We start from the raw sequence: 288,358 nt of genomic DNA on the forward strand, positions 1-288,358 counted from the left end.
AGAATATGTTTAAACATGAGTTTATTAAATATTTTGGCAACTTTCTATGGTGCCCATGTTATATTATTTCAATGATTTTAATAATATAACATCAGCAATGACAGTCAATTGACATCCACGCACAGTGACAGTTCAGATAGAGACCATGCTGGAACTTCCTTTACAAATTCTGACAATGTCCTCACACAAAAGTATAAATTCATAGTGCATCATGACGATTTAAACCTCCAGTCCATTGTCCTTTGCACTGATGCAGCTACTTTTCATTGTCCCCAGTCCCAGGGTCACTGCTGAATGATCTGATGAAGGTGTAGATCCTTGAGCTGTATGGGACAAAGTCTTTCTTGTAGATGATGACAGTTTCATTGTGAGGTGTCCGGTGGACAACTTGGTTTGGATCTTCCTGCTCTTGCACCTCTTCTTTTTTCACTGAGGTGGAGGGGGAAACAACATGTGATTTAGTTATCAGTTACTGGGATGGGGGGATACTGAATAGGATTACTGAGAAGGTTAGAAGAGTCTGAAGGAATATGACTGGTTGTTATTGAATGGAATATATGGATATAACAACGTAAAAACATTAAATTAATGTAAACTTCAAGCATTAGCATCATTAGCATCATCAGCAAAGTGGATTTTAAGGATCCAAAGTAAAAATGCTTGTTGTTAATGATGTAATAACACTGCACTGAGCAATACATACAATACACGCAGTATGTCAGTACGTGTGCCACTAACCTGGCGTGTCCTCATATCGACCTGTGTATTTGAAATAAGCGAAGGAGCCTATCATGGTCCAGATGCCAAGCGCATACATTGCTGATACTCTTGTGTTCCACCTCACCATATCTTTGAACGTCATGCCTGCGGTCGGCTGCGACACACGCCTTTGTTCTTTATATTCCTGTTAAAATATTTGGGTCTCTGTAGCTTAAGCGTTCAGGGCACCGCCATGACAGCCACCGCGGAAGTAAAAGAAAAACGCCTTCCGGGGCGTGGCCAAGACCGCTTCTGTTATTATAAAATAATAATAAAGACTAATAAAAGTATTTTCATTATTAAACTTTTAACAATAAATAATAAATGACAACAAATCAAGAGACCACGTTGTGTTTTTTATTTTACAATCAGTTGTTAAAAACTAATAAAAAATCCTGAGGAATACTGTTTTATATCTAAACACATATGTACACACATGCTGACAATACATGTATTTACACACATATATGTATCATATATACATACTATACATACCAGAATACATGGATAGACACATGGAAAAAAGAACATTCATCCAGGTGGTACAGATTCTTCAATATGTTAAAAAAGGGTTCCAAATATTAAAATATACATCACTGTTTTGAGTGTGATATATAGAATAAATGAGACACATATGATATGATAGAGATCATATAACTCTGTGCCAGATATCTTATCAGGATGTTCTCTAAGTCAAAGACATACATCTTCTTACAGTATTTATTACATATCTGACGAGTCAACAGTATCAACACTCAAAACCATGTCAAACTTCTGTCCTTGTATGACAAACTGATGCTACTCAAAATATCAGAGTAAAACAGAGGAAATATTTTTACTTTGTAACAGCTGGAGCATAAGGAGGAACAGTCCGTTGCTCTGCAGAATATGTGCTGTGGAGTGTTTAAAGGTGTTGTGCCCTGGTTATGTTACAAACATGATACATTTGTGGTATAGTGTTAATTACAATGTGCTGTCATGTTAGTAGCAAACTGTCTGTCCTGCTACCATCTGTGATTCATTCATCACAGTAAGGTTACAGGTGATTTTGTGGGCTTTCACAGCCGTGGTCATGGCACTTAAAACTTCATCACCACCAGCTGCATTTTATTCAGTCATGTAATAAATGCCAGACAAGGTCATGTGATGAAATTATGCATAACATCATGTTGGTTCTTGACTTTTTTGGCATGTAAAGATGTATGACTATAGGTTAACTGGAAAATTCCACATGGATGGACTGACTCTAAATCCAAACTATGGATTCTTGTTGCATTCAGAGCTGAAGAGATCCCCCAAACCTTGCAGGAGTACCTGTTTTTGACATGAGTCACATCACACTTATTTTTTGGGATTTATTATCGTACTGCTCAAGGTACATGAGATAAAGGTCAGAGCTGTCACCTGACATGCCTTGTGGCTGCTCTGAAATACAGAGCTCACGTTACCTCTGAAAAAAACATTTATGGTTGGTGTGATTTTTAAAGGTTCTCCTTCCAGCATTCTAGCTGAAAGATATAGCTATGTTAGGTTCATGTGAAAACAGGAGGTAGTCCGCACACCATTCAGTCAACACAAAGAACAGATTTTATTTATACAGGAACAGGACAGAGCTGTAGACTTGGTCAGACTATCACCATGAGAGAACTGACTTGAACTCGACTCCTGAATGATATAAGCTGTATAGGATCTGACTCTGACTTGAACACTTATTTCTATATTATATAGCAACGTTTTCTTAATTTCTATAACTTTGAGCTATTATCTTTGATCCTCAAACTGCTGGAGGCCAAGAGGCATGTAGGTTAAGATCCATACTTGCCAGCACTGACTCATACCTGACTAATAGCATTTAGCTCCTGGGTGTGGAGTTTTAAATGCCACTCAGGCATTTCTCCCTGAACTATACATTTTTAAAGCAGTTTGAGTTTGGAAAACAAGGCCAAAGACTCATAAATACTTTACGTCAGAGGCGCTGAGGTGACCTGTTATCTATTTTAGCAAGCCCAAAACAAAGACGACCTTGCTAGTTTGAAAGTCGACAATCAGTGCAAGAAAAGTTGACATAAGAAAGAATTAGGAGCATCATTCCGTGTTATTATTTTGATTGCTGTTAAATAAACAGAGATTTAGAACATGTAGTCTGTCAGCAAGGAATTCATTCAAGAGCATCGCAGACTTGTTCAAGCAACAGATGTATTTGTAGTGAAAGGTCACATCCATCATAAGATCAGAAAATCACTTGTCTATCTCTTCCATTCCTGTTGATGGCTCTAGATTTAGTTTTATGTTGTTCAAGCTGTATATGTTAAAGTCCTCTTCTTTCTCAACTCATTTCTTAAATATAGAAAAAGACATAGAAAAGAATCTGTTGAAGTTCTGAAAGGTTACAGATTTGTAAGTGTTGAATGACTCTTGCACAGGCTCCCGAATCCAGAATGTCGATCTGATCAACATATGAACACCAGTCTGCTATAACAAGTTAAAATTGCTTTTACCAACTGTTGATGAGGGCAAAAAAAAAAAGCTCTGATAAACCCTCTGTACACTACCAGCACCAAACAGCAGACGGACAAAGTTACACAGTAACATTGTGCAGCATGTAGCTGTCAAAAAGCCTGATTTATTCATACATGTCCTCAAATGCATGATGTGTAATAGGCAGTAGCTGTTAACATGTTAGCCATAGCAACTTCATTAGGTGATGACATTAGGTGTGTTTTCAGCTTGTCTCATTGCCCCCCAAATGAAAATCAATGAATGCTACTTGAGGGCATTGCATCTACTTAAAGCAGGTATAGCTAATGTTAACCATGGCCACCATCTTAGTTTATCATGTTAGCATGCTGAGCAGCTAGGTTCACCAGCTAGTTACTAGCTTTGTCTGCTGTTTGGTGCTGGTAGTGTAGAGTGGGTTTAGAGCTTTGTTGCTGGAGACTGCTGACTGTTGCTACTGGACAACAGCATGTTAGCATTATCATTATGTGTATATATATATATATATATATATATATACATCCACATTTAGATTGAAATACTGCCATGGGTCTACACTGTCACAGTGTGCAATATACATTTCCAAATTCAGGCTCTGGAAATGTGCACACATGATGTTGTGAAGGATGTGTTTTTCAGCTCCGCTGAGAGTGAATACAAGTCTGATGACATAGCAATTTGAGTGCCTTGCCGAGCGAGGTGTACGAGTCAGACTTCACTGCAACTTTAAGGCTGAAAGCATGTAAACAAAACAAAGAAATAAAAATCTTTGTCTTCTCACACAAAATGCTTGGCTCTCCCACAAAGCAGCATTATATTTATGTAATTTGCATTCAGAATTTAAAATTCTTTTATAGATTGCTTTTGACAAAATGTTTTTCTTCTTTCTTTTTCACTGATATTCCTTTGAGATTCAAGGTCACATTCCATTGGTATTCATGACTGACAGGCATGTTACAAGGCAAGGTATCTATTTTAATCCTCACACCTCTAAACAAGCCTGTAATCACAGAAACACACAAAAGTAATTAGTAAAGCAACACATTGTTCAATCACTTTTACTATCTTTATACAGTTTTACTCTTTCATTCATTGAGCCTGAGGCTGTTTTTCCTGTACTGTCTGTACAGAGTGCCTGTCATGGGCTGAAGTAACGGCCCCCTTCACTTTGTTGGAACTTGTCGACTGAAGCTATGAGTCAGACAAAGCTAATACATAAACTCTGCGAGCACATGTAAGTCCATGGCACCGCATAGTGTACTCCTTCAGCACCTGGACTTTATGCACTGAAATGTGGTGAATAGGACAGATTGATCAAACTGAAGCCTTCTTTCTGCTGGGGGGTCTAAGGAGGGGTTGGGATCATTTTTGTACAAATGATCTGAGAGGTAAGTCAAACTTTATTAGTTTTAATCAATGATTGAAATGTTCTTTAAGATTAAATAATACCCGTAAATGAAGTGTTCTGGCTGTTGCTGGTTCACCTGTGCATTTGGTGAGATTCAAGCACCTGGCTTCTACTGTAACATGGTAATAAAAATTATAGTAGTAGTATAATGGTCATAAATAACTGTAACAACTATGATAATAGCCGTAGCCTGTAATTTAAATGTACTGCTTTTAAAAGACATCAGCTACAACATTAAAACCAGTTACCGGCTAAAAATGTACTGGGCTTTGTGATGCAAGTTGAAAAGTAGAGTTGAAAGTTGAAAATAAAGAGTGTTCAGAAACCTGAGGTCTTGATAAGTCAGGATAAATTTAATTGATCTCACAAAGAGAAACTGAACTATCTCACTGGCAAAAGAAAGTACAATGACAGATGTATTTTTTTAAAAAAGGCACTTCATCTCATTTTGATCTGAAGCATGAAAAAAGTACATGTTCCTTCACACACGTACTGTAATAATATAGTGAGGAGATAGGTAAGTAACAGTACATTATTAGATACAAAAATTATGGGGAATGGAATTGGTTGGTGGGTAAAGTGTCTTGTGTCTGCAGGTGACAAATTTAGCAGCATGAGATGCTATTACTGCATTTAGTAAAACAGAAAAGTCAAAGCACCAGGGATATAGGTTACGGGTCTGCTCAGTCTATGATTTGATGTTTGCACCATAGTTGCCTTTAACATTATTAACTTATGTTAGATATCTGTTTCTCTTTTCTCTCTTTTTGATTTCATTGTTTTACTCTAACCTTCATGTTGGGTGCAGGCTGTATGGGTGGTTTGGGGGTGGTAACGTATGTGGGTAACATTGCTGTAGGCTGTACTCTATGCCTCTAGAGCTGAGTAACAAGGTTTGTCTGTCAGATGAAGAAGAAAAACCAGTCACATCAACCTGATTGTCAGCTCTAAGCTCTAACATCTATGACAAGTCAACATTTCATAAGCGATCAGAAAGTCTGTATTTTAGAGTGTCTGGGCTTTGAGAGAATTGCTTGTGGCCAAGGGCCATAAACTGTAGATATCTGGACAATATTCATAGCAAAATGCTTGTGGGATCAAATGCTCAGTGGATTAGGTTACAGAGGACCGTGACTGTCTGTTCAGTTTTGTTTTTGCAGTAGAAGGATGGCTTGGGGAGGCAAACAGAACATAGAATAGAATGTTTAACTGTTGTCCCAAAGGCTGTGATACAATTTGGAAACAAAAACATCTAACTTGATTAACAGATTTTACAAAAATACAACAGAAGATTGACTGTAAAGAAAGACTGGATGTAACCTTTGCTAACAACATGTCCTCAGGCCTAAATGACACATAGGCTGTTTGTGCCCTAACTTCTCATACAACCCAAATTGAGCCCCTACAGAAGAAAGCATACTGGAATTCTGTTATCATGGTTACAATAATAAACATGTGGTTAAGCTTATGGAATGGTCATGGTTCGGTTAGACAAAAAAACAACTTGCTTTGGTTTAGGGAAAGATCATGGTTTGGATTGAAGTAGGCATTTTCTTGTGTTTGGAGGAAATGTCATGGTTACAATAATAAAACACACGTTTAAGGCTGTGGAACAGTAATGGATAAAAAACAACAACAAAAAACAGACAAACAAACAAAAAATCCCTCTCACTGACATCAGTTCCACACTGGAAACAAAAAGCAGTCTCCTGTATGAAAATCCTGTCTGTTGCCAACCCATCCATCCATTCCAACCTCCTCCTAATGTACAGGTTGTTGCTCTTTATGCTGTGTTAGCTGACTTCTGACTTGCCTCCTCACTGCTGGAAGTCACCTTACAGCAAAACATAAGGTTAGGTCATAATAAACTGCTTTCACAGACAATCTATGGGCTTTTTTTTATAGGACCGTGTCTTTGCCAAACAGCAGGCACAATTAACCATAATGGGATAATGCTAAATGCTAAAATAGAATCACATAAGTGGAGAGAGTTAAAGAGTCAGTTAACTGCAATATTTAGCAACAGTTTTATAACATCAGCAAGCATAAGTCGCCATGAACCACTGGTCATACCAGACCAAACAAGGGTGTAGCAGCAAAACCCCCTGAGTGGATTACACTGACAAACGTTGCCTCTTGTTGCTCATGAATTTATCTTTTATGTTATTTGAGTAGCTTTTGTACTTAAAGTATTTAATCCCACAGCCATGTTGGTTTACCATGGGAAGTCTACCAACTGAGTCCTCTTGTCCATTGTGGTCTCTCTGTTTCAGTTCGAAAACAATGATGTGATTTTTTTAAAAGCTGCCACATGCAGAATTTGAACTTCAGACTACTACCCCCTAGTGGTAACATGGGAAGTGACACTGTAGCAGATGGCGGTGCATGCCTACCACCCACGTCTATGCAATAACAATAATTTTAAAAACAATCTAATCACATAAACATTTTACAGATGGTGGCTTCAAAAAAAAAAACAAAAAAAAAAAACAAGACAAACAAACAAAAATAACAAATAACCCATATATAAAAAGTTTCCCAAAACCTATTCATTTAAAAATTGAGTCAGTTTGGGGAAACCTCCTTTTTTCATTTTTTATTTAACATTTTTTCAATAGTTTACCTGAGTTTTTTTGGGATGTAACTTTTATCAGATTGAGGATATCATCTTACTAAGTCTATACTTGCCACTGCCTTCAGGAATAATTATAGTTACAAATATACAGTTATAAATCAGTTACCATCTGTATGGCAGTTGGGCTAAGATTTTATGTCATTTCCTCCAGCTATGACTGAAACCTCAGATCTTTGTGTAGTGATTTGCCTCTATATTGTGGGTCTTTTATGCTGAAAGTAAAGCCACATTTATCAGGTGAACAATGAGCTACGCCCACACCCCTATACAGCTTTAGGTGAACCCTTCAAATCAATGGTACGTTGGACTCTAAAGAGCCCTTCCCACAAGAGACATGGCTACAAAGAAAGAAATATGACCACAGAAAAATATGACCTGCTCAAAAGAACTGTGTGCCGATACTGCCTTGGGGTATAATAACTTTTCAGTCCAACACAATGAAAATGTACTTTTCCACAGATTTTTAGTCTTTGATAGTCCACACAGTATGATTCTGTTCTTTTTTTTTTTTTTGCAGATAACATTGGATGGACAATCTAAGTACAGTCAAAACTGTTAGTTCTGGTGGAGGTGCTGGGGGTAGTAGCAAAGGTAAGATGCGAAAGGTGTTGGTCTGTTACTGTGGCTGTTCTTAAATGCAGATTAGCAATGCAGTTGCATACATCTATTCATCTTCTGTGTATTCTCAACAAATATGTAATTGTATTTGTACTTGTAATTGTGTGAAATTTCATATTGTATCAGTGACGGCAGTAATACAAATGAATCAAACCATTAAAAGTAATATAATAGAAAATACTATAACAACATCAGTATTGTATTGTATTTAACAAATATATATATATTTTTTTTTACAGTGGTCACAAAATCAGTCACAACTACTCGACTGACCTCACAAAGTAAGTTGTGCTATTGGTCATCTTCATGCATAACACACATAACATAATTATCTATGCACATCTCATATCAACTGTTTACATCAGTTTATTGCAGGTTTGCACACATATTGAATTATAGATTTCGACAGTTAAAGCTGCACTAAGTGCAGTATTTGACTATCCGCAATATGAAAATGGGTAATGCTCTACAGTTTCCCTCAGGTCTAACGAGCTTTTTAATGTCACCATCTTCAAAAAATTAATTGTTTTGGTTTTCTGGTTGTTACAGGTTTGGTTCAGTCTTATGCACTTTATGTTCATAAAAAATCATGTTGCTATGTGTCTGCTGGATGTGTAATTAAAGTCTTTTTGGTTTACATTAACCATATCGACTCTATAAATGGATCATAGTGTTCTACTACTCAACAATTCAACAATTTCCCTCAAGGGATTAATAAAGGATTCTGATTGTGATTCTCACAGGTGACCAAAAAGGAGAAAGAAAGAAAATGCATGCAGCTTTAAAGTATGTTGAGCTAAACAAGGAACTATAATAATATGCTTGCAACATTTTTTGCCACTAAAGGGAACTATAGGTCTGTTCAGCTTCCGGGTGACAGCTTATCATTTTTATTAGACAAGTAAAATCATTACCATGGACAGCTCCAGCAGCCCAGGGTTATGATATATGTGCATGTCATAAATCAGTTTCATCTAAGAGCAGAGGGATTTCATGGTAAAGTGTGATAGGGCATGTTCAGGCACAGCACCAGGCAAGTAGAGTCTTACCTTGGGAATATTATTTGATGACAAAAAAAAAAAAAAAAAAAAAAAAAAAAGGCACAAATATTACTTTGCCCTAGCGGGCACTGTCATCTCAGTGTTTGATGAGACCTGAGATTAAAGAAAAACGCAAGGATAATATTTTTGATCTTTTTTTCCCTCTAGGCGAGCTTTCTCTGAGTGCAGGTGGGTCAGGGGGAAGAGCTGCATCAGGAGGCTCTGGAGGCACAAGCAGCACAGTTGTGATCACGTCCAGCAGCTCCCACACCGGCAGCTCTGGCAGATCTGGAGCAAGCAAGGGCACTGGAGGGATCAGTGTCACTACAGTAGAAGCATCCTCTGCTGTATCCTCAAGTGGAGGGAGTTCAGCAGCTTCTGGGGGCATCTGGGCTGGGGTCAGTGCAGGGGCGGGATCAGGGGCAGGGGCAGGGTTAGGCTCTGGGTCAGGGTCAGGGGCGGGTGTAGCAGCAGGAGCAGGGGCAGGGGCAGGAGCAGGAGCAGCTGCAGGGTTTAAGGCTGCTGGAGGGGGATCTTCCACTATGTCCTCTAGTTTTATAAGTGGTGGCAGAGAGGGAAAAAGGGAGGGGGGTTTAGGTGCTGTAACAGTTTCCACAGTGACCAAGACTAGCTACAGTTCTGGTGGATCTGGGGAAGCAAAGAGAGGATCATCCTCTGCAGTCACTTATTCACCTGCTCCAAAAGAGAGGAAGAGCATGACCACCATGGCAGCGGCTGTCTCAGATGTCTTTGATGGTTAGTAGTCGGTCAGCAGTCGATTAGTTCAACTGTTCAACTGGCTCTTGTCTTGAGAAGTAACAATAAACTTAAAGCTAATATAAACTTTTTTGTGTCATGTTTCAGAAAGTTCGAGTACAAACTCGTCCCCTGAGTACAACAGGAAGGCGTATGGTAAGTGTTACTTGAATCTCAGATTATACTCTGGGATGTGCAGATGATGCATTCTGTATTTGTACCATGAATGAATTTATGAATTAGTGTTTTCTTGCAGGCATATCAAGTGCAACTTCAACTTCTGCCACCAGGGGGAGAACCCAGAGCAGAGGTACATAGAGAGTCAGTGCACTTAAAGGGACAGTGCATAAACAGTACATATTGCCTACATTTACTTTGGAGGTTGTTATCATATGGTAAAGTAACTATGTAACTAACCATGCTGTCTTTTCTTAGAGAGTGAGATCAGAACCAGACTTCAAAGTGCTTCTCCTCCAGCAAGTTGTGAGTATGACCATCCAGCCTGTAATCATGAAATATAGCTGGTCCCAACTTGGGATAAAACAGAAGGGTGGTCCTCTGTTGCCCACTGTCACCTCTGCTGTGCAGGGACGGAGCTGGATGACGTTAAGCGCCTGCTAAGAGGAAACCACTCAACCAGCACCAGTCCAACTCAGTCCCCCAACAACACGCTGCCCATCCCCAAGAAGGCCAGTGTGGAAACCAGGACCATGTCTGAGAGTTCCACCGCAGGTTCAACCGTTTAGCTGTCAGCTTCTGTCATGATAAAAGATGATATCTAGATTCACATGTTGCTCTTGTGGTATGGACAGCTCTGATAGTTTAAAGTGACTGGAGAGTCGATGGGCTGAATGTTCAGACCAGGTGTCAGAATTGGTGATTATTATTATTGGTGTTTAGTTTTTTCTACCATTTTTCCTTTATCCCCTTTAGACCACTATGGCAGCATTTGGCCTGGAGGTGTGAGCAGTAGCTACAGTTACAATACCAACCCCAACAACCTGTCCACTCCCTCCGCCCTTTACCAATCAGGTCAGTCAAATGCATATGATTAATACCAGCAATAAAAGACTGTTTGTATGTGTCTCAAGAATTCAATTGCACATTATCGCAGGTTATGGTAAATTACTATATTACATTGCTGTCTCCGAACCAGTCAAAGGTTAACTAAAGTAATTAAGGTAAGTATGGATATATTCAGAGATGCACAACACAACTGAGATATGTTAGATAAGCCGGCTATGACCCACTAATCGGAGGGTTAGTGGTTCAATCCTTGCACTTTATATGTAAATCAAGAGCTGACTAGAAAAGTGCTATATAAGTGCAGTCCATTCACCATCCAGTGTGGTTTGAAATGTATCTTTACCTGCTGTACGAAATTATACTCCCAGTAGATACAGCTGTGTGTTTTCTTGTCTTTTTGGACTGTGATGGTGGACAAATAAGACTCTGTTCTGTTCTGTCGTGTCCAGGAGTTCAGAACAACCTGACATTCAGCTCTCCCTCCGTGAATAGTGGACTATCTGCAAGCAGCACTGGTGAGCCTTTTCTTGTCATGTCACAGCCCACAGGGGTTTCAGATCCTTTGCATGGCACTGATGGTCTATAGCCCATGTTGTTTTTCTCTCTCTCTCAGTCCCAGTGTATGGTGTTCAGAATAATCTGACCAGTGCCAGCCCCACTGTACTCTCTCCCACTGGAACTGCCTCACAGATAGGTAGAGATATATAGCCAATATCAAGAATAAGGACAAAATGTTCATACTTATTATACTTACATCAGCATTTGAATGTATTAAACCAGTCAGAATATCACTTGTGTTGTACAAGTGTGAAATAATGAAATAAGATGTTTATTTGTCTCCTCACAGTTTATGGTGTACAGAAAAATCGTGTCTGGCTTTGGAATAAGCCCAACTACAGGTGAGACTGGAGAGAGAATGTGCAGTTCAAATAAAATGCCAAATTAGACCAATGAATTGGTGGATAAAAACAGTTTAATTCAGTTACCCTGTGATGACAACTAAACTTGTGTGGCATCAAGGCAAATGAAAATGTCATTGTTCAAGTATAATTTATGACTGATTTTTGCCAACAAGGCGTGCTATTCAATGTTTATGTTCAAACACTGTCTTTGAGTTTTTAATATCATGTCTCTTGCAGTGAGACCCGGCAGTCCCACTAATGACGAGGCCTCAGGCAAAGATTTTAAGTTTGTGATGGTAGAGAAGGAGAATGCTCCTGTCAAGAAGGAGACAGAGAGACTCATCATGACCAAAGACACAGGGAAGCAGTTCATGTCTGCTGCACCAGCTGCTACGTCTGGTAATTTTAAATACTGCTGCTCACATACTGCTACTGCTCATATTGCTACAACACTGCTATAAATTCCACTGCCATTGCTACTGCCACTTTAATATTATGAAACAGGTTTTCTTGTGATCTATTTCTGTGTATGATTATTGACAACTGATTTACTCTGTCATGTAGCGACCTACTCTGAGGACTCACTGAAGAGAGAGAAACAGAAGCTATCAACCAGCACAGTGGAGGAAGGAACAGATGCTAAATGTAGATTTACATTCAACAGTTGATATCACATACAGAATTTATAGAGTATATGTAATTTTTGGCATGTAATTAATTGTGGTTTCATTTTTTAAAGCTTCAAGCCTAAAAGTTGCCACGAAAGACAAAGCCACATATGCAGGTACTGTATACTGCCCCATAAACTCCTGCTGATTCATGTTCAGATCCTGTCACTAGGCACTAGATATGCTCTAAAACAGGTCTTAGAGGGATGCATGAGAGGTTGAGTTTCTTGAAATTCTTGAATTTTTTTTCTTGAAAGTTTCTAGCTCAAGTGGTTGATTTATGGGAAATATGCTTGTTTCTTGCTCAGAGATAGATGAGAAGATTGACACCACTCTAATGTCTGTCTATCAGATAAGCTATGAACAGAAAATAGTTAGCTCAGCTTTGCATAAGGACTGGAAACAACTGGCCAAGAAATGGTCCAGCAGATAACCTTTCATGAAACTGGTTCATATTTACACTTCAGTTTTTGTATGGATTAAACAAACCAGATAACATGTTAAGTTCTGAGCATTAGAGGTGCTGGTAGGTGGTTTTGTTACTTTTCAGAGCCTTTCAGAGCTGTTTCCCTGTTTCCAGTCTTTATGCTAAGCTAAGATAATCTGCTGTTGGCTATAGCTTCATATTTAACAGACAGATACAAGAGTAGTATCAACTATCTATCATCTAAACTCTCTGCAAAAAAAAAAAAAAAAAAAGGATTTGCCAAGATGTCAATTCTTTAAGAAACCTGTAGAAAGAAAATGTAAGAACAATAAAAATAAAGTATATTGTATATGCTGACTCAGCATTCACACTAACTAGAGATAATAAGGAACTTAAGGAGGAAAAGAAGGGAAAAAGATTAGATACTTTTTGTGAATCTGCTGCTGTTATGCACCTAATCCAGTTTTCTAACTGTCTTGAAGGAACAAAAAAAAACTTAATCTTGCACCTGAACTTTATTGTCTCTCAGAGATCCATAAAGATGAATCAGGCTTTGGATTCTGGTCCTGCTGTAGCTGGTGGAAGTGGCTGCTGGGCCTCCTGCTCAGCCTGCTCCTCCTCCTTGGACTCCTCTTCGGACTCATCGCTTTGGGTAAAACTGTCCTTTATTCTCTGGCAGCAAGTTATTTGTCTACAGAAAAGTCAGTGAACGTGACCTCCACATGTTAGGTTCATCTCCTCTCTTGTTTCATAGGTGAAGAAGTGAGACGCCTCAAGAACCGTGTTGATGCTTTAGAAGCCATCACTGGCACTGCCTCAGCCAGGTCCAGTCGCCTATCGGCCTCTTCAGGCATCAACATCATCGACCCGCTGGATTCGTCATACATCGACAGGAGCTCCTCTGGGCCCACCCTGACGCGCTCTGACAACACGATCAACTTGGGGGCTGCTGGGCCTGGAGGAGGTGTGGGGAGTGGACCAGGACAGGATAGTGCTGGCCTGCAGAGAACCGTTCAGCAGCTGGTCAGGGCTGAACTCCGCTCTGATGCTGTAAGAGGTACAGACTGAACACACAGATCTGTTATTTTCAAATAAGTTCATGAATCAAGCCAACCCCCAGTGAAACAAACTGGTGTATGTTTGAATGTAACTGATCCTAACTTTTTTTCTGTTGTTAGAATCACTTGTTTACTCTCTGAAGGGAGAGAGAGGAGAACCAGGACCTAAGGGTAGGTTTGCTTAAATCCTAGAGTAATTTGGAAATTGATACTTTATTGATATTCATCATAAATACGTCTGTTTCTCTACAGGGGATCCGGGGGCATTTGGGCAAAAAGGTGTGGTATTAATCAGAATTTCATAAATATCAAACCTCAGACATGTGTGATGTAAGAATCAAGCTTTATGAACTGCAAGGAGCCTCTAAAAATCCATGTTTTGCAGGTGATAGCGGCTTCCCTGGTCTGCCAGGTAAGACTGACAAATATGTCGTGGCTTTTTCCTTCACACAGAGGTGACAAACTCACTGCCTGTCTCTTCTCATATATCTTATTTCTATAGGTCCTCCTGGGCAGATGGGTCACCCAGGACTGGATGGACCAAGGGGACCAAAGGGAAGTGCAGGTAATGTTAAGTTTCATTCATTGCTCTTTTAGGTTGACTGGAGACTTTTAGAAAGAAAAACCACGGGCCAAGTCTCTCCTCCTTTGTGACCAGGTGAACCAGGTGCCGAGGGACCACCTGGACAGAGGGGCCGGGAGGGGCCAATGGGCCCACGAGGAGAGAATGGACCACCTGGATTTGGAGAGAAAGGAGATAAAGGTAGAAAATGGTTTTCTCGCCCAGGTTGAATCTATGGAAAGTTCTTTGTTGTTAGGTTTTTGGTAATGAAACTTGGTTTTGACAGGCTCTCAAGGTGAGCCAGGACGCCCCGGTCCTGCTGGTGCCCTTGGACCTGTGGGGCCGAAGGGTAAGGTCAAAGATCATGGCTGAATTATAGGTCAGAGCAAAGCAAATTTTAAGGACCATACCAGTGTTTGACTTTAACTTTGAATCACTAAAACTGACATAGAAAGCTCACAGCAGTATGTGGACAGATTCTATTACTGGCAAAAATCAATGACCTCTCTATTTTCCATGTTTGATTTAGGTGCCATGGGAGAGCATGGTGCCCCAGGAAGCCCTGGTAAGGACTCAATCATACATGAATTTCAGATTTTGTCTGTTTGGCACTGACTGGTAGCAGTATATTAAATCTGTTTATTATTTGTCTGCAGGTGCTCCTGGTCCCAAGGGTTTCCAGGGTGAAGCAGGAGCTCCAGGAGTGAAAGGTACCTTTTAAGCTTTAACTGGTTTCATTTTCATGATCCTCTTAAAATCTGGATTACACAGTCTTTTAAATTTGTCAAAATATAAATAAGAATATAATAAAATCAAATGATAATGTGTAAGAAAAAGACCAAAATACATGGAAATGATTATATCTCAGCAGAACAATGATTGATTAGTTAACTATTGTATTCATAGAAGAACATTGGCCTTTATCAGTTTAGAACCTTTTAAGAGCTCCACTTACACTTAATGCAGGTGACCGAGGAACTCCAGGACTGCCAGGAACCAAGGGAGAACAGGGAGAGAGGGGACCACGTGGAGGAATAGGTGCGTCTCAGCACAGTTTCATTAGTCCTTCACAACATGACTTATAAAAATACAGCTGCTATCACAGCAGCCATTGAACATTAAAGTGGGAAAGATGTTCGGGAGCACTGTATGTATATATGTTTATATATAATTATAATAATCTAAAGAGTATGGTCTGGACCTGCTCTATATGAAAAGTGCCTTAAGATGACTTTTGTTGTGACTCTGTGCTATATAGATTGAACAACCATTCACACTCACATTTACACCTATAGGCAACTTAGAGTTACCACTTAACCTGCATGTCTTTGGACTGTGGGAGGAAGCTGGAGAACCCACACAGGGAGAAGATGTAAATATGCGTCAGTAATAAGATCAGTTAACATGACCTCTGAAAGAAAAAAAAACAAACAAACATTTGTTCTCATATAAATTAAGAGTTCAGTTCATAAGCAGAAAAGAGCATCCTTGTTCAGTTCATCACTCCCAGAGATTTTGCTTCTACAGTCTTATTTGTCATGATATGACCAGTAGCTTTTGTCTAATGTGGTTACTGTTAGCAAACTTTAGTTTGATATTCATATGTGACTGATTGCTCACTCAGTTTTTTGGATATTCAATGATGAGTCCTTTACTCCTGTTTGTTCTTTTTGAAAACCAGGCTGATTTCCGGCAGGGTATCAACATATGTAGCGTATCAAAAATGAAGATGTTAACTGAAAGTAAGACCTCCAGAGGCTGTTAGGTATAACCTATGTAAGGTTATACCCATAGGGTCTGTGAATGTGTAACCTTATCCTATTAAAATGTATGATAATAAGAAATAATTCTACTAATTTTTTATCAGTTTGAAAAATGCAAGTTGCAAACTCAACAATGTTTAGGTTAAAAAAAGGTTTTAATGGTTCGCCCTCATAGCCGTTAGGGTGCGTACCATGTGGGCCCTAGTGGTCTGAGCAGGTGGACCCCGGTTCGACTCCCAGTCCGGCTGGACATTTACTGCATGTCATTCCCCCTACTCTCTCACTGTCCTATCAATAAAGGCAAAAAAAGGGGTTTTGATTTTTGATAGATCCTATTTTCATGATTATAGGTGAACCGGGACAACCTGGACCACAAGGCCCTGCTGGATCTAAGGGAACTAAAGGAGTTGCAGGTGAGGAGAGATCTACACAGTAATAGTATATGATATTCTTTAAACAGGATGTAAAGATTGGAGGAGGAAATGATGAGGATTGCATCATTCTGTATCGCCACACAGTGTAGCTCATTTATGATTTATGGAACACCTGTGAGGACATTTTTCTGCTGGTGCCAAGGAAAGTGTATCATTAGTGTATCATGAGTGTCCTCTCAACTACAGTCTCTGTGTAAAAATTGCAGGTGACTCAGGTCCAATGGGACTTCCTGGTGCGAGAGGACCACCTGGACTTCCTGGAGATATTGGTCCCCCAGGTACCATAACACTGTCTAATAGGGGCCCTATTCATAATCAGCTGTAATGTAATAAATGGTGCTTATCAAATATTGAACTCCAGGTAGGTTATTTTTAATTGATTAAATCTGTTGTTATTTTTCCCCAGGCACCCCTGGTCTTCAAGGACCCCCAGGTATGAGAATATGTAACAAAATAAATGTTTTACCGTCCTTCAAGATTAGATTTAATATATTTGAATAATGTTTTCTGATCCGTTACCACAGGTATTGCTGGAAATCCAGGACAGCCTGGTGGTAAAGGTAATGCCTCATTTCCTTGCTAGTGAAGGTAAAAAGAATTTCACATCCACCACACAGTGCTATGGAAGGTCCTGGATGCAAGAATAAATAGAATAGAACAATACATATCTTCTTTACCATCTTACTACTGTCCAAGCTTTTGGTAAAACAAACAAATCTTCTTTGAGGTATGAGATGCACTAAATGCACCAAAAACAAGGGGTGGTGGGCTCAGGTGGAGTTTCTTTGAGTTCAATATTACATACTATACATTATATAAGCATATTATGCTCACTCTCTATGAAACATTTCCCACACTTTTTCTTTGTTTCTTTTCTGTTAGACTGGACAGTAGCTATTGCTTAGTGTTTATATGAGGGGCTGTGTGGGACAGAATTTAAACATACATACAAGTAAAAGCAATGCTGGACTATAGTAATGCTAGAGGCTGCTTGGCACAGTATGCTGAGTCAGCTTGCTAATAAGCTGTCTATGGAAAAAAAAAAATTTGAATATTGAAGTTTTGCAGGTATTTGGTCATAAACCAAAGTACTGGACAACTAAATGGTGACCTGTTGATGGTGCTAGAGGAAAGGTCAGGGATCACCAGTTATTACAGTCCATCCTCTGGGGACCACGAATGTCTGTTCTACTGACACTGTCAACGCTAGAACCACCACTATAATGGCTGACAAAAAGTTTGAAAACACACTTCTAAACATTTGTCATGTGAGAGCTACATGAGAATAATTAGTGCTAATGCTAGTCGTGTAAAATGGCAGTAAAGTTTTCTTGCCAATGTTTCTGAAAACTAAGGACCAAATGTTTTCAATTTACTGTTTAATTAAGCGTTGAAGCAGTAAGGTTATGGTTTTAAAAACCATAAACTCTTCAATCAAAGACATGCTTAAGATTTTGTAATGCCAAAATCCAATCTACCATCTGCTAGATGTTTGATGTTAAGCTTCATGATGCAGTCTAATGTAATGCTCATTTCAGGTGAACCTGGTTTGCCTGGCAAAGTCATCACTTCAGGTAAGAACTGCAGTACAGACATACTGTGTGTTAGTTTTTAAATATTGCGCACTCTACCAACTGGTCTTTGTTTCTTTCTTTATTATTCCTAGGTGGGTCTGATACTGTCACCATCCCTGGACCTCCAGGGCCCGCTGGGTCTCCAGGTCCTGCTGGACCCCCTGGTTTGTCCGGTCCCATTGGTCCTGCTGGTGTTCCAGGACAACCTGGTAAATCAAGCTCTTGACAATTATTATGCAGGTTAGATGGGAACTGTTAGATGAATGTAAGGATTGTTGATACATATATTGGACAGATTTTTTGTGATGGTACATTGACTCAATCCTAGGTCCTAAAGGACCACAAGGTGAAAAGGGAGAAAAAGGAGAAAAAGGAGAAAAAGGAGAAAAGGGAGAAAAGGGGGAGAAGGGAGAACAAGGAGAACCTGGTGTGCCTGGTGTCAAAAGTTCAGAAACTGTCAGTGCCACCCAGACCGATAGTGAGTACCTCTCTGTTTCTTTAATCACTTACTTTGATGCTACTATCAAGATAACACTATGTGAGATACATGCAGAAACACTGTCTATTTTCATTTCTAATAGAACTTTCCTCAGCGGCAGGTGTGCCTGGTCCACCAGGACCCCCAGGGCCTCCAGGACCACCTGGTCCTCAGGGTCTCCCTGGTATGTAGAAAGCTATTTGTTAGGTACCATTGGAACTCACAGCTGTGATGGGTTCTTATTCAAATGCTGCTGTCATTACTATTTAGGTGAGAGTAAACAAGGTCCTCCAGGACGCAGAGGTCCTCCAGGAGAGCCAGGTAAGCAAGTATCTGGCATTACACAGCCAGTTAGTTGGTTAGCTAGCTAGCTATAGCTAAATTCAGAAGCACATTTATGGCCCATTGAAAGACTCATTGTGTGGGTAGCTGTGTTGTAGCTGAGCTAGTGGCAGGTGTCAATGCACCAAACAGAACTCAGAGTCTTGCCTGTGCTGTTATGGTTAGTTTTGGTTTAACCAAATTTTCAAATCCAAATGTACAGAATCTACCTAAACTGAAGCACATAAAATGTTGTTTTGCATGTTTTACACACAGTATGAATTTTTATAGAAAAATCAACGTGTCACCATCACATTCCAACAAAACTCTATGTGCACGGTCTAAAAAAAAAAGAAGGGTGTAGCTATTCTTTCTATCTCTGTCTCTAAAAGTTATATTACTCTCTCTGATTTTAAGTTGATCTGTGATTGTGTTGCTGTCTTCACAGGTGTTGGATCACCCGGACCCCCAGGAGAGAAAGGAGAACCTGGCAGCTTTGTGCCTACATCAGGTTGGTGAAAGAGAACTCATTTCAGATGGCCAATCAGCCTCTACTGACTTTGCTCTGCATTTTGATGCACTTTTCTCTCTTTTGCCACAGAGACCTTCTTTGCTGGACCACCAGGACCTCCAGGACCCGCAGGCCCACAGGGTTCAGCAGGTAGGTTCAATGAAATAGATGCCTCTGAAACCATGTGTCAGACTGTTTTACAAATTCATTTTCATTTTATCATTCTTTCTTTTCAGGTGAACAAGGACCACAAGGGTACCGGGGTGAGAAAACTGCACACCACTGCATGCATCATAGTATTTAGAAACAACATTTTTTTTAAAAACAGGCAATGATTGTTTCAGGTGAACCAGGTCAACCAGGTCTACCAGGAAGTCCAGGGGAACCAGGTGTTGGTATGTGAACAACTTTTAGATGGGGTGGATTTTTATATTTTCTTTCTAAGTTAATTTTAAAGCTCCTCTACAGATGTACTCCAGTCTTATGTCAGTTTCTATTTGTATGAGTTCTCATGTAGAAAGTACTTGTGGAAGGAGATGGCAGATGAGCCCTGAGGCCTTGCTGTTGGGAGTTGTTGAGAACATTATAACTAAACTTTAAAATGAAGAGTTAGTTTGACAAATATTCATAGCACAAGGCCCATTCACTCAGCTTTCAGCCACCTCTCATGGTCTTCATCAGTAGACAGAGTTTGCTTAGTTTTCATGGAGATATTTCCATTGAAGTAATGACGCTTCACACACTTTTACCACATAGTCAGCCAGTGTTTCGGTTTTCACCTCAGGTTTCCCAGGTCAGCCTGGACCTAGGGGGCCTCCAGGGCCAGAGGGGCCAGAGGGGCCACAAGGACCCAAAGGTAAACTCAGTCAGCTTTCTGTGAACTTCTATTTCTATTGTACAGACCTGTTACAAATCCTGCTTTATTCATGTGCTATCACACAGGAGTTAGCCCACATATAGAAAAAAATCCTGTTCATTCTGTCTGTCTTTCTCCTGTCATCAGACAATCAACACAAATCAGGGTTCTTCACTTAAACAAACATTTCCTTAAGTCAGTATACAGAGGATGATGAAATACAAAATGAAATTCATCCTTAACAACTCCAACATTACAAAAAACACACAAACGTCGCTCTCCTGGAGTGATAAGTTTTTATATATGGTTTTGTATAGTCGTTATCTTTAATGATTTCGTGTTGGCACAATCCCAATCTTTTTGATCAGTCTTTCCTCTGGAAACTGAGTGAGGCAATTCCTCACCAGTTCACCTCTCTGCTTTATAAGATATGGCTCCCATCCCATATTGCCTAACTTGCTTAGCAGTAAATTTTAAGAAAACATCTCATGGATAGCATTAGCCCACACTGTCCCTTCAATTCCCCCAGTAAAACTCATATATTCAATGCATACCAAGCTAAGATATTTAAAAGCGTTACACTTTTACACTTTAAAGGCACTAAAACAGTAATAGTCATTCTCCAATGACTAAGTTCTTGAGCTTAATCGTGTACATAAATGGTGAATAATGTAGGGGGGAAAACATCCCTTTGCTTTTAGTCCTGAAATCATGAAGCTGGAGCTTTGTACAAGGCTTTGATGGCATCATGAAATTTACCATTAATACCAAAACAAAGTAAGTCTATTTACATGTTCCTTGTAGGTGATGCAGGAGTCCCTGGAGCCCCAGGAATCCCAGGAGTCTCTGGTGGTAAGACCTTCCTACATATCAAATCACATATCAAAAGAGTGTCTTAATGATAATCTTCACTAACCCCGTGCTTACAGTGGTGTGAGTGAGCAACAATAACTGACAAACATGTTAAGACACCTGTCAATCTTGCAGACTTACCAGACAACATGTTTTCATTGAGCACCTTTTGACATCTCAGGGAGAGCTGGAGTAATCCAGGTCAAACCCTAGTACCTGGCTGCATCATGTGGTCTCAGCTTTTGCAGGAATCAGGAGCTTGTTAGTGTGTGAGTCAGCTATAGCAATGTCTTCCACCAGCTAGATTGAAACCTTGGTGCAAGAGGAGTATGTCGACCAGAGACACATTCACGTACTGATTGACAGCTGTGAGCTCCCACCCTTTGGCCTTTTTTGATTGGTTAGGAGGGAAAGGCTTGGTCAGAGACTTTTTCCACTGCTGCCAGATTGTTCAGTGAGTTTGGATCACAGAAGCCTTTCTACATTAAAATATGTTTTGGAGCAGGGATACCACAATATCAGAAATTTGGTGATTTGGTGCCAATACCAAATTTCACTGTTCTTGATACTAAATAATCATATGTTCCTAAAGTCCTACGTTCCCTAGTTCAATATTTTGTAAACACGCAGTAACCCTCCTGTTGTGTTCTTCCTAAATATTTCAAAAATATTTTCCTTTTATTAAACTGGAAGAAGGCTTCAGAACAACTCTAACCCCTCACCATATCACTAACCCTCTCACTCCTCATCCCCTAAACCATTTGATAAGCTCCCTCAGGTATAGGACTATTGTACCAAGAGCCATGTGGCAGTTCCAGGGAACAGGAAACCCCTTTGATGAGTTCAAGTTCCCATTATTTGCTTATAGAGCTGGGAAACACAGGACCCTGGGAACATAGGAGTGACTCCAGTCATATTGCAGTTGCTGTGATGTACCAGTAGTTTTTTACTTTTTAAACATATTTTTAAACATCTTTTCTATATGTACATGACATGTTATTACTAGGTAGTTCATTCAGTCCTGGACCACCAGGCCCACCTGGCCCACCTGGCCCACCTGGGAGAGATGGAAGTGGGACTGGATCACCTGATGTGGGCCAGTACATTTCAGAATACCTTCAAAGTAAGCTATACCCTGGTGTCTGTTTACTTTGGTTTATGTAACACTAGATATGGATGAAACAAAGACCTAGGTCAAGTAATCTTCTTGAGACAATATTGTCTTGCAGGTGGTGGCATCAGGGAGTATCTGGCTGGACCTCCTGGACCTCCTGGTCCTCCAGGACCTCCAGGGACTGCAGGGGATGGGCAGGTGGATGACGTTGCCAACCGAGTCATCGCCTACATCCAGAGTATGATCAGTTACATAGTAATGCAACACCTATTATTGCACAGGATGTCTGTATGCAAAATTCCTGAAAATTCTACCTATTGTATTCATGTTCAGGTAGAGGATATGATGGGACTCCTGGTCCGCCTGGTCCTCCAGGTCCACCAGGGTCTGTCTCTGTTAATGACATCATCAGCCTATTACAACGTAAGTTTCATTTGAGGGTAATCAAATGGATGTGAGGAGATTTGTTGCTGGCCCTCCCGATTCTCCAGGTCCGCCTTGTTCCATCTCTGTCAATGACATCATCTACCTATTGCAACATAAACTTTAGTCCCCATATTTCTGACCAGGCCTGGGCAGGTATGAGATTCTGATAGAATGATAACCCTAAGTGAAAATATCATGCTTTCACACGGGGAGCGTGTGGGGGGGCTTACACTATAGGAACAGTATGATGGAAAATATTGGCTTGTTCAAATCACAGTATACCCTGACCCCAGTAACCAGCCCATGCCTACTTCTGACACATGGTATACATTGCAGTGGCAGAAACTCACAAAAAAAAAAAAAAAAATCAAGAAAGAATAATTTCTTCATGTGCAGTGGAACATAGATAGATAGATAGGGAAATCCACAAGATAAAAAGGCATGCAATAAATACTGATGAATAATGATAATAACAATAATGATAAAAACACAGTGAAAAACTTCAAAGTCCAGTGCAAACAGAAGGTCCAGATTAAGGTGCAGTGTGTAGCACAATAATGGCACCAACAGTGTTTGTTACTGTATATGAATTTTAAAAACTTGAACCTGTCATGTTTGTCATGCTAATGACCTGTGTTAGAGACATTATGTGAACCTGTGAGAGAACGTATGAACACGAGGTGAGCTGGTTGGTTGCCATTATTCACTAGCCACTAGTTACAACAGATCAGTGAACATCTTCACCTGATATCCTCAAAATCTTGTGGTTTGTTTTTATTGATATCTGTCTCTTCAGAGCAAATAATAAGACGGTCAATTATTTGTGTTCAGGAGAGGATGTGCAGAGATATGTTGCTGGTCCTCCCGGTCCACCAGGACCTCCTGGAGCTCCAGGATTTGGCAGCTATGGAGTTAACACCCAGGAGGTGGCTGAACGGGTCCTCAGTCTTATGAATGGTGAGAGTTAGACACCTACTGGGTTACCTATTAAAAAGGTGTCTTGTTGAGAGAACAGTGAATGTAACTGACTATGGGTCTTGTCTGTCACCAGAGAGGGGGGTGTTAGGTGTCCCTGGACCCCCTGGACCTCCTGGGCCTCCTGGAAACTTGTTAGCAAGTAAGAGACACAGTAACAGCAACTGTTACCCCCCCCCAATAAAATAGTATCAGGGGCAACACAGTGGTGCAGTGGTTAGCCCTGTCGCCTCACAGCAAGAAGGCTCCAGGTTTGAATGTCAGTTCGCCCAGAACTTTTCTGTGTGGAGTTTCCATGTTCTCCCTGTGCCTGTGTGGGTTCTCTCTGGGTTCTCCAGCTTCCTCCCACAGTCCAAAACACATGCAGATTAATTGGTGACTCTAAATTCCCTGTAGGTGTGAATGTGAGTGTGAATGTTTGTCTATATGTGTTGGCCATGCAATGGACTGGTGATCTGTACAAGCTGTACCCCACCTCTTGCCCAATGTCAGCTGGCTCCGGCCCCCCCACGACCCTTAATGGATAAGTGGTGTAGATAATGGATGGATGAAGGAATGAATAGTATCAATTCTGAAGCAATTAAATCTGGTTACATTCCAAAGCTAACATATGTTCAATTTTCATTGTCTGAATAGCTGGTTATCAAGCAATTGTGGGTCCACCAGGGCCTCCTGGTTCTCCAGGTGTCCCTGGTCCACAAGGACCACAAGGACCACCTGGACCAGCAGGGCCACCAGGATTTGGGAACTACATAACCTCAGACATTCGTGACTACCTGCAAAGTAAGCTAGACTTAATTAAAGCTTAAAGCTTGAATTAATCAGAGAAAACACACACACACATTCTCTTCCATCTATTCTGTTGCTTCCCAAAGGTGTTGCCTTCAGAGGCCCTCCAGGTCCCCCTGGTCCCCCAGGACCTGAGGGCCCCCCTGGACCAGTCCGTGGACTGGTTTCCTATGCTGAGCATGCCAACCGAGAGTTGTTCAAAGCAGAGCAACAACAATATGTCAAGAGTGAGTGTAGCTTTTAAAATACACCGTCCCATCTGTGGGACACCTTGGCTTTTGTAGTGCTAACTGAGGTGTGTTTGTTGCTTCACACAACCTTGACAAGTATTTACTGTATTTATATGTAAGTCTCCTGATTTTATCTGTGCAAAGCATTTTAGGATCCCCATATTACTGCATATCACTGTGGGTGAAACTTCACATTTTGTTGAAATTTTCCAGGGCCCCCATGTGGCCATTTTGTCACAATGTGATGTCTTTAAGGGGTTAAAGGAATACTTCACCAATTTAAAGTTCTAAAGTTACAAAATTTTGCTTCAAACTTGAAGCAACCTATGACTCAGCTTCAGCTAATTCTGGGTCTTAGATGAATATCATAAAACATGATACTATCTTCAATTTAGAATATATGCTAAAAATACAAGAAAATGAAAAGAAAATGTCATTTAATAAATCTGCATTAGTCACATGTGAAGTCATATTATGTTGTATTGTCTCCAGGTGATGCTGTGAGAGGAGCTATGTTTGGACTTCCTGGTCCACCAGGCCCTCCTGGACCCCCAGGACACAAGGGAGAACCAGGTGTACCTGGCACCAGAGACCAGAGCCCGGACACTGGAGACTACTCCAGTATGGCTGTCAGAGTAACTGATTACATCAAATGTAAGTGGCAGTTAGTCAAGTACCACACTACAAATGACAAAACTCACAGACAGGAGCTTGAATCTGCAAGTACTTCCTATGCTCTGTGTTTATGTTTTATGTCTATGTAATCTTTGTTTAACCAGGAAGTCTCTGGAGATACATTATCTCTTCTGGCCAAAATGACAACATAAGACAGGTGTCACATAGTTACAGAAGAATACACATCATTTTACAACATATGAAGGCAGTGTTTCTAATCAAAGTTTATCTTGGAAATTTTACCAAGCCCAGGCTACATGATCAGAAAAAGTGGTTTGAGCGGTCTGGTCTGAGAGATGTTAGAAACAGGACAAAGCATTTCACTAAGGTAAACAGCAGGTTTATTTTCATTTGCTGTGTATAATACTGGACTCTACTCTCCTCTTCATGCAGCCAACGGTCTGCTCCGTGATGTTTTGAGAGACTCTGAACGTGTTATCCAAGGACCTCCAGGGCCCCCTGGACCTCCAGGAATACCTGGACAAAGCCAGTGGGTTAGTTCCCGTGAAAATGTCCTGGATGTGGTGGAATACCTCAAATGTAAGTCGATGTCAGCTTTATGACTGTATCTATGTCCATACTGAACTTGACACAACCATCTGTTACAGATGTGATGGAGTTCAGACAGTACAGTATTAGGTGTAAGAACCTGGTTGTCTTCAAGCCTTTAACTCTCTTGTGGTCTGATACTGTAGTTATTTTCTTGGGATTGAAGGTAACCACTAGCAACAAAGCTTCACTTGCTCATCCAGTTTTCTCACATTTGTAGCCCGTGGTGTGCTGCACAACATTGTGAGGGAGTACAACAGTCGTGTCTTCCAAGGACCTCCAGGACCGCCTGGCCCCCCAGGTCCTCCAGGATACACCCGATGGTTTGGTTCACGTGGAAATGCCACAGAACTGTTGGAATACATCAAATGTGAGTGTCACTATGATGATATAAATTATAAATCAAATTCTACAGTGAAATATGACTGGTAGGAGAGCCAACTGACATTTCGCCTCATCTTATTTTCCAGCGCATGGTCTGCTTCATGACATTGAGCGGAGTCACAGTGGCGCCATCCAAGGGCCACCAGGACCACCTGGCCCCCCAGGCCCACCGGGATACAGCCGATTGTTTGGTTCCCACGCAAATGTCACAGATTTAGTGGAATACTTCAAAAGTAAAGTAGCATTTAACAACAAGAAAGTTACAATAAAAAACACTAAAAAAATGTGAGAATGAGACTTTCTGAAAATGACAGTGTTTGTCCTCCCCAGCACATGGAGCCATTGTAGGACCACCTGGGAGACCGGGACAGAAAGGGGACATAGGGTTTCCCAGGCCTAAAAGGACAGAAAGGTACATCACACCTTAAAGAAAAAAGTGGACTTTGGAACAAAAAATGTAGTGGATTGTACTTTAAATAATAGCTTTCATACTGGTTACATTATTCCACATTTAATGATGGTTAAACATGTTTTAATAGTTTTTAATTATATCATAAAGGAAATGTTTGTCTTATTAAATCAGACCATGGCAGTTGACCTTGAAACAACTGAAAAAGGGGAGGTTTTACATTAAGAATGCACCATTATAAATCATTTTTGTGTCTTTCATGGCTTTTCCTAAGTCTATAGTAACATTTTATAACAACCCTGTCTGTCTGGACCAGGTGAACAAGGCCTTCCTGGGCCTGAGGGACGCCAAGGACAAAAGGGTGACAGAGGTCAGTTCGGTCCTGTTTTGGCCTTTTTCTTCATACATGCATGAGTTAGCTTGATTTGATTAGTGATGATTTGACACAAGCCTAGATTTTTCAGGTCTTGCTTTAATTTGATCTCATCTGCTGTAAGAGCAACAGCAACTCCAGATAAAATGTCTGAAGATGCAGGCTTAATCACAGTTTTTCAAGGTGAACCTTATGTGAGTTATGGGTTAGGGTCCCTGTATGGTGAAAAAATATATTCCAAAGTTCATCTACCTTTAGGGATAAAGTTTGCTAAGTCAGATTAGCTGAGTCACTCCACTGAAAAAGTGAATTTCAAATTAATGAGACTGCAACTTTGAGAGGACTAAAGAGGACTGTGCATTTTCTCCCCCACTGCTTACTTTGAATGTATGGTAGGAAGGGACAGTGTGAGTAGGTGGAATGATTACAGTCAGCCTGTATAAGTGTTCATAGGGGAAGCTGACTAACTTGAAAAATTGGCAACCTAGCCTTTAAAATGATTCCACTGTCCAGCTCCAGTAAAACATACTGTCTGTAGCCATAGTGCTGTGCTAGCTAATCATAGATGCAGCTGTTTATGGCATGTATTTATCTTCCCAAGGTCCCATGTTCCCCAGTTCAATATCCATTTAACACATTAACTCACAACATTAACCCAACAATTTTGCTTCTCTCAAATTTGACCCATTTCAAGTTGAAATATTTCATAAATATTAGTCCCACATTAGTCAATATCACTAAGCGAATACATAGAAACAACTCCCAGGTGGATGACCAGGACTGACTGCTAATTATGGTTTCAACACACTGCTCATGTTGGCTCAAAACAACAGTGCACTGTGATTAAGAGTTGAATATATATTAATAGCTAATTCTAGCTGGCTAACATCATGATGGCCTGGATGAATTTGTTTGAAGAGAGGAACCCTGCTGAAGATATTTGCCAATAATTTTTGAATGTTTGATTAAATGTGCTAGAACAAGCAGACATTAATCGAAGCAGGTTATGTAAAGTAAACTTTAATACAAATCTTTGGTGTTGTTTTTCAGGAGAATTCACAATGATGACTAAAAGAAGAAAGAGGAATGTTGGCGTTTGAAAGCCAGGTTACTGAACATATGGACCTTTAAGACCAATGAGCATTTCAGCACACATTGGATGTTGTTCCCCAATTCACGTTTTTCTAAAGGGATATGATTGTATTTTTCTACTCATAAACATTTACTGTTTACTATGTTTTGTGAAATCAGGGATGATGTATAGCTTTGAATTGGCTTGTCTGACACTGTATTGAGGGGTATTCTTCAGTGTGGTGACATTTTTTATACTGTGGGACTGATTGAATATATACATATTTATATACGATTATGCTTTTCATAGCTTTTCATCATCAGTAAGATAAATACTTTAACAGTGTATTGCCAAATGGGATCTAATCAAGGACAAAACACAGTGGAGGGGAAACTGTTTATTTACAGCAAAATGAAACTCTACATTATACAGGCATTCTAAAAACTATACATTTATTGTAAAAAATGCATAATGATTTTGATATGGATCATGGTTTTGTTTTTCAGTCAACATTCAGAATTTTCAGTTTAGAGAATCTAGCTGACAAACAGAAGAACTAACAGGACTCATTTTGTAATTAGATTTTTGTAAGTAGAGCAAGTAAGGCTCTGCCACAGGTGCTGCAGTGTGGGTTTTCATATAAATAACTATTGAGAAAGTTTTGCAAAACGTGCACAGCACTCCTTCATTATGTTTTTGTACATACCAGCTCAGTTATTAAATACATTTGACTAACTTTAAAGCCAATCATAAAGAAAATGAGATGATAAAATGAACCAATCAGAGATGATGGCCTAAACCAGTCAGGTCCATTTTTTTTTTTTTGCATCAACTGCCTCAAATATTACTCTGCTTTAGCATCATTCATTCAATTCATCAACCTAAATAAAAACCATTTGCTAAAAGCTCATGTTCTGTGTTTGTTTGAATACACTTGACTGAAGTAATTCTTAAATTGTTAATATGCTTCATAAAACCAACTGTTTGACCAAAGTCCTTCATATTAGGTATACAGTATATCCATTTCTGAAATATTACAGCTATTAGCTAGCATGTCAATAAAAACAGTATTATCATTTCAATAAAAAAGAAACGAAAGCCATGCAGGCCTACCCATAATGCAACTGGTAGCAAAATATCTTATGAAGCATGTGGAGAAAACCAAAGCAAATACAAAGGACGCGTCATCAACTTTTACTGCAGGTTTGGTGATTTTGTTTAACCTGGCTGAATTGAAAGCTGTTTACAGTTTGAATTTGCTTGGTGAGTTTCATGGCACTCAGGCCCTGGAAACTCTTACAAATGCTATCAACTTAACAGGACATCAATGAGGAATTGCATTCTTTATTCATCCCTGAAGAGCTTGCTCCTATAGATATGTAACTTTTTCTTAATAATTAAGTGGTGTCACCTAAAACAAACAAACAAACAAACAAACAACAAAAAAATCTAAATCAGACCAACAAACAGGTAAATGCTTGTTCGACAGCCACCACTGTGATTTCCTTAGTGTTCAATTAACAGTGATCCTCTGTATGTAAACACCATCTCCACACCTCCTCTATTGTATGCAACCAAGCAACTAATGGTTTACACCATGCACTGCTTGTTGCTAAACAGTAAGTCTCAAGTCTTAAGTGCTTGAAACAGGAAGGCATTCTGAAGAAAAACCCTGAAAGAAGGAAGCATTTCTGCTGGAAAAGGTTCCTATATTTTGCAATGAAATAATGCATAAGACAGGTTATTTTAACCCCTAATGTATCACATCCTACCACTCTAACAGACAGATATGTATGATTTAATAAAAATACACCGTATCACCATTCCTTCAACAAGAGTAATATTCAAAATGTGCTCTGTCTTCTTCATCAGAAATACATTCTATTTGATGAGCAATTATAAATGCAAAGGTTACTATTGAGTATTTACCCAAATCAAGTGGTATAAAAATCCTCTCCTTAGAGCAGATGTCTAGATTGAGCAGCAAGTAATGATCATAAACTGCTTAGATTTAAAAGCAAAAAACATCAAATTCTACAGGCACTGGATTCTTTACAAAAAATAATTCAATCACAAAAGAAGGTCGGACAGAGAGCTACTTCACTTCAGTGGTTTTGAGGTGATGACCAAAGCACTAAATCTGTAAAATCTCCTTCATAATTCACCTTCAAAATGACTGTAATAGTGTGAAAATATGACTAAATGAGCAGAATAACAGTCTTGCAGAGCAGTGGACTGCACACTGAGGAACTAAGTTCATAGACAGAGACCTACACCCTCTGAGAGCTGTCAGAAGATGAGGCCAAGGCCGCACAGTTTCAGTCTGTCTTCATGAGTGTGTGTGTGTGTGTGTGTCTATGTGCACTCTGTGTAGTGAAATAGTGTGCGTATGTCGATGCATATGTACGTGTGTTTCTCTTAGAAACCAGTGGAGTGGACGCTGGGTATCGGATAGAACTTGGAGATGCGGCTCTGGGTGGAGGGGTTAAGGCACTCGGACTCTCCGCTCATCTTGAAGAACACTTCCTGTTCCTGCAGCTTCCTGGCAAATTCTTCCTCCAGGGCCTGTAGGACACACAGGAGAGCATTTTAGTTTCACATGCTAATTTAGTCTATTCTTTGCTGAGCCAGGTTAATAGACTTCAGCAAGTGATACAACAAACCTGTCCCTGTGGTGAGTGAATAAAAACTAATAGAAACTAGATATTTGATCTTTCCCATGTGATCCTCTTAAATTTATTTTTGTTGTTCCCGACAAAGACGTATTATCTGTAACTGACATACAGTACAGATGTATCTTATTGTTTCTGCCACCAAGTACCCAACCATGTCTGTGAGTGCATCCATCACTGTTCTCCAAACTAAACACGGAGAAGCAGCGTTCAGTTTTTATGCTCCACACATCTGGACCATACTCAGAGAACAGGTCTACTCAAACTCTCAGTTTGTTTAAATCAAGGCTGAACTCCCTGATCACCACTGCCTTTAAAGAACACTGCACTGTAACCTTTACTCTTGTATTTTTAGATTTATTTTTCATTCTATTCTAGTATTTCTCACCGTTACATTTACCTTATAATGCTATTACATTTTGTCTCTAATGCCTTTTATATCTAATGTAAAACATTATATGCCATACAAGTAAACTTGCCTTGTCTGTCAGAAAAGCTTAACATCAGCTTAGTGTGAAAAAAAAAAAAAAGATAAGAAAAGAAATGCAATCGGTTCCATGTCCAATCGCAAACTCCATTTGTCGATGAAGATCTTGTGATATGAACAAAAACCACAGAGCAGCAACTTGGTCGACTGTAAGGTGACACTGTTTTGTCAAAATCTAAGCAGTCATTCAGTTTGGATTTCATTATTGTGTCAATAACCACTTATTCACCAGTGGACACAGTGATATGTCTCTCCAAGATAATGCCTTTAGTATAGATGTCTTTTGATTAAAATAACAGTTTGGATGTTAGGACTGTCTGAAAATGGCTTTACAGATGCAGATACAAGGGCCAGGTTAGTGAGTACACCAAAGGCTGATTTTATCATCCAGGAGAAACAGATACTTTACCTTCTTCCTGGGTCGTAGTTTCTCCCTCCATTCCTTCAGCTCTAGGCTGTGGTCCTCATCCAGCTCCTTCAGTTTCTGGGTCTCATGTTCAATCAGCAGGTGGCACTTCTCATTCTGAAATCCACACACATGGACGTTAAGTATAAAAACATGGATTTTTTTCAGGTTACTGTGTCAGTTGTCATTGGCTGGAGTGAAGAACCAAAACAAGACTACATGTAAAGAGTGGATAATTATTGCCCATAAAACATGTTTAAATATAGGACATTTTTTGATCCAAGTTAAATTTTGTGTATCTTTTAAAACTTTACCTGCAGCTGCTGAAGCTCTCGGATGTTGGCGTCACACTGCAGCTGCAGGTCTCTCATCTGGTTTTCATGTTTCTGGTGCTGGTGGAGCCTCTCGTTCTTCTGTCTCTTCTCTTCCTGAGCTGCAAACTGGGAAACAGAGACACAATGAGCTTCACAGGATATTAGTTTTTTTTTAAAGAAATTTGACTTGACTTTATATTGTTGGGTTAAGAGGCTCAATTTCAATTCTCATTATGTTCCATACTGCTCATTACCTGTTTGACCTTCTCCCTCTCCTGCTCAGGGGTGATAGCAGCTCCTGTGATGCGAAGGCTCTTCTTAAACATGGCCATGCGGGTCTTGGCCTCGCTGCGCTGAATCTTAGGCAGTCTGGTTCTCTCTTGCGTCTGCTTGTTCTTCATCTCCTCAATCAGGCGCTGGTTGTAGCGCTGCATCTGCTCCATCTCCTGTACAGGGCGCGCACACACACACACACAAGCAGAAACAAAAGATGAAGGGAGCTGAAAGAGCAACTTTTTCAACATTTATTTCTATGCTGAAGGAATGAAAGATGCTGAAAGATATTTCTCCAGTGGAGAGGGTGATCTGGCCTGTACCTTCTCGTGTCTCTTGAGCAGCTGGTGTCTCTGCATGAAATACTGGTCTTTGAGCTGCTGTTTAAACAATTGGTGTTTCTCCTGCAGATGGCGCTCTTCCAGTTCCCACATGGCAGCCTCCCGTGCTGTATGCAAGAGACAAAGCTAAATGACTGAACTGAAGAACCATTCTGGCTTATTGGAAGGAAATATCTCCTCAATATTATGCCTCATTTTGAGAGCATTCAGTTTTACTGCATGGTCTGCAGTGGAGATGAACATGACTGAACAGGGGACATGCAACAGCAGTTGTGGCCTGAAGTTACCTCATTGGAAGCAAATGGCTGGATGGCACACTTATGTCAACCAACATCAACTTTACCAATGAGGTTTCAGCTTCGAACTAACTCACAGTTTCTATTGTCAGTGAGAGCTCTTTACAAGATTCTGTAAGACCCCCCCCCGCCCCAGGTCTTGGTTCAGTGAGCATTTCTGAGAAGTGCTGGTGCAGCCTGCATATTAAGCATGGGATTAAGTCCCAGACAGTGCTAACTGCTACTGCGGCTGCTGTTCACTGTTGTGTTGTGTCCGAAGGGGCTGCAACTGACGTTGACAGGAATGTGACCTCAGAGTCTGAGTTTGTTTATTGCTGACACACTGTGACTTGCTACAGACATGTTTAAGTTCAACACGCTAATCTAAAGGTATAGATGTAGCTGAAAAAATAAAAAGGTTTGCTGCCAGCTAAAGAGGATTTGCAAATAATTTTGGCATTACCCTGCTTGAAGTAAGGTGGATTTATTGCACAGGGCAGTGGCAGAAAAGTGGAAGCACCTGAATTACTGTGATGCAGTAAACCCTGCCAGTAGCCAGACCATGATGAAATCCCCCTAACCTTTTTACTTGAAATGGTGATGATACACCTGGAATCAAAAATGAATCACCACATATTAGGTATTTTTGGTTAAATATCACGCAATATGCTGACTGCATAAAGACTGTGTTAAGCCATGAATAACATCAGCAACATTAGCATTCATTTGGAATTGTGTTTTGGTGTCCACCAACTCCTGAAAAACTAGCTTGTCACTAGCTATGTCTTTCTACTGCGCGTTGCTGGGCAGGTGGTGTACAGTGGTTTTGTCAAATGGCTTTGTAGAACACAGCTGCCCATTGGTGCAAACAGGAGGAATTAAAATGACATTTGTAAAAACCATAACAATGAGGAAAGAGGCTAAAAAGCTCTGTAGAGCTGCGGGCAAACGCTACATTTTTGGAACACTCCTCTGCAGCTAAACCTCCATCTTTACCCCCCCCCCCGTTCTCAACCCAACCAGTCGATGCAGATGGCCGCCCACCCTGAGTCCGGTTCTGCTCGAGGTTTCTGCCTCTTTAAAGGAAGTTTATTCTTGCCACTGTCTCCTAGTGCTGCTCATGTGGATCTGTTGGTCTCTCTCTGTAAATACCTATTTTAAGAGTATGGTCTAGACCTGCTCTATATGAAAAGTGCTTGAGATGACTATATATAAATAAAACTGAACTGAATTGAATTGAACCTGGCAACACAGCAGAATGGTTTCAGTATATTAAGGGCCCTGTAAACTCAGAGGTGCTTGTTTATAATTGTTCCAAACGGCCACCATGGAAGGCAATATTGTTTAAAAATGGGGATAACAGTGCCCATTTTCAGGAAAGTCTCTAAACGAATACATTGCATTGCACTCGGATGTTAACATGAAAAATGCCACAAATAGTTGTGTAACAAATGAAATAGGGGCTAGAGACAATAGTACAAACCATGGCTCCTTTTTCATCTCTAGACAGTTAGCCAATCACAGTGTGAAGAGAATTCTTTCTTCTAACTTTCTAGAAAGTTACAACAAATGGTCGACTATGTTGGAAAACGTGCGGCTGAAAGAGATTTCTGATGCTATCAGACCATCTGACATGCAGTTTGGACAGAGTCCTACTTAAGTTCATCAAACAAAAGTAACTACCTTTGGTCCCACATGACATGCAAACAGCATCATTGGGCATTGGACAGTTAATATGGTTGGTTATTATTTTTACCTCGGAGAAGCTGCTGCTTGTGGTTGAGGCAGTCCCTCTCGATGGTGGCGAGCTCATGTTTGTGTTGCTGGATTATCTTCTTCAGAGCGCTGTCCAGATCCTGCTGCTGCTTCTGAAGAAACTCTTGTTCCTGGACCGAGGATGATACAGATATGAATCTACCGTGCACAAAGAATCTGAAAAAAGCACTGAATCTCCATCCACAACAATCAATACTAAATCTTAGCCTACTTAGTGAGACCATTTTACACTGACAGAAAGTATCATTCCTGCAACAAACACCTTTATCAAGAGTGGAATAGGCTTCATGAGGACCAGTTGTGTGAGTTAGTGTGTTTGTTGGTGTGCTGGCTTTCTGCCAAGTTTATTTCAGGCTAAACACGGCTTGAGCTGATGAAGCAAACAGTTACAGCAGATAATAAAGACACATCACATTAATCCGGCCTACTTGGCTCAGCTAACCTAGACGAACCTGACATTTAACACTCAATACAGTACTCAGTGTTTCACAGTCAATACTTCCAAGCTCTCTACTGCTGAATGTCTATAACACATGTTACTATAAATATCTGACTTTAAAGTGAGCATATTCTTGGGGAAAAGGCTGACAAAAACCTTGAAAAACAAAAAACCCTATGAACCTTTTTCAGTGCCATGTACTAGACTTTCAGTATTACCCCCTTCTTAGTACTCTTCTGAGCCATTAGAGAACAATACTTGTGATGAGCTATAATGTACATTATTTCAGTTTCATAAATAAACATTCATCTTGGTATGACGACATTAGGAATTTGTTAATAGAAGAGCATTCCTTGAGCTTTGCTCTTTTGCACGTACTGATATATAGAAAAGACAGTGTGTGTAGCATCAAGAGTAATGAGTCATGCTTTAAGAGACGCAAGACTGAAGTCAGGTCCCGAATCTGAGGAGGCATCAAAACACTCATAGGGGGTTCACTTACATCCTGTAGAGGAGCGTTGCACAGGGTGCACGAGGACAACTGAAAGGACTGAATCATAACATGGGCCACTCCCTGTGGATCACAGTATGTTATCTTCCTGCACATTTCACACTCACATACATTCTGAACCTGTGGTGGACACTGCAGACTAAGGCAGGAAGGTCACACAGCAAAATAAACAGCTGTTGGCTAATTCTTAAAAGAAAGGACATGTAGAGGACAGCTGAGAGGAAGATTCAAAATCCACTGCAAACCGAGCTCGTTACCTCCTCTGGTGGGGCTTGGATAACATCCTCTTTAATATGTTTCATGATAACATTTGTCATATGCTTTGGAGAAAGTCCCACCTCCTGTTTGCCCTGTGTCAGAGCAGTAATAAGATGGAAATAAAGCAGGACAAATGCTGTGGATAAATTAGCTCTATGTGAGAAAGTAAATGAGAAGTGGCAGCACAGACTGATTTAGCCCCTGTATGTCTACACAGAGGTTATGTAAACACTTTTAAGACAGATCAGAGAGGTGAGCGTATGTCTAAGCATCAAAATAACCAGCTAAAAATAGGAACCTTACAAGCTGTCTTCTTCTCCTTACAGGCAGGTGAAAGAAATGAAATGAAATGAAAGGTAGCAGAATGACGTGATCCACATGCTAACCTCTTTCTTGCGGTTTTTCAGCATGTTCTGGTACTTGGACAGCTCTTTGTCCTGCTCAGCTTTGATGCGTTTGGCCTCGTCCCTGAGCCGGTTGGTGTGCTCCTGCTCCAGCCTCTCGATTGTCTGCTTCTGCTGCCGCTCTAGATTCTCCACCTCCTGGTCATACTGGCGCTTCTTACTCTGGAGGACACAGAGGGTCACATCATGTCAGTGAAGTCAGTGGTTATTAAAGAGGAGGAAATTCTGTGCTTTCAGTGTGGAACCTCGTAAGTGACATTTTGAGGGAGCTGCAGACATGAAAGATGCCTGAGAGATGCCAATTAAACAAAATCCACGAACAGATCACATTTTCACATTTTTGAAACTTTCAAATAAATACAATATTTTCAGAAGGCAGACAAATGGTATTACATGAATTTCTGATGAACACTAGCTCTGTCAATAACACTACAAATTAATGTAATAAATTAAATGCAATACAATGGAAAGAAATGTGCCAAGCTACATCAGCAATGATGAAATGGTTCACAACAAGCAGGAATATACAGACAAGGAACACTACAGTTGGTACAGTATTGGCCACCACAGTCACGAGGAGCTGAGCTGAATCAAATTATCCTTCACACAGTAAAATGACAAAATTAACAATCACAAATCCAGTGGAATGCATATCATTCCTCTGCTAACATGCTTCCTCTCCTTTATTTACACGATTCCCTTTCAACGTAAATGCAACAAGGAGTGAGATGCACACTTGCAGGCACCTGCACAAATGACAAGCAATCAGCCTGTTGAGATTGTTTAATACATACAGCACATGTATTTGGGGCAGAATGCATCAACATCTCCGCCTGAAAAACCAGTACAAACCCCTCAGTGCATCTGGCCCTCAGAATTTCAAAGAACCACAAAGTCTGGATCTTTACGCAATGGAACAGAGGAACGCTCAGATGAGTCATCGTCTTTTACACTTTTTTCCCTACATCTGGATGGGTTTATGTTTGTTGAAGGTCAAAGCAAACATTCACTTAACAACCACAGAGTGAGAGTTTGTTTTTTATTTTACATTTCCAGTTACCCTGTGGTGTTTCCAATTTTTCTCATTACACGTTATACAACTTAGAGAGCTTATGTGAACCTCAGAATGAAGTAAAAAGTGCTAAACCAATTCCTAAAGAAATGGACATAATTCACAAATGATTCAGGATTTGTACAACAGCAATTCAGTGGGTTGCTCTGACAGCCAGAGATGGCAGTATTTCTTATCAGTTACCTTTTACTCACATAATACAAAATACTTCCTCTTCAGGGAAAAGCCATCAATAGGTTTGGCAAGAGATATACAACAGTATCAACAGTAATAGCTACAGTGTCATTTTAGGTCAAAGTGCATGTGAGTATTTAGACAAACGACTGCAGTTTTGCTGCACACTTTTGAAACCATAAATTGCAGATTTAGAAGAAATGTAGCTGCCTCAGCTCTGACAGCTCTGGATGACTGACTTACTGTGGTCTCCTGTTCGAAGCGGCGGTAGATCTGCTCTTTTTGCTGCTGGAGCTTGTTGCTGAGCTGCTGCTGGGCCCTCTGCTCCTCCTTCTGTAAGAGTCGCAGCTCCCTCAGCTCCTGGCGCCTGAAGAAGTGTAGAAACAAACAAAGTGGTAGTGGAGGCAAAAAAAAGAAAGGGAAAATTCTGTTAATTATTTTAATGCAAAATGGGTCACTGTGGTGAACAGGTAGCACTTTTAATGGTGCACTTTGCTTTGCACTCAGTGAAGAAGTACGATTAAGTACAAAAGATTCAGCATTTAGAGAGCTTAACTCCACAGTCAGGTTGTACACTAGGCTTCCTGGGCAAGCCATTTCCATAGTATTTGCATGAAACTGATGTGCAGGGTGCATGTAAATAAAGGCATGTGAATACCTCAGGAATCTCATCTCTTCGTTCTTAGTATCATTGTCAGTGATGATCTTTGATGTAGTCACGCTAACTTCCACACCATCCACAATGAATTTGCGAGTCTTTTTCAACGTCTTCTTCTGACGCTTGGTATCCTGCAAAAAAAGGATTGACATATTCAACTTCAGCTCTGCAAGACTGTCATAATACAGCCGCTGGTATTTAAAGAGATGATGTGATAGAGCTTCAGGATTCAGCTATACCAGTTTGCAGACTATATTTTTCATAAAAAGAAAACTCTACTTGCATTTGAGTGTGTGTGTGTGTGTGTACTGTGTATGTCACCTGTATGGAAACAGATCCAGGCTCTTTAGATTTGGACAGAAAGCTGGAGATGGACAGATTCAGATCTACGCTGCTGTTATCTGCAGCTGAGCCACTGCCTGAGTCTGAATCCCTCTCTTTGTCGTCCTTAGCTTTGTCTGGAACTTTCTTCTCATCCTCTGCATTTATCTTATCCTTTTCTTTTGGGACAACTTTATCTTGCTCTGGTAGTGTCAGTGTCACTTTGAGATGTTTGTACTGGTCCTCCTCCTCCTCTGCTGGTGTGTTTGATTCCTCAACAACAGCCATCTTTTTCTCCCGAGGAGCCTCAGTGACCTCTGAGCTCTCTGTGATGGCCTCTTGATTGGCGGGAACCTCCGCTGTGTCCACTTCCTTTTCATCCTCAACGGCTATCTCCAGCTGCTGCATTTCTATGACAGGTGCCTCTGGCTCAGTCTCTTTTTCTGGTGAAGCAACATCTTCCTCTGCTTCTGGAAGCTTTTCCTCCACATGTTTCACTTCTACCTCTCCATCCTCAGGAGTGTTTGGTGCCTCTTCTGTATACTCTTCTGCTGGAGGCAGGTCAGGCAGAAGGCTCCTCCACAAAGCTAGTGCCCACCACATTGTTGGGCATAGTGAGATCAGTGGGTGTTGGCACAGGTAGAACTGGTTCAACCTTCTCAGGGACAGATTCCAAGATGGATGGAGAGAGGGGAATTTTCTCATCCTCTGAGCTGGCAACACTGACATCAGATGGGGCACGTTTGTGACCCTGAAACAGAGGCAGAAATAAGAGTTAGGGTGTCTGAAAGGGGGTGTCAATTAATCAGTTAGTTAACTGAAAACTGCTCATTTCTGGCCAGGAAACTTTGTTGCGTATTTTACCCCCCTCTTTCTCCCCATATTTCCTGTCTTTACATCAGAGGCCTGTAACTGAGTAACTTGGTGGCATTGGGTGTAACTTCCCAATTACTCCTGTACTACGAAAGGTAGATGGCAATTTATGCTTTGTCTCCAAACTGCTCCAAGCAGGTGATGTTGGTGGTTAACTTGGTGTTATCCTGTATAAGTATCGCCCCACAGGTGGAAGATATTGGTACTATGACTGACAGAGGCTGAGCGAGGTAATGATCATTTTTATTGAGCGTCAGGCTCAATAAAAAAATTTTAAAAATTACAATTAATTATTTTTTTCATTCATGTATGTATTTCTTTGCATTCTCCCTTTCCTAAAAATCAAAAATCTGGTAGGTAGTGGATGGTGGTTTTTATGCTCCAGTTTTTCAATTTGTCTTTTTTTTTTTCCTCACACATGATCAGTATGAATAATCCTTTTGGGGTGGTTTGCTCCTCCTGAAACACAATAATACCACTGCCAACTCAACAAAGCGGTGTTATCTTATTGTCAATAGATGTATGAGTGGAAATATCAGCTCATAGCTTTGCCTGTCCTGTGTCAGTCATCATTAAATACACATTAAAGTACAAATGATGGTCAGGGTGGACTGGGATGTGTCTCCACAGAAATCCTCAGTAATTTCCTCACTAACCTGAGGGTCAGAGGAGGGTGAGCTGGTCATAAGACTGGCATGTCGACTACATCCATTATTTTAAACTGGCCAATCAAAACATTTGATACAGTGGGCTATTACATAAAGTGTGAACACTGAGCTGCCACCAGGGTCAGAGGTGACTGCCCCTTCAATTGCCTCCATTATGGGCCTTTATTATGTGAAATGCATCAGGAGGTGGCCCTCTGGCCCTTTTCTGAGTTCAGCCTTCTTTCTGTTAGTTGTGAACACACCAACAGGCTAACTGTAGACTACATACCACTGTACTCCGTATTAATGACAAGAACCATTAATGCAGATCACTTTATAAAAACCTTTTATATTTCATCCTAACTTGTTGCCCAATGTTCTTCCCACTGAGGTTGCAGAATGAATTGTATTCATACAGTACAGCCTAAATGCTCTATGGAGCATATCATCAACAGTGAGTAATTTCAGAAATGTGACCCACGTGCTGACTATAATCCAATTATTCTAATAATTATCACATATTTTACGTGTCCTTACATTTTATATTAAAATTTAATAATCCAGAGAACATACAACAACTGTTCTTGGCTTTGTTTATGCATATATACAAACTGATTAAGTTAACATAGACTCAATTTACCGACATCTTAACCACTGTCATAGCACCATTTACTACAGACTGAGGCAGCCAGGGTTTGTCAACCCTGACTTTCTTTAATAACCCTGAGATAAATCAGAGTAGGTTTAACTCCCTTTGTAGTGCAGGCCTCAGGTCTCTAGAAACAAACAAACAACAACAACAAAAACCAAAATTCACTGGGTCTAGCTTTCCAGCTAAAATAAAATCACTTGTTCTGGTCTCACAAAAGCTGCAGATTTGCTACTTTTCTTTGTGGAAAATCAAATATATTTGAATTCTGGACTGTTGTCAATTAAGTGATTATACTGATAAAATAACTGGAAGATTAATCAATAATGAAAATAATCCTTGATAAGCCTTAATTGTTATGTACAAGATACAAAATGTTCTGATGACTAAAAGAATATCCCACTACTGCCCAATATTTTCTTTCAACTGTATAAAAACTTTTTGCTGATTGATTTTAGTTATGTTTACCCACCAGATGTGCTTCTGTCTCTTCCTCCTCTTCTTCCTCTTTGTGCTCCTCAATCTCCTCAGTGACCTCAGCCTTTGCCTCAGCTATTAGCTCCCTCAGTGGCTTGTTGTCGGTCACACTGGACACAAATGAATGCTGTATGAAAGACAAAGAAAAATAACATGAGTATAAATTAAGATTTGATTTCAATGTTAGCACTCTGCATAACAAATGCTGTGTAAACATTTTACCTGCTGCAATAAAAGCACTTCAACATAGCTGCAAGCAATGCTCGACAGTGTGCCAAAAACTAATCCCATAGATTTTGAGATATAAATTGCTTGCAGTGTAACGGACTCTGACTATTTTGACTACATGAGACACAGTAAAATAAATCTAGCATCCCACATTAAAAAAAACACAGGCTGAATATTGCAAACTTTCTTTCCTGCATCCTTACATTACTCTGTCTCTGACTTGTCTGAGTGCACTTCACAATAAACAAATAAATAAATAATAGATCAGAAAACTTCTTCATGCAAAGACAGGTAAGACCACAAACACTACATATCTTGTCAACCTCACCTTCTTCAGCTTAGAAATCTGCTGCACATATTCTATTGCAGGCCTGAGAATATGCAGCTTCTTTGATATCAAAACCTTCATCGGCGGCAGACTGCTGTTTTGAATTTTTAAGCCCATTTGAGACTTCTTGCGGGCAGGACAATCCTTTAGCTGCAGAGTTGTACAGTATTTCCTGTGTCTGTGTATGCATGTGTCCTTACTGCCTCTCTGTAACTAAGTGGCTCTGACTTGGCCGAGCACCTTAAACCCTATGGAAAAAGAAAATCCTGCTCTGCTGACGTCAGCTCAAGCACAAAGGGATGAGTGTCAATCTTGCCAGGACACATGGTTCAGTGTGAGACACAGACCTGACACTGAGCAGGTAAACAGATGTCGTCTAGGACTCTGCTTACGCTCTGTGTAGCAGGTGGTGCGTGGGTATGGGATGGGGAACATGGATTATCACTCGATTTAAGTGGCTAGGTATGGCGCTGGTGGAACTGATAGTGAAAAAAGGGGTTCCGAACTTGAGAGTGTAAACAAAGTATGAATGTTGAAGTGTAGGGACCTGTAGAAGTTGTGTTGAATTCCACCTGTTGTCCACATTCTTGTCCAGACACCGCTTTAGGAAATCACTGAATTCTGGGGACCTAAAAGATAGCAAAAAATAAAACTTGAATGAGGTTGGTTTGTTGTAGCACATTTTTAAAAATGTATTGCTCTGCCCCTTCAACAATCTCTGTATTGCTACATGTCTTGGAAACTGACTGACATAAAGGCAAATATGAATGATGCTCAGTAGAATTGTGCAAAACTAAGTGGAATGGGCATTTATAACAGGGACGTAAAGGCTAGCCCATCCTTGTCCCCAACGGCACGATACATCTTCAACGCTGTGCCTCACCAGCGTGATGGCTGCATCAAGGTGGGAGGATCGGACTTGGCTATTTTCAGCAGGACTCTCATGGGGTTCATCTCGTGATTGGGCGGCTCGATCTGTGCCAGCTCAATCAAGGTGACCCCAAGGGACCAGATATCAGCCTTGTAGTCATATGGACGGTCCTTGGACGTCTCACACATCACCACCTCAGGAGCCATCCTGGAAGGAAAGAAGGGAAGTTGCTAAAAGGAGGTATAGAGTTCAAGGATGTTTACAGTATTCTGTGCAACAATGGCAAAGCCTTTGTTTTAGGGTTTTTAATGACTATAAAATCATGATCTTGATTTATTTTCCACTCACCAGTAAGGTGTTCCAATAAAAGAGTCTCTTCTCTGCAGTGTTTTGGTGTTTTTGGCAGACACACCAAAGTCAGCTGGAAGACATGTGATTCAAAGCAAACTAGAAATTAGTCAGCAGAACACCACTGTCATCACTGATTTTCCAACTGTAGCACAAACCAAACAAGTCCAAAGTGAAAGTGTACCTGTGAGCAGCAAAACTGATAATCTCATCACTGCACTAACAGAATAGAAAATAACACAGCCTCAGAAAACATATGCTGTTTTAACAGTCTTCTCACATTTGCATGATGACATCATGCCTTGTTTGCATCATGTGTGAGTAACGACTCGTGGATTTCCCGGCAGGCAGTTACACTGACACCTCTGTGTGTGTTTGGACAAAATGCTTGTTGTGTGTTACTTCAATGAGCCTGTTCCATCCACCAGCAGTGACTCATACCCCTCTAAGCAAGCTACATTGCTGCATCTGCTGGATGCATGTGTTTGTGTGCACACTTAGCAGCAGGATCAAACAACTGCTGCTGTGCATAAAGGTCACTAATTCATATCTATAGTAAAAAGTATGCTTTACAGTTATTTTTTTAAAGATGCACTGCACTTATATCACACATTAAGTTCAGAGAACTATTCAGTCTTTGAAAACAGTTGTATAACATCACTGGTGGCTCTAGAAGAAGCTTGTGTGAGAGAATAACTATTTTTATTTGGCTTGGACTTTGAGACTACAAAATTGAAGCAGAAAGCTTGTGTTACAAATTGTGGATTTTGAAAGACATGGACATGTACCAGGCAGGGAGGTCTCTGATGAAAGATTTCACTGAGTTGCATTATGAGGAATGTGGGATTCAGTGCTTCAGAGGAATAACCACTTTCAAACAGCAGTGGCCTCAGTGTGTGTAGAACCTGTCATGAGACTCATGAGACAGCACCTGATTCTCACTGTTAGCAGAGACTCCAGTCTGTAATGTAGTCTCAAACATTTCACTGATAAACCTGAGAATTACACTGAATAATTTACTGGATTAAAGTGCCCATCTTCACACCCGCTTTCTTTCTATTTTTCTCTGTACCCTTCTCTCTCTTTTTTAGTGGGCTGAAAATAAAAAAAAAATTGATTTAAATGTTGTTAATGTCTGCATGTTGAAGTGTCCTGGGGCAAGATATGAACCCCACATTAACCCTGATGGCTGTGCCATGTTGTGTAAAGCACTTTGAGTGGTTGTTAAGACTAATAATAATAATAATAATAGCCAAATATAATAATGGCCAAAACTACAAAAAAATCTTAAGTGTGGGAACTTATATGCCAAAAGCTTCTAGAAATCTTCTGTAGTAGGATCAAATGCAGCACAAGGAAAAGTTTACACACAGTTACAACCTACTTTCTTATGGCTGTTTTATGTTCATAGAGAAGGATCATGTGAACTTGTAAGCTTCTTTCATTCGAAGGGCTACACGTAAGTGTGACAATCTTCAAAGAGGCAGACTTGTTTTTCTGATCTATATGACATCACATGATCCCTCAACTCAACAGTTTCCAGCAGTTCAGATAACTGTATGTAACAATGTACTTGGACTGTGTGTGTAAAAGGGAATGTAAATGGCTGCTATCATGGTACATTCCTGCACTACTTCCGGCAGTTCAATCATGAGGAAGATATAGACACTATAGCTAAAGGCACATAGTCTACATTGCTACGAACATTTTTCTCTTTGTTTCTTTTCAGTGGAGTGGAGGTACAAATCATACAAATTCTGGGTATTATAGGAGACAGGTTGAGAAAGGGTCTGTCTACTCTGCCTGGAAAGATGATGTACTTTCTGATGTTAACACCTGGATCAAACTTTGGCCTTACCCAGCTTGACATCACCATCCAGTGTGAGAAGGATGTTCCCAGCCTTCAGGTCTCTGTGGATGATTTTGTTGTCGTGGAGGTAGACGAGGGCCTGCAGAGTCTGCTTACACACCACCCTGATCTGAGGCTCTGTCAGCGGTCTCTCCAGTTCTGCAGAGAGGGGATGACGGTCATGTGGAATATGGAATACACTATTGCAATCTAATCATAGGTGGTAATATTGATGAAGGAAAACAGTAATGTATATGTGGTCTAAAGAGCCCTTTGGATGGCTTAAATTGGCCTTTTTTTACTTTGTTGTTTAGTGCTGCTTTCTGGACTGCTTCCTTTCTGATGTTATAACCTGTATTCAAAGAGGAAATGCTGACTCACCAAGCATGACAGCATCCACAGCCCCGCCTGCACAGAACTCGATGAGGATCTGCAATAAGGGGGAAAAAACAGTTTTTCCAACATGTGCAAAGCAGGTACTTGGTTAGATAAAAAGAGTGTGCATTAAATTAAAAAGTTTTTCATTAATTGTTTGTTTGTTAACAGTGAGCTATGCTACAAACTGTATTTCCAACAGAGGGTAGTGCAGGCCATTCATGAGGCACTAATGCAGTGGCTGAACCTAGTGACCTCTAAAATCTATTGTGAAGATCTGGATGGTTCTTAAGTTCAGAGAGAAACGTCAGTGAAACCTGGAACATTCACTGTATACATACAAAACCCAAAGGGCCTTATCATCATCATCCTCATCATGTATCCAACTACTGACCTGACTAAGGCAATTTGAGAATTTACCTCCACCCCACCTTTGTGAATGAAACACTGAGCCCTTAAAGGCATTTGGAAGCTTTCAGTATGGCTGTTGATGTAAGAGGATTGGCCCAGTTGGGGCCACTTTGTGAAAAGGGTTTCATACAGCTGCTAGCTAACTTGCTAGCTGCACTGAAAAACCTTAGGCCTCATTCTGTAAATAGGATTAGAGTAGCTAGGGAGTATGATTATGGCAGAAGGTATGGCAAAGCATCTGGAGCAAAGTGTCTTTTTCGAGCTTAAACACAAGGCTTGCCTTTATAGCTTGATGCTAACTCATTGTTCCACACTGAGATTTGGGGAAGATTTAGCCAAACATCACATCCTAAGGAAGAGGAAGAAACTGCACTTCTGCAATTTTGCTACCACTGAGGAACTAATTGTGGTTGATATGTTGGCTAAGACTTTTGCTTTTGTTAAAGAGTTTGTTTGTACTGAAAATGACAAAATCTTCTAAACAACCTATTCCCTAAAAAATACTAACCCTCAGCTGAGCTTTTCAAGACTATTCCACTTCCAACAACAAAGCCCTTACAACACATACAATGCCCTAACTCTCACAACAGTCTTGGCTATTCAACATGCACACCATTCTAGTGTTTCTCTGTAGGCGCGCTGTTGTTTTAGTGACTCTGCTGTTGTACAATGGTCTCCACAGTGGTTTTTCACAGGCAGCTGGCAGAGGGGAACCATGGGCCAGGGCTGTGGCTTCCTCTCCCACTTGTTTATCTGACACATACAAATACATGCAGAAATATGCACATGCATATTTTTTTATCCATTCATGTGGCACAGAGGGAGAGAGGATGTGAGACTGTATATGATCTCACCTAGGTGTTGAAGGCCTGAAAGGATGAAAATACCAGCTTCATCATAGCAACCACAACATGAAAACAGGGCCTAGGAATTATGGTCTAATACAGCAGGAGGGAAACAAAGGTCAGAGGGTAACATCAATTTAATATGCAGTTATAAAGAAGTCACTTCCCAGACTCTCCTGGGATTATGTGGAATGAAGCCTTTCATCTCCAGGAGGAAATGTCCTGGATATTCTCTCGTCTTTGCATGAACAGGTGCCACACAGAACAAGATAAAGATCAACAGACAACCTCCATTGGACTGTGACCATTGTTTGGGGGACAATGGAGAGGAAAAGGGCAGAGCGCTCGATGAAACACACTGAAATGAAATACTCAGGTAATCAGGAGTGTTTATAATGACCTGTCTTATTAGATATGTGCTTGTGTATTGACTCACATAAGTTAAGACGGTACTTCTAATCATGTCACTGCCCCTGGATGCCCATGCCCTATGTCTAAATTTGTCCTCTGTCTTTGTATTTTATATGTTTTTGTTACTATGAATTCTAAAAAGAAACTAAGGCATTTAAAAATAAGCTCATATCATGAGCGGATGGATTATAAACTGGTATGATGATTAACAGATTTAAAAGCTGCTTGTTTTGTCAGCTTATGTGAACTTTGGCCTCATTTTATGATAAGAATAGTAGGAAAGGAACTTGCATATTCTATAAAAGACTCACACTAATAGTACTGTAGTAGTGCTGTGATGCAAGCTAAAGGCATTGTAATGGGGGCTCATTTACTGGATACGCCATCATAATAGAGGTTGATGTAATACTTTCTAGTGTTTTAGGATGAAGCTTTGCTAAATCAAACTGTTGTGTTATGTCCATATTTTCCCCTGCTTTGAAGCAAATACAGCAGAAACACTACTGACACTGTGACTCCTGAGAGCTCTTCCCACTACTCACCCAGAGTTTGCTCTCATAATAGAAAGCATCAAGCAGTTTGACAATGTTTTGGTGGTCACAGGAGGCCAGGATGTCAATCTCCACCATGTAGTCCTCCAACTCCTCCTCGGTCTTTGTGTCAATAACTTTGGCTGCAGCTAGGATGCCCGTCTGTTTGTTCTGAGCCTGTAGGATGAGAATATCACATGGCCACAGGGCTTATTTCACTCACTCAGTTATGTCTTGCTTTTCTCATACTGTGATCAAGGTCAATGTGTGTTTGTTCTACTGCTCTGGATGAACACACGTATTTTTCAAGATTCCAAGCTTGGTTTATGTTGGACTTGAAGTTGCCTTGACCTCAGACCTGTGACAATAACCTTGAAAAGAATCTAAAAACAACAAATAACACTGCTTTGGGGTAGGTCTCAGTAAGTCAGCAGAACACGATACATGTCTTGTTAAAGTGGAAATTTCTCCTGTTTGTTTTGGCTTCACTGCAGGCAGGATGTGCTCAGTGAAGTTGCTGCTGCGATATGGGATGCAGCCACTTCCTGGTGACCTGCCCGTGGTCTGTGGTCAGCCATAGATGCCATTTAAAAAACATATCAGTTAGAGCTGTACGAGAGCTGACAGCTGATGTTTCACTGCATCATTAGAGTGTGGGGACTCTCCCTGTGATTCATCAGAGCTGTGGTGCATTACAGCTGGAACAGCCCAAATCCCAGACATAACACTACAACTTACTATTTGTGAATCTCCCTCAGTTTGACTCTGGAGTGCCACTGCCAGTAGCACAAACATGAAATGCTTCCATGGAATAATGGTAATCTGTTGCAGTACTTTTTCCTCTTTAAAACCGTAGGTCTAGTTCACGTGACCATTGCAGTGGAATGCTGGGAAACTGACAACCTGTGACTAAATCACGGTGCAAGATTAGGCTTAATTTAAGACAACAAACAAAGTAACACTGGCATGAAATCTTAGGTGGGTCTGACTATTTCAATGCATCCAAAAATAGCCTCTGGCAAAGAGAAAATAAGAACCTGTAAACAGGTTTTATTAGCCACAGACTTTGTGGTACTGGACTTAGTAAAGCCCTCCTATGTGATAACATTTACTGTCACTCATGCAAATGAAGCTTCTGGCCCCAGCTATGCATTTGGGTCAAACAAAACAATGGCACTATTAAAATGATGACAAGGGGGTTGCTTTGACACTGGGTCAGCTTCCTGAAAATGTAAAGGAGAATTCTTTGACTGGCTTGTCTGCCTCAACTAAACTGTGTTGTTTGGATGAGTTTCTAAAAAGAGCTGAGGGGCATACATACATACATAGAAAAATATCTGCATGTATATAGCCAAGGAAATGTTAACTTTGGTAAATTCAAAGTCACTTTCCAGCAGTGGTTGGGTCTGATGACTGTAACACGTAAGCAAACTTCATAGAGAGAAGGGTTAGACAAACATGTTGGATAAGTGAGGAATAGAAGGCATATCTGACACCACCTCTGTCACAGGGCTGATGTATTGGTTTGAAGATGGTGGGTGGGTCAAAGACTGAAGTCACACTGCTGGCACGATGTGTCAGTTATCAAAAAGAGGAATTGTTTGGAGAGGATATAAGAGATTCAAATGTTTAGCACAGTTTATGAAAACACAAGTCGGCCACAATGTAAGAAATGGAAGAAAGGGTACTCTCGGCAAACCTACCTTGAACACTTTTCCGAAGGCTCCATCTCCCAATTCACCAATTATGTCCCATATTTCCTCCGGATTTTCGTCTCTTCGCACATGTTCATACTGTTTCTTCTTCTTCTCAGCTCCCAGTTTAAATATTTTACGGAAATTAAAAAATGACATACTGAATCCTCGGACATTCAGTTATAAAGTTCACAAAGAAATTCACGCCAAAGTAGTGTCGGTTACCTTCGATAGTTTAGTGTGGCAAAAGTGTTAGGACTTATATATGTGTTCCATTAACTAGCTATAATTATCCGTCTGGTCAACACGGAATGTAGCTTTCATAATAGTTTGGATCAAACCTAGCTTAGCCTTTGACTGCTTTGGTCAGTCCAGAGAATAGCTCCTCCACACATCGTGGGTCATTATTAAACCCTAAAAACATAATGAAAGGTTAACCTAGAGGTGTCCCAACATCTGAAATCTGCCCAAAACAAGACTTTATTTCAATGCAAAGTAGTACGGGAAGCTCGCCGTTGTTCCAACTCCTGACGACCCACTGGCCCGACAACCCTGTAGGGCTCTTTTCTCAACCAGAAGAAAAACCGAGATGAGTGCGGTGTTCTTCCCAATAGTTGTATTCCACAAAATAATTCATTAGTTCCCTTCAGAGTAAAAACGTGTGCGGTTGGTCCGTAAATTAACATTCACCAAAACGGTAAAATCAGTCATCTTTCCCTTGGTGTGGGACGGGTTTACTAATCTAGCGGATTTAGTGTCGGCGCGCGTTCTCGCGTGCTCGCGGCTGTGGTTCTTTCTCTTTTTGCTCCTCGTGTTGTACAGCTGGCGGGGTCATTCCAGTCTTCTGCTGCCCTCATCTGTACGGGAGACAAAACACAACTGACGTGGGGGATGTTTAAAGTATCCACTACGATTACGCTGCATATTTTCACGAGGAAAAACAATGTATCAAATGAATAAATGAAACAAATGCCATAAACTACTTGTTCGTCGTAGTATTATTGCATCCATCGGTTAGCATCGCCTTAATAGACACAATAAGCAGGGTTCTTTGTGTCCCTGAAACTACATATCCCATAAACCGTTGCGACACAAGAACGCGCCGTACAGAGTAAAATGCAGTACAACTTTTGAATGTATAATATGTTATACGGTTCTACTGCAACACTGCCATATCGTTTATGATTACATGCTTATTGTAGAGCCAACGTAAATGGCAGATAACAAATTAACATAAATTAACAATGCGTCACGTGGCAAACTTTGGTTTCCAGCTCCCTAAGACACTCCACTGCTGCTAGCTTACTTTCTTATCAAAGACTACTAGCTCAGCCGGGAAAAACTCGGAAAAGGCGTAAATAAACTGCTTTTGTTCTAATTATGAAATGCAGGCGGCCACGATGGATCCATCAGAAGAACCACCCTCCGTGCTGTGGGGACTGGACCCGGTCTTTTCTGCCTTCGCCAGATTGTATGTCAGAGACATCCTGCAGATGACAGAATCCACCCAGGTGCCAGGTAATGCCATCTACGTTACAGAAATGCAAGTTGTTTTCTTCTCTTGCTATTAGCTTGGTCTTTACTTTTGAACGTTCTCATGTTACATTAGAGGTCTGCATATTTGCATAACAGCTGAGCCAACATTCATAATTATATGACTAAACTAACTATTCACGTTACCAACTTCAGTACAAACTGATATCAGTTGCTGTCAATTCGATGTTAGCCAGTTAGCTAAGCACTACTTAAGCTCAGAATGGACTTTATCAGCCGTTTGTTTTGTTTATTATTTCTGGCTTGTCTATAAGTTATATATCTTATTCTTTCATTTAATTTACAATTTAAATCAGTGTCATCAATGTAGGTCGTTAAAACTTTGAGTGACCGGATTTACATTGGCCCTGTTAAGGTGTTTATACGTCACATATTTAATCATCAACTCACTGACTGATGCCTGATGTTGACAGTGATATTCAACTGATGCTTTTGAGATCATTGTTTTTGTTCTGGTTCCACACATGTCTCACAGGTATTTACTTCTACAATTCACATCCAATCTACAAAGTCGATGCACTTGGGACAGTAGTATACAAGAGAGAAAGAGAAGACTTCTTCTGTTATGGAGGTAATCTTGCTCCTGAATCCCAGTGTGGAACAAAATGATTGTTTTAGCTAATATTTCAGCAACCTGCAAGTGCAGTATGTGTGTGGACAGTTATATATTGATGAGCTATTTTAGCATTGTTCTAACTGTGAAGGCTCTCTTTTGGTGCATTTTGGGACACACTGTGGAAGTCTCAGCAGAACAGTGCTCTGGATGAAGCACCATCTGTGACAATGCCCCTCTTTTTTTTTTTTTTACATTTGCTGTTTACATATGCTGTATAAACGCCTGAAAATGCAAAAAGTGGCTGTGATTTCCATATCTTACAAGCAAAGCAGTCTTTGTCTGATTTTTGTGCATCTTTCCTTTTGTGTACAGTGGATGATGGTACTGGTGTTATAAACTGCCTGTGCTGGAAAAGTAACTTGTTTAGAGAGGAGGAGGATGATCCTGGTAAATGTGAGTTTGTATGTGTTTTAAATTCAATGTTAGCATGACTGTATGTTAAGCTTTGTATACAAGAAGAAGCAGAATTAGTCTTGGGCCATATTACACATGTAATAGTAACTTAAGTTAACTGATTCTGTTATGTAAATAACATGTTTGTATCACCAAATGTAGTTTCAGCCTTAACCACAGTAATGTTTCATTCAGTGTCTCTCTCTGAAACACACGGTGAGTCCCCACTGTTTACACTGGCCACCTAGCAGTCTCCCTCTTGCCTGCCTTTTTTGTTTTCGTTTCCTGGCAGATTATGGCCGTCAGCTCTTGTCTTCTGGGTCTTTAAAACTTGTAATCCTTATTAGTTTGGCTTTTTTAAGAATTCACTGGTGGTGTTAGTGGGCATGTTTTTATGCATCCCTACTAGAGCAATAAGGTGTAATCAGTAAAAATAGTTTTTCTTGATACTAAATATTGAGTTAGTCTTTGTTTATTGTGTCTGCAATTAACTCTTATTTTACTCTTAATTACTCTTATTTAGCTAAAGCTCCACTACAACTTCCGCTGGTAACTTGAAAGTAGTGTAAGGCTGAAAACACAATATCCGAAATATTAGTACCTTGTAAAGTTGCTTTTTTAAACATCCACCATTCATGGAGCAACATTCATTTGATTGTGTTTGTTTTGGTCTTGACCAACCCTTGAGAAAATGATCTGGATATTTTCACTTGGAATGTTCACCACCTAGTGTTAACTTTGTCTAGCTGCTTGTTACTGGATAGGTACAGGACAGTGGGTTTATCAGAGCTTTTCCAGATTTTACAGGCTGCAAAACCAAAACAACAAGCTAAAGAGCTAAGAAGCATGTGACACATTGAGTAGTGCAGACTTAAAGTTCAAAATCATTATAGATGATTTTTTTCTTGTTGACAGTACATTTCTGTTAAGAAACTTTTAAATATAATATTCAAATGTGCTTCTCAAAGTCATTATTATATGTTTATTAATTACGACAAAGCACACTGTAATATTCTATATGTCATCTATTTGTCATCTCCAGCTGGGGGAAAGCATAGTGATGTGTCTCCGGGAAGCTTCAACCCAGTCACTGAACTGAAGAAGCTAAGAGAGGCCCAGCAGAAGAACTGCCGCCTGGAGATTGGAGAGCTGCTCCGAGTTAGAGGCCCAGTCAAGACATCAAGGCATCAGAGAGAAATCATGGCCTCCACCTACTGTGAGTGGAGAGGGCTGCCCTCAGAGTCCTTGTTTTATCTGCAGGACACAGTGGCAGTTTGATATTGAACTTCACCATGCACTTTACTGAACTGCTAACCAGCTAACATTTTTTAAAATATTAGAGTAACCCAGAAATGTCCAGGAACATAGATACATAGCCACGCAGAACACATTTTTGATTTGAGGGTACACCCCATCTCTATCCTCTTCCTATTCATCAGGTGTGTTTCTGTGTCTGTGTGTGTTCCCAGATAAGGTGGATGACCCGGTGATGGCGGTCCAGATAGCATGGATGATGGAGATTCCTCAGCTCTATAGACAGTGCTATGACAAACCACCTCAGCTGCAACATAAAGCAGAAAGGTATAATGATCTAGATTACAACACTGGGAGAGCCCTAACTGAGACATCCAGAGGCAGAGCCCAGTGTTAAACCCAAAATGTTCTCTTACCCCCAAAACAGCATTTAGAAGTTACGATGAAACCAGTGAAAATGGATTCTCTGCAGATTCCTGCTGATTGGTAATCATCTTTACCTACTCAGTATTGGAATAAATACTGATGTCTCTGATCGATGTATGTGCATGTCTAGGCATAGTGACCTAGGAGACTGTGTACAGCAAGAGGCCTAAATTTGCTTTGTTATTACTAGCTTGCTTGAATTGCTGGATGAAATGAGCAAAACATAAATTATATTCCATAGTCCCAGAAATCTCTGAAATCTTTTAATTTTGCAGTACTTTTACTTAAAGGATCTGAATACTTCCACCACTGAAAGTCACACAATAACACAAACACACTAAACCATCTTGAGGCAGTGGTAGCAAGGTAAAATTAAGGGTTTTGTCAATGGGGTCTGGTAGATATGTAACAATAATTCTGGTTAAACCAAAAGAATTTTACTCTTTGATTTAAAAACCAAAACAAAACTATCTCTGTAGCAATCTTATTCTTAAAGTCAGCCTGTAAGTGACAACAGTCACTTTAGTGGACTTACTTTGACGTGGACGATTGCTTGTTGGATTACATAGCAGCAGCTGCTAGTGGTACACCATTCTTGCTCAATACTGTACCTGTTCCAAATATTTTTTTTGTCCCTATCATTTATTTACACCCAAAAACATGGGAAAATAAGTCCCAGATTCAAAAATACCAGTGTTTTCCTTTAAATGTCTTGAGGAGGAGGCTGTGGAATTAGGTGATAATTCTTTTGTCTGTATGTGCCTCCTTTCACATTACACTAACTCATTTGAACAATTGCTTTAAGATTTAACATTTTTATCAGAGAAGCTCTAAAACTTTGTTTGCTTCATTTTTTGTTTGTATTTCAGTGATACTAGTTCCCTTAGCAAGGCAACAAATATCATCAAGGATTTCCTTAAGCAGAAGTCAGTGAGCAGGTTCAGACCCTATGATGTTCAGGACCTCCTGCAGCCTCTTGTCTCCTGCCAGCCTCAAACAACATCTGCTGACCAGGTTTGCCATGGAATAATAATATGGGAACCATTTCTCTTTGAAGAAGTGTGGTAAAGGAATGAAACATCAGATTTTATTTGAAGTATCCTCTATGATAAAATGATAAAATAAGATTTGGTTTCTTGCAACAAAACTAAGTTTATTCTTTAATAAGGTTGCTGTTATTTGCCATATTGAAAAAATATATTATATATATATTATACTTTAAAGCTGTTGGCAAAGCAACTTGTATTTTGTGGTATGTAACCTGATAACAGAAATACTTTTAAGTATCCACAGCAGTATGCATCAGATGTACATGTAAGTCCTCTAGGATTAAAGCTGTGCTTGAGTATTTTTGTGCCTTGCTCCTCTTTTGCTGTTTAGGAGCCTGAGGCAGGTCCGTCTGCCTGCCAGCAGCTACGCCAGCTTCTGAAGGAAGCCCTGGAACTTTTACAGGATGAGGGTATCATATACCGCAAGGTCAAGTCTCAGGATGAAATCTATCATGTAAGAGACAGACATATCTTAAATTATTTCTTTCCGCTTCATAAGACTATGATTGAGAGGATTTATTATGGACGTGTGTCTGTCTGATGCTGCTGCTCCTCACCAGGTGACTGCACAGGATAAAGATCTACTCATAGCTGTAAAAGACATCATCAGGGAAGACTCAAAGAGAGAGAAGTGTAAGTACACTTCATTTTTGCTCTAAATTAAATATGAAGCCTTTGACTAATGTTGACCTACTCTAGTTTTAGGTTTGACCAATTGGCTTCTCTGCGGCAGTGTGTTAAGTAAAGCAGTAATTACTATTCAGTTGTAACAATCAAGAAAGCTTTTTACCTGCTTCTCAAGGATCAGATTAGCACACTTAACACCCACTGTATGTTTCTTGCTAATCATCTTTTTAATCAGGGGCTTCATTTTCACAATGCCTTTTTGTGATTCTGCTTCCATGTGTTGTTCTGTAACATGTTAAAAATAAATACAATTAAAATCCTGAATAACATCAGGAAAATACTGACAAATTAAACACCATAAATAAGTCTCCATATAAGTTTGGTTTGCATGGCAACATGCTGTACCTGAGTGTTAACTGTTGTGTTAACCCGTGCCTGTAGATGCAGAGAAGGGTTGCCATATCCTGCACATTCTGTCTGCAGTCAGGCAGCGGCACAGCCTCAATGTGAGCAAGGCAGCACTGGAGCTGGTCCTCAGATCCCTCGAGTGCAACAGTGACATCGTCAGCACCAGTGAACACCATTACACTGTGTTTTAACACAAGTACAGTGGGGTTGGGAATACTCTATTACCGTACATACTATTAGTGGTATGACTATATCACTCCAAAATGTGAGCAACCAATGTGATTGAGTAAATCATGTGATTTGCATTCTTGTGTTCATCATGAGCCTCAGACTGGCTCCACATTTAGTGTTTTTCTACTATTTTATGTACATTTGAATAGAGAATAAAGAATAAATGCTAAGTATAAATCATCTGATAGAAAATGGATAGAAAATACTTATGTTTGGTGACTTATTTATAACCATTTATTGAATTGGCAAATTTGTATTTTGTTAGTCACCAGTGATTGATTGGCTTGACCATGGTATATTTATATTTGTAAATAAATAATCATGCAACGAAGATGCAGCTCATGTATGGCTGTATTAACCTGCTAGGGAGCCCCAGGGCAAAGATGAGCGGCGGGTCTCCATTGGCCACCAGCAGAAATATACTGCACACAACATATCACCCTAATCCACCCCTATCCAATTTCTATGTCCTCCTTACTAAACCCTATGCGATTGGACCTCAAGATGAAATGCACCCCTGCAATACAGTATGGATCTTTCTGGATATGCATTTAAAAAAGAATGGTCACAATTGATGCAGTAGATGCTGTCGTATTTTAGTCAAACTCCTAAGTCTTTAAATTTCCATGCCTTGATAGTCTCCAAGTCCAGGTCAAGATAACCTCTTCAGGGAGTAGCAGGAGTGAACTAAACCTCGTGTAAAACTGGTGGAGTGTCCTTTCAAATACAAAGCATGATTCACCTGAAAGCCCAGTCCTTTACATTTTATCTTAATTAATTAAATTGCCACACAGTGAACCCAGGACTCTAAGGGCCTTTAGGGCCCCTGGGGCGGTTTCCCATGATGCCCAGCTGGAAATCCAGCCTTGCATACTGACACACATATTCAATTACATTACCACAAAGCAGACACACAGTAATGCCTGGAGCTTTTGAGGCCCCTGGAGTTCTGTGGCCCTGGGACAGTTGCTCAGTTGGAATTCCAGTCTTAGGTTCATGGTTTCAGTAAAGCCATTAAAGCAACAGTAGATTTGTTATTGGTGAATTAAAAGATGATGCAGTGCTTGGGTTAAAGGAGTTTTTCCTTGTCTGATTGGAGGGTCTAAGGGCAGGGGGTTCTTAATGCTATGCAGTTAGGACCCTTGAGGCAAATTTGTAATATTGGGATAAATAAATTCTGATGCTCTGGAAAAAACACTTTAAAGGATCTACTTTATTTCATTTTATGAACTGTATCAAACGAGAACGGGGGGGGGGTTCTATCCTGTAGATGGGCTTCTTTACCATGTTGCTTATGTTGCAGTGTGCACAGGGGGGCAGTGTTTGAACGTTAATTGGCTCTTTCATGTAGAGCAGGCTGCTGCTGATTGGTCGCCTGTGAAACATCTGTATCCATAGTTCCAGTTGCTCGTGTCTCCGGCTCGCTCATGACTCAGACCCTGGAGAGCGTTAACTAACTGGCGAACATTTAAATCGATAACCATCGACATACCGCTATCTCATAGTGCCAGATATTTGTAACATATTATTTCATATTCTCTCTAAACGGGGAGGAAAAGTTAGGGGGCACTGGAGACACACCAATGAATGAGTGAATAAATTAACCGAATGAAGACCACACTGTTTGTCGGTTGGTTACATACACATCCTTATAATCATGTCACACAACAGCGCGACTCTTGTCGAGGGAGGCAAAGCCAAATGTTTTTTTTCTTGAGTGCTTTATTCCAAGTACCTCTGAGGACGTGCGTGAAGCCCATCCCACTCCGTTCCCTAAATTCACTGCGCCTGCTGTAACACAGGAGCCGTTTGGCGCTGGATTGCCGGCTCCGCTGCGTTCAGCCATCCTGTCTAACCTCCAGGTATGCTAATGCCCCCTTTGGTAGGCACCGCGGCAGACACAAAGGAACTCGCTTCACTTTTTTTTTTTCTATTTTTAAGGTGACCGCCTTCCTCAGTGCTGCGTCCGCCGCTGGCCAGCCTGTGTGGCTGCAGGCAACGTTTAAAAAAATCGCTCTTCGCTCGGATATGCGGCTGTGTTTATTTCACCGGGAGCGATCAGCACGGGCTTAAGTGGACTATCGATAAGTTTCTAATCAGATTGATGGTCGTTGCGTCAACGGAGGGAAGCCCGAGCCGCCAGATTGGCCGCGAGCGCGCTGATCTCTTAATGGACCGCTGAATTGTTAAATGACAACAACGATGAATGTTGTGATTTCTCTCCCGTGATACTGAGATAGCTTATCTGGAGCCGCAGCAGCTGCCTGCCTGTCGCTTTTATGCAGAGCCTTTGCAGGGTCAAGATGCAGTTTCGGACTGTGCTGGACGTGAAAGTCGTGGACGTGGAGAAGAGGCGCAATCCGTCTAAACACTACGTGAGTTGCCCGTCTGTCTCATCCTCTATGTCACCTTATTCCCACCTTGTCCCGTATCAGCGGTGTGTCTCTCTGGCCTGTTCACAGCCCCAGCATGACACCTAAACGCTGCATTTAGTCCACTTAACGTAGCTTAGCTGATATGAGGACCACTGTGTTACGACTAGACTTATGCTCAGCAAGATACCTGGTTATGAATAATTAACAATTCCAAACCATTACTAGCTAACCCCCCTTAGTATTTCGACAGACATTCATCACTATAGGTGAGCTGTCATAACTGTGCTGTTAAATAACCACCCTGGACATCAGCCCTGTGGACCTGGTAATGCAAGTTATTGTCTTGAACATGTCAAGATTATTCTGACCTCAAATATTGATAAGCCACCCTGTGTGAAGTCCAGAGCTTTGCTGCTTCCATGTGGTGTTGTGGTAAACAAAAAGTGGTCATATAATTGAGAACTTCATCATATTCTCATTTAATGATCAACATCATCCAGTGCAAACTAACCTAGATTTTTCATTGGATTGTAAGGTGGTAGCAAGGCTTTTACAGGCACACACAAATTTTAGCTTCACGATCATTCTTCATAGTGGAGCATTAAATTTATTTAGAAGTAACATTACAGTATATCGTGACCTGAACAGAACATAAATCAGAAGAACCAGACAATGTCAGTGTCTGACCACACTAAGATCAAGATCACCCTGTCTGTGATAGGATTGGAAAACTGATAAAAATCATAAAACACTTAAATGACCTGGTAACTAGTTGACAAAATATTCTCACCACAGGCTTCATTTAGCCACTGTTGTGGACCTTTTGATCATATCTCATAATCTTCATCAGCAGGAGTTTTCTGGTTGTTATGGGCTTGTAGATGTTCACAATACTGTTTTGGAGCTCTAGAAGTACTTCTCATTCAAAAGTTGACATTCAAAGTTCATTCATGACTTTGGAAACAGTTGACTGCTCTGGATCTTTGAAAGGTGTCTGACCTTTTTGACATTAAGGTTGTGTCATTCATCATTCTAAGAGAATGTAGGTCACTATTTTCCACATTTCAGATCAGACAAATCTCACATTATTACCACCCTCCCTGCCTCCTGTGGCCTCATTCATCAATACCACACTTGTTATTAGTGAGAGTCTGTGTTGAGGCTCTGCACTTCATGGCCCCAGTTCAGATCCTATTTCGAGCTCATAAACAAGTCATAATAAATGACCACCATGAAAAGAACATGATCTTGCTCATATGCAATTACAGCCCTGCAGACTCTTGGGCCTAATGATATTTGGATACAATTAGCACACTTCTCCTTTGAAAGGAGGAATTCACAGGGTTCTCGCCATATGTGCCGCTTTATCTGATACACTGTACCTGCTTTACAAGACAATGAAAATGTGTTAAGGACTATGAGATATTGAATGGATTTTCTTGTCCAGAACAAAACTGGGATTTTGTTGTAGTACATTATCATCCAAAACACTGTACTGTGACATGGTGCTGTACTGTACTGTGCATATATTTTTAACATGGGGTGGCCCCAGTGAAACTGATCGCTCTTACACTGTTGAAGCATCACTGTACAGGGCCCTGGAAAAATGAGCTATGGGCCCCTGTTGACAACCCCAGCCCCCCTTGCCTCCTCTCTGTGTGCATTGTGCCTTTAAGTACTCATCAAGTACTGTGTACACAGGAGACTCCACATGGCAGCTTAGTTATAGTTTGCCTGGAGTTCCTGAAATCAACCAGTACCCCCACACTGAAGTGCCAGCAGGTTGTGCCATGTGCCAGTTAGTTTGTGTTTGTTTGATTAAACACAAACTCATTTTTGCCCCATGTAAGAATGATATCAACAGAAATGATAATGTTCTTAAAACTAGATGTTGACATGGCTTCAAGATTAGGTAATGAGATGCAAAGGCATGCCTCAAGGCGTTGCAGTTAAACTTTAATGGTGCATATTCACAAACACATTGTTTATTCAAATTACAACTAAACATAGAGTTTGGTATGAGAGCCCCTGAATGGCTTTGGTCCTGTGGAAGTTTCCCAATTCGCCTGGTTGGTTATCCAGTCTTATAGATTATAAAATATATGAAGCCATTGATCAGCCTTTTCAGAGTTGGTATGACTTTTAATCTCTCCTCTACTGTCATAGTTGGTGTCTTTAAATTTAAGTTAGGATGTTAAAATCAGCCTGAGTATTGCAACTTAGATATCAAGCCCTATAAATGGACAAACAAATGGACAACAAATCAACAATATTTCCAGGTTTTGAGTTACCTGTCATCTGTCTCTTAGGTGAATGGAATTTTGTTAGTGGTGCTCCCAACATAAAAAATACATTTAAAAAGCTTAATAGCAACAGTCTTTGATGGCATTTTTCTCTTGTTCATACAGAGGTGAAATGCAGATATTGTTACTCGTGACGACAAAAGCTTCAGCCAAATGAATGTAATGAATTATGTGATACATGTTACTTTACTCTGGAAAATTCACCAGACATTGTTTCCCTTGGAACTACTTTCTGCCAAAGAAATATTCCCCATGAAAACTCATCACACAATATTTTATCTGCACTGTTGTTGGAAAGATGTTACATTTCAAACAAAACACCATTCAAGATTTTCAAAGACAGAGTAACCTGGACAATTCTTTCAAAAGTACTGACATGACTGACATTGGAGGTAAGAAAGAAAATATGTTCTTTTTATCATTTGGATGAACTGGCACTTAAAGGTGATACAGGTGGTAACCTGAATATACCAATGTGTCATTTCAGACAGTCTCTGATGTCCTGCCCTTGCAACAATCAATTTTAGTAGTTCAATATTTTGGGTAGTTCAATATGTTTATTTGCTCTCTTGTATGTAGACGAAGAGTTAGATGAAGAGCTTGATACCACTTTCATGGACATGAAGCGTGAAAATGATTTGTTCAGGTTTGCATTAAAGCTGGGTGCGGGGGAAACAGCTAGCCTGGCTCTGTCCAAAACTATCAACATCTCCATCTCTCACCAGTTTACATGTTCTATCATTTTTGTTTAACTCAATCAGAAATGTAAAAACATCAAGTGATTTTTTTGCATTTTGATCCTTGAGGACTGTAACTGCTTTTAATATGTATTTTGAAATCATCAAATAGATTAATTCATTAGTTCAGTCAAATTCTCTTTCGACAACAAAGTGAATAAGCATACGTACCAAACTATTCCTTTAACATGCGCACATCAAGAACAAATGATTGTGCTCTGCAGGCTAATGTGATGAAACAAGCTAATAGACAGGGTTCTCTAGAGATAGTTAATTAATTGGTCTGCTATTGCTGAGATGTACACTTATATTGGACTTACTTCCACAAAGTAGTTCAGTAGTGTAATAGGAACTTCTCAAATCAGTCCAGATTCTATAGGTGGACTTGTTGAGTAGTAGCCAGGCTACTATATGTACAGTTAAACTGTACCAGAGCTGAGCTGAGCAGAGCTGTGCTATGTTTTGGATTCTTCTGTCTCAGCAGGCCAGTCTGTGGCCTAGTTTCCCTAGCTACCCTGTCTCATGAGACAAGGCAAGCCACTGTGAGAAGAAAAAAGAGGGAATGAGGGAGGGAGAGAGAGAAGGAAGGAGAGAAAACGAGAGAAAGACACAATCTGTGGCAGCCATTGAATCTCATTTGTAATGTTTGTGAAACCAGCTGGAAATGCTTATCCTGTGAGAGGAGGGGGTATGAAGCTCGGGGCTTTGTCAAAGGGAAGTGCTCGTCGGACCGTAGGGAAAGCTGGACCGCTGAGTCGCAAACACGCATCATACACACACACACACACACACACACACACACACACACATCCTCCTGTGAATGTGTATATGTGTGTGTTTGCAGGAGGAGGTGATAAAAGAGAAAGCAACATTGGGTGCATGGCCATGTTTACTTTAAGCTTCTGTTTCACCCTACAAGTCCCAGTCCCTTAACATTTCATTTTCTAGACTCCTGTGCCGCACAAAGACCCAGACTGGAAGACGGTGTTGTTATTTGGCACCATAAAACATCTCTTCAGAGAGCTGTGTCCCACTCAAATATTTATTGGTCTATCAAACACAGAGTGATATCTCAGTGAAAAGGGTCCCTGTTTTCAGATGCTCACCCCTAACTGGGAAGACGCATGCTGGAAGGAGGAGAAGCTGATAAGGCTGGCGTTTTTTGGATTAGCCATTGTTGTTATTGTGAGTGTGACCAACAGCTGGAAGTGCTCAGGCGATATGTGAGTGTGAGAAAGTGAAAAAGTAGAAAAAGAAGAGGGTGAGTCAGGGTCTTTGCTGACGTCCGTTAGTGAAGTCAATGTGCTTGGTGCCCAGCTGAACCTTAACCTCTGACGCTGATACTGACAAGAGTGTATTCTGTGCAGCATGCACCGGCAAGAGTGGTTGACAAAAGCACCGGATGTTGTTGTTCTCGCACTGTAATTACTGGGGACCTCATGCATGCTGGGGGTTCTTTTCATGCGTTCAATACCAGATGTTGTTTGTGATTGTTAGAACATTTTATTTGTCTTAAATGCACAACAGCTCTATTTCGATAGGAAGACATCTCCTGCCTCCTCTATCTGCATTCAGTGTAAAAGCATGTGCACCCCCCCCCCCCCGGTGTTCTTCTCAACAGCTTGACTTATGATTACGTCACCCAGAAATGGCGATGCTCTGTTGGAGAGACAGAGCATGTGTGGGCATCATGTGTGGCCTTGACTGTGCTGGCTCTGGTTTTGTTTTCATGGGAAAATGACGTTCCTAACATCACTGAATGTGCTGTCTTGCTGCTTTAGCCTGGTCCTATGTGTTTTCTGTGTAAGAGGAAGACTGACTGAGAAGCAGAGGAGGAAGAAGAGAGAAATGGAAGGGAGAAAGAGATGGGGTTGTCTTGCTTGCAGCTCTCTTTATGAGATTACTAGATAGTCAGGGAAATTGGCTAAAAAGTTATTAGAATCAGACTGGCTTGATTAGCTTGAAAGCAGTCAAGCATGATTTGTTGGAAATTAGGGATGCACCGATACCACATTTTTTCAATCCAATTACAAGTACAAGTACTTACATTTGAGTACTTGCCGATACCGAGTACCAGTATGAGTACTTATTAATGCCATTACACTTTGTACATTTACTTGAAAACGTGTTTTATTTTCATCAGATATTGTTTCATTCTCTGGCTGTAAGAAATTGCTGTGACTGACCCTATCCCTCTTTGAACTCGGCGTCGTGTTGGTTTTTTAGATGTTTTATCAGACTGCTTGTGTTGAAAGTTCTTGCTTTCGTCCCTCCTCTTGACAGCTTTGCAGAGCAGAATTTGCGGTCTGCTTTACTTTAGTCACCATCATTCACTTTGAAATACCTCCACACCGCCGACATTGCTCCTCCTTGCTCTCAGTTAGCACCTGACCGTCCAACTGAACATCACACTGCTGTAAAGTGGTCTCAGGTGCTGTGGTATCGGGACAATTTTATGAATATGAGTACAGGAACAGAGTATCGGACAGATACCCGACGCTGGTATCGGTGCATCCCTATTGGAAATATTTTATCTGGTTAATAAAATAACCACCAAAAAGTACAGCATATAGAAATTATACAAAAGTATTTGCACAAATACTTTGAATTTGAAAGGATACTCCTGTGACTTAGTATTGCCATTACATAAAGTTGAAGAGACTTCTCCAACATGGTAAATGTCCATGTCTACTCCATGCTCTGATTTTTTAAAAATTCTTAAAGCTAAAGTCAAGATAAACCTGATTACATCACTATGACATCATCAGGGGTTATTTTGTAACCCTTCTGTGCTGATGCACTTCATCTTTGTGTGGATCAGGCTGTTATGTACAATTAAGGCACAGATCGGGCCATTTTGGAGGTCTGTTAGTTGTCCCTTGTTGCTTTGAAATTCATATATCGAAGTACTTATATCCTATAATCACTCCACTCACTCCACTTACTATAGACTCGCACTTGCAGAATGCCTTTAATGGGAATCCATAGACCCACCTTTGAAGCAGTGTTTGTAGTAGTTAAAGTTGTTTACATGAGTAAATGACCTCATCTACTGTTTAACTTTGGATCTGATAGAATTACTTTAAGATTGTTCTTTTGTACTGTACAAGTTGAAATGGTATCACAGAGGAATCAAAGGTGCACAGGATGTGCCTGCTGAATAGACACTTTTCCGTGGCACCCCCTGACAGCACTTCCTGTTCCCACCACAAAGGCACAGAAGGTGTTACTGGTCTGTTTTAAAGTGCAAGTGACCACTGTTAAGGGAAGTTTAGGCGTCAGCCTGCTGTGTGGTTAATAAAGGGCACTGTTTAGGCAGTCGATACAAAAACTCTGTCTTCAGGGGTTTCCAAAGACCCTCCTTTGAAAGATTATGAATGGGACTGTCTTGCAGTTTATCTCTCTCTTGTGACATTTTTGTTGGCTTGCTGAGACACAGCTCAGAAGAATTTGTCAAGCTTCATTGTCATTTTTTAACCTCTCCGGCTAAACTAAAAGAATAATTGACCTTATTAGACAAGTGAGTATATTAGCCAGCTGTGTTTCCATGTGGAAAGGTTTCTACTCCCACGCAAAAAAAAATTTCCCAACCTAACTTTTTGTAGTCAGATCATTTGCGCTTTCATGGTCTCAAAGTATGATGTGTGTCTGTTTTATATGTTACTTTAAATATAGTAGTTTAGGCGGGGTTCACTGCATTTAGTGGCTAGGCCCACATTCTCTGCCCCACCAAGCACTCTGTTCTTTTGCCTTCTTCACTTGAAAACTGTGAGACTGGGTCCTGGCTTTCCTCAGAAACTGTAAGTTATTTTACCTATTCATATACCATCTACGCTATCCTCTAATATCTAATTTTGTTAATGTACATGTTATTGGAGAATTCCTTCAGGAGAGGTAGAGGGGAAAGTAAAGTGAGTTGTAAACTTGACATGAATATTCATGACCATTTCAGACAGACATGATGAAATAATCTGAGATCCGATTTGTTCCATCATAGGAATTCATGTTTCTGTCATTGCTTCTGAGCATGAATAAAACTTTTGTTTTCAAGTCCCGCTTCTTCAGTGGGAATAACAAACGCACAAGGTCTTTTCTTGCTATCTGGGACATTGACGTCCCCGAAGCCTTCTTTGAGTTGTTGATTTTTTTCCCCCTCATTTGTGTTTTCCCTGTTTATGAATCAATTTTTTTTGACTCTTTTGAAAAGAGAGTTGACATGTGCCTGCTGTGAAGATCTGACAAAAAGGACAACTAATCTGTGATCATGGAAAAGACACTTGGTCTCTCTATTTTTTCACTGTATTATAGAATGTCTCTCTAATGATTTTGATAGATGTTACTTACACTAAAATGGTGGTACATCTGGTCAAACCTATACAGTGAGTTATGGTTCCTCCTCCTAATTGTTTCCTAATCCCTCAATACCCACGATAGTTTTGAAGACCTTCCGGTTTCCAAATGTATGGTTATTATTAGCTGGTTGTTAGAAATCAAGAGATCATGCAGATCTCCATGTAAAGGTGTTAAGCTTTTCTGTGGCCTCTTCACCCAAATCTCAGCCTTCATTTTGGAATTGCAGCAATGCCTTACTGGTTCAGACATGCCTGCTTTGCGTCATTGTTTTGCAGCAATTGCAAGACAATGTTCAACTCTTTATCTTGATTTTTATGGTTCAAAAATCCCCACGAGAAAAGTAAAAAAGTAAAAGTTAAATTGCAGACTTGTTGTTAATGTTGTTGTTATGCTTGCAGATATCTCATCTGTCATGTGTCTCTGTTGCTGCTGTGAAAATGGCTCATCTTCCATTCTATCTTATCATATGGAATTATTGGCAGACAGATTATTTCCTAACTGACATTTTAGTGAGTCATTATTTCTGTTCCACAAATGCTTGATTGAGGGCATTTTGGCTGTACTGAGCACTCACGACTGGATGTACTTGAGCTCTGAGTCAAACCATAATGTTCTAGCTTATTTTAGTTGTTGCATGAGTGTTTGCCATTCCTTGGGGAAATGTAAAGAAAAAACAGCTACCATTTGATATGCAAAATAATAAGATTTAATTACTGGCAAATTAGAAGATGTTCACTGCTAGGTTTATCTTGAGAGGCAGCAGTCCAGGCTGTTGTAATTTACTGTCTGTGATGAGTGAATAGTCTATTTTGGGGACTAGGAGGGCGTTAGGTTTAAGCTTGATATTTTGGGCATGGGCAGACCTTGGATGGTTGTTGGTTGTGTTTTCCACTGTGGTTGTCATCACATACCCATCTGCTTCTGGGATTTGGATCTTTTCACTGAGTCCACATCTTCCAGGCTGGCTCCTATCTTATTCCTCAGCTCAGCATGGATTTGCTTCTGAGTTGAATTAAGTGGTCCAGAGGCATGATGGGAGGACAGTACTGTTAAGATCAGAGGAGTTTATGGAGCAAACAGACACAGCCACATAATAGGAGTAAATTCCTCATGTATGGATGAACCAATACACACTAACAGTAAACCATTAACTTGACCAAGCCCATATATATAACTCATGGTAAATAAAAATGTTGCTGTTGCTGTTAGTGCTAGATGAAAAGTCCAGGGAATCACCAAAGTCATTAAGATTAATTCTCTGGATACCATGCATACCTGTCCCAAAAATCATAGGCAGCCCATTCAATAATCATTGAGACATTAAACTAAGAAACAGAAATGTTTATCTTATGGTGGTGTCAAAGGACAGGTCAGGGAATCATTATCAAAGTTGGAAGAATTAATGCTCTGGGGACTGTGAATGTATAAAGTTTCATGACAATTCATCTGATGGCTGTTGAGATGTTTCAGTCTGGACTAAGGCAATCAACTGACTAACAGACAGACTAATGTGAACCTGACTAATATGAACCAACACATTGTCATGGGATTTTTTTTAAGTTCTTGAGGGAAGCTCCTTTATCCACTCCGATAAATCTTTCCTATTCCTATCAGTGTGCACTGGTATGCACTAACAGCAGTGAGATATGTTGAGTATTTGTGCCAGTGACATCAAGTCTACCTTTTACATAAAGCTTGAAAAGCTAGGATGAAGCCCATGTAATGGGCACACCTCAGCCATCAGTTAACTCACTCTTCCAGGTGTGTCTATGCTACAAAAGTCACAAAGGCAATTGGAAGCCTTGCTGATGGTGAATGCTTAAGTCAGTCTTTGACTTTTGTGATTTAGTAACTTGGCAGTACCCTGGGGAGCACATTTTCACAGCACTAAATGCCAAAGCTAATCACTGTGGTGGCACCCTACTGTGCTAAGAACAAGTTTGTCAATGTTGTGTGACAGTCACAACTTCTGGATGCCAGTAGCTGTGTTTGTAACATACTGTGGTGGCTCCTTGCCAGCAACTGCTGAGCCCCTTCCAGCATCAACAAGGCCTTTTAAACCTCAGCTTTGTTGTGGAACCTCTTTTGTTTCAGGCCGCTGCCCTTCTAACGTCAATGTCAGGGTCTTTCACTCGACCTCATTCATCTCGGCTCTGCTCTGGAGGCTCTTGGCAGGTACAGAGGATTGGATTGACAGTGAAAGATCAGTCAGAAAGATGGAGCCTGCTAGAATAAGGAGCAGGGATGGCTCGCCAGGGAATCACATTGCCTTTATTAATCTGAATGCTATACATGAGGCAAAGTCAGTCGTTTCTGTGTTCACAATGGCTTGATGCTAAGTGGATTCTTATTTACGCGGTGTCTGGGCCACTTAGCTGGAATGCCTTGGCCGGGTGACAACATCTTGTTTTATTGTAAATCACTTGTAAATTGGTATCTTAGTTGTATATTGAATACACATCAGATGTATACAGCTTTGAAGTACTTAGTGGGTACAAAATACACAGAAAAACTATGAATGCATATGAATATGCATTTTGTATAGCCTGTTATGATCTGGCAAGAGTGGAGAAACGGTAAATTCAGTTCAGTATTGATGACTTTCTATAGTCTAAATAAAAGGCATGATTTCATAATGATGAAAGTAATGAGGGAACACCGGTCAAGAATAAACCGTCTAATATACACAGAGTTACCAAGTAAATTGGTACACCAGTAGAATCTAATGCAAAAATCAATTTTAATCTAAATGTTAAGTGTTTGTTGAAGTTCATTCACCAGAGAAACAGGAGCATTGTTTTTTTGTTCAAATGTTTGAATACTTGAGTGTGTTTTCCTAAAGACTGGAATATACACTATTCAGCCCATAATGAATGTTATTTCGGGGCATGACGACTGATCGGGCGAAGTTGGACCAAGTCTGTTGCCAAAAAATCGTGTAGTGTGTGTAGGGCTGGGCGATGAAACGATAACGATTATAACATCGTTGTAAAGTTTACAGCCTGTGGCTCTGTTGTTCTTGCAGTGCTCTGTGTGTGAACTGTGAGGCAGCTGAAGAAAGTGTAACAACTCTCCACTGACATTCTGTGAGTTGAATCAGGTTCTTCCTGACTGATGCATCAAATGGTCGACATTTAAGGGGCAGCCCTAAAATTGACCTTATGGTGTCTTCACATCTCACTTAGGAGTGAAAAGAAAACTTAATGTTTGGCAGAAATAGTGATTTGATTTATATCAGTAATAAAAAAATAATAAAGTCGACTGATATGAATTATATCGTGATATGATTTTTACCATATCGCCCAGACCTAAGTGTGTGATATGTAAATTTTTTGATGACATCTGTGACCAATGAAGCCACTTGTGTGTTGCATGAGGGAAACTAACCTCAAATTTCCCCACATGTTGCCCACACTTCCCCATCAAGGACTGCACCCAAACCCCTCTCTTTTTCTTCCTTTTCATGCCTTTTCAGTGCAAACTGTACAGCATATAAACAGTTCATGTCTGCTCTGCATTCTTTGTTTTGGTACATTGTGTCTTATACAACAGTCAGTATTGTCTTCTTTTCAAAATGACAGTGATCTTTTTCATGACCCAACTAAATAGTAATTCTTTTCAAGTTGACGATGGTTGCGTACTTAGCCAAGTAGTAACTGCCTAACCCTAACCCTAACCCTAACCCGTCCTTAACCATAGCAATGGCAGATTTAAAAAACGTTGATATGAATACATTTTGTAAGCTGTCATATATACTTTAGAAGGTGTACTTAGTCAGTAGTTGTCTTGCTGGTAACCATGGAGGCACAACATGAGAAAAGAGGATTTCTAATATTTTGTTCACCCCCATTTACCTCTCCATGAGGGAGGTGGAATATTAGAACAATACAGGCTTTAAAAGGTTGTAGTGGATTACATTTATTTCTATAGGTGTACCCAATAAACTAGCAATGCTGTAATTTGCCCTTCAAAAGCTTGTGGCCTAATGTTATGTATTAACTTATCCACTTGAATACATTTAGAGCCCTTTACTGAATATCTCCATATCAGCAGTTGAGAGATCTGACCTGCTCTTAACACGTCTGATCAAAATTTCCTGGCCTCTGGATCTGTTACCTTGGTTATCTATGTTTCATTAGATTAGAGATGATGGCGGCATCACTTACCTCCTCTTGACAGATAAATGGACTCTCTCTCAATGTTATCAGGCTGCTAAGGGCTGCAGCATTGCTCCAGCCAAGGGTAAAGGCCAGCAGGTCAGTGTGCTGACAAAAGAAGGATGATGTCACCATGTACCCTGAAGTATCAACCACTGACGAGTGATTCATGAGTGTGTGTCACTGAACGTTTATGTCGGGGGAATCGGTCTCGGGCTGTGTTAGCATGTTGCCTCTGAGTTTGTTTGTACCACATGCACATGTGTGCCATCATAGTAAGTTAACTGACATCTATTGTTTCAACAATCAGTAGAGTAATTGATTTGTCATTCAACAGAAAATCACAGTGTAATCATTTATCAAGCAGTGTCTCAAATGTGAGGAGTCTTTGTTTTATATCATTGAATATCTTTGGGTTTTGCATTGTTGGTTGGAAAAAACAAACTTGTTAAAAATGAAGGTAATAAAATACTAAGTTGAAGCCCTAGTTTTAACTTAGTCTTTTTTCTCTTGGCAGGTATATCTCATCAATGTCACCTACTCTGACAACACCTCCCACATCATTTACAGAAGATACAGCAAATTCTTTGACCTACAGGTAATCTTCCATCACTCATGACACCCCCCCACCCCATGTTCTGTGCAGAGCTTGTTTGTGCTGAAATCCCTAATTCCATTGCCAGCTGATGTATTTTGAACATGCCAACCCTGTGAACTTGCAGCATTGTTTTGTATAGATTAATGTGTAAGCCTTGCAAACTGTTCATTGCCGCTGTGCCTCTGCCCATGTTCTCCACACCTCGTCGCCTCAATGAATCAATGTGTGTGTTAGTAATTGGTCGGGGAGCAGGGGAGACATGGTTTGTATCCCATAGCCTCGCGGAGAAGCAGCGATGCACCGCATCTCTCTCTCTATATATCTCACCCCTCCCCTCTTTCTTTCCTCCTCCTTTCTCTCATCTCATCTCTGCCTTGCCCTCAAAACGTCAGGGAGCTGACAGCCCAACAGTACAAGCAAAAAATTCACACCAAAGTCAATTTAATGTACCATACTCTACAGTGGGTCACAGATGGATTCTCTATTGCAGGCTACTCTGATTGGTAGGTTCTTTAAATATAATCTTATATAGAGGATGTCTTTTTCTGTTCTCTGTTTTTACCTTCATGTCTAAGGTGTTAAGTTCTCTCTTCAGGACTATTTATTTTGGAGCAGAACAGGAGTTGCAGTGAAAACCCTTCTCTGTGTCTTTCACATTGACTGTTCCATACTGAGAGAATGTTAGTGTGGATGCATTTACGCCCCTTGCACCCTCAGCCCGCTGCAAGCTGATATGTATGTTACTCCTGAGGTCTCTGGGTCACTAGTAAATATGAAAGGGCCGTAGTGAGAAAGTTACAGGGGGCCCTTCTCAATAGCTCCAGTGTGCTAGTCCAGCAGGAAATGATGTTTCAATCAGTAGAGGGAAGGTCCTCCCTGAAAGGTTCTATTGATAACCAGAGGGGCAGTGTGAGGTGGAAAATAGACTCTCCCCTGCAACTGATTACTCTCAATGTGGAATAAGAGACAGAGGTTGAATAATAAACACGGAAAAGCAGGTGAAGTATTTCTGAATGTGCCTCCATTCAGGAGAAGTCCAGAGGTACAGGTGAGCAGCGTGAATGAATGTCTTCCCCACTGATATTCTGCCCCTCACCATCTGTGGTTCATGGATGTCTTGGCACAAAATCACTCCCAGTCAGCAGCAGCAAGATTGATTTTGTTAGCTCTGTCAGATGGCACAGGGAAAAGGTCACCCAGCTCGGTCTGCGCTCTATTGAGTTGTCAAAGAAAGTGGCTGTCACATGACCAAAGTTTGGCCAGAGTTTGTCTAGGCGGCTTTTAAATGGGTTCTATTGTGAAAATCCCTCGCTACACGTTTCTGGGATTTACCAAATGTCCTTTTCAAAGCACACTGTGATATATCACCACCAACACTTCACTGCTCACGTCTTACTTTGCTGGGTTCTTTGATGTTTCCATTTGCACTGTGACATTCATGAATAAAACTACCACCACTGGCAATACTGACAGACCAGCTTTCTAATACTCACTAATCCTCTATCTTTGCTGGTATATGGACTGAAAGTAATGTTCTCTCTGTCAGCCTTTGATCTTGCTGGATGCCTCTGATGGTCCTGTTCGATCCCATTGTTTTCAGAGCAACCTGGAGCCTCTCCTGTCCAAACATTTATCTGGTGCAGAGACCATGCTGCTCTCAGCAGTCCTGCTAACCCTAGGAGAGGGAAACATGGATGGCTGCACTGAAACAGTTGAAGAGTGCTTTAACCAAAACTTTGGCAATGACCACTGGGGATTCTTAGACTTATTTCCTAGAAATAACCAGAAGACGTGGTCTTCCTGGAAACACACTGGTCCTGGTTTTAGCCTGGTGTCATGGTGGCAGGGGCCACAGATTGTATAGAATGCATGGACAATAAAACTTGCATGCTTTGATGTTAGGACACACACAACAAAACTGTCTGACGTACTGCATGTAGCATTGACCATGCAGTGTGCATTGTGAATCACCAGTTTTACACATTCTTTGCTCATCCCGAGACCTCCTGTGAAATGAGGAACTTTGAATGGATCCAGTCAGTTTACCTTCAGTTCCAAAGTGCTTCTGCCTGTGTAAAGCCAGCAGTGTAGAGAAAGTGCTAAGGTACAAATAACGGTGCTATTTAGTGGCCCTCTGTGAGAAAGTCTTTTACGGCTAATAGAATGAATATATTAATGCAAAATGTTGGCAGAAATGCCCAGTGGGATGCCATTTTGTGCGTGTACTTTTATTCTGTTAAGACTGGGTTGGATCTCACACCGTCCACTTCTTTTGGGAGAAAGGTGCAGCATTCTCTCTGTCATCTGTTACCATTGTGCATCTATTAGTTCTTTATTTGATGCTTGTTTGGAGGGATACAGCAGCCCTGCTGGAGCACACTTTGATTCTTTTTTTTACCAGCCCATTGACAGGTTTACCTGAGTAATTGACATACCCCAATTATAGACAAGAAACAAAGAGGACAGAGGCAAATCAAGACAGACAGTGGTTTACCTGCAACAACATCATATACATACTGTTTACTTACTTTTACCCATCTCCTCACCCTTACATATTTTCTGGTTTTGTCTCAGCCAGTCCTGAGTTGTGAGTCAAAGGCAGGCAGAGGAACGGGTCAGGTGAGGGGGGGTAAGGAGCAGTGAGGAGTTCGAGTGGGGTGATGACGATGGCGATGATGATGGTGGTGGTGATAATGAGGTGGAGGAGGACAGTGGTGAAAGATATGAAAGTGATGAGATAATGAGAATGACAGCGATACTGGTGGTGTTGATGATTAAGATTCAGGCTGTTGTTTGATGCTGCCGACACTGATGAGGCGGATGGGAGGAATGGAGGATACTGTGGGTTTCTTCAAAGTCACTTATTTCAACAACTCAGTCTCAAGGTTGATATTCAGTCCTTTTGGAAGTAGCTTTATAGATGCTAGCAGCAGGCTTTCAGCAAACGGCGGGCTTATATTCAGCGCAGAAAATTATACAGTAGCTGTGGTCAAAGTGCTTAAAAGGAAGGTTACTGAGTTGGGAATCTCCAACCTCTAAGTTGGCCATTTTATGGAAAAATACAGTATGTCTAGACCACAAAGCATTATCGGTATGCCATCCTGGTGGATAAATTGCTGAAAAGCCAGGCCACTAGCTCAGCCTCTTTGTCCTTGAGGTGTTCTATGGATGTACTGTAACTCAACTGAATGAGGGAGCCCATTGTTTCAGGTCGAGGATAAAGCAGTGTTTTATTTTATTTATGGGTGTGTGTGTGTGTGTGTGAGAGAGAGCGAGAAAAGAGAGGGAAACATAGTTTTTAGCCCCTGCGGAGAGGCAGAGGAAGGACACCTACACACCAAACACAGGACCTGTTCATGTGAGTAACAATTGGGCACTTGACAGGACGAGCCATGCCGGGTCCTCACTGGACTTGGAGGGGGGGGGGGGGTAGAGTTTCCCACAGCCACAGTGAAGGGATCAGCAGAGTGGGCTAAATTTAGGATGAATGAGAACAGTTCAGTCGTTTGTGGGACATTTGCATGGTTCAAAAAACAGACCAATGTGACTGGAAGGTGACTGGGAAGTAGGGAAGAGACAGACAGACAGACAGACAGACAGACAGAAGAACACATGTAGAGTTGATAAAGGAAAAAAAAGACGTGTAATCTGATAAAAACTTTAAGGAGGGGGAGAAAACTTGAAGAGTTTGTATTCTTGACAAAGAGCTGAAAATTTCCAATCGAAACTGTCATCATGAAACTAAAACCAAGACAAAGTAGTTTGCAGAACCAAACAACTAGAAAGCACCCAGAGAGGAAGGCAGAACATTTTTGTTATGTTAAGAGTAGAAAATATAATAAGAAAGATAATAATAACAAAAGACTCACAGGATGTTTCAGATTGTGGGCACGAAAGAGAGAAATAGTTCAAAAACATGCAATATTATAAATCCTTTAGGAAAACTGTAGACTTCTACCAAAAATGTGCACCTAGCTAACAAATTGTTTGGGGGTTAAAAGTTACGTACCTTGAGAAATACTTGAAGCACTGATCAGTATTTTATTTTAACAATGATTTAAAGACCATTTGTAATGGGAATGGGATTTCTTGTAGTGACGGACATCCATGTCTGCAGTTCCTGTCAGTTTTAAGGAACCTTTCAGCATCCTGTAGCTCATTGTTTTGGTTAGAGAGTCCACTCATATCAACATCATTTTCAGCAACTGGCCCTCTTGGCCAGAAAAAAACAGTTACATCATTTTGCAGACATTTTCAGATTCTGATTCATAATTGCTACACAAAAAAATGAAAGATCCTCTCCCATGGATGTATTCCATGATAAGCACTGGTATTCTGCTTGATAGCAAATCTCAAAGCCTCCTACTCAGAGTGATTTACACTGAGACTAGACCTGGCTTCAGTTCTTACATCACCAACATAACAAGCAGTCAACAGTAAGAAAAGCGTGGTTAAAAGCCATAGTGTGCTGCTGTCAGTAGATACTGTGATTGCTTTCAAGTTAGAAGCTCAGACCTTTGCTACATTGATCCCATATGTTTACATGGAGTGTTTATGTTGGCCTCAAGTGTGTGGAGAAGAGGAGAGTTTGGAGTTCCTCTCTGGTCTTGTGTTCTTTGTGTTGAGGTGGAGAGGCCCTCCCAATGAACGACAGCCTCTGTGTATAAGGGCACGACGACAGAGGAAGAGGTGCTGGGAGTTCGTAAAGAAGCCGTCTTTTTTTTGGAAGAACTCTAAAAAGGTCGATGGGTGCTTAAGCATCTGTTGTTTTTTTTTTTACTGTAGAGTTGTGTATGTCTGTGCATTTATATCCTTCCCCTCTTGCATCCATCTCTGACTCTTATTTTTCCCCTGACTTTTACCAGTAGTGATCACATGCAGTATGTTGAACAGATACAGCGTACATGTATAGAGCCTCCCATTCCCCATGTTTGCTTCCCGTGTTTACACTGCTGCCAGTTATCTGGAGGTGTATGTGGCAGCTGACAGGCTTCCACTATTGCTGTCTCCATCTCCTGTTTTTTTCCCCCCTCCATCTTTTCCCTGTGCTCGGTCAGCCAGCCCTCATGTTTCTGCTCACCTCAAGGTCCAAAGAGATGGGGAGGAGAGTCGATGAAAACTTTCAAGCGATTTGTGCTCCTAGACATGTTTGGCAGCTCTGCCTCACACTGAGCCTTGAGCAGAGAGGTTGCTCAAGGTTTTTTTCTTTTTCATTACATTTCTAGTTAAGCCTCCGTTGCCTTTATTCACCACTTGATAAATCACACAGCATTTATTTTACACTCCTACTGGTTAGTGCAGGGTTGTCTTCTCTGTGTGTCAGGATATTGTTCAGTGCAGAACAGCTTGCACTTTTGAATGACTGAAGGACAGATGTTATCAGCGACATGTGATAAAAGGGAACACGAAACTGCATGAAGTGAATTCAAACAGTTAGGTATTAATCTCAGATATGGAAGGACAAGCCAAGGAAACATCACAGTTTGCGTGTGCATTCTTGAAGTCTAACTCAGTGTATTTCTTTCTCCAAAAAATATTAGAAATTATTTGAACTATTTTAAACGATGGATTGTTTACATCTGTGAGTGTAAGCTTGCAGTCCTCCTCTTTTCTGCGTTTTTTTTGACACATTGTTACATTTCTTGGCAGGTTACTGCCACCAACTGTCAACCTACAGAACAGCGTGAAACCACCAGGGATGTGTGTCATGTCGCCTACACACCGTATATGTGCATCTTCAGGCTCTTGCACAATACAAAACAAAACAGGGACCCACTCATAAAAACACTGGTCCATAGCCTGATTGGTGCAAAAATTATTGCATTACAATAATTTCAAAGATGCTAAATTACAGAACATTTTCCTTCATATACAATAATGTCTATTTAAGATGATTTATATCAAGAACTGCTTTTATGCCCCATTTACTGATGCATAGCTTTTGCCATTCAGCACAATAAAAGTCAATCCCAGGAAATCCCCACACATTTTTAGATTAATCAAGCCTCCCTGTAACCTATCTAACACTAGCTGTGTTTCCTGAGCCATGTAGCCCCACCCATCTGGCATTCCAAATGGGTTAAAACAAACTTCCCAAAAGCTTTATTGTTAATAGTGCAGAATCCAGGACTGAAATTCATAGACTATCTCTCCTTATCTACAGTATCGGTGGCAATGGCCTGTTCCAGACCAGCCAATGTCCTGCCTTGCCTCTCTGTCTGTGGGTTAATGAATAGTGTTTGGGTAAACAGCAAGCTGGACTAGACACACTGAACACAGGCTTTTAATACCACCTAGTCAGGCACAGAAAGAGAAAAAGAAAAAACTGAGATAGAGTTACGCAGAGATGAGAGATGGAGATGAGAGATGGGAGATGCCAGCAGAATTCAAAGTGAAACCCAGGTGTCTATCACCTCTCGTCCTGCAGTCCCCATCAGTCTTTCCCCGGTTTGTTTTTGCCTTGCTCCACACACTCGACTTGTCACGTCCTCCCTACCACCTCACACAATTCATTCATATCTCATTCTTACAATTTCTCACCCCCCCGCCCCCGCTCACATATCTCTTCTCTCCCCATCTGTCAAGTGCATTAGCTTACAGAGCTACAGGCTACAGATGTACCTGTCATGGGTTTCTATGTCAGGTGGTTTTGCATTAAAGTTAGTGTGTAAATATGTGTCTGCTTGAGTGTCCTGTGTGATGCATTACTGACATTTCTCCTGATTATCCTTCTGTTACATGATGATCCAGTTTTTCCCTACTGGGGCCTCTCCATCTCAGTCAGACTGCATTTATAGTATAGGCACGAGAAGCTTTAAAGGAAATAAAAGAGCTTCAAATTAAAACCCTTTAGCAGACCACAGTACCACTTACACTTTGGAAACTAGCCTCTTGAGGGTCGCCCTTATGGAATTCATTTTGTCCAAATAAAGAAACACAAAAAGATGGAAATACATTTCCAAAATCAGCTTTAACAGGGCAGGACTGCAGGCATTTGCTGAGCCTCCAGTAGCAGTATTGTATTTTGGCAATACAGCTACTGAAAAGTTAAAATGAACATTATTTACACAGTTTTAATGAATCATGAAACAAACAAATGACCTTCTGTTAAGTGATTTAAAATATCAAGTTACTGTCATTTGTTGTTAGCAAATGCTAGCTAACAGATTAGCTAGCTGCTCAGAATAACTGCTTGACAAAGTAAGACAACCGAAAAGAAATGTAGTTGTTTTTGGCATTTGTTGTTAATTGGTTTGTGGTTTCAGTCTAGACGTGAAAAATGCATGAATATCTGTTTTTTCTTTTTCAGATGACAAAAATGTTTTAAGTCAGCATAAAGTGCAGAATGTAGAACTTAGCTGTTAGCTAACAACCTGAAATCAATGAGGGAGACTTTCAACCTTAAATGCCCCAGTTTCATTGTTACTTAAGATCTTGGCATGACAAGTAAGTAAAGTAATTTATTTAGATTCACATTTGACTTCTTTCTGGTTCCTCTCTTTTTGTTTCAAGTTTTGCTTTGGCTTTCTCTTCATGCTGTCTTTATATCTCTCAACCCACTCATGGTTATATTCCAAACCTCACTTCTCATTCCCCGTCCACGCCCTTACAAGTGTGGGCCATGGAGTACACTGATGATGTGAATGCACACACACACACACACACACACACACACAGACAGGGAGGGCATTGCCATCCAATTCACCCCATCTGGGAGAGACTGTGGTTTGGCCACACTGCCCAAGATTTGTCCTGGCTGTCAGGATGGAAACTCTTGAGACCGTCAGCATGGCTAAATTAGGTCCTACATTACTCTGTTAGCACTGAACTCTGGCACAGGTGAGAACCCTTCCTCTCTCTGCCTTGTAGTGAACTGTAAGTTGGCTGGCCTACATACTTAACCCAAACTAAAGCAGTCAGTGTGTAAGCTGACACTGTTCTTTTCCTCACACCGAGGCTGTGGCTTCTTTGGAAAGCAAAGCTGTTGTTCGGTTGCTTGGGCAGAGCTCAGCCAAGCAGCAGTGGTAAATGGCCTGAAAATGACACTGGAGCAGGAACATTTCAGTCAGTGCTTCTATTAAATATGAAAGGAGGTTAAACTTTGGGTACAAATGAAGGGAAAAGGTCATAGGATAGAATGATTGGTTAATTTTTTTTAATGAATTTAATTGTGGTTTGTTCTTGTTTCTCATGCCTTCAAAACTTCAGTTCATTGTGAACTGCAAGTACCTGCTCATTTTCTATTCTCTTCTACCTTTGTTTGCCCACAGGACCTATTCTGTATTTTTTATTCAATGTTTTCTTACAGCTTATGCTGTTTTATCGCTTCGATTAATGTATTTTTAATGACTGTATGTGTGAAGTAAAGCGTCCAGTTATCTGAATTACTACCACTACCTCTGCTGGACCTGGGAAATGAAGAGAGAGATGTATGGATTGTTCCACTGTTTTGAAAACTCTACACTTGTCTGCCAAGGTTCTCCGCCAGGTTTTGCTCTGGCACAATGTTAACACAATTGACACATTTGGCAAAGCGGCTCACAAGTCTTTAATTCGTTTCAACATGAGCACTCGGACGAAGTGAAATTATGCTGCTTCTCTGAAAGTCATTTATCAGCACCTTCCACTGCCATTTTTCATTCTTATCCTAAAGACAGATATACAATATGAAATTGGTGATTAAAAATAATGGTGCTGAAAAGATTAGTTGATTCACAGAAAATAAAGTCATGGTTTCCTGCAGCAGCCTTGCCTTAAATGAAGACGGCCTCTGCTAACGTCAGATGAAATGATCGCATTTTCAGTTATTACATTACACAGCAAAGGCCATATATTTTATGAGTGAGTTGACTATTAAACCAACTAGCAACAGCACTGATACGAGATGAGATGCCTCATTATCTGTCTGATTTGCTGTGGGAAAAGTTGAGGCAGTTCTGAGGCACGTTTAGAGACAGTAAAGCCATTAGCCAGGCAGGTAAAGATTTCTTTGTTTCCAGCCTCTCAAAAGTGAAGATTGCTTGCTTTTTTTATCATTATAAATTGAATCCCTTTCACTTTTGGTTTAGTGTACTTGTTGGACAAAACAGGTAATTTAAGTAAAATGTCACTAAACAACTGGATCTCCCTTTGCAACAACACTGAAAGCAAGTGTTCATGCTGATATGGCTACAGACCATGATTTAAAATAAGATGGAATTCAACCCCTTGAGGAATCGAGATCCCGTTACATTAAGGGTCTTTCCCAGTCAAAGCCTGTCCCCTGAGCCTTGTTCCAAAGGCCACAGCAGGCTCTGCAGCCTGAGACTGGGGAGCGACTGTGGACAGTGGACAGGCAAAAGTTACCACATCCCTGCACCTGTTGTCTTATCGAAACAAAGGGGACTCTTGCTCACCACATGGGGCGCAACACCCCACAGTGTTGACATCTCTAGGAACAGAGCTCAAATTTTTCAACAAATCCAACCCCCTCTCCACTCCCACACATTCATTCACTGCATAAAACCACGCAGGATACCAGGATATCATGTTCCATCCATATAGAATGTGCCAGCAATGGGCAGTAATTTGTCCAGGTCTGGTGCCAGGGTGCCAGTTTATATTTAGAGGCACAACTGTGAGTGATTGTGGCTGGAAAGGAACGCCTTCCCCCCTCAAGCTCATCTCAGACATCTGTCTCTCTGAAACTGAATACTGCTGGCTGCTAATGCATGTTCAGACTTGATTCATGTGCACCATTAGTTTCTATCCTGCTGTCTTTAGGATTTGATAGAGAAAGTAAAGTTTGGTCTACAGATAGACTCTGTTATTTCCTTCTCTGTGTCAAAGATTTGTGCATAATTTTTTTTTTTCAAAATGAAAAAAGGCTTATGGAAGGGATGGTTCCTGGTAGTAGCTGAAAGGAAACAACAAGTTTACATTGTGGAGACAGCATATGTGTTTCTTTATATATGTGTGTTTGCAGGAGAAATGTCCTTATCATGTCTTGCCTACACACCAGTGAGAACAAGCATGCTGAGTCTGTGTCCTCGCTCACTATCACCACAGTGCTGTGGAAATGACTCGAAGATCACATGGCTGCCTTATCATGCTGGTCATGAGTTGCTCCAGAGGTTCACTGCGTGTGTGTTTATTTCCATCCCATTCTGTTCCACTACTGTGAAGCCTGGGGTAAACCCTCGTGGTCACATGACCACTAAGGAAGTGAGGCATCAATTCACTGCACAATAACAGTATGGCATCCCTCAAGTTTATGCCAACTGACTCTCACAGCTCCTTATATGGAGGCTCTATTCTTAGCACGTGTGCATGATATGAAGGAGCTGCTGTTAGACTCATTCTGAGCACAGTCCAACACCGGCCCTGTTGTCAGTTGTTCCTCTGTATCTACATGTTTCAAATTACTGTAACTTAAACTAAGGTAAAATGATCTCTATGGATCTTACTTGTATACTCAGACTTGGAGAGACAAATATTGTTCTTGAACTGGATGCAGTGTTAATTCATTTAAATGCTCTTGTACAAAGTCAAACAAAAATTGTGTCTGCTAAGAACTGGTTCAGATTTGACCCAAGACAAGTATTTAAACAATTAGTTCAATTAAATCATTTGATGAGTGGATCAACTGAGAACTATTTTGTTAACTGATTGTGTAAGTTATTTAAGAAGCAAAAATACCAGACAGTTCATGGTTCCGTCTCTTCAGATATGAAGACCTGCTCCTTCTCTATTTCATATCATCGTAAAATAAATATTGTTGGGTTTCGTACAGTTGGACAAAAGCAAATTGAATGGCATCTCCTTGGGTTCTCTTTGGCTGTTTTCTGACTGTTATCAACTGGACAACCAAATGGTGAATCCAAAAAACGAACCAGCAGATCAATCATTGTTGAAAATAATTATTAGTTGCAGATGACAGGCCTTCACAGGTTGATGGTTATGATCCAAGAGCTGACCTGGGACCTGATATGTGTCAGGCCCAAATAATTTTCAGCCTTGTATTATTCCCTTAAGTCTGGGGTCTATTAGTTAGTATGTCTGCTACCCTGAGCTCCCTCAAACAGCAGAGCCTTTTCTGTCCAGTCTAACTTTGTAACCATTTGGTGTTACTTGGTGCTTCCTTTACATAAGTGCTTCTGAATGAACTGGTGGTGCATCATGATGCAGCTAATGTTGGCATTATATCTCTAATTGGGTCTGTTCAGGTGAACAGCATTTTATATGAGTTTTTTATTAAAGGTTTGGGGTTTTTTGGACCTGGTCAGAATGTCGTTGAGTGTCTTACAGATTGGGTTTCTTTTTAAAAAGAGATTAATGTGTGCACATTGTGCTTGCGTGGGTTTTCCAAAGATATATATTGCGGACTGGGTTTGGGTTCTACAAAATACCCTTGATTGTCACAGGATTAAGGTTCAAATTATATTAAAAATACAAATGTACTGATGAAACCTCAGAAATAGATGCCTAGTCACATTTTGGTATCAGTTATGCACACCAAGAAAATGATGTGATGTCGTTTTGTCAATTATTATTTACCCCTTGTTCCAGTATATTACATTTCCTTTTTATGTTTTAAGCTAATATTCTAAGCCAGATCAACACTGTCCATTTGAATCACCTTGAATTAAGTGAATTAAAACAGAATCCTGATCTCCCTGAAGGTGTAATGTGTAAGAGCTTTGCAGAAAAACAAATGTGACTTGGAGAGCAGAGTAAACATTACGTCATAGTAATCTGTTCTCACTCTGACAAGAAATAAAAGAACCTCATCTTTTTGCTTTTTTTATTACCTGACTCCCAACATTTACACCAGTGGTCCAGTGCTGCGCAGCATCATCCAATCACGTCCCTTCACAACTCTTCTTCACACTCTCTCTGTGCTGGTTACCAAGGAGACAGTGAAGTGAAGTCTGGGAAGTGGAGCAACGTTTTTTTTTTTTTTTTTTTTTTTGCTGTTTTTTTTTTTTAATCTCTTTTATTTCTTTTCTTTTTCTTTCGACATCCCTGGGAATTGAGTGTTAACTCTTGGACTAATGCTTGTGTGTTTATCATATTACAAGTGAAGGAAGCGAGGCTTTCATTATGCAGTGTGCAGGGGGGATGCATGCATGTCAAAGAGCAGTTGTGTCACACGCTCTGTCACCTGATCCCCACTGTCCCACCTGTTCTCACCATTTTCTCTCTTTGTGATCCCACAATTCCTGGCGGGATGCAAGCACGCTTGATCTTTCCAGGAATCTGTCAGCAGTGGCAGGAAAGTGTGTATTTTAGCATGAACCAATTGGAGACTTTTAAACAATGAGCTGATGAGTGAAGTGGGCTAGTTCAGGCTGGATCAGTAGTGTAAGAATGAGAAAGGTGGGGGAGGGGTGGCCTTTAGTGTTGAACTCTATGGTGAAGGAAGCTGATGAAAAAGTCAGTTGATTGAAGATGACATGAGCCCAGAGGTTACATGTCAAGCCTTGGAGGTGCTTCTGTCCTTTCCAGTTCTTGCACCTGCACATACATGAACACACTCACATACTGTAGTACTGTATAGAAACTGCTTACCCAACCACATGCTCTTCAGTCTGGACTTTTTCCTCACCTCATATTTTACCTCATCATTCACTTTTGTTAAGAGAGTGGAAAAAGGCTGCAGTCACATTTTAAATATGTGCTGCAAATTCAGCGTTTACCTCTCCATTAAATGTCTAGGTTGCTGCTCCATCATCTGTCCATCCCCATGTGTCTCTCAGAGTGGGCTGTAAATTCAGCAGTATTTTTTTTTGTCCTGGCAGCATGGGGGGGGGGGCAAACAGCTGGGTCTGCCACAAGTTTTATGCTGTTGCAGCAGTATTAGTTATGGTATGGATGCAGAAAGCAGGCATCTTAAGAAAAATCTTTCTAGGAGGACCAGGACTTCAGGGGGCCCTGGGAGACAGATCATGAATCTGGATCAAGACCTGTGTAGCATAGTCTCTCTCTCCTGGTGTCCTCTAACTCTCCACCCAAGTGGAACCAGGTGAAAAAAAGACAGGAGTTCAATACAAAGGTGGATGCAGGCTGACAGAAGGACAGAAAATACTGCATCTGGGGACGAATGTGTCAGGCGGGTGCATTTGGGATTTAAGCATGTGTGTGTGTAAGTGTGTGTGTGTGTAATTGTCTCCACACATCCACACCCCACCAGGCTGTGTGCTCACTTAGTTCCCCAGGGCCTCTTTCAGCCATTGGCCATCAGATATAGACACAACTGATGTCTCTTCTCTCCTCTTTCCATTAAGTATATTCCTTCCTGGACTTCCATCCTCCTACGCATGCAAGCATACATACACATGCATTCTCTTCATCACCTCCTCTCCATCTCTGATTACTGTAGGAAACAGTTTGCTGCAGTGCTGTACAGTACAGTACGTCTGCTAGCCCTCTGTATCTCTCCTCTGCTTTGCTTTTACTTTCTCGCTAATCCCTCTCTTGAATGATTTATTTGAGGGGTGAAACTGGGTAAACATAATAGGGCTGATACACTCATCCTACACCCCCTGCCCTCTGCTGCATCTCTCTTTCTCTCTGTGCCTCTTCTCTTTCATTTTCCCTTCTTTGTCCCTACCTTCCCTCTGCTTCTGTTCCTCTCCATCCTCCCTCACTCTCTTTCCTTCTGCATGCACCTCCAACTCCAGCGTCAGCACTTCTCTCACCCTCGTGTCGCCGTGCTTTATGAGTAAATCGGAGCTCGCTTGACTCCCGTGAACCCCTCAGCTTGCCGAGCCGCCGCTGCTCTGCTGCCCTTGGGACTAAAGATGTGTTGACAGGATTTGATTTTTAGAATATGTGTGATAGGCTCATGTGGGTTTGGGATTAAGTTCATATGAGAGGTGTCACCCCGAAAATGTTGCGTTTTTGTCACATAAACCGACCGACAGAAGACACATACATCAAAATAAAAGAATTCTGATGGTATTGGTTCCTCTTTGAGGGTAAAATAAGAGGATTGTTATCAATTTCTTGTCTTAGCGTTAATATTGTATGAAACTGGTGTGCTAATTAGCTTGGCTTGTAGACTGTTAGCAGGCAGGAAAATCGCTAGCATGACTTTGTCCAAAGCAGAGTCAGGCAGTAATTCATTAGTGACGTGTTACTGTAATGTTAAGGGTTAAGCGTCTGATAGGACTCAATTGCTAACACGATAGCTTGTCAACTAGCTACTGATAGGTTTGTAAGGAATTACCAGGGCTTTGTTCAGAGTTGGCGGGTGAGCATGTGACTTCTTGATTGCTGTGTCCAGTCACCATGGCTACACTGCTGTAGCTGTTGATGGTCATTAAATAACTTCACACTGGAGACTAGCTGCTTGTTAAACCACAGTGTTTTGCTTTTTATTTTTCTATGTGCTAAGGGAAAAATGCAAAATAAGGTTAGCATACAGGCATACAAGCAGGGGAAGGTGCTAGCCTTTTTTTTGTCCAAGATTCAATAATAAGCATACTGGCACATCTAAAGATCACTAATGTGTCTTGTTTTTTTGTTTTTTTTTTAACCTGCACACAAATCTAAACATGTCTGTCCAGCACTCCTGGTAGCCATGTTTTTGAACTTTGGAAAGAGCCAGGTTAGCTGTCTTCACACTATACTAATTCTATCCTGTCTCCAGTGCTAACATGGAAGACATGAGATTGCTATTGACTCTGACATTGACTCGTCTCACTGCTGGGGAGATAAACCCTGTTCTCAAAATGTTGAACTTAAAACTTAAAGACATAAAGTTCTTTCCTCTCTTCCTTCTACAGATGCAGATACTTGACAAGTTCCCAATTGAGGGAGGGCAGAAAGACCCAAAGAAGAGGATCATCCCATTTCTCCCAGGTAATAGCCTGCTCTTGAGCTCCAGTTATCTGAACAGGCTCCCATATTAATAATGTATGGCTGGCACTCACGGGGCATCAATATGAGATGGTTACCGATGCCTGTCTGTGGTGCATGTGTGTGCCTGAGTGTGTATGGATTAAAAGCTGTGTGTATTACTGTATTAGTGCTGACAAGGCGTTATATGTGACTTTCAAATCTCAGCTGTTTGCATCCCTGTATATCTTTTGTGTCTGTTTTTGTAATATTTTTAAATTGAGCTCATCGTGATCATTTGATTACATGGCTATATTTGTGTGTGAGTGTCCTAGTATTGATTTGAGTCACGGCACAAATGCTCGTCTCTTCTCCTGTAAGTCGTCGCCTGACATTCAGGTTCATGGCGACCTACAGGACAGTGTGTCAGTGACTGATGATGGTGTTTATGGCAGGTCAGTGTCCAGGGCAGAAGGGCTGACAGTGATTCTGCTAATCACACTGATGTCCTGTGTATGTGTGTCTATGTGTACACCTTCCTGTTTGTCATGCAGATTTCTGTAGATTCATTTGTGCTTAGGGAGTGGAGGCAGAGCAGTCTGTTGACAGCAGTATATCTTGGTAAAGGCTTGGTGTAAGCTCGGTGGCCAACACAAGGTGCCAGCATACTGTAAATGCTCTCTGTCTCCCCTCAAACCCTCCTTCTCCTTTGGGTGTCTCTGTCTCTTGCTGACACACATTTACAAACAAAACCAATTTGGAAGCCGACCAAACATCCACCTACCTGTCTTCTATTAAGCTTGTGGTGCCAGACGCAAACATTATTGACAAATGCTCATCATTTTGGGATAAGAGGAGGGCTTAAAATGCATGCATGACCCATGTGTGCATAAATCGTTTTTGTTATTTAAAGAGCCGTGTCAGAGACGGAGGTCATGCAATCCATAGGGCGGTGGGGGTAGCTGGGGCCCTAAAATTGGTTCGACCATAAAGGATCAACATTGTACATTACCGGCATCTCCTGGCAGGCTGGGGTATTACATGCAGCAGTCCACACTGCAAAATCAACTGAAATTAGTTGTATTTTTAGGGAGGGCTGTGTGTCTGTGTTAAATACTTACTCCTCTTTCCCCTGTATTTTGTTTCTCCTTTTTTCTTCCTAACTATCATCACACCTTTCCTCTATTTTCCTTCACCTTCTTCCTCTCCTTCATTTTGATTTTTTCCCCTTCGCTTTTCCCCACAGGCAAGATCCTGTTCCGGAGGAGTCATGTGCGAGATGTGGCCATGAAGCGGCTGCGTTTCATCGACGACTACTGCAGGGTAAAGAGATCTTACTGTAAACATGTTCCCCAGTTCCCCATCTGACTCTGGAATGTCCCCCCAGCCTGTGAGGGGTCAGAAGTCACGGCCTATACCGTCCTTTCACATGCTTTTAATATGGGATATAAAGCTGAGACACAACTGTGGATGTAGAGCACAGCGAAGAGTAGTGTATTAGTGCTATTATGAGACATTGGAAGAGCTCTTACAGTTACGTTTTCCGAGGCTGTGAAGGACCTGGCATGGTGAGGAATTATTATATTTTCCTACTACAGCTTTGTTTATTTTCATATGTACCACAATCAGAGAGGCAGGGTGACCTAGTTGTGCATCAAACTTCTCTGTCACTGCACAACATGAAACAAACCTTGAGCTCTTCCACTATTTCAAAGTCTCACTCATTAACAACCTTATCCCCTCGTTTGATACAGCTAAGACAGAAAGTTCTCCTCCAAATTAGCGTCCCCTTCCTAAAAGCAAAAAAAAAAAAAAAAAAAAAACCTTGAAAGCAATGGCCTTTTGTTATTCTGTAGTTCAAGGGAGACTCGCCTTATCGCTTCCTGTTCCCTCTCTTATTAGTTTGTTTTTATTTTTTTTATCCCGGCTTTAGATCCTTTCCTCCACCATGCCTTCCCCACTTCCTTCCTTCCTTCATCTTGGCACAAAGCCTATGTTTGTCTCTATACACATAATTAGGTAACAGTATCGTTGGCCTGTATTAAGAAAGGTTAGCCACAGTATCAGCTTGGTAATTGGGACCAAAAGAAGTATAAAAACCGAAAGCAATTATAAACATTTGAAATGAACCTGATCCTTAGCTTAGCACCAGCAAAGCTTTATTAAAGGGAACCAGCTTCCTCATTACCCAAATAACCTGAAGCGCTCTAATGTTTACAGTTGCTGTAGTGAGCCTGTTTCTTAGCTCGGCACTGTGGAGTGTGCCGCACTGTGTACTTCCTACATCCTGCTTATGAGGCAAACAACAGAGAAGAAGAGTAATTACCCAGTGTTCTCAAAGGATCTGCTCTCTAGAGATTGCGGGAGACTGAGTCCAGCCGGTTGTGGGTGCACAGCCAGATATGGTCTCTTCAATCACAACCACAAGGTTCTTTCAATAATATAGGATGAGAGTGGAGCAAGGATGTTTCGAGTCATATAAAATTTATTTTCTCTGATCAATAGTTTTATTACCTGTTAGCAGACCTGTAAATAAATAATCAAGCACCTGAGACACAGTTATTTTTTAAGACAAAAGCTGTAATACAAAAACAAAGGAAAAAAACTTGAGGGCATCATACAGTGTTGTTATAGTGAATGTGTTAGCAGACCTATTACACATCAATCACCAGTATTCATTCCTTTTAACTCTGTTTTGGGCCCCACCAACCTCTGAGTAAAATGCTGAGCTTTTTTGTTGAAAACTGGAACTGTATAGTGATAATTCTCACAAGCTACACATTTCATCCATTGTTAAAATAAAAAAAAAAAATACTAGTTCAGCTTTAAAGGGCTGGAAAATTACCAGGGTGCTCCATATTCACCTAAAGAATAATTTTGAATATAGGCTATTATCTGTTTTTTACCCACCCATCTCTCTCTGTCTCTCTCTCTCTAGGCGCTGGTGCGACTCCCTCCACAGATCTCTCAGAGTGAGGAGGTGCTGCGCTTCTTTGAGACGAAAGCTGAGGACATCAATCCTCCAGTGGAGTGAGTGTCACATACAGTTCATGTTTAACACACAAACACCAAGCACATGTACACATACTGTATACATATATGTCATCAGCTTGCTGATTTATGTGTTGCTGTGCTGTAGTGACACCATCTCTGGCAGAGTTGAAGGGAACCTGGTTTAACTGACTGTGAAAATGTGGATGGTTGGGAATCACACCCCCCCAGCTGCTAATGGTAGCTTATGTGAACATGGATGTTGCTCACTCCCAAAAAAACTATAGTCTGAAATTCGACACTGGGGCATTGGTCTGTAATGACCAGTAGCCTACAGTGGCTAATGCTAGCTAACCTCAGCAGAGTTTTTTAGACACCAGTTTCATTTGATGATTATATCTCAACAAGTAGCTGGTTCTGCAGACTCTCTGTTGTTGCAGAGGTGAGATGCCACCACAGTAGTGACGGTGCGTTGCCTACAAACTGACAGATTCATATGCACCCGCATGCATATAAGTACAGTAACTCTCACATAGAAATAGACATAGAAATGATCCCATCTCATCACTGATGATCTCGATGAATTAAATCAGTTTGTTGACTGATGATGTTACAATAGCTCGGCTGCTGTTGATACACCAAGCTCACGTGCCTGAACACCTGTGTGTCATCCTCTAAATGTCAACTTCTTTTGCGAGTTATCATTTCACACTGAATCACAAAAAAAAAATTCTGCATGACTGTACAGTGGCTAAGCTCATTACCTCTCAGTCTGTTCTCACTTTCTAGTCTATTCCCAAATCAGCTCTTTCTCTCAGAGTTCGTTAAAACCTCCTACCAGGCCAGGCGGAGGGGGAGGGAGACAGAGAGAGGAGTTGATGGATGTGAGAGTGGGAGGAGGAGAATGACTTGTTTCATAGCAGGAGATAGCCCCTTTGGGTAGTTTTTAATTAGAGAACACACTCTCCTCTCCAAACCTCAAATGCCAGTATCGCACTATTCATTTGTAATGTGTTCCTGTATGCACCTGAGACAGCTGCACCCGAGGCGCTGCAACTCAGTACTCTTGTTAGACCCAGGCTATGTCTTTTTTTGTATTTTAATTACTCCTCTCCTCTCCTCTCCTCTCCTCTCCTCTCCTCTCCTCTCAATCTGTAGTTTAGAGTTTTGTCCTTGCTTTTCTCTCTTGGATGAGAACAAGAAGTGAAGCAGGCAGGATTTAGTGACCTCTGTCTGCCAGTGTTTTTCAGCACAGCATAGTATCTGCCCCCTTTCTTCCTCCCTCCTCTAGTTCTTTGTATCTAACTTGGCCTCATAAATTTAAGCATGTTTAATTGACACGGCAGCTCAGGGTTACAAACGCCGCCAACACAGTCATTCTTTGATCAACAGCTTTGGTTTCCTCGCTGTCCGTGCAGCTTTCCATCTTTTCCATCTACAGCTTTCCAGCCCTTATGCCCTCCATCTTTTCCAGTCTTTCTTTCCATGAACATCATTCTATTACTCGCCCACTCTCTCTCTCTCTCTCTCTCTCTCTCTCTCTGTCCTGTATATGCCAGTGTGTTTTGGTGCATAAAGAAATGGCATTAATCTTCTTGTCAAGAGTTGTTGGAGATGAAGCCATACATGAGGAGCATTGATAAAAGTGTGGAAACACTGCCTCCATCACTTCTGTTAGCCCCCACCTGTAATACACACAGTGGTGCAGTCATTTAAAATACTTTGATCTACTGAAATTGATGTTTAAACAGGACTTTAAATGTTATGGAAATTCACCATGGACAAAGCACATTCAAGGACTCCATTCAGGTAGTTTGACACATTCAAAATTAAACACTGATGAAGATACAGAGAAGTTCTGTTCTTTAGTACAATCTGATGTGCTTTTAGTGAAAGTCAAATTTTGATTTTGAATTACTGCAGTAGAGTAGAAGTTGAGATCATTGAGTTGTAGGCTGTGTTCACACTGTTTTAAGCAGTGGGTGTGTCTGTGAGGGCATGTTGCTTGGTTTGTAATATTCACAGACAGTATTTTACAACTCTGGAAAGCTGAAGCAACTGAAAGCTCTGAAAGCAACTGTTTTATCTGGAGGTTAAAAGCAGAAATACAGTGTTGATGTTACTAGAATGCTGGATGATGTCATGTTGCATTGTAGCAAAAATTGAATGTAATTTGACTTTATTTCTACAGAAGGATCTGACTCTGCTTTGTTTAGAAATGCATGTCATATTAGGCTGCATACAAAACAGTATCATCTGACAGCCACAGAATATACTATTGGCTGTCAGTAGATTGAAGTAGGTATATCAGTTGAAAAAATGTAGAAAAGTACACAATGATAAATTCCTGTGCCTGATGCTTATTTTTGTTCCAGGCTTACAGTGTCTTTTGGATTGGACCATTTTGGGACGGGGTGTCGTCTAATATGGCTTTAATTGGCATAGAAACCAAGACAAGTGAGCACAGCCTGAGGAAATATTTTAGTAAATATATAATATTATTATGTCTCCGTTTTCTAACACATTCATTGAAAGTCACAATGAAAACACTGTTGCTATTGACCATGTTACTGCAGAAGGCTGGCTGTGTAGCGGAAGTAGAAGTATGAACCCGGACATGGTGTAGTTGTGGAGATCTCAGCCTGAGGAAGGCTGTACTTCAGTCAGGTTCTCTGTATCCCTGCAGGCTCTCACTCTCTCACTCTGTCTTAATAAAAGAAGAAAATAGTAAAGGGAGTGAAAAGCCCACTCTGTTGAAAAAAAAAGAAAAAGAAAGAGACTGCTCAGTTAATGGCTAGTAAGACGTCATGATCCAGAGAACTTGACTCGACTGGCTAAATTGGATAGGTTCTTCTCATTCCCTACCCATAATGCATCTGCTAAATGAAAATGAATCATTGTGTGTGTGTGTGTGTGTGGTGCGTGCGCGCGTGTGTGTGTGTGCAAGAATGAGATTGGCCATTGATTTAAAGTTGTGATTGGAGAGTGTGTGGTAGCTGTGTGTGTCCTGAGTACTGTGGAGGATGAAAGGTGATTTGGAACCCTGAAGGATGGACTACAGAATAGTAATATTAATCTACCATGGTCTGTGTGTGTGTTAGCTCACATGTTAGCCTACATCCAAGCAATGTCATATGGACTTCTTACCCAGCATGCCCTCTGTTTGCTTTTTATGCTTTTATGTGTGTAGTGTTCTGGAGAACTTTGTGAATTGTGTTGTTGAGCCTTTTCGTATTATCTGCCAGTAACTAGTCCTGTTTTTTCATATTTACATCCAGAATCAAACTCATTTATTAAACATGAATCCTCTCTAATTCCTCACTGAGTTCGTTAGTACATTAAGCAGTGCAAGTTCATTTTCTTTTGTAATTAATGTTAATCAGTTACAGCAGATAAAGTCTACCACTGGAAACACTGTCATTTCAACCAGTGAAAGCAAGAAAGGTGAGAAGATGCTGCCAGTAATCCTTACAGTAGAAGTTTCATGTGTATAAGTTGCTACAGCAACAGCAACAGCAACTTATTGAACTCTAAAATTCCCCTGCCAAAATGTCAATAAAATCATTTAAAAAATATTGTCGAACCTCTTAGTAAATTGGCACACCATATGGTGAACAGAAAATTAACAATGTGAGTTTATTTTAGTAATTTATTTTAATTTTAATTTTTTAGTTAGTCCTGGGCCAATCATAGATTTTGTTATTAAAAAGAAAATTCCAAAGAAGTTCTTTAGAATCACTTTCATATCCAGTTAAGAATGAATCCACCCATAGGAGTGGTTTTTTGCATGAGGCCTCATTTGATTTGGTAAGAAACACTTAAGGTAAACACAACAGTGTTTTGATAAAACAATCCCAACTCAATGTCCCCTTAATAGCTTTGGCTCAGTGCTGCAAGTAATAATAGATACTGAGCTTGTGTTTCAACTGATCCATCTTTATTACAACTTGTCAAACTCCATCCTCTGGTGAACACTGAAAGATGTGGTTGAAAGCACCAGAGAGTGCTATTAGGTGGAACGGTTGGAACTGTTTCATCTTCTACTGTTACTACTGCTACTTCCTAGGTCAAAATCAAACTTTAACATCCACAGACTACCTCCATAACAGGCTTTCATCACAGATTTATCTCATTGTCTCTCAAAAAATAGCAATTTAAAAAGCTCCTTGTAAAACTTTTTAAAATGCATGACATGCTGCCAAAAGGAGCTGATAATATCTGAATATTCTGAGCAGTATGCATGTATCTCCTTTCCCACTTTTCCTCTTACCCTGCATAATAGGACATCATTTTGATGAGTCGACATAATTGGCTAGCAAGTGCTAATTAGGAAGAAGCTGGCATCAAATTCTCATTCACTTTGAGCCACGGTTCCTGAAAGCAGAACAAGAGAGGGGAAAAGCTGCTAATAAGTGTAAAAATCCATCTATGGCTAAGTATTCTCTTATTGTTGATTGTCTACTTTGCCTGATTTCTCAACTTCATGAGAAATACTTTTTGGTGACTTTAGTGTGTTTCCCACAGTGTGAGCAAGTAACAGCATAAGAAAATGTTTTGTGTAAGTGACCACTGAAAAGTGGTTAAAGTCTGCATGATGTCAATTTTTTCACTTGCATTTGAACGGCCATGGGCAGCCTAAATTTTGAGACTGTACAGAGTGTGCACTACAAGTGCACCTACTGCAGATGTGCCAGAGAAGTGACCTGGCTGCTTGTTTCAGGTCCTACACAAACCAATCTGTTGGCCCACAAAAAAAAATGATGCAACAGTTTCCATCAGTCTTTTTAAATTATTACAACTTATACTGAAATTATCTTCACCCAACAAACTACACTTCAGGGGAGTTAGGGGAATTAGTTTTTCCTCTATAATTAAAAGGTATTTTTAATTACAACTTATGTAAGAATTGTTAGAATAAACACAAGTTTTTCACTCATTAAAATTAAGTTGTTCCACAGAGAATGATAGCAATATCTACTCCAGAAAACAACTCATTTTATTTATAATAAATACTGTCAATAAATGCCCTGTACTGACTTTCACCATTACCTTGAGCTCCTCTCACACAAGATCAAATCCTGGATCAATTCTCTGGCTCAAAATCTGAAGCAGTGACTGCAGAATAGGGACATACTGGTTCCATCACAGCAAACCTCCTTAAACTAAGCCACCATTGTTCAGAGGTCAAGGGGCTGGAGCATAGAATGACATAGTATTATTGAATCAACTGTTTGTTTTTTAGTGCTTTAGTTTTAGTGTCAGGTAGATACATGTAGGTCTGGGTGATACTGACAGAATCACATATGCAAAATGTAATCATGATTTTACTCCAGTCAAGGGCTGGAGCATAGAATGACATAGTATTATTGAATCAACTGTTTGTTTTTTAGTGCTTTAGTTTTAGTGTCAGGTAGATACATGTAGGTCTGGGTGATACTGACAGAATCACATATGCAAAAATGTAATCATGATTTTACTCTCCACAACACAAATGAAAAGACCTAATAGGCTGAGCAGATTTGTCAAATGTAACTTTATCATTCTTACCCATCACTGTGCTAAAGGGTATGATGGCCAGAATATAAGTACTCAGTTTCATTCTGTTCTGTTTTCTGTACAGTATTTGCTTCCACCTGGGCACACAGGAAGTTATATAATTATATAATTATACATCTTGCGTTAGCCTCAGAGAAATCCTTATATAGTCACAGCTAGCCTTGACCCTAAGGTAACAGGCTCCCTAAATCTCATCTAGAAGAAAATGTCAGTGGAGATCAGACACTGACATGTTAAGTGTTTGATTACTGTTCTCTCCAGTTGAGACATATTGCAGAACTACCTTTAAACCTCAAGCTGAGATGGAGATGACTATTCCCTTTTTTATTTCATATAGTCTTGAGTACTCTAATTTCCTTCACCCTCAATGCAAGGTTCTTGTGATAGCATAAAGAGCTCCATGTGGTCACATAAGTGCCTACATTACAGACAGCCTTATATCACCATCAGGTTTCTAAAGTCCTCTGGTCAGGGTTTGTTGGTTGTTTCTCACTCACTAAGCTCACAGGCTGAAAATGAAAGGAGGCCGAGCTTTTGAGGTTGTGGCCCCTAAACTTTTGCACTCACTCTCTTTGGACACTATGGACACCTTTAAAAGGCATAATTATTATTTTTCTTCATTTCTATTCTTCTTTGTTTTTACTCTTGTTAAGTCTGGTGCTCAGTTTTCTCTACCTTATTTCCCCTCTCCCATCTAGTGTTCATCCCTCTTCTCCATTGTCCATGAGTTACAAAGCATCCCTCCCTCTCTCCTCCTCACCTCCCCTCTTTCTCCTCCCAGTCATCTGTCCGTTCCAGTCCGTCTGCTGTGAGTAGAAGACAGGCGACAGACTCACTCAACCTTAATGGATAAGCTGCTCTGTTCCCCTTACAATTAGGATCAATAGCACTCACAGGAGACCGCACAGCACAACATGAGCAGCATACAGTGATGGCGTCGATGGGGTTAAACACTTTAAGCGTTGTTAGAGTGGTGAGGAGTGGTCAGCTGAGCACGTGGCCTGTGGGAGGTCTTGTGTGTGTGTGTGTACATGTATGTATGAGCATTTATTGACTGGTCTTAAATGGAGCAGTTCATGCAATTATATTTGAAAATGTTTGTGTTCATACCCAAAGAGATGTAACAGCAGGAGAATAGTTGAGTTTTTTTTTTCAGGACTAAATTGGTCTCGCTCGCTGTGTGCAGCATGTTTATTGTTGTCAGGTTATTTCAGTGCACCTCCTGTCTGCCTCTGTTCTACAGTCTCTGCTCTATTTTTTTCCTCTCACCATCATCTTACATGGATGCACTCATTCACCCGCCCACCCGCCCAACCGATGCAGTGTCTGACTCACTTGTGCTCTCCTCCTCAAACACACTTACTCACAGGGTGTTGTCAAAGGTGGGGTTGGGCTTGCTACAGTAATAGCTTTGGGAGGACCAGGCTGTACATGAGTGTGATGAATATAGTGGGCTAGGACAGCTGTAGCTACCAGGGTGATGAAATGTGTCCACTTTATCACTTCCCAGAAAAGGGGGAAGGAGAGGAGGAAGGGAAGTGAAATGTGGGTGGGGTCCCTGAGGAGATGAGGAGGTCAAAACAGGGGAGTGTGAGGCTGACACCGTACTGACCATCCCTCGACATCTGACAAGCTACAGAATACTTAGAAATGATCAATATATAATGCAGTGAATGCAGTATACTGGCATTTAGGTCAAAGGTGTACAATCTGACCTCAGCATCATTTTTACAACTAGATCAAACCGTGACATCTTAGTTTTTATATTCCCTCCATAAAGTCTTATTACAGGAATAATCTCTTGACAACAGCCAGTGTGCTCCTACACTACTATGGAAGATTGAATTTTCTGACTATGATCTGATTTGAAAAAGGAGCCATGTGCCTCACAGTGCAGCACAGGAATCAATCCCATCAGTCAAAGCTCAGACCCTGAGCAGATCCCACTATCAGCCACAGATATCTACAGTTTCCTTTTCTCTGCTTCTGTTTAGTCATATTGACCCCTGTCTGTGGTGCAAAGTACTATACCTGACTGTTAAGTAAGACCGAGCTGATGTCACTCTTGTGCAATCGGCTGCTCCTTTTTTGAAGCTGAGTCGTCTTGATGTTTAATGTATTTTGAATGGACCTTCAGCTGTTTTCTTTTTGATGTGTTCAAATGTCCTGCAGAATAAAAACCTGCAAAAACATGGATATTTCTCTCCTGCGGTGCAAAAGCCTGATATCAAAGGACAGGCTTTATCATTGCGGCTTCAGGATATTTTTATCTGTCAAAACACATACTTTTTGTGTACACATTTATACACTTGTAGACACTGTAGGCACTTTCAAACACATGGGAAGTGTCCAGTGGGGAGTCACCACTGCTAAGGCTGCTGTGTTACACATTACGCCTCTGATTCTGCGATGCCAGTATGCTGTATAAAATCACACACCAGGGTGGCACTACATCGGCTTTGTGTGATTTTGTGTAAATAAATAATAGTGCTGAATTCAAGGGTCTTCTTAACACCATAATTTGTTGCGCAATCTCTGTGTGAAAAGGGCTTATGTATCATTATCTTGTTAAACATACAAGGTTCTCTGTCCTCACAGTGGAGCTCTTGCATTGAAAACCAAAAATCACTGATTATAACAAGGTAATATTTGATATATTTAACAAGTGTTTGTTTGCTAACATAGGAAAATAAAACTAAAGTATGCTAAATGACACATGATGATAAATATAAATAGATCTGAATAATAGTAATGTTTCAGGGTATGGAGTGACATTATTTTCAGCCTGCATGAAGGATTTCGAGGATACTGATGTGAATAAAATTAGGTTGGTTATAGAGTCATAATATCAGTTTTTTCCAGCCGTAAAAGAGACACTGCCTGAGGAAAAACAAAGAGGAAACTCTTAATTTGGAGGATACTCACTTCATTTTGTCTGGCTTGAATGCTGAAGGCTCATATTAACTTTGGCTGAAGTTTGGAAAACATTTGCTCAGAATGAGAACTGTGGATTTTGTCCCCAATCACTTTACATTGGAGTCATGTTAGGAAGGGATCTCTTTCAGAGCCAGTATTGACAGTAGGAACAGTTCCAGCAACCAATAACACCTTTAATGTATATAAGTATGGACATATGAGTATTGCGTAATGACAAACCTGACAAAGATGAGCATACAATGTATCCCATATAGGACCACAGGCAGAAAGAAATTTGGAACCACTGCTTACTGCATCTGTATCAAACTCACTGCAGAAATATGAGAAATCACAGCTTTCCACCCAGCTACCTTATCTCTTACTCTACTCTCCAATAACTGTCCACATGGTGGCGTACTTCACAATACAAATGCTAATGGAGGTCTCTGCACCCCCACCTGCTGTATCCAGTTCAGCCACTGGTCCAACCTTGTGTCCCCCTCACAAACCTCCCCAGGCCTTCTCTTCCTCTATAAAGGTATCCACTGTCTGATCACAAACTCAAGCATTTCTATAACTGTTTCTCCCTTTCTTTCTTTATTTATGTTCATTGCTCTTCCACTGTCCTCGCTCTTCCTGTGTAAGACGTATTTCCACTGGATGGAATTTCTCACCCCTCCAAAGCCTCCTAGACCCCCCCCCCCCAATTCGTTTTTCCCTTTTTGTGAGACATTGCTCTTTTTTCTTCTCTTACTTAGCATTTTTTCCAGCATCTTGCATTTTTATTGAGTCAATTTGCATGGGACGTGGGCCGTGATTTGTTTTATCTGTCTGGGCCTGTGGTAGGCAATCATATAACTATCAGCCTAAATGGCATTATCTATCCTCTGCAGACCATAACGTTGACAAATTTCTCTATTACTATGCACATACTGCATTTCAGCCATGATGAAAATATTGGCCATTGCCCCTCGTAGGCTACTGTAGTGTTAGGCATGGGTGATGTTATCATCATTCATCATGCCCCCTCACAGCCCTCCTCATGAATAACAATAGGGATCGACCTTGGCTCGTGCTTGAAGGAGAGAGATGCTGCAAGATTAACAGATTATTACTGGGATAAGTCATGAACCCGTGTGATTGGTCTGTTTTTGGGCTGGGGATTGCTTAAGTAGAAGGTTTCCCCTTGGTGATGAGGTGAAGACAGATTTGCTGTTTAGGGCTAATTAGAAGTAAGTGGGTGATAATGTGTTTGTGTAACTTAGTGAGGGTGGAGTATTGGGGTATAAGTGTGTCCTGTTCTGTCACTGATAATGACAGAAGGCCTTTATTTAACCTTTACAAACCACTTCACCAATGTTCAACTTATCTTTATGTATGCATCATAGGTTGACATTCATGTTGACACCATGTACACTCAGAGGAAAGCTCTAATCACCACCCCAAATTAACAAGTAAGGTTATCTGGAGCTTAGCAGTAGGTTAATTCAGGAATTTAGGATTTGGATATAGGTTTAAGGTTTAACAGGAGTTCAAATCAGTATTAGTATTTATTGCAGAAAAAGTATGCTATATGTTCTTTTAGGGTTATCAACATTAGAATCCAAAACTGTAGCAGAATTATTTAAAGGCTTGAATGGGAAAAAGAGGCTATGTAACCTTTATAATGATAAGTGCCTGATGGACAAATTCCACTTTTTGCTTACATTTAAGAATATAAGCACAGTGAAATAGGAAAATGTACTTGCCAACATACTATTTAAACCATCTATGTTCATGGGATTTTGCAATTGAATAAGCAAAAGATAGGGTTTTTAGATCAGATAAGGTTTTAGGGTTGTGCATGTAGCAGAGAGAGAAATTGTGTTGTCATGGTCCTCCCAAGTGTAGAAATAAAAACGTCTGAGTTTAATTGCAAATTCCTTATTAGCCATTTGTTTGGCATATCTACAACTGGTATGCATGTAACTCTGGGTGTACAATTAGTGTGTCTGCTCTTGTATGCACAACAAAGTGTTGAGGTTAATTGATTCCTTGAGCCCCATCTGGAGCGTTAATGCCAACACTGGGCTTGAGCCTTGTCATGGACAGGGTGGTGACTTAGGGTGTTTTGGGGCTCCTGAGGGGCTTAGAGTAGTTACGGCCTGTTGGTGGCGAGGTTAGGGCTCAGGTCCGGATTTGATGACACATAGAGATGAACTGGGGTGTGCCGGGATGAGGTAGTAAGGAGGAGAGAGAGAGAGAGAGAGAGAGAGAGAGAGAGAGAGGCTAAGGCGATAATCTCCGTATTTATTCACTGGTCTTGTATGTGAGCCTAGCAGGGAGCCATTGAGAGTCATTAACTTGAAGCCATTATGCTAATACTAGTAAACATTTTGATTAGCACTTTATCTGCCAATTCACATATATATTTATATTTAACAATTTTAAGCCTCTGAAAGTTTATATAAAGTTTATAATTGTCCACAAACAAATGTAATAGTTGTACCTACTAGATTAGCAGCAAGTAAAATGGGATCCCAGCTCCCATTACTACTCGGAACAGACCCACAGTGTTTATGAAGAGTAAGTGTCTTTTTTTGCTCTTAGCTCTTGGATATTATCTTGGATATACTTGGATACTGTTTTTCTTTTCTAAGATTTTCTTCTTAAAATTCCGTGCACAATGGAGTTTCTAACTAATCTGGAGATATTTTTTTAGGGAGGGAGTCATATGTGTAAAACCAGTTTTAAAAAGTTCAAACGCTTATTTCTCTGTATTTACAGTAGATAAAAACTGAACTAGTATCTTCTGTTGACTCAGGGCTAATCATTTTCTACAAGAAATGTATAGCTAACAACCTCATTTTGTTCACTCTTAAAAGCCAGTGTAATCCTATTTCAGCTGAACTCCTATGTGATGTATGTAATTATATGCATTTTAGGAATTTTCAGAATCACACAGATTTCCTATGTATTCTGTATACTTACTCATTCATGAGCAAACTGTTTGAAATACCACAACTAATACTTCTGTGGTCAGCTGACCACTGAGCTGACTTGCCTGACCCCTACACCACATGGCCTGCCTCAGGATACACACACATCTGTTTCAGCTTGACAATCAATGTCGAGAGCTTGGAGCAGTGGAACTGATAAGACGTGCATGGAGGTGCTCCTGCTTCATGGAGCTGTGGTCAGTGAATATACTGTGACGAAATGTCAGTATGTGATGAAAAGTGTGTCAAAATGTGTGTGAGTGTGTGTTCTTATGTATGCAACTGGCCTGTCTGTATGTTGTTGTTCAGGATATACATTTCTTTACCATGTCTGACACATTTATACACAAGATGCCATTTGGACACATACTTTTGACTGACTGTTCAAAATACCATCTGTTTTTAATTGCACATATTTGTGCGTGAATAGTCAACATCTGTCTCAAAAATTAGCAAAACATTTTTTTTCTTAATTCCTGAAACACAGGTTTTGTTTTTAGATCAGATAAGGTTTTAGGGTTGTGCATGTAGCAGAGAGAGAAATTGTGTTGTCATGGTCCTCCCAAGTGTAGAAATAAAAACGTCTGAGTTTAATTGCAAATTCCTTATTAGCCATTTGTTTGGCATATCTACAACTGGTATGCATGTAACTCTGGGTGTACAATTAGTGTGTCTGCTCTTGTATGCACAACAAAGTGTTGAGGTTAATTGATTCCTTGAGCCCCATCTGGAGCGTTAATGCCAACACTGGGCTTGAGCCTTGTCATGGACAGGGTGGTGACTTAGGGTGTTTTGGGGCTCCTGAGGGGCTTAGAGTAGTTACGGCCTGTTGGTGGCGAGGTTAGGGCTCAGGTCCGGATTTGATGACACATAGAGATGAACTGGGGTGTGCCGGGATGAGGTAGTAAGGAGGAGAGAGAGAGAGAGAGAGAGAGAGAGAGAGAGAGAGGCTAAGGCGATAATCTCCGTATTTATTCACTGGTCTTGTATGTGAGCCTAGCAGGGAGCCATTGAGAGTCATTAACTTGAAGCCATTATGCTAATACTAGTAAACATTTTGATTAGCACTTTATCTGCCAATTCACATATATATTTATATTTAACAATTTTAAGCCTCTGAAAGTTTATATAAAGTTTATAATTGTCCACAAACAAATGTAATAGTTGTACCTACTAGATTAGCAGCAAGTAAAATGGGATCCCAGCTCCCATTACTACTCGGAACAGACCCACAGTGTTTATGAAGAGTAAGTGTCTTTTTTTGCTCTTAGCTCTTGGATATTATCTTGGATATACTTGGATACTGTTTTTCTTTTCTAAGATTTTCTTCTTAAAATTCCGTGCACAATGGAGTTTCTAACTAATCTGGAGATATTTTTTTAGGGAGGGAGTCATATGTGTAAAACCAGTTTTAAAAAGTTCAAACGCTTATTTCTCTGTATTTACAGTAGATAAAAACTGAACTAGTATCTTCTGTTGACTCAGGGCTAATCATTTTCTACAAGAAATGTATAGCTAACAACCTCATTTTGTTCACTCTTAAAAGCCAGTGTAATCCTATTTCAGCTGAACTCCTATGTGATGTATGTAATTATATGCATTTTAGGAATTTTCAGAATCACACAGATTTCCTATGTATTCTGTATACTTACTCATTCATGAGCAAACTGTTTGAAATACCACAACTAATACTTCTGTGGTCAGCTGACCACTGAGCTGACTTGCCTGACCCCTACACCACATGGCCTGCCTCAGGATACACACACATCTGTTTCAGCTTGACAATCAATGTCGAGAGCTTGGAGCAGTGGAACTGATAAGACGTGCATGGAGGTGCTCCTGCTTCATGGAGCTGTGGTCAGTGAATATACTGTGACGAAATGTCAGTATGTGATGAAAAGTGTGTCAAAATGTGTGTGAGTGTGTGTTCTTATGTATGCAACTGGCCTGTCTGTATGTTGTTGTTCAGGATATACATTTCTTTACCATGTCTGACACATTTATACACAAGATGCCATTTGGACACATACTTTTGACTGACTGTTCAAAATACCATCTGTTTTTAATTGCACATATTTGTGCGTGAATAGTCAACATCTGTCTCAAAAATTAGCAAAACATTTTTTTTCTTAATTCCTGAAACACAGGTTTTGTTTGTCACAGGTGTATCAGTTGTAACTCATAGTAGTTGGAACAGTTCTTGAACTCATTTGGATGATATTGATGTGAACATTTTCTTACTTCATCTGTAGCAAACCACTTAAAGACAGTGAAATTCTGTATGTTCTTCACACTGGAAGTGTATTTAAAAACTGTAAGATCTTGGTAACTCTTCTGCAAAAACATACTAGCACTAAGACCAGAGTAGCATTTCTTCACTGGCTGTAGAACCTAGCCTTGAAATTCCACCTAGCCACATAATTCCACCACTGCAGCATGTATTCTTCATGTCGCCTTTCACCCCTTGCTTCCTTCTCTCCACACCTCTAGGAGATGTAGGAAAAGAGCTGGCAGCCAGAGTTGGTTACTCAGCCCTCAAGGGAGGAGTTTGATTTCAGCCTTAGTGACTTGGGTCACTGGATAGCGTCTGGACCCTGAGTTTCTGTTCTCCCTCCTCATCCTGCCACCCATTCTCTCTATTTTGCCTCTCTCTGCTCCTCCTTTGTGCCCTAATGCTTTGCAGATGCCTCCAAAACCGTATTTCTAAAAATATCCAGCTGCACTCCTGCTGGCATGTCCTCATGTAGTGTTAGATGTTAGCTGCTTAACTAATAAGCTACACATCTTTCTTTGCTTTACTTTATCACAAATATAATGTTTCTTCTTGTTTTGTTTTGGTCCTAATTAGCTACTACTGTAACTCATGAGCTGTTTTAGTGGGCTAATGCTTAGATGTCATTTAGGCATGTTGTTCGTAAGCCTTTTGTGAATGCTTAATGCTAACAAGCACTCACACGTGATACAACCTAACCCTTACTTTGACCTGTTGTCCATGACAATAGTAAAAGCACATGTTATTGATCCAATTAGCAGTCACTCTGTGTGGGGATTAACAAAGGGCTTCAACAGCTGTATTTATCAAGAGCAATTAACCCCAGAGAATCAAAGTCAGTACAGCTTTGGTTTAGGCCTTCGCTTGAAGGCTGAATGATTTGTGTAGCCATGTACAGTTGGTCCAGAAAGTGCTTATGCCTCTGCCTCTGTCTTGATTGGGACTTGTTTATAGAACTTGAAGGTCGTGTTTGCCTTTCAAACTATGCACAGCATGAATAGCTTAACAGGCTCCCTGGGAGTTGGCTACAGCAAAGTACTTTTCATGCTGCTGCTGTTTTCCACCAAACAAAACTCATTCCTTGGCCCTTGTCCTCACCTCCTTGATAAGTTACAACCATTTCCAGGTTCCACACTTACATTTATAGTATTCTCACTCTGTGTAGAGCATTTACGGTTAACTTGTTTAGTTAACCCAACAGGCAGACAGCATGCATATAAAACTGCATTTTCAGTTTGGCTGATAGAAGGGCAGGTTGGATGCATGTATACTTTGAACAGGCTCTTCCCTTTATTCGTGCCAGATTCTGTCTGCACAGTTGAAAAAACCCCAAAGTGAATAGTAAGTAGTGTGAATAATGAATAAACTATTAAATTATTTCACCACTGTTTATAAAGAAGTAAGCAGTGCTGGCTTGTTGCTATAAAGGCTATGACAGAGGCCTCTTGACCAGATGACCTGAACGCTTGCTTCCCTGTTAAGTCTTAAACTGGGGTGGACCAGAAGGAAAACATGGCTTAAGGCTACAAGTCCAATGCACAGTTGGGAGGGAACTAGTAGAAGTATTCCTGTTAAGGCAGACTTTTATGGTTGAGGAACTAAATATTTATTCTGTGATATAAAAGTACAACATTGCTTTGGAATAAAATTGAAGGTAATTTGATTTTATACCTTAGTTGACCTACTTGTTGACCATGTGTTTGAGCTAGCAAAATACTTGAGTGGGTAAGAGAGGTGTACTGAGCAAATAGAGATTGCCTTGTGCCAGGGGTGACCTGATAGCTGAGTGGTAAGGGTCCATACCACATGGGCGCAAATACCTTGAACAATGACTCCCCGGTTCAATTCTCAATTGCCTGCGCTGTTTGTTGCATCTCATTCTCATTAGTCTTAAAAAAGATTCCCTTGTTCCTGAATATAGAATATCAGCATCTTTAATGCCACTGCGGCAAGGCTAGAGTAAAAAGGGCAAACATTCTGGCAAATATCCTGCCAACTGTGAGGCTTGGTCTGTCCACAGCATAGTTTCCACTGAGACACATGCAGACACTCCAGAACCCCAGCTCACTGAAAGTCATTGGCCATTCACTTGAATATTATCCATTCCACATGTATTAGAGGTTGTGTGTCATGTCCAGCATGACTTTAGATGGATGGGATGAGGAGAGGGGTCAAGTCCTGCTCTTCGTGTCCCACTTTGGTGACAATGAAGCATATTCTGGTCGCTAGCACACAGTGATCTTGGTGGGGAGTTCGGTATAAAGGCTTTATTCATCTGCTGTGGCCGGTCACAAAGAGACAGATACATTAGATCACAGGGGAAAGGATGAAGGGATAGAGAAAAAGAGAGCTAGGACAAGCATAGTGACACTAAAGAAGGCACAGCTGTTGTACTGTAATCTTAAATGAGACATGGCTTTTACTCATGCATGTGTGCTGTCTTGTCTGTCTGCCCTTACACTGTCTCTTGTAGAGCACTTATGTACCTGTGTGTATTCATGTGCACGACCAGCGTACATGTAGATGTGTCTTTTTATTAGCTTGAGTGCAGTCACAGCGAGAACAAGTGGAGGTTTTCATTAACCTCATGTAGTGAGAGGGCATTACCTTGACTGCTAGCTATGCTGCCCTGAGCAGTTTCTGCTCTCCTGGCACTATAGTATAATCTTTTTGTTCTGTATTATACCTGACAAGTTTAGAGGTCTCTCATCAAAGAAATGGGCTGTTTCACAGGGTCAGCAAGGTCAGCTGTCCCAATCTGAGTCTTGGGAGAACATCATACATCTACTGCCATGTTGTGGACACGCATTTACTGACTATACACAAACACAGATGTGCCTACATACATCTACTTACATCACACATCCCTCTGTTACCCCAGAATTAATAGGACTGCCATCAGCTGCAATCAGGTACACCTCTTAAAAATGAGACCCATGTTGCTCTCACTCATCAAGAAACCATAAGACCCTCTGATCTTTATAGGCCTTGTTGCTGTCTGGGGGTTGATGTTACTGCCTGTATGGAGAAGGTTCTAGTGGGACTCAGCTCTTCACTACGGCATTGTGCTTTAGTTTTCTTGCACTGCCTGTGCCTGCTGAACTGTACTGCAGCAGGATGACGTGGCTAAATTTGAGGTTAGGTGAGGGTTTTGATCGGCCCTTGGGAAAACTGAAAAGGACATGGTGATTGTGCATACAGGAGAAAAAGACAGGGAGGGGGGAGAGAAGAAAGGGTGGGAGAATGGAGAGTGCCGATGGACAGATTGTCAGGTCTGCATTTCTAGAAATAGCACATTCTGTCTCTGCCTGTGTCTCTCTTTTTTAACCCAATTGCCACACTGCCTGAGTCCAAAAGTCACTATTGACAAGGGCAGAAGCAGACATGCTCAGCACAGCACAGCCTTGTGGCATAATCTCATTAGAATCCATTAAGCAAGGCAACTTAAACTGATCCTCCTTCTTTCAAATGTGGGGAGAGGTCGCCTACTTCTCTGACAGGGTGAAGAGAGGAGGGGGGAGGATGAGAGCTAGTATAGGAAGAGGATGGTGGTGCCGCTTTAGAGTCACATGACTAATTTGTGTCTGTTGCAGGGAGTATGGGCAGCTGGCCAGAGTCATCCCTCCCTCTATATCCATCCTTCAGCCTCTCTCTCTCTCTCTCTCTCTCTCTCTCTCTCTCTCTCTCTCCTTCCCTCTCCCTCAAACACATGCTTTTGTTAGTGTGCTAAAGCCACTTGCATGCGTGTGTTTTTGTGTGAGTGCAGTCGCCAGTTCCTGCCATTTAGGAGTATCTGAATTCACATACGGTGACCGCATGTGTTGTTGTTGACAAAGCAGCATCTGCTGTCACTAACCATGTCCCTCTTGTGTTGCTTCTCCCTCAGGGACTATGGCTCCAAGCGCAAATCGGGTAAGTCACCTGTTTTCTTTGACTATTCCTCCCTAAAGTTAACTTTATTCTCCTTTCTTTTTCAACTTGTTGCTCTTAATAAAACCTCTCTAAGATCTAAGGGGGGGGATGTTACGCTGCATGATGTATGACTCTTACACTCTCTCTGTGACATGTCTGTTATCTCTGTCATGTCATGTGTGGTTTGTTTACTTGCTCTGCAGTGGGATGCTGACTTACTGTGTGACTGTGCTTTGGGATGGGTTCAGAAAGCTGTCAGACCCTCTCCTTTTGGCTGTAGATTTGCTTTGCAGTCCAGGGTGGGGTTTCAGAAGTGCCTTAGAATTCTTTGGGATGTCAAAATAGAGTCATTAATGAACACCCAGTTGAGGAGTGTGGCAGTCAGTATGTTTGAAAGGATCCTTAGCCTCTAAGTCTTCTACTGTAGTTGTACACATAGGTTTTTGTATTATATGTCCGAATTTGCTGATAATTCAGTGATGAAGAAGACAGAATGATTTTACCTCTAACAGAGATGCTTTTGAATATATACATTTTAGGGGCTTTGGTTTTATCCTGATCTGTGTGATCTAATTTCCTGAGACCTAAGAGGTAAACAAAAGCTGTAATATACTGACTGCCAGTTCCACTGTATCCAACATGTTCATTCAGTGGCACAAGCAAACAAACCACATAACAACCAGCTTGTTTGACTCTAAGACTATTCATCTGTTACTTACTGTCACAGATTTTTAGCCTCATTTACCATCTTAGTAAATGTATGGCCCTAAGAGGGTATTAGCTACAGTATAGCTGCTTAACAAAAGCATTGGCACATGTGAGTCAGTAACCCTGTTTGTTAGGGGTAGGTAGATTGAGGAAATGTTGGGAAATATCAATCATACCTCCAATAAATTACTGAAGAGAAACTGCAGGAAATAGCTTGTGGTTAATTGAGAATATGCTTGCTTGCTTGACACAGATGACCTTAAGGCCTACTTTGTCTTTGATATTTAAGTAGCTTAAATGTTGTTTTTGAGGATAAGTATTCTGAAATAGTTTTTGGTAATGAGCAGAGGCACAGCAGTGCAAAAACACTAGTTGCTGTGAAATATTGTGGCCCCTCAATTTTAACCTCATCCCTAACAGTTTTGATTAAGGTCAAGGTTCTTTCCTTAAAGTAAACACCTCTTGAAATTGAAGGTGAGTTTATTTTTGGACTGTAAGCATAGGCACCCTGTGACCCTCCTGCAACAAATCTGTGTGTTGTAGCTCCAGAGAGAGCTCACTAAGAATTCAATTACATCCACATTCCTCAAAGTGATTTGATTTCTTGGAAGCTGATTGCTTCTTCAGATAAGCCAGCTTGTGTTTTTTTCTCTCCACATTCCCGTAGTGTAGCACATTATTGAATTTTGAAACAGGTGGCTTTTGTAGCCTTTGTGTCAGCTAGCCTAAATCTTTGGGATGTTGCCACTGCACTGACCCACTGATCTCAGATTTTTTTATTTTCAAACCTTTGTTAAGTGACATAACATCTGCAATATGTCAGTGAGAAGAGCCTGAAGGAACACTCCGGTAATGAAGGGAATGCGCCACAGTTTCTCAGTGAATGGCCCTCTTCAACTTATTTCTCCAGTGGATTGATTCTTGCAAAGAACATGAAATGGAAAATCAAAATTTCTGTATACCAAACACGTCAGTTTATCTTTTTATGTATGTATATATTTAGAAGGAAAAATGATGGCGTTTTCTTTGTGCTGCTCCTCTCAGTGTAAATCCCTGTGATACTTTTGAAGGCTTCCGATTTAGAGTGTTTAGGAACCATTACAGCCCTTTCACTATTCACAGAAAACACAGTATCCATTCGTTGTGGTTGTGCCTGCTGATTTTCTACCGTATAATCATGGCTGTTCGCATGAAGTCTATTCTGTAAAAAAAAAAAAAAATCGTGTATGGAATAATTCAACATTTTCCAAGTTTGGTACCTTGTGACATTAACTAAAACCTTTGCCTAGTAACTGCATTGTTTATATATGTGTATGGAGATTTTATATTTAAGTGTACATCTTAAAGAAAAGAGGAACGACATGTCAGGTGTGTTGGTGATCAGTGTAATTTTAGGCCATAGACATGCCAGAGCTGGGTTAGCTCTTTTCCTCTACAGTCAATCTTTATGCTCATCTAAGCTAATTGTGTCCCGACCTCAGCTCCATACTTAATGCACAAGTATGAAGCTGATATCAATCTTCTTCACTGAGCCTCGGAGAGAAAATTGTACTTTCCTTTCCTGTTTCTTTAAGTTACTTTGAGTGTTTCTTTATTTGAACAGCTCAGCCATGATGACTGTTGGTGCTTTCAACATCTATCAGGGTATTCTTTTGTTAATTCCAAACAAAGCAGCTGAAAACATGACATGGATCCTCCACTGCATCACAGCACTTTTCTCAAGAAACAGGATGTTCTGAAATCCCTGTAAACTGGGTATTTGCTGACTCACTATTGTGTAATATCAATCTGTAACACATAGGGGCAAAGTGGACAAATATAGACATAGATAGAAAGTATGTCCCGGTGGAGGAAAACTGTTTCTTGTTCAAGTCCTTCCAGGGTCCCTTGTTACATCATGTCATCTCATGTCCAGTGCCATAAAAGATAAAGATGAAGCAATCTTCACTTTAAGACAATGTGGGAGAAAAAAATGCACCTAACGTGAAACTGCACCCAATAATTTGGAGAAATTAGAATTGTAAAAGATTCTTATTCTTATTCTCATTGGTGCCTCTAAAGTAACCTTAAAGAAGGGTCAGGTCCAGGGAGTTTCAGGGGTTATGGCTCTGTGTTACTCCCGTGCTCTGCAGAATGCAGATGGAGCTCATACTCCTCCATGTGGGGGCCAGATTCAGAGGGAACGGAGGAGGGTGCTGTTTGGGCTGCGGAGGCCACAGGGGTTGAGACTGTCAGACAAGCACTAGTTTGTTTACGTGGCACAGAGGATAAGATTTCAGGCTGACGTCGGAACGGTCAGTCGTACTTACTTGGAGGAGGGAGGAGGGCTGTGTGTACATGTGTGTGTTTGTGTTTGTGTATGTGCGTGTTTTACGAGTGTAGGTTTAGTGAAAAAGGGCGGCTTGTGTGTGTGTGTACATATCTGTTAAGCTGTCAGCACTGATTAGGATTTTAGAGCCAGGCTGTTGTTTGTACCATCACAGCTCCTCTGTCAATAGACACATTTATATGACACTTACACCCTCCATTACCTGCCTCCATATAAGAACCCATAAGAATAAAACCCTTCCCTATGTTGACTTTTACACATTTACCATCACACTGAGCACATAATTGCAGCAATAATAATGTCAGCCGACTCTTATCACATCAGTGTTGAAGATACAGTAAAGGGAATATTGATTCAGGCAGAAAAATGATAATTGTCTTTTCCAGCTTTATAGCTATGAAGCATAGTGATATCAACATGACAGTATGAGCAGTAAGAGTTATTCCCTGGGGTGTGACGGTGTTGTATCTCTGCGGCTCCAGGTCAGAGTAAAAGCGCAGTGAAGCAGAGAGTGAGGGAACAGGAAGAGGAGAGAGTTTGGACAGCCCTGGAGTGACAGTGCTCACTGTGGAACAGATGTGGCCTGTGATGTGATTTGACCCCCACCCTGAAGCAAGCACCCCTCACTGTGTCACTCTCCTAGCCGGGACCAGGGGCTGCTAGTTATTGCTAATGGCTGTGTTCTGTTAGCACTGTGTCACAGCTAATGCAGAGAGCCCCATCGCCCGTTAACTACCCAACCCACCCCCACCCGCCCACACACACACACACACACACACACACTCACACACACAATTTGCACATAAATATCATTTGTCACCGCAAAGAGTTTGTGACACATTCAGAGATAAATTGTTTTGCTCTCTGTTTTTCTCTCCTCCCCTTGCTAAACATCGTATCAATGCTAGTTAGCTTCAGCCGACGGTTTGACATTGTTAGTGTTGGTGTCACCTTCGGCTCCTGTGCTTTATCACGGGTGTTGGATCAATACTAGTTAGCTAGAAATTGCTATTGGTTGCCTTTGTCTTGGTGACAGGGGTTTATCATTTAAACTCCTGACTGCGTGTCCTTCCGTGTGGTGGCAGGAGCCTTAGCTTGCTGTGTGGAGGATTTGCAGGGAGTGCCATCATGAGGTTGGATGCTCCGTCTTGCTTTTCCAGAATAATTTCATCATAAATATGTTGTCTTTTAGTGGAAGAGAGTGTGGGGTTAAATATTTAAAAGTAAAGTTTTTATGCTTAATATCTCTAATATATAAGAAGATTCCACTCTTGTATATTATATACTGCCTTATAATTTGAAGGCTGCACAGTCAGATGTCTTGGCTCTGTTTGTCTTTCTCTATCTTCATCCATCCCTTCTTTTTCTTACTTTTCATTCTCTTTATCTCTCAAACTTTAGATGCTTCCCCTGATGATGTGTCCCGTACATACCTACATTTACTCCCCAGATTTACTCCCATCCTGATGTTCAGATGTCAGCAACAGGAGCCTTTCTTTCAAAACACATCTATGAAGTCAATAGAAAAACAAGACAGATGGCTAATAAGCTCCCCCAATCCAAACCTGGAAAGCAGGAATTCACAGATGTCATTTTTCACCAGCTTCAGGCCCTTAATTGCAGGGTAATGTACACGTTTGGACTCAGAATTCTAGGAAGATTACCCACAGCCACAAAGGGACTGTGAAAACACTGCTGTTTCTGCTGGTTTGTGGCGTCATCACCCAAACCTGAAAGGAATTAGGCATCCGTATGTGTGTGTGTTTGTACGGAGGGGGGCAGTGGGTTAGCATGGAGGACCCAGAGTGGAGAGGAGAGGTAATATCAATCAGATGTTGAGCGCTACACTGAGAGGAAGCGGGCGGGTAATAATCACAGTTGGGCATTAGTGAGCGGGGTTTGACCCTGGCTGACCTGGGACCAGCCCGTATTGCTCCCTCTGGGACCAACATCAATCCAGTAAAGCTCCTGAGGCTCTGGTGGATAGTGAGAGGGATTTTGGCTTTTATTATCTCACGTGAGTCAACGGAGAGGAGCTGTTGGCTTCTCGGCGGGGGCAGCACTCACCAGGATCCAGTACAGAATGCTGCTCATGAAGTATAAAAACCTGGTCTCTTCAAAAGGTGAAAGCTGACTATTTAGGAAAACAGCCCTTTTTTCAGATTGGTGAGACCTTTGAAGTGTTTTTGCTCCCTAGGGATAAAATGAGACATACTTGGTAAAGGCCATAAACCTTCAATTTGTGTTTGAACAAACCTGGGGTTACAAGGTCTTTTTCAAAAACATCACCCATTTATGTCAACTATTTTCATTTGACCTCATCCATACCTTTATCTATACAGTTACATTTGTATAAGGATGATGGTATGCATTGAAAATTTGTCAGTGATCTGTAGACAACAACTTTGAGTTAGACTTAGCAACTACGTCACAGCTGTAAATTGAACTGGGCTGTAGTTAGTCACAAGCAATTATGTTTTTGACACTGGATACATGATCTCAAACAAGAGCAAGTGAAAACATAAATGGAATGGAATAGATTAAAAAGGTTCAACTAAAGGATGTGTAGATGAGGACACTCATGACTCTAGGGAAAGCAGCTTTGGTCCAGAATGAAATATCTCAGCAGCTACTGGATGGTTTGCCATGAAATTTTGTACATTCACTTCCCTCAAATGTTTCCGTAGTTCACAGCACTGCTCTAACCTTAGACTCCCTAACCTTAACCAACCAAAACCTGACCATGCAGGACTCAGGATGTGAGCCCCAAGCTGTGGTGTGACAGTCATCTGCTTTGCACGTCTGCCATCCACCTTAGCCACTTCCTGATGACTTCCTGCTGCTTTTAATAAGTCATCACACATTATACATGCTTTCCATATATATAGTGATTCAATATATTTCCTAAAAACATATTCCATCCATCCATTATATATACTGCTCATTCTTAAAGGTTGCGGGGGGCTGGAGCCAATCCCAGCTGATGGTGGGCGAGAGGCAGATCATCAGTCTATCACTGGGTTGACATATAGAGACAAACAACCATTCACTGTCACATTCACACCTATGGGCAATTTAGAGTCACCAGTGAACCTAACCTGCATGTTTTTAGACTTTTAGAGGACATACAAACTCCTACACAGAAAAGTCCAGGGTGAACTGGGGGTTCAAACCCTGAACCTGCTTGCTGTGAAGGCAACAGTGCTAACCACTGCTCAAGACATATTTGCAACAACAAATAGGTTTAGTAGAAAACATATTGGAATGTAATTTCTTTGAAATGGGTTGTTTTTCAGGCAGCTACTTTCAGTGTAATTCTTCTTTCTGTAGCTACATTAGGTCCCTGAATTCTGTAATATTCCATAAATAGAATTTGTGAGATGGTATAATTATGGTGGTTGTGGCATCACTGTCTTTGGAGCACTCTGTTTGAACTTTCACCTGTTTATGCTACAAAAGTCCATATCATCTGCAAATACTTAAGTTTATGCTCTAATGCCTATGAAGTGGACTGAAACAAAGTTAATGCTAAGATTGACTGAAATGTATTATTGGCTAAATATGAGCAAATACAAGCATGTGTGATGATGGACATTTCTTGTAGTGTGTTTTGCAAAATGTTGTTTTTATGACTCCAGTGTAGTGTTGTAGAGGACATTCCTGGTTAATCTCAGTAGCTTGCCCTGCCCAGGTTCTTCATATTGTTATGGCCTTTTTCCAGCAGAATTACTGCTGGCCCACTTCCAGGAAAAGAGGAGAGACACTAAAATATGATTTTGTTCTAATAGATTTCACAACATATCTTCCCTGAATAGTATCCAGTCAGCCTGAATTTTAGCTTACATCCCAAATCTTTAGTCACCACTTCCTGTCTGTGTCTTCTCTGATGCATGGCATTTAATTTCCTGGTTGGGGTCTGAGTTTTTTTTTTTTTTTTTTTTTGAAGACAGGGTAGGCAGTCAGGGAAGACTTTAAAAGTGGCTGACACCCATGTCAGATGTTCCAGGAGGTTGAAATTGAGGGATGGAGGATATGAAGAAAGAGATGGAGAGAAGGGAAGCATGGGAAGCAAGTGTCTTGCTGTCTGAGGGAAGGAGGGTTTGAGATTAAAGATGGAAGAGGTGCTTTTTATGTACAGTGCCATTTGCTGGTTTCTTGCCCTCATGTGCACTTTATTCACTTCAGCATGGAGAAAACACTAAGCTTAAAACACAGGCCATGACTTTGTATATCATTCTCAGATGAGTAGGCCCCAACTTTGCACCCAGTGCTAAATTTGTCTAAAGGTCTAAAAGTGTGCTCTACCATACCTTTGCATGCTGTCAAACTGAATAATCTCTCTCTGCTTCTCTTCTTCTTTTCTCTTCTTCTGCAGTATGGATGTACGGCTTTACAGACAGCCCGAGGAAAGAGGCCTCAGGTAGCCTTGTGTGTCTATGTCAACATGGTGAATATGCATGCACTACTGTGCTTCTGTATGAGAGCGACATGCCAGCTGCATCCCTTTAGGTTTATTTCTTTTCACACCTCAGCTTTCCCTCGACATCTGCTTTGCATGCGCTGTCATCATCCTCTCCTTCCACCCATATGCTCCAATTCAGCCTCTTTTTCTCTGCAGTCTATCCATCCATCCATCTCTGTAGACTCGGTTGGCCAACACACCAGCTGGGCACAGTGCCAGAGGGCCAGAACGTGGACTTTTGGTCTACATGTGGCAAAGCGCCTCAGACTGAAATGAGGTGTCAAGTCTGGTTCTTTAGATTTGTCTGCAGACATGGTTTTAAAACTACCTGTGACCTCGTTCAACTGTGGGTGTATAGCAATGATGAGTTGAGAGAGACGTGAAATTGAAATTGTCCATTGCAAATAAACATCCCAGCAAAGAACATTCTTTTCCTGCAGATATAAACACACACTTTGACACAAATACATCACAGATTTACCCATCTGGTGAACATTTAGCCAATGTTCTTTGAATCATTTAAATGTAATAGAGGCTTTGCTGGGGAAAGACACAGATATGTTGTTTCCTTTCATCGCTACTATCAGTGTGTCACTACAGGTTGGGAGCAACACAGACAAATCTCTCAGGTGCAAAGTATATAGAACTTAGAAAAAACTTCAGATAAGTATTGGAATATGAAGGGCTGAAAAGTAACAGTTCTTTAGGATTCATGGCATTTCTCACCAAGGTGTGGCTGCTGTTAGTACTGCATAGAGCTTTTAAATAGCTGGATCTGTGCTGCTTTATTACCTCAGGCTGACTTTGATTGCTCCCTGCACATAGGCTGCATACATTCTCAGCAGTATGTTACCTTTCTTTATTTCACCTCCTGGGAGAATGCTAAAGAAAGACAGAGATGAATACAAAGCCTTGCCCAGTGGGGAGGTAAAGTTACGAGCGTACCCTGGTGTTCCCTGCCTGTTTATTTGAGTTACAACATGTAGAGATGCTTAATTATGTTTTAAGCACTGCGCAAATGCTTCAGCCTACTTTTGTTTTTTTTTTCTGAGCTGCTTAAATGCATAAGTGTACTGCAACCTGTTTCATTCTCATAAAAATATTACAAGGCCAAAGTGAAGCTATGGTACTCAGTCGCATGTATTCTAAGTTACCCTTATCTTGTGTTTACTTGAGTCTCAGGAGAGCAACTTTCTTGTGAGCTGCATAGTAAACAGTAGGCTTAATCTTATTCTTGATGGTTTCAGAGCTTGGGGGATCTCTTAGATCTTATAGAGTGGTGGCATCTTACGCACTGGATATGCACAGCTTAACCCCTACAGTAAAATTCATGTTTAAAGTCTAGTCCCATTAATAAAATGACAAAGTGGCTGACTGCAGAGAATTTACAAACTCAGATGCCATCATAAGATGAGAGATTTGCTGACAAAGCATAATACTTTTGCTCTCAGCCTCAGGAGTTAGGCAACTTGGGTTTTTTTCTGCTGCCTTTTCCCCTTTATGTATGGTGTATGGTTTTTTTTAACAGACATTTTAGACATCATATTGCAGTATAGGTGTAAATATTTGAGTTTTTTATACTCTGCTGATGAAGATGGTTTCATTGAAAACACAGATATCCAGCATTTTAAAGATTCTCCCCAGGAATACTTCCCCAAGGAATTATTTTCTTTAGGACAACACTGTGTCCACTGTCAGTGTTTAGTGCCAATGCAGCCAAAGTTAAAGGTGGGGGACAGATGTGTAAACACATTTTTCTCTGACACCTGAGATTGAGGTTCACACCTTAACTCCGACAAACAGGTATAATTCAACAGTATTTCAGCTTTCTTCCTGAGAGGCTGATGAGACATGGTTAAAGACTGGATGCAGGGGAAAGCAGCTGGCCTCTTTTTGTCCAATATTTACAAATCTGCCTACCAACACCTGTTAAATGAAAAAAAAAAAGCCTTTATGAAGAATAGTTCATCTGACTGCCCAGCACTTCTGTGAAATGTGTCTGCCTATAGTGCAGGTTCCCAGGCATGATGGTCCCACAACTAGCAGCCTCGATGTGACCACAGTAGACTGGCTGTAGTTCTTATTTGGAAAAAGAACACAAGTATTTCTCAAAAATGTTGCTGTTCCTTTAAAAAGTAACTTTTGACCCATCCTTTGAACCAATACACACTAGGAATCATGGAGCCTTTTTGACAAATTGTAGGGCATATGTTAAAATGTGCTTTTTGATATAAATAAATATCTATGATTGAACTACACTGTTTTTTGGCCGCACAGCTTCCATTTATTTGTTCTTACTACATTTTTGTTGTGTTCCTGATCATATCATGATACTTTAACAACAGAAAACAACAGGATATGAAGCATAATCTGCTGAAAAGTTCCTCAGAATCTGCATGGGTGATTTCTCTGTGGCCAAACAAGCAAATAAGCATGTCTGCAACTCAGATCAGATATGGACCACGTGAACTTAGTGAATGAAGTCACTGCTGGCATCAACAAGGTTCAACATCAGAGAGAAGGAGAGAGAGAAAACAGAGTGGCCTAACCCCAACTGAAATGCTTTCTTCTTTTGTTTCACATAAACATGGACCCAACCTCCTTCCCTGTTTCTCTGTCTCTCTCTCCCTCTCTCTCCCTAGTCCACTCATATGTTTCTATTTAAGGCCAGCAGTGCCGACTACCATGATTGGTGTGTTCACCCCCCCCCCACCCGCCTCCCTGTCCAACGGCTGGCTCCCAGCAGCAGTAGAGGGGAGGCCTTTCCTCTCAACCGCACTGTTGATTTTCCACAGGGAAACTTCACCATTCTTCCACTCATTCGCTCCCCAGTCTTCCCGTCTAGCTGTTAGGAGCTCCTCTGGTTCTTGTTTTTCTCCCCCCCCCCTTCCCCTTCATCTTTTCTCTCCTTGGATCTTAAAGTTTGGTTCAGGTCATGGATCCGTTTTAGGTGCGAGATGCAGCCCCCACAAACTATTTCTATGCGTTCCCTCCTTTTCTTTTGACTCCTTCCAATGCCTTTCAGTCCGTCGCTGTGGGCTGGGGGTCGACTCAGCTATATGGCCAGACATTTGGGACTATGCAGCCGAGTTGTGAGCTTACGTTCTGATTGGTCAAGGAAGGAACAGCGGCAGCAGGGAGCGGGGGTCGGCTGATGGCGGCATACCGGGTGCACGGCAGCAGCAGTGTAGTTGGTTGCAGCGGGCGTTCGCGGGGTGCCACGGCAAGCAGGTGGCTGACAGCCTGTTTCTTCCCCTCAGGGATTGACAGCTCGGAGCCCATGGTGCTGGAGCAGTACGTGGCCGTGGCCAACTATGAGAGGCAGGAGAACTCGGAGATCAGTCTCAAGGCTGGGGAGACAGTGGACGTGATTGAGAAGAGCGAAAGTGGTGAGTGGATTCTTTTTTTGTTTATGTGTCAGGCATGTCTGCATTGATTTCTGTTGATCCACAAAAGAACATTACATTTGTCAGTTTGTTTCTTCCTGTTTGTATCTGCCTCTCTCTGTGTACACATTAGTAGCATAAACATACTCCTCACATACACAAAGTCATGCTCACTCAGCACCTCTCTGTCTCCCTTCTCTCCCTCTTCTCTTGATTTTTTACTCCCTCCTTTGTCCGCAAGAGTCCCCCATTCCAGCCTCCCTCCGCTGCTCCGCTCTCCCTCTCTCCTCTCTTCTCCCAATCTAATGATCTTCTAGCTAGGATTGGCACCACCTGGAGGTGCTGTTTGGCTGGCAGCAGTCAGCGTGTATATGTGTGTGTATGTAGGGGTGGATGGGATGGTGGTGGTGGTGGTGGGGGGGGTCAGAGTTATGGTTGGAGGCCAGTCTATTTTCCTTTATACTAGAAGAAGAATGTCAAGTAAACTCAGAAGCAATTTTCCAGCTTCCTGAAAGTGAGAATTGAGATGTTTGATTGGTTACTTTCTGTTTGGAATGAAAACATGTAAAGTAAACATTTACGAGGAAGAAGTGGTGCAGTGAACCACACAGATAATAGTGTAGATTAACTGAACACTGATAATATGTGCATCACTGAGGGATGCAACACTTTTTACCTTGCCCACCCCACTGTGGAAATTCTGTTTAGCAATCCAGATCTCATTTTCCATGCAAACAGCCGACTTACAGGCAGCAGCTTGCACAACTCAAGGGAACTCAGCAGAAATCCTGGCACAAACAAGCTGTATCCCTGTCATTCTCCCTCGCTCTTATCTATACACTGATTACACGTGTGAATCCATTCTCCTTGAGTTATCTTGGCTCGCGCATCGAGTGATTGTGTGCCTTAATGAGGCAGTTTTAGCATCAACCAGCTCATCATTGTCTTCTGTGTGTGTCATTCACTTAGCATTTGGTGCCTTCCCAATTTTTCAATATAAATGAGATAAGTATTAAATGACGTTTTGACAGAACAAAGCAGCTGTGAAGGAAATGATTTGTTTTGTGATGTGGCTTTTGGTCAAACTTGTACTCACAGAATTCAGAAGTCTTTTTGAGAATTCAGCACTCCTCTCAGCTTTGCTGGTGAGGTTTTGAAATGTCAAGTGTTCCTGTTAACTCTCGACTCAAGGAGACTGGATGTTTTTCATGTAGCTTTAATTTCCAGAATCTCTTTGCTTCTTGAATCCTTTGTTTAATGAAGTGTGCCTTACCCATGCAGTTATTTTCTTTTCTGTATATCCGGCCTGACAGCATCTGCTCACCAGATCCATTTGAAAGCTTCATTCCGAACATTAACATTTAACATTGATTGAAGCACCGGCGGATATAAGAACAACCGCTGATCTCCCAGGAAGTCTTGCCCAAGAGCTGGAAATGTGTGCTGTTGTCATTTACTAGGCCAAAGAACTGGAGCAACAGCCATGATGATGATGACGACATCACTCTGAGGCTATGCCAAGACAAACACATCTGAGAGCTTGTATAATATCCCACAACCCCCTTTCCCGCTTTCAAGGCTTTTCTGCAGCCTCCTGATCGGCGTATGTTTACTTCCTGTGATGTTTTCAATTCAGAGACACTGACTGTCCGACTATTAATCAGAGCTTATTTTCTTTAACTTTCTAGTCAGTAAGTGTCAGTGGAATACTGTGATATATTTTAATCCTTTCCAGGAAATACTGGAATCCATATTTCTCCTGTTTTTTTTTTTTTGCTGATTTTCTTCCTCTACATGTGGAGCATAGATGGTGTTGTGCATTAATGCGCTGTTAGTCATTCCAGCACAGAATATTTCAGCCACTTTTTAAGCATCTGCAGGCTTGACCTGATATAATTATGGGTTAACTGTGGCGTTGGATGTTGCTTTTATTTTTGCCCTTGTGAGAAGTTGTTGGCTTTGCAAGTCTGGAGCCAGCTGTTTCACTGAACTGTGTCAACAAGGGCCATCATCACACAGAAAGCTGGTTAAGTCATACCCCTGACTCTCACAGTCATAAGTTGTGTGTGTGGTGGTTGCGTGGGGGTGTGAGGTGGGGGGGGGTCTACATATTATTGTATCTCAAAATTTAGGAGCTGCTATCTGGTAAAGTGAGATTTATGAGGCACCAAGGGGGTGGGGGTTGGACAGTCCAGAATGGTCCCTGAGAGAGGAGAAGAGGCCTCGTCTGGGCCACTGTCCTGGTTTTCTCCCTCTGGTTCCTCCTCGGACATGGGAACTGTAGAGCGTCTGGAGAGAAGAATGTCCCAGCTGGAGAAAATAAATCTGCATATGTGACCAGTTAAATTATATGGTATGTTGGACCAAGGGGAGGCAGTGATGTGAAAGAGGCTGAGTAGAAAGGTCAACGTAGTTAAAGAGCTACAGACCTGTTTTAGATAGACGAGAATCCTGAGATTGTTCTTGGAGTGTCAAATTGGGCACACAGAGGGTTGTGATGCAAAGGAATGTTAAGTTTTCTTTCTGTAATTTTGTGAATTTCTGTGAATTTTCCAGAGGTTAATCACATGTAGTATGCAGAACCAGCAAGCCTTGAGATAAAAAAAAAATGGCAGAATGCTTCACTTGATTTGTAATTGTCATAAATGTGTGAACCCCCCCCCCCACACACACACACACACCTCTCTAATGTTGGAACTGGGAAAGGTCTGTGTGCAACAACTTTTGTAAGTCTACATTGTGCTCTTCACTGCACCAGGGAACTGGCTCTGTTAAAATGAATGATTGGTCTACATTTTTTCACACAGTGCTGCTTTTGGTCTGTATTTTATTCTTCATACACTCACTTCTGTCACTTTTTGGGTGTACAAATGTGCAACACCATCAATGCCTTTGAGGAAAGAGTGCTCGTAAGTGTGGTCTGTTATAACCATTTGAATAATAATTGTGTCTCACAGTGATTAATATTGAGCATATTTCGTCCTTCAGGCTTTACCTGTGAGAATGGACAATAGGTGCACATACTTTTTTAAGTGACCATATACTGTATATTTACATTAAATGTTGTAGCTTGGGGATGTCCCGTAACCAAGGGGTCTAACACCCTGACCAAGTAATTGCAGTGTCCCCATGTCTGGAATAATGCCCCCTCTTTGTCCCAAATATACCCTCCGTCAGTGTTGTAAACACATGGCCTCAGCTGCAGCTGTTTTCTTTCTCACTTTCTAATACCGTCTCAGAGAATGATTGGTAAATTTAAGTGACAAGCCTTGCACTCTGTGGCCACAGTGACAGAGGGGAAATATATGGGGGGAAAAAACCTTTTTTCCCTTGTTTCATCAGCCGAGACTAATGGATCTGCCAGGAGGACCTTGACGCTGAACTGCAAACAGGATCCTTTGGGTTAGTGTGCCGCCCAATCCACATTGCCATCCGGAGAAGCCATTTGCCCAAATATCTTTGCTCTCCTTGCTGCCAAGTTTCAGGGGCATTTTGTCACAGCTGATTTAAAGAGATTAGACAGATTTGCTTACCTCCCTCTGGATGTGACTCTTCATCTCACATAGTGTCTGACCTCCTGCTGTGTTGCCAGATAATACTAATTCTCTGTTTTGGAAAATGATAACAGTTATGTTAAAGACATTTCTCAGGTATGTGGCGTGTCAGCAGGTACAATACTGTTTGAGGAAGAATCAATGCCAAGAGTTTTGGCAACATTTTCCCCACCACATATTTCCCAGTGCCCAGGCGATCTGGCAGGGCAGCACTCAGTCTAACCCATAACACTTCTCCAAAGGTTTATCCTCAGTGCTGTGCTTGGTCTGACTCAAGACTCGTGTGCTCATGTGTAGATCACTTTCAGAAGGAGAGAACTTCACATTGTATTAGGCCATATACTTAAAACTAAATACTACTTTAGGATGAGCCTTACTTAAGGCTATGAAATAATTACAGCACTTGTGTTTTAGTGACGGAAAATGCAAGAAATACATCTGAATACAAGTAACGACTGGAATTTAGTGAAATTACCAGTATATTGGACAGCCTGCTGCTAAGGCTCTACCATTTAAGAAATGGAGGGTTCAAAGTTTACACAGAGGTCAGGTTAGAAGTCTGAGCCCAAGTTGTTTCATTCTTATTGTCTTGAATATGGTCATTTACTAACTTTATTTCCTGATAGAGAGATTAGCTCTATCAGATGTAGTATCATGATGTATGATGGCAACTAATGTCAATGAAACAATGATTATCATCAGTTAATAAATCCAAACCCATTATTTCCCATTATATCAAATAAAAAAGAGCAGCCACCAATAAATTGATGGACTAATTGTTTCAGCACTTCATTAATAGCTTTATTAAGAACACAGCAAACACACAGTAAATCTATCAATAATATGAACTCTATGAATAACACATCATTTATTTATGGCACCATTGGAAAAAATCCTTGAGAGATTCATTTTAAGCTGTGGAATGAATTGTTTTTTAAAATGCAGAGTGGACTGTCAAGGGCCAAATTATCAAAGTGCCAAAATGTGAAATAATGTGGTATTTTCCTTTAACTGCCTTGTCTGGAGGGAGTTTTAAAAGGTTTTGCATGAGAAGCTAGCTTGACATCCCCTCCGCCTTAGGCTGTCAAATGTAGCCCATGTCTTTAATCAAGGTATACTGAGGGCTAGCTTAAAGGATGTTCTGGATCAGAGAAGGCTGTTTTGGACAGAGTTCACATGGGAGGCTGGAGGCGAGCATTAGCATTGCCTCCAGGCTATAAAACAGACAGCCAGCATCAATCAGGGTGGTACGTCTTGAGCCAGGAGATGGCCTACTATCATTCTCACAACACCTTAGCTTAGCCACAGTAGCTAGCTTCACCCTGAGGCAGTAAAAAAGTGCTAAACAGCTTTAGTAACTTAATTCTTAGAGTTGAGCTCACACAATCTGGGGATAGTGGAGGCTCGGAGGCGACTGCACTTTGACCATGGAGCCACTTTCAGGAGCTCAAGTTAAAAACAGCATGCCTTCAATAAGCATAGCAAAAACATGCGTAGAGACACTGTTGGAGACCTGATGTGCTGCTGCATGTTCTGCATCTCTGAAAAATCTGTCATCTTTAATGAGCATGATCATAGTGTTAACACAGAGGGGTGTGTGTATGCAGAGGAGGATACATATGGAGGATCAATGCAGAGGTTTAGCCTGATTCCACGGAGCGTGATGTTTAGTCAACACTGGCTATTGAAATCCCCACTGCCAGCTATCCCCTTTCACTTGTAACAAGTCTGGCTCAGTCACAAGACCCCTGCTTTTATGAAAACTTCAACCAGGTAACATGAGCTTCAAACTGGGATGTAATGCCATCATCTTACAGTGTCAATAAAGACCAGGACCCTGAAATTGGCCTTGACTTTCTAAGAAGAAACAGCACGAAAGGGGCTGGGTGCCCCCTCATATACCCTATTTTTATAACTCTATGATGAGCTTTGAAGTTTTTAAACATGATATTCTACCCAAAAAATCAGCAGGAACACTCACCCCCTTTATGTTTGAGAGGTGACTGTAAAAAGTTTGTAGTTGTCTTCTTCGATGGTGAGTGGAGGCTGTGGTCAGCTGGGATGGTCAGTTAAAGTAGGTTCCAATAGTAGCATGTTTTCACACCAGAATAAGTTTGAGTTTCATTAGTGAAGTGGATGAAATATGGGGGTTCCCGGAAATGTTTTCATTTTTTCCACTTCATTAAAAAAAACTGCTATTCCTTGTTAATTTGGTTGGGTAATCTCAACTCAACTCAACAAAACAAGAAATGCACATTTCTCTGGAATATCTAATCCCCCTTCCCCCAACCCATACTTTACCATATCAAGGACCGAAATTGGTAAGTTTACTAAATCTTTAACACTCACTTGTTCCATGAGCTAGTGGTGCACAAGAAGCTGCATTTTCCTTGCAGCTGATGTGTTTTGTGCAAAGTTTGTTCAGATATCCAACACTGGCGAGAAGCTTCTTGCAGTATATAATGTAGTTTTTTTTTTTTTTTCATTTTTGAATTGTGAATGCTTTAAAATGCCACAGTAACCATGATCTGCTGGGTTGTTACAAATCAGAGCTATAACCTGAGGTCCCACATTCATCCAAAACTGATCTGGAAAGAAACTGTCCTTGAAAAACTGTTGGTCACCTAACACTGTCAACACTGTCATTTAACTGTGATTAACCCAAACATCTCTGTTTCATTGTCAGCATCAACGTGTTCAGTTCAATGGTGCCACTGCAGCAATGGAGCACAACACATATTATATTTTAAGGATTTTTTTATGCAGGCTATTTACATGGCTTCACTTTGCTGGTGAGATATGGTATATCTTAAAGCAGTTAAAGGGTCAGCAGATACAGAGTTTAAATACATGCTGCAGATGCTGGTGATTGTGTCTGGCTCTCAGTTGGAAATGTTGTTCAGTTACTTCACTAACACTGTATCATCTTTAGCATGTCCAGTTGATGGACCAAAACAGATATTGATGATGATGAGGCTCCAGGTCAGAAAAGCATTGTTGTAGTTTAATCCTATTAATGAAGCTAGTGCAATCCATGTCAAAGATAATACTGTTGCTGGTTTCACAGCTGGTTTTCGGCAGCCTTCAATTGTTGTGCTGCTATTTTAAGCATATTCTTTGAATCTCGCCCTTCTGCTGACTCTGCAGAAAGATAAGCAGGCAATTCAATATATTGCCCTGAAGAGCAGCACAACATTCCAGCACTCGCTGCTCTCCAGGGGATCTGTTCCTAATTAGAAACTCTGAGGAGGAAACAAGAATGACATTCACCTTGTGGGTCCCCACTGACTGTAGCATTTCTAACGTCATTGTCGAAACTGTCTGATGACCGTTCTGAGGATCCCAAATTGAGAAACTGAAAGGGAAAAGTGTGGTGTTGTTGTTGGACAGGGAATTACAGTGTAATACTACAGCTTTGAAGCCCTGGCCAAACATCTGCTGGCTCTCCCCCCTCTCTGTCTTCTCTCTTTCTGTATTTCCCCTTACCACTCTTTTAATCTCTTTCTCCCCCTCACTCTCTTGCTTTCTTTCTCGCCTCTTATTTTTCCTCACCCTTACTTTTCAGATGCAACGGCACCTCATACATCTTTCATTCCTCCAAATCTCTCAAAATGGTTTCTGAAGGTCAATGATAATTTTCTGTGCTCAGTTAGTGTACCACTGTGTGCATTGTGACCTCCACTTTTCTTTTGTGGTTAAAAAACAGGCAATTACTGCCTGACAAGACATGTTGTAGCTAGAAAGTCCAATTAGAGCTCAGCGCTGTAAGAAGAGCCAATTACAGTCCCTCTACTGTCTTACATATTCATATTTTGTGCTGTGTGTGTGTGTGTATAAATGTGGTAGACAGCAGGTGCTGCTGCATAACCTCTCTGAATATTAGTCATTAGTTGCTGAGCGCCTCATAAAACCCCCAGAACATTTGGCTTTGTTATGTCAGACAAACTAGCAGGAGCATGTAAATCAGTTTAGGAAAAAAAAATCGATCATCGGACCTGTTCTGTTTTAGTGTTTCCTTAGGTAAAGAAGGTCGGGTTGGACAATAAAAGACCTGATACCTAATTGGAAATGAGCATTCATGTTCTCATCCTATGGAACACCACACATTATAGCTGTGGTTGGAGTAGAGAGGATTCACAGAACTCTGGATCACTTTGCTCACTGGCCTGACACACACACACACACACATACATACACACACAGACTGGAACCAGCCACTAATAGAAGGTATGATGTTAAAACAACAGTTTTAACAGGTTGAGAGGTTCTGCTATATGCACAGGTGGCACAGTATGCACTTCATTACCTTCTATTTGTTCTTTTCTGTGTCGGTTCAGTTTCTCTCAAACCCGTCCACTCCACCAACTGTCTCAGGCCATGTACATGTACAGTTATTTGTCATGTTTCAGGAGAAAAGTGAAAAAATGGTCTTTGATCGCAACTTCTGTCCCTTTTAGGGCGTGCCCTGACTTTATTTGAAGCCACACTAGAATCCACTTAAGGCAAGATTATCATAACACATTTGGTTTTCATTCATATGTTGGAAATTGAGTAACATTTGAACATCTCTTTATCTCCCAGCCCTGTGCAATATAAGACACTTGTATCATGTGTTGTACTCAGTTCCTAGAGGCTTTTCATTACATTACTTAAGTGTGAATCATCATAGAGAATGAACATATTACCAGTTTGGCTTTTCCTTCTAGCCAGAGTAAATGCCATAGAAATATATGTGTGGGACAGATAAATGGAGGATAAATTCATGCCATATCAGCATCCTTACCATGAGTTAAGAGTTGCATTAAGATACCACAGGAGGTTGTGTTGGCTGGAGTGTTTTTATGATGATGATGAAATAAAGTACAAGAAGGTTGATTTAACAGAAGATTCTGAAAAATCTGAAGGGTAACCAGATGCCAAAACACTATACAGTGGTTTGTAATTCTGAGGAAGAATTTTAACTGACTAGTCCTGTGATTATTTTGGGCCAGCGTTCTCTGTGTTGGCACTCCCACTGCATCAATGCAGTGTTCTCACTGAAAAGAATGGGGAGATAGCATTTTTTCAGGTAGTGCTAATATTGGTCTGACGACTGCCTTGGGTCATCAGCATGCTCTAAAGTAAGTGCTTTTTGGATCATAGAACAATGCTTCTCTTTTTTAATTCTTCATACAACTACTTTTCTGACTTTACATGGTTATAACTGTGTGAACGTCTCCCTATGACGACAAACGTTTGCCACGCTTTGCCACCATCAGATGCTATATAATGTAAACTACTTTGCTTGAAGCACACCCTGGCTGTTAGGCATTGCCACTAACAAGACAAAAATAAACAAATTGGTCACTGTCCATAGTTATTCTCTTTGCAAGTGAACACATTTGCCCTTCTGGGCCTACCACACCCTTGCTGATTAGTTTAGATGTATCATTCCATGTGGGTGCTCAGCCAAGTTATGTTTTGCTTTAATTGACTGAGTAATTTTTCTCCATCTGGCTGCCAATCTTTGGCCCAGATCTCCTCCTACGGGACAGATTTTCTGTGAAAACTGTAATCTGTCTACAGGCTTCTCACACATGATGGTCAGCCCACTTCTCTCAGGGCCCAGGTCTACCATGCTGCCAACTGGCTATTACAGTGAGAGAGTGACTGCTTTTTTATGTCTCTCATTTTTTCTCTTTTGCCCGCATCTGAATCTCCATTTTGTTTTTCTTACCCCTTGTCTCCAGTCTATTCTAGCTCTGTGAGAGTAGAATGTATGTACGCATTTTTTTTTTTTTTTTGCTTTCTGGTCCTCATTTATCTGCTTTTACTGTGCCCACTTTTTCCAGAACTGGATTTATAGGGGAACTGGGTCCTGTCAAAACCTCTCCGTGCCCTGCCATGTGTGCACACAATGGAGTCTGCAGCTTGGCGTGTGTGAATAAGACCTGCAGGGGGTGTCTTGACTATTTCTGGCCTATTTTGTTTCAGTGTGAAGCAGAAAACAAACAAAAAATGCTAATATCTTTTTTCACACATGCAGTTTTCTTTTTCATGTGAACCAGCTTTCATTCTAATGTCAGCTTTAATCAACAGCTCAACTTAAGAGTTGTGCAGTTGCTTTAACAACTAAAACAGTTTTTATTATTTAGCGGTCAGGGCCATTCATGCTTTTAATTCCCCACATTTGGACTTTTGCAGCCCTCAGCATTCTAGCATCAGTCAAAATGACAGTGCCTTTATTGTGGACAGTGCTGCAGCTGTCCGACACAAATAAATGAAATCATATCATTCCTGATTTAAAATGTCTGCATGGTGAGGTATGATCACGTCTGTCCCCAAATTATCAGACCATTTAACACCCACCATCTAAAAATGTAGTTGCAGAGTTGTTGCCATGTCTTCAATGCTATTGTTATGTTTTTGCGTTGTTCTCTCTTATTAATGTTCTAAAGATCAAATTTTAAATGAGTTCTGAGCATTATTATTGGGGTCCTCCTTCCCTCTCTGTCAAACACAGAAATTCCTGTCAGCTTTAGCTTCTGAAGGTGAGATGAGATTTGCAGCAGTTGGGGCTCACACTTGCCACTCTTGATAGTGAACAGTCACCTCAATTCTTTATCAGCACAGGAGATTTATTATTCTGTTTTCCAACTGGGTGCCAGGTGTGCTAAAGAGAGGAAAAGCTCCTACATTTGTGTCTGTGAAGAAGTCATACTCTCCTCTGTACAGGTGGCTCCAATTCCTCTTTAGCTTTTTGAGTTGTTGCAATGAATCAGTCTGTGAAAGCCCTAATGTGTTTCATATGGACTAAGCTATTCTTACTGCTAGGCAGACCTTTTATATTGCAGTATAGCAGAAAATAAATCAAAGTCTTCAGGAATGAAAACACCTAATCTCCACTAAAAGAGGAATGTGAAGCCTGAAAGTCTGTCACAACAGTTCACATACTGTATAAACACATTTAGATAGAGATTTGCATAGTTAAATTCACAGTTTAACGCTATCATCTGATCACAGCCTACTTCTCTAACCTTTATCCAGCAGAGGACCATCCCATCCAAAGCGAAAGTCCTCAAGATGTCCCTTAGCTATGGTGTAAGATTTAATTGCAGTAGTGCAACTGTTGGTGGGTGTCAAATACAATTTCATATGACACCATTACCTCCACCAGTCGAGGCCTAACAAGATCCTACAACGAACTTGATGGGTCCAAAATGAACTATGGTGACCTCTCCTGAAGCCAGACTGCACTGTAACATCTCTGCAGGAGCCAGAAAGTAGCCAGCAGGCGAGTACAGACAACCCACAGAAAGGTAGTGTAACTGTGAGGAAGTTAAGGCTGGAGGAGCTACACTGCAGCTACTGTGCATAATCCCATGTGCCTGTAGGCCCTCAGGTCAAATTAACTCTTGTGTTGACTGAGACATGACCCACTGTGGGGAAATTCAGGGGAGACAGTATTTCAGTGTGAGTTTGTGTGTACTTGTGTGTTTGTTGGAAGAAGGTGTGTTTATGCTGCACATAAGCTGTCAGAGTCAGGTTACCTTAGGCACCTCTGTGCTTATATAGGTATGAGGAGGCATGAGGCCACATGCAAGGGGCCAGGGTAGACTCCTCCACTGTGGTCTGTTAAATGTCAACTCAGTAATATTTTAATACCTGTTAGTGTATTCGTTGTAATATAGTCTGGCACAAATGAAGTTCAGCACTACTTTAGTTGGAGGAACATTCAGTTTTCTGTTTTATTACTGTTTACGTTACAGATGCTCCTAAAATATGTTTATCATGAAATATATCACATTACCTGTGAATTACCTGTAAATTATCTGGTTGACTGGTAATTTTAATGGTTACAGATCATGTAAATAAGTTGAATTCTGGTATCAAGAGAATTAAAATGGGAGAAATTGAGCATTAAACTTACTTCACATACGAGCTTCCCACTGCATCTCATGTCTCCCTCAGTTGACGGGATTTGCTTAGTTGCATGTTTGCAGTTCATTTCCTATTGAGAAAAATCCAGCTGCTGACAAAGACCACAAAATGTGATTGATAGTTCTGGGAAAAGCTAGAAAGCTTGAGTGATGATTTCCCCTCCACTAGCATGCACCAAACATTACACTGAAATAAAGTTTGAATATGTGTGTTGTTTAATCTACTTGCCATTTATTTGTTTGATTGATCAACATAAAGTTAATCAGCAATAATAATTTATTAGGCAAAAAATGCCAAACATTTCCCAGGTCCAAGATTTACTTGTTTCTGTGTTATATTTTTGGCATATAGGATTTTTCACATGGCAATTATAAACTAGTGATTAAACTTTTAAAAAATGATGTGGAAATAGGCAATGAATATAATCAAAATATTGTTGATCCAAAAATCATCACTTCCAGTCAATGTAACAAGTGATCCAAAACATGCCTTTCAGTTATCATTAAATAACAGCTTTCTGAAGTAGAGGAAAGTGCATTATTTATTACTGTGCTGGATTGTACTGCTAATTCCATGGCTTCTTTGCAGCAATCACAATAATCTTAAAAATTATTTAACTTTTTACTTTGCACTAGTTGAAATGAGTACCCATGTAGCTATGAGCATTACTTTATAACAGATCTGTGCAGTTGAAAATAATGTACGTCCTCTGTTCCAATCAAATTTCAATTTCTCCGAGGCTATGCTATATAACTGCTTGTACTGTGGCTGCTTAATACAGTAGGAACACACCTTCCCCTTGTTACCATGACTGTTTCTTTCCCAATGATACAGCTCTATGCTACAGGCATATTTTCCACATCATTCATAATACATGTTAATGTGATTGGTGTCTTGCCGGGTAATAAAAAAGGGCGTGATGGGTTGATTCACCAAGGCTTCTCCAACCACATTAGAGAGCTGAGCCATATGGCTGTAAGTACATTGGAGAAGTGATGACCTAATCGTTGGACTTATTTGGAGAAAGAAAAATGAGTTTGTTGCCATTTTTGTGGAAAGGTTTCCACTCATCGTTTTTAAAGACTGTATCTTCTACTGCACTTAAGCATTCAATCAGATTTACTGAAAAGACACTTGAGACAATTCTGAGCACTTTAGACTGCAGGGTTGCCCATTTAAATCCCAGAGACAGTGATGACATTTAGGGTGTGTGTATCAAACATACAGCAAACAGTAAGGCATTGCATACTGTGTACTGCATACTTTAGCAGAGCTGCAGTGCCTTCCCAAAGTCATTCTTACACAGTGTTGCTGTAAATACAAATATGTCTTTTATCAGTTTTCCATGGTAAAAAGTACAGTGATGTTATCCATAATCTCACTCTTGCTTGCACTGTATATGTTGGAAGAATGTGTCATGCATGGGGTTGTATCCAGACAAGTGGTCAGCTTTTTTAGTCTCATAGATATGATCCCAGTACTATGAAGGCAATACTCAGCGGGCCTTGACTTAGAGTGGTAAGCACACTATTAGCTAGAGGAAAGACACATTAGCTGTCAAAATGTGATCAGTGTAATCATGATCGGTTCTCTTGGTTTTGGTTGCCACCCAAAGTGATGTGAGTGTTTTTGTAATTGTGACAAGTCAGCGTAATGAGTACTGTAACAGAATAGTGAAGATGTCACCACAAACCTCTCATTAGTCATTGTACTAAAAGCACAAGATCTACAACTTTGGTCAGGGTATGGATGACGCAAGTAAACTTTAATTCAAGTGCAGTGCAGTGTTGTGCCATGATATTTGATTCATTCCTGAGTGGGAAGCCTTTCCGCTCTATGAGACTCCCTGAAGACACAGGATCAGTCAGAGCTGTGGAAAAGAAACAAAGGATAGGTAGTCTGGGAAAGTGTCAACCTCGCAGCAAGTTCCCATCTAGTGTGTAGAGTTCTTTGACTGTTCAGTAAAGCAGTAATGTGTCATTAAGGAATGAGGCTGCAAAGATCTCGAGAATCTAATGGCAGCAGGTCAGCATAATATGTAGTGTGCTTCTCCAAGCCATCTTTAGCCTTGCAAGTGGTAGGGCTCTGGAGATGACAATGCTGGTCAGTCAATCAATCATTTGGTCCAGACTAAAATGTCTCAGCAGCTACTGGATTGATTGCAATGGAGTTTTGAATAAACATTCATGCTCCCAAGAGTAAGAAGACTATTTCTTAAGGTGATCTCCCAACCAAGGTTAAGTTGCAATTTTGTTTTTGGAGTGAAATATCTTATCAACTATTGATTCAATTTATGTTAAAATCTGGTACACTTTAAAGGACCAGCGTGTAGGATTTAGCCATGAGAACGCAGATTGCTTACCCCTTACCCCTCCCTTTTCAAACATGTTGGAGTCTACAGTGGCCATCAGGTTACAAAATAATGTTAACTATAGCATTGACTAGTCTGTCAAGTGAAGAGGTTCATTTATATAGCTATATTTAGATGTTGTGTTCAAACATAAGTCTGTAAAACTGCAGGTAATAGCTGACATGTACTCTCTCCTTTATTTCTCTTCGTCAGTGTAAAAACACGAAAGGCGTTCGGTTTGTCCGCTCTGGGCTAATATAGAAACATGGTGGCACAACATGGCAGACTCTGTGGAAGAAGACCTGCTCCCTAGATATAAATGGCTGAGTCTAAGTGAACATAAACACACCAATTGCAGTACCTTTGTTGATTCCCTGTCTTCATTTAACATTTAAAACACGTCACATTTTAAAAAAAAATCATCAGATCAAATTGACTGGCACAAACTTTTGTACAGACATTCCTACTACCCAGAGAATGAATCCTAATAACTTTGATCCCTCAGCTTTTCCATTAGAGCCACCAGCCCTTTAACACTTTTTTTAGTTTAAGTGAAATATCCCCACAACTCTTGTAAAGATTGCATTTATGGTCCCCTGAAGATAAATCTTGAACAATACTTGTAACTCTAACATCATGTCAAAATCTTTGGTGTATGACCAAAAACCAAAACTATGGCAGTTCCAACAACCTCAGCTATACTTTGTGTATAGTGCTAATTAACAAATGTTAGCATGCTAACACACTAAACTAAGTTGTACCTCATGCACAACTCAGGATACAGTCTCACTGTGCAGCTTGCATGTCTGTAGACTTGTAGTCTTGTAGGTTTTTGTACTGCGTAATGTTGATTTGCCCAACTTGGAGCCACAGTTTGGGGATGACGGCAGCGCTACGTAGTACATAATGAGCAATCATGAAAAGTAAAATATTAACACATTAATCTTCATAATTACTAAGTGCTTTTAAAGCCTCTGATGATCTATGTTTTGCTTCAAGCTCCAGCACTTTTTTCTTTCCAGCTTCTTTCAGAGTCTGGTTTAGTAATGGTGAGAGCTTTCCAAGTAGGTGAAATATCCAGCCGCCATGAGTCCGCCTCAGATCTCTCTGTCATGCTGATACAGACAAGCCCAACATATTAGGAGTATAGTATTATACACAGGCTGAATATGCAATAGTGCCAAAGCACGCTCATTCACAGTCACGGTACGTTATGCCACGACTGACAAATGACAGTGACATTGTAATTTCCATTGTTTGATGTAAATCACCATGTGGGAGTGATGCTCACTGCCATCCCTGAGGCCATGACGATTGTTAGCAGTGCTAATGTGTTCATCTCTCTGTCTCTCTCTTTAGGTTGGTGGTTTGTTAGCACAGCAGAGGAGCAGGGCTGGGTGCCGGCCACATACCTGGACTCCCAGAATGGAACCAGAGATGACTTGGATCTTGGCACTTCCAGGACTGGAGAAGGTTAGCACAGACACACACAAAAAACACCACATTATTAGGTTCATAAAACACAGAAAAAGATAAATGTCATTCTGGCTGACTCGTTATTTGAGAAGTCTGTGTGGAACAGGCCATGATTTCTCAGTAATGGCTTTTAGTGAGTGGTTTTCCTGTGCTCATTCTAACGCTAAAAGTAGTTAACAGAAGTTACTTTACTAGTCGCAGCACCATGGTCAAATGGTACCAGACTGTAGCCAAAGGGTTTGCAATATTTTGGCACCACAGAAAATTCCTTTCATCTCCCCCGAGAGGCTGCAGCTCTTGCAGGAGCCTCATTTTGTTGTGACCTTTTTCCTCCCGAATGTTTAGTCTGACTGCCGACAGCATTTCATTACTGTGTCATAAGCCCCTTTCTGCTTTTTTTTTTCAAAGGAATCCAATAGATTCCTAAATATGCACACATGCATGCTTAAAAGTACCTGCAAAACTCAAGACAACCTCCGTCTCTCATTAACACGATGTGCGAGCCAAAATTGCTTCAATGAACTGTGCACATTCTGAAAGACCCACACACACACATATAAAAACACACAGTGCTATAAGGATGGTTGTCACAGTTACTGTTATTTGTTAATCTCAATTCATTTCTTGGATTATGTTTACACTCACACATGTCATAGATGTTGCCTGTAACAGTTACATCTCTTATTATCCCCTATGCTGTAGGTGAAATAGCAACATAATGGATGTGTCACATTGGTTGCCTGTGGATTGGATATTTGTATTGTATTTCTTTGTTGTTCAGAGATACTTAGATTTGATTTAGAATCCTGTTTACTGCAGGTTAATCTTACTCACAGCAGCAGGAGCTCTTTGATTAAAAAAAAGAAAAAAACACACACAGGTATTTCAGATCCAGTTAGCATAGTGAACCTGTTCTGAAATGAGAACATAAATAGATGCTTTTAAGTCCACAAAGGTGCATATGTACTGGTAGCGGAGTGCATGTAGCCTGTAGACTGAGAAGCCAAGTAATTTACCTATTCATGCTGTGCTGTGGCCTTGAGCACCCTGGATTTTATGACTGTTGACCACAACCATCTAAGCAGACCAAGTCTACAAACCCTTCTGATAGTTGGTCTTATTGCTGTGCGCTGACACATGTTTATCCATAATAGGTGCAGGTGATAACAGAGTGGCTCTTTTCAAATGCAGGGCTCACATCTCCAAGACATATTCAGATTGTGCTGCCTTAGGATCTGGCAGCTGTGTTAAAAGGGATACTCTCTCATTACATTTGGTTATGTCACTGTCTTCCTCCACTGTTAACAAATGCACTCAAGTGAATTTATGTGGGATGTACTTCCCCTCCACCCCCCTTCCTCTATCAGTGGCCCCCATTTTCCCATTAGGCCTGGTGTCTTCGTGTTTGCACACATCGTCGCTTCTTATTTCTGATCTCCCTCTTCTTGCCTCCCGTCGTCTCTTACATCTCATTATATCTGCGTGGTCTGTAACCTAATTCCACTGACAGCACAGCTCACTGGAGAGGAACAGACAGACACAGCCCTGGCCACGCTGAAATTACCTCGAAATAACATTTCCCCTTGTGCCTTTCCCTTAGCTGATATTTCAATTAGGAGGTCAACAGGAGTAGGGTGGCGCTCAGTGGAATGGATAGGAAGCAGAGAGGAAATGACAAGTAGCAGAAGCTCACAAAGGGCGAGGGCGGATGTCGAGCGGAAGGGAAGATGGAGAGATAGGAGGGTGAAGGTGAAGAGAGGACAGAGGATGGGGAAACTGAGTGACAGAGAAGAAATTAGTTTACCACAGTTGCAAGATAGATAAAAGACAAGTGTTGTTTCTATCCATCCTTCCCCTCATTAATGTGTTTGCTCTTTGTGTGGCCTCAGAGAACGCACTAAGATAGGAAAATGACTCATCATATTGTGACTGCTACTTTATTATACAGGGTTTGAACTAATAAGGAGTGAAAGAGGTCGAGAGTTCAGCACACAACAGCTACAGACTATGTAAACTCTGAGATGCTGTATGTAGACCTCATCAATTAACATCTTTTATCAATATGATCTGTTCTGTCAGCTCATCTCAACTCTTCAGTGGAGAATATAGTAATGTTAGCTGCCTGATTTGCTAATTATCATTATCATAATCAGGTTATTGTCAACCTACCTTATTGTTTTTGTTTTAAACACTTCCTTTTTGTTTGGACACTCATTTCTAAAATCTTGAAATGAGCTGATTTCTGTTTGAAATAGGTTAAAATATTCTCACTGCAATGGCAGATTCCTTTCGGGATATACAGGTTTTTGGACTCCATTATAGGGAGAAATTATAAGATAAGATGCAAGTTTATAGTATATATACACATAAATGGATCCTTGCATATGTCTATGCTCAGCTGGGTGCTCAAAATGTGTTCCTCATTTATGGATTTGTGTTGTGGAGTCAAGAAACCACTACAAATGTTGTATGTTTGTTCCTTTTCCCTGTTTTATATCATTGTAAGTGTTGATCAGACAAAACAAGTAATTTAGAGATGCCACCTTGGACTCTGGGATATTGTAAAAGGCATTTAACCCCTTTTAAAACATTACATAGTCTAAGCAAATGATGTTAGAATTTATTTGGGAAAAATTCCCAATTTAGGTGATGGTTGTGGTTGGATGGCACACACAGAATTTTGAGTGGGAATTCTCATTCGCCACTTTGTCTGACTTGTAAGGAGAAAGCTGTGTGTGTTTTATGACAGTCCCACTGTAGCTGTCTACTTACCTTCCTGTCAGAGTGAAACCTAACACTGGGACCGCGATGTCTGCTAGCTGATTCTGATGATATGTGTGGGGAGAGAAATATGGAAAAACTTGCTGACGGCCACTGTCAGCTGAAGGCAGCTGTGATTTTTGTTTTTGCTTCACATTCATGAGAGGGTAGGGAGGTGGGGTTTAAGTGTGGTCAGTGTAGGTTAAATTAAGAGCTCTCTGCCACTATTAAAAGTTAAGATGGGATTTGCTGTTTGTTGCTGTACAGGTTTACATATTAAACTAGTAGGTTAAAGTACATTCTGCTGTCCCTTGTCAAATGAAAAAACACCCTAAAGCACCGTATTAAAGTACAGAACTTTCAACAATAAATACTAATACAGTACAACACATGGTGGTGAGGCACAATCCATACTAAATAAATAAGAAGGAAGCTAATCCTTCACCTGGAATTTAGATTTTTGCTTTTACACTTAACATTTCAGTAATTAAAAGATATGACTTAGATTCAATTGCAGAATATGTTTTGAACCATGTAAACACTGCAAAACATGATCTACTGGCTTCATACTTGTTCTACAGCAGTTGTTTATTTGTCATTGTCCCTTGGAAGCCTTTTCTGTGCTACTAACAACAGCTTTTTTGCTAATTTATGCTTCCCACACTAACTCCATGTTTGTTTCCTTTTTTTCTCTTTTTGTTTGCTCCTCATCCTCATCAGTTACTAAGAGACGCAAGGCGCATCTGAAGAGGCTGGACCGCCGTTGGACCCTCGGGGGTATAGTCAACCGCCAGCAGAGCAGAGGTGAACATAGAGACAGAGGGCACACTCACACACACAATACACATGGCCACTGGAGGCAGGGCATGCCAGGCCACACTTTTTTATGGCCTAGACAGTGCTTGTGGAGAACTTGAATATATTATTATAGGTGGCTGCGTCGGAGGTTGTGACAATCATTGCCAATCACATTCTCTGCTTTCATCCCCTTTAAATGCAGGACTCCTCCTGTCATGACATGAATGAATCCTGTGGAGAGTTTTGCTCAAAGGAAACCTTTTGTTGTGTGAGACCTACAGACTTTCAAATATGAATACAGCAACTCAAGTATAGTGACAGGAGCAGACAATGTCTCTTTTAAGTTGAATACACTTTAGAATTCTTTCTGGACATGTTGATCTTACAACCGTCGTGTATTCTGTGCATAGTGTGCCGTTTAATTTGTCAAATAATGATCTATCACTATCTGTCATTAAATATCACCTTAGTGTGATATCTACAGTGAAAATGAAGTTTGGCTTTTTATGTTGTATTTCTGAACATATTTTTGATTTCATTTGGTCTGTATTTGCCTGTTGTACATAGAAAATGATTTACAGAACACTCCTTCTCCTTATACTGTAAAAACAATATACAAGCCCCTCCTGTGGCCCCACTCCCCTGTACTTTCACATATTTTGCAGCCACACGATAAACAATCTTATTTACATCCTCACCAGTCGACCAACAACAACTGGCCTCAAGGATTTACCAGGAGCAGCATATTGGGTGGCCATGAGTCAGCTCTGACAGTAAAATCTCAAGTCTCACTCCATCAAACTGGGAAGCTCTTCAGCTGACACTGAGCTACAAAATAATTGGAGTGTATTAAACAGATTTGGATAATTAAGGCTATTCAGCTCCCACAGCACAAACGCAACAACCTTGACGGCCACTGAGCCCTGTGAACATAAATGATTGTGTAACAGTGTTGCTGCTTAATTAAAGCAAGCTCCCTCAGGTTCAAAATGTTGTTAAAGACTTTCACATTTTTGCTTGTAGTTCTTGAAAAAAGGCAAACACTAAAATGTTCTTGAATGCTTTTCATTGCATTTGGCAGGATACCTGTGGTTTTGTCGAGTCACTGCTGCTTTAATGCTGAAAGAGAGACATGAGTCTATGTCTGAAGAAACACAGTCACTTCTCTTGGGGGCAAGTTGGCGCTTTCTAATCCAGACGTCTCTCAGACTTTTCAGTTAGGCACCTGTCTGGTTCCAGGATTAGTCAGGGACTTCTAACAGACGCCTTTTAGTTATGCTTTATTTATGGAACCTGTTCCATGACCGTATTTATGGAACCTGTAAATGCTCTAACAACAATCTTTGTTTCTCATCATCATAATATAGCCCACTCCAGAGACCACTGTCTCCCTGACCAGTGGGCAGCAGGGCATAGATCAGTGATTAATCAGAGGAGATGAAACAGGGCAAACTCAGGTCAAATAGCATGTGGTTCTACTCCAGAGAGCACACAGGGACTGTACAGGACAAAAACACACTGATGTAAAAACAACTTGGGCCCCTGCTTCTTTTACAAACACACACTGACATTGACTAACCTTTTACTCACAGGTTTGAGTGGCTAAAGGGCAAATATCAAAGGTTTACTGTTTACAGTTTACCACCATTCAAGGACAGGAATCAAAGCATATGAAGCATATAGTACATCAGTTCAAGGGAACGGTGTTAGGCAGGTCTGCTGGAATCTTACCTAACTAGACATGTCTCCCAGAACAGTCAGACCTGGCCCTAATGAGCCAGTGGAAAGTGAGAAAATGGGGCAGCAGCCCAATCTGCTGACTGGTTTTAATCACACAGACCTCAACTTCTAAAGAGTGTAGATGAGTCACCCAGCTAGCTGTCACCAACAGAAAATGAGGGTATGAAACACTTTTGGCCCTGTTCCAGCACCTACTGTTTAAGACACCTAGATTTTACTAGATTTTACTTTCTGAGAGCAGAGGCAATATTTCAACTCACATTTTGTATTACTTTGTTTACTCTTTTTGTTTTGTACAGTGTGATGGATCCTCAATTTTAAGCCACATTTCTTTACACTTGAACTTACTGTATCACTTCCAAATGGTTTTTTATGTGTACAATCAAATGACACAATGTATCCCCAAAAGTGTGTCCAGTATTCCCATTTGTGCATCCGCCTCTTCTTAGTAGTGCTTATGATGCTTTCTAACCCATCATCAAGTGTGGCCATTCAGAACAGGTATAAACACTTTTTTGTTTAGATGTAGTCTTCGTACAAACTAGTTTTAAGCATATCCCACTGTTAAAGCACACTAACAGCTGACACTACATGGGTTTCAACTGTGGCAAGGCTTTATAACCTCAAAGCTCTGTCATGAAGATGCTTTGTGTGTCAGAATCGAATGAACAGTTTGAAACACATCGCTTGGTATCCAGACTTGTTTGTTGGCATTTGGATCTCAGAAGGTCCAAAAACATGATGATTGTTTGGACCGACAGCTTTGTGCACTACAAGTGCTGGAGCTTTATGTTTTTTTCTGACCTATTTATGTAGCAAGTTCTTTTGTAGCATTCAGTAGGCAAACTTTGTTTAGTTTAGATAGGGATTTTGAAACGCTGCAGTGTACCTCCATGATTTATTGGTTGAAGGAAACATACTGATAAGACCTCATGTAAGGTTAGAAAGGACTTGAGAGAAACTGAGGACACAAGAGTTTCACATGGCAGTGAGTTTTACTGGCTACGTTGCAAACAAGCTAACGGCTCCTGGACCAGTGGCTCCTTTTCCACCATTGAAAATAGTCTCACCATGAAAACTGCAGCTGCTGCTGACTGGAGTCATGTCAAACTTAGTTTCTGTGGATTTTCCAACTTTTCATTCACCACAACTCTCTGCTTTGTGACTGTATTACTGTCTGCCGACATGTTGTCCATTTACTGTACGCTGTCTGCATGCTTTTCACTTAACTTTCACTTCAACTGTTCCTCAGTTTGACCTGAACACACAGGTAGTGGTTGTGATTGTGCTGAAATGCTTGGTACACCAGATGGCTTGGGGTAGATATTGGGAATAATATGAGTGCCAGAAAGTTAAGACAACTACCGGAGAGTATAGGAAACTGGTCTGATTAAGTGTATGTTATCTTCAAAGTTGTAGCACTGTTAAGAAAATAAGAATTACTTCCAGCTAGGACCAAATTTCAGTCTTTAAACCTTTCTCCTATCCTTATCCTCCACACTCTCTTGTCACCCCCAATCCCCCTCTATGCTTTGTGAATGGAGGCACCACTGTCCCTGCCTGATAATGCATTGCTGAGCTGGCGATAAGAAATGGGTGAATGAGGTTTTACAGCTCTGCACAGACACTCGAGATACAGTTTGATTTAGTAGCACTGGCAAAGGACAAAAACAAAGACTGATCACATAGGATTTATGTTCTCAGAGGATGTAATTTGCTAATGGAAGAAAGCAGTCGTACACTCTGCAGCCTGTTTGCTGACACAGATTTCTTTGCCTTTTACGGGATGCTTCCTAAAGAAGACAAGGACACGATCCCAAGATGTAGACAATAAAATAAGGGCACATTTTGGAGCTCTTTATTAAATTACTGAACTTCTCCTTTTGTTGCTCTGACACAAAGCCAGGTTAGGGTGTCTTGACCTCTCTCAGAGTGCAAATTGGCTACTGATGGCAAAGTGACCTCATTGTGCGCTCGGCAGGGGTGATGTCTTTTGCTCTGAGGTTCAATACGAGCCTCCCTCCCTCCCTCCCTCCCTCTGCCCCGCTGACAACAGTCTGTGCTTTTACAGCAGGTCCCTAATCTGATTTATAGAGTCCCGCTGACCACCCACTCAACTCACTGTTCTGTCCCTGCAGTGTGACACCAGCGCCAACATACACAGACAGAGATGGACACTGAGGCACGTGGACAGCCCATGAACCACACGCACACACACGCACACACACACACACACACACACACAGATGTGAATAATAGATGTGATCAATTTAATCTTTAATTCTTTATTCTGGTCCTCAGGGAATTAAAAGCAACAACATGATAATCTACAACAAGCACACACATTTTAGGTAGGCGTTCCAGATTTGTCTGTAAGCCACCCATTTGTTATTCCCTGTCCATCTGCAAGTACTCACTCCAATCCCTACACACAGACACACAGGTTCGAGGCCAGACATTCCACTCCCCTCCACATTACTGACCTCAGCTGTTCTGAAATGATAGGCAAGAGAAGGTGTATGCATCTATTGAAAGCATGCATACATGAATAAGCATGTGCATACATGCCTCTGAGATATTATCCCTGCCCCTCACATTTCCTTTAACAGCCTCCTTCAGCCATCTAAGGTCACATTCTCTCTTCTCTAACTCAGGTCTCATGTATTCTATAATGTTTAAATCCCTTCCCATAGTAGTTTCTTTCTCCCTTCTGCCACATTTTCTGCCACCAAAATCATCAAATTACATGTGTAGATAATTTTTTTCTCCTTTGTGCACTGCACCAATTTATCAAACAGTGAAATGAATCAGTGTGCTGTCCACTGATCACCTCTTGCACTGCTGAGAAGCCTGGTCTGATCTATCTACTAATCTTTTGTCTCCTTCTCCGCTCCTTTCTCTTGTCTTGGTGCTTATAAATCCCCTAACCTTCTCCTGCTCCCCACTAAACCCACTGTAGGATTTCCCTCCCTACAGGGTCTTAGAAGCCTAGCAGAGCGTGAGAGAGAAGTGGCTGTCAGATAGGGATCTGAGTAGGGAGATCTTGGTCCAAATATGTTCTCTCCTCCAGGGAGGCCTTGATGTAGGCCTGCTGCTAGACAAGGAATCTCCCTCTGGAGAGAAACGAACACTGGATCAGAGTTTAAACAACTTGAATGAGGTCTAGTGTGGATAAGAAACAAGCAGCAAGGGGGAGAGGTTCAGCCAGTAGAGGGAGCCGTTTGATAGTATTGTGAGGGACAAGGGGGAGAGGGTTGTATTGGTATGGAAATAGCCAGAGTATTTTAAGTAGGTCACACTCACCATTTTTCCCCTCGTAAGGCTTTTTGGAACGATGTAAACTACACAGTGGTTTAAGCTAACAATGTAAGAATGTTTAATGATAACATTTCACTCACTTTGTCTCTTTTTCCTTTACCCCTCCTGATCCCCAGAAGAGAAATATGTGACGATACAGCCATACACCAGTCAAGGGAAGGATGAAGTCAGCTTTGAGAAAGGGGTCACCGTGGAGGTCATCCAAAAGAACCTGGAGGGCTGGTGGTTCATCAGGTGAGAAAACACTGATGCATAAATGCTGCATCAGGTGACAGAGCCGCTGCTGTAAGGAGCATCAATCCCAAGTTCCCTGCAGCTAAACAAGAAAAATGGAATCTGTCTAATTCCATCCAATTTCAAAGCGAACGAGTCCTCAGAGAACACTGACATTGTTCGTAGAAGTCATTGTTTAGTGCTGTGATCAAGGCAGCGGTTTCCTGCAGCTCTCATTTGCGTAATGGTATTGAGAAGAAACCATTAACATATGGTGCTCTCCACAGAACTGGCTGTTCTGCCTGGGACTTCTCGTGTGTGTGTGTGTGTGTGTGTGTGTGTGTGTGCCTCTCTACATATTTGCTCATGTGTGTGTTGTTTACCAAGCCAGTGTGTATTTCCTGCCAGTTGTTTGTTTCCTTGTATCCCCGGGGGCATAAGAGTGGAGCTCCACTGCACAACTGATTACTATCACATGCTGTCTCATGGCATCTCACATACACATAAGAGTATACCTGCTTATATATACACAGGCATACATACAGAGTCCCTGTTTAAGGTGTTTATGCTGGTATGATATTCATGGTATATGGCCAATATGTACTCTATAAACACACTGCCTGTTCAAACAGCTTGTTCACTTCTCTGCACTGCAATGCACGAAGAACCATTTGAGAGCACCTTGTCCAATAAGAAATAATCCTCCAGATGTACTTCTGAGTCATGTTGCTCTCAGTAGGCCTTTTTTGTACAGTGAAGTCCAAGCATGGAGCTTTTTTAGTTATGGGGACTCCTTGTGGTCACAGTTGGAGTCATGGAATGATCACATCTCCTCTGAGCAGAAAATGGCCCACCTAGAGGCAAATGACTCAGAGTTGCATTTGGAACATTACTTATTGTTTCACAAAGCACTCTAAAATGACTCATTTAGCATAACAATGAATGTTGAAATGTGGGGAAGCAGTGTCTCTTTGCATATATTATGCACTCTGTTTACTTGCCTGTGGGTACCCTCACTTCACTAGAATGAGAATAGTGTTGTTTTTCTCCAGTACACAGGATATTACTGCGTGTATTTCATTACATACTTTCATGCAAGGTTCTACTAGGTATAGATTATGGTTCCTCCAAATTCAGTCATACTGCAGTGATTCTAATTGAGGTAAATATTAAAAAACAGAATGGTCAAAATCACACAACAGAGGAGGAGATGTCCTGATTTTTAGTCCCTACATTTGCAATAGCATTATTTGGTTTAATTTGGTTTATACCCATTACTCATGCTAGCTTTAAAGCCTCATGCATCAAAATGATAAATTATGCTGTCTAAAACTCAAGTCCAAGATAACTCCAATGACATACTTAGGAGGAGTAAACTAAACTTTATGTTTAAAATTGGTGCAATACCCCTCTAAATGTTATTAAATATGGAAGAATTCAGCTACAATATTAATCATTTCCTCTTTATGTATTCCAGATACTTAGGGAAAGAGGGCTGGGCCCCTGCCTCATACTTGAAAAAGGTGAAAGAGGATTTTTCCCCCCGCAAGAAGACCTTGACGGGCCCTGTGGAGATCATCGGCAACATCATGGAAATCAGCAACCTACTGCAAAAGAAGTCAGTCAGCGAGAAGGACATTCAGACAGATGGGGAAGGTAGCACCACACCAGAGCGTCACATCTCCAAGAGTGAGATCAGTCTGCCAATGCCTTATAGCTCTGAAATCAATGCCGAGACAGGCAGGAGGCTGAGCGCAGGCCGAGACACCAACAGTCCATGTCTAGGAATAGCAGCAAGTGCTGCTCTAAATGAGAATAAAGGGAGAGGCGAGCCAGGGTCCCCAGCTGTTGCAAGAGTGGCACCGCATAGAGTGGAAATTGGTGAGTATTTGTGGTATTATAGTCAAGAATTTAGCTTTCTGTACTAGTGAATAATGAAGTAAATGCACTTTAGCTACAGGGAGGAGGATTTTTTTGAGACAATAAGACATGTCATTTCCCATTTGTGTAGGCTTCGATGCTGTAGGTAAGCTACATGACTGGTGTATCTAATGGTGGTGGTGATGTAATAATGAATCACTAAACACACACTAACCTGTGAAATGTTTGCTGTGTGGATTCCCTCACATACTAAGAATGTATGACCTGTTTGTGTTTCCTACCTTAGATTTTACCTTTTGAAGACTGAGTTCACTGCAGTAACATTTTAATCTTCTGTCATTTTGTTTATCAGGGTCTCCAAATCTGAGGCAAAAACCTCCCCCAAGGAGAGACACCAACTTGGTAAGACATTTCTGCTGCCACCTAAAAATACACAAGAGGGCATTCTTTAATGTTTCTGGAAGCATCACATGTACCCATGATTAAGAATGTTCTTGTACATTTACAAACACTGGTTTTAGCTGAAAACGTTTTCACTGAAGTATAAGTATAATAAGTAAGAACAACAACATGACAAGAAAGATAAATAATTAGCTCCCAGGTTACTGCAAGAGTTGGCATAGCAACCATTAAAAGACAGTAACAGCACAAGGTGCTGGTGTTAATCTATTATTGTACACTCTTATATATTCTATATAATATGACATTATTATCATGTGCTGTCATAAGTCATATCATGAAATAATTGACAATGTCATCTTTATTATGTCTTTAGTCTGACTCATTCATAGGTTGTAGTCAGATACAATATAATGATACCTAATTATGATGTCAGCCTTTCATATCTTTCTTCCTTTGCTGTACAGGGATTCCAGTTACCTAAGCCACCAGAGCCCCCTGCTGTGGAAGCAGAGTATTACACTATAGCAGATTTCCAGTCCTCGATCTCTGATGGCATCAGTTTCCGTGGAGGACAAAAGGCTGATGTAAGAGGCCAGATCTACATTGTTGTCACTGAGATGAGACAGTCAGGGCTCATTGAATATGTATGTCTACTGAGTGCTCCCCAGATAGACAGGAAAGCTGAGGCAATAGAGATACGACCTTGAGATTGTGAATCCATGATGATGTAGACAGAATTTGCTCTGCAGAGGCTCAGGTGAAGATAACAACATGGATTCCTTCAGGGTTTGTTTTTTTTTTTAGAAAAGTTATATTGAGCTGATACTTTTAGACAATGTGTTATCCTTCATTATTAATGGTCTCTGAAAGAAAATATAATATAATGTAATCAGTTTGTTTTATTGTTTGTACTGCTTTAAGTTAGGCTAAGGGTCAATTCAGCGTGTCTTTGATTATCTAATCGTCTAACACGTAATGGTAACCCTTGCCCTTGCATTTGTCCTTGTCTTAACCCTAACCCATTTCAGCGTTTAGCAGGTTGGACAAATGTGTTGACAAAAGAAAAAAATCTTTTACATGGCATTTTTATCCTTGTTGTGTAGGTGATAGAGAAGAACCCTGGAGGCTGGTGGTACGTGCAGATTGGAGAGATGGAGGGCTGGGCCCCCTGCTCCTACATTGACAAACGTAAGAAACCCAACCTCAGCCGTCGAACCAGCACCTTGACCCGGCCCAAAGTCCCGCCGCCTGCTCCGCCTGTCAAAAAACAAGACTCTGAGGAGGCTCTCCCTCCTCCTAACTCTGCCTCCAAAGTCTCAGAGCCACCCAGCAGGCCTGTGTATGAAGAACCTGAATATGATATTCCTGCAATTGGATGTGAAGGTGAGTCTGATACAGATTCCTTGAAGGATGAGCGCTCCCTGGATGTGAAGATTAGCAGCATGGTCAGTGACAAGTACCGCAGCTCCCCTCCTTCTTGCAAGGCCTCTCCTCCTGTTGGTAAGGCGTCTCCTGTGTTTACTCATCGAAGAGCCTCCTTCAGGTCTGTAGAAGAGGTTGCTAAAGAAGAGTGCATTTATGAGAACGATGGCTTCAGGTCAAGCAGCGGCATTGAAGGAACCTCAGCCAAAGGCTCCAGTGAGCCTAGTTCCCCAAGGAGTTACCACTCGTCGACAGTCCCACGAAAACCTTCCGGATCCTCACCATTAGCTGGTAGGCCCATGAAGACTATGACACCAGAGATGAATCGGAGAAGTCAGACCCTGGGCAGACACATAGATATCAGCCTCAGGTCCCAGGACAACAGCCCCCTCTCTTCATCAGATGAACTCAGTAGAGGCCCCAAAAAGGGTCCTGCCTTCACCCGGGATGTGGAACAGAGAATAGGTCAAAGCCCCTCAACTAGGCCCAAGCCTTCTGTCAGACCTAAACCACTCCTAACCAAATCAGAGCCCCAGAGTCCTGAGAGGATGGACATCAGTTCTTTGAGGCGACAGCTGAGACCTACAAGTCAGTTTCGACATGGCATCAAATCTTCTCGTGGGGATGACTCTGAAACAGCCTCTGTTATCTCATCAGAGGACTCGATGTGTTCACGTAGCACCTCAGATCTTTCCTCTGTTTACTCTAAAGGGAGCCGTGGTGACTCAGACATGGAAGGCCCTAGTCTCTACCGTTCCCTGGATGCCTACAAAAAGGTCCAGGACTCTGAGGTCAGCTTCCCGGCCGGGGTGGAGGTTGAGGTTCTGGAGAAGCAAGGCAGTGGTTGGTGGTACATCCGTTGGGGCTCAGAGGAGGGCTGGGCTCCCTCGTACTACCTGGAGCCTGTCAGACAAGTGGGTGAAGCTGGTGGGTTAGACTCAGATGGACATGGGAGCAGTGGTAGTAAGTCCAACAGCCTGGAGAAAAACGAGAAGCATGTTTTGGCCCTCAATAATATCAATATTCAGGGTCTAACCCAGCAGCATCAAGGCCTGAGAAGGAACACCCCACCAATTCCTTCCAAGCCTCCTGGTGGCTTCTCAAAGCCATCAGGGATAGTTAACGGAGGTGTACGGATGAGGAACGGGGTACGCCAGGTGGCGGTAAGGCCTCAGTCTGTTTTTGTGACCACAACACAGCCAGCCAAGGATGGCCACTACATGACAGGGTCTCTGAGGCGAAATGACTCACTTGGTAGAAGTGATCACTATGGTTCTGGTTCTGCCACTCTTGGTGTCCGCAGAAATGCCTCCTTCAGCACTGTGCGGCCACATGTAGTTGTTGAAAGTCAGACAAGGCCTGCTGAGCGTTCCAGCCTGGGGTCATCAGGGAGCACATTCAGCACAAGCAATGTCCAGGACGCCCTTAGCAGAGCTAACCAACGCAATGGTATCCCTGTGTCCACAGTGCGGCCTAAGCCCATAGAGAAGAGCCAAGTGATCCACAATAACCTTGGCAGGGATGTGTATGTGTCCATTGCCGACTATCGCGGGGATGAGGAGACTATGGGTTTCACTGAGGGCACCTGTCTGGAAGTATTGGAGAGAAACCCCAATGGATGGTGGTACTGCCAGGTGCAGGACAGCCTGCTTCCCCGCAAGGGCTGGGTCCCCTCCAACTACCTAGAGCGGAAAAAGTAGAACCGACCCCAATCCTTCCCTTACACTTCATCCCACCTCCCTCTTTTGATGTCTCCAAGGACGTGGGTGGCATCACTCCTCAAGAATGTTACCTGCAATCTCCTGTAAGCAATATGTCCTTGAAAATGTACATTTATGAAACAACTGTGTGTAAAAGAAAGATGTTTTAATCAGATAAGGAAAGACACTTTTAGTGCTGGTTTACTAAAATGTATACAAAGAGGAGTATAAGGAGTGTGGCTGGGAATGAGAGACAGAAATATGGGATTGGTCATCCATGAGTGAGGAAATGTGAGGAGGACAGTGTCTTTGATATATGAAATGGTATGAATGGGAGTGATAACCTCTTAAAGAGGTCTGCATCATTAATACAGACGTTGAGCAGGGTAATGGCTATGCCTATTCCTGCCCATCACTGACTATGATGGCCAATAAGTGCCTTTTGTATTTGATCACCCGAATGGAGGTCCTAAATGGTAAATGGCAAAACATTACGTCAACCAAATCTCTTAAGAGTGCCATAAGCCTATGAACACCACCGAGAGTATTTCCATCACCAATTAAGAGCTACACTAGAGTTCAACAAAGTGCAAAGTTTCAGTCTAGAGTGTGCTAATTGATCCAATGCACAGATTTAAGAAACTCAATTCACTAGAGAATTCATTTGTTTTAAGCCACAAGTCATCAAGCAAACTAAAACAACATTTAAGTCTCATTATCAGTATTTTTATTTAGTTTCATTGTTCATGTTATATTGTCTTGTGCTGATGCAAGTCCTCCTTAGAGAATTATTTCTGCTTTCTTGTGACATCTGTTTTCCACCAAAAGCCTAGAAATGGAAGTATCAATGTCCCCGTCTTGTGTCGTGTACCATCTGACACTGGCAGTTATATAATGTAAAAAAAAAAACAAACAAAAAAACAAATTAAAATAAATTAGCATAGTTTTGTCACAGACCCTCAAGCCCCCACAAATATGTTAATATTCATATTTTGAATCCTAGATCTAACTGGGACAACAAATATTTAAGAAAAACCTGTGAAACTTGAAAGTAACAGTTGGATATTTCAGTTTCCTGGAAAGTCAAAAGAACAACTTGTAACTTGAGTGCTCTCCAAAACAAAACCACCTCATATCTGGGTAGGCCCGGGTACCCTTAAAAGATGAAAACAATTAGTTTACAATGGTTTAGGTTTACTGTAGTGTTTATAGTTCCAGGAACAATTGACTTTGTATATATTTTGTTTTGTATTCATATAATAATACTGCTGTTGCAGAGTTGTATTAAATAAGTACTGGAAATGTGGTGAAATAATTGAATCCCAGGGACATATTTGCATAGCATTTAGCCCAAAATGTGATCAAACCAAAGAGAAATATCATTTCATTGGCTGTTTTTTTTTAAAAATGATTTTACTATTTATTTTATGGTACAGATAATAGTGTATTCATCACAATAGGTTCCTGAACTGTAAAAAAAAACTTTTCCTATCAGTACCTGGAAGCACTTGATACATTTTCTCAAATATTGATCCACTGAAACTGAAGTAAACAAGTAAATTGTAATATTAGATATTGTTGTGCAGTATTGGCTTTGATATGAAAGAAAAAACAACATAATTTATTATCTTGTTTCAAAGTTTGGGTATTTTTAAAAATCTTTGATAATATTAATATTTTAATATCATAGGAATACGACTTAGCTGCCACCTAAAATATCAAGTTAATAATTCCCCCCAACTCTGAAGATAAATTGGAGAATTCGAAGTCGCAAACTCCAACTTCAAATGGCTGATGTTCAAGACTGCTGAAATACATTTTCTAATGAACAGTCTAAACTGTTGGCATGAGGCTGAACACTAACTTTTGATTATGTTTCTGCTGGACAGTATCATATTATTAAACAAAGTACAGTACCTGCTAGATCGCAGTTATCTTTTTTTTTTTTTCATTTTGTTGTGTTTGTTAATTTTTTATATTGTGATCACACAGGGACAATAATGAGGAATGAAGTTGTTCTGTTTTGTGAATTAGTGCACTTTAAAATCGTTTTTATGGTGCATTAATGTAAAGATGCAGTGAATACTCAGCATATTATTTATTGAATAGGCTTTTGTAATTATTTAAGGTCTCAATTGTTTTTTTTCCTCACCTCAAATGAGAGGTGGAACTCGTTAATGAGTTCTCTCAATGACAGGGACCATGCCAAAGTCTCTGAGTAGAATTGGAGAAATAGAGACCTCTTGTGGGAAGTCACAGGTACTACAACATTATTTTTTATCCCATCCACATAAGGCTTATTTATCAGCTGTCCTACCTCAGTGCAATAAGAAATGCACTGCTGGTCAGTGAGTCTCTCCAAAAACTGTGCAGAAATGTAATGTTTTTTTTCTCTCTTTTTTTCAGTGCAGCTAAAATAATTTTTGTAGCACATGTTTTGTATTGGGCAATAATTTATTTTTTTGAAAATTTCAAAAGTTCCCTTTTTTCTCTATGCTGTGTGCTGCAACTTTAGCAAATCACGGGCACTTCCTTCATCTTTATTGTGCTTTACATAATGCCTGATTTTAAGTATATTTATTATGAATATCATGGCTTGACAAATCACCCTATCACTCCTTAAAATATCACTGTATAATTTTATACAGATTAAATATTGTTGACTAATTGGTCCCCAGTCTCCCAAAATGTTGAGTCAGCAGTCAGGAAAAAAACTATTATCATCTAGTTGAGATGGAGAGATATTTGTATTCATTTCAATATATGAAAATAAGTATCTATAAATAGTAAAATAAAGAATTAGACTGCTGATATTTGCTATGAGGCAAAAAGCCCTCCTCCCATCCAGACGAAGGCATTATGTAAATGTGTCGAATCACTTTTAATGTTTTGCTCCAGCACATGTTATTATCTCATATCGCTTTATTTGATCAAGCTGAATTTACTTGCAAGGGAATCGTTCTGTGTTGAACTTACATTTAGCTGTGTAGCATTGGTCTTTATTCATGCTTTTACTTTTTTTTTCTTTTCTTTTATCTCTCTGCCCCATTTTGTCAAATTCTGAAATGTACCTGCGAGGAAATGTGCAATAGATAAAAAATGCATTAACGAGAGGAAAAATATCATAGGTCTACAAAAACGTGAACAATGTTGTTTTACATCTGTTGGGAGTAGATATTCCTGGTCAAACTGCCAGTCATGAGCTTTTACCATCATTTCAAGTCATATTTAGGTCTGTTGAGAAGAGCAGATGTGCAAGGCTCTAAAAGCATCAGAAAACTCATTGGACCAAAGCAGCTGTATGTGACACCTCATTATCTCCTGACGTGATAGACTTTTATAAGAACCAACATGAGAATCTCTGCTCCTCCTGCCTCGGATCAGCAGTGGACAGTGATTTGTGAATGGCATGGCAGAAACCCACTGACCCATTCTGTATTGACATTACAGCCATCTGGGGTCTTCTTCACAGATGGAGAGTCATGGGCTCATCATCAGGGGCCTCAGTGGGCCTGCTCTGAGCTGTCACGTTTGTGCCTGTTTCTTGTTTTTGTGTTGTTGTTTTCCTCTTCTTCTTCTCTTTTGTTTTGTTTTGTTTTCTCTCTGGAGTGTGCCCTCTCTCCACCTACACGGATGCCTCTCTTGACATTTACCCCTCCATTGTCAAACCAAGTCAGACTTTCAATCACCTCGGCGAAGGTGACATTTGGAACTGACTGGAGAGTTTCAGTGGTAAACAAGAGACCGGGAGATGAACGCTCCTTCAGGCCATTTCAGTTCAATCCATCAACTTCCAGGATGAACACCAAAAATAGAAAAACCTTTATTTTTCCTTTCGCTGAGCCCCAGCAGGCCTTATTGGTGTGCAACAGGTGAATATGTCAGTGTGCTAAAGAATATGTGTGTGTACAGGCCAATACACCTGTAGTTTCTGTCTTGTCATGGGGCTTGTATCGATAGATCCTTTTGTCTGGATAGTTTGTATTTAAACTCCACCTTAAAAGAATAGTACAGTATTTTGGGAAATACCTTTATTTGTTTTCTTGTTGAGAGTTAAATGGTGAAATGTTTGAAAATATTTATGTTTTTTAATGAGCAAGATTAAGATGTAATGTAAGAAGCAGAGTGGTAAATTGAACAAATCGTGTTTTACACAAAGCACTGGCAGGTAGCCTAACATAGTATTAAGACTGAAAGCAGGGGGAAACTGCTAGCCTGGTGCTGTGAAAGTTTAGAATCTGCCTAGCAACACATCTCTAAAGCTCACTAATCAACAACAAGCAGTGGTTTTACAGGAACCTGAGGGCAGAACGCCAAGAGGTCACTGAAACTGGTAAAGAATTAGTCCCGCACATAACTCTCTGAAAAACCATAAACTTGTTATTTTTACATAGTTTTTGTAGAGATTTAACAAACACAATGTAATGTATAAATTAGTGACCTTCAGAGATGCTTATAGGCAGATTTTCTTTACCTCCACAGAGCCAACCTAGCTATTTCCCCCTATTTTCAGTCTTCATGCTAAGCTAACTGTTTCCTGTCTATAGCTTCATATTTAGCATACAGACGTGAGTGTGGTATCAATGTTCTCATGTAACTCTCAGCAACAAAACGAAGAAGCATATGTCCCAAAATAATATATTATTTATAATAATATATTTGCTATTTCAGTCATGGCTCACCAGTTCAGCCTGTCTTTACTACACTGCTCTTAAACCTGCGTGCATCCACACGGCACAGTGGAAATGGAATTGGCAGAGGTAATATTTTTGCACATGCCAATACCCATGATGATGAGGAATCATTCATGCCAGAGGAAATATATGAGTTTCCCAACATATTCCCAGAGGTCAGTCGGGTGAAACAGTTACGGTGAAACTGTTACGCCGGCACCGTGTTCATGTTATTCCTCGCTCTCTTTTTATTTTAACAAATGGATGGCACATCTCAGGTGTAAAGCACCTTAAGCTTTGTACTCCCAGACACTAGCTGCTGCCATAGCATATTCCTCCCGGCAACTCTTTCTCTCCGTCCCTCAGTTCTCTTTCTTTCTGCTCTCGCCACATATATAAATCTCTCTCCTTCCTCTACACAGCCTCGGCAGTCTATTCGTGGTGAAATGATTGAGGTATCTAGGAGGGTTTGGGGCGGGGGAGTGTTTGCATACGTGTGTGTTTTTGCATGATGAGATGGATTGTTTGCAGGTGCGCTCAGTAGAAGAGAAGTTAGAGGTCATGGAGGAGAATTTGCAAGAGCAGGACGCAGGGAGACACAAGATGGATCAGATAGTGAATGCTAGGAGGCGAGGTGAGAGGAGTTCTGCTTTGATAGGAGGGAGATGAAAGACTGGTGGGCACTACCTCCATTCTGAAAACTGAAAAATAATTCCTTCCAACAGGCAGCTCATTTTTTATCAAACTCCTTTACTGACCTTTCTAAAATCCCAAGACCTAATGAGTTCTTTGCTTCTAAACCTGAGCTGTGAAATCTAATTTCTCCAAACAATGTTGTAATTGCAGCTCTTGGAGTTTTTGAAGCTGCTTTGCAAGAAACTGCCAGTCAGAAAGAGACAAATGAGTTCACACTACAGCAGCTCCTCTCAGCCTCAATCTCCGTCCGTAGAAAAACTTTAGAGCTGATCCTACGTTTGGTTTTAGCTTTTTATACTGTCAGTGTCTTCAGATCTTATGTAGCCCTGAGGGTGCAAGAGTTGAGCTGGGTGTTGGAAAAAGTTTTTTGGAACAAGAGAAAAAATGGCTTCAAATGGTGGATTCCTTGTGGCTTTTTTCTGCCTTCTTCCTTTGTGTTTTTGTTGCGAAAATAATTGAATGTTGCAAAAGTGCAACACAGGATTCAAGTTTATTCTCATCTAATGAAATGCTTTAATTCATAATGGAAAGAAATAAAATAACAGGCTTCAAAAGTCAACAGCACCCAGCTCTGGAATGAAATGATTGCTGAGTTAATAATGGCAGTTATTTGATAGAAGGAGGGGTAGGTTTGAAAGGAAAGTTTTAGTAAGTGTGTGGGAGCAGGTGGGAGGTATTTAGGGGAATGATTTTGTAGGTTTTTTAATTAATATCTAGTTTTTGTTTGAGTGCAAGAGAAGAAAGAAAAGAACTAGCAAGGCTGCAGGGCTTTTTCTCAAGCAGCTGGGGTAAAAAAAAAAAAAAACAGGCCTGTGAATAAGGGAACGCTGATTATTTATGTCATTCTGAAAACTTCCTCACAGAATCACAGTTGTTTGACGCGCCAGCGGGCATCAGCAGGAGCTGTCTCCGAGCTCCAGAGAAGAGGCTGTGTCGAGGAACGAGACATGCCGCTGTGTCTCTGTGGTACTTTTCTTTGTCTCTGTTTGAATCCCTGTTTCTAATTAGCACAACCGTGTGTCTTAATTAACCTTAGCCAGTCAGACGATATAACAGCTTCCTAATCAGGAAACACTGCGGCTGCTGCCATTCCACATAGGAGCCTCTGGTGCCAGTCGGAGCTCAGCCATATTTTTGAGGTGGAGGCGAACTGTCAGAAGTGACTGATGCTGAGTGGCAGCTGAGGTAGATTTCATGGAAAGGTGGAGCCTGTTTTTAGCTCAGATGTTGCATTTATAGAATAGAATTTGTCACCCCCCTGCTGTGGAAATCAGCATGCCAAAAAAAAACTTGGAAACCCAATGCCATCAAGCTCTTGATCTGTAAATTCTGACAAAAAGAGTCCATAACCAGCATGTCAACCACACTTAACAAACACAGTAACAACTACAGGCCTGGGGTTGGACCAAAGGAGGTGCTATTCTTTTATTTTAACTCTTGCAAACTCCTTGTTTTCAAAAGATATGCCATGATGAGGCTTTATACAACTGTAAATGTCAATGAATCATCCAATGGTGAGTCATCCGGCCACCAAATCACACACGGTGACGAGGCCACACACGAATCTGTTCAAAGCAGCATCATACTATACACCAGTGCACTAGCACAAAATAAAATGAAAGCAAATACAGTCCAAATTCCTTTCTGATTGGAGACATTATGGACACATGCATTCCTTTTGAAAACAGAGCATTTTCTTATCTAGTTTCATTTTGACAAGTCTTGTTCCTTTTTTTGTATCTTGTACATGTTTACATTGTATCTCGCATTGCCCAAAAGAGAAACAATATTAAATGTATTACCTATGTTGTTTTATCCTGGCTTCTTTTCATTTGTCTCTTACATCCAGTCACAAGTGCTACTGCAGATAAAGAGCAACAAACCCCCCTTCCTGCTCATGATACATCTAGATAGTGTGTGACAGTAATGTTACAGATTGAGACATTTATCTTTATTCGCCTTATTGTGTGGGCACAGATTAAGTGAGTTTAGATGTGGAGGAGCAGAACAACGCAGCTGGTTATATATAGCAAGGTATGAGTTATGGGAGAAAAGTGTGAGGAGGTTGAGAGCGATGAATGAAGACGAACGAGCTCTCGGAGCCCCAGTTCCCCACTAAAGAGGAGAGACAAGAATTTTAGCTCTCCTGTATCCAAACGTGTGTGGAGAGATTTATCACTTGTGTCTGAAGTTATATGAAATATATGCTTACACCTCTGTACCAAAAGAAGCACCACAAATCTTCACCTCTAAAAGGAAAATATGGCTTTTCAGGAGGTTTCAGCAGGTCAGGCCATCAGTCATGCTTTTCTGGGACAGTAATCTGAAATATGGAAATAAGAAATACCACATTATAAAAAGTTGCCCAGTTCTCTCTCTGCATATAAAAACTGTTAATTGTAATTCATTTCACATTCTAACAAGCTGGATTACTTTATATGTTGCATTTTTCAAACATTGCACATTGAAAGCAGTGTTAACAACAACGTAGACTCTCATTTTAACTAGTTAGCCAGTTAGTTATCTAGTTCTTTAGCAGCTAAATGTCTTTTGTTTGTTGCCAGGCAGGTGGTGTACAGTGGGTTTTTAGAGGTTTTTTTTTTTTTTTAATGAAAGCAGCTGAAAACCAGGTCAGTGAGGTTGTGAGACAGAAAAAAAAAGTGAGTGTAGTGCAGGCCCTAAAACCAAAACAATGAGCTAAAACACAATAAAATGCCCTGTAGAGTTCAGGGGAACTAAGGAGATGGGTGATACTTGTCTGTGGGTTTTTCACTGAGTGACTCCTTTCACTTTAAATTTGACCCATTGTTGATTATAAAAAGATATGTGCAGCTTTAATCAGTTGGATATTATACATGTAAGAAATTACAGAAGAGCATGAAAGCTTAATCGCTTTTTTGACTCAAGGTCACTTACTAGTTTTCTCTAGACTTTTAAACTGTTTCTCACAGTCTTCTTCAGCAGATGATGTCACAAGATAACTCGTCACATGACCTAAATATGGAGCAGGTTGTATACTGGGGGAAAGTGTAACACCTTGAAGACTGTGAGATGTGGTTGGAAGCCCCATATAAAGCCAGTAAGTGGCAACACTTTATTTCACAGGTCCATTATTTCTTAATAATTTCCCAAGGTTTCCAAAAACACTAAATGTAATTTGATAATGATTTTTAATGAAAAAGTAATTTTGTTGTAAGTGCTGCTCCATTTATACCCGAGTAAACATTTTTAATCATTAACTTCATTCTGGAATTAATTAGTTGGAAATGTACCAATTGAGCACTGTCTTTATTTTTATAATTTGCACCACATTACATGGATGGAAATGTCTTGAAAATGAATATAAAGCATTTTAGCTTTATTAAATGTTTTTGTTTGTTTGTTTTTGTTTTGTGTCAAAGTTTTTTTTCCCAGTTGTTTTAGAAACACAACTTTCACAGGCCAGAGTACCATACCAGTACATGTCCACTAGATGGCTGTCTTGAACCAGTATACAGCCTTCCTCCAGTGTGGACAGGAAAGACAGCGAGGGCAGAAATTTTCATACGAATAGACCAGCACATTACAAACTCAATATGTACACTGACATTGAGTCTTGAAATGAAATTCTATTATGATCGGTCTTTTTACCTTCACTATACAGCATTGCTAGTAATATTGGATGTTAACATTGAAGGATGATGATCTCTGGCAGAGTTATGAATGCTCAGTTGAACAATGAATCATATTAGATGTGGAATTCTCTTTTCATGAGATTATTACTCATTCATATTCTTTATTCAGTTCTTTTATCTGTAGATGTCATGAATCAGTCTATTGCAGACACAGATAGACAGATGGTTATCGGACTGCTACTGAAGAGACATGTGGATGAGGTTTTTCATGAATATATAGTGCAGTCATTTTAGTAGGAGCACATTTAAAACTTGAGTTTTTAAGTTGGTTGTATTCTTTGTACTTGTCTCCTACCTGTCACAGTGAAACCTCTCAGCAGCTGTGGTTTAGGCAGAGGCCATAGTGCATGATGTAACAGGGCCAGATAACTTGTCATTGTGTTTCACCCACACCTCAAAGGACAATGGCTGCTACATCTGTGTTACATGGTGATTGCTTTGCTAACTTAAGTATTTTATTTTTGACACTGATAAAATATCACAATCACTAACTTCCTGTACAAAAAAGAAAAAAGAATAACAGACTAAGTAGTAATTCAGGAAAGATGTGCTGTATAAAAACAAAATTCTACTTTGACTCAACACAAGCATTTGCATGATTAATTCCTTGAAAAAGAAAAAAAAAAACTTTGTGCTTAGAGCCAATGAGCTTTATCAGTCTGCAGCTTTAAAGTGTTGCTTATTCCTGATCTGCTAAAGCTGCTGTCAGAGGTTTGTATTTCCTGATGCTGCAATCAAGATCATCACAGTTGAGGTCTTATTGAAGGCACAGTTACATCTATAAGCCTGTTTATTTTTCTTTTCGCAGTGACTGAAGCTTTTCAATTGTTGGCCATTTAATGATGTCTTGATAAGTTGTTGCTCCAGCTGGATCTGGTTTAGTACAACTTCAGCTAACAGCCACTTGTGTGACTGGCAATTTACAATGAGTCACTGCAGGAACTGCATCGGTAAGTGTCCTTCATAGTTATACACCGATCAGCCATAACATTATGACCACTGGTGGATAAAGTGATCATCGATCATCTCAATATAACACAATGCTGAGGAACGGCAACACTCCCCAATGTCAGGGGCCTCCCCAGCCGAGTAATGTTCCCACCACACTGCTCAGAAATGTCTCGAGGAACACAACCAGGAGCCAAAGCTGCTCACCTGGGCTCCAAACTCCCCAGAACGTGTGGTACTTTTATTTGTGTAGGATATGAATACTTCTTCCACCACTGAAAGTCACGCAACAACACAAAGAAAGTAAGTGATCGAGGATGTGGCATTCCAGCAGCTCCTGTGTTCTGACTCACTAAAATTCTCATTTTGTCAGTGGAGTCTGGTAGCAATATATAGTGATATTTCTGGTTAAATCTCACTTTTTAGTAAAAAACTCCTTTCCATAATGTTGTCAGACACTTAGAATAACAATCTGAGTCTGTCAGTGGATGTATTTTGACATGGACAAACGCCCGCTGGATTACATTGCTGCAGTGGTTTGTGGTGGCCGGGTACACTGCTCTTGCTCAGTACTGCACTGATTCCAAAGATATTTGTTCCATGCAGTTATCCTTTAATACGGTGTTGAATGCTCAATATTTTCAAATCCATCTTATTAAGTCATCAAATATACTAACACTTAGCCCTAACAACTCTTTTAGGTTATAAATCGTCAGTGTTTTATTTAGAACTTGTTAGCAGAAAAGATAAATTAATGCTTTAAGGCACAAACCTATTAATGTGTGTAAAATAGAATTTCTTCAACTATGTATCTGTGTAAATGTTATTTCTATTATCGAAGTAAACAGTTTTTGCTCAAACACATCTGGAAAGTTTATTAACCACAATCATCCGACTCAGACTGAACAGAGCTCACAAACAATCATTTGTTGTGAAAAATGAAGAAGAAAGAAAATACAGGATTGCTGTCACAACATGGCCAAACGGAGCTCTATATCATATTTCTAGCCACTGGCCCTTGTCTACACGAACACTTAACAGCGTTCCAATCTGATGCTTGTCTACTGTTGGTCCCAATGTTCACGCTGGGTGGAGAGATTACTCATGCATGACAAAAAAGTACTAAGATCTACAGAGAGAATCTCTAAATGTGCTGCTGTGTGACTGGCCAGACACAGAGGACTCATAATAGTAAAGTGGCAATGTAGAAGAAAGCAAACACACAAGAAAAGCAAGTCTGGAGGAATTGGTCCACACATCAGTGATGGACAAATAAATATACATGATACAAGATCAGTAACATTCAAGGAGCGTGTGGAGTGATTCTGGGTACAAACGTAAGATAATAAAACATTTAAATTGTTGAATTTAAACTGATTAAAAGGTGAAAACCTACATCCAAAGCCAAATAGTTACTTAGCATGGTATGAGCTGTGATTTCTGTTTTATCAACTGATGTTGTCCAAAGACTGATGGATGTAAATGTTGAAAAAGCCCAAAAATGAATACAGGGTTTTGCACAGGAGAATTACATTTATACAATGTATTAAAAAAAAAAAAGGGGGGGGGGGGGGTGATTTTTCTATTTGGTCAGAGTGTCTGCACAAAATAAAAACACGCCACTGTTGAATCTCAGAGAGCAATGCTGGCCTAGACATTTACAAGATTACAATCAGTAGCTTTATAAAGTGACATTTATCATTACCATACAGTGATGGCTTTCAGACTATATAATGATTCAAGCTATAAATATACAAGTGGGTATTAGGGCTCCCTAACATGGGCTTACACACAAGAAGATAAATTACAAAAAAATAAAAATAAAAAAGAACAAAACAAAACAAAACAAAATATTTGAAATCCAGGGATTGTAATAAAACCAAGAGTTTACATCTTGCACCCCAAAGCAATGAGGTTTTGATTGTGTACTGCAATATAACTTATTGCTGCAAGGTACAAGAAACCCAAGAATAAATTTAGGTTCTCATGGTTTTGGAGAAACAAGAAAAAGCAGATCTTAGAATCCTGATTATCAATCCAAAACAAACTTAAAAAAAAAAAAAAAAAACACAGACAAAACTTTTTTCTTTGTTTTTTTCAATTCAAGCGCACTGATAAAAATCATTTATCTCTCTAAATACATAAGTTAACATTCAGATGTGAATTAACACTTCAAGCTGTAGCATAATCAAACTGTAATGTGGGAGGAGGGGTGTGTGAAACATCACTGTCAGCGCTTGCCTAGAAAGGACAGCTGGCAAATACCATAGCAGCATAGGTTCAAGCCCCATTTGTTGATTATCTACAAAGTGAAGTACAATATCATTAAAAAAAGACAGCCTCTAAGCTTTGAATGGTATCATATAATAAGCTATGGCTTACTGCTGAGTTTTAGTATTTACAGGTGAAATTTGTGGGGGGATGTATCAGGACATTTTATACTGGAATTAGGGGATAGGAATAATACAAATATTCAAAATATGAGTGTTTTCTACCCCTACCGCTGAACTGATTTTTGTAAAGGATCTCTGCTGCTGGTGAAAGTCCTGTCACAAAAGATTTTTATAAATTTTAATAGTTAAATATTGGAAATGTCATGGATTTATATTACAAAAATAGCTTTAAATTTGTGTGCTTTTTCTCCACTGAGTGAAAGTTTTGTGACAGTTTGCGCCACACAACAACATTATTTGGTAACTATTTTGTCAGGGGTTTTGGAAAATGGCAAAAAAAAAAATAGAATATGATACATCTGCATGTGACAAATGAACCCTCCGTGTATTAAGGCAGGAGGCTGTGTTGTATCTGTAGTGGCTTCTGATACCATGGCAACAATCCTTTGACTGTTGTTATGGGAGCTATTTTTGAGGATCTGTCAATTCGTCATGAGTGCTCACAGTGTATTAGGCATGGTTATAGGTAGAGTCTGGGAAAATATTCACATCTTTAAAAAAATATCATTGGCCCTGAGGAGAATCCAAATTACTGGTATTTTTGTTTCCACTTCCTGTTTCTTTTCGAGAAATCGGAGCTGCTTAGTCTGCTGAGCGGACACAGGTCTGTAGATAGTTTGAACCAATGAATGTCTTTGTCCTCTCAGTAACAGTCCTGTCAGTAACAGGGTATTTTTGAGAGGACGATGCCGATTTCAGTGCACATTGCAGAGCAAGCAGCTAGCTAGCACAACAATATAGCAACCACTGACACTTGCAATAGAACGACCATAAAGGTACATTAGATTATACTAGTAACAATCCTACGTAATATACTCAGCACCGCCTTGCATCTCTAAACACATAACTAACTGATCACCACGACGATTATAGAAATCCATCACTTCATCATTACAATGCCAAACTGACTTCTCACTTCCAATGCTCAGTAACACACAGACACAAGTTGTGACATACTGAACTGATTACCTGCTGCGGGTGTGCTATTTTATTGACTGGCAAAGTCTGAAATATCCATCAGGTTGACAGCATATTTCAGAGCTTCAGTCATCCTCTAAAAGAGCTATTATTGAGACATTCAGCCCCAAAGAGACTCATTTGCTTTGGTGCAAATGAGTGTTTGTCCCTAATTCTTACAACATGACTCAACAAATAAGAGAATTTTAGAATTGGTTGAGTTTTTCTTTCGTCTTCAAAGTATTCAGAGTTCCCAGGAGAGAGCAAACACTTCTGACAAGAATAACGTTCTAAGTGGAACTTGAAGTGCCGCCTCAGCAGGGGAGACTGCGACAAACGACTCTAAAGTGAAAGAGACCTTCCCGGTGAAATGGTATCAGCTTTGGAAAAGGTCATGCAAGAAAACCAACCAACAGTAATTGTATGAAAATACCAAATCAAAGTACCAGCAGAGGTCACATTCATTGAGTTAGACTTTTCTTTCCATGACTCTGGCATTTCGCAGTTCTGAAGGAGGCCGTCCGTCCGTTTGCCACCGCCCCCCTTACGTGCTGCGGTAGGTCTTGATAATATCTTTGATCTGTCTTCTGCAGATTGGACAGCAAGCGTTGGACATCTTCTTGAGTTTGAGGCCACAAGTGTAGCACAGACACATGTGCCCACAGGCGTAGATGACAGTGTCCACCATGTTCTCATAACAGATAGAGCACTCGTCAGACCAAGGCCCGCGCCCTGATGGGAACGTAGGTGACTTGGGGAGGCTGACTGGTGAATTTGGGGTTGTACCTGTGGCAAAACAGAATGTAATGTAAATAAGGAAAGACGAAGAAAGAAAAGAGGCCAAGTAAAGTTAAACATGACAACATATACAAGAATTTTTACATTGCTAGATGCAAACAGAATTAAATTGTTATGATAGTTTATTTTTATTATTAATATATTAATGGTATTAGTATATATTAGTATATTTTCACCTTATATTTTTAAACAAAAATACTAAATCTGTCAGGATTAGTGAGAAAACAACAATTAATTAATTAAAATAACTTATGTTGTGCTTGTTGACAGCTGTTTTTGCTTATTGTAGAATTTTTTAAAAATGAATTTGAATTTATTATTTGATGATTGGTACACTATGTTCCTACATAGCTAGCTAGCTACTGCTACATCTATCAAAAAAACTGCAACAGACAATGATCAAAAAAAGTGACAGGACACTGTGAGCCAACTTACGGAAAACACATCTATTAAATAAACATATTTCTTTTAGGAGTTAACTGGTGCAGCTAACATGTCAACTTTTTCCACATTAGCTCTGTCACTGTCACTTGTTATTGTTCTTAACCACTTGGGAACAAGTAATGTATTTGTCCAACTACCACCATTTTCATTAAATTTTAGTACATTTTGTACACTTGAGATACAAAATAGCTCCCTCCACCAGCAGGACATTAGCTAACATAATAACAACATCCAACTGAATAACAAAGTGAAACCAAATGGCAATTCAGTCTGATTATCAGGCTAAAAAAACAACTGTGTGTAGGAGGTTTTATATCAGGTTTATTTCCTGCACTATTTCAAAGGAGAGGCACACTGCATCAGGCCCATTTACATAACAGAGTGTGACATGTGACATAACAGCACATGCTGAACATTTTCCTACATCCAGCTGCAGCTGCAGCAGCGGTGGGACTATGAAGTGCTGGCCATTGTTCCTAACTACTGCAGGATGACATCTGCTCACTATCCTATAATGGCCTCCGTTCAGTCCCCTGTGGGGTGATTGATTCTCTGCCTCTGCAGCAGTAGCTCCCTATCTGGGTGTACCTACCCCCTGCTGAGCTGCAGTACGCGGCAGAGCACAGGCCTCCGTTCAGGACCGGATCAGAGCTGCCACTGCCCAGGGCACTGGGGGTGTGCGGGGAAGAAGATGGCGAGCTGGGGTTTGATGCGGCCCGCGGATCCCCAACATGAGTGGAACCTAGTCAGAGCAGATAAAAACAGAGGGTCAGATAGGACTAGTATTGGAATATAGTGGAATTTGGCTCTGTGACATTAGTGGAGCCTGATACTGTCATTGTTAATGATCATCAAAACACAGACAGTCTCACATGGCATCCGGTATAACATGATCTAACACTATGCTGCAAAGGAGAAAGTAGCAAGCCAAAAGCTAGAAATACATTATTGGATCTGTAAATGAGCAACTTTTTGCTAGCATGTTACAGAAAAAAACAAAAAACAAAAAACAAAACAAACCAATTAGTGAAACTTCACATTTTCCATTTTATCCAAAATGCAGTATCAGCACAGATATGCAAGATGTATTGTTTTACAAATAAAAAACATAACACAAAAGCTTCATGAAGGTTTTCTGCAGGCAATGTCAAACTAATTTTGGTATGCTCTGTCATTTAAAATAACTTTAATAATTTACTATCACAGGTAGTGCAGAGACACCAAAATACCCAACAAATTAAGATGCAAATTAGCTGTCTTGCAGAGCAAGCGTGTAATCATCCACAAAGAATTCCCATCAAATGCTTTGCTGCCTCTAAACATAAATGCAGATTACTTTAATTACCTTCCCCAAAGCTTGCTGTCAAAAAATAGCACACTAACAACTGCATCGGAAATCAGCTGCTGTGTGCACATTAGATATTTAACAATCCTATTTCAGGACCTGCTTGTTTCTAAAAGCATCACTCTGCTGTGGTGAATCTTACATTTCATGGTGTCTATTCTCCTGTTCTTCCCAAATGACAGGAAAAGTGTGAAACCAGAGTCATCTGGTGTAGGAGAGTCACCATCAACACTGACCAGTAACATAATGATGACAGCTCCACACTAACGATGTCCCAGTGAGCTTGCCAGGCTGCATCTCTCTGTTTGCCATCTGCACCAACAGGCTGATCAATCCAACTGATGCCCAGGGCCAACACACAGACACCTATGTCACTAGGCCAAGCCTACAATGGGTAATTGGAATTTAGAGAAACTGTCCCTTAACTGCCCCAGTGTTTCTGTCAGTGTTGATGTACCATCATGTCACTTCTGCTCCCAACTCTACATCAGGACGTGTTTGATGTGGCATTTCAGATGTGGAAGGGGTTTAGTAAAGAATCTCTTTTGTTTTGCATACCGGGGGTTCCCTTGGTGCTCCCAAGGCCCTTGGTGCCTTCAAGTGAGTATGCGTGTGTTTATTTACAGTGTGTAACATGGTGTAACAGGTTATTTGGGGCACTGTGAGTGAATACGTGTTTAGCAGGGCAGGTCCATTATCCTTATCCAGACTGTATGTGTGAGATGGTCAACCCGTTGTCTATGTACAGATACAACACCAGTTACAAGTAAACACTGGACTAAAGGTGGGAAAACCCACCGACAAATCACTGCTTCATCATGAGCAAACCCATAATTTATTGTTGTAATCTGCCATTCAAACATATTCCAATCTATCCTGACTACCTGTCAAGACCAAACAAGTTGTTTATGAGGAATAGTATTCTCTAAAGTTTTCCCAGATTATCTAAACTACTCTGTTTGGAGTAAAAACCTACAGTAAACACACCCATACCAGACGTCAGTAAAACCATCCATGCACATAACTACAGCAAGTGTGTTAGGCAATAGTTGAAACAGGGAGTTAGGCTGTGCTGGATGTTTACAATGGACAGTTTTAAATTCAGCACTTGTCTTCATTCTCTCTGAATGCTGCAACTTGTTCCACCCGTTGGACCAATGTTTAGTGATATCGCCATGTTCCAAGATCTTGGCAGTCACTGTGGTACATTACTGTCAAAACTGATAGAATCCATGGCCAGCAACAGAATAAAATCTAAGATGTAACAAGCCATGGTTTTCCTTTAAATACAGTAAATTCACATCAACATTTTACCAGAAATGTTGATAAAGACTCCTCAGATTAAAAACTGTTACCAAGGATCAACAAATTACTAACATAAACTAATACATATTTTATGTGTTTTAAATATATGGTATGGTCTCATGGTATCTCTTTTTATGTATCTTTTTGTATCTTTTCTTTTTTCCATTTTTTTTCTGAATATTATTTTCCTTGCATTCAATTTTCTTTCTTACTTCTAATTCATTTCCCCCTGTGTTTTCTGTGTGTATGTCTGTACCTCAGTCCATTTAAAGACAGCTAATGGGGATCCTATCAATCAGTGCTTCCTAGCCTTCTTTGACTTGTGACTCCTTAAAATGAAGAAACGTCTTCTTGTGTTCCTCACTCATCACTGATTTGTCCAGTTCAACCAAAGACTGACTTTTTCCTTCAATGTTTTTAAATAATTGTCTTGAATAAACATCCTGGGATGGTTCAGTTATCCAGTCATTTACAAGGGGAAAAAAACAAAGATTAGAGGAGCACTTGAATGACATTTGTAGACTAAATGTGTTTTTTTTTTCTTCTTTCCTTTCCTCTTGTATTAACCACCTTGTGATGTTTAGGATTTAAACTGTGACCTCCTATGGGGATCCTAATGCCTAGGCTAAGAATCAAGAAGAACTCATGGCAGGCAGAGAAAACCCCAGCAATTACATGTGCAACATGTGAAAGGCTGAAAATCAAACCATCATTATTTATCACGCCAAGGCCCTGTAGTGGTTCGCCTGTGGGACTTAAGCCCCCCCTTCCCTCTGTCTATCTCTCCCTGTTAATCCCCCTGGTAGGGCACCGCCCATTCAGGGCAGCTGAGACAGGATACAGGAGACTGTGGTGCCTAGCCCTGATCCCGCCTGTTCACCACTAGATTAAACCGACCTGTGTGAACAGCTGTGGGAGCTAGGCTGCAACTCTGTGGCATCATATCTACTGCTATCTACTTCCATCCATTCATCTAATCACCCAACCATCTATCCATCTTTAGCACATACCCAGCACATCTATGGAGAGAGCCTTCTTCTTTAAAGCATGGGAGCTATGCAGGGTATGTGACAAGGGAGATGGGTGGGGATGACGGGGATGGTGGAGGGCAAGGATTGGGGGCGTATGTGCAAGAGCATGTTTGTGTGTATAAGATTCACTTGACAGCCTTCAGGCTTGTGTGAGACACAGATTTTGGTCACTGGTTTACATGAACATTTCCTCAGTTAAATTCCACCTTCAAACACAAAACATTTCAGAATGGGGGGCTGTTAATTTAATTGCAGAGAATCTCTTGTTCTGGGTGCTATCAGGACAAAAGTGCACTTAGGCTGTATTTTTTTTGGTGTGTGTTTAGATTGGATTGGAGGAAAAGCAGCTCAGAAAGGTAGTAGTTTAAGTACATAGCTATGCAGCTGCATTAAAAGTTAATAGTCTCTTTTTGTCTGAGAGATATTATCTTAAGAGACAAAAGAGCTGTTTTGGACAGAGGACACAGTTGTGAGTTGTTTATCTCTTTATCAGGTATAGCAGTTAGAGTGTATCCTTCAATGTATGTGTAGGAATGCATGTATACATGTATGCAGTCTGCCTAGAGAGATAGAGGGCCAAAAAGAAAATGATGTCAGAGCAAGATTGTGCTTGAAGGTTTAGAAAAAAGCTCTGAAATTAAAAATGATTATCAGGCATAACTTGTTTTTCATTCTGATTTCCATTCTGATTTCTATCCTTTATTCACCCTGCATAATAAAGCCATCAAATATCATTAACAAAAATCAACAGCCATGTGTGAAAGATGGACTGTCTCCTCTTTAAGACCTGACACTGTTTTCCTGGGGTGTGAAATTAATTAAACACTTATGCAACAACAAAATCTTAGTTAATCATCCAATCATCAGATCTTGCAGATAGATGACGACCTACAGACACTACTATCAGATAGAGAAGACTTTTAAGTGGTTTTAGTCTATTAATTATATTTTTTATCAGACCCCACTTTTGAACAGATAGAATCAGAGAATGTTAAGTGGAGCATGCACACATGATAGAATAGGTAATTTCATTTGAACATACTGCCCTTTAAACTTTATCTCAGATGACTAGAAAGCCTGTTTGCAGCATGGGTATATGTGTAATAACCAGAAAGTGGTAGGTAGCACAAAAACGGTAGGAACAACAAAAAATCTCAACAAGAAGAGACCAGCTGAGATGACAGAAGATGAGGAGCGGAGGAGAAAGGAGTGTGGCAGCTGCAGTGTATGAGGATGTGGGTGGTGAGACGCTTCACTTGAGCATGAGCGCGCTGACATTTTAATGGAATCTATAATACATGCGAAGTGGGTCACTGGATGGGTGTCCTATTTCCATGCCACAAGGCACAAGGTCCCCTCAATATCTCTCTCTCAAAGTTCAACTGTCAGCTGCTCTGTTTTCAGCTTTTTTTCTGAAATAATCAGGCTAACAAGAGATTTTTGGACAATAAAGAAAAACTCTATGTTGATATGCAGTCTGTGATTGATGTACCTGTGTGGGTAAAAATGTGGGTGAAATGTCTTGGCATGGACATCTGATGGAGCACAGATTCTGTCAGTTCCTGTGTCTGTCACACTAAACCACCCATATATAGGAAGTGTTTGTCCATGCTAAAAGTGTGTTTCTAGTGACTGCATCTGGTCATTCAGTCAGTTTGTCAGTCCAACACTTTGCTTTTTACTATGTACTATATCTCTGTAAGTACTGGACAGACTGGTGTGACCTTTCAGACTCCGAAGGATAAATCCTAATGAAATGGTGAGCCCCTGGCGTCACCATTATAAATCAGCAGAAGACTGAGTGAAATTCTAACCTTCCACTTCCCTTTTAGTTCAGTTTAATAAACTAATCAGCAGTTCTCTGTCTGCTTCAGCTGCACATTGAGAATAATGTAACCAGTAGTTAACATGCATGCATGTTCAGCTCACAGCACAGCTGAAAAAATACATCTTAGATTGATTTGAGAGTGGTTATAAGTGGCTATAATGAATACTTTTATAATAACAATATATCATATGACACATGAAAACAATGTGAAAGAGGACACTTGTAGTGATGAACCTACAGAACTTATTCTGACACTAAGACGTATGGATATTGCAGAGAATAAATAATTGAACACAATAAAATAAGTTTTATTTCCACAGACACAACTAATAGAGCTAATGCAGTATCAGCGTGATCCAGTGTCATTATCCTGTCCAAGCACTCTGGCTGACCTGAGCTGCCTTGATGTATTTGTTTGAGTATGCCTGTTCCCATTAGAAAGGTCCATTACTTGGTGCTTTGTTTGAAGTGAGATGTCTCTGTGCCATCCTCTAGAGCAGGAGCCCACTGGGAGAGCCAAGCTTTCAAGTTTAACATCCCTCACTCCAAGCAGCAGACATGACTCAAATTCAGCTTAATTGAAAAGCTGAATTTCTCGACAGTCAACACAAAGCAATAGATCAAGTGTTCCAACCGCGAGATAAGAGATGCTTCCTAATTTGAAGCAGCTGGAACGTAAAGATGATTCACACCTCAGTGGGAATTCCAAGATCTGCTCTGATAAGACCTGTTTCATTGTTCTGCTATTCCTGTTTTTTTTTTTTTTTTGCTGCCAAGTCTCTCTGGTTTCAGTAAATGGTTGTTAGAAGTGCATATAGAGAAGCCAGGTGGTCTGCTGTGCACAGTTGCCGAGCCAAAATGGAACTGGTGTATTGGTAAAATAAGAGATAACACAGGATCTGCTTACTGTACCATCAATGCTTAATGCTTTTGTGCAGTGGAAAACATGAATACAACTCTTGCCAACCCAAAAACCAACTGAAGGTAAAGAGGAGGCTGCAAAGCATGAGAGATGAATTTCCACCATTTTGGCATTTTCTGAATTAATCACTGACAGCCTCTATCAACACATCAGAGCTTTATTGAAGCTCACTGTGTTTGTATTGACATGGCTGTCATGGTTACTCTGTTGTCAGTTGATGTTAAGTGGGTCAAGCTATCAGAGGACAACATTATTCCACAGTAAACACAGTGAGCCTAAGGCTGAACATTCAGAGAGGTGAATAGACTTGACAGATATATAAATGGTACAAGTTTAACATGAGTGTCACATTATATTTCACGACTTTTGATGAGAGACAGGTATAAGCCTTATGTTGAGGCGCTCTCTCTTGCATGTCTAGTCTAACCTCTTTTAACCTCTGTTTCCTTTTCCGTTGCTGTCACTGAAGAAAAGCAGGATGTATTTATAGATGCCTCTTCCTCCATGGACAAACACTTCTGACACCTTTGAAAGGCTGGTGCTGTTTTGGCTGTTATGCCTCTTAACTGCTGCATTAAGAGACAAACAAGACAACTTTTACTGCTGCACATGCCAATCTGCATTATACATCTGACAAAAGAGTTCCCTTTTTACTGTCAAGCCTTTGCTGTACCTGTGCAAATACAGAATAATAACTTTTTAACTATTTAAAAATGATGGTTTTAAGAGCGTCTTGTATGCATGTGTACATTTGTGTGGCCCCTTCCTTTAAGCAGGATATTTCCATCTTTCCTTGACAGATGTAAGAGCAAAAGCCATTTGCAATGGTATTTATGAAGATTTACAGAGCCATTTACAGAGCTGTCTTCCACTGTTGAGACTCTTGAGTACACCCCCCACCCCCCACCCCCCTATTCCCTCCCCCAGCTGCCTGCACCTTGTGGGAAGGCAATATGCTTGGTAGAGCAAAATGAAGTGCAGGGCCAGAACCGCCGCACACCTTTCCCACTTCCCTGTCATTATCAGCATTTAGAAAAGGGTAAACAAACCGCAGGTGTCCCGGCACACCACCGACAGGCAAAGTGTCCACCCCGCAGAGACATCATGTCGTCCCCGCTGTGTGCAGGTCACAGCCCTCCCTCCCGCAGCCTCTCTCCACCTCTGCCTGCTTGCTTCCTGTTTTTCATCTTCCCAGGTCGTGACAGAGCATCTACTTTTCTTTTCTAATCCTACAAATGTGTATAGACACTTCCTGGTTCTAGACAACTGTTGGGACATACTATGTGCTCCCTCACTCTTTCTCTCCCTCTTGACCCTTTCACACTTATCATGACTGTGGCTGTAATTTCCAGAGGGAGAAAAGTGGTTTGCCTAAATTGGCATACTGTCAGAGCATTGAACACTTATAGAAATAGATTTCAACCCCAGGGAGTAGGAGAATTAAGCATGGAGCTCTCACAAGTGTTGTACCCAGCCAAATGAAGATCAATACCCTGATCTGTAAGTTCCTGACCCTGGACACATCACTGGTTATTTCCACCATAAATTAGTCTTTCAAGTGAGATTTTTTCACAAAGAACAAATTGCACTCATTAATCCAATCACAGGAGGGAGATAAAGTAATGTTCATGAAGCACAAGTTCAAGTTTTAATGAACTACTACAATTGCACAATGTAATATGGTAATATATGGGAGCTTGTTATGTCCACCATATTCCTGTGGATGTCTTTTCAATTGGAAACAGTTCCAAATTTCAGTGTTAATTTGTGTGAGACACTGGTTGTCATGATTTTTTGAGGCTGTTCCACCTGACTATTCTATTGAGCATCTTGTGCTGCTGTTTATACAGCAGTGTCCACTTTATGGCTGCCCATAGGGGGAGTTATCAACATAGACATTAATGAACACTAAAATCTGCTCAAAGCTACATTATAGTGTGTTACAAACAATGTACTGAATGCGAATATGATGCTTATAAATGTTTAATATGAGCGGCAAAAAGTGAGGTGGGATGTAAAACTTCATCTTGATATATCCTGCCTGTTTAGAGGTGCTTGTAATGTAAAACTGCATCCAGACCTAAATTAGTACTGCATTAAAAAGATGCAGGGTGTTTATGTGGGCATCTTGCTCTGGGTTCCAGTGAGAAGAGAAGATGAAATACTATCAAGGATGCCCAGTTTAAGCCACAGATCCATACATCTCACCAAAAACCACTGGCAAGCATTACCTTCTGTCTTGACAATTCTAAGTAAACAGCAGAGTTACAGTGTTCTCTTACAACTGGGAATGTGGGCTTTCATGTATTCGATTGTTATTTATGTTGTTATTTATGTATATCTCATTCTTTACCTATACAATATATCAACTGAATTTTTAAAAATCTGAACTCAAAACATAATCTTGTTAGGATTTTTTTGTAATTGTGACAAAGAGACATATTGGGTGGAACATTTTATAAAGTAAAAAAAAAAACCTGTCAGTGATCTCTGGTGGACAAGTTCTGTAATGGTGTCACTGTTTTTAAATGACCCCTGACCTAGTTTGGTCTGTCTGTACTGCAGTTTCTTGTTACTTATCAGTCAAATACCAACGATAACAATATTTCTCCAATAAACTAATATACTGGTCCATTCATCTGTTTGGTTCTAACAGAAAGCCTGTCAAACTTGGGTAATGGTAGTGTAAAAGATGCATGTGTTGAACAGGCAACTTAACTCAACTGTACCCCTGTAAGTCCTGTTTCAAATGGTTTTCACATTACTTTGTTTACCCTCCATCATCTAATGTGACTCCGTGTGGTGCCTACTTACCCAGAATCCTAAGTTGAGTCACAGCCCCATGAAGACCAAAGAACATCCAGAGTGGGCGGGAGTTGTCTACACACACCTGCATGCCCACATTAGTGCCGTTGTGGCTGAGGATGCACCTCCCCTTCCTGGTTGACCAAGAAGCCCAGAATGTCACTGCTTTGTAGAGGTGTGGGCACCCGACACACGGCCCAAAACTCCTTCCTGTCCACCAGAGCCTCTGGATTGTAGGGCAAGTCACTGGGGCGCAGCACTGCCGGGTCACAGGACGTCACGCCATAGGACAGGGAGCCCGAGCGTGCCGGGCTGGATTTAGTGACTTTGATGAAGACGGTCTCTCCGGTGCGCAGGGGCCGGTTGGTGAAGACCAGCGTGCGCTCTTCGCGCGCATGCTCGGACCGTGCCACCGTCTGCTCATCCAGAGTCTTGATGTGGGCGCCGCGCAGCTGGTGGAAGTGGAGGTCACTCTCCAGGGCAGATGGCAGGAGAGAGGACTGCTGGGAGTTGAGGGAGTTCTGGGGGATGGGGCAGGTGGAGGAGGAGGAGGCTGAGGCCAGGTGGAGGGTGTGGCGGTGGGAGTGATTGTGTGCGTTGCCTCTATCTTCCTGCTGCAGGTTGAGGTCACACAGGCTGACGGACAGACGGGAGTCGTCTGCTTCACGTCGCAGGGAAGAAGAGCGCACTGTGGTGAAGGAGCGTGGGCGCAGGCAGTCGGGAGGAACAATCTCACTGCCTGGAAAGGGAGGAAAAGAAGAGGGAAGTGGGATTGAGATGGAGGGAGACCAGCGGTTAATAGTGCTCTTATTGTTTTTTGCTTTGATTACCAATGTGCCTGAGGCCCATGACTATGAAGTTTACAGTCAGCTGAATCCCAATTGTGAGCATACAGTCTAAGAAGGGCTGAATCTGCAGCTAGTCTGACAACAAGATAATGATAAAAAAGAGAGAGCAATTTAACTTTGGTTGTGAGTGTTTCAAGATAAAGAAATTAAAGAAAGTAGTCAGTTGCTCCTATTTCTGCTCAGAGCTGCATCATCTAGTTTTATACAGGGAGAAACTGCTGTACGGTGTCAGTTAACAAACAAGAAGACTTTCCTGAAATTATTTAATACATGTGTGTGTGTGTGTGTATGTGTGTGTGTGCGTGTGTTCAAGTGTATGTATGTATGTTGGTTGTATTCCTTGCAATCCAAAGTACAGTATCACTCTACAGAGAGCCATTCATGTTTGCACATATCTATAAGCTATAGCAAGTAGCAAGTAGTGCTCACATGCACACAATACACACACACACACACACAAATGACTCCATCTCTGATAAGCTGCCCCTCAGGTTGCTTACAGTCTCATCCTACGCTGCTCAAAATAACACCTCTAAATGTGCCCACTCCCTCCCTCCCACCCCTCCTGGTCCGCTGGTAGGGGTAAAATTAGCCTGGTGTCCTGAGAGAGACAGAGACCCCTGTTACTCTGTGGGCTGGTGTTTGGCTTTGCTCACATGTGACGTATGCACTGTAAGTATTTGTAGGACTGAGAGACAGATGAATGAAGAGAGAGAGAGAGTAGAAAGCGACAATGACCTCCTCTGCCCCCCAAGACAGGGGCTTATGGAGATACTGAGAGACCCTCCTCAGTCAAATTAAGCAATGGAGGAGGGCAGGGTCTTAGGGGGAGGATGGAGGATGAAAGACAGTGACCAGCCACTGACTTGTCTCTGGAGAGTCTCTCCAGTCCTGGTCAGTGCTGGCCCCCCCTCTATCTGCCCACGACCTGAAGCCTGACTCCAGATAAACCTCTTAGCTTCAATTACCAGGACTGTGGGACAGGCTGCTCACTACTAACTGCAAACTGCAGCAACAAACAGAGCAGCCAAGCTTCGTCTGATGCCCTCCCACAGCTGAAAGGGACACAAGCCAAAGGAAGATAGATTCATGACAGCTCTACAGAAAGCAGACATTTTGCTGGCTGGAATAGGAATGGTTTGACATTTGTATTCTCTATCTCAGTATATTTTCAACTGGATTGTCTTGCTAATTAATTACATCAAAGCTGAAATAAAAATTAGCAGTGGTGTATGGTTAAATTAGTCTTATCAAGGCAATAATTAATTTAATTCATAAATAACTCATGTGCTCAGCAAACATTAATACACACATTTAATGTGGGAACTAGTTAAACAAATAAAGGTTTATTTATCTTATCTACACAGTTCTGAGATTACAGACAGGACTAGGTGTCATTTTCTTTTCTATAATAGTGTTGACAGTCAGTACAATACTTTTTTAAATTTTGCACGGAAGCCAAAACTATCAAATGTTAAATGTTGTCTAAACAAAAACAGTCATACAAGAACTGCATCATTAAAATGTTTAAGACCACGCAGCTCTCTCACTAATTCAGGCACCTGCACCTTGCTAGTCTAACCACCTGCGTCTCACTAATTCAATCTGCTGTCCAAATATAGGTGTGTTTAACCCCCTTTCTCTCCTGTTTGTCTCAGTTCTCTCTCTTCAGCCCAACATTCCAGGCCACGTTTCTCTATAAAGTTGTGAGGTCAAAAGAGTTAATTTGCCTGGTCTAAGAAATAAAAGTCCTGTTAATGTTCACAGATAATGACAGGTAATGTCAGTTGGGGTAAAACAAAAAGATGAACTGATCAAAAAATTACTTGAATCACTTCACTTTGCAAATTCATTTGACAGTACAGCTTTACAGTACATAAAAAAACATGAAGAGTGAGGCTAACTAAGACTCTCAAGATGCACTTCAGCACAACATCTAATCACTGAGTCTAAAATTCTGTTACATGTAGCACCAATGCCATGCAGAAACCTACTAACACAATCTTCATCTTACATCACTTCATTTATTGATTTTATTTATTTATGTATTTGTCGGGGACCATGTACAATTTTAAACATAAATGTTGCCATTTGATGCACTGTACCAGAGTTAGCCTCAGGCTAATTTACATCTGCAGTCCCCTGGATTCTGTGTGGCTTTTGGGTTCAGCAGCTACAGCGCAGTATTTGGTCCTAAAAGCAACAACAAAGCATCTAGATTTTTCTGCAGCTCTGATTAATACCTCTGAACCGCATATTCATAGGCACTCAGACCAAGGTTCATGGGCACTATAGTATTTAGAGCCACCTGCTAAGCCAAACGGATGAAAAAAACAATGAATCCAGACAGATAGACAAACACTGTCACTGGATAAATCATTCCAGGATCCAAGATCCACCTCTACATCTTATCTAACTAACCACCTTTATGATGTTAAGCAAATAGTATACCTTAGTCATCTACAAGGACAGTAGCTGACATTAAGTATTATACCGCAAATGTGTTGAAGTGAACTAGAGGTGACAGTGATCTCCTCAGTGTTTAATCCCTCGAGAGTGACGTGTCTGATTTTCTGCATCATCACTGAAATGCTGTCTGATGAGCCCTTGTACACTGTTAAGCTGAGATAGTATCGCCGCTCCCTCAAAGTGATGTCAGCCGTCAGTTAATGTTAGCTGCTAACCCAGAGCGTGACGCTTTGTGATTAATGTTTAATGGAACTTAGGTCCTGTAATTGTGCTAATTGATTTTTCAGAGAGGCATAAAATGGAGAGGACAGTGCCTTTGGTGTACAAGGCAGCTCCCAGAGACTGCTAATCAACCATTAAACACCTCTCTGCTCAGAAGTGTGCAGCAGTTAACTGTGAGCCCCCAAGGCTAGCTGAAGATGACTAGCATGCCAGCTCAGATTTCATCTACTATTTCCTCTTATATCAATTCCCCCTGATGGACTCTCAGCCTCTGTGAAAACCCTCACAAGAACTTAAGGGACAGGCTGTGGAAATGAACAGAGCCCAACAACGTATGCCTGTTAAGTTGTAATTGAACAGCTCAATCTGCCATGCAGTCTATTTGCTGATTTTATGGCATTTCCTCAGACAGAGAGCCATTTGCTGAAGGGAGGCCTTTAATGGAGTAGAGAAACCTTAATGTGGCTCGAGCCTCAAATTTTTGCTGTCGGATGATTAGGGGAGGCTTCTCCTTTGGACACGGAGCAAGAAGCAGGCATGCTAACTGCTCAACCACAAACCAATTGTGATGCCAAGCTGTCAGCGGCCCACTTGTTCTGAATTACTGAGGGATTTGAATGACATCACCAAACGAAATTGTGTGTGTGTCTTCCAGAGTGCTGGCCATTTCTTTGCTGCCCATCACTTCATCCAAAATTGGATTATGCTGGGACAGACTTTGTTGCAAGACCTCTGGGACATGAAGGGGGGTGGGGTGGGGGGGACTGGAGCTGCGGAGAGGATGATGACATGTCTCGGGGGGATAACAGCGGATGGAGAGAGAACAGAGAGGAGAGGTAAAGCTGGGAAAGGAAGGATGGCTGCTTGTGACAATGCTGGATTTATGTTGAAAGGAGTCGGCGGAGGCTTCCAGAGAACCGCAAATCATCTCGCTCTCCCTCTCTCTGTCACTCCGACTCTAACTCAAACGCAGAATGTGTGAACACAAACTCATACACACGGTAAATTGATTCCTCTAAAATATATAGTCTTTTATCAGCTATTTTCAAAAAGCTTCTCCGAGGGTTTATGTTCCTTTTTATATCCTGTCCCTCTTCCTCTGCCTCTCTCACCTTTCAAAGGGTAGTCATTTCAAACCCATATTGGCTTGTGTGCCATGTATTCTTCTTTTTTGCTTCTTTATTCATCAAAGGCTGGAGGAGACAGAGGCACCGCTGTACAGTATGTGCTCCTAATTCTTGTCGTTAGCTCAGAGGACAGAAAGAAGAATGAAAGGAAGGTGGAACATTTTCCGTGCATTTGAAAAAAGCTTGTGTGAGGGTGCGTTTGTGCACTCAAAGTGTATGTGTATCCGTGTCCATTTGTGACCTCACCAGCTGCTGGCCGCTCATCGTGGTGCACCTGCGTTTTTAGCTGATACAGTCCCTTTGTCCTATTGGTCCCTTTCAAAGCCACCACTCACAGATGCTCCCTTCCATTGGCTGAGGCCAGATTTTGCACTTTGACAGAAGCATTAAACAGTGTGTGTGTGTGTGTGTGTGTGTTTGTGTTTGTGTGTGCTTGCTTCTATCTGACATTGTAATGGGGCCATGGAAGATGCAGCTGCTGGCACTGTGAGCCTGGAGGGGGCTGGGGAGGGGGACTCGTCACCTGATTCTTGATTTTGATTGAATTTCAAACCAAATGTAGCACCTGTTGTGCTGGACCATTAATTAATTCATGCATGGAGAACGTGCAAGTTATGGGTCAGCTCTTTCTTTGGACTTTTTAAAAACTGAAAGCCATTTGGCTTGCATTTTTCTCCTCAGTTCCTCCTTTGAGTGTTTTTTTTTTTTTTAAATTAGAATAATTAAGTACCTGTTGGGCTAATCCAGTGTAAATACGTGGACAAGTGTGGCAGGTGATGAGAGGGAGAATGGCAGCATGTCTATTTTGGCCCACATAGGCTTTGGCTCATGCTGTAAATGTTTTTGATTAGGGAATAGCTGCAAAGCAGGTTAGCTAATGCTGTGCATGGGGAGGTGGATAGAGGGAGAGGCTGGCTTAGTGGCTTTGCTAGCCTGAGCAGATGGAACGTGCCAGGGGTTTGAGCTAGTGTTGGAGAAAGAGGGGGTGTGGAGGTGGGGGATTTACTCTCTCTCACGCACACATTCTATCTCACAGGGCTTATCTTTATCCATAGTCTCTGGGGGGAGAGAAAATGGAAAGAGATCTTTTTTGAGATTTAAAAGGGAGAAGAAGAGAGGAGAAAGGTGGAGAGGACAGCAAAAGGAGAGATAGGAGGGTATGACGAGCAGATGTACTAGATGTACAGTAGACGGAAAGGAAACTGGTCAGCTGGGATCAGCTAAGAAGGAAGAAATAGATATCCAGGGAGATGTTGCTATGAGCAGATAAAGCAGAGAATCGGGGAGACACTCAAAGTCTTTGGGGGAGAGAGGCAGTGTGTAGCTCAGTGACTGACCCGGGGATTAAGCAAAGAAGACTGACTGGTCAAGTGAGTGAGAGGCTGAGACAACTGAAAGAGAGAGTGAGAGAGGGATTGTAGAAGAGAGAGATGGAGTCAGAGGTTCTTTGTGCTAGATGTTTGGGATGTTCTTTATTCCTTGGCACTGGCCCAATCCCCAGTCCCTGATCGGACTGGGCGGCTTTGAACCCAGGGCTTTTGGAAAGAGCAGCAGGCTCCCAGGGCGACACATGGCCATAACAAAGAGCCAGGCAAAACGCCCGGTAAGTCACAAAAGCCCTGTCCCTTAGGTCATCGGCAGAATTCAGCATGTGCCGCCCCTTCTCTGCCAATCAGCACGCCAGGACCTCAGCGTTAATAACCTCCATCATAAGGTTCTTATATTAAAGCCCCCTGTTTTATTCCTGTGCTCAAGCATGGAGGAAGGCTGATATTAGGCTAATTACTTAGAGAAGACTGACCTCAGCATATGAACATCAATCCCTGTGTTATCATTCATATTTATATGAAACTGGTATGACACATAAAGCTGTGCTTACTTCAGATTTTCATATTAACAATGGGTCAAATTACTTTGTGTAATCTGTCCTGCAGCAGAAAGCTGTTTTTTTAAGACATTTTCATTTTTGCAGACCTTTGAGTTTTGCCTTATAAAGTTGTAATTTTTACTTGCACTTACACACATGCACTTACAATAAGGAACATTAGCCCATAAAACAAAAAGGCAAAAAAAATGGAAGTTGAATTTTTACTTATTTTCTTCAAAATCTCAACACAGAAATCATAAAATCTCATTTTTTTCCTGTCTGGTTATCCCTAAACATCAAATTCATCGTGGCAGTTCATGTCCAGAGTCAGTATTTATCTTGCAGCACATTATGCACTTGTCTTGATTGAAATAACTAAAATAATTTACAGTAATATTTGGTTTATTTCACATACTATTTACTCCTGCCATACACTATTATACAATAGTAGTCTGTTTACATACTATACTGTATATTTACTTTACCATCTTATAATGATTACAGGTCTGGACAGCTTCCACCTCAGCATCTCCGGGAAAGATCAGCTCCAAACCTCAGCTCCACTAAATATCTGACTGGCCATATCTGTTTATCTTTTTTTTCTGTCACCACAATAAACTAAGACCAACTTTTCTTTGATTTAAGCTCAGAAGACACTGATTGGCTGAAGGTACCCCCCTGGGGCCAATAGGATTTGACTATCGATGTTGTCAGCTAACATGGCAGATGAGAAGGGATCTATATATAGTACATACAGACAACAATATGTCAGACAAAAGGTGAGTCTTTTCTAACTTTCTAACCATACAAATTTATCCACTGAAGTAAATGACTGACATGGACAAGCTGTTAGAAGTGCTGATTCTCTAGTTCAACAGGTAAATATGACACGTCTCTAACTCAAACCATCGCAGAGTAATGATGCTCTAAAGACAACATGAGTACTCTGATAAAGCCGTGACAGACTACCTGCTCAGCATCACACAGCAGACAGATAAAGTTAGTGACTGGTTCTTAAATGTAGTGAGACATTTAGCTAAATAAAGATTTTGGACTTACATTTGCTGGATGAACAAAGACACCACTCCATTTGAATGTTAGTATTTCTGTGTGTGTGTTGGATGTGTAAATAGACATATGGTTGATAACATGTAAACTATGTCAGCTTTATAAAGAGATAACATGCCAACTTGGTATTTTGTTGTAATTAATTAATTAATCGATCAATATTGCTCTCAAACGTCTTTGGCAATCATTTCTATCAGTTCTAATAATGAAATAACTGCTGGGATTGGGTAACACATCCACAATGAAATCCAGCTGTGCTGAAACCTCAGTGGTCAGACAATCAGACAGGTTGTAAACAGCCATGGGTTTAGATACATTATCTAAATATGAGCTGCAACTAAGAATTCTTTTCATCATTGACTGACCTGCCAGTTACATTCTCAATTAATCAAGGGCCACGGTAATGTCTTTATTTGCCTTAATTTGTCTGACTAAGTCCAAAACCTTAATATATTCAATATAGTATTGTATTTGACAAAGAAAAACAGTAAACACTGTTCGGCTATTTTGCTCGAAAAATGACTGAAATGAGAAATCCATTATCCAAATAGCTGTTAATTAATTGTCAGTCAGTGCCTTAATTGTTGCAGTTCTCATCAACTTTATTTGAAAGTAAAACCAAAAGTGAGGTTGACATGAAAAATGTAATTATTATGAAGATGAAGTTGAAGTGATGGCTGTTTACAACAGACAGTTTAGGGTAATAATTTTACCCTCTGCCTTATCTAGTTTTCCAAAAAAGTTTGGCTAACCTCTGATTTGTTTCTTTTTATCAGTGTCAGTGTTGATGTAAGCACTTGGTGAGTACAGTGTTAATATTACCAATAAGAATGATGGCCAAAACTACAAAAATATGACCAAAGTTGCAATAAACTGGAATTAACCTGTAAATAGCATCACAGCACATGATAAACATGGCTGCCTAATTTTAGATTATTGTTTCTGATCCAGCCCACTGATCCACATTCACCTGCTTGAACTGTGTCATGAAGGAACATTCACAAACCTTGTGAATCCTCTTGTCATTCTGTGTTTTGGTCTAAAATTGTATAAGCAGGGTACAGTAAATAGGGCAAGCAGCACTCCACAGCTGGGTGTTTCAGAGGCTCTTCACTAAGCATCACGCTTTGAACTATGGGTAAAGTCACTTCTTTTGAGAACAGGAAACACATAGAGTTGAATGAAAACAGGAAAAGCCACATAAATCTTGACAAGTTACCTCTAGTTTACCCCCATTATAAAGGTATCTGTTCAATTTCTCACTGCTGATAAAGTTCAAAATGGAATTATTTTACTAATATCTACTAATCTGTCTCTTTGAAGAGGAAATGAGTGTACTGGAGTGTCCAGCCAAGGTACAGTAATTTAAAACTGATTGTAAATGCCAAATCATACAACTTCAGTTTGTTCTTCTTAGCTTTTTGAGCTCTCTGACCAACAACCATCATCAATTATATGAGGCAAGCCAAGAAACACAGTATCGTTAAATTTGCTGTGCTTGATGTCTAAAGGTCTTTACAACACTAAACCCACTGCATTTCCTAAACAAATACAAAAAAGTCAGATTTACACCGTCTTCTCTGCTTTGTGTATTTTTGTTGGAGGGTCTGTGTGAATCATCAGGATTTGTAAGTGCTGCTATTAACTGGAGGGCTGGGTCCTGCCAAGTCAAACAACAGTGCCAGACAAGTGCTCACAATAATCAAATTATCATTTCTTCCAGAAGTACGGGAACCCTTGTCTGTCTCTCCCTCTCTCTATAACACAACAAATGTAGCTAATATACTTTTGTCATTCCAGATGACTTCATGTAAGTGGAGTGGAGCCAGAGCAAAGTACAGAGAGAGCCAAAGTACAGTCAGTGACCGAAAGTGCAAAAACATTATGTATTTTATACGTTTTGAGTTATTTAGTTTTTTTAAAATCTTCTTCGTATCACACAGAGGGGGAAAAAAGTACGATTTTACAGAATCCAGACATTTAACAAGTGTTTGTTTCTCTGAACACTTTTGGGCTTTTAGAATTTAAATTTGTCTCATCTCATCCCTTGGTAAGTTCAAACTGCCATTAGATATGCAATAAGTTTTTCATGTTAATTAGTCTCCAACTAGCCATAGGCAAAAGAAAACATTTTTAACTGGTGAGGGAAGGCAAGAGCAAACTAAATTATACCACAGATGAACGCTATGCTAACCTACTTCTCTTTATTGTATCTCATCATCACATGCGCCACTCTTTTCACAACCCTCTCTTCATTATAAGCTTCTTTCAGACATACCCCCCTTTACATTCATCTGATGGAATACTGTAATATAACTTGCTAGAAGGTCCATGTATATAATGAAATGAAATGATGTCCTTTGTACTGAGTATTGTTAAACTGAAAGAGACTTATATTTGTTACCATCAGGTCTCAACATGGCACTAAATGCTTCCAGACAAGGCCTGCATTTTATTTTGACATCTAGAAAAGTGCTTTATCACCTACACCTGTAAAGTCAGTGAAGGGGAAACTCTAAGTACATGCAGGTGTAGAAGCCACTCTTCCACCTGCGTTCAACCAAACCAGCTGGAAAGTTACACGAGAACACACGAGGGCTGCGGTTTCAATCAGTGACGGCATCATTTATTTTAGCCTCATCAACAGTGACATGTTGCGAAAGGTTCAATATGGGATGACCCTGCCTCACGAGATGACATGCTGTCAGAGATAAGCCAGCTCTTCTGACGCGGCTTGTGAAAGACACAAACAAAGAGGCAGGCCTGCTGCGCCTTCATCCGTCAAGTCTTTACACATTGTTTTACTCCCAGTCAGGCACTTTGGTTTCCAGGATTAGTTTTCCTTTCACCTAGCCCACATCTGTCATCTTTACACAAAAGCACATTTCTGCAATCACTGGTGGCTCGTCCTGCAAAATAAACAATGTGTGGTTACATAAAAGAGAGGGGGATGATTGTGGTATCATATATACAGAAGATGCATGGCAGAGAGAGGAGCTGTTAGGACATGGCTGCGTCATATTTGCTGGTTGATTTGACAAAAATAAGCATCTCTAAATTAATTTTCATTCATTACTTTAGCTGCTCTGCCTGACATCTAGAATGACAGCAAATTTTGCTATCTAATGGCGCATTGGGACCTCATTCCCCGGTCAAGAGCTACTGTGAAATTCAATCCATCACCTGTGGACAGTCTCTCATAACCCTGCAAATGTCAGAGGCTCTTTAGTGTTTCCACCACAGAACGTAAATGCAGTTTTCCTGATGGACTACAAAGATAGCCTCTCTCTTCCAGGACACCGCATCTGATTTGCTTCTGAGGTGACAGTTAGATTGGCCAGCTCCTTCTATGAGTCAACCTGTTTGAGAGGTGTTAGCAGCCTCAAGGCTCTGCAATCAGACTTCATTCTCTTGTCCTTCAGGGAAGTCCCACAGAGGGCCCCTCTTGATTAAAGCTCTGCTGTGACTGACTCATACAATCTGAGTCCTGCAGGCTTCACAACAGCTGGAATTACTCAGTTAGTCAGGCCTCCTTCCTGATGTCAAGTAAAGTCCTGCTGTGTGCCTGTGTGTGTGTATATATGTGTTGTGTACATACAGTATGAAAGTGACAGCTAACCTTAGGGACCTGGGACATGGATATATATTAAACAACCTTCCTGGCTTTGTGGATTTCAACCCCATGGGGACAGCTTCAGTCTGCCCTAAAGATGATCCCGCCAAACCCCAGCAATATTGTATTTTCCCAGTTCAAGGCCAGGCACAGTCAATCACCTGCTACCTCGGGCACCTAAGCAGAGATGTCACTATATCTGAAAGGCTAAAATTATGGATGTGTTCATAGTTTATCACTTTATCACAACACATCAGAAAACAGCAGGAGGAAATCACTCCTATGACAATGCTGCATGTGCATACGTGTGCATGTCATCCACATCATTTGTGGGCATGTTGTATTCCTCTGTAGTATATGTGCATATGAGATTTATAGCAACAACAACTCATCATTTTGTCTGTCTCAGCTTCATTAGCTGGCTGGAAGGTGGGAGAGGAAAATCTTAAATTGTTGTCATCATGCTTGCAGAGGTGTGAAACCACTAAGTCAGCCCTGCCTGCCTTGTTCCTGTCATGTATGATGTATCCCAGTGGTGATTCCTGCAGGGCGGATTATCACATGATACGGCTTCTATTTCAAGTCTTTCTACATCAAAGGCGTTCAAAATGTTGCCCAGGGTCATCCTCCACTCTTCTACTTCTGCGCTGACCTCAGAGCAGCCTCAGGATGGTGAACAGATGATATATCTCAAAACACAAAGGCACATGCAAGAAGTCGCTCTGAATAAATGCAAAGAAACTTTTGAAAATAAAGTGACTACAATTCATGTCAAATGGTCTTTCACGATCAATTGTCATTACTTGATTTCAAATGCTTAATATTTACAACATCTGAGGGATTAAAGTTGCATTGATCCATATTTTTATAGTGTTTTTTATTAACTCGTGGGTCAAATAACTTTTGTGTATGTAAATGTCAGGTAAATGTCACTATGCGCAAACCCGCAGGGAATTATCTTCTTGCTCTCCCTAACTCTAAGGAGAGTTTTAGTATCTTCTAGTTCATCATTTTGGTGTTGTGTGCATAGCTTGTTTTACTTGGCTGTAAGTGACAAATAAGAAGTTTATGCAGGTTTCATGTATTTAAAGGTGGATTGTAAACCTACAGCTAAATCATACCTTCTATCTTTGTTGTTCCAGTCAAGTCATTATTCAATCCCTCTTTCAGAATCTGCATTTAATGTATGGCTTGTGGTAAGTTCTGTATTAATTTTGTCTTTGGCAAATTGTAAGAAACACTGAGCTGTAGAATAACAGCCTGTGAGTTCCTGTGACAAGAGTCTTCAACACATCTAACCATTAGTCATGACAAAGCAAAGCACCCACCTAAGTGAAAAAAACTACTCCAAATTTATGCTGACAGTGAGCACAGTGAGCAATTAAGTAAAATGGGTGACATAAAATGAGCAACATAATGCAACAGCTGGAAGGAGAGGGATATAAAGTGATATGAAGACAGGTAGTGTGGCTGATCTGAAATGGCAGTGGGAGCAGTTTTTGAAGGTGTAGGCATGACTGTGTGTGTGTGTGTGTGTTTGTGTGTAGCACTATCCCAGCTGAATGGATGAGAGAGACACTACCAGGGCCCATGCTAATTTACAATATGAAAGGGCTGCATACACAAGCTGTACACAATGTCTTTGAGTGACAAAACTTAATCCACCATAGAATTTTAATTCAATCTTTATGTAGCAAGGATTATAGTATTTCCAAGGGGGCACAATGAATAATCTCATTCACTGCATGAAAACTGGTGAAATGGAGAGAATATACTGTAAATGTTATTGATCCTGGAGGGGAAATTTGGTCATCAAAGCGTTGGCTGAGTGAAAATGTGATGCTGGATCTAAATTGAAGTAAAAAGGGGCTTTAAGATAAAATGCCTACAATTGTAACAAAACCTTTTTCAGCAATAACTAAAACAAAATTTGTTCTACAACTGCTATTATGTATTGAAAGGCTTACAAGGTATAAAAAGGAATAGAGAGAATTACCACTTCTATTTCTATATCCGTTGTCTCCCAAGCTAGTGCTTTAATTGAGAATCCAAGGCTGAAAAAAAAAAACACGTCTCCTCAAATGCCAGATAGAATAAGGAGTGAAAGCCAAGGAAAGGCCTCAGATATGAAAGCCCAAGGGCTTATCCAAGGAAAGGCAAAGGTTCATGAAGCGTTGCACACAGAAATGCAATGCACAGAGCTGACACAATTGGCCATTGAGCGTCACAAAGGGCCATGTCTAGTCTAGATGATGTGTTTCTATCTCGACCTTCGGTAGCGTTCCACCCCTCTGAACAAGCCCCTGTTTGTGGGGGCAGATGTCAGTCAGTTGGCCCCCTGAGGAACAGGAGCCCCTGCTCTGTAGGCAGCCCTGTGTATGGTCTGACTGTAAAAAGACAGTAGAAATGACTTAAGTAGGGCTAAGGAGAATCCTGGTTTTTGATTGAAGTGGTCCTTGAAGCAGTGTTTCAAAGGAGAGGCTCCAATCAGACAAAACCTTGGGGTAGCTTGGCAAGTGGGCCTCTGCTATTTGATATTCATGTGTGTTCCTTTATCTGATAAGGCCACTTGTTTTTTCCGCTCTGGAAACAGTAATTTATTAAGACAGAGTATGTTGAATATGGCATCAGGACTTGGAGTTATGAACTATGAATGCCACTTGCTATCAAAGGGAACAGCATACACACAAAGTGGGGAAGAAAGAATATAGATTCCTGCATACTCAAGACACTAAATATCCACCCCCAGTAGCCTGGAGATACCAGTGTCAATCAACACAGTGCACAATTACAATCAAATGTGCTATCTATGGGACGTGTGACCCCTGCTCTATTTTTACAACAGCAGAGGGGATGACAGCTCTGAATCTCCAGGGAGAAGAAGTATGTGTATACATTCTCTCACATCAAAGCCTCAGCCATACTATCCAGTGCTATGTCTTTGTGGTATGTATGCTAAGCTACCTAGCATACCTTGATGATACACAACAGTGTGCCTCCCCCCTCCATGCTCTCCCAACTGCTTATGTGTAAGCATGGGGGCCAAACATTGGTCAGATATAGATAGCCTTTGTTTGTAGTTATTCCACTACTTCAGGGAAGGCTTTACTGTGCACATGGACAGGAAGGTAACCTCTGAAAAGGACCTGTTTACAATAAATATGAGGACACATGAGGACATATGTGGAAAGTGAAAGCACCAAAATGTGACGTCATCTAAAAATACCTTAACACCTTAAGCCATCAAAGAAAAAATAGTGATGAGATAAGTGATAAGAGGGAAAATCTCAATCATGGATGTTTTAATAAGTGACTGTACCGAAATACACAAACCTGACATGAGAATAACTGAAGACAAGTTTTTAAAAGATTTTTGGTGGTCAGTTTGTGGTATTTTGTAAAATATACAAGTTCATATAGAACCAACCATGTCCTCTGTAAAAACACCTTATCAGGGCTGAATTAACCCACTAGCAGCACTCACCAATTAACATGCTTACTAATTAATATGTTATTTTGATCCAAACAAAACCCAGGTTTTTAACATAAGTTGTTAAGTCATGTTGGGCTAAGTCATGGCTGGGAACCAATCATATTCAATCATATATCCTATTATATACTGTTTTTTAAACTCTTTTCCATTTCAGCTTATATTAATCAGTTAAACAAATGACTGTTAACTAACTGCTAGTCAGTACACCTGGGGCCTTTGGAGCCCCTGAGGGTGTGGGTCCAGTCCCCGGGTTAGTTTCCCCACTTTGCCTGCTTTGTATTTCAGCTCTGCACCTTTTTCTTCTTCAACCATCTTACCTAGCAGCTGCACTCCACGGGTCAGACCGTAAACATCAATGAGGGCCCAGAGAGGCTCAGCTGTGCGGACTCCACTGAAGAACAGCATGGGACTGGACTCATTTATGCGGTAGAAGACTCTGCCCTTCTTGTCAACCCAAAAGGCGATAACGTTGCCCTCATTGGCAAACTCCTCAGGCAGGGCCTTGGCCCAGAAGCCACTCTGGGACACGAGGTCGGGGCAGGCGTACTTGGGCAGGTTGTCTGGGTTTATCCTGGATGGGTCTTTGGAGGTGAAGCCCAGGCGCAGAGCCCCACTCCAGCAGCACTGCTTTTTAGTAATCTGGGGAGAGGACAGCCAGGTGGGTTTACAGGTTTTAAGATTTAATTATTTCCCTTAAATTAGCTAAATAGTGCTGTCATTTGTCAAGGAAACTGTAAATCAGCCCATCTTTCAACTTCTACTTCCTATCTGATTCTGCATGGTTTCTGTTCTGATACAGACAGTTTAGTTGAGTCTGCATTCTAAGTGTCAACCTAACATGAAAACAGTCCAATAGTTTTGACAGTTTAAAAGCTCTTAGACCTTTAAGAACTCAAGTGCTCCAATATAATACCTTGAGGCGGACTTGCTCATATAGCGCTATGGGTCTGTTACTGAAGGTGATGGCGTTGCAGAAGCTGGCCTGCCTCTTGACTATCTTCTGGGCAAGGTCCATGACAATTTGGGAACCCTTGGCATTTGGATGGAAGAGAAGTGGGCTGATGGGAAGAGGCCCACCGACACTGCCACACTGGATAGGCAGGCACCTCTTGGGTTTGTGATGACACCGGTGTGACGTGGAAGGGAAGGGGCCACCAAGGGAGTCTGAGGCAGAGTAAAACAAGAGAAGAAAAAGAGCACAAAGAAAGATGAGTTTCCGCAAAACAAAATGTCCTAATTAGGAGCAGGAGGTTAGGTTTATCCACTGTAATTAGTGTCTGATGTTTTTGTTTCAAATCTGCTGAAAAGCTTGCATCACAGAAAATAACATCAGATATTACTGCATAATCTAAGATTTCTGAGTTCTCGTATTTGGGGCTTAGTTGATTATTTGTGAACAATGGAGTAATAAACTAATCAGCAATAATCACATTGGGCCCTGCAGGGTGAAAATCAAATCTCCATGCAGGTCAAGATTGCAACACAAGACAAAAAATATGCTCTTCAGTTACTAACAAACTGCAAAGTTCCCAGACAAACAGTCCTTTAGAAATCCAATAGATGCAGTGAGTTTGTCCATGTCTACTGTGAGCCATTTGGATAGGCATCTGTCACTACAAGCTTTTAGCAGAAGGCATGTGTTGGCTGGCAGCATTATGCAGTTTCAACACATTACATACTGCAAACATACAGTACTAACAACATGATCAAAACTGAGATTAGGACATTATTGTTGTATAAAAAAAAAGGAGCCCAATAAATACCAACCAACCAAAAAAATCACAAGTTCCCAAGAGGACTAAATATCACATATTACACTCTGTCATGTGCTTCATCCCAAAAACCCAGCAGCTCTATGGCTGCTTGCCAAGAGTCAAGAAGACATGCAGAGGAGGACTTGACTGACTCGATAATTACATGCATGGGCAGTAAAGGTGTCTGAATGGAGTCTGGGAGAGAGTGGCTGAAGAGGGTATGACCATAGCGCTCAAGCAGGCACTAGAAACAACATATACTGGGGCAATTTCACAGATTTTCCAGAGCTGGTTACTGCCAGATTAAAATGACTAAATTAGTATTCTGAGGCTGAACTGAGTTGAATCTTTTGGCTTTAAGAGAAAATCACAAAAATTCAGAAATTTGATACTCCTCCAATATGTAATATATTATCATTCTGGGGGTGGTAAATGATTTCCAGAAGTTTCAGGATTTGTGTTTGCACATTCCAGCATTTTGTGGTGGAGCAGTTTAATTTGACTTTTTGTATGTGTGTCCACTTTCTCTCAACTTGTCTGGTATTATTTTTGCATCAGTTAGTAATCCACATTTTCCTCAGACTTCTCACCTGGGTATTTTGTATCTGGCAGGATTTTACCTGTAGGCCCAGAAAGCAATAATGCTAGCAATAGCAATTATGTTTGCAGGTTGGAGTGCAGGAGTCCCACTCTTGACTCAAAGTACAACATGTCTTGCAGCTGTGATGCATTATAGACTGTTCAGGCTACTGTCAGAGGAGAAACTGGCATGTCTATCTCTTCTCTGACTGGTTTCTCCCTGTGTGACTTGTTGCCTAGAAAGAAATCCCATCTCCTCAAATCTGAGGAAGTGATACATAAGCATAAACATCTGAAAATCCTAATGTTTACCCTTAACATATCAGTTAGTTGATTTTTTTCTGTTTATTTCTGTAATCAAACTCCAGTCAGCTATGTTGGGAACATTTCAACACCAAATGCTTGGCCATCTACCTATGGGGATTAAAAAAAAACACACAGACCATCAATCAACAAGATGAAATCTGAGATATGTTTTTGCTTCTGATAACACTGAGAGTGCTGAATCATTCATTCTACCCTATGGCAGTTGCCTGCTCACAAAAATAAAGAAAAATTATAGTTAATATTGAGTTTATGGTGCTTTGGACTCTATAGCTGCTGTTATAATCACAGTTATAATAACAGCTGTCTGATTTTAACAAAGCTTACTGATTCATGTGACAAACAGATGAAAGCTAACACTGTGATAGCAGCAGATGTCCTGTGGAGTGCTGATAAGGCCATGCAGTTAGTCCTAGAAAACAGCACGCTCTGTGATCCTTTTCTTTCTTTGTCTCCCTCTTTTCCCTCTTCTCTGTGTTTATTTAGTAATAACCCTTGCAGCTTTTCACCCTGTAAGCATGTCTACCGTTTAATCTGGCCCCAATCTAAGAGCATCGTTGAGGCCTTTTGTCTTAGGCAGAGCCGCAGGAGAGCAGTTGTTGAATGTGCCGCGCATGGTCCATGGCAGATTGAGCTGAATGCATTACCGGGCTCTAAAAAGGCGCAGCTGCTGTAGAGGAGAAACAGGCTATGTGTGAATTCATGTTCCTTAGCAACCCCTCGTATCTAAAGGTCTTGATCAGGGCACTCTTTCACTCCGCAGCTATCAGCTAGGATACAACAGATGCCTTTTGTTTACTCAGACACAACAAAATGATATTTATAGTCTCAGATTCTTGCTTTCTGCAGCTCCACTTGTGTGTGTTTTTCTAGTCCATTCAAAGTTTACTGGCAAAACTAACATCTTACTTTATTTTTATTGCTCTTATAGATCTAATCTAATTTGGCTATTATTCATTTTCTCCTTCAAGGTGGGCAAAATATGATGATTTAAATCACACTCACCATACTATCATAGACTTTTATTGAACACTGCTGATATGGATACAGTTTCCTCACAACCTAATTCTAACATTAAATAAGAGCTTCAGAAGATTGGTAGACAACATTCAGAATTCTTATTGTGTCTGTTTATTCAATAATGAAAAAGTATAACTGCTAAGTGTTTTGTTTGTATTCTATGTTCATGAACATCCCCTCACCGATCTTGTGATGCAGGCAATGTTCTGCACTTGGACAATTATAGCCCTCAACTTTACTGTTTTGGTTCACTCTGACCACTCTCAACCTTGTTTCCAGCTGCAGCAGGAAGGTGTTTCCAGAAAATAAAACACTCCCTGTCCAGCACCAAACAACAGCAAATAAGCAAATAGCAAGTGAACATAGTGGAGCATTTGGCAGCTAAAGACCAAGATATTTCTTTCAGCAGAGAAAATGTTGGACTTACATTAATCTGGGGGACAGAAACACGACTGCAAATGAATGCTAGAGTTGCTTGTGTTTGCTGGATGTATAAATAGGCAGCTGTCTGCTAACAGAAATTAATTTCTACTCTGAAATTAACTGAGGGAAATATTCTTAAAGGGTAAAGCTGCCTTGCTACACATATAGCATCTTGTAGAACACCTTCTATAACACCATGCAGCAGGTAGTGTGTGTTACTCTACAGTGAGAAAAGGCTGAGGTGTACAAGAAAATTCTTGCTGTATGAAAAAATTGCTACAGTTTTTAAATCCTACCTTAGAGGAGAATAAGATAATAAGCCTTCAAAGTAAACATCATGGGTCAGATTTTATTTGTGTACCATGAAACACAACACCAACACCACCCCATATGGTGTTTTGCCTGAGGTCTATAGTATGTCTCAGCCCAGCCTTATGGTATGTGACAGCAAAATATGGGTTAAGCTTTATATTTACTTCATAGAAATGTAGCAAAATATTCTATTCATGGGTGGGAAGACAATTTTCTCTCATAGCAGTTCTAGTGTTTAAGATTCAGTGTGTACTCTTAAATCCCCATGTTGTAGTTTTAAGTTATTAGACCAAAGCAGCCTCGAGCCTAACGGCTGGTCTCAGTCCTCCAATTAGTTCAGTAACACAAATCCTGGAGTATGCTCATGTCCTAAGAGCCTGAGATGTGACCCCTTGATGTAAACGGCTTGAAACTGGCTCCTGTTAACATCAATCTGACAGCTGCCTCCTATAAACCCCTGTTTGTGCACACAGCTTTATGTTTGTGTTATCTGGGCAAAAGCAGTTTTAACAGCCTCGCAGGAGCCATTTTGCCAAAGGTCAAGGATGTCTTATTATGAACAAACAGGGTAAAAAGCTTGTATTCCTCTGCCCCAGAGTCTAGAGGTCTTTATCCCAGTAATAACACACAACAGCTCCAATCCCTCATCACAATACACAGGCTTGTGAGTGGCTAATACCTGTCATACCCCAGTGAACATCTCTATGGAGCAGCAAGCTAATCTCTCACTATTTCATTTGGCTGACGACAGCAAGAGGTGAACAGTGTGCGTTCTTAAGGGTGCACATGTTTCTGTGCAGTGTGTGTTTTATCTGTAGACTTGTCTTACTGTTGACCATCAGCTAAGTGGTTTACCACGCAAATAGGATTTTACAGATGGGAGAATAGTATTCAAATATTTGCATATTTGCCCAGTACATGGTAGGCAAATTACTTCCTGGTTTCAGGGAACAATTGTAAAACCTGTTTTCCAAAAACTGGCTAAACTGTATTATGGTACATGGAACTGAAATATGGTGAGTTGTAAAGAATACTAAACAACATATAAAGATGAAGCATTTTGAATTGTTTGTGTTTCTTTGGTGATCTAAACTTTCTGTCACGCTCTATGGCTCTAAGCTGCAAACCCAGCCTTGTGTCTCCTAGGTATGTTTAAACAAACCTTGACTAGTATTTGCAGATACTGTTGACCCAGTTCTCCACCATATTTAACAATTATGCCTAATTTTAGAACTATGGAAACATGATAAGTCCTGGGGCATTCAGTCACAACAGCCTATATGTGCTTATGAAGCACAGGTAGCCCACATACCAACCCACTCCCTGTACTTGTTGCTATGTAAAGCCCAGCTTAACGCTCATCCTTGGAGACAGGCACACACACAAACACAGCTTGTGTGGATCTGTGATGGCCTCTCCTGTTAAATCTTTAAACCGATCATAAGAATATGCAAGCATGCAGGCTGCTGTGTATCAGATTCTTGCATTTCAAATTAAACTCATCATTGCGTGCAGATGAAGTCATCAGCGTAAATTATTGTTAATGTACTGCCGTACTTTAGATCCATCAACAAAACAATATGTTAAAAAAACATAATGTCATATGTCAGGTGGACTGTTCTGCAATTTTGTTCTTTTGGAAAAAATCATTATCAACTCAGGAAAGATAAAAGCATGCAGCTGCTCTTTTTTAAAGGTTACCAATGTAAAATGACTACTCTTCCTACTCTTTATTTGATGTTGCTCTCAGTAAATCCATTGACAGTGTCATTTACAACACAGCCAACAAGCCTGGAGGGTAATGACAAACAACATCTTAATGATGTTTACATAGCAGAGTCTGGATGATCTATTCAATCCCACTGACTCATGACAAAAAAAGCATTTCAGTCTGATGTAACACCAACTGTGAAATGAATCACGCAATAATAGCAATGATTAATTACACACATTATCATTTAGGCTTAGATGCTTAAAAATACAGCTAAGCCAAGGCTTTATGTGCTATATGGACTAACAGAAGCTCACAGCTTATGTATGGTGCCTTTAACAGTGTAGTTCACAGAGTATTACATTTCTTCTTACTGATCTCTAAAGTTCCTTGCATGTGCATTTATGTACATGTGACAGATGCTACACAGATACAGGCAGTGTGCATGAAACCCAATAGTCTGTGCATGGCTCAGTGACAGGGAGACTACTACTGCTGTGGCAGTGATAGTAACTGTAGCTGTGGCTGGTATTCTACCTGGGGACAGGTACTGGGAGCTCATTACAAGCTCATCACTCATTATGCTGGTGGTAAACGAAAGGGCCTGAAGTGCTGCTAGGCAACATCATGACAAATCTATTGGTTCAAGGTTGATGCACTGATAGATGACTCGTACCCATGGTAGCGTGGTGGGGGTTTCCATAATGACATCGATCACAGCAGCCTCAGGTGATCCTGTAATTTAAAACTATTTATTCTAGAACATGCTATTTGGTGACTGCTGTTTGCCATATGGTACATCCTAATAGTGTCACAATCAGACTTTTTTCTAACTTTATTCAGTCAGCTTATGGTGTTCATATTAGTAGATTTTTGACAAGAGTTGTTTGGTTTTGCCCTTACCAATCCGTAATAGTATCTGTCCAGCTGGTATTATATTCAGTGACACAGAGGCTGCAGTAGCTGGTTGTAGGGACTGTTAACTTAGGTTTTTCACAAAAATGGAAGCAATATGGTGATTTAAGAGTTATTATTTCAGTATGTCTGCTTACAAAAACCTGAACAGCTGCAGCAATCTCCATCCAATTTTCTGTCACTATTTTTAAGGATGTAGATGGATAGCTAGTTACCATGTAAAATGTAAAAACTGGATTTCACATAATGGCTGTTAGCAGTGGAGTGGAGAGACTGGTATAAATTCCCGAGTAAAACAAGTACTGCTTCTTAAAATGAGAAACTGAGTGGTGAGTATGACATGACACATATAAACGCTGTGTACACCTACATTATGTTGAATTTAAAAGGCAATAAGCTACTGTTATTGACTCCAGACCCCTTCAAGGCCTTTACTTGGTGTTTATTAACTATTGTCTCTAAATCAATCAATGCAGCACTACCATAAATGAAACTCAACAGTTCCTGCAGAAATTTCACATTAAAAGCTTACAAGTAAAATGAAGGATGCAAGACTTTTAATGTAAAACATGAGCAGGAGGTGTGAAGTTGCATTCACGGTAGCTTAACATGGATTGACAGAAAACAGCAAGTCAAATAATTTCAATTAATTAGTGAACAGTATTTGTGTTAGAGAAGAGAAATCAGACTGTGAACAACATGAGTCTACATTGATTAAGGCAACGGATAAACATAGAGAATGTTAGTAAGGAGATTGGGAATAATAGCCAGTCTAAACAGAGGTTCTCTCTGGCGCTAAAGTAAACAAAGCCTCTGTCCGAATATTTACAGTATGATGACGTCTCCATTATTTATTGACCTGTTTGAATTACAGAGTAATTTGGAGGTGTTGGTAGTGATTCAGAGGTCAGGCACAGGGCTAAAAGTGTAACTGTGATTATTTTCATTATCCAGAGTTGAACTGTTGAATGTTTTTCCAATTACTAGATTGTTTAGTCCATAAGAATGAAAATGTCCCTAACATCTTCCCTTTGTCCATGGTAATGTCTACACATTGCTTGATTTGATCAAACAATAGGTGAAAAGCCAAAATGTGTTCTTTTTACAATAATACAAATCTGAGAAATGCTGTAAATCCTCACATTTAAGAAGCTGCAGCCAGCAAGTGTTTGGCATTTTCCTCAAAATAAATGATTAATCCAATACTGCAATTCTTATTGATTCCTTTTCTTTAAATTAAGCAACTACTCCTGTGAACAGAATTGTAATGCTTCATTCTCTCTACAGTATATGGACGCTTGTTTGCGCATGTTAGAAATATACTAGTCTATGTAACCTAAAGGAATATGCTCTAGTTTCCTATCCTGGGCTTACACTACTATAGAGACATTCTGCCATCAATAATTCACACTGTGACGACCTGGCAATGAAAGGTGAGACAGCGGAGATGATGAAGTCTGGCTGACATCACCCACTACAGCCCACTAGTCTTTCTGCTGTTACCACATTCTCTTCATGAGAAGGATTACACAACAGTAATCAATAAACAATAATATGGCAAGGCCACATACAGTGCAGCACAATGTGATCCAATGATGCTTCTTTGGCAGTGAAAGAGAGCAGGCTGGTGGAGAGGCGTAATGATATGCAGTGTATATTGACTGAAAGCATCCAAGATGCTATTCAGTACTGGCTGGAAGTCATTATGTGGGCGCTGCCTTCAAGGTGACCTGTCATGAGGATGAGGATGAAAGGACTGGTGCAGACACACACAGACAGAACACACCTTTTGCATGCTTGCTGGACAAAGAGGATGGTTGGAGTTGGACTTATGCATATGTGAAGGGATCTACACCCTGTGTGCTGATGTAGGTGACAGACTGTTGACCCCAAGCATGCTGCCTTAACTCAAAAGTAAGAAATACATGCACGACACTGACACATGCTCTTAACAATGCCACTTGACCATGACCAGACATATGTTTCTGTCACTCCATGGCAACAGTCAAGGCCTGATTAAACCCTCGTCTTTCTAGCTATTGCTCTCACAGACACAAAGAGAAAGAAAGAAAGAAATAGGAAATATTCTCAATGGTGGCTTGTGGCTTGCATGCTTTATTAACTATCTATTCTCTTTATTTGGTATTCGATAACCTGAGGCATATCCCATGACATTACTGAGATCTGATCTGTTCTAAGAAGTGAAGAAACTTCACTTTGTTATATGGCAGCTCTTCAGCTCAGTATAACTTTGCACTTGGATACTGAATCCAATTCATTTCAAATGGAGCCAGACGCTCCATCGAATCAGCCTGTGCAGCCTCAGACACTGGCCCACTTTCAGTCAATCGGGAGCACAGAAGTGGAGCTCCCACACACTCGGCAGACTCAATTATGCAACCGACTCAGCAAACACTGTTTGGATGTGCTCTGGTGCTTCCCACCTGAGAACAACAGCCTGCAGAGATACAACTTTAGAAAGCATGATCTGTTCCTAGGTAGCTGACACATTTCTTATTCTTAAATGTAAATGGCGGTAATGATAACAGTTCTCTGAGTAACAGATTTCATTTTAGGAATGTTTGGTTCTTTGAAAGCTGCATTTCCTCAAAGCACACATATAGAGCAATGTCTCAATGGAAAGGTTCCAATATGATTCTCTGGTATCTTAAATTTAGATTTAAGAAAGAAAGAAGCAGCAGAAACAATCAAATGCTTTCTATCAATGGCTGTGGGTCGCCATAGCAACAACTGTTCTTTAACATTAAATTCCGTTTAACCCTCTCATCTTCCCACTGGGCTTAACAGACTCTTCTCCTTCACCTGTAAACACAACTTTTCAGAATATGAGTTAGCAGTGATTATCACGCAGCTGTCCTTTGTCTTACTGACTTATTAAGTAGGTCAACAGCTTGTTGTTTAGGAATAACTGGCATAGTTATGAATAACTGCTACGGACATTTCACAGTCATATTACTCTACAGAGAGAACTAAGCTACATTATAGTTGATATGATAAACAAATCTCTCTGTAGTTTAATGTTATTTATGAGGTGAGCCATCAGGTAATGATTAATGTGTACTGTGTACTGTTTATTGTACTAAAAGTAATTTCAAGGAGTGTTAAGATCTTGATCCCAGAGAGAAGGTTCTGTAGTCTCCTCTTCCTGCTGTCTTAGTCTGTCCCTCTTTAACTAATTGGATTAATCTTGGGGCTTTAATTAGAACGATCAGGTGGTCAAAACCAGGAGAGGCTGAAGGAGCGGGCACTCGGCTTAACTCCCACAGGTTCACCTCTATAACATCATAATGCTCATCAAGATGCTAATAATAAGTCTTCTAGTTATGGAGTTAGCTATATTATACTATTGACACTGTTACATTGTTCTTACTTGGCAGGCTGAAATCAAACTATTAATAATAATTATATATATATATATATATATATATATATATATACACACACACACACAGTTCATTAATGTGAATATATATATATATATATATATATATATATATGAGTGTGTGGCTGAGGCTGGTCTTGTTTTATCCATAACCCTACACAGTAGCTACACTGTTGACTTCCACTGTTTATTAACTGAAAGTAAACCCACAGAAAGCTAACCTGAAGCTCTACAGTAGGCCTACAAACCAACAGAGTTGTATTCAAACACAAAACCCTAAGCACAAATCGTTAAAAAGTCAACACTGACCTACTTCAGGCTGAAATCAAACTACTATACAGAAACAGAATGCAGTGGGTATTGGATGATTGGAAATCAATGTATCGATTTCCTAAAGCACAGCTGCACACGCTGTCTCTTTATTAATGAGGGGAAACCACAATCACAGAACAGAGAAGTGGGAAACCCCACAACTTCCCATCCCTCACCGAATATGACATGTTCATGTTCCTGAGCCCACACAATGTAAACAGCTTATGGCAGTTTAATATGGGCATATAGGTCTTCGTTAGAGCGCGAGGAAGTGGTGACATTCTGTTAGTTACAGGGAATTAATCAGTAGTGGACACAGCTGTGCGTCTCGAGACCTCTATTCTAATTACCCGAGTGACGTAACTGTGACCAAAGAATAGGCTATAGTAGCATTATGGTACCTGATAACACAGGCTGTACATCTAGCAGTGCTAGTAGTCGTCAATGAATTAAACATTTAATCACAACAAATAACAGAGCTGAACATTTAGATGTGAACAATAAAGCGTACATTTCACTATATACCAAAAAACACGTATGCCTTACCGTAAAAGGCATTTCGCGTTATCTGGCCACCCATTGCTTTATTCCTTTAGAGTCCGCTTATCTCCTCTATGGATTATTCAGATGCTCTCGTTGCACAGCCCTGTGCTCGTGACATGATTGCACGTTCGCATCCGAAGGTAGCCTATCGCTTCTCTCCTCCGATTAGATGCAAACACTGGAAAGACGGACCCACACCACACCTCCGTCTTGTGAGCGCAGGAACACATCCGTGAAGGCAACTCCCCCCCCGCACCCCACCACCACCATTCACTGAGCGCTCTCTCCGCCTGGGTTCCACTCACTCACACTCAGCATTTACATAAAAGGTGGAGACTCAGGCTGAGCGGCTTTTAACGCTGTCACTGCCGCACTGAGCTGCCAAGACATGGAGTATGTATGTAGCATGAGGTGGGGGAGTGACAAAGAAATAAACATAAATAAACATTTAATTATGTATGACAGATTTATTAACCTGTATTTCATTTTTGTCTTTTTTTTCTCGGTATGGATACAATACTAGAATATAAATGAATTAATTTAATTAGTTATGCATCTTTCCACAAAAAGCTTTGTTGTTCAAAAAAGAGACAGGCCTACAATGTGAGGCTAAGAATGGATCCTGAGTCTCAGAGAGCAAGTGGTCACATTCTTTACTCTCAGCGCTCACTCTTTCACCTTCCATACTACTTCTTTGCCTCAGGCCCCTGGCAGACAGACTGGGTGACCCCTCAAGAGTAAGGCCTCTGATTTGAGCTGTCATCACGTATCCGTGGTGACCTCAGCCCTCAATCTCAGACACCACTGTGTTAACTCTGGGCCTGAAGCGGCAGGCTCATGGCACTGTGAAGGACTATGTGAATTAATGGAATATTAATAAAAGTCTACTGAGGATAAATAATTGCAGTAGTGGAAGAGGCATTAAGCGTTTTTTTTTTTTTTCTTACAGGAGCAGTTCAGCATTGTGGAGAATATGTTTATTTGCTTTCTGGCATAGAGTTAGGTGAGAGGATTGATACCATTCTCATATCTGTCTGAATACACAGCTACAGCCAGCCGCTGATTAGTTTAGCTAAGATTTGCACAAATGCTGCAGTTGAGCAATGGCGGCAGACTTGAGTGTTATTCAAAGATGGTTAGCTGTAGTGCTAACCTTGCAACAACAGATTAGCCTAAATCAACTTTAGGTAAATTGATACAAGATATAAACCAGATATAAACTCCTTTTGATGTCAGTGGTAGCAAAATTACAGGCCATTCTGCCAACAGTTTGTTGACATTTCTTCAGTCACCAACACCAGTGTCATAAGTCACCAAGCGGGAGATATCATCAGTGTTGCAAATTCCCACTGTCAGATGTAGATGTGAACAGGTTTTCCCACTCTGCTGCTCATAGTTATGCTTTCAGCGATATGACATGATTGGAGCAAAAACATTAGGAAAAGGGGAAAACAGCAAGCCTAGCTCTATCCAGCACCTATCAGCACCAAAAAGCTTACTATTCAATAAGTTATAATTAGTTTAATCTGTCCATGCTGAAGTTTAAAAGATTTGTTATTTTTTCAGGGGTGCCTTCATAGCTGGATGGTTAGGGTGCGTACCATGGGGGCCCTAGTAGTCTGAGCAAGCGGACCCCAGTTCAACTCCCGATCCGGCCAGACCTTTACTGCTACCTTACTGTTATTCTCCCTGTTTCCTGTCTCTCTCTCACTGTCCTGTGAATAAAGGTGAAAATGCCCCCCCCAAAAAAATAATTAAAAAAAAAAAAAGATTTATTATCTTATAAGGAAATACAACATCCCATTCTTTGGACAGAGCCAAGCTATCATTTCCCCTGTTAGTGCTAGCTGTCTGCAGCTGTATATTTAACAGATATGAGAGTGGTATTGATTTTCTCATCTTATTCTTCCCCACAGAGCAAATAAGTGTATTTCCCAAAATTCTGAACCTCTGCTGTAAGGAAATATGACCTAACCATACTCTAAAATGTGCCATTCCAACTAGATGTCATGCTTTCAGGTACAAGTACATAAGTATTAGCAGCAGAATGTATTTGAAATAGATGTCATGCAAATGAACAGTTCTGAGTGTCATGAACCTGTATAGAGCACTTTACATTCGGTGGATGTTGGATTAATTTTAGTGTAGATACTTGTGGGTTTTTAATCTATGAGAATTCATCTTATTTATAACTTAAAAACTCCTATTTTCTGTTTATAAGATTAATCTCAAAAGTAAGTACTAACTGTCAGATAAATGTAGTGGAGAGAATGGTACAATAATTCCCACTGAAATATAAATAACATGTTATATATTTAAGGACAGTGCTTGAGTAAATCTCAAAATGTCAATATCAATTTTACACAGTTTCTGTCACATTTTGTATCATGTTTAGATACTAAAAATGATCAGTCACTGCCTCATTGCTTGTTTAAAAATAACATATTTTATATAGAAACATTCAATAATTGTATTGGGAAATGCAGGTAACTCTGGCTGTTAACACGCACTTACAAGTCATTTAGGGATATGATGAAATCACAGTGAGACCTTCCTTTTATGAAAAGGACAGAGCAGTTGAATGAGTGTAAAACAACTGGCTGCATGATATTGTACATCCTTTGTTTATGTTTAAAGCATTACCCACTAAATCCTGCAGGTAATAATATTTACATGTCCCCATTTCACCATCACTCTTAATGATACTTACCATGTAACCATAACAAATACTCAAGTTTGCCTTAGATGTTGATCAAATTGAAATCAGGACCACAACCTCAAGGTTTAGTTTGGTAAATGAGACATTGTAGACACACATGGTGCGCACATTTGAGATGAAGACCGTTGGCGGAAAGTGCTCATAGCACAATGACAGACTAACCACATTTGGTTTCATGTATCACCTCTGCAGACAATTGTAAAAATCTGGTTTCAGGATTTTAAAGAAGCATAGTTGATTTAAGCCAACTGAAGACTACTTTCAGGACATATCAAACAACTGAAATTAGCTTCCTTATTGCATTCACCAGTGCTGATAAATCAGTCCAGTTGGACAAAAAATTATACTACCAAACAGAAAAGGATTCACTTTCATTTTGATAAATTAGATTAAGGATGACTAGTAACAGCACAGAATGACTTCAATTCAAGAGATGCATGTTTTCACCCCAATTATATCACAAAACCAGCAATAAAAGAAACACCAACAAATTAGTTGATTCTTAAGTCTCCCTAGGGATGACATCATCGCACGAAGGTGTAACAGCTTTTTGTCACGCAAGGGACATGGCTATGAAAAGAATAGCGACTGGAAGCTGGCCAGACAAGTTTCGGGAAGAAACATCAGGCAGGGTATTAACATAGACATGTCATGTAACTTGCAGATACACACTAGAGGAAGGGCCTGAAGTCAAGTGCACTTCCTTGCCTGGCTTGATGTTGGTGCTATACATGGATGCACTGTTAGAACATCCTTCCTTTGTACAGTGCCTTTTACTTCCTGTTTTAGTAATGCAGCCACCACTCTGTTGGTCTTAACCTTTAAATAAGAAAAGCCTCCTTTGGCCTGCAGTCCTCTCTGCAACATGACTGAGGGTCATTTCTGAGTCTGTACATAAAATTGCATTACATAACTTACACAGATAATGCAGTGCGGCTCATTGTTTGCTGCAGTTCAGCTGGTATCAGAAGAGACAAGGAATGCAACTTCCTCTCTTAGATGTTTTCTGTTAATTCCAGCCATATTTTCTTGGCTTAAGGGGACATCCCTGCTTAATGCCTCAGGCACCATCAACAGATGTTTATTCTGCTCTGTACTGTTTAGCTTTGCTGAACCATGGATGCTTAAAATTCCTCAAATCCTCTTAGAGTTATTTGGTGTTTGCACAAGACTAAAGGCTGCATATATCTTGATGGATACAGTTCATTAATGTGGAATTCTGACAGCACATTATGCTTTTAATACATGAAGAGTTTTCTCAAGACTGTTGTCGCTGGATAAATGACAGCACTGCTCTGTTGCTGAAGTGCTTAAATCAACCTACACTATGTTTGCATTTTCCTGACTATTGTCCTCTTGTGTCCATGTGAACAATGACTGTGCTTTGAGTTGCCAAGGCAGAACTAATGTCTTGTTGCACTGCAATGGTAGGCAAATAGTGCCCCATGGGTCAAATCTTGCCCTCCAACCAACAAAATCTTAAATGTACTGCAGGTAACAATATGAGTAAAAGATTTTTGTTACTCCCAATAAATATCATCAATACTTTGTGTTGTGAGTTACAAACAATTAGTGTAACCGATTAGCCAATTAGAAAATAAATCTGCATAGACAGTATTTTGATAATCAAATACTTGTTTTAATCACTACAAACTGCTCCCAAAATGTAAGGATTTTTCTCAGTAATATCACAGTAAACTGAATATCTTTGGGTTTTGGAGTCTTGGTTGGACAAAACATTATTACTGATTAATTGAGATGCGTCAGTTATAGTTGATTTTACTTAGTGTCCTTGTTTTCGCTGTGTATGTTTATCTTTATCTTTATCTTTAACTGTGTGAGTAAAGCTACTGGAAACATACATTTCTTCAATGTTTAAACATGCATACCAGAAAAGAAAGGCCCAAGAAAGATTGACAAAAAGCTGAAAATCATCACTGCATGTTGCTATATACATGGGTTTGCTGTTATCTTCTTAGTTTTAAGCATAAACACATAACTCTTGCTAATTCTTTGAATAATGAAAATCATTCTCTGTGTGAACAGTCACTGGCATGTGTTGTTCTGACACCCACAGGCATTCATTTTTAGTTTATACATAGTAAGGTAGTGGTTAATAATGAAGATGATACCAATTTGCATACATATTTCCGATGTTTATTTGTTTGTCAATATTTTAGTTGTGACATCTTTGGCACATTTTTTTCTGTCTCTGGCATAAAAATGTGTCTTGTGGTTTTAAAATTGACTGCAGCCAATCAGCCATCATGTGGCTGCAGATCTGACATGGTGGCTGATGATTAACCAACCCTCATCGCCACATGTCCCAGCATGCCTCAGTCTTTGACAGCAGCTGGAGACCAGACCTGACCAAGGTTACCACGACAACTGCTGCTTGAAAGGAATTACGTATGTCTAACAGGGATGCATATGTAAGCACACACAGACACACACAACACACACACACACACACACACACAGCCCATTAGTCCAATGAAACACTATGTCCATGAATACTGGCAATAAAGTGAGACAGAAAGAAATAGCAAACAGCAGTTTAGCAGAGTAATAGCACAGCAAGGTGTGAGCTGTGCATAAGTATACCAATCCACGGGGGAGACATAACATCCTGCCAGCAGAACGGAGTCTGCCATCTCTTTCTAAGTGATTTGTATGGAAGTGAAAGGGAATCTGGCAGCAGATGCTGAGTGGCTGGGAGGTCAGCAGAGTGGGTCTCCTACAGTTAGCATTGTCTGTGAGTGCTGCTCGGCGCGTGTGTGCAAACAAAACCTCCTATTCAGCATAGCCTCTGGAGTCCCATCACAAGGCCATTTGCAATATGAGTAACAGCGGTACCTCAGACAGATCCAGAAACACAAGGTGGACAGAGTGGAGAGTAAAGGGAGGGGAGGTGGAGGAACTGCAGAAAACTGTGACATTGTCAATTTTTTTTGGATCATTATGTAATGTGAAAAAGAGAAAAAAGAAGGGGAGAGGTGAGAGATAGTGGGTAGGGGGCATTTGCACAGTTACTGCAGCAAGCATCAGAATAATGATGGTCTCCTACTTTCATAAATCCAGCCTTATTGCAAATCCCTTTCTGTCTATTCTGAGACATGCCCTCAGCAGGTATTCCAGATAACTACACTCTTAGTTATTAGCAAAGGTGAAAGTTAGTTTGAGGGCAAAGGATGTCTGGTGTAATGTAGTACTTTTCATCAGAGTTAGAGCAGAAGAAGTGGGGAGGTGATAATTAGATCTGTCACTCTGCTTTAATATCTCTCAGAGCTGCTTGGCCCTGGGCTGGACTGTTGCAAAGAAATGCCTCATTGTCTCTGCTGCTCAGGAACTGAAAATACCGTTTGTATGTCTGATATGCTGCGGCAAAATGTGCTGGTGAGGAGTGACGGGCTTCGATGGCGTATCACTGTGGATATGAAAGGATCATGAGCTGGTCATTTAAAAAGCTTTATTTTCTCTGTATTATCAGCTTAACATGTTTCTATAGTCAACAGCCGTGCTAGTGTCTCTGCGAGGTTGACACTTGGAGCTAAATGCTAATGTGCTAAATTGTTCATGTTTAGCAGGTATAATGTTTACCATGTAAATCATCTTAATTTATTGTGTTAGCATGCTAACATTTGCTATTTAGCTATTTCAGTAGCCCCTGGTTCAGGAAGTAAAAGTCCCTTTCATGTTTCCCAAAGTCAGTGTTGTGTGTTGTGTGTGTTGGGGCAGCTCTACAGCTTGGATCGGCATGAAACTCTCCTAGGTCATTTGTCAATCAAAATGATGAGCAGCTTTGTTAGAAAATATCAGGTTCCATGATTCGAAAGTTGAAGGTACAAGCTTGGAACATAATATCTTCAGGGAACATGTTATCTGTGACTCCCAAGGTGCACTGAGGCAAGAAGCATCCAATCAGTGAGCTTTGCCTGAGCTGCTAATGGTGGGCCAGAGCTAGAGTTTATGTTGGTGAAAGAACTGAAAACACAGAGTAAGATTCACCGAGGGTTTTGTGCTGCCGCAGCAGGTTATTGCAGTTTATGTCATTTATGTATGTGTAATGAAACATTCTGAAAAAGAGGTGTAAGATAGGATTTACAAGAACCCAGAGTAAGGTTGTAAGTGGTGGACATGATACATTTGCAAGTATAAAAATTATATACAATGAAAACCTGCTTATTTGGGGAAAAAAGCCATTAGGCAATTAAAGAACACAAAATGTGATTATTGTAACTCAAAAGAACAGTGGACGGGGACTTGGGTTCATCAAACTTGCATTTGAACTTAAACATTAACGATGTAAAATCACTACACACAGCAATGAAACCTGTCATTATTTTGTTAAAGAATTAAAGTGAGAGTTTGGCTGCATTTACTTCAACTTCCCTTTCTCTCTCTTTCCTCTACTTGCGCTTTTGTGTGTACGCTGTGTATATTTTGTGTGTATTTGATTTTTTGTTTGTCATTTTTATTGTCTCCTAACGTATTATGAATTAGATGTGTCCTAAAGGTTATAATGTAATAACTTTGAGTACTACTTTGAGTAATACCAACAGTTCACTTTTATATTCTGTGTCAGTTTAGACTGAAGTGTTCTGATTTGTACCTGTGACTGGCTTTCTTTCCACAGCAACGGTGCTCAAAGCTCGTGGGTATTGTAATATTTATACCCATCTGTCACACCAAAATGAGGGACAAAACATGAGTTTGTCAGAAACAAAGTTGAAATAATTAAAACTGGTGGTTACATAAATCATCTATGATCTATGTTTGCCGGGAGAGTCCTATGATATCAAGGATATTGAAAAAAATTAAATGGGAATACTGAATACTTTGAGAATCAATGCCCCCTCCCACTTCACAATTCTATTAGCGAGCTTTAGAAGTGCTGGTAGATGGACTTTTGTTATTGTTTGACAGAGCCAGACTTGCTCTTTCCCCCATGTTTCCACTCTTCGTGCTCAGCTAAAGTGGTTGCTGGGTGTTGCTTCATGTTTACTGCTCAGACATCAGTACGGCACTGATCTTCTCATCATACTCAGTTGCCAGGAAATTTAACTAAAAACCAAAAAAGAAAATTAAGGGGATCACTAAAGTTTGTTGAATTCTTCACAAAATTTCATGGCAATAGTTAGTCTTTGTCCAAAGTTGCGATCAACTGAACTGAAAGACTGGCACTGTTATCCCTAGAGCCACACCATGACAAAAATATATACCAAAGAATGGGGAAAGACATTGCTTCCTGTAGCTCTCCCCTCTCTTACAGGCAGGGGTACATGTGGTTGTAATTCCTTCAAGAACAGATCACTGAGACATTTAAATTAGCATTCCAATCATGATGGGGTGTTTATTGTTCATTACAATAGATTAATATGGGACAGCTGCTGCGCGGGGAAACATATGAATGCGTTTGCATGGATTTTCGGCACCATCAATCAGCAGCCCTGCTGGTTTAGCGGTTTCCAAACCATGCCCTCTGTGAATCAGCACACTGTATCCTTCTTGACACCCACTGGCTCATGTCACATTTGGCAAAGGGATACTTCCAGACACTGAGATAGATTACCAGAGCTTTCTTTTATCCATTTATGTGGCCCTCACTTTATCTTTCCTCTCATTTATCACATTTACAACCTGTGTTAGTCTTCTCTCTCTAGGTTTTTATGCTGCATTTAGATCCTTGAGGAGCTGGATTGAGCTGAAACGAGATCAAAAGAAAATGGAGTTCTTGAAAGTGTTGTGATTGTCCCACAGAGCTGGCACAGCTCAGGATGAAAATCACCTCAGTCACTGCTTTTTATGTACTTACTAAAATGATAACCTTTTTAATTAGACACAGGAGAGGCCATCAAAGATATTACCCTGGGCTAATCTGTTCCTCTTCTCATTTGGGACCATAACAGAGATAAGCAGATTGAGGTACTCTTTTTAGGGCATCTTTTCCTCTTGTTCACACAGCTCAGTTTCTCTGAAGCATGAAGATGTCTCATGCTTTGCTGAAGCAAGTCATGAGGAGCAGGGTGCTGGACACAATATGCGGTGCCTGATGCAAACACTGAGTTTAAATATGTGTCATGCCATATGAATACAGGGTTGGGGGGCATCTAAGAAAAGGATATAAAAAATTACAAGATGTTTGGCTGTAAATAGTCACACTTTGAATAACTGATTTACATGGAAAAATGTTTAATAATCATGTTTTGACTATGTGCTGTTAAGTTAAATTAATGAATTAAATAAGTTAGTAGTTAAATAAGTTAAAAAGTGAATGTTCTGTGCTCTGTCAGTTCCCCCAAAAGAGTCTGCCTGCAGGCCTCCACTGTGGAGACCCTCGCATAGCCTCCGCTTTCAGGTACACTCCACCCTCAGGCCTAGAAATACATGCAAAAATACAAAATAAAAAAATTTACTATAAACTATTAACTATTAAATTTTACAATTTTACTATTACGTATGCTATTGCTCTCACATATTTTCATTCAGAATTTCCCTTTGAATAATACTATGACACTTTACTGCAATTTGCTGAATTTAATATGTACTGACAACTGTGGGTGTTTAATATGACACAAGAAGCTGATGTGTCTATGTGTACTGTAAACCTGAAGATCTTCAGAGGAAATATAGACTAATTAACCATGCAAACATGTACTATACCTTGCTGCTAATTTAGCTTTTAGATTATACTGCGTTATTGGCACTTTATCTATACTGCTTAACTTTAGAATTTTTTCCACTTAAGCTTCCCCTGTGCATTTTTATTTTGTATTCCTACCCACTGTTCATTTCATTATTGGTCCTACTTCTTCTGCTGCTGGAAAACCTAAATTTGCTCAAGGGGTTCATGGCTTACTGGCTAATCTTTTACATGAATGTGTTGTGTTGTAATTTATGTAGGGATCATATTTTCTGAATGCAAAGCCCATTTCCAGATTATTCATCTATCGATCCATTTTCACACTTTCCAGCTCCTCCTGGCAGATCCCAAGGTGCTCCCAGGCCAAATGAGATATATAATCCCTCCAGCGAGATCTGGGTCTACCCCGAGGTCTCCTCCCAGTTGGACTTGCCCAGAAAACCTCTAAAGGATGCCTGAGTCACCTCAGCTGGCTCCTTTTGATGTGAAGGAGCAGTGAATCTAGTCCGAGCCTGTCCCGAAAGTCTGAGCTCCTCACCCCATCTCTAAAGCTGTGCCCTGCCAATATGCAGAGGAAACTCATTTTGGCCTCCTTTCAGTCACTACCCACAGGTCATGACCATGGGTGAGGCTTGGGACGTAGATTGACTGGTAAATTGCGAGCTTTGCTCTCTGGCTCAGGCCCCTCTTCACCACAACAGCCCCTTGCCCCTCCGTACCCTCACTTGTGAACAAGACCCAGAGATACTTGAACTCCTTCAGTTGAGGCAGCAACTCACCCACACCTGGAGGGAATGATCCACCATTTTTCGGCAAAGAACCATGGCCTAAGACTGAGCCTCTTCTGAGCCTCCTTTCCAGCACCCTGGTGTAAACTTTCCCAGGGAGGTTGAGTAGTGTTGTGCCCCAATCACTGGAGCACACCCTCCCTTCCCCCTTTTTAAAAAATGGGGAAAACCACTCTGGTCTGCCACTCCACTGGTACTGTCCCAGGTACTGCAACATTGATGAGGCAAGGTTGCCAAGACAACCCCACAACATCCAGCGCCTTCAGCATCTCAGAGTGAATCTCATCCATGCCTGACACCTTCCCACCAAGGAGCTTTTTAACCACATCAGAGATCTCTGCCAGGGATATTGTAAAGTCAAATTGGAGGTATACCTGGAAATACTGTTTAAATTAACTAAAAGCATGACCAATCAATAAATAAAATAGTATTCAATCTGTGATCTGAGGATCTGAAATGAATGGAAGTGCCAGTCTATATTTAGTTTAGAAACAATGATAAGACCTTAAAATCAACTTTAGGTCAGCCAGCAACAAATGAACACAAATGAACAATCCTTCAACCTTCTCTGGCTTTCAGAACAGCTCTTATATCTATATCAAACTGGATCAAAAATCACATGGTAATTTTTGGCATGTAGTTTTATATAGCAACCTGAGCTTTCCCTTCTTAAAGACTAGCCAGAGTATAAACCCAGTTTTGTTTTGATTCATCTTTAAAATGTGCTTCCATCCAGTATGTAATATCACTTTGGCTTCAGAGAAGTAATGTCTTTGTGTTACATCATCTTGAGTGTGGCAATGAAAGTTACTGAATGATACACCCTGAGGGGAGCATGTATAATAAACATTATACAAGATTTGAAGCAGCACAAACAAGAAGAAAAGTTCAGGGTTGTTGCCTGAATACCAGACTAAAATTGATCAAAAATACAGTTTTGGCTCAGAGAACATCAGTAGTTGAGGCAAGGCAACTTTGGATACATTTTTGAGATGGAAAGAGCAGCACACATGAGAGAACCATGGGGAGAACCCCAGGTTTATAATCTTATTCTATTACCCTGTTTCAAGATAAAACAAAGATATAACAATATCAATACAGATGCCAGGAAGATGCTGTATTTTTCCATTTCCTTGCTACTTTCCTTACAGCTCTTCTGAAAAGTATCCAAGTTGCATCTCTGAGCCATGGGTGAACTTTGGGTCAACCCTGCCTGAATGTCAGAATTATTGTCAAAAGTGGAAACATCCGATCTGCAGACCTAATTTTTGGGGAACGTGGGTCTGTGAGCCAGTGAGAGAAGAGTAAGGTCCACAGACGTTAGTTCTGTTATTCATTTTTTTAAAAATGGTCATGTGACTCTTTAAAGTGGCTATAAGCAATATTTACACTGTATTAAATGACATTGTGAAAGGGCTCACTCATGAACAGTACAGAGAATCACCACATGAATTTGCACCTCTCCCTGGTTTTAAGGAGCTTTTAAAGAAGTTTCAGCACATAAATAAATATACTTTTTGGTTAACTGTCACTGCTGTCACAGTGTACTGTACCTGCTCAGTAGCAAACAGCAGACGGATGCAGTTAGAGCTGGTGAATGTGGTGGAGCATTAGCACCTAAAGAACCAGCTATTACCCTCAGGTATTTGCAGAGACCAAAAAAGATCTAAAAGAGAGTGACTTGGACTTGGGCTTGCATTCTCCAGGTGGCCAAAACTTGACTCCAAATGAATGCAAATTTTGCTCTGTAACTACTGGATGTAGTTCACTAAATGAACTCATAGGTCAATGCTGTGTTTACACATTAGCATATTTGCTCATTTAGAGCAACAGGAGTTAAATGAACTGTAAAAGTAGCAGACTTCAATACTTTTGTAGCAGAAGAGGAAGTGACACACCTCTCTTCTGGCGACCCTCAAGAAAGTGATGCACCTCATGGGGGTCCCTATTTCTTCCTGTTGGCTTGTAGACCTGGGGTCTCCAGGTATGAGGTCTGTAGTTGAATCCTATTGAGCTATGTAGGTGTTTGAGAATCAATTTTAGAGGAATAAGAGTAACAGAATTTGAAGTGTTGACAAGGTAAATTTGCTTCAGACGAGCAGAATAGCACATAAATATGAATATTAAAGGTGAGTCAGACAGGTCCTTGTTAATCTTAGTATGTCTCTAGGCTGCCCAACTGCAGAGATCACTGAATTAGACTGTTGAAACAGTTACACTTTAAAATGGAGTCACAGAGCAACTGGCTGGACTTAAAACAATTTGTAAAAATATGAGCTTATTCTGCACTGTAGCCAGGGGTGCTAGAGGGGCTAAAGAAGTTAAAGTCTGGCAGAAACAGTACACACGATGGGCTAAACTTGCCAATACTAAGTTGGTCTCAGTCACAACAGACATTCTAATTAAAGTGAACAGAAAAAGTTATTTGTTGAAAGTCATTTAGGATGAAAGTTTTACTGGAGCATGACTTTGCATTTAGAAGGCAGAAATGTCTAATCAGGTGGGGACTTACAGAAGCCACTAAAAGGATCTATGCATTTATGAAGTGCTCTAGAGTCTGTGTGCAATGTAATTCAATTCAATTTTATTTATATAGCGCCACATCACAACAAAAGTAATCTCAAGAAACTTTCATAGAGAGCAGGTCTAGACCAAGAATGTGGTGAGGAGACCATGTAAACAGAGAAAAGACAGGGCAGATGTATTTGGTTATGTGAACTATGACAAAAAATATTTTATATATTATATGTGACTGCTGTAGGATTTTATTTTAAAAAAATATAATATCAACAGAAGTATGATGATGTGAGAGCTACAAAGTGACTCTAACCACAAGGGTGGAAGAGCTGGGCTGCTTCTAGAAATGCTGGGACTATTTAAATCTATAATTCTTGATATGTTTCAGGGCCCTTGTCAAGCTCCTGAATCAACCTAGCACAGGCCATAAATGAAAAAAAAACATTTTGCATCACATTGAAGTAGGTTAGATAGCTGAAGCCATGCATGGTGACTATAGTAATATTGTGACAGAGGCCCTGAATTTGATCCAGTTTGACAGAGGAAATTCTTCAGGTGATCAAAGTTAACATCAGGCAAGCATGTTTAAGAGCTGGCAATCTAGACATAATCAAAAGTTATTAGCACTACACATCCAGAGCCCAAAAATGATTCAAACAAACAAACAAACAAACAAAACAAATTATGAAAGAACTGAGAAATTAGCAAATGTGGCTAGCATAGCAGTAAAGCTAGAAGACAGGTAAATTGCCAGAGCGTTTGCTGAACAGCTAATCTGGAGATAAACATATTCTTAGAATGGGTCTGAAAACATCCTGCAAACAGCTAATGTCATTTAACTCCATTTTGGTCATGGCCCACTTTAAACATTAAAGCTGCACCAACCAATACTGATACAAACAATTGATCAATGACAATGAGCAATGTGAAAGGTGTAGCTCATAGTGACAAATCATCATCAGCATCTGCATTTCCCCTCAACACTAGAGAGCATTTTAGCATATTTCAGCTCATTGTGTGGGTTTTATGACCAGTTGCTTTCAGATACAGCAGCATTTGTTTTCAGTTCTAATGAACCAACTGTACACTGGATTGGCAGACAGACAAAGTTAGCAGCTTGTTGTTGAGCAGCTGAAGAGCCAGATATTTCCCATGGGAGTGGAGACCAAAACACAGCTAAAAGGATAGAGAATATTGGACTTAAAGTTTTTGCCAATGGCCAGAAACACGACTCCAGATAAATGCTAATGGTGTGCTGTACTCTCTCTGCTGGACATATGAATAGGCAACTTTTTGTTCTTTACATATCAACTTTATGGGTGGCACATGGTGCAGTGGTTAGCACTGTCACCTCACAGCAAGAGGGTTTGCCCGGGGCTTTTCTGTGTGGAGTTTGCATGTTCTCCCTGTGCCTGCATAGCTTCTCTCCAGGTTCTCCAGCTTCCTCCCATAGTCCAAAGACATGGAGGTTAATTGGTGACTCTAAATTGCTGGTAGGTGTGAATGTGAATGTGAAATGGTTATTTTTCTCTATGTGTTGGCCCTGCAGTGGACTGGTGATGGATATCAACTTTATAAGGTGATAAAAGGTGATAAAAAAAGTCCTGTCCTGGTCAGTCCTGCTTCATACCTGAGGCCAAGGCTGGTCCCAGGTTTCCACTCAAAATCGCATGTATTGAGCACTTGGGGGCAGCAAACACACACTGAGAAACTGTTCTGTCAGTAATGCAACAGAAAAAGAGTAACTTGTGTATCTGTTAACACTTAGGCCAAACAAACCATGGGCTGAGAGGATTCATCAAATCACATTTTTTTGAGCAAGATTAAAGAGGACAGTGATCAAAATCATCCTGGTAATCCTCATCCTGGTAATACTCAAATCACGATCTGATGTTGCCTTCCACATTACTTGACATGTTTGCATCCTGTGTGGGAAAGATGGGCCATGGGCCAAAAACACAGTCATCACAGTCCACAATATTTTTTTTAATGAATAAAGGACATTTGTACTTGATTAAGGTGTTGCTTGATTTTCACTTGTTTTCCCCTCACCAAACCTTTACCCCAGGACCAGCCAAGTGAGCCAGACCACCCATCAAGTTGCAGCTATAATGTAAGTGACAAGGATGCGGATTATGACATTAGCACTGAGTTGGCACTTAATCACCCTGGGACTAAAAAGAGGATATAGGGAGAAACTTCCCCAGCAGAGAGCATGGGAAAAGTCCCTACCTCTGGAATTCAGTGGAAAGCACAGGACTTTTCATTTTACAGATTTTTCCTCCACAGTAGGTGTTCAGGGGGGTTTTGGGCTCTTGTGAAAGTACAGCTGGTTTTATGCTTGAAGGGTTTACAGCTGGGTCCTGGGATATGCTTGTTTCTCAAGTAGACAACCGTAAGTAGCTCCCACTCCTTCTTTATTTTTGTCAATCTCTCTCTTACTCATGCACACTCACTCATACACAATATCTCTCACACCCACTCTCGCCCTATCACTCTACTATAAAGCTTTTGTAAATGTCCCATAGCTACACCACTGGTGACAGATGGTAAAGGCAGGATGAAAACTCCCCAAATAAATATGTAATCCCTTCCTCACATGGGCTGTAGCACAACGCACAGATTATCCCATCAGAAACACTACAGCAGCTCCACAGAGCAGCAGACCGGAGAGGAGATCCCTCTGTGTGTGTGTGTGTGTGTGTGTGTGTCTCTGTGTGTGTCTCTTTGTGTGTGTGTTTAAAATGATTTGAAAGCAGAAATGATTTGCCTGTGTGTGTTTGAATCACAGCCATTGCTTTTTGAGTGATAGAGGTGATGGGAGGCAAACGTAGTCATGTGCAACACTTTTGATTATAATTCATTCACAAATAATATGCGTACTTATTTATAATGTCATCATCAGTGGAATAAAGAGCTCACATCTATCCGTACACATGACAGATTCACACACTAATAACACTAAAAATGTATTCATTCAAATGATTTATAGTTACTTTTGTTCCTTGCTCCTTTTCCACCTGTACAGCAGCCAGGATACAATTATGGCACTTTTATAAGCATAAGGCTTGTAACTTGTCGAAGCACAGACGTGTTGACTTCCCTCCATATAGAGGGGAACATTACCTGCTTTTATGCACAGTGACAGATGTGTTTTAATGGCACCATTCTGTAATATGGGAGCAAACAGCCAACCATGTGCACTAAACAACTCCACTGAGTTTATATGGAGAGAGAAAGTGGCATAACAACTACATCATCCACCCAAATATGTTATATTTATTACATAAATCTAATGACATTAAAGGATAATTCCAATTTAGTACAACTTGGGTTGGTCAGAGTGATTTTCTCTGGTAGAGGTTTTTAATCTGTTCTCATTGGGAGTCGATTTGGAGTCATTTTCATCAGTAATTTATTTCCACTGTGGCATCAAAACAAATAATATAAAAATAAATAATAAAAGTTTGAAACTCCCATGGATTAAAGTAAGCTAACTAAACACTTTTAGTGCTGCCTAATTCTGAGAGATGCATTAAAAGAACTTGAAGACCATATATACCCCAGAAAAGAATATCTTCCATGTTTGGACCAATACAGTAATTGCTGAGTTCATTGCCAGTAAATGTGACGACATGTTGTACACAAGTCAAAACAGTTCAGTTTTGAGGTTAGACTGAAACGAGTACATCATGCAATTAATCTTAACCCTCAACATTAATCCTCAGTGTACAGGAAAACACTGGGAATCCACAGCTATGGAAAGTATGCTAGGTTCAAGCAGAAAGTCATTCTTTTAAACTGTAAGGAATGCTTACAGCAGACAGTTGGAAATTACTGGTAATAATTGGACTAATCATCATAGTTTTTTCTCTTTCAAATGAGTTTGGCTTACATGGAGACTTGTTTAAAACCTGTCTGCCTATCTGACTGTTCTTGTTTCCTATGTCCCTCAGCTCTGTATAGCACATAATGGGAACCTGAGAGATGTTCCCCAGGTCTGTATTTGCTCAACAAGACACTGACCATTGTAGGAACTCATCAAAGGGGTTCTGTTCCCCAGCACTGTTGGATGGCTCTCAATATAATAGGCCTACACATGAGGGGACCTAGGAAATGGGTTAGGGGTTATTGGTTGGGGTTAGGGTTTAGGGTTAGGGTTGTTGTGTTTATATAGCTGCTTTGAAGCCTTTATGAAATATTTTTACTTGAAACAGGTCAGATTTGACCTACAGCAGGAGGATTATGTTAACAGAATACAGAACACTGTGCCATGATGTCTATACTGTGAAACACTGATCATTGCCTTTTTAAAATGATCACACATAATCACATTTTGCTGTTTTCCAGCATTCAACAATATTCAAAACAAATTTTAAATAAAGTGTTATGAAGCCTTTTTAATTAAAACAAGTCTCCTTCCTGTAATAATATCCTCAGTACTAGCATGCAACAAAATGCAAAGCATCAAATCACACATCCTGATTTACTTGTCATTTTGCCAACACTTACTTCCCCACTCCAATTTCTTCTCTTTTTTAATTGTGCAATCAAAAGCATTTGTGTGGATGATATGCTTCTTTTGATCTGGTGCCATATTGAAACACTATTTGTTTAGTGGTGGTGGTCTGGTTGAAAAGAAAAACAACACTATTTTTTGACATTTTAAGCATTAGGTCACATTAGGACAAGGCCTCTCCAAGTCAGTTCATTTTCCATCCACAATGGCTCCAAAGCAGGTCACCACAAAATGCCTTTTTGTTCTATTGCATTTGATCTTAGCTGAGTAACAAGATTGGATCTAACATGGATTAAGCTATTGTCAGTGCCACACAAGCCCATTCAGTTATTGGAAAACATGCCTTAAATATTTCCACTGGACAAATTATTAAAGTATTTTGATGCAATAATCAACATATCTAATAAAATTATTTTCTAAATGCTAAAATAAATCCAAATGATGGTCAGTATGACAAGTAAGTGAATACTGGTCTCAGACATTGAGCTGGAATTAACCGGCCCTAGGACTAAAATCAGTTGTGGACCCCAAAACACACTGTTAATGTTAAGTCTCGTACTGGAACTTTGTCATCATGGTAAGAATAATAATCATGTAGTTAACGTTGTGGAATGGTCCTTTATTGGTTGAGTTTAGGCACAAAAAGTAGTTGGTTAAGTTTCAGAAAAGATTGTGGTTGGGGTTCAAATGGGAACCATTCAGCTGTCTAGGCCTATGTTTTCTTGACTTACCTATCCACCTACCCTAACATAACACAGACTTTGTTGCTCTTTATACTATATCATCTACCACTCCACAGGTATTGTTTATGTACCCTTTTCTTTTGTACTATTTCGACTCGACAAACCAACCAATTAAACATTAATTAACCAAATGCAATTAATCAAATGACCATAAACCAGTTTAAACTAAAGTTTGGCCCTTTGGGAACCTGAGCAGTTACCTACTTTACCAAGTTGTTGGTAAGACATTTGCCTGGACAAAACACAAAACATCCCACAAAAAGTGCTGCAGTGCTACACCTGAAGCCAGGAATACCGAAATGTGCCCTTGGAAATTAAGGCACTTAAGTGCCATCTGGATCTTAAACACTACTGCTGATCCCTGTGACTTTATAATTCATGGAATTACTAGCAGCCATTCTACACAATTTTAAAGGTTTCATTTATCATTGACATAACCTTTAACATGCTATTTCATGCATCCATTCTTAAGTGTGTTTCACAAAGTTTTTTATAAAAACTCCCTGTACATGTATAAAAAGCACATGACCATGAAATTATCCACTTCCTCCTTTATAAACTTTGTTGGGCTGCTGAGTACACAAGGCAAACTGTCTGGCCACGCATCACTATAAAAGTACCATTAAAACACATCTGTCGCTGTGCGTACATAGCAGGCAATAATCTCATCTTTACAGGGGGAAGTCAATACATTAGTACACTTGGATAACAGTTACAAAGCTTGTGATTGACAAAGTGCCATAATTCTGTCCTGGTTACCATAGTGTAAAGGTAGGAGGTACACAATGGCACCCAAAGCAAGAAACTAAAGTAACCATAAAGCCATTACATGAATACATATTTTACTATTTCACTGTTCTAAGACTAAATTTGCATCATTTTATCATTTTGATCAAATTTGCCTGACAATCTAAGACCAAATACAGTATAACATCCTGTTGTGTTTTGAAGAGCAAAACAATGCATCATTGTTACTGAGGCACTCTTCTGCTATTCAAAATGCATTAATAACAATCTTGTGATAGCTCGTCTTTGAATTGTCTTATATAAGTATGAGTCATCGTCTAACCTGATGAGCTCATCTAGCACAGGCAACTGTCTGGGCTGCAAAATGCTGGCAGTCTTTTTTTATAACTAATGTTTACAAAGTGTGAACGCTGCATTACAATGCTCAAGGAGTTTGAATCCTCCCAGGAGTGACAATGTGCATGTATCACCTCTCTGTATTTGTGTTTCTTATTTAGGCAGGTGTTAAGGATGTTCGAAAACACCCCGGACAGGCAGCTGTACTGGTACCACATTACGTAAGCACGGTCAACTGTCACATAAAAAAAAAAAAAACGAGAGAGGTCACTGCTAAAGCAGGAAGTGTAGAAAATGGCTAAAATACTTTATGACTATTTCCTGGGGTATTATTAATGTCTTTTGTAGTTATGACTCCACTCAACTGTGCAAGTGCTTGAAATATGGTCTATGGTCCTCTAATTACAAAACAAATACAGTATAATTTCATTTAATGACCCCTCCCTAAAGAGTAAGTACATGTAGCTCTGATGAAGGCTTTGTCCTAAGTTCAAATGACTAACATTTTCCTATCACATTCAGAGTCTTAAGATCATTACTTTCAGTTAGCCCTTTAAATGTGTTCAAGAAAATATTCCAAATTAGGAGTTATGCTCTAGCTCTGTAGCTCCTCAGCACAAACAGCTATACCCTCTGTTTATCTGCTATTTAGCACAAACTGCTAAATAGAGGTGATTTAGCAAAAACTCCAGTAACATATAAATACAGCCTTCATCTGTGCATATCAGGTAAAATAAACATTGCTGACCAGACTGTCAGTTAAAGTATCAAATTATACGAAATAACGAAATAAAAAACGTCAGCCCTGTCACTATAATAACTGAATTACAGTATATTTGGAAACAGAGTTGTGATTAGGCTAAATAGGTTGAAAACAGCATGTCTGAAGGTTTCTCACACACATTTTACAGATTGGAAACTGGGTCAATTCTCATCACTGAAATCACTGTACTTTCGATGGCCTGAGGATATAGGGTATCATATGCTGTACAGACTGTAGAGTCTTAAGCAAATTTGTGATTTTAGTCTATATACATAAAATTGACTTCACTTAATCTTTGGTTTGAGACAACTGTAACTTCCACTATCACTAATATGTGCCATGGAAGCCAGTCAATGCATCTGTGTCTATATGTATAAGTGTACGTGTGTCATTGAGTGTGTGTGTGTGATAATAGCATGCCCTTGTGGTGCCCTCACAGTAGTATCATGTAGTAGGATGAACTGAGCTGAAGTCAGTTTCCTCTAATGAAAAGGCAATGATGTACAGCTCAGACTGGCTGTTTTACTCCTCCCTCCTGTCTCAATGAAGCAAACCCCGACAGCCAATAAAACGCTTTCCACAAATGCATTTGCTGCCCTGTCATAGAGATGATGAGGATGAAAAGTAACTGCACAACTTTGCCCTTTCAGTGTTCTGACTGCCATTCAAAATAAATAAAAATAGATGGTTTGCTCTCCAAGACAATTATTAAAGGTAGATGTTAAATTAACATTTTTTTCTGATTGAATTTCTGGTTCAAAAAATCATGTTGTTCTGCTGATACAACTGACTTAAGAAGGGGAATGATTTTGCTTTCTAAGTTTGCAGACATTACACATTTATAACCTCACTCACGCAGGACTTTCTGCGAGAGGTACGGTTCATCTTTAAAAAGATGGAGAAATAGGCTGGAACTAAACTGTTGTTTACCCATGAGGAATTACTCTACATCTTGTTCGGTGGTGCATTTGCATTCCCCATGTCTGCCTCTCACTTTATCTTGCACTTGCTCTACATTTCCTGGGAGACACATAGGAACACACATACGCACCCACACCCACACCCACACACACTCACAATGTCAAACTAAATGTCTTTGGCTACATCTGTTTGTGTCTCAGTTCTTCCTGTCTGTCTGCGTGTGCTTAGTGTGAACATACAACAGCTTGTACTTTCTAATGTTTGTATCAGTGGCTGCAACTAAAAGCCATGTTCAGATGCATTTGGTGTTGAAGCATCCCTGAGGATCACTCTGTTTAAATGTTGTTGCACCACACATGACCAATTATATTATGTGGGACTTGAAGCATCATATTATATCATTGGCTATGACATGCTAGTAAATTCAAAAAGCTGAAATGTGATAGCATGAGTCCTGGCAAAAAAATGGATGAACAAATATTTAGCACCCTGTCTTTTTAAATGAACTTATGTACCAGTATATGTGGAAATGGCATAGTCTTGCACTCTGAGTCCAGCACTGATAAAACCTTCTTTTACCTACTGGCATATATTTCCAAACTAGCAAACAAGAAAGGATTACAAACTTGAGTACTGTAACAAAGTGTAGCTTACTAAAACTGTCTTTTTCTCTGGCAGTGGAGACCTTTTTCACCTTTCATTTACTAGCTTCAGTCTTCTTTTAACTCTGTTAACCCTGTTTGAAACATCTGGCTCTTAAAGCGGCTATAATCAATGTTTTTACAATAACCATGTGTCAAATGACAATGTGAAAATAATGTGAAAGTACTTGTAGTAATGAACCTGGCTTTATGGAGCTTTATAATGAGTTTCAGCTCGTTGTTCAGCTGTGTGGCCCACAACTTTACTGTTTTGGTTCACCTCACCCTCAGCAACATGTGGACAGACTAAGTTAGCTACTAGCTGGTGAACATAGTGGAGCATTTAGCAGCTAAAGACCAAAACACACCTAGAAGAGAGTGAATATCAGATTAACAGCAGGTGCATGACTCCAGCTATCAGCTGGATGTGTAAATAAGCAACAACCTGTAAATAACATGTTTGCCATGTCAACTTAAAAGGTAATAACATGTCAAAGTAATTTCCACTGACACATGCATCCAAAGAAAGTTTTTGCAGGTTTGATCAGCTGAATGCTCCACTATGTTCATCAGCTAGCTGCTAGCTTGATGTAGCACCTTCAGACAGAGCCTGTCAGCCTGCAGATATTATTCCTGCTGCCTACCAGGACTGGTGATGCTCATTGCTGTAATATGGTTGTTAGCACTAGTTACTGTGAATGTTCAAGTTAGTAATTATTTTCTGTTTTATTTTAATACTTATACCACATATTGTTTACTGGTAAAAAAACAAACAAAGTTAGCATAAATGCAATTATCACAGCAGAGTGAAAGAGTTAAAAAAGTAATCCATGAAGCCTTTTTTAAAATAAAATGTTAAAATAGAGAGGAAAGAATGCCCATCGTAATTCTCCTTTTGTTTAACCAAAACCAAAGGTTTTCATTTTATCAATAAAAGACAGAACCCAGTAAACCCTCTCATCTAATAAGCCTGAACAGGGGAATGTGTTGCCCCATTGATTATTATAGATTCTCTGAAGATATACTCATTTTAGCACTAAAAACTGTATTTAACCCAAAAAGTGATTATTGAAACGTATTTCTCTTACAATATTACAGCTCTGCAGTAACATAACTGCATTATCCTAACAATCATACTTACAAGAGGGCATTGCAGTGAAGTGAACTGCCAAAATGTTGAAATATCATGGAGAACTGCAATATACTTTTGTGGTTTGTGTAAGAAATGAGATGAAGATTGTTCTCACAGTGAATGGGAAGTCATCACCACAAAGCTGAGTCAGCACAGCTAAGAGAAGGCCATTTATCCTGCTCAAAACAAATTAATGTTCTGTGAGTCTGTACAGGAGTGAGTGTGTCTTTGAGACCTGAGCTGGGGGGATGTGGGTATGGAAGGGTATGGAGTGGGGTGGGGGTGGGGGGTTCTAAGCTGTATACATGACTGAGTGCATTTATCATTTCTTTAGATGAGCATTGATCTGCAGATATCTCTGTTTCATTTTCAACCAATCACTGCACAATGTCCATACGCTGGCGTAATAAACTGGGATGCAGAGCAGCAAAAACACATCCCTGTCCTTTTATTACTGAACGGCTGCCAGTGACGTCCTCTGGTCCTCATTCCAATCAGTCATCATCTCCTGCTGATAACACACTCTGAAAACCATCACCATGGGAACTGTTGCACATGTTATGGGTGGTCGTCAAGGAAACCTGGCTGAATAATGGTCCATCTTCTCTCATGCACTGCCTTGCCTCTCCTAGCCTGACTCACTTGTTCTACGCTGTGTTCCTGCGATGTGAAAATAGCTGTGCGATCTAAGAGACTGTGTTCGTGGTAGAGAAAGAGGATGTGAAAGGGCAAACTGTGTACTTATGGTGATTATCCCGATGACAGCTCCATTTTAAACTGTTCCCTCAGGCTCATTTCCCCCCTCTGTAATCCAGATGTAACCGTGGGATCAGGATGGGGGGATGTGGAGGTGGACTTTTTTGTACTTTACATGATTGTATTACACATGGGACTCAGCCCAGAGGATCCTGGAAAGAGCTTTAGACTGGGTATGTGAGGATAATAAGTTTGGCTGTACAAAGCACAGTTTATTGTTCAGCTTTTGATTAAAGTATTTGGATTTTGTTACACCTGCCCAACCTCATTATTTTCCCTCCTTTGTATATAAAGCATGCAACACACTTAATGCATGCATTGGAAATGTCATTCTCAGATTACAGATAATGACTCTGATCATTAACCGGATTGTATTTAAAGTATATATTTCCTGTTTTATACTCTTCACTGTGCACAAATCCATATGTTTTACTAAAGAAAACTTTGACAGTTTATCTCTGTAATTCTCCAACTATGCAGTTACTGACACATTCAAAGTTTGTTCTAGTCCTTGAGAACAGAAGTTAGCAAAACAACCTCATCTCAAGGTCCATTTAGAAGCTGTTATAGAGCATTGGATCATATCACATGATCTGCTTTAGTAGATGGAATACCTGAACAAGACTATTTCAATTTCAAATTTTTCTGAGTTCTTTTGTCCAAATTGATTCTTTAAAATGACCTTGAAGTTAGATTTGTTTTGTCAGCTGGTGTTTTGGTAAAGAGTAAATTGGGAGACTCAACCTTTAAGTCATTATGGGTGAGACAACCTTAAAGTGGTTGGAAAAATTAACTTAGTACAATTTTTACCTGCTGATGAAGATCACATGATGTGACTGAAAGCTCTGGAACAGCTTCTGACCTTGAGTTGAGATTGTCAGCTATCACCAAATTTGATCAAAGTAGTGAAAGACTTTTCACTCAAATGACTTGGAACAGGTGGATTCCTAACGATAAGATTTCAACTTTTACACTATGAACAGCATTTATTTTGTTTGGACATCCTCACTAACTAAGTGGTAGGCAGGCTGATGTTGGATAGGGTGGCCAAGGCTGGATTACTCAAACTGGGTTTTAGATTATTAAAAAAAATATTTTTTTGCTACTATTTTTAGCTACTGTAACATGGATCCTTCAGTCTTGTCTTGTAGAGGAGTCCAGTGTCAAAATCTCATTTGAACTTAATTATTATACTTTGAATATTTAATCAAATCACTATTCGCATCAGTGCTGAGGTACTTGGACCTTACATATTTCAATTTCATTCTAGTTTTCACTTCATTTCACAGGGATATACTATACTTTTACTCCAGTTCTTTTATGTAGCAGCTACAGTTATTGATTTCACATCTAAACTACATGATCACTTTAAAATTAGCCACCAGCTGTGATAATATGGGACCTTTACTTGTAAAATAATATGTGTGTGGTATTACTACTTTTACTTAATTATAGACAAGCAGTTTCCTCAAAAACCAGTCACTTTGTGATTTTATTGGTGTATATTTTGTTTGTCACTGAATACAGGTTACACCTTCACCTCCATACACCAACCATTACAACCACGTTAAACAGAGAGAGCAACAGGCCCGCCTCCTGCAGCCTGAGACGGGAGCTGTTCTTCAGCACCACCACACAACTGATACAGGAGCATCAGTCAGAGGCACACAGTGAATACACAGTGGCTTCGGCACCTTTTTGTGTTAAGTCTGTCCCTTCCATACACTATTTAAGTTAAGTACTCCACCTGATGATGTATAAACACATAACTATTCGTTTTTAAACACTCACTTTCATAACGTGCTGCCATACAATGCGTTCAGTCATCAGACATTTTGTTTTTAGCTTTTTTGTGATGTTACTGACCTTTCTGAGAGTTTCGAAGTCTTTGAAACCCCTGCTGTTGTCCTCTCTGTAACGTCGATATGCCCGATACATTATTGCCCATGACAAGATGCTGACAGTAATTCACCGCCGCTTTGACTGAACACTATTATTCCGATTGGTGATGGCTGCTTGTACTTCTTTGAGGCAGTTTCCTCGGAAGTAGATAAATAACACTTTGGCTCCTCAGTCGTCGGCAAGGGTGACCGTGTTGTTGTTTCTAATGACGTCCTCCAGTCATTGCCAAACGACAAAGGCGGAAGAGGCAACAGGCAGCAGGCACACAGGTGTGCGGAGTCAGAGTGCACTGATAATATGAGGATGTTGAATCCTGGATGGAGCGTTTGGCTTTTCATCAGCGGAATTTGACGACTGAATAATCCTCTTCAGCGAGTTCAGTGTTCTCGGACAACAGCTGAGAGAATTTTATTACTTTGTTTTATTAAAAACAGTGAAAGCATTTTCGATATAGTCTCTTGAATATTATAAGATAAAACTATAGTTTGTTATTATTTCTTCGGTTTGATGAGGGTTGATACAATACTGAAAATGAAAACGGACTAGAATAATAATAATAACCAGGACAAAAGGCCTAGCTATCATCTGAAAGCTGTAACTTCACCACCTGCTTTCATTTAAACGTGCAGTCTGTAGAAAATAAGTGCAAACACACACATGCATAATGAGCACTTTAATCATGGTCCATGAATTGTGTAAAGCTGCCATCTAGTGTAAATCAACAATGAACAACAAAACAAAACAAGCCAATGACAGTTTGGGTTTGTTTTCCACTTGCAGTTTCTATTGAAAATCTGATCCAACGTCATGAGAGTGGCCTACTTTTCACAGCTGTGCAATATTCATCATGTTTGTGGGTACGCTTCGACCTGGATCACATATGTGCATCTGATAATAGTAATTGAATTTATAATGGAAAATTACATGTGTGAGTGTAATGCTAGTGGAATTAAATATTTTTCTTTTTTTTCTGTTGATTAGTGGAAAAATCTTGATGAACCTTGATGAAAGAATGATTCATTAGACAGACATATGATGCCCCCTTCCAATAAATCATTTGTCCAAAATTACATGCCCTTTGTACTTCAACTGTTAGTTCAATAAAACATATTATTTCAGAACTACATCCTTGACATTTATGCCTTGAAAAATGTTAGGACTTCAGAATAATATAATTTAACAAATATAATTTTCATGGTTGAAATGCAGTGATGCAGTATATTTAATTAATTACTGTTGTAGAGTACAGTTTGAGGTATTGTATTTTATTTCTGTGTTCCCACTTACATTTCAGAGGGAATTATTATAATTTATACTCTGCAACATTCACTGACATTTATTATTACAGGTTATTTTTCAGATGAAGAGATTACATAAAACATATGATGATCTTATAAAATACATTACATTGTTGAAGAGTAAACTAATGCTTCTCGACCTTTTTGGCATGTGACTTTGCACAAAAAAATCAGTGTCTAGTTGTCAGTGTCTCAGATATCTATGAGAGGTTAGCTGTTCCCCTATAAATGTCTCACATGGTGTCATTTAAATAAGTGCTGTGGGCCCAAAGAGATGAGTTCATTTACTTTTGATACTTTCTTTATAGCTTTGCTGCTAATTTCGAATGCAGGACTTTTACTTGTGATGGAGTCATTTTCCATTCTTGTATTTGTACTTTCACTTAAGTACAATGTCTTCAAGAACATACTGAAATGCCAATCAGATCAGCAAACTGATTTTAGGCTTGTTCATTTATTCTGTACATGTTTTAAGCCAATAAGCTGCCAAACCCAGCTGCCATTTGGTGGGAGGCAGGAAACACCCTGGACAGATAGCCATTCTATCACAGTGCTGACACATAGAGACAACCATTCACACTCACATTCACACCTGAGGGTAATTCAGAGTCACCAGATGACTTAACCTGCATGTCTTTGGTTATAGATGGTTTAAAAGATGAATATTACTACAGTTGTTTCAGCAGATGTAATGTCAGACCATAACTGCAGTAATATAATCTGGTTGCCAAATATTTGTCTTTTAAGCTGCTGGCATCAGATGAGGAGAAGTGTTTCATATTTCATGTGACCTTGCAGAGATGCACCTTTACATGTCATTTGGCTGCAATGAAATGACTGGACTGGCCACACACAGCTGTATATCTCTGGCAAGGCAATTTCAGGTGTGTATAATTTCACATGAAATCAGGATGAGAACCAAGACCGGAAGACTGTGATTTAGCTCACCCTTCCTACACAATTAGCCTTTGCATGTTCTAAAAGTCAGTCTGTGCCTCAATTTCACTATTGCCAGGGGGCAGAAACCTGGAGGATTCACCTTAGGATCCTCTGGAGAACAAATTTAGGTTATTCTCAGTGATATCTGTTCTGTTGAGCAGCTGAGAAAAATGTTTAAAATGAGTTATACAATATGATTTATGAAAATAATGATCCTATTTTGATCATCAAAGTGTAGCGACATTGTGCCTGACATCATTCATTGATAAGTTCATAGTGGGGGAGATGTAAATGGACATGCAGTAGAGACTACAATAGGGTAAAAGTGAGGTCACTAAAAATTATGACCTAAACCTCCATCAGGTCCTGCTTTCCCATCATCCAGTGATAGGAGGCAGATTTAGAGGAGTCTTTCTTTCAATTCCTAGACCATCTTTTAGCACATTGAAGAAATGACGACCAGTTTGAAGGTCTGATATATGGTTCTGGAAGATGAACTCTAATAGACACAAGGCCAACATAGAAATAAACAATCAATATATCCAAAATGAAACAACAACACAACAACAACTATCCCCCCTCTCTTTGCCTCTTCCTCTTTCTGTAGACACCAACAGGCCCTTGTCATAATCATAGCAAATTCCATTCTAAACTGAGAACTAACTTATTACTACTACTTACTTAATTTCCCTGAGGGAGTCATCCCAAAGGGATCAATAAAGTCGTGTCTAAGTCTTGTCTAAGTCTACATGAAGCAATGATCTCTGTGACCCAAACCATTTATCAATCAAATGGTTTCAGGTCCAGGATCTCTGTGAATATCCATTCTATCTTATTCAGTAATCAAAGAACTTTAACAATTTATTTGTTTGTCTGATCAATTAATCACCTTTATTTTGTTTAAGACTATTCATTCATTGTTTCTTTCCTGCACTACTACAAGAGCATTCAGATCATACTCATGCATGTTTGCAACAAGATCAATCAATCTCTCTGTCTCTATCATCAGTCTCTCTTCATCTCTCTTCCCAACCAAGGTTGTAAGAAATCTAGGTGTTATGTTTGATGACTTATTATGACCCTGACTATGTTGCATGTCTCCCAGGCACTTTGTGGCACTTTGCACAACACAACATAAGAAAAATCAGGGTCTATCAGGGTGGCAGTGGCTCAGGAGGTATAGCAGGTCAGCCACTAATCAGAGGGTCAGTGGTTTAACCCCTGGTTCCTCCAGTCCAGTACTTGGGCAATATACTGATCCCCATACTGCATCCGATGGCAAACCATTGGTGTATGTGAATGTATGTGTATAGAGTGCTTATATATAGAGAACAAGCACTGTATGAATGTGTGTGATGTGTGAATGTGTGAATGTGACCTGTACGCAAAACTTGGAGTGGTGGACATGAAAAGTGTTAGTCATGTAAGTGCAGTCCATTTACTCAGTATGCTATGCAGCTTTTGGCCATGGTAATCTCTAGCCTCAACTACTGCAATTCTGCCCTTCTTGGCAGGGCTGCCTTCATGCACAGGAAAACCTTTACACATGGTCCATAATGCAGTGGTGTATGTATTTTCAATCAGCCTAAAAGGGCACATGTCACTTGTTGCTGCTCATGCTCTGCTCTCACATGGCCGCCTGAGTCAAATTCAAGTCACTAATGCTTGCCTATAGATTGACTTCTGGGTCTGCACCCTTCTACTTGAACTCAGTCATGCACACTTACGCTTATCTTATGCATTTCTTCGAGGATTGTTGCAATCACAGTCCAGATTCTCCTCCTTTGTGGTTCCCTGAGCTCCCACATGAGCTCCCAAATGCTGACTGAGCAGGGGCCCCCTCTCTATCTTCAAGAATCTCTTGAAGACTCATCTCTTCTGAGAACACCTCCTCTCCTAACACCCCTAACACCTCACTAGCACTTATTGCGCACTTTTACTGCATTTCTTTAGCTGATCTCCTTGCACTTTGTCTTGCTGAACAGATGTTATACTGAGTACTTAATTCAAGGTCTCCTACTGTACTGAAGCTTCAGTGTTCTCCCTCACTTGTAAGTCGCTTTGGATAAAAGTCTCTGCCAAATGAGTAAATGTAAATTTAAACATGATCCAGTGAAGGTTGATGACAAAGAATAAGAAACACATTTCATGGGTTTTAACGTTAGTTTGATTATTATTTGGCATACCATGATGTATATTGATATCAGAAATATTGTAAAATTGTGATATTTATTTCAACTTTTCTTCAAGCCCATCACATGAATGGAAAGGCCATAGCATGCACTAGGTTAAAGATATTGAATGGGGCATCCTGGTCATCTAATGATTATAAAAGAACTGATATGAATTTAGCATTACACTTATCGTCAGACAGTTTAAATAAAAATGCATAATAAATGATGCAGCAGAAATATGATCTTGTTGTTTCATTCTTCTTCCTTGCTAAAACCTCCTATTTACATTACCAACAACTTGACCGCTGACAACGTGTCAGAACCCAGAACTGCATATTAGATAGAAGAAATCAGACATGCAGAGAGTCAGATTTTCTGCTAATACTTCTGCATCTCATCTGCAGCACCTTTTACCTTTTTAAAAAAGTCTTTTTACAGGTGGAAGATAAAAGTAAGAGCCAGTGGGCTTTCTGTTAAACAAACACCCAAAATCAATAAGGAGAAATGTTACTTTGTACAGGAGTAACTGGTGAACACTGGCACAGATAAAGGCTTTGGAGACAGTGCCGTCAGAGCGGTAGAAAGCCCCAGCAGGATACAGTCCTACTGGCCACTACTAGCATACATAACTCCAGAAGTGTAGCATACCAGCTCTGTGTATCTGTTTCATCTCCCTTTTTGCTGTTTGGTGCTTCCAAATTCAGCTCTAGCTGGACCTCCAGGTCTGTCAGATCTCCAGAGAAATGAAGGAGAAGCAGAAGCTGGAGAAGGAGGTGATGCAGCTGCACAGCCGGCATGGAGGTCACAACAGCAGCCATCAGAAGCACTGACTGCAGGGCCAAGAGGGACGAAAAGGAGTACAAGACACCAGAGCAACCAGTGAATAAAGGTGAATAAAGGAGAGACAAGGGAGCAGACACTAACAAGCAGCCACACACACTCACAAACACACTAGACACAGGTACACTAACATACACACTTGCACACACAGTGGATGGCCATTTCACTATTTACACACTAACATGGCAGCATCATGTTTTACACAGGAGGAAAGCATGCTGCTTGATCTTTGCCAGGTACAGGACAGTCACAGATCGATTCTCAGAAACCTCATTCTGCTTTAAAAAGACATTGCTATACGCGTCAAAGTGAGTTTCATTATTATATTTTCTTCAATTTTGACTACTGGTTAAGTGACTTTTATCTGACTTCAAATTTAATCAATAATCAGTCAATTATTCTATCAATATAGAACATGCACAACATTTATTTTTGGTATATAGGCTCTGATCTCATCACTTCTCACAAGAAAACACCAAGCTCAACAGCAGTCCTCTTGGGGGACTGTAGACTCAGCTGGGATGGAGGTAGGACTTTTGTAATGCTATATCAACAGTAGCAACAGTGGCAGCATTAAGAGAAAGCAACAGTGTAGCTTTCAGGTGAGCACTGTGGCTGCAGAAGAGCAATGAAGGTTTAAGTGATGAAAAGGGTGCACTAGATACACAGTATGTTGCAGTGAGGTGAGTGTGCAATGCGAGTGTATCAGCAGACTTGAGCTGATTCCCTAAACTAGTTTCCTGGCTCTGCTTCATTTAACACATGAAATAATTCTCCTAGAAACCCTGGTAGCTGCTGTAGCAAACTGCAGAGTATAGCACATCCACTTCTGTGGCTGAGAACTACATGTGTGTGTGTACCCAAACTTTGTATTTGCTGCTACTTCTCAAGCATACATACAAGGTTGTTCTGCCTGTGCCTGCATGGCTTCTCTCTGGGTACTTCGGCTTCCTCCCACCATGGCAGGTTAGGTTAATTGGTGACTTTTAATTGCCCGTGAGTGTGAATGGTTGTTTGTCTATATATGTTGGCCCTGACTGGTGGTCTGTCCAGAGTGTACCCTCTCTCTCACCTAATGTCAACTGGGATAGGCACCAGCCCCTCCGCGACCCTTAAGGATAAGTGGTATGGATAATGGATGAATAATCAATATTTTTGATGGATGGATAAATATGTATCATTTCACAGGGGTCACTTATAATGATAAACCCAAATCAACAACTCAACAGTTCCCTTCTGAGCTACAAAGCTTTTTTAGTGTCTTTTAGCTCATCATTTTGTTTTAATGGCCCATAACTTTACAGCTCCAGTTCATTCTCTCCTGCACTCACCAACTTCATTTCCAGCTGCAACATACAGCTGTTTTCAAGAAAAAAAACTAACTTGGATAAACCTGCTACCTGTTCAGCACAAAACAACAGGCAGACAAAGTTAATAACTAGCTGATGAACACAGTGGAGCATTTAGATTTACAGATGTACATCGACCAGAAACATGACATCAAATGAAGGGTAAAGTTGCCTCAGATCTGCTGTGTGTATAAGTTTCACTGATTTTACGGGGACTACTTCCAGGGTTTAGCATTGGTTAGACATAAGAGAAGTGTGGAAATTTCTGTTCATTTTTTCTTGCCCCAGTTGCTGCTGCTCTTGCCACTTCAACAAAAACATGGGTGTAAAATGTAGGAGGCTGATAAACATAAAGTGTGTCCATTGGTAACAGGTGAAGATACCAGGATAGACTCTGGAAAATACAGTGGGTGGCACTTACCACATCAACACTGTAACCACAGGAAATTGCTCTCCAGCTTGGCACAGATAAAGACATGATCAAACTCATGCAACCAGACACAGACTCTCCTATTCCCATCTGTCTCTCAGTCTTTCAGAATCTCCTTCTTCTTCTTTTTCACCATCAATTGCTTCTTCACGGCTGTTTCCGTGGCTGTGGTGAAGCATGGCAGAGCCAAGTTTACCCACCATGCCAATCGGATGTGTTGCTGGCTTGGAGAGTGATAAACGCTCAGCTGTTGCCTCTATCGTTTGGCTCTCAGTCTGAGTCAGCGTGCCATAGTTGATTTTGTTGTTGACATTTGTGGTTTGCCATAGCTTGAAGTGTTTAGTGACATTTCGCAAATGGCCACTGCTAAGCTCACAGTTGAAATCTGTTTAACAGCCATAATTTAATTCACATCTTTTTCTTTTTTTTTTGCTGTGCCCCTGCTCTTGAACACCATGCAAGTTGTACAAACCTGCCATTTAGACATCACATCCTACCCCATGTTGTAAGACCCCCCCACCCCCCCCAGCTGCAGCTCTTCCCCACATCTGACAGATCTTGAATTACCAAAAAAGCATACAAAAGGAAGAATGCTAGGGCATGCAGCTCGCATCAGCCAATGAGCAGCTCTCAAATAACCTAAAGGTAAACTCCCGACCGCCAACATATTTACACATCTGAGCAGCAGAGGAATACCTCAGTTCTGATGTTCTGTGTGTGCATGGTGTATGTTGGCAATGTGTTTCTATGCCTGCACATGCATGTTTATGAATGTAAGAGCCTATGAGAGAAAGAGGAGCAGGAGTAACAGATCTCACAGTGGGTTCATACTGTGCAGATGAAAGACACACACAGTGCTCTCATCTCAAAGTGTTTCTCGCTGTGGACGGGGGTGCTGCCAGCAGAAAGAACTAAGCAGTCCTGTGAGTCCAGTATTGCTTTTTTTTTTTTAGGTGCTGTCTCTACTTTAGCCCTTAGATAGGCAGGAACTGAATGATATTTGACCTTTTTGGAAAGGTGGAGAAGCTTCTAATGTTATTCTTCTTCTGGAAAATCTCACCTCACTTCATCGAAAAAAGCCTCCTGGAGCCTGAGGCGACAGGATGGTGAGAAGAAAAAGGCTTTTGGTTTGGCATTTGGAGACTTGACTGCATCCACATGCTGCACTGTACACTTGTGTCATGTAGAGCTTAAAATAACTGCTCTTGAGAGTATGATTCATGCTTAGCTGCAGTTTAAGTTTCCTCAGCCCCCCCCCCCGCCCCCCCACCACACCTACCCAAACCACTTCCACCTCACACATTAATACCCAGCAAAAATTATTATACCAGTACTGGTACAGGTGGTAGTGGATTCTCAGAGTAGATGTGTGTGAGGAAAGCTCTGCCCCCCACCCTGACACCCCCTTAAATGGTAACATGGCTAAAGGCTTCAATGGACAATTTGTCAGAGGAGGACTTTGTCACATGCAGCCACAAGGGGGCACTGCTTGGATACGGTTCATCATGTAACAGATCCAGACAAAGCAATCACATCTGCTCACACACATGTATAGTCCACTACCAGGAGGTGGGAGATCATTTCTAATCCAAGGCATGAAAAACCTGCTATTTTACTTCACATTTCATTTAGATGCATCAAGCATTGGAAAGCTATACAAGCAAGCATCCTTAATGTCTCTTGTGAGGTGGAGGAGCATGCCAACACAGCATGCTTTTGATGTGCCGGCACATGATGTGCATTCTGATTTCACATGAGTAGCTCTCTTCATGCTGCTGGAGGATTGTTGTCATTTCCTGTCGGGAAGAGGTAGTAATTTAAGAAAGGGAGAAAGATAAGAGAAATAGAGACCAAATACAGTGAAGGCAGAGATAGGGGAAATAAGGAGAAGTGATGAAACATTGAAAGCAAAAATATATATATATATATTTTCAAAAACCACTGTGATAGTCTTCCTCTGGCACATCCTCTTGAAAATGGGAAGGTCATCCATGAAATGCAACCAGAGAGAAAGAAAATAAGGTGCTAACCCTAATGCTGGTGACATAATAAAATCCATTATCTCCTCCACTTTCTCAGTCTCCTTTGTTCTCCTCTTTAAAGCTTCCCCTGGCCTGCCCATATAGCTCTCAGTTAAAAGACGAAGAGGTATGTCAGACGTGCCAGGTGATTTTCAGACTGACAGTGACAAGTTTCACAAGATAGAGAGCCAGTAGGCACACAAGGAGGTGCTGCTGGGGGAGACACCACACACACACACACACACACACACACACACACACCTTGGCTAATATGACATGAGCCTTCGGTCTGTTCTTTGTACATCCCTTTCTGTCATGACCACAAGTGTCTCAACAACAAGACTCTCACCTTCTTTAGCTGCCTCCAGGAAAAAAATCGAATACCTTATTCAGCTGGTGATTAAAGGGACACTCTCGTAATTTAATATCATACTTCTGGGAGATTGATTAAAAAGCACAATGTTCAAAGTAGCAAAGACTGATATATCTTGAATTTTTAGTCCCTCGTATAGGTGAAAAAAGGCCAGTTACATCAGCAACTCAGTAGTGTCTTCCATTAGACATACAACTGCATTCTGTATTACAAGTATCGTGAAAAGATCATAGTTTCCAGAACCAAGCTGAGATAACTCCTCATCAGGGTTATTTTCTCAGACTTGACAAAGCTCCTTGAGAACCACATTAGACAGACACAGTGGAGTAGTTCCCACTGTTAAGAGTAAATCTATCTTGGGTGAAATTGGTGAAGTGCACCTGAAAGTGTAAACTAGTGTCTGTTCCAGAAACTGACAAAGCTTCATTTTGTATTTTTCCCTTTATTTTACCAGTTAAATGTGATTAAATGTCTTTCCCAGAGAGACCAGTCCAAAACTGAGGCATGTAAATGTGCTCAATAAAACACTGAGTATATTTGTATGTACAAATTATCATGTTCATAATATGACATTTATATGTATATAGGATTTGTTGCAGGCTCAATAGGCTGAGTCATGTTGATTACAATAGAAACTTGTAATGGCACATGGTGGTCCAGGTTGCCCAGATTTTGAGGTAAGGTTATTTAGATCCTGGTCTTTGATTTCCCAATATCTTAGCCACTCTGTAAATTCACATTCATTATCAGTATATTTATGACATTATACTGACTAATTACTAACTAGCTGAAGCACCTACCTAAACGACAGAAATGTGGCTTCAGTATTTACATGCCATTACACCTGGTAAGAAGGTTTCTGATATCATGATGTGATTAATACATGCAAATGGAACACAGGAAAAAATCATTACCCAATTGTGATTTATTATAAAATATTTCCAAATAAATTTGAAACAAAAACAATCAGTACAATATTACATTTTTAGGCCAGTATTGATATTGATACTTGAGAGTTAAAATGTCTGTTAATGACCACAGGTAATATAAAAAACAAACTTTGCTGATAAGGATTACACTTCATTTAACAGGTGAGTAGAGTTGTAGGCTACAGGTAATTACAAGTAATAAACATTCTGGACACAGCCATTGAGTTGGACAGGCTGAGGGCCTGTGTCCACAGGCAGCTGTTTTCACACTGACAGCTTTTTTTTCAAGCTTTAACTTTTGGAACACCATAGCGCCTGTCAGTGTCACTTCTATCTCACCGACCAATCAAAATCAAGAAGGGGCAGGACTGATATCAACACTTTCAACAATTGCTGGAGAGAAAGTGATCCTGGCTGTGTGTCCCCCCACAAAAGAAAGAAAAAAAGAAAGAATGCAGGCGATTTAAATCATACAAATTTAATGAGTGTTTTGCCAAACTTCCACCAACATGTCAAGTTTGCTACAAAAGGTATTACTTTAGGTACTTTATGTCACTTACAGTCACACTTCATGCTTCCATACATGTCTGGAGTGTCCATTTGATGACTTCACAAATAGCAGTCCAGTCCAACCACAGTCCCCAAGAGACCATGCAAGGATGACCAATTTGAACAGGTCTTTGAGGAACAAAGGACTGAAAGCTGTTTCAGGAACAACTGCCTACCAGCTGGTAATTGATAATGACCCAATCAAGGCCTTGGACAAAGCTGACCAGGTGTTGGTCAAGAAGTGCAAACAAAAATTAGGTCCAGGAGATATTTGCAGAGCAAGAGTCTGTAACTGCAGCTGAATTAGTGAGATAATTCAGCACAGAGACCAAAGACACACAGTTTTTGTTGCCCCCACAGATACCAACATTCTTATTTATTCAACCTTGTGGTGCAGCTACTACCAAAAATCCAATAAACACTCTTAAATTCAACTACTTCAGTTTCTCAGAGACTAAAGACCCATCTAAATGCCACATGGTCTTTCCTTTCAAGAGAGTCAGATGAGGTCTGATTAATCAATTGTCTAAGCGACTAGACTGTGTCCTTACCTAACTACTGTGTGGGCCATCTGATGTTGTGATGGATGAGCTAAAAACATGCTGCCACATTAATACGTTTCCCCGAGGTGATGGATGGGAGCCCAGGATCTGACGGGGAGGTCAACAGCCACGATCCACTGCACAGCGACCAAAGGGAGTACATGAAATGCCCATTTCTTATGACAACCCAGATGCTCATGCTTTCTGACACTGTATGCACTTAGCAATGTTCACTGGTCTCTCTGTTGCTTTCAAAGACGTGATTCCCTGCTTGTTTTTTTTCTGTTTCACACTTTCTTTCTCCCTTTTATCCCTTCATGTTGATCTATCTTCCTGTCATACTTTAGATCTCTTTGTTTATATCCAGGTTTACTTTTGCTCCTGACTGTTTTTTATACCTGTCACCTTTTTACTCTTTCAAGAGATTTTTGTCTTTCAACTGTGTCCTTCCTTTTACGTCTCTCCCATTGTATTGTTTCTGTTATGTATACTCTCATCATTTTCTGTTAGACATAAAAATAATAGGCTTTTTCTCACCACTGTAAGCTTTCTTTCAGACTTCATGGCCCACATCCTGCTACTAAATTAAATGGCATACTGGCACACTCCTCGTCATGCAAGAAAAATAGTAGTTATCAAAATGTCACAAAGCAAATTGTTTTGACTACAATACATACTTCCTGTCACCCTCCCTGGGCAGAGCTCGAGACCCCCCCCAAAGTACAGCTGAGGCTGACAGAGGCAGGCCCAAGAGACATGTTGAATAAGCAATGTGCCTCACCACAGGCTACTGAAGTTAGTGGTGTGAGATATATAAGCCTGTCACTTCCATTTACCTCTTCCTGTTTGAGCCCATATGAAGACCCTCCATGTTTCATTGTAAAGGTCACACGTCCTGCAGCTCCATGATGTAACTGTCACACTGCAACAAGACGTACCTGGCATGTTATTTCACGCACAACATCACGTGTCAAATTTCATATCATCCAGCTACTTGGTATTAAATATGTTTACTGGGAACAAATAAAATGTATTTACATTCAGTAAAGCCTTTGTAGATGTTTAGTTTCATATATATTCTGTATTACCGGTACAAAAAAAAACAAAAAACAAAAACTTTGCCACCACGCCACTCATTCAGAAACATACCATGTACTCTCTCTAATCAAAGCCCACATCTCAGATTTTCTCAGTGATTCAGATCTAGTGCTCATAGATGACTGTGTCCAAGCCACTCAGAGCATTGTAGGCAGGATTAGGAATGAATACGTCATCCTCCTGTGCCAGAAAAAGTGCGCCAAAAATGGCAGGAGATTACACTGACGCACCTTATAAAGGCTGTTCTAAGTGGGCTTACAGAAATAACAACTCGTAGATGAATATATTTTTTCAATCAACATAATAGGTGTTAAGCTAACTGCCTCAAGAAATCACCACTATCTGTTAACTGCATTTGTGATGACTGAAAATAGCTAGGTTTCCAAATCCATCTGAATTTCATTGGAATAAACAGTAGGTGGCATTAATTCTCCAGTTGGGTGATGTTGAACCATTGCACAATAGAGAGGGTACAACAAGATGAGGCAGCACAGTGCTGCAGTGGTTAGCACTGTCGCCTCACAGCAAGTAGGTTCCCGGTTTGAGCCTGGGTTAATTGGTGACTCTAAATTGCCCTGTAGGTGTGAATGTGAGAGTGAATGGTTGTTTGTCTATATGTGTTGGCCCTGCGATAGACTGGCGAGTCCATACAGGATGTACCCCTGCCTCTAGCCCAATGTCAGCTGGGATAGGCTGCAGCCCCCCGGCGACCCTTAACGGATAAGCGGTATAGATAATGGATGGATGGATGGCAACAAGGTGATGTAATTAAAAGACCACCAGTCAAACCTCAAATGAACAGAAATGATCAAAACATGATTTTCATGTTTTCATTTATGTTTCATGTAGGAACTGTTTGTTTCTGAGGAACATTACAGTTGCCTTACTGCCTTGTTGCTCTGCTGCTAGTTTTTGTCTCTCCAGTAGAGCAGAAGCTTCAGTGGATGTTTAAGTCTTATGCTTCATGTAGCCTGAATATTGATTTACTTGCTAACTCTGTTTCCATTGCATTTATGGCATTTTGCTTTATCAATACCTTTTTAATTGAAAATGCACATAAAAAGAGGATGGAAATGGTAAATGCACTTTTCTAGTCATATCGACACTTTCACCCATTCACATACACATTCATATAGGACTTGTTCTATACATTTAAGTGCTCTCTAACACACACATTCACACACCAGTGACACATCAGCAATTTTGGGGTTCAGTATCTTGCCCAAGGATACTTCAGCATGCGGACTGGAGGAGCCCGGGGATCAAACCACAACCTTCCAAGTGGTGGGTGACTGCTCTACCTCCTGAGCCACAGCCACCCCTGAAATGCACACGTGAACACATTGCCACACTGAGTAATGAAGTGAAAGCAAAATAGCAGTTGACTGAACATTTGCCAATCAAACTCCATTATATATGTTGAAGAGGCAGAGAGGGAGCAAAATAAAACCTGCGAAAATAAAAGCAATTCTTCAAACCACTGAGGGTAAGTTAAAAAAAAATGTATGGACTTTGAGCACACTTGGACTTTGAGTAGAAAACTGTGCTGCTTTTTGAAATTTCCTAATACAGAAATGTATATAGGAGTAGAGGAAGTAGAAGTATGGACCAGTGGCCTACTTCTTATTGACAAGACACAAGCCGGAGCCCAGAAATGGTTTATAAGAGGCTCTGACAGGCAGGCTTTGATCTGGAGTATTGCTGCTTCTAAAACGCAGCTCTTTAAATTCCCAGCCATCTCTCCTCTTCTTGAAAAAAGGGCCCTAATTGCTCTTCAAGGCTCTCAATGTAAGATGCAAGGGAAAGGAGAGTACTCCTGACACAGATCATCATGTGCTAAATATTGTATCGTTGTTGTGTATAAGGAGATGAGTGCCCTTTCATATTTAATTGGCTCAGACAGCATTCTGGCCTGCTAAGAGACACATGATTGCACAAGGAGGGAAGAATGTTGCCCCGTACAAAAATATAGATCTAGACTGTCCTATCAAAGACTGAGGTGTAGTAGAGCCCAACTAATAACAGGAATTTTTCACACCATAAAGATAGGGTTAGGGTTAGTTTTGAGAGGGATCCATATATCTTTGGTTATTAATGAATTGTGTTCAAGACAACCTACATAGTAAGGCATGAAAAATAAACTTGCCAACTGTCACTGGTAGACAAACAATATAACCTGTTTCTGAATACCACAAACATATTTTTGTAGAGACACTTCCTAACTATGTTGTACAGCATTGTTGAGTAACATTTCCTATAATGTGCAACAATATGTATTTGTTTATGACGTAGTTTCGGTCACAAATAATGAATGTAATTATTTATTTATTGTATAGTTTACAGCGGATGTTACTTGATGTAAAATAACTTAAATGCTGTGAGCTAGTTGTTCTTAATAACTTGATGTGCTGCTGTTTTCAGCAATTGTGGAAAGTTACTAGCATAACTACTTCTAATGAGCATTAGCTTGTAGCACCACTTGCTACAGTTGTAAAGCAGCCTTTCCAACAATTCATTCCTACACTGCAGTGTCTTCTTAATTATGTCCAACACACACACTGATTCCAACAATGGACAGTGCCAGTGTATGGTCCTATGGTCCATATGCTCAGAACATCATCAAAGTGTCAGGACATCAGAAAATTTCCAGGCGCAGGACAACTGAAAATTCAACAGCAGATTCATGGCTTCTGCTACGAGACCTCGAATCAGATCAAGACTATCCTAAAAATAATTCACAGCAGACCCATGTTAAAAATGAATAATTTATCCCTCGTGTTTTCAAGAATCAGATGACGTTCAGTACTCCAGGAACACTGTGTCGATCTCAAGAGAGTAACAGATTTTCTTTCATATTTTTTCCCAGTTATTGCCTAAACTTACTGGCACTCTGAACACTGACCCATATGGCCAAAAAGCTCCTCTGGCACCAAAGAGGCACAAGTCGTGAAGAATTAACAAAGTTCAAACTATGTGTTGTGTAAGGTTTGGAATGACTGGGGCAAAATGGTAATGCAGGCTTAAAAAGTCATTTAGTTTGATTGAAAAAAAAAGTGCTGAAATCACAGAATACAAAGGAATTGTACCTAAGGTTGAGCTAATGTGAATTTAAATGTTTGTCAGAATGTGTGTGTCAGCTTGCTGTGCACATCCATTTTCATTTTATGAGAGGATTTTTAGGAGTTGGAATTTATATTAGTCTTGGCATGTGCACCATGCAGTAACAGTTAGGGATGGTTTCTAGGATTTATGAATTTAGTTTATTATTATCTAATGCCACACACATACACAAACTTGTATGAACACAGATGCGATTAGAATTCAAGCCACTTGCCAGCATACGGTCTAATGACATACCCCATAAATTGAAACATGTAGCGAGCTGAACATAAAACATTTACACGTGTTGTCGATGAGGCAGAAAAAAATGAGCAAGGAAGCAACTTGATTTAAATATGGCCATTTATCATCAATGACTCCTGGCTGTACTGCTGGCACTTTGTCTAGATTATTGGTTGCAGCACAGACTGTTATCCTCAGCTCAGCCATGTTCATCTCACAGTTTCAACATGTTTCCATCAGCTGGATACGTTGCTTCTGCAAACAGACACTGATGTTACGGAGAGGAAAGACAGCAATCAACAATCCAGGTGGTAACGACGGTACAGTAGAAACCCTGCTTCCATGTATAGCCCCCCCCCGCCCCTTCAAAGCAGCAGCCTGCAGAAAGGCTTTGTACTACAGTGTACTACCCTAAGCCATGTACATTAATCTCTCATGATGCAGTGCTGGTCTGCAGTCTCAAATGGGCACTACACAGTCATCAAATTGGACTGATTAATTATTATATTAGGACTAGTGTTACTGCACCTTATTATCTACTTTTATTCCTCCTGTATGACTGTGTTTCAAAAGAAAAAAAAACACCAGTTACTCTTTCTAAAGCTGCTAGTGCTCATCTCTGTAGCTTCCACATGAAAAAAAGCTCAAGGAAGGCTTATCCCTATTTTTAACTCAGTATAGCTCATTTTCGTGCAGTAATGTTTTTTGCACTAATTCTCCAGATGTAGTATCAGAAGTCAGTGTTCTCAGCTTAGTGCCAAACTTTCACTTAATTTTTCCTCACTGTCTTCATATTCAGCCTTTATCACTATGCATTACAGTGCAAACGTCTGGTTGGTTTTAAGCTGGCTCTTTTGTCTCAAAAAACAAAAAAAAACAAACAAACAAAAAAAACAATTCTACAGTTCAGTTTGAACTTTTAAACCGACTGACAATATTCCCATGTTGGCCATTAAAGAAATGTCTTGCTGAGGCTGGTGAATAACATCTCCTACAACCCAAAGCTGCCACAGTGACTGCTGTCATAAAGCGCTGTGCTGGATTTTGAAAAACCAGCCTCCTAGTAATGGTTTTCTGAATGTGTCTTTACCTCTCACTAGCTCCCAGAGTCACTGAAACACTTAAACAGACATGAATATTTCCCTTTTTGCTTAAAATCTGCCGCCACTGCACAACACACTGCTCGATAAATTGATTCTAAGCCATAGCTGGGGCAGGCAACATAGTTGAAACAATAAAATTCTACTTGAGCATTGCAGTGCAGCTATTGATTTTAATCCAGTGTTCCTCCTTTAATCAGTAATCTTTTAGCAGCATTAATTCCTGTCTCTTCATTGCCTGAGGTAGTCACCTGTGAGGTGAGAGGAAACGACTGTTCAACCCTTTTGCCAAAGCAGCTGCACAATAACATGTATTTCATAAGGAAGATTGATCTTCTTTGAATGAGAAGAAAAATATGCGTTACTAACCTTATTCAGTTTGTAGACAAGCTGTGTGCTTGAGCTGAACCCAAGAAAATATTAAAAATTGATTTTTCATTTATTCAGTTGGTATCCAGAACAGCAGCCACTCTTAAAGAAGCATCCTTGGATTGGATTCATGAGTCACAGTCAGTCCCCTCCTGGTTAATGTTTCTACGTTTTTCACTAACAAGAGTGGGGGAGTCGTTCTGTGATTGCTCCATTCATAAATTCCTCTCCAATAAAATTATTTGATTCTGTGCATGTTATCTTGGACTGGGGTGAAGTGAGCCTTTGCACTCCATGATTGGATTAGCAGACCCATGCGCAGGGACCAGTATAATACAACCCAGAAACCTAATTTGATTTGGAAAGGATCGAGCAATGTAATTTGAAGTTTCTTATCTTGCTTTGTGCTGGACAGAGGAGAGGTATGAAAAAAAAAAAAACAGAGCAGGATAGCCTATGTGAAAGCTGTATTGATCTCATACCATTGAAATTGCTTAGCGTTACAGAGCCTTTAAACACACATCTCTACACTGGGAGCAACACTGAGAGCTGTTAAGTTTACACTGATGTAACACAGTTGTCGCTGCTTGATTTTTTACATGGCTATTTCCCCTCCAGCTTCATAAAGATAGCACTTGTTGACTAGAGAGAAGAGATGAAAAATAGAAATATGGATTTGAAATGCTTTCAAGACAGCTATTCTTATCTTGACCATAAGTATCCCCCATCTCTCTGTCTGGCACATCCATCTGTGTAGTGAAGCTTGGCTGACGCTCATGTACAAAGAAAAGTCATATTTAAGTGTAAATAAAAAGGTCACAGTAAGTTCAAGAAACAGTCTTTCATTCCCAGGAACCTCTATAGCAAAAACACCACATGTTGTCATCCACAACTGAGGTGTAGCTTGTCAGTCAGTTACCTGCCATTGTGCCAGTTAGTTCACAGCAAGTAGGTCAGCAACGTGACAAGTCAGCCATTACGTCAAATAATTTTAAGTCCCTTTCCCACAAGCACTTCATTACATAAATGTGCTGCCAGCTTCATACATTGGTCTTAAGTTTGAAAAAGCCCTCAAGTCATTTCATCTTATTCGGTTGGGCCTGGTTACATTTCCATAACACATCCAACACTGTTTAATTATTAATTGAACATGTCACATAAAGCTGAGGAAAAAATATTAGTGATTATTGATTTTCAGTGGAATCATGTCACAAAGATATGAGCTCATTATTTAATCATTCTATAAATTTCTGCTGTCCAAGTTAATGACTGTAGCTAAAAACTAACAAAAGTTGGTAGTAGTAGTTAGAAGTTTTTATTTCACACGTGAAGATTTTGGTGGTTCATGTAATATGTCTTATTCTTAAATATTGTATATGTTTTTTTCCAAATTGTAACATAAATTAATTTCCACCAAGTCCACCATGGTAACAATGATGCAATCTGTAGAAGAGCACTAGCTGCAAAGACAGGTTTGGCTCTTTACTAAATTAATCCACCTCCTCTCACTGCCTTTGAGAATTTAAATAAGGCGACGACCGAGCTGTTCTGCAAACTGTGGTAACCAGGGAAGATGTATTCCGGGACGATGCCTTAGCTAAAACCTATAAAAACTTACAGTCGAGCGGGAGGAGCGCTGATGCTAACACAGCTCTGGTATTTATACCAGTTACAGTGTTAGGGGCGGGGTTATGCTGAGTGGTGGCTCCAGTGTGTCATCGAGCCACCGTTTCAGACCCGCCCATAAAATCCTGAGAATGAAACTGATGGAAAACTGTGAAACAGTCTAACTCCATGATGAACTACATAGTTTACAGACTGTACACATTTTCAGGAATTTTCTAACATTAATAATGTGTTTAGAGATAAATCTCTGAATTTGCTTTACAGTTGTTTTAATGTCAGATCAGTCAATAATTTTATTTATTTATTTTGTTACCTGTGCATCAAACATAAAATGGTCAGATAAGATCTCAAACTTTCAACACTTATTCTTGCCACATACTAACCATATGAATGAATAATGCTTCGACCCTGTTGGGCTGTTGGACTAATTCTTTATTCTATCTAATGAATGATGAAATTCCTCAGAAAATTTCATGATGACATTATAGGAGGTCCAGTAGTGAAAAGCAGGGCAAGCATCCTGTGTACTCACGAGTGACATTAAAGCATAAATTACAAAATAGATTTTAATAGATTTTAAAATTCATCACTTTCTTCTGTGATATTTTCACTACCGCCTCTCCCGTACAAGATATCTAATATCATGTGAGCATTGCAGTTCTGTCTAGATGTTGTTAGTCAGCCTACTCACTTATCTGTCACCTACCTGCTCACTAATTCACACTCTCACCCACACTTTAAATTTTACATGCTGTCTCTTGTTAACAAGCTCGATTTCTCATGGTAGTCACTGCAGTCAGACAGCACAGGGCGAGGGACACAACAGCCTCATGCAGGTCATTTATATTGTTCAGCCAAGCTCATTAACTTGGAGCCTAATGTTTGTTTGTTTGAGCTTGTTCCATGTGATCCCCATTAAAAACTGCACTGACTTTTAGGGGAAACAGAAAAAGTATGACTACAAGAGGGTTTCATGTCACAAAATGCTATATCACAGGAAGAGGTCTGATACCAGTATATATCAAAGTCTTTTTTGATTCTCCTTTTAGTTTCATCATCTTTTTATATCATGTCTTTGATAGTTTGAAAAGAAGGCTGAGGCTCAACTCCCACTTTTCTCAGAGAGTGTCCTCCACTGACAGGCACAGCGACCTTGTCACATTTTTTCACAGCTTTTTGACCACGGGCTGTAATTATTTAATGAGAGTCCCAGCGTTACCCTGACCTGACCCCACCTCACACCTCTCTCTGCCCATACATGTGCAGCAATATCTCCGCTTGGATCTTTGCTTGTTCATTTGGTCCATTCACTGTCTCTCACTGCTAGCCTGTCTAACTGTCTGTCTAACTGACTGATCAATCGACCGAGTGACTGACTGACAGACAACCATTCTGCCCTTTTTCTCTCCTGTCAAGGTTAAAGTGTAGAGATAAGACTAAGTTGGAAATCATGGCCACATTTTGGTCAAAGTCAGTTTCTCCTTACCAGTCTGGAGACTGAAGAACGATGCGGCCATGCAAGAAAATATAATAAATAGGTTTGAGCCAGGGGGCAAATGATCAAATAGCTAAAAATGTGTGACAAATGTTTGACTAATGTCATTATTCCTTCCCTAACTATGGGCTGCACTGTATCATCTAAGGATTTATTAGCATTTGTCAAGAAGCAAGACTAAGAGTCTGCAGCCATGCTAGTGGCTCTATGAGCACAGCAGTGCTTTGAGCTACATACTAACTGTTTGCAATAACAATGCTAACATGTTGAAGCTAAGCAGGTGTAATTTTTGCTGTTTTGCTTAGTGTGTTAGCATTCTAAAATTTGCCTTATATTCACAAAACTCTAAGTAAATCTGAGGCTCTTGGGAATATCATTAGTTATCATTAGGTATTTGAACATCTGCAAAAGAATTGGACAAATTAAAAATTTGACCATATTGCAGCGTTAGATGAGTTATTACAATTAATCTTGAGGAGAACATGTACAAAATTTCATGGCAATTCAGCCATGCCACCAGCCAGCCACCTCTTGATCAAACTCTAAATATATCAACTTGCTAGTGGCACAAACATCAGGTGATGACCAGTCAGTGGGATTCATCCTCTGGAAGCCGTGGACTGTGGTGTTACATAAATGCACAAAAAAGTAATTGGAAAATTGTTCAGTTTGGGACGGAAATTGGGGATATTCACTTTGATATAGCATTAATATCCACACCGTAAATTTGAATCAGTCTGATATCTAAGATCGTGATTTCTCGATCCAGGGATCCGGCTCACCATTGCATAGAAACACACAAAACTGCTGGGTCTACCAGTGTATCTACAATTTATTGATTACTAAAGTGAATATAGATATAGAGTGAAACATGTGAAATGAAAATAAAACAGAAATGTAAGGATGATCAAACTAGCATGGTGAACTAACAGCAGGTAAAATGAGCAGAGTGATCTGGTGGAAGCAAATCGTTCAGTCTCTAACTATAATCTATTGTACTGATTTGGAGATGTCTATTGATAGCAGAATGTAGAGTTTACTTATTTTATCATCACCTGTCACGAGCAGAATGTTAAGACCGGCTACTGCGAGTTGTGCAGCTGCAGACTTGGCTGAATCCAGCGGCTGAGGATGTGGTGACCATGGAACCAGGATCCAGTGGATTCTCTGAGCCATGTCTGGTTACACGGTGACGGATTCTGCGGTGTCTCAGTGGTTCAGCTTTAGTTGAGGCCATGCGCAGACTTTCTGTCTCTGCAAACTTAGTTTCTTGCAGGTTTCTCTGCAGGCGGTCGTGTAATCTGCGGGCCTCTCTCGTGGATTGAGGAAAAATAAGCTCTCATGTAGCCTACTTAACGTTTTCTGGATAACTTTAAAGGAGGCTGGTGTCGGCCAGACGACTAACCCTAACCCTAACCCTAAGAGAACAAAGGAACAGAGAAAATGAAAGTGCGATGGCAAGTGGCTGTGTAGCTTGGAGCTGATTTCAACCAAAGGCATTGTCTTTTACGCGCCAGAGTGTTTTATTCTCTTGAGTAGCATCAGGTTTACAGGCGGAGTGAGGTGGTCTCAGCCAATCATGGTTCGTTGTCCTCATTTTCTTTGTCTCAGTTAAAGCGAAATGTGATCTAATAAACTCTAAATTATTAATCTGGAATACTTGCACATATCAGATATTCACCTTCCACCATGATCAGTTAAGACATTGTACAAGACGAGATATAACTTGGTGGCACTAATACATTAACAATACATTAATACAAACATGAATCAAAACACATTACTTAAATCTTAAGACAAAAAGATAGACTGCAAAAGAATAAATTGTGTTCATCATTAGTAATAAATGAGTGGCATTACAAGACATGAAGAATTATCATTTGATTCCAATACCTGAAAAACATCATGTCTAACCTCTTTAGTTAAGCTTAGACATGGTCAATAGATGGTAATATGGTTCCATGGCAGATTGTATTACTAATTTAGCAACATAGAAAATTCAGATTTTCACCGAATTACTTCTAACATTTGCTAAATAAAATGGTGTTCTTTACAAAATGGTCAGACAATGATGATTGATAGTTTCAAAGCTAAAGAGAAATGTGGCAAGGTTCTGGTCTGGAATGTGACGTAATTTACAACCAAGTAAAAGAAAGACCTTGGTTAGGTCTGTGGATCTGAGAGAGTCTGATCTGCATAGTTCCTTTTCAGGTTACTGTGTTTATAAAGTAACAGTTGAATGTTGAATGCAGAGACAAAGTGTGAGTGTTTATTCTTAAGTCCCATATGAGACGTGGTCCATTAGAATTGTCTCTTCTGAATGGGCCATTTGACCTTTGACCCTGGCTTGGGAGGAAAAGTTCTGTATCTGCTTCTTATCACAGAATGTTGGGAAGGCAGAGGAGAGGGATGGGGGTTCAGGTTGTAATTCTCAGTGACTGTACTTTTACCTCGGTGCAGTTCTGGGAACACATCCATGTCTTCTTCTATCAATGTGTGATAGTCTGATCATAGGTGCCAGGCTGATGCCTGGTGTTGCTACAGTGATTATACTGTATGCACAAAATTTTATGAAAATTCATCAAATGTCTGTTAACCCTCCTGTTGCCCTCAGAAAATCAGCGGGACTCATCCTTTGCCTGTACAAAATTTCATGGCATCCATTTGACAGCATTTGAGACACATTAGTCTGACCAACAGACCGACCAGCTTTGATCAGCTGTTGTGTCTGGGTTCAGTAACAGAACAGCTGAAAACACCACAACTGTGTGTTGTAGTAATGACAACCAAGGAGCACAAACCTTGGTTTGAGAATATAAATGACTGTTGATCATTCCCTCTGAGCATATAAGAACTTTAGGATAACATTAAATGTCTGTATTTGTTGTAATGGCCAAGAGAATGTTTGCAATAACAGCTGTCAAGAGCCACAACATATGCAGCAAACAGCTGTACGCTGACCTGAAATTACAACTCTGCCTTCTGCATTTATATTTGGTTTCTTTTCTTCCTTAATGCGGTGCATTTTTCAGAAGATTGCTTCCTCTGTGGTCCTGTATGTTAAGCTAAACATACAGCAATATTGTACACACACAATAGTTACTATTGATTGCCCAGTTGTTAGGTGACTCACTGCTATTTTTAGGATTTTTTTTCTCCTACACAACCAATTTAGATCTGTCCAGCATTATATGAGTTATTTTATGTTACCTATGAATGCCATAATGGGCGGCACAGTGGTGCAGTGTTTAGCACTGTTGCCTCACAGCAAGAAGGTTCTGGATTTGAGTCCTGGTTCACCAGGGGCTTTTTTCTGTTTGCATGTTCTCCCTGTGCCTGCGTGGGTTCTCTCTGAGTACTTCAGCACAGTCCAAAGACATGCATTAGGTTAACTGGTGAGTCTAATTTGCCCATAGGTGTAAATGATTGTTTTTCTATGTGTGCTGGCCTTGTGATAGACTGGCAATCTGTACAGGGTGTACCCTGCCTCTCACCCAGTGTCAGCTGGTATAGGCTCCAGTTAGGTGAAGGTGAGGTTAGGTGTATGCATTGTTGAGAATTTTTATGCCCCTTTATTGGACAGTGGACAGTAGACAACTGTCAGGAAAGGATGGGAGAAAAAGACTGGCAATACCATGAAACCATGAAGTAATAAGTCCAAAATGGTGCCCATTAATTTGAATGAAAAAAATTGCTCACTGAGCACATAGGCCATTTCCTAGCTTATGTGTTTGCTTCTGCGTTGTGTACAGTGTCACATTTGGATGGCATCATGCAGTTTAACATTGCTTTTTTAAAGCTCTGTGAAATACAAAACTTTAATGGATTTAATGGATTTTATAGTGATGCTCCATCTCTTACTGCATTCATACTACTCAAAGTCTTTGGTCATCAGAGCATCCTTGGACTGCAGTTTTATCAATAGCAGTTTTGAACATTTATCTAGGGTTAAAATTGTATCCTCATTTTTGTGACTTTTTTTATTTTGTTTCTGTATTGCAGGTTAAACCACAGGTATGTTAAGGAGGACTGAGCTCCTGTGGTCAAGGATGGTGCTTCAGTAATTCTTGTGAAAGTTGCTCAGGGGAAATATTCGCCAAAAAGCCTTTGCAGGCCTCCTCACACTTCAGGTTGTTTGGACTCACAGAGCTTGCTCAGTACTGTAGAGTCCTTCTCCCTTCTCCAGCTGAGTTGAAAGTATGCATTTCTGAGACTTCTGCTGGCTGTGCTGGCTGACTACCTGTTAGCTTCCTGCTGACATGAACAGGATAAAATTATTTCAATCATATGGCTTTTTTAGGTTATTCAATAATGCATCAAAGAAAGACCCATTTCAGTGACAATACTAGTGACCAAACTGGCCAAATATGCAAAGTATGTTGTATGTAAAGTATGTATCTGGAGAATAGGTCACACATGTCCAGTTCATGTAACTTAAATGTGCCCAGTATCTGCAAAGTCAGCATGGATCCCACCACATTTGTGTCTGAAGGACTGTGAGAAGTTAAAGGCTATTACTTATAGCACTCTGCACTTTTGGCCTCAAGCCTGCTTCCAGTAAACCTGTAAAACCATTTGTTTTGTGCTTCATACTGTGACCAGGAGCTTGTTGCCAAACAGGCCATGCAACATTGGATGAAATATCAAAAAAGAGTTTAACCTGATCTAAGCACTGCTCTTGCCAAGAAGAAAGTTGAGTCCTTCATGGGGAAGAGTTATTTTCTCCATAAACTTCAGCTCATCTGAAGACCCTGCTTGAGAAAGAGAAACACATGTTTGCATCACCTACATGTGAGCCATAATGGCTTCATGATTGTATTGATTATTTACTTATCTTGCTTCATTTTTGAAAAATAGATAGACAGACAGATAGATAAAAACTAAGAAAACTTAAAAATATATATAGGAAAATAATTTTAATTGCAGTTAAGGGTATGTACATTTTATATATACATTTACAGTTAGTTCACAGATGTGTAACTGGCTTAAATAATGAATAAATATAGCTATGTGCAATATTTTCCATCTAAGAATAGATGTTCAAAATTGACAGTGAAATATGTAGAAAATATGTAGAACATGTTTAACTGTTAGTGAATTCTAAAACAGAATTTCTATACAGGTCAAAGTGTTCACCTGACACACAGTGGTGAGTTGCTGTACAGTGCTGTGAAGAATGGCAAGAATGATGTGACAGTAGAGCTGAATGAGTCTGTTGGAGAATGAGCGTATTGGATCATGGAGGGGGTGGGATGGGTTGTCTGTGATTTCTTGTCCCTCACTGACTGAAACGTCTCCATGTTGTGTCCGACGACAGTCCCAGCTTTGCGGATGAGTTTGTTAATTCTGTTGGCATCCATGTCACTGATGCTGCTCCCCCAGCAGACTACAGCAAAGTAGGTGGCACTCACAACCACAGACTGGTAGAAGATCTCCAACATTTTGTTGTACACATTAAAGGATCTGAGCTTCCTCAGGAAATAGAGTCTGCTCATCCCCCTCTTGTACATAGCTTCAGTGTTAACACTTTGAGCTTTTTGTGTTTCCTGCTAACAGCATTGGCTGCGAGGTGAGTCAGCAGCTGAAAAAGAAACTGAATAATGAACATGGATTGTGTAGATGTTTCTTTATTTGGGCATTCTCATTTTCAGATCCACAGAACAGTAGAATCTGATCAGGAATATACATACATGAACAGGTCTAACACTATTTACAGAAGTATACCTATGTTAACATCTATGCTGTACTACAATATGAAGGAGTATAAACTTTCCTCTGGAGACAAAATAAGACATGGATTCATAATGATAGATTCATCAATCATTTAATATTGTGATTAAAAACAACCCTATCAAAAACATCTTATACATCTGGAACAGTTATTTTGAGATAACCCTTGACTGTGAACCCATTTAACTGAGGAGGAATCAAAAATTGAAACAGATTTAGAACATGAAGTAGGGTGTCGCTACTTGTTGAGGAAACAAATTTACAAGTTCTTAACCATAACATGAACAGGACCGACTATTGTCAGATGGGATTTGACTTCAGGAATTACTTGGTAGATATTTCACAGATGGCAATCATATCTAGTTAAACAATTTGGAAAATAGACAAAACACATCTTAAACACTGACAGCTACTGGTACTGTACAGAAAGAGCAGAATCTAACAGATATCTATGATATATCCATTTAAGACTGCTTCGATCCTACACATGGCTCTTATAATCATGACTCAGTATATGTTGTATGTATGTGTGGACCAGTGAGGAAACTGACTGTAATGTTTCTCAAACTGATACATTAAATACACCTAATTCCCAGCCTTATCATTTACTCATCTAGATGTAATAATTAAGTCATACAAATATCTAAACTTTAAAATGACAACTATCATTAAAAATAAAGTTGTATTTACTTAACACAAAAGGTGAAACAGCTGATAAATGGCTGGCACACAGAAAAGGACACATTTTACGATGATGTCTCTGTAGGCTACTACAAGCAATTAATTGAGTTAAGTAGCATGTGTACATTCAAGTAATAGATCCACTGGAGAATGATATAACATACAGGAAATCAGGAATGCTACTAGATTGGTAGCTAGGTGGGTCTGGAGAGGATGTTTGTTCATCTAATGTCTATAAAAGATTCAGAGATCCTGAATTGAATTTCATTTAGCAAATACAGACTTTGGGAACACCTCCAGCTGAGTCACTGCCTCCTTTCAATGCCCCAATTCTACAGTTTAATTCAAGGTCTGTTGGGAGCATGTTTATTACAGGAAAGGTGCCGCATCAATATTCTAGAACCTCATTTGAGATGTTATTGCACCCAGACCTGATGTGAAGAGTCTAAAGACATCAAGGCCAATTTCTGAAGACAAGGAGGCTATTTAAGAGCAGATATAGACTAAGAATTTGCCTCACTGTGTATAATGATTTGAACAGTGTTACCCAGTGTGGCAGAGTAACAATAAGATAAATCCTCTAATTAATACATGTACTATATACTTTGCTTTTCATTGTACCTGTCTTTTGACAATGTCATTTTTATTGTTAACCACACTATACGACGGATTGCCATGATCTTCGTACATACGTTCACAGTGCCCAGAGGGTGAATCCTAATGGGGTTAATGATATACTGACCTTTCCTCTTGCATCCCCAGCATGCCAACCTGTACACTTATCTTGTGAAATACTTGGATTGGTACTACATTTGGAACAGACATTTATGGTTCCCAGGGGATAAAATTCTAAATCCCCTGAGCTCATGTTTACATTTTGGTTTTGAGCAAAATGTCTCAAAAATGGATTGCAGTGAAATTCTAGACAGACATTTATGTTCCCCTTAAGATGACTTGCAATTACTTTGGTGCCTCTCTAACTTTGAATAGTGTCATCACCAGGACAAAATGTCAATTTCTCCAATACTACAATTACTGGCATTTCTAACAGCTTTAGCTGTTCTTTATATGTAGTGCTGGTTAGTAAATGTTAGCATGCTAGCACACTAAACTAAGATGAAGAACGTAAAAACATTATACCTGCTGCGCATTAGCCTGTTAACATGCACATGTTAGCATTTAGCTTAAAGCATCACTGACAACACTGACTACAAGACTCTTAGCCTTTTGCTAAAATGTAAGATATACAGTGTATGTACAGTATGTTAGTCACTTAGGAAAGCAATTAAGATATCTAGAAAAATATTTGAATGGTATGAATCTGTATGTTTGTATAGTGTGTGTATATAAAAGGGCTACAACACTTGGTCTCTCTCTAAATGTTTACCTCACTTCACAAATGCATGGAATGATATCCAACCTTCATATTCATCATGATGTATGCATTCACACATGCTAATCTAACCCCTTTGTGTGCACAATACACTTCCATGCATATTTATAGTGAGGTCCACTAAGAGAAACTCAAAGGGAAAATGATTGTGTGTGTGTGTCTGTGTTTATGTACACAAGAGCGAGAGCCAGCCAGCTAGCCAGCCAGCCAAACAGGAAGGTGTGTGGGTCTAACAGTTCCCTGGCTGTGTGGAGACATTGTGGGGCTGCCCAGCACCAGAGGTCTGAACAGATGGATTTGGTGGGGCGTACCGGAAGGTTTTCAGGGAGAGCATAGTCCTGATGTTCACGGCTAGCTGACTCAGCCACTGGGGGGTTTGCCATAGACAAGACCAGAAGAAAAAGAAAATATGTGTGTCTTTGTCTGAGTGTAAAATGTCCTCTGTTTTTTTTCCAAGTTCAAGCCATGTTTTAGCAGTCAAACAGCAGGCCACGATTATAAAAAAGCAATTATGATCTGTCTGACTGAGCACATCGCTGAAAGTGCCTCCAACCAACAAAATGAGTTTCAGTCCAAATGGAGAGAGTGACACAGCACTAGTCATAGTAATACAAGGTGGTATGTGAATTCCTCACAGATTCATTGTTCACTGTACATCCATCATTTATTCAGCAACAGTGGGGCACAGCAAGAAAGCTGCCACAGCTGACAGAGAAAATATGGAAGGAATAAAAATGATTTCCATCAGTGGTTCACAGAAGGGTATGCAGTGACAACAGTAAAAAATAATTAGTGAACGGTGCACTTCCATTAGGTGCTTGTGATCTGTCCAAGTCTGTGATTATCCATATAAAGTGTAGGCACTATGCCATACAGTTCACCTAATTAACAGTGGTTGTGACAGTTGCTACAGAAAACAGATTTTAAAAATTGATCAAAAACCACATGAGGTGCAGCACAGTACAGGAGAAATTAGATTAGATTAGATCAGTTGGTTACAAATTTAGTGTAGCAAACTGTCCATTTCCCATGTCGCTAAATGTCTTTCTTTCCTCTCCAAACCAGTGCATTTAGAAAAGACTTTACAATGTGGCTAAATCAGTAAATTCTGGTTTTGCACTTGGTGTGGATAGTTAACACTACAATTCTAAAGCCATGCTAGTGGCTGATCAGGCAGTACTAAGGCACAGTGGTGCTTTGTGCTAAATGCTAATGTCAACATTCTAACATGCTCACAGTTACAATTAACATGATGAATTCATTTAAAGGTATTATTGAGGTTAATGGGAGTGTCATTGGTTTTGTTCATTTGTTCACAATGTATTGGACAAACTGAAAATTTGACGTGATGTCTGTGCTAAAGATGGAAGCCTGTCCTATCTTGGTGAATAGACTAGGTTAATGTCTGGACCAAATTTCATTGGAATCCATCCAAAACGTGTTGAAATTTCAAAATTCAATCATAATTTAAAAAGCCTACATGTTAATGGCACTAGATCACAAGATTACCAGAGTCATTAGGACTCATCCTTTTGGAACCATGAACATCTTTACACAGTTTTGTGCCATCCATCTGGTAGGTGTCGTGATAAGTCATGAACATGGAGGCATGGTAATGAGGCAAGTGATGAGGAAGGCTTCTGAAGACCACCTAACTGCAGACAGGTAGACAAACATTCTTTTCCCAATCTCTCATCTCCTCCATAGACAAGTTAAAGTCTGTGTAAAGAAAATTCAGAGATTTATCTCTAAACACATTATTAATGTTAGAAAATAGTTCCTGAAAATGTGTACAGTCTGTAAACTATGTAGTTCATCATGGAGTTAGACTGTTTCACAGTTTTCCATCAGTTTCATTCTCAGGATTTTATGGGCGGGTCTGAAACGGTGGCTCGATGACACACTGGAGCCACCACTCAGCATAACCCCGCCCCTAACACTGTAACTGGTATAAATACCAGAGCTGTGTTAGCATCAGCGCTCCTCCTGCTCGACTGTAAGTTTATCATAGGTTTTAGCCACACTGATGGAGAGCTGAGGAACACCACCAACACCCGTCTCTGCAGCGACTGTTTCATTCTGCTCAGTTTTACTACATTTCATTAGAGACAACAGGAATTCACTGATAATCCGCTGTTACTTTTGAATGGGGCCAAACCAACCATCTCCCTCCACAGCCTTCACCCTCCTGACCCACCATCGTTGCTCACTGTGTGTGTGTGTGTGTGTGTGTGTGTTTGTGTGTATCCTCTTGAAGATGAGGGATCAAACTGGTTAGAGTAAGGCAGTAACACACAATTATTCTACTTTGTTTTCCTATATTAATAAACATCTGTAATATAACTATATAAACAGTGCGACTTGTCTCTTGAAAGACAGGCCATTTGATCAACAAAACTGTTATTTCTACACATTCTAAATCTATCAAGAAATTGTCGAGTACTTTAATAGGAGGGTTGTGTTTTGTCGGTCAGGGAAGAGCTAAGATCAGTCAATGAAGGGGAGAATTAGACAGGTGGAAACATATGTGTTTAGTGTGTCAATGAACCATGATAATTTGAATGGGTTGAGTTAAGTGAGTTACCCTGCAGAGAGGGTGTCCATCCGGGGCACTGGCCTCCAGAGACACACAGGAACCACCGTCAGACCCATCTGTTAAATGGGGCAGCTGAAGGAGGTAGAGCAGTCGCCCACCGAGCAGAAAGTCTGTGGTTCGATCCCCGGCTCCTCCAGTCCACATGCTAAAATATCCTTGGGCAAGATATTGAACCCCAAATCGCCCCTGATGTGTCATTGGTGTGTGAATGTGGGTTAGAGAGCACTTACTGGCACATATAGAATAAGTGCTGTGTGAATGGATGAATGTGACCTGTAGTATGAAGCACTTTGAGTGGTCAACCCGACTAGAAAATAGATATATAAGTACAGTCCATTTACCATTTAAATGCAGCTTTAAATTCATGCAAAGCGTGGACATGGCAGTTTTAATGCCCATTTTGTGACTCAGTGAGCCTTTGTAGAAATTATTCACTATTCATTATTACATGATATACTAATAGCTGTAATTATTTATGTTAAATTAAAGGTGATAGACTGATTCTAACTGTGGAAGACCTGGTTTTCTTTTGTGCCTTTTACTTTAAGTTTGAAGCTGTGTTATTGTATGGATTTAACAGGCCAAACGCTCTCACACCTTAAAAGTAATATAAATAAATGTGTTTGTTTCCATGCCTCTTTGGTTGACCATGGAGCCCTTATAAATCAGCCCTTAGATATCAGAAATTAAAATCAAAGCCAGTTATGGGTTTTAATTTCCTTGAGTGATGTATAGACACAGGGGAGGTCATAGAATAGCCATCCACAGATCTAGAAGCATAAAAAATGTGTGCTGTGTTATGATTATTAATTTCATTCAGTGTATTCACACATTGACCTATAGGTCATGCAATGGGGGGTGGGGCTTACACAGCAGTGCTCCCAGCTAGACCCCTATTGAACCTCTTATCCTAGAGAGATATAGAAACAGGTTTGAAAATGTAGTTAATGTCACGTGTCACATTCACGTCTGAGCATACTCCCTGAGAATTCCTTGGATCACTGTGAGCAGCATCAGACGTGCACACTGTCGCACACTGTAATTTTATGCGCTACATAGTTTTGCTGTGCGCGGAGAAAGCGGGAGCAGTGCGCGATTGCGCAGGCGCGCAGCTTAGAGGGAACATTGCTTGCACTCAAACAGCAGCAGCCAGCAACTGTTTGAAAACAGTAAAATGATCAATAAAAGATCCTCCTATACAACAAACTAAATAAAGGAGGACACTTATTGAGAGCTATGATTTCATCCAGTTTTCAAAATCGACTCTCTAAATCAGTGGAAACAGGCAAGATGCTTCTCCAATAAGTAACAGTAGATTGAGGTTTACATCCTGTAGCCTGCTGTTGTAGCAGATAGCATTCAGCATCCAGACTCCAACATGATGGGTCCCATCATCGGGTCGTTTATCAGGCCCTTCCACACTTTTGCAGGACAGGTGTTAAAAGATCCAGCACACAACTAATTAATGTGGGGGCTAGCTATGGTAATATTTCAGTGGAGAGCAGGCTTTCAAACCTTTCCGGTACTCAAAGATTCAGGATTATAACTGATTGGACTGTTCAGCTGAGAAAAATGTTTTGATTTTACAAACTGTATTCACCTGGTCAATACTAGGAAAAGGCAATATCGATCTAGTTAGATAATTTATTGTTTTGAGATGCTGGTTGATTATGTATTGCCATGAATCATACAGCTTATCAGCTAGTAGAACTTATGTCTGTATATCTATTTTTGTGTTGGTGGATGGCCATGCCACATTATGGGTGGGTCTATTACCATTTTAAGACTAATGTAATGAAATAGCCTTTGTAATGCAAGCAAATAATTTTGTCTTTGAAAAAGAAATTTCAACAATAAATATAGCCATAGTCTTAGGTCAGATGCAGGTCTCAAGTTCTGCTGTCCTGGTATGCTATATAAAGGCAGGGTTTGCAGGTACTAACCAGTCTTGGGACTCAAGTTTTAGGCCTGTGCAGGACTCTAGTTGTGGACCGTGTCATTATTAACATGCACTGCACTGGCACCAAACAGCCCTTCAGGCCTTACAAGTCAGTCTTGCCTGGTAATAAGCAGTAAGTTCTGAGCTTGATGGTGAAAATGAAAATCAGTTGGTCCCCTGGCTGCTGCCGCACAATCTCTCCCAAACCGCTTTACTCTCTTCTGTGTGATCTTTGCTGGAGCACTTATGTCCACCCTTCGGCTTTAACCCAGCATGCTTCAGGGTTCGCTCGCACTAACTCACATCTGCCACACCATGATCCATGAGAAGCCAGTAGCTATTGTTCACCCTCAGGGACTATTGCTTGTGCCCTCAGCAACTGATTAGCATAGCGATTTCCCACTGTACTGTTATCTGTCCAGCCTCTCAGGAAGAGAGGACATAAAAACAGCAGGGAGGCCAACCTCGGGCTCTTTACTTCACCAAGCAGCATCTGAAGAGCCTTCTTCACCACCCCCAAACCCTCCCCACACTGAGGTCTCTGAATTAATGAGGGTATAGCAAGCTTTATGAACATTTTCTGCCCTGCAGAAAGGTGGGCTTCATCTTTCTAATCACAACCAGGCATTTATATGACAGGTTCAATAAGCAGAACAGGAAGGAAGTGAGTCATTTACTTTGTTTTTTCCAGGTAGACAGTGAGCTCCGGAGGAGGACGGCATCAACTGATATTTTAGGAGACCTTTGAGATTCCTTTCACAGTGGAGTGATTCACAATTCACATCAAGCTTATTTTAGAAGACTGACATCTGCACAGTCAGGTTAACTTGAAATATAGGGATATGATTTTCAGAGTTGAGTTACACTTATTGTAGGCTTTAAAGTATCGAGACAAAAACATCTTATTTCAACTGTCTTGACTTTTGACTTGCATGACACCACATTCTTAACTCATTCTTGAGACTATATATTTAAGATTAAAGATCAAGATTTAATATTTAGTTTTGCATATGTTTATTTTCTTAACATGCCATATTCCATTGATAACAACAGTACCTCAGATGCTTTACATCTCATTAATTTATACAATGAACAAAACTATAAAGTCAGAATAATAATTAGACCTAACATCCTTCTCTATGATATATTATCTGCGGCAATGACCACAGTGCTAGGCACAGAGAGACTGAAATAGACGAAGTAACTCCTCCATCAAATGTGTCATCAAAGATGATATTTTCAGTCTACAGCACAGCAGTGCAGTGATGTCAGCACCATGCACACAGAGACGATGTTTGTCTTTATCCCCCCCTTTTCTTTCCCGACATTCACCATTGAAGTGTTGGCCTGCTAACACTATTACTAAATACCAAACCAAACTATTGGACTGGAATTGATATTGGTGCTAAATGAATAAAAATCACTGAGATTCATTGTCTTTGTAGAACTTTATTATCTAGAACCAAGAATAACACTAATTTTCTTTTAAACAATTCTACTGAGCCCCTAAAGTCCCACAAGGAGCAGAATCATATACTTGAACATGAATTTTTATCTTTTCTAAAAGCTTTTAGCTTTGAAGAGCAGCTTTAATTTTGTCACTATTTTGTGTTCAGCCTTTGTTTGAGGGTTTTGTGGGATTTGTAAAGCAACCACTGTCTTCTGCTGTTGTTACAGATTTTTGCCCACTCTTGGAACCCAAATCAAACTTTTTTCACACTGTTACAGATATCAAATTCATTTAAGGGACCTTTTTGTCAATATCTATGCAATTGCTTTGACTTGCTGTATTATGTAAAATTGTGCTGATTGATTGTATTAATGTTAGGAACAGAGTTGTGAACCATGCTGCATCAACAGCAAACAACCACCAGTCATGATAGTGTGTACATTAAACTTTATTTATTGTCATTTATAATTTATTTCTTTATTGCCTACATGATCTGACAACCCATAATGAACTATCAGTACTGTTCAAATACAGAGCACAGGCAGCATCTAAATATAGCCAGTTTTCATATATATTAATGATTTGTTAATAAAATACATTGCAGGGAGTGTTTTGAATTTAGAACAAGAGACAGAGCATTACAATACATGGAAACACCATCACTAATCTTACCAAGACACTTCCAAACTAATCTTTTTAAATCTGATTTTCATATTAAATCCCAATTTTTACACTACCAGTGTACTTTTCACTTGAACATTTTAAGTCTCCAACTGACCGCAGGAAAGAAAATTTCATCCCATCATCATTTTCTGGTGCCTTTCTGCTGTCTTATCCTGTCATTATCTGCCTGTAATTTTCTCTCTCTTTTCTCACTTGTCTTTCACAAGATTTTTACATACAGGACAAGCAAAGCGAACAAAGCTTATAACTGACATTCACTTTGTTCTTTCTCGCTCAAAGTCTTTTACTAAATCTCTCTTCCTTGCCTGTCTTTGCTCAGAATACCTTCCCATGCAGAAACATAATTTGGTCTCAGCAGAGCTCTGCTTTTATGAACAACTGTAACTGGAATCAGGTTCCATCAGGGTTGGTCTCTGTGCAGAATTAATATGCCACTACATCTGGTCACTCCATCACTTTTTAGCTTTGTAACATTTGATACAAAATGAGTAAAAACCTTTTGGTCCAAGGCCTGCTGTAAAAAGCTACAACAATCTTGTGAGAGTTCTCATCCTAAATGTTTTTGTTACACACCTGTTCATATACAATATGTAGTACAGGTGTGTTACAGTATACATTTTTAATGTCCGACCCTTCAAATGGATATTGACATCCAGACTCACCATTAAAGAAATATGATTTCTGTCTTCTCAAGTCCTCTTCACCGATTTGTCAGGTGTCACCACTCTGTTCTTGTCAGCCTCTCATATTTCACTCTTCATTTAACAATTACCCTTCTATCAGCCCTATGACAGGATGTCAATAGGTCTTTCTGGAGATGCTAACAAATTCTGTCTCTGCTTTACACGCCCAACAAAAATGGGAAAAATATCCTGTCACATTTTTGTCTTTGTCTCTTTACTCTCTCATTTTTTTTAACCAATGCTGCTGAATTTCCAGCAAGCTCCTACTTTTTGGCCTGTCAAAAAGAGTCACCATCAGCAGGTTTTCCTTAGAATTGCATGAAAACTCTAGTCATTTCTAAACACTTCACTGCTGTGCCAACTGAATTATTCCACAGTTAGTGTTGCCCCACACAGGTTTCCCATGTGTGTAGCCTCTAAATCTTCCCAGCACCCATGTTCTGCCCTGTCACTTGGATTGCATTTGCTGTTCACCTTATTGAAACAAGCCAGATTTAACCTGACTGTAAATCTTACCATCATATGGTCCTAAAAAAGAGTTTGTGTCATTTCATTCTTTCAAACACATCAGGGATTTTCCATCTGTCTTATTCATGTTCAACTTTGATGTATGCAGCTGAAATAGATCTTACATGTTTGACTTTATGCCCTCTCTCATCTGTCTTCCTTTTTGTAGTCAGAGGCAGTCTTGTTACTTTGATTTTCCCTGTTCACTAGGTAACCTGTATGAAAGTGTTTGAAAATAAAAAAAAGATTCGAAAAGGGTTCTGCTTCACTTTGAACTGGTTATGCAATGAATAAAAAAAATGTCACATAAAATGTCCAAAACTTTCATTAATGCCCTTAGAAATATGTTTTATATTTACTGATTATAAACTATTATATGGCTTTGTGTGATATTAGGTGCACAAATATAATTAAATTTCACACCCATGTGCTTAATTTAATGCAGCGGAATAACTATCGTTTTATGTTTCAGTATTGTAACGGCTGCCACTTTTACTACCGTTTAAAGGCATGTGTTAAATTATGTTAAATTAAATGTCTTTATCTCTCAGTGGCCACCTGCTATTCATTTTAGTGTGCATGCTGTGTTGTGAAGCAGCACACAATGAATGCACTATAGATGCTCAGCTCCAAAGATTTATCGGTTAGTCTACCTCAATGAGGGATTCAGTCCTCCCTCTTTGAAGTTTGAGCCTGCTCTCTGCTGAACCTTTGAGTTGGAGATATGACTTCTCTCTTTCTTTCTACTTTAATTACCTACGCAAGAACATGGTTTCCTTTCCCTAAAGTCTTGTAGTTTTGTATGTGGCAGCTGTTCTATGAAGTCCTAATCATAAAACCCAGTGCCAATTAAGAGGTATGAAGTCTATTCTTCATCTAAAGAGACCCTTAGCTGTGCTTATTTTGCCTCTTCATCTCCATTAAAAAAGAATTCATTAACCTTTTAAGAAATGAGATGCCAGGACTATATGGGTGTAGGTTTGGGAGTGAAAACTGCTGAAAACAAAAAAGGCTCAGTCAGTCACAATCAGCTTGGTGTGTGAACCACTTAGCATCACTGCAGGTCAAGCACTTTAGAGAAGTTAGAATTAAGTTTAACATTTACCAACAAGACCTGCTCTATATGAAAAGTGCTTTGAAATGACTTTTGTCGTGATTCAGCGCTATATATATAAAATTTAATTGAATTGAATATCAGAAGTTCATTAAGACAAACGACAGATCACGCAAATTCTCCAGTTGTGTTGTATTAAATTATGGCAGAGGAAGATGGTGCAAAAAAGCATGAAAAAACCAGCACATTACATTTGATTTTAATGCAGGAGATTGTCCTCTGTGACGTCCCATCACAGACCTGCAAATAACCTTTTTTTAAAAACCATAACCACAGTCTCTCGCTAAATTTCAAGCATGTCGTTGTTGTTGTCACCATGAAGGTGAGGTCCTGACCGTAATGAAGTCATAATTTAAATCAAACTAACCCTAACCCTCCCTTAATTAGGGGGTGCTGTGGCTCAGGGTGAACGGGTCGCCACTAATCGGAAGGTCAGCAGTTTGATTCCAACTCTTGCCAGTCTATGCTGAAGTATCCTTGGGCAAGATAGTGAACCCCACGTTGCCCCCAATAACATTGCTAGAGTGCTTTGTAGTAGTGCAAGCGCTGTGTGAATGGGTGAATGTAACGCATAGTGTAAAGTGCTTTGAGTGGTCGATACAGACTAGAAAAAGCACTATAAGTACAATCCATTTACCGTTTAGTTGGCTTACCCTAACCAAATGGTATTTTGGTTATGGTACCATTGTTTGTTTGCCATAACCACAGTCTGTCCCTAAAATGTACCATTGTACTGTTGTTGACATTTGGGGTTTTGCATAGTCATTCAGTATCTACATTCTTGTCTGGCAGTATGGGTGGAGTGTAGACTGAGAATACAGGAACTGCAAAATGGCAGTAGGATTTTTAGTCTGGGTATGGTTAATTTTTTTAATCAATCCAAGTATATTAATCATTAGGTGTTTGTGGTTTGTGACTATGTGGGACAAACATGTAGAAAGTCAATCAGTGTTGTGTTTCCAAGGCTGTTTTATTGTGTTTAATACCAAAGTAACTCCACCTACATGGAGGATAAGTGTAAGAAGAAGTGGATTTATTATTTTCCCCACAGTAGGTGGGACCCCAGGGCAGACCACAGCCTGCTCTGGGAGCACAGCCAGAGCAAGGAACACCTGATCTGGGCACTAACGAAGATCTTTAGCCCTTTCAACTGCATCAGTATGGCAGTCTCTCACCGCCAGCCTGCCCTCGCAGCCTCCTTAAGATGAATGAAAGGACAGGGGTTGGGGCTTATTAGGCAGAAGAAAATTACCTCACTTTTCTCTCCTGCTCTTTGATCCCTTGCCTTCTGTCTCATAATTTTTCTCACAATCTTACTTCTTCCAACAGGTGCTCTCAGAGTTTCACTCACTTCATATGTCTTATCTAAAAATGAACAGGAAAGAGATTCAGAGTATTACACATATTCACTGCAGGGAAAGGTCCAGTACCAACCATTACAGCCACTGGCATCTGTGCTGTTACAGAATCTCTACTGACAGTTAAGTGTTTTGGTCAAGGGCTTGCCAATGCTAAGGGAAGAATGAGTAATTATTTTAAACTGATCATCTGGTCTGGAGATTCTAATTTATGACAACTTCAGAAGCACTAATGTATTACGTGTTCTGGAAACACAGCTCTAAACTGTCGCAACTGTTTGTGTGAGTGTCTATGCTTTTCTTTCTCTTTGTGTCCTGATACAGGGGGAACTGCAGCTAATGAAGCAGCAGTAGGAGGAAACAAGGCTGTGCATTGACAGCCAGAAGGCAGAGGAGCAAAACTGCGCACAATCATAGCAGATGCTGACGCTGAGCGGACCTGACAGAAGAAACAACTGGACCAGGTAAAGAAACAGACTGAGAGGTACAGAGACAGTAAGACTCAGAGAGAAAGAGATGTGAAAAAAGAGAGGACTGAAAGAGAATGGGAGGGGGACAAAAGGATTGTTAAAGGGGTCTTTCCTTGCTTCACTGAGCTAACTGGCTGCACTGACTGCTACAGGGATGAAAGAGACCAAAGTCTGGGTCTGCTCCAAGCTCATTAAACACAGAGCCAGTCTCTCCCACTAAAGCCTAAAGGCCTCTGTGACCTTGCTAACCCTGCACCAAGTAAAATGCAGCTGTCTGAATACAGCTCTCAACTTCCCCTGTTGTGACACACTGGGAGGACAATTTGTTATGCAGAATGCTGATGTCAACAGGTGACCAAATCCTGACTAAACAGACACTGTAGACAGCAAGGGATAAATAAATGCTGTTTTTGATGTAATATGTCACTGTAACAGCCTTGCCTCAGGGATTGTGTCTATGTGGGTGTGCGCCCACTTCTTGGTTGCCTCTGTCTGTGAAAAAGTGAAACTGACTGTGAGTGTCCTCTTTGAAGCTGGAGATGGACATAGACATTTCCATCAGCTATTACAACTGTCATAGTGCAATCTTTTTATACAGAGGCAAAAATAATTATGTTGATGAGGCTATTCATTTTTTTTCCTTCCTAAGGGGTGAATCACTGTTGAACAGGGTAATGACTCTTGACTTGAAACACTGACAATTGCAGCAGAGCCACATAAGATTGGAGATTGGTTTCTTAGAGAGATGCTGAGCTATGATGTCAGTGGGTTTCTTTAACCCTTTGAACCCGATTGATGCAATATGTGATAATCAGGTTGAAAGTGTTGCAACCCTCATCCTCAGACTCATAACTTCATCAAATTAGAACACACAGACATAATACTCTTATTAGCAATTGTTGTATCTCCATCACAGAAAAGTGCCATAGAATCCATGAAAAAAAAAAAAACCTTCTTACTAAAGATCCTGATTACAACTGTATGTTTAGATGTTTCTTCAGTAACAGAAGGTATCCATTAGTACATCCATAGTTATAGTGCATTTTTTAGTTGCCAATCACTTCCCTCACTCTGTGTCTGTACACACCATCCCACAATAGTATACTACTACTATACTAGTATACTCATATACTACTTTGCAGCTGTAGGCACAGCACTACTTTGAGAAGATTGCTAATGTCATGCCAACATGGTCACAATGACATTAATACCATGCTGAAGTTTAGCAAGTAATATTTACCAGGTCATCATCTTAACCTGTTAGCATATTAACATTTGCTACTCACTCCAAAATATTGGGCAAAGTAATATTTTGATCTGATATGAGGTCAGTGGATCACTAAAGTTGTTAGTTCATCCTAAGGGGAACATGAATGTCTATCAAATGTTTACCAATTTAACAGGCTGACATCACCATCCCCATAGAACCACACAACTGGAAATCCAAATAATTTCAAATGATGTAAATCTCTTTCCAGGTATAATATCAGTGACCTATGTAATTTATATGTATATGAGCACACACAGACACAGACACACACACATGCATATAGATACATACATATAGGGGAAAGAGGAAAATTAGCAAATCAGCATGTGGTTCAAAGGCTGAAAGAAAACAAGCTTCTCCACATTAGGAAAGAATATTCTGTCAAGCAGTATTACATCTAATATCTGAATCTATAATATTACACCATTCCTATTTTTCCCTTTTTTTTTCTTTCCCAGTAATGGTGCCATCTTTACTGAGGAGAGCCACTGCAGGGACAAATATGATCAAAATGGTATGGGGACGAAAGTAGCTAAAGGCTGTTTTGGGGTTTTGGGGGATGAAGGTGACTGAAGGGTTTTTTGGGTTTGAAAAATGCCTTTTGATTAGATCCTGTGGCATGTTATGCCAGTGTACAGTCAGTGATCCTTGATTTGAATTCCTGCACTGGAGATGACTGATTGAATTGTTTTTGACTGGAATGGTTATATTTAGATATGACTTTACAGACAGTAGAACTTAATATTAGGAAGGACATTAGGAATTAACAAATAAACATGGTTAATATTAGGTACAGCTATGTCAAGGTATTAGACTTAGTAGTAAGATTGATAATAAAATCAGCATGTTCAAAGTAGAGCAAAAATAATGATGATGATGCTGTGTGTTAATACTGAAGCACAATTACCTGATATCACAACAAACCTGGTCAATACTTCTCAGTTGCAGAGAGCTGAAATTGATCTTGCTATTTTACTGGGCCTTTTTCAGGATTTATTTATAATATGATAAGTATTAATTAATGAATAAATGTGTTGTTTCGGTCCAAGAAACTTTCAAGAGTGGATTAGAAGGTTATTAGGACAGAACACAAAATTAATTATCCATCAATGCATTATCTATACCGCTTTTAGGGTTGGGGTTGCGGCATTAGGCGTATACATATATGTATATATATGTGTGTGTGTGTGTGTGTGTATGTATATATGAGGATTGAACAGAAACAAGATAGAAATTGAGTTGTCAATGAGATGACGTGATAGACTGACAGAGAGCCCTTCTCATGAACATGCAGCTCAAACCCATAGTGGATTCATTTAAATCAAAACGCTATCATCCTTCCTACTTCTGGGTTATTTCTGTAGCAGGAGGCTTTGCTATATAACCTTTCAGACTGCAGTCAGTCCCCAGCCGCTTCGATAAATAATCAATGAGCCTGAATTATGCACTAATAAAAAGGCTTCTCATTTTGGATTATTTTATTATTAAAGTTTAGATATTTCAAAGTTTTCCTGGGTGCTCGAGGGAGATGTTATGGCCACACTTAGTACATGCAGATTCAGGATGAAGGACTGGGTTTGTGGTATTTGGGATATGGTTTTAATTCCTTTTTAAATTCAAGTGGTAATGAATATCTTAGAACAACTGAACACTAAAGCCTACCTGGTAATTCTTGAACCAGCTTTTCTAACAATTGACAAATGCCCCTTCCCCTCAGACCAGTTGTGTGGCAATCAGTTTGTGGTAATTTAACTATTACAGTTTTGTTTGCTAATACTGTACTATTTATACCATTAAGCACAATTAAAAACAGAGAAAGTTATGCCCTTAATGCAATGTTGCAGAAGGGGTCAGTGTCAAAACGTAATTTTAATACCTTGAATATTTCAGTTAAAAACATGTTTCATAATCTCACATATTTTCACATTAAAGAGCTGAAAGATGCGTTTTAGCTGTTTTGTTTTTATAGCCCACAACTTTGTTGTTTTGGCTCATTCCACAGCCTCAGCCACCAGCCAAAAAGCCAGCCTCAAAAAAAAACATAGCGGTCACTACAGTGGATAGCTAGAATTGCACATCAGCTACCACATTGGACACTAGAATGTTGTTCCATACACTGCCAACCATCGGCCGGTCAATGCAAGTCTAACACAAATTTCTCAAAACCAAGATGACCGACAGATGGCCAGAAATGCTGAGGAGCTCGAGAATAACTTGCAAATCCTTCTGTAGAAGGAAACGTCTGCAGGTAAAAAATAAAAAATGAAAAATTGATAAAATCAAATAACATCTCAGGAACAATACTTTTGTTAAAATTTCCAAACACTGATTTTATATTAGCAAATTATGATTAATCATCCATCCACTAGATTGGACATGATGCATCACTGGTTCTATTTCAGCTACATTTCATACTATTACTGATAACAAGATAAGATAATCCTTTATTAGTCCCACAGCAGGGAAATTTACATTGTTCCAGCAGCAGGGATTGTAAAAAATACCAGAGTAAAATACCAAACAAGATATAAACAAGACAATCTTATAAAAGTATAAACAAGAACATACACAGGACAATGTAATAAAATATCAACAAAAGAACAATATACACAGGACTACATACAAAGACGCAGATTGAACTGTATACTGATATTGCACAGTTTGAATAATATTGTACAGAATGAGTGAGTGAGAAGCAGCTGTTTCGTCAGCGGATTAAAGAGCAGACTTTGTTGAAAATCCTTCATCTGCAGGATCTGTTTGGGCTGTGAATCTACTGCTTCATGTTATTAGAATGTAACTTGCAGTTTTAGTAACAAAAACAAAATGATATGCAGATTAGTTCCATTATGAAAGCAACACTTAGTGTCTTTTATATTTTGTAGAGCTCAAGTGCAGCACATGATAGAAAGACGTACAGGATAGTGGAGCAGATACCACCTGAGTCAGATGAGGATGATGCTAATGGCAGTGATGATGAATGGCTGCCAGAAAAAGAAGTATTGACAAATGCAGTAGTGACAGTGGAGCTGAGGATGCTGAGAATCTAAGGAGTCAGGAGCACGGTTCAATGTTTTTACACTGCGCTGAACAGTATAAAAATATGTGAACACATTAGTTTAACATTATTAGAAATTCACATCATTTTATTATTTTAACATAATACAGAATTTCATTGATTGGTTTGTTAAATACACAGCTCTTCAATTAACACATGCAGTCCACCCAAGTGAACATGTGAGAAAATCCTTGAAAAAATTGTGTTTTAAAAAAATGCTTCAAGTTTCTTTTTTTTTCTTGCCTAAAGAAGAATAAAAACACTAATTCATGCATGAAAGGGTTCGTGCTCTGTAGCACATCATGCATGCTATTTAATCATTACTGTACTCTAACATGTAGTGATTGGCATTGAGACTTTTGAAGAAGCAGATACCTGTTTCTGTAGACATTTGTTGTATTTCATGTTTGTCACTTAACAAGCAAGATCTTAATAAAAAATGGTTTCAAAAACATGCAAGAGTCAATGACATGTTTTTCTACTTTAATTATATCTTGAAAATATGCATCAGTTACTGCCAGAAGCCTTTCCTCGTTAATTAAAAACCAGTACTTTAAACAGCGTGGCACATTTTGCCATCATCTGAATTGGACTTGACATGACATGAGATGACATGAGATGAAATGGTGGAAATTCCCTTTCTTTGTACATTCCATCACAAGTTATCACAGAACAACTTTGTGTGTCTAAGCAGACACGTATCTGTGCATTTCCTCCTCAAGCTGACCCACCCATTCTCCACATCTCTCCCAGCTTACATCAGTGCTAATGGTGGAGCCGGGAGAACCATACAGAACACACCATATGCTGCTCCCAGTAATCGCCTCATTAGCTGCTAGCCTACTTACTCTCTGTCTGCATGGAAATGTGAAATATCATAGAAAGCCAGATGCATCCTGCACACTTACACATGTGCAAACAAACACACACACACACACACACGCATACATAAACACAGTCATACATGCAGAAACACACCGTATATACGTGCACATGCACCGACACTAGCAGCACACTATTGCATGCATTAAGCATGACCAGGTCTCCTGGTCCATAATTACCATAATACTGTGCTAGTCTCAGTAATTATCTATCGCTCCATCCCCACAGAGTACCATGCAACTTTATGTTGGGGTGTGGTCTCCTCTCCATTGCTGTATACCATTTTGTTCACGGCTTTGTAGCTGAAGTGGTCTGCATGTGTGTGAAAGTATAATAGAAAGTTACAGGTAGGTTTTCAAGCTTTAAGTAAGCATGTAGAAGCAGGACATGGAGGCAGAACAAATAACTGAAAACACCAAGCTGTTGGTAAAGGTGTATATGTAAGTTTCTAGTATCACTGCATCACCATGGTTTACATTAACAGCTTGTTTACTCATTAACAATGTTTGTAACAAGGTTTTAAAAAATGGAAATAGAGCTGTTTCCCATTTTTTGTCCTCAAAATAGAATTTTGTGTTGTTGTTTTATTATGGATTTAATGACTCAACACAAAAAATACAATTTCTATCACAACTCTTTGTCAGTATGTTTGCTTTTCATGGTTGACAAATAGAATCCTCGGTCCTAATTCCATTTTACCCCTATTGTAACCATCAACAGCTGCTTCTGCTCACATCGCCCTGCTGACTTTGAGTGACTGCTCTCATTATTAAATGTAAATAATACATGCTTTGTTTGTGATGATAGTGTCATTTGGCTTAGTTCTATCAGCCAACAGCCAATCACAGCCAACACTGTCACTTTCTTCAATTGAAGTAAGCATGCTTATCAGCTAGCCCTGTCCCGTCTCACACTACCACCTATATGTATATAGTGAAAAAAGTAAATAAAAGTTGCAATCAATGCAATCTGACCCTTTATCTGGTAATTGTTCCACCTTGTTCACCAGGTGATCCATAACTCTGTTTGTTTGCTGTCTGGTGGTGGGCAGGTAGCAAACAGTGGGATATCAGAGCTTCAGCTGTTGGCCACAAAGGACATGAGAGGAAGGAGACTGAACCAAAACAGTCAAAATTCATCATTTCACAAATAGTGTTTTTTTTTGTTTGTTTAGATTTTTGAGTATGGATTAAACAAACAAGATGAAACATGTTAATCAGGCAGTGTTGGTGGAGATGATGCTAAGCACTGTCTTTCATCTTTGGGACAAAGCTTCCACTCTTCCACTCTCTAAGCTAAGATAATGATGTCCTGACTGCAGCTCCTCACATGCAAATATGAGATTATTATTACTGATCTTCTCAACTCAATCCCAGAAAGAAAGCAAACAAGCAGAGTTCCCTAAGTGTTGAACTAATGCTAACATCAGTACCACAGTTCTAACTGTACTAGTATTTTTTAAATCTTATCTTGTACCTTGTGCTCAGTTTCAACACCAGTGCAGTACTAGCACAGAGCTTCCAGTTTCTGTGTTGTTTGTAAGAAACTGAATAATGATGATAGATTTAAACTTTATCCCGGAGTGAGACAACTGTGACCTCTTGCTGTGTAAAATCTATATCTCTCCTAGAACCGAATTTCATAAACAAAACAGAATGCCCTGGAGGAGGTTTTTTTTGTTTGCTTCCTCTTGGCCTGATGAAAGGATCAGATCAGTGGCACTTTTGATAAACATTTTCTCAGTAGACACCTTTGTGCATGCTGTCACATTGCACAGTAGGCTGCGACCACACAGTTTTACGTAAGTTTACACAGGTAGAATAAATATAGATTCACATGTTGGAGGCTGCGCCAAATAGTTGCGGCTTTGGCTTCTAGTCTGAGGTATTGATTAATCTTTGAGGCAGGAGGCTATTAGCATTACAGCAGTACCACTTACCTCAATGAATCAATCACATACATACATATAGTATACTGTAGGCACAGTGCATGCTCAGTAAAGACACACACACACACACACACACACACACATCAAAATCAATTGCTTCAACTCCTCCACAAAGACATGGCTAAGAAAAGTTCAAGTACCTCCTGTAGACTTATATATTGAGTTATATTGAGGGGCCTTTATATGCATCTTTGCAAATTAAGCCCCATTGTGTGTTGGGTCTATGTTGATATCCTGATAAGACATTTGGTGCATCAAGCACAAGGACATATATAATTTGATTATCCTATGTTAATGACATCATGGAGATGCCTGAAGATAATAGCTTGACTCTCTGACTGTATTTGCCTAATGAGCTGTCCATTATCATTTGTTCTCCTTAGAATGAAACTGTACAGACCCTCGTGAATTTTACGTCTGTGGTTTGCCACTCAGTTGCTTAGCATATGGCTGGCTCGACACAGTCAATGCATCATTTGAAAGAAGGAGGAGGCACAGCGGAAGCATCTTGCTTTGGAAAAAAGGCACGGAGGCACAGACTAGTGTTTAAAATGCCTGGGCAGTAATACAAGCATCTGAAAAGCAATTGATTGGGCCACCACTGCTGTCTGAATCGCAATTTCATCCATTTACCTCTGTTTCAGCCTGTGGTACAATGATGAAGAAAGGGAACAGTTACGGAGTGGTGAGCTCCCAAACACATTACCCTGCCTCACCTCTCTCAATTTAAACAGTCCCATTTACATCCCTCTCTACCGTCAGTGAACTTAGAAATTCAATTTTCCTTTATTAAAAATCAGCCAAACAGCTTGTTATACTTTTGCTCATTCTTTGCATTGGTACAATTAATGCTTTGCTCACCAAGATCTTTTTTCCATTGCTGTCTGAGTGAATGAATATAGTGAGGTGAATATGATAATATCCAAAATGTCTATTGCAAATATCCAGCACAGCTTCCTTGTTTAACTTTGACCTACCACACTTTCTACATACTTACTGCAGTTTTCTCAATTACAGTTTTATCTCAAAAAACATTTTTCTCCCCGGCTGAGGCAAACTTGGACTACTCTCTTCTCTGCTGTCCAAACATTACAAATTGACTTAACACCAGGCTGAAGAGGAGTATTTTGCTCCCTGGCTGGGAGTTTCAAGTCTCTTACTCCTCTGACCACATTCAGGATGGTGGTTGGTGGTTAAGCTTGGCAGCAAACTACTTTTGGATATAGCAGGTCTATGGAGGCTCTTCCCGACATGGCGAACATGACAACTTCACTGTGACCTGCCGGGACCGTCTGGTATGGTGCTGCAACAGCCAGCACTACATGGGAAGAGTGGGAGGAACTGTTTCCATGCTGACTTTTATGGAAATGAGCAGACACTGGCAAGTGCAAGGAAACTGCGGTGCAGTTTCTCAATCAGTGATCACCTGCTGCTGAACAGGAAATGTTGGTGTCTCCTCTTCTGTGACTTGTGGGCACCATTTTGGCCACTCTGTAACCTGGTCATGGCTGTTGAATCGTCCCCTTCCCTGTGATCATGCTTCTTTCACAACTTCACAACAAGTGACAAGTGCTTCCGTCTCTCTGAGCAAAGTTAACAGTGCTGTTTCTGACACTAATGTGGCGAGCTGGGGGTTCAAGACACGAAGAATTTAAGCCTTCGTGAGCAAAGATCGTTGGTTTTATTGGCAGAAGCAGTCACAATATGAGCACAGAAACAGCACAGCAACATGTATGACATGACATATAACACTCGTATGCTTAAATGATTAGATGATTCTGTGTCCATGGAATCTGTTATGTCACACTTGTGGACTAATTACATATATTCATTCAGAATAAGTAAGAACAATGGGACTGTGCAAACACAATGTGAAGCACAATGTAGAACACAGTAATGGAAAAAACAAGTACAGCAAGGCATACTGTGTGTCCCTAAATCTACTGCTGTGAGGCTTTCCTATGTGCCTACGTCCAAGACAGAGATAGCTTTGAATCTGAGTGACTAAATCCAAATTATTCAAATTCTGGCCTTTACATGGATTTTTTTCTTTGACATCACAGAACAGTAAAAGGATTGTTAAAAATACAATGTAAGATGCCAGGTTATGCCAACTCAATTCCATGATTTCACTGAAATAAAAGATTTTCTAAATATGTCATATTAATATATTTATGTTCTCACAGAAGTGTAGTGTTTGTATAACCTGTCAGCATGAGTGCTGCATCTTTTTTTTAAACTGCAATGTCCTGGGGGAAAAAAAAACAAAAACAAACAAACAAACAAAAAAAAAAAAAAAAACAGAAAGAAAAAAATCAATGTGAAGCCCAGTATTTGTAGCATTTGGATTTGGTCACCTGGCTTCAAAGCTACCTCCTCAAAAAGTATTATGACCCTCACACAGGCTCAGCAGAATACACAGGGGCTGTGTGAAAAGGAAAAGGTTACGTGTGTGTCAGTAGCAGCTTTTAACATCTTTCACAACCCCCACAGATCCAGGATTAGCTGTTTTGAAGATGCACTATAGAAATGCTTGATTTCCAAGACGTAAGAACTGGTTTCCAAAGATCCTTTACTGAACTGTGCTCACACACTCACACACACACACACACATACAAACAAACACACACAACCTAGAGCATACTTGCAATATACAGTATGCTGTATATATACACTGCCTTTAAGATCTGACTCATTCTGTTGGCCCATTGAGGCCACTGCAGTAAGCCTAGGTCACCCCACCAAAAAATCAATTACAGTGAAACAGTTGTCTATTTTAAAGCACCACCGTTCCACACTGCTGTTCTTACTTGTGCCTTTTTACATATATTAGTTAGATTAGACTAGATGTTACATTTAGAACTTTGGAGTAAGGGCTCTTGGATCTTGGCAGCCCTGGGTCCAAGCTAGGCCAACTGCTCATTTCTTGGAGTCATTTGTTTTTCCCCCTTTCACACCAGACCCTTTGCATCTATGAAGTCTTGTTAACTTTTTAAACTTGTTAATTAATCACTTAGTTGCTCAACAAAGACACCAGTCATTGAAAATTTGGATTAGTGTTAAATGCAGGATCTTTTAATTAAGCAAACATTTATTTAAATGTAAACATTTTGTTGTGTTTTACAGTACTGTAGCATACATAAATGAAATAATTGGAATTATTTGACATTTTTCAATTTTTTCTAACTAAATAAACTAGTTTGCTCTCTTGGGGCAAACAGGACAAGGTGTAAACACAACATTGATATATTATGACCTTATAATGTTCAGGCAAACTATATCTTATATAACTTTATATATCTTATATAACATTTTCCTTTACTTGCAGAGATGGTGGAGTGGTCAGGCTAAAATCTGAATCTGCAAACTGATGTTCTATAACTAGCTGTTATGTCTGCTTTTTGTTCTGTCAGAGCAACACAAACTGAAAGTGACTCTTATCATACCAGAATAGTTTTACACTAGCAAAGTGAGTTTATCCCCATAATGTCATGTTTGAAATTGGAGCGGGCCATAGCTGCTTTCCATTATCATTTCACATTCACAGCTTGATGTAGCCCATGCAGCTTTGCTCATGGCTTTTGCTCACCCTGTTGCCAGCCTTGCAGCAGATTGCATCAATGCCACCCGATCCACTTCTGCCAAAATCATTGTTCTGTTTGTCATTTGTTATTTTGCTCTTTCCCACGTCAAAATACATTGATCCAGACAGATTTCATCTGGTAATGCTGTCCTGCAGTGTTATGTGGATGTTTCCTCATATAATGTAGGCCTTCTCTGTACAGGGTAGTTGAAATGAGAGCTGGGAAACATGTTTGCCCACCCTTCCTCTGTGCCTCTCACATATCTGATTTGCCTCAGTAATTTAATCATATGAGTGCTCAGCACTGAGATTGGAAAACATGAGCAGCAACATCGCTGACATAAGCCCAGGTGAGATTAGGCCATAAGATTTGTTATCATAATACATTTGGCTGCTAAGAGGGAATTGCTGAGCTGATACAGTCAGGAAACAGAGAGCATGTGAGAGAGAGGCAGAGAGGCGCAAGAAAGACCGACAGTGTGTGTGTGTGTGTGTGTGTGTGTGTGTGTGTGTGTTGGGGAAAGGCCTATATGAGATCTCTGTGTAGCGACAAGAACCTGTTGACAGGTTGCCGTGTACGATGGGAATTGGAGTGGAGCCTTATTTTGACTACTTCTAGAGAAATAATGAAAAGGGAGAGATAGCAGAAATGGAGCATGATGCCCTATCATCCCTCTCTACCACATGTAAGCACATGCACATATGCTTGCTTCTGCACACACACAAAGCAGTGGTACCCCTCAGCATGTTTCCTGTTATTGAGACCATATCACAGAGAGGATGTAAAGGACACAAACTCAATTTCACTTGATCCTCGTTTAGCACACTGGATTATACTCGAGTAAGAATGGTGAGTAAGAGGGGAGAGTTCTTTTGTGCAGTTTTGCAAAACCCAAAGTAAAAAAATCCAACAGAAAAAAAAAACCTGAAATAAAAACACTATAGTTTAGGTTATCTAGCTAGGATTTAACACTGCACTTGCATTGCTGTGCTGTGCAGTTTTTACAGTAGTTGGTTATTTTCAGTCAATAGGTGACCTAACTGTCATCTGACTGTCTGAGATGACATCGTCAGTCGGAGCTGCTGAGCTGACATCCTGATTGCCACTACATCCCATTAAGTGAAACATTTTCCAGACTCTACAACACAATGCTGTTTATTGCTGTCAACTATGGCAGCAAAATGTGCTAGAAATGGGAAGTGTGGTTAGCACTGGTTCTCACAACTTCTCACCCACCACAGCAAAGATCTGAGGTTTAGCTCCTGGTAGTGGTCTCCAAATTTGTTCTGTGTTCCAGTTAATCCAACTGGAAATGTTCATAGTGAGGGATCGTGCTCTTTTCTCTGTAGGAGCAACTCTCACTGGTTTATTGGGGTACCTGGATGGAGAGGGTGTGTGGGGAACTGGACATTCTAAATTATGAGAAAGGAGGAAAAAAATTACGAGCTAATAAAAACAAATTGCTAAATGTGCAAAACCTATAGTAAACAAGTATTAAAATGTATGTAGAGGGGTAAAGTCCTCCCCAACCACAGCAGTGTTTGGCTGCACAGTGGCAGCACTTCAAAATGTCTTTTAATGACTTTTCCGTGCATTGTTGGTGCGGTAAGAATGCAGTATCCCCTGATGCTGCTCCAGCCTCATAAAATGCAACATGCTATGCTCTTTTCTGCCACCAGGTGGTTCAAAGTCTCCTACTTGTTATGTAGATGCAGTTTGTGAATTGTCTTGCTGCATTTCATATCATGTAAGGACATGAGTCAATCAGAATCTTTTATGGTTTCAGACATTCAGTTAAATATTAAACATGGTGTGTACTACAGTTAAGATGCTATCTCTGTGTGAACACTCACACAGCTACAGTCATAAATCTGTATATACGTTGCTTTTGTCAGTCGATGTTGTAGTCATAAAATAGCCCATAGATTTCATCAGCAACCAGATTGCAACTGCTGGTAACAACAGCATACTGAGACCAAATCTGTCTCAATGTATTTCTTATCCATACTGATATCTGACACCTGAAACAGAAAAAAAACAGTACATGAGATGACCATAGTGACTGACAGAATGAGGGTTTAATGGCTATGTACCACAGCAGTGTGGCACCTTGGGAATGACATTAACACAAGGCTATTTCTTTATTGTTCAGTGGTCTCACAACAGAAACAGACAGATGACAAAATGAGCACAACTATATTGAACAACTGTCTGCTGCATTAAAACACAATCAAGATGACCAGGCAGGACACAGGAAGGACAGAACAGAAGGTCAACTGGCTGACACTTGTTAGAATACTCTACTACTACTACTACTACTACTACTACTACTCTACTCAAGTCTCTGCAGTCAGGGATCTTTAACTTTTTTTTTCTCGTTGCAGTTGTATATTTTATTTTTTTGTAATTGAAAGGATAGAATTTGTGTGCAACAGAACATTATATAGCCACAGAGTGCTTTTTCTTCTGCAGCTCCCACCATTCTTAACAGAAAGCACAGCTACTATAAAATGTACTATGCCATATACAGTAAGCTCTGTGATTGCCTATAATTCAAATTTAGCATCAAACATTTTTTCTACTAATGTGTGATTTAAATACACTGTGGAACATTAAAATGATCACTTTAATAAAACAATAAATAATAAAAGTCTAATCCATGAGTGACCTGATCCAGGAGGAGACAGAAACAGAGAAACAGAAATTGAGCTCCCCCAAAGGCCTCCAAAACCGATACATAACATTTAGCTTTTCAAATTCATCTGTCATTTCAAATGTGTGTATGACTCTGCCCTGGTCAATGCATTCACCATTAATTGCTGCCAGTAATGTGACCAATCTGAACATGTGCAAGATGTTTTTCATGTACACATGGCTCATGAGCTGCTTTCATGTATGGATTTGTACGCCAATACATAACTAATTATTCCAGGATGCTGGACAGCGTCAAAAATGTCCCTGTAGTTTGCACAACAGACCGACAAAACTCAACATATGCCTTATACAGTTAAACTTAATCTAATCCTCCTCTGCATGTTTGGAATAAATAAATAAAGTGCAGATATAAAAAAGCAGACCTTTTGTTGATATACTGTAGCTGTCCGCACAACTGATGTCATTAACCTTTTGTGCTGATTTTGTCTGACAATGTCAGGATTTTAAAATAATGCTAATGCTGAATAAAGCAGCACAGAATCAACAAACAACAAAAAAAACAAAAAAAACTTTTTTTAAAAACCTCAACTCTAGTGAAGGCAGTTTAGTTGAAATGTTTTGCACAAACTTGGATTAATTTTTAAAAAATATATAAGAACATATGATACACAATAATTTGTTGTATTGTGTTCCAATATCAGGCACACATTCAAAGAATTTCTGCCTGCTTTGTGGGGGCTTGGAGTCCTGCTGTGCTGTTTTTGTTGTAATGGGCTATTGCTAGAACAATGGGATACCTTCTTCCAGTTCCATCAGTTGGACACCACTGCTTCCACACAAACCAGTTAAATATGCAAAAAGTCAAAACCACATATTCAGGTTGTCCCTGTAAAAACCTAAACTCTGCACCACTGAGATTTTGGACATTCAGTCCATCAAATCTCTATTTACTAATCATGAAGTCCTCTGATAAAGTAAACACTAAATAACCAAAGACAACAGCTGTACTGTGTGATTGCAGGAAACCTCACAGGGAGGTTATACTGTACTTATATAGTGCCTTTCTAGTCTTTTCGACCACTCAAAGTGCTTCACACTACAGATCACATTCACCCCATTCACACACACTACAGCACTTGTTCTATACAATAGTGCTTTCTAGCAGGCACACACGTTCGCACACCGATGACACATCGGAGGCAACTTGGGGTTCAGTATCTTGCCCAAGGATACTTCGGCACGCGGACTGGAGGAGCCGGGAATCGAACCACCGACCTTCTGATTGGTGGGCGACTGCTCTACCTCCTGAGCCACAGCCGCCCATGAGTGTGTGAATCTTTTTCTCTGATTGTGGCCATGCAACATGAATAAAGTGTTAAATTTCACTGACTTTTAAATCAGATTATGGGGTGCTGATTGTAACATTTATTTGGGACCACGTACTGTAAGTCAGTGACTGTGGCATTATTAAACATTTGTATGGTTATGTTTTGGCAATAGTTTATGATATAGAGATACTTTGGTTGAGGTAAGGGACAGATTGTGGCCTGGTACAATAGAGTTTTGTTGATGTTAGTTTTCAGTCTAGATGCACATGTACTTCATGGAAAACTAATGACAGTGTATTGCTTAATGTACCTGATCTGCTTTGGAACTGCATTAAAATAAATGTGATGGTGTCTTTTATCTGTGTATCTTACCTGATGGTGATTGCAACAACAAACAAAACACTATTTATGTTTTACATGAATGAAACAAAGAAAACACATTTTCATTTTTCATTCTGTGTGAACTTTTGCCCTCAAACACAGGCCATTATGCACACACTGGTAAACACACACTCTGAGTTCACAGCAGTGTTTTAAGGCCTAAATGTTCTCTGTCCTCTTTTGATCACTTGTTGATGACGTGGATTTGATGCTTTTAGCTTCATCATTAATTCACTAGATGGAGAGTCTGAGGATATACATGGGAAAAATAAATCAGCGGATATTAAGTTCTATTAAATCCTTCAGTGCAGTAAGAGGATGTGTGCTGCCCCAGGGGCTACATTTCCTTTGACATCAACCTAGTATTCATCTGGTCTGTCTGAGTCAAGCAGAAGTTATAGATAGGCAAGGAAATCAGAGGAAAAGGAGAATTCTCTGTATCCACAGTTAGATTTACAGGGATTCTTCCACCTCTGACCTCATTTTTATGTTTTACTCCCTAGTTTTTGTACACCATCCCACCCACCCACAAACACACACACACACACACACACACACACACACACACACACACAAACAGTGCTATTTTAGGTATGACCAGACTGGGAATTATGTAAAATAAAAAATATTCTCATAAAATAATTCATTAACTAAAAAAAAAACATTCTTTCTGTAATATATTGCAACATGAAAAATGTACACCTGAAGTTAGTAGAAAAGGCTAGCTAACATGGTCTTAACAGCTCTTTAATACTTGTAACTAATAAAAATCTCCTTTAAATATCTGATTTATACATGAATCTAAATGACACCATTAACCTCAGAACATAGAAAATTGTCACTTTTGTGACAGAAAGCTGTGAGTCATAGCAGCTTTTAAGTTGATTTTATATTGAGAACTTGTTAGCAGTTTCCCAATTACACAACCAGAACATATGGAGCAACAATGGCATTTGTTTTGTGTTTTTGGCCATGTGGTGAATTTGATTCAATTTCCAGTCTCTTTTAGCTCTGTTTTTGTTCTCTACCACCTCCTGAGGGAAATATCTGTCTTTTTAGCTGCTAAATGCTGGCCAGGCAGAGTACAGAGTGTGCAGGAAGTGAGAAGAGGAAGAAAAGCCACTAGAAGTGCAACACATACAGCTGGTAATATAAACCCATCATAATACTTAAAATAAATAAATAATTGGAAACTGTATAGATTCGTCATCAAAGCATTGTATATCATATATACTCAAACCACTGTGGTCAAAAAATCATTCAACAAGAGAAAAGAATCTGTTTCCATTCCCAGGCCATCTTAAGAGGATTCAGGAGAAATCCCCCAAAAGAATAGACTAAATGTAAGCCTAAATGTAATTTCTGTAGCACTGATAAAGTTAAGGGTAGTGGAGGAGAATCCTAAGACAGAATCACAATTTGTCCCATGAGTGGCTTCTGCTAGCAGACAGCCTCATTCAACATTTTTGAAAGATGTAATGACAATGACCTTCTTCAAACATATTGGCCCGAAAGCAAAACTATTTTAATAAAAGTAGCGGTAGATGAGTTGAGGCAGCATGTCAAGGCAGTTCAGCTGCACAGCATCACACCATGCATGTAGTATGTATGTATAACCCACTCCCCCCCTGGAGTAGTTATGACACATACAGCACATGTCCAAGTAATTGCACCATTACAAGATGATGACAGCTAAAATAAACATCATGGTGTCAACACACATGTGGCTTATGACTAAAGCCACTTGACACTGTAGCCTCATGGTGATGTACCACTCTTTCTCTATCCTTCAGTGTCTTCAGCCTTTAAGAGGCTTCATGTCCCAGGTGGATATTACATGTGTTTGCATGTCCCTGCAGGTTGTGGCCTCTCACACCTCAGTCACCCACAACCTCACGTATCAGTAAATTTTTTTTCTACATGTAATCTAACAAATATGATAGCTGCTAAGTTGGATTCCATGTTTTTTCTTTTTTTTTTCCTGTCCTAAGGGGGATTTGTCAGTACATCTTGAGAGGAAACCCTCACAAACTTTTAGTGACCTTTGAGGACTATTCGTTGTAAAAATGTAGCAAATGGCTCCAGGTGCTGACTGGTTTAAGGAGAACCAGAGAACCAGAGGACCCCTGACATGTATCTATCACTTGCTGAATGGCCTGTAGAATTTATTTGGAATGTCCAACATAACAAAAGAGAATGAACCTGTCACCAGGCACCCTCATTTTTGTACATAAGCCCAAAAATACTATTGTTACTGTTCATCAACCCTTTTGATTACAGTTTTAACCCTGGCCTCTGTGGAAAGTTAAATCTTTAAATTTTATAATCAAAAGTCAGAATGAGTATAAGAGATACTGAAGCATAAAAAGGGGAATATAAGGCCTGTAACTGTACCTTTAACACTTTGATTGACCTTTAACACTTGTTGTATTGATATGGGAATCTTGAAATGCTTTGCACAGACTTAGAGCAGTGTGTTTTAAAAAGTTAAAAAGAGAAACTGCTGGAACTGAGAGTGACACAAGGAATGTTTAAGGCTTATGAAGAATGTGAGACATCTGATATGACTCATAGCAGCACCTAAATTTGCAACTGTTATTCCTTACAAATTAAATTGTTTTCTCTCTTTTTCATTCTCAGTCCGACTTCATATATTGTCTGTGAGCTTTTCATCTTAAGACTTCTTACATTATTTTATGTAACCAATGTTGAATTTGATTTGGTTTTTCAGTGTGTGCAAAGGCTGCTCCCTGACTCCACAACAGTCCCTTCTTAGAAACAAGTTTCGCTCTTACTCCCACCATTAGACATTACAGGTAATTTGTTGGTTCTGTAATTACTGGAATTATATCAAAGACAGTAACATCATGGCCTCTGTATTGTTTAATGGCTACAAATTGTACTACTTTGGGTCCACTGCTATAATATCATTTACAGCACTAATGCTGGATAGAACAGGATAATTACAAACAGGATAGAGGAAGACTTCTGCAACTATACTAGATGGATTTTAGTCTTTAATTTAGAATAAAATCTATAGTTTCTATTATGATAGCACTGATTATGTTTTCTTTCCTTCAGCTTGGTTTTTGCTTTAGATGCACAGTTGACCTTCCTATAACATTATTTCTAGCAGCCTTGCTCCTCAGCCCCTATCCCACACATGCTGGTGCTTGGCCAAGTCTGTATTCCAGCAGTTTAGACTGTTACAACTGTGGCTGAAATTTTTATAGTGCAAGCAGGAGAAAGATAATGGAACTGTGGGAGGGAGTGCGGGTGACAGCTGCAGTTACCAAGATACTCTGAGGCTGAATGCTGTTGTGGAATTGAGACGATTTCAGTCTGCAGTCACGATCCTCGTTTCACATGACTCACTCACCGGCTTCTTCTGTCTCTGTCATCTCTGATTCTGGTGCAGGGGCCACTCATTAACCTGCTATTAAGGGACAAATGCGGACCTGTGCATCATGCATGATATGCAACCGTTACCACGGCTACTATGAGTCCACCCTAACTATCAATCAAAATTGCCACCTGTAGATGTCGCTAGCCCCCTGCTGGGTGTGCAGGGCATTCAACTGCATTATGCTGATTATAAACAGCCATAATTGTGATTGCTTTGTTGGACCCTTTGGTCCTTCAGGGTCCCCTGCTTTGTCCATTGTATTTACCTCTCTCATACTGAGATGACATTGGTATGTTTCCCAGTAATTTACAATGCAGCAATAAAAATTTGTCTCCTTTTTTTATTTGCTTTCTTTTTTCTCTTGCTAAGTGGCAGTTGATATACTGGCAGTGGTTTAATTTTCTCAGTTGCTCCCCCCCACCCCCCTCTTGCAGAGGCAGTATTGCAGTCAGTCAGTTTAGAAATATATTAGTGAAAGCTGGCTTCCTTTTGACAGTTTGACAGCTCAGATTTTCATGAGCCTCCAATAAAGAGCAAGTCATTGTGCCCAGAATAACTGCTGTGAGAATATTGTTTTTCTTGGGCAGATAACACTGGCATTCATACAGTGGAGCCTTGACTTGATAACATACATATTGATCACTGTCACTTAGCTGGCAATTGCCTCAGCACCTCTATGCAGACAAATCACTCACACAGTCTGGTTTGTCAGGCTATAAGTTCATATGGATGCTGCGTCACAGTGGAGGCACAGTACACTTGTGAGCAGTCATTTAAAACATGTTTAAGTCATTTCAGGTGCCACTCCTGTGTTTTTGTCTTCCTTTGTTGAGATTTTCACCTAAAAACCTCTCAATTCATTTACAGGAGTGAGCATGTGAACTGAGCTAAATGAGGTGATTCTGAAAACATTTCCCTGCAGTTGCTCTGAATTATGTAGTCTAAATCAAGACTGGGAGAGCAAGGGGAAATAATGATGGCAAAGCGTCCAGTTAGTCTCTTTGTTTTCTCCCTGTTTCCTCCTCTACCGGGAAATATATGTTCTGAAAATTGACACTAAATCTACAAGGACCATATGTCCCCTTTTATGTACTGAGCAACCACACAATTTCTTTTGAGGTGGAAAGTACACTGACTGTTTTCATTTGTCCAGTAACAGGCTGCTACAACACAAGAGTTTTGATTGTTGGAATTGTAGCTCTCTGTGACAATTAACATCTGGACACAGCAGAGCACAAACACACCACATGGATGCGCAGACTTATGCTTTCATTGCATATTCAAAGACCGTCTCAGTTCTGTTATCCTCAACACCAAGCTGCTATCTAACATGTCTGGGCCATCTATTGCTTACTAAATTAAAAACGCAATTCCTGTACTGCTAAATCTCACTTGAGCATGTCCCAAGTTATTTTTTCAAGATTCTAAATGTGAATTCATGCCTGCATTGTATCTCGTCCCATCTTCCATCCATCCATTATCTCTACTGCTAATCCTTTAGGGGTCGGGGGATGGGGGGGCCGGAGCCAATCCCAGCCGGCACCGGGTGAGAGGTGGGGTACGCCCTGGTACAGATCGTCGTCCAATCTTTGATAACGGCAGTTCGCTGTACTCGTGCATACTTCAAGCCACAATGCCACAAAGCTTCTGAGGCTTCTCAGAAAGTCTTCACAATACTCCTACACAGACTACCACTAAAGCTCCAAATTAGCTGTATTCCCTTTACTTACCTGGGCCTGTATTTCTAGAACAGCTGGAGGACACTCAGTTTAGTCATTGCTAGGAGTACTACTCAGTCTATTAAAACAGTTGGATAATGTTTTATGTGGGCTGGAGTGTTAACCAGGCAGGCAGTTGTGGGACATGTGGTGATTTTTAATTGGGGGATGATGTTCTAAGTTTTGGAACTATGATTCCTATAATTTGGGGGTTTGGGGGGATGTTAAAAAACAAGCATAAATAAAGGCTTAAAAAAAAGCTTGAGTTCCATTTTTGTAGCCTTTATTTGTTTACAGTTGGAAAGATTTAGCTATTAGCAATTCTTTAACAGTCTTGAAAGCAAGTTGTGGATGGAGCTTTTTTTTGTGATTTCTAGCAGATTTTTTTTCTAAGAAGACATTTGTTTGTGATGTACACTAGGAAGTATAAGTCACGCTGAATCACTTGTGTGTTATGTCTCCATCTCCAGACGTGCCACTGATATGATGTCCATACATCCATCCATTCATTATCTATAATGTTAAGGGTCGTGGGGGGGGCTGCAGCCTATCCCAGCTGACACTGGGTGAGAGGCGGGGTACACAATGGACAGATCACCAGTCCATTGCAGGGCTAACACATAGAGACAAACAACCATGCACACTCACATTCACACCTATGGGCAATTTAGAGTCACCAATTAACCTGCATGTGTTTAGGACTGTGAGCCACAGTGCTAACCATTAGACCACTGGGTCATCCTGATATGATGTTATGTCTGTATTTTTATTGCCTTCTTCAGTGGTACAAATGACAATAATAAAGCTGGCCTAGATTTCCATACTGTTTTTTTCACATTATTATTCATATTTTCTCAATTTATATGTCCTTTTATACTGAAAATAATACTGTCTTAGCCCTAAAAAACACACAGGCTTTTACATGAGTGTAGAAAATATTGGTTAAATTTAGCACTGATGTCACTGCTACTTTACACCATTACACCTACAACCAGCCTGTGCTTCAATACAACACTGTGGTCTCTCTTTCTCCTCTCTCCCCCATTTCTCTCTTCTCAACCGGAGGCAGATCGAGGTCGAGGCAGATGGCCGCCCACCCTGATTCCAGTTCTGCTGAAGATTTCTTCCTGTTAAAAGGAGTTTTTTTTTTCTCTTTCTCTACACTGTCGCCAAGTGCTTGCTCATTGTGGGAACTGTTGGGTTTATCTCTACAGCCATGTCAGTCACAGGCTGCCCGTGGGCCAAAAATCATATCTAGCAAACCAGATTATTTTGATAGATCAGATTTTTTTAATTTTACAGTATCTGCTGTACAGTACAGCTACAGTAGCTATAATGTCCAAAGAGAGAATCTACCCCCATCTGAACAATGCTTATTATACTTTTATCCATCTTGACAGTGAATGACTGACACAAACATTCATGAATCAGGCTCATATACCTCATTGTCATCTGTATATACAATCACTGGCAGCAGGAGTTTCCCTCATGGTCACTTCCTCTTTAGTGATTTTTTCCTACAAATAAGACATGAAGAATTTCTTTTTTGTTTTTCAGAATGCCCTATTTCAAGCTTTTAGTTCTGACCCAAGTTTGACAAAGCCAATGTGACTGTGGGCCACAGTGCCACAAACAGACACAAAGAAAATTCCAGTTACATTTTTCAAATTCTTAAATTAGTCTTTGATCATGTTCTGGGCCATGATCTAATGGCTTAAATGAAACTGGCTTGAGGGCAATCTTACCTGTTGACCCTTGAGGTAATGTATGTTGCAATCTGGCACTGTACAAATAAAACTGAACTGAACTGAACTCCTGTCTCACTGGTTATTCTTGCTCTGAGTATGTGCCTAATCACACAATCACTTGAGAGCTGCTCTCAGAGGTCACTCTCATACTTCACTGAGTTTAAATAAGTCACTTGATAAATATGTCTTATTCTTTTCTTTCAGTGAATATTCTGCAGTATCACTTTGGACCTCATAAACACAAACTCATACCCCATGTTTGCTGCTTCTCTCCAGGAGTGGTCTCTGCAAACACAGTTGATTAAACAAAACTCATCTTTGTGTCTCAGCCCTCTGCTGCTTTTACTATCTGACTTGTTGGTACTGCTTTTATGCATGTGTCTGATTTTATTGTGTCTTATATTACATTGCTGTCGTTCCTTTTGTTTACGAAGCACTTTGTTACCTCAGGTTCGAAATGTGCTGTAAAATAAATAAAGTCTGACTTAGATTTATTCTCTTGGACTTAGCAATGTGCTGCTGCTTTCAAATCTTACGCTTTGATACTGCAGATTTGCAACCTGTAAATAAACATTTGCTTACAGTAGGTATTCACACATGCATCTGTCACTCACAACATGAAAAGAGGCCTCACATAAAAGGATTAAGCCTTTGCTTAGGACTGGCTTTTTTTATTTCTTATTTTTTCCATTCCCCTGTGGTCCTTCTGGGCTTGGGTTGGTCTAATCGAAGCAACTCTGTCACTCACCTCTGTGTTTGTGAAGACACAAACCTGCAAACACATACACTTGTGCAAATACACAACTCAAAGACAGGCTATTTTCACTGCTGCTAGCATAAACGTTTGTGTGGTGGCGCTGCATATGAATGGGCTCACTGCTGTTTGCCCTCCAGTCCTGAGTTTATGAGTTTACACAAAGTAAAGATCCCTCACCTCACAGTCACTGTCTATCTAGTGGTACTTTCAAAAAAATGCAGTCAACAGATACGGTAAACTCTCAAACAGTAGCTGGGGCCCAAGTCCCTCAACTGCACAGAGAGGCCAGGCCTTTATTTGAAACAGACTTGTGTGATCTTTACCCACTTAAACTACATTTCTTAAAATTGCATAGAAAAAAGGACAATTCCATGACAGGCAGGTGAGTCTGTTGATAAAGATTACATGATATGACATATAACAGTTTCTAAATGGACATAGTAGTGAGATTATCTGATCATCAACAGGAATATTATTGTAATTGCACTTTGTTCAACTTTGCAATTTTTTTACATTTTTATTTTTGATAAGCTAATGTCAGTGAAACTCTTGCTAAATAAATGCTTCACAATAAAAGCCTTCCAGCTGCAAGCATAATTAGAGGTTTTCACAGGTCTGAAAGAGACCTGTGGAAAATGTACCAGAGGCTGCTGTGCATAAATACATTTTCAAAAGAGACAGAGTCCTAAAAGGACCCAAGGACAGTCAGAGCCAGCCTGAATTAGATTAGAGGATAATTAGACCAGGCTAAAAATGCGGTCACCCTGAACAGACCCAAACAAAGAGTGCTGCTCCTTCTCTGAGGTGGTAAAGTTAATCATATATACATTTGTTAAACTAACAGGTTATGCCTCATCCTTAAAATCTTCTCACCTAATAACTAAGGCATACTGTTGAATAAAACCACAAGGGCAGAATGGGCTCATTATTGCCATTGTGGCTGATGGTGGCCTCTAGGCATAAAACTTCCCTTTGTTGAGAGGTTTTCCACTGTGAAACATCTTCAGGAAGTGAATCTTTTTACTTACAATAGCGTAACAACAAATGAAGAAACAGCAAAGTAGAATGACTGGTATTAAATAGTATCCAGTATTTCTGTTAAAAAGAGAAACTCAGAGAAGCAGACTGCAGTAATACAATACTCTATTGATGGAATTAGTGCTGTGGAAATGCTACATTTAACACTTGAGCCATTATAGTGCAGATAATTCCACCCTAGTGTTTTTTTTTGGATGGGGGGGTTATGGAATTAAAGACAAAAGATGAGTACATATAGTCTTTATTAGGTAATTGCTTTATTTTTTCATGCTCACCTAATTAATAAATTAAGCCAGTATTTAAATAATGTTTTTTATTTGAGAATTGACAACATCGTCACTGACTCAAACACACAAACCATCACACACACACACACATGCACTCTTAATAGTATCACTGTCTTTCTCTCTTTCTCTTGCTCTTACTGTCTCTGCCCAGCACTCTTTGTCCAGTCCACTGTATACATAATTGCTCTGAGTCATTAATAACCTATTAATATTGATGCATGTTATTTAAATGTGTGGGTTAACGACTCAGTGGACCTCATTAAGACTTGATGGGGTCAAACTAGGCCTGCAGTCCCACCACAGTGTGCCTGATTACACTTTTAATAGACTGGCTTTGATTTAGTAGGCTGTCCTTGCCACGTGCGACATGTTTTAATTGTTAGTGATACTTTAAGGGAGGGCATCTGGCTTTGAAAGCATGCAGTGACACTGGCTAATTGATTGGTCACTAAACCCCTCCCCCTAACAGCAACTGTCCAATCATAACTTAGGGACTGTAAATGAGCATGGCAGACTTGTCAAAGCCTGGATTTCCCCACATGTTGAAGGTGGAACCACAGTGAGAGAGACACCCTGTACACAGTTTGATGTGGGTGGTGCTTTTTTGATATTCTTCCCAGATCTCCAAAATCATAGCAGTAACCAAGTAACCAAGCATTACCTCCAAGGCCACGGAGCACATCATTCTTACAAAACTGGTGTGTGCGGTTACAGGTTACAATGTATATAAGTCTTGCTCTTGACTAGCACATCCACTGTGTTGTATCCCCACTGTGTGCAAGCTTGTCCTGGATGCTAACAGAATTTAGGGTAACAGTAGTTCTTTCATTGGATTTTGGCAAGTTTACACTGCAGCAACTCCGAACAACCAATATACTGTGTTATCTATTCTTGCCAAACACATGAGTGTGTTCTCTTCCCTGCAAGATACTTCTCTTGTGACATAAAAGTGAAACATACAGTTTGAAAATATGAACTACTATGCAAGCTCAGTAGGCCAGGTAAAAAATAATATGCTGATCTCACATTTTTCTTTATCGTACAACATTTCAATACAACAATAACAGTGTTTCTATATTTACATGTCATCTTTATGGATCGTTGGTGAGGATGTTGACTTGGGACATGTAGCTTTAGGTCCAGTCTTTTAGCACAATCTTATGGTCTTTGTTTTAAAATGAGTCAGATGACAGCCTTAAAAAGCCAGATGGAGACTGTGTTCAACCAACTCATGGAGCTAGATTTAATAGCTAACTTGCTATAGCTGATAAAATCTGCCAGCAAGAGTTGCCATCTCAGCAAAATCGGCAGCTTCTGGCTAGAAATAAGAAGACCGCTTTTGTCTATCTCTGTCTGAAATTCAGGGTTCCATTGTTATTATAAGCAACAATAACGCTGCTTGTATTCATAGCCTGGAACTCCAGAGTCTGTTTTGCATAATATCTTTAGTTAGATCTAAAAACATGCTTTAAATGTTTGAGTCTGTAGTTGGTAGTAGCAGTGGGACATTTTACAAAAACTGCTCAATACTGTTGAGTCACTAACTAATTTTATCTTTCTTTCACTCTGCAAACCTCCCACTCCAAGCAGGAGACATTTTGGCACGGCTGCTAGATCCAGAGGCAGCTGAGTAGCTCCAGCAGCGCCAGAGCAGCATCAGAGGGAGGAACAAAAAGCTCAAGGTCTTCACTGACTTTCATCTCTCTCTGTGTCTCCTCTCTGTTTTCTCATTCTCCATCTCTACTACTTTTTTCCAGTCAAAGTATCTCTCACACTGTCACACAAACACACACTTCTTTTCAGTTTTCCTCTTGGTTTCTGTCTTTTTGACCTTTGTTGTTATTTCTCTTGTAGTCCTGCATGTTCTCGCCTTCTGTCCCTTTCCGTCTTGCTCCCTCCCTCTCTGTGTCCCACCTCCCTCCACCCCTGCTGTCTCACCTTCCATCTCTTACTTTTTCACTTTGTCTTTTTTTGTTATTCTTGTATCTCTGACCACTGGCACAGAAATGGTATTTGAGGCTCAGCAGACCCAGGGTGGATATAGTCCTGTTGTGCATGTTAAGGCAGCAGTATTTCCCATCAGCCCCAAAGTGCCTGTTTTTTTTCCATCCCCTCTCTGTGTCTGTCCTCGCCTTCTGTTATCCTCACAGTACCACTGCCACCATGTCCAGCAGCCCTGCCTCTCGCCTCTATCACCCATCCCACAGAGGGCTTTTCAGGGCTCCCATAAATCATTTCTCCCTCACAGACTAGCTGTAAGTTCGGGCCAGTTCACTTAAATGAATAATTAGGCCCCCCACCACCACCATCCCCACCACCATCACCTAATTAAGAGCTCAACCATAAAGAGTTATGGTGGCTAGATTTGCAACTCACATTTGGGACTTTAAGATTCCCCCTTCTGGTCTCCCACTCATTTTCCTTCCTTTTAATTCTTTGAAACTTCTAATTCAGACATCATGAAAACATTTTTGATGAAGACTGTGCAAAACGAAAAAAGTTATTAACATTTTTCTCTCTTTGTGATGCTCTGGGTGATCTCACAGTCATCATTAGAGGACTCAGTGCTGCTCTTTAACCACGCTATGTGTGATTTTCAAAATACTGCAGGTGTGCAGAAAGGATATAAGGTATGTGAAGTTAGCTGCACATAACTTTATAGGCATTTTGAATATAAAACCTGCCCGTGCCTGGAGGTAGAAACATTCTGAGCTGAATTCTTTGATAATTTATTACCAAGCTTAATTAAATGTGGGCCCCTGGCAGTGTTGGCAAGGGTTTAGCTAAACAAGATTGCATCCAGGCAATTGAAATGCTAATATGGAGTAAGCACCATTTAGGCCTCCAGTAAGATAAAAATGAAGGATCTGTTTTTCTGAAATTAAAAAACCTGGCGTCTTCATTTGTAATGCTACTAATTAATACCTTATTATTTGCTTTGTTAGCCCATGCAACGTGGTCGTATTAGCAGTACAATGTGAAATAGAAAACAGTGGTCTTGATGTTTGCTTACACTAAAATGACAAAAGCTTGAATCTGGATCAGTCACTCTAACTTTATCTACCGACTGAGACAGAGTTTGAATTCCGACATTAAATGGCAAGTAGCTGTATATAAATGCCTGTCATGGCCAAAGAAAGAATTAGATGAAATAGCACTTTTAAAAAACCTTTCCCTTTCCTTTTCTGCTCCATTGTTCTATTGTGTAGTAGGGGACACGGGCAACAGTTTTGACAGTAATTTCCACAATAATTGAAAAACAAACAAAGAAACAAGTGTTGGAAAACCAATTTGTTTTGCTATAAGTTAGATGAACAGGTTATACAATTGATTTAATGAACTCCACACTGTGATACGACCATGTTTTGCAAAGGTTTCATCAAAGTGCAAAAATGTTCATCAATGTTTTTCAGACATTAATCTGATGATTATTCTTGTTTTATTTACCATTCTCTGCCTTCCCTCCTGACACTTCGATAGCATCACCATTTGCCAACTAATAAGGAGACTTGGGTCATTTGAAGCCAGTGAGGAAATCCTCAATCTGTTTGTCTGCTCTACTATACAAAGTATCTTGTAGTACAGAAGCTCAATCAGGTTCAGTGGCCCTTTAGCCAATGGAAAGCCAGGATCCTGCAGCTATCAGAAGAAAACTTCATTCAGGTAAATGCTAATGTTAGCTCAACAGTAAAGTGTTAACCTCGACCCTTCTGTCAGCATGTGGTTGTAAACGTTTGCCATTCATTTGAAAAAAAAAAAAGTTTGTGTGCTCATAGCTGCTCTGGTGTTTTAAAGTATTAGCTCAAATTCACTTGAAGTAATTTTACATTATTCTGTGGGCTAAAATTACTTTCTAAATCCTGTAAGTCTTTTGACAAAGGAGTCTGGTGGCTTAGGAGAGGGCTATAGTTTGGTTAGAAAAGGGCAGTTTAACATCAAGAAAGCATGTCTTACCAACTGATGAAAATATCCTTAATACTGTATTGCAGACTCATTCTAGTGGCAAATAAATCACTGATATGATTACACATTGATTCAAAGAGGCATTTGTTAATTTTGGGAAAGCAGGCTGGCTGGGTGACTGTTCGTAAGGACAGGTGTAGTCGTAAGCAAAAGCCCACTGCCGACCACCACCCAGTTCACGTTTCTAACAGATAAGTCCCTGCTCAGCGGAGCCAACTCTGGTGATTGGAGACTCTATTTTGCGC

At 40.3% G+C, this 288,358-nt stretch overlaps 5 protein-coding genes across 9 annotated transcripts; 3 read left to right on the plus strand and 2 right to left on the minus strand.

The window, feature by feature from the left end:
* Nucleotides 1-4,453: 4,453 nt before the first annotated feature.
* LOC108884501 (collagen alpha-1(XVII) chain-like) lies at nt 4,454-29,050 on the plus strand. The gene is given in 57 exon segments (XM_018678409.2): nt 4,454-4,643; nt 7,816-7,889; nt 8,156-8,197; nt 9,125-9,322; nt 9,389-9,712; nt 9,821-9,868; nt 9,969-10,022; nt 10,148-10,195; nt 10,301-10,444; nt 10,646-10,744; nt 11,188-11,253; nt 11,352-11,432; nt 11,586-11,606; nt 11,854-12,039; nt 12,205-12,285; nt 12,380-12,424; nt 13,265-13,387; nt 13,490-13,792; nt 13,914-13,964; nt 14,046-14,072; nt 14,179-14,205; nt 14,296-14,358; nt 14,452-14,556; nt 14,642-14,704; nt 14,885-14,920; nt 15,012-15,065; nt 15,322-15,393; nt 16,469-16,531; nt 16,759-16,830; nt 16,959-16,985; nt 17,077-17,112; nt 18,091-18,126; nt 18,219-18,335; nt 18,455-18,604; nt 18,708-18,788; nt 18,875-18,925; nt 19,374-19,436; nt 19,527-19,586; nt 19,673-19,699; nt 19,781-19,831; nt 20,221-20,292; nt 21,097-21,144; nt 22,151-22,267; nt 22,374-22,496; nt 22,592-22,681; nt 23,516-23,641; nt 23,736-23,801; nt 24,296-24,442; nt 24,535-24,675; nt 25,171-25,332; nt 25,747-25,893; nt 26,123-26,272; nt 26,373-26,519; nt 26,617-26,669; nt 26,671-26,698; nt 27,012-27,065; nt 28,119-29,050. Coding segments are annotated over 56 exon segments (4,980 nt in total). The 5' UTR covers nt 4,454-4,643; nt 7,816-7,825; the 3' UTR covers nt 28,169-29,050.
* Nucleotides 28,525-49,890, minus strand: slkb (STE20-like kinase b). The gene is given in 19 exon segments (XM_018678425.2): nt 28,525-30,705; nt 31,709-31,822; nt 32,020-32,145; nt 32,274-32,465; nt 32,616-32,740; nt 34,665-34,794; nt 36,279-36,458; nt 37,786-37,909; nt 38,201-38,331; nt 38,522-39,079; nt 39,081-39,272; nt 41,163-41,294; nt 42,271-42,352; nt 42,607-42,801; nt 42,943-43,015; nt 44,801-44,950; nt 45,173-45,221; nt 47,376-47,540; nt 49,067-49,890. Coding segments are annotated over 19 exon segments (3,015 nt in total). The 5' UTR covers nt 49,217-49,890; the 3' UTR covers nt 28,525-30,558.
* A 327-nt stretch (nt 49,891-50,217) lies between these two features.
* stn1 (STN1 subunit of CST complex) lies at nt 50,218-56,812 on the plus strand. Its single transcript, XM_018678426.2, has 9 exons — nt 50,218-50,575; nt 51,087-51,182; nt 51,540-51,620; nt 52,663-52,836; nt 53,090-53,201; nt 54,170-54,314; nt 54,681-54,803; nt 54,910-54,982; nt 55,418-56,812. The coding sequence occupies exons 1-9, from the start codon at nt 50,443-50,445 to the stop codon at nt 55,573-55,575; spliced, it is 1,095 nt and encodes a 364-aa protein (XP_018533942.1). The 5' UTR covers nt 50,218-50,442; the 3' UTR covers nt 55,576-56,812.
* A 69-nt stretch (nt 56,813-56,881) lies between these two features.
* On the plus strand, nt 56,882-153,186 carry sh3pxd2aa (SH3 and PX domains 2Aa). 5 transcript variants are annotated; one of them, XM_018678415.1, is made up of 16 exons: nt 56,882-57,990; nt 70,058-70,138; nt 84,907-84,982; nt 86,205-86,281; nt 87,897-87,988; nt 105,558-105,583; nt 112,996-113,040; nt 116,343-116,471; nt 131,652-131,765; nt 135,249-135,332; nt 140,501-140,618; nt 142,075-142,478; nt 142,609-142,623; nt 142,831-142,880; nt 143,345-143,464; nt 143,984-153,186. In XM_018678415.1, the coding sequence occupies exons 1-16, from the start codon at nt 57,895-57,897 to the stop codon at nt 146,000-146,002; spliced, it is 3,546 nt and encodes a 1,181-aa protein (XP_018533931.1). In that variant the 5' UTR covers nt 56,882-57,894; the 3' UTR covers nt 146,003-153,186. The 5 variants fall into 5 exon arrangements, with proteins under 5 accessions (XP_018533931.1, XP_018533932.1, XP_018533933.1 ...); XM_018678416.1 differs by lacking the exon at nt 142,609-142,623; XM_018678417.1 differs by lacking the exon at nt 112,996-113,040.
* A 3,578-nt stretch (nt 153,187-156,764) lies between these two features.
* On the minus strand, nt 156,765-196,140 carry neurl1aa (neuralized E3 ubiquitin protein ligase 1Aa). Its single transcript, XM_051070890.1, is given in 7 exon segments — nt 156,765-160,189; nt 161,238-161,387; nt 169,891-170,002; nt 170,004-170,620; nt 184,906-185,227; nt 185,502-185,752; nt 195,888-196,140. Coding segments are annotated over 7 exon segments (1,728 nt in total). The 5' UTR covers nt 195,922-196,140; the 3' UTR covers nt 156,765-159,947.
* Nucleotides 196,141-288,358: the final 92,218 nt, after the last annotated feature.

This window comes from Lates calcarifer, linkage group LG5 (genome assembly GCF_001640805.2).
Source record: "Lates calcarifer isolate ASB-BC8 linkage group LG5, TLL_Latcal_v3, whole genome shotgun sequence".
Lineage (NCBI taxonomy): Eukaryota > Metazoa > Chordata > Actinopteri > Centropomidae > Lates > Lates calcarifer.

Bases quoted from the DNA above. Each gene is read 5' to 3' on its own strand.
- sh3pxd2aa (XM_018678415.1), top strand. From the start codon at position 57,895: ATGCAGAGCCTTTGCAGGGTCAAGATGCAGTTTCGGACTGTGCTGGAC. The intron at 84,983-86,204 runs GTAATAGCCTGC...TTTTCCCCACAG, and splicing joins GATCATCCCATTTCTCCCAG to GCAAGATCCTGTTCCGGAGG. The intron at 135,333-140,500 runs GTGAACATAGAG...CCTGATCCCCAG, and splicing joins CAACCGCCAGCAGAGCAGAG to AAGAGAAATATGTGACGATA.
- stn1 (XM_018678426.2), top strand. From the start codon at position 50,443: ATGCAGGCGGCCACGATGGATCCATCAGAAGAACCACCCTCCGTGCTG. The intron at 53,202-54,169 runs GTATAATGATCT...TTTGTATTTCAG, and splicing joins CTGCAACATAAAGCAGAAAG to TGATACTAGTTCCCTTAGCA. The intron at 54,315-54,680 runs GTTTGCCATGGA...TTTGCTGTTTAG, and splicing joins AAACAACATCTGCTGACCAG to GAGCCTGAGGCAGGTCCGTC.